Raw genomic sequence first — 288,358 nt, 5'->3', positions numbered from 1 at the left:
AATATCATTGAAGTTGGTTCTGGGCCAAAGTTAAATTACTATGAAATAGTTTGGCCTTCTTAAATCTGTCTGTTGAATTTGTTAGCTAAGCCCAGATCAGCATTTATTCTAGAGCTAATTATTCCCCACTTCTGGGGCATGGCTATACTGAGTACTCTACACAATTCCCCATGAATTATGGGGTTTTCTAATTTGGCTAGGGGAATGAGAGTGGTCAGTGGAGAGGCACATTTCTAGCCCTGTGCAAGCACCATTATTCCCTGTAATCCTCTTGGGTGCCCCAGCACTACTGAGGTTTAAAAAAGAAATTCTCTTGAGTGATTCTTTCAGAGCCTCAGGTAGTTTCCTCATGTGCATGCATTCTTCACTAATCTGCTAAATATTTGAGGGGAACCCTCTGCAGGTCTCTGGACTTCTCTGTGTAAGAATTTTAGCCACCCAGGTCTCCTCAAGGTTTCAGTCAACATCCTTAACTCAAGGAGTTTACCAGGCTCTGACTTGAGTGTCCCCTCCCTGTGCTATGGGAGGGGAAACTCAAGTTTATCCTTACAATCAGAGGGGGGATATGTGTTTGCTTCTCATATCTCAGGGAACACTACCCCTCATTGCTTATGTCTGATATCTTGAAAAGTGTTGTTCCACATGTTTTGTTCACTTTTTAAGTTGGCCCAAATAGGAGGGTACCACAAAATCCTGTTAATCCATCTTGGCTGGAAGCAGAAGCCTGACAAATTGCTTTTATTATAATGCCATAGAAATATCTACAAATAGAAAACACTTAAATTCCTGATAACTCATACAACAAAAAAGCATTTAAAATTTTTATAAATTAATTGTAATAAATCCATAAAATAAATAAAATTTAAATTAATTACTTTAACGTCACTGATCTGTGATTTGGTTTAAACTAAACAATACTGATTGGTCTGGTACATTCGTTTAGTTTGGCAAATTTTTACTGTTTGTGCTGTGTTGACTCACTTCCCCCATTAGTTCTCTATATTTGAATCACTGAAAAAATTCATCTGTACAATACACTATGATGTCATTCAGCCTCCACTTAGTTCAAATTCATCGGTTACATATCAAGTCTAGCCCCTGTTTTCGTTGATGTTTCTACAATTACATGTGCAACTTGGAATACTGAAATTTTGTGACAGTACTTGGCTATAAAATGGGCACTCAGATGGTCCTAAATATACTTATATTAATTTTATTAATTTTCTAAATAATCATTGAGTTAGAAAAAATGAAATTTTAAAAATTCTTTTACAGCCTGGGCAACACAGTGAGACTCCATCTCTACAAAAAAGAATTTTTTTTTAATTAACTGGCATGGTGGTTTTGATGGTTAGTATTGAGTGTCAATCTGACTGGATTGAAGGATGGAAAGTATTGTTCCTGGGTGTGTCTGTGAGGGTGTTGCCAAAGAGAGTAACATTTGAGTCAGTGGGCTGGGAGAGGCAGACCCACTTTCGATCTGAGCGGACAATCATCTAATCAGCTGCCAGTGCGTCTAGAATAAAGCAGGCAGAAGAAGGTGGAAGGAGCCAACTTGCTGAGTCTTCTGATCTTCATCTTTCTCCTGTGCTGGACACTTCCTGTCCTCAAACATCAGACTCCAAGTTCCTGGCTTTTATACTCTTGGCTTTACACTAATGATTTGCCAGGGGCTCCCAGGCCTTCAGCCACAGACTGAAGGCGGCACTGTCGGCTTCCCTACCCATGAGGTTTTGGAACTTGGTTTTGGGACTGATCCATTACTGGCTTCCTTGCTCTTCAACCTGCAGAAGGCCTATCGTGGGACTTTACCTTATGGCCGTGTGAGTCAATTCTCCTTAATAAACTCCCTTTCATATATACATATATCCTATTATCTCTGTCCCTCTAGAGAACCCTGACTAATACAGTGGTGTACTGTAGTACTAGCTACTCAGGAGGCTGAGGTGGAAGGACTGTTTGAGCCCAGGAGGTCAAGGCTGCAATGAGCCATGTTCATGTCACTGCACTCCAGCCTGGGTGGCAGCAAGACCCTATCGCAAAAAAAAAAAAAAATACTGTAGAGAACATGCAGTTTGAAATATACCGTTCCAATGCAAGACAATAAAATGTTTCTCAAATTGGATGGTCGTCATGTTGAAAAGACTATAGACGTATTTGAGCCAAGAGAATTGCTGAAGATCTCTACTTTGTCCAAAAGGACTGATAATGAGAGAGAAACAAGGAATGAAGTTGTGATGAGCTACAGAAAAATGCCTGCAAGAGAAAATAGGGGGAAACTTTAAGAGAATAACCAAAATAAGACTGGGCACGGTGGCTCATGCCTGTAATCCCAGCACTTTGGGAGCCTGAGGCAGGAGGATTGCTTGAGCCCAGCAGTTCAAGACCAGCCTGGGCAACATAGTGAGACCCTCTCTCTACAAAAAATATTTTGTCGGCCGGGCGCGGTGGCTCACGCCTGTAATCCCAGCACTTTGGGAGGCTGAGACGGGCGGATCACAAGGTCAGGAGATCGAGACCATGGTGAAACCCCGTCTCTACTAAAAATACAAAAAAAAATTAGCTGGGCGCAGTGGCGGGCGCCTGTAGTCCCAGCTACTCAGGAGGCTGAGGCAGGAGAATGGCGTGAACCCGGGAGGCGGAGCTTGCAGTGAGCCGAGATCGCACCACTGCACTCCAGCCTGGGCGACAGAGCGAGACTCCGTCTCAAAAAAAAAAAAAAAAATATATATATATATATATATATATATTTTGTCTCTGCAAAAGAGGCTGAAGTGGAAGAATTGCTTGAGCTTGAGAGGTGGAGCTACAGTGAACCATGGGTTCACCTCTGCACTCCGGCCTGGGTGATGCAGTGAGATCCTGTCTCAAGAAAAAAGAGAGAATAGCCAAAATAGCTGCACAGTGTAAAAATGTAAGCGTGACAAGAGCTCAGTTACAAAGGAGCTTAACTAGGAAGACATTGCCTGACAGAAAAAACAAAAATAAGGATACAGGGGAAAATAGACTATCCAGGATCTTTATGGGTAACGCAGGAATGAAAGAAAAGGCAGTATCTCTAGGAAAGGAAAAGAAGATACATCAGCCAAACTAAAGAGGAAATATCAGTGCAACTTTTGCCAATAGTCAGAGTATAGATCTGAATCATAACAGGATAGAATCATGTTCTCTCGTAGAAGGCGAGGTGAGTTTTTAGGCCTTGCATTGGACCAGCCTGTGTGGGTAAGTAAGTCATTGGGGTCCCTTACACAAGAAGAATTCAGCAAGACAGAGAAGAGAGAACACTACGCCTTTCTATGGGAGACCTGGGCTTGGTTTCAAGGTCTTCCTGTCTGTGGTGCTCTGTGTCTGCCCCTGGCTTCCTGGGTGCTCTCCTAGTTTAGAGCTGTAACTGCTCTATGAGCTCTGATCTTTGTGAACTTTTTCCTACCATGTGACTTGAGGGTAGATCTTCCATTTTCTTTTGGTCTTCATTCTCAGCCTTTTCATTGACTTTTTTTGGATCAGGTTTACTTACTCTGTTTCTTCTCTATTCAGTGATGTTGTCTGTCACTTATCAGGGTAAGGAAAACAGTCCTCCAAGGAACAGAAAGCTCCCCAGTATAGAAGCGAGGGAAGGGCCATTTGGAGTAACTATAACCCCAAGGGCAAGGTCCTTATTATAGGACTGCATTAGTCTGTTCTCACACTGCTATAAAGAAATGCCTGATACTGGGTAATTTACAAAGAGGTTTAAGTGGCTCACAGTTCCACAGGCTGTACAGTAAGCATGATGCTGGCATCTGCTAGGCTTCTGGGGAGGCCTCAGGAAAGTTAGAATCATAGCAGAAGACAAAGGGGTAGCGAGCACTTGACATGGCCAGAGCAGGAGGCATAGAGAGAGAGGAGGGAGGTGGTACACACTTTTCAACAACTAGATCTTGTGAGAACTCACTATCATGAGGACGGTGCCACGGTGAGGGTGCAAAACCAATCATGAAGGATCCACCCTCATGATCCAATCACCTCCCACCAGGCTCCACCTCCAACATTGGGGATTAAGATTCCACATGAGATTTGGGTGGGGACACAGATCCAAACCATGTCAGAGACCTAAGAGCTAAATGGAATGCCAAGAAGAGTCTATGTAGTAGTTTAAACCTACAAGTTCTTTCAGTGAGTGTGCATAACTTGGGGTTTAATAACTATGTGAAGCCAACGGAATAATCTGAAGTTCACCTGAGGAAAAAAAAAAAAAAATCTCAAATGTTTGTACTTCAGAATCCCCACTCTGCGATAAAGGTCAGTTTTCTACATAAACCTAAACAATGCGTTGGAGTGGACAAAGTGAGTGCCAGAAAGAGTGAGAGATGGTGGGAAAAGGCAGCAATCCAGGCTCCCGGTCTTTGATAGGAAAATCTTTCCCCTTTATATTCTCTCATGGTGATAGAGAAGAGGAAAATCTGAGACACATCAGATGTAAGATGAGATGTCATGCCCTATTTCGGCTCAAAGGCTCCTTAGGAATTTAGCATCATTCACACTCTTCATATGCCCCACTTGGGGGCCGTTAACTTCAGGGTCACAATGTGACAGAACTCCGGTTTCTCATCACTGGACATTATTTTTCCAAGACAGAAAGTCCACTGAGGACACTCGCTAATCTGCCTGATCAGGCAGCTCTTTAGGGGCAGGTCCAAAGATTGCCCTTAGTTTGGGAGACCCTACAGCTTCCTGTGTAGACTCATTTTGCCTGAAGTAATTACTGTCTTATCAGACATTATTTAATTTAGGAATATACTAAGTATTATATTTTTTTCCAATAAAGCAGTTATTTTAATGGCTTTTTTCTCAACATTGTGATTGTATCTTTTCTGAAAATATCTGAGTGTTTTTTCTTGAGAAATAGGATCCTCCTATCATATATGAAAAATTTTAGAGCTGGAAAGGACTGCAGTCCTCTTTAAGAAGGAATTGAAGTCTAAAATAGGTATACTGTAGGCTCAGATTATCTTAGTAAAACGAGATAAAATAAAATGATTAACTAATTCGACTCAGGTCATACTTCTGTAATAGCTAACTGTTATTCTCATGAAAAACCCACCTAAAGTCAAAACCTAAAAAGTGGTGAAGCTGGTATTCAAACTCAGATCTATTTGTCTCCGCTGGCTTTGGAGGCAGCTGTGATATGCTAGTGAAAGAGTAATCTGATACCAGCACCCATTATGTTGTGTGGCTTTTCTCATACAGACAGAGAGCTGCTCTGCATACCTAGATTGGTAATGTGAGTGCAGTGACGTGCTACAATTTGAATCAATGCTAATCAAAGGCAAAAAGGATTTGGGGTTGTCCTTCTACTTGTGTTTCTGGAATCTGATTCTATTGACAACAGAATAACTAGCACCTGTTTCTTTCCAAGCCTTACTTGAATTCTTCAATTTTTCCCAGCTGTGGAGCTGCCTGTAAATCTAGAGCAGTGTTCTTTAAAGGGTCTCTGTGGACCACCTAAACCAGAGGCACTCACTTGGACGTCTTTTTATAAATATACAGATTCCTACCCAGGTCCCACCCATAATCTCCCACTCAGAATTTCTGGGGGAGAGGAGTAAACAGAGATTTTTATATCTCCCTGAAGATGCTTATTACACTGAAGTTTGAGGATCACTAAGATTATAGAGCAATATCCCTATCCTTATGGGTGAGGCTGCAATAGCCTTTGCCTGAGTGGTTTGAAAATAATAGAATTGAAATCGTAATTAAAATCAGTTGGGTGTTGTGAGGCACGCCTGTAATCCCAGCCCTTTGGGAGGCCGAGGCAGCAGGATAGTTTGAGGCCTGGAGTTCAAGACTAACCTGGGCAACATAGCAAGATTCCATCCCTACAAAAAAAAAATTTTTTAAATTAGTGCGGTGGTGGCATGCACCTGTAATACCAGCTACTTGGGAGGCTGAGATGCAAGGTTCACTTGAGCCTAGGAGTTTGAAGCTGCAGTGAGCTATGATTATGCAATTGTACTCCAGCCTGAGCAACACAGCAAGACTCCATCTCTGAAATAAATAAGTAAATATCAGAGTAGCCTCAAGCAATCTTTTCTTTTTATTGATATGGAGTCTTGCTCCTTCACCCAGGTTGGGGTGCAACAGCGTAATCTCAGCTCACTGCAACCTCCGCCTCCTGGGTTCAAGCAATCCTCTCACCTCAGCCTCCCAAATAGTTGGGATTACAAGTGTGCGCCACCATGCCCAACTAATCTTTGTATTTTTAGTAGAGACAGGGTATCACTCTGTTGGCCAGGCTAGTCTTGAACTCCTGACCTCAAATGATCTGCCCGCCCCAGCCTCCCAAAGTGTTGGAATGACAGGCATGGGCCTCTACACCCAGCCCAAGCAATCTTTTCTTAGGGAAACTGAACTAAGTTTCCCAGGGCTGCAGTTTTAAAACTATCTTGAATTGCCTTTGTATTTTATTTTTCCAGGCACACGATAATTTGAAAAATAAAAAAGTAAAATACTTATATTACTCTGATGCCCATTTGACAACTACTTTTAACATGTTGATATATTATCTTCCTTTTTTTTTTTTTTAGAGATCTGCTTTGTCCTTACATAAGGACGACTTAAAAATGAGCTCCTTGGTCAGAAGCAATATTGCATAAAAACACCCATTAGTACCCAGATAGTCACATTGGCAGAAGCATTGTGGTCAGGGAAGACAAATCTATATCCTGATTAAAGCTATTAAAGCTATTACGAGAGGACAAATGGCTACCTCCTCCATTGTGGTCAACCTGCCAAGAGGTAGTCATCTCCTCTTTCCGAGGGAAAAATCCTGTGTAGAGGGCTCCATCTCAGTCTCTGCTGTTGACAAGGTAGACACTTAGCAATGGGCATAGCCACACCAAGCTTGGTGAGGGAAGTACATGTTGAGCCCATGCATAATCTTGATCCCTTCCGCTGGGCCACTGAGCAAGCATTAAGGTAACTGCAGAAAGAGGCTGACACATCCACAGAGCAGGTCATTCTATCCACCTGATTACTGACATTCTCTTCTATAGTGGATCCCCTTTGCTGAGTATTCATGTGGGACATTTTTTTTTTTCACTCTATACTCTATCCTGAAAGTGTCGTCCACCTATCTCTTCCTCTAACCTTTGGTGACCTTTGTCACCAATCTACCAAAACCTTTTTTCTGAGTTCCCAACATTTCAACCAAACTCTCAGTCACTGTCCATGAATCAGAATATTGTACTTCTGACTATCTCTTAATCTACACAGAGTGGACAACTAAATGTATTGCTCAGAGTTCTGCCCACTGGGAGAATTTTCCATCACCACTCTTTTACTAGGCCATCCCTGAATGGGGTTATAATGCTGCAGCCATCTGCATCCAGTTGATGCCAGATATATTGGACAAAACCATCTGTAAACCAGGCCTTAGCTTTTTCTTCCTCAGTCAGCTGGTGACTGGGAACTCCCCACAATGAGTTAGTAGAGAGATGGCACTGTAGCAGGAATAGGTGCCGTAGGAAACCAAGCCATCTCTCATGCAACACACTTACCTCTTCAGGACTTCAGGATCTGTTTGCACTGAATCTCCTTCATACCATTTTCACTTGATGTTGAATTGCTGATGTCTTCAACCAATGTTCTATCTTGGTGGTTCAGAAAATGTCCATTTCGTCATGGGTAGTCCAGGATGTGGTCCCCAGATGTCCCATGACCAGAAGTTTAGTCTCTACCAGGGCCCAGTGGAAAACCAAGATCTGTTTCTGAAAAGAATTATCTTCCTTTTTTTTTTTAGAGTAAAAAAAAAAGAGTAAGACTCCATCTCAAAAAAAAAAAAAAAAAAAAAAAAGAAAAGAAAAAGGAGAGTAGGTAAGTAGAGATGCTAAGGGGAGATGTGTGAAGAGATCAGAGGTCAAGGTCAGTTCCAAAACCCCAGTGGTCTGTGCTTCTTCCAGTATAACTGTTGTAGGCAGGCTCTAAAATGGCCCCCAGTGATCTCCACCTCCTGCTATTCATGCCTTTAAGTAATCCCATCCCCTTAGGTATGAGTTGGACTAGTGGCTTGCTTCTAATTATTAGAATATGGTGGATGTGATGGAATATCACTTTTGAGATTAGGTTTAAAAAGACTTTGGGGCCGGTCATAGTGGCTAACACCTGTAATCCCAGCATTTTGGGAGGTCAAGGCAGGCGGATCACAAGGTCAGGAGACTGAGACCATCCTGCCAACATGGTGAAACACCATCTCTACTAAAAATACAAAAATTAGCTGGGCGTGGTGGTGCGCCTGTAATCCCAGCTACTCGGGAGGCTGAGGCAGCAGAATTGCTTGAACCTGGGAGGTGGAGGCTGCAGTGAGCCAAGATCACGCCACTACACTCCAGCCTGGCAACAGAGCAAGACTCCATCTCAAAAAAAAAAAAAAGAAAAAAAAAGACTTTGGTTTCCATTTTGGTCTCTCTTTCTCTCTCATCACTTATACTAGAGGAAGCAAGCTGCCTTGTTGTGAGAAGGCCTTTTTGGTCTCTCTCTCTCTCTCTATCCCTTATACTAGAGGAAGCAAGCTGCCATGTTGTGAGAAGGCCTATGGAAAGACCCATGTGGCATTCAAGAAACTGAAACTCTCAATTCATTAACCTTCGAGGAACTGAAGCCTGCCAATGACCATGTGAGTGAGGTTAGAAGCGGATCCTTCAATGCCATTCAAGTAATTGAGATGACTGCAGCTCTGCCCAGTGGCTTAGTTGCAACTTCATGAGATACCATGAGCTAAAACCACCTAGCTATGTTGCTCCTGGATTGATCAACAGAAATTGTGAAATAATAATTTTATTTTATTTTTGAGACAAAGTTCTTGCTGCCCAGGCTGGAGTGCACTGGTGCGGTCTTATCTCACTGCAACCTCTGCCTCCCAGGTTCAAGCAATTCTCCTGCCTCAGCCTTCCAAGCAGCTGGGATTACAGGGGTCTGCCACCACGACCAGCTAATTTTTTTTGTATTTTTAGTAGAGACGGGTTTTCACTATGTTGGCCAGGTTAGTTTCAAACTCCTGACCTCAGGTGATCCACTGCCTCGGCCTCCTGAAGTGCTGGGATTACAGGTGTGAGCCACCGCGCCCAGCCTAATTATTGTTTTACGCTACTAAATTTGGTGGTAATTTGTTATGTATCAACAGTTGAATATAATGATGACCTATGGGCTTATGGGTGTTCTACACAATACTGTTTGTGATTAAGGAACTCATTTCTCAGCTAAAGAAATTTACCAATGAGCTCGTGCCCACAGTTTATTGGTCTTGCCATGCGTGACATCTCTCAGAAGCAGCAGGGCTGATGAAAGCAGCTTACTGAAGTTTCTGTTACAGTGCCAGTTGAGAGAGAACACTCTGAAAGGTTAGAGCTTTATCTTATAGGATGTAGGGAATTCTTGGAAACAGAGATTAAATAATATAGGGTACTCTTTCTTCCACAGCCAGAATACAGGGATCAAGGAGTGGAAGTGGGAGTGGCTCCTCCACGATTACCATTAACTACCAACCAGCAAAATTTTCTTTTCCTTTCCGCAACTTTGATTGCTGCTGGTTTAGAAGTTTTAGCTCTCAAAGGAGGAATGCTTTCATCAGAGGTCACAACAATGGCTCCACTGAATTGGAAGATGAGACTTCCATGCTATTGAAATAACGAACAAAAGAGGGATCATTGTTTTTGCCAGGGCAATTGCTCCCAATTACTAAGGATAAATTGAGTGGCTGCTACAGTAATGGAGATACGGCAGACTATGTTTAGAGCCCAAGACATTCTCTAAGGTGTTTCTGGGTACTATCAAATTCAGTAACAAAAGTTAAGGCAAAACCATAGCAACACATAAACAGACGCTAAGATTTAGACCCTTTGGAAGTGAAGTTCTGGATCAGCTCCATCAGAAAAGAATTCTGACTGGCTGCAGGGCCACCTGATGGCAAAGGAAACAGACTATACGCAGATATGACTACACAGGACTGTAATAATTATGTAATTTTCTTCCTTGCTTACTATGCATATATTGACATGTATTTACTTTCCCCCTCCTCTTCATTGTCCCCCTTTATTTTACACCAGGACTGTTATCTACAATTTAGTCTGTTAGAATATTTAGGTGAGATTACATAAAACAGACATCATCCAGGTATGGATATAGTGACTCCTGGAACTTTGGGCCCTCTTTTTTAGGAAGAGGATGGAAATGTCTGTAAAAAAGACAGTTGTATCTTGCTAAGCAAAAGCAGTAAGATACTATCGTTATCATAAGATAGAAACACAAATTGATGCTCAGTGACCAAAAGGATAGATTCTGTTGGCTATTTACTGTCTCTCAGCTTCAAGTGCACCTTTCAAAACTGGTTCATGTTTGAGTGGGCAAAGTATAATTTCCAGACTCCCTTGCCACTTGGTTTCTGGTTAGGTTCTGCAAAAAGAAAACCCTGAGTGGAGCTTTGAAAGAGAGAGGAAGAAAGGGAGAAAGGACTTTCCCTGCTTCCAGTTCTTGTCAGGATTGCTTCCATAGCAGCAGCAGCAGCAGCAGCAGCAAATTGTAGCACTGAGCTTCTTTTAGCACCATTTCGGCCCTGGCAACACCCTTGCTGTGCTCCCTTGACAGCAGAAATACTAGCCCCACTGTGCTCCCTCACCAACTGGGTCATGCCACCTAAACCACATGGGCACCTGCCAGGTTGCACTCTGATAACACTACTCTTACCTTTTATTTCCCCAGCCCTGAGGGCGTTAACTGCTTGCACTTACTAATCTTTGGTTATCTCAATGTCTTCTCATTCCTCTTTCAGCCTTCCAACAACTACATAACAGTTTCCCACGTAGGATCCCACCTTTGTTTGCAATAACAGATGTGGTTTCTGTTTCCTTCCTTCCTTCCTTCCTTCCTTCCTTCCTTCCTTCCTTCCTTCCTTCCTTCCTTCCTCCCTTCCTCCTCCTCCTTTTCTTTTCTTCCTTCCTTCCTTCCTTCCTTCCTTCCTTCCTTCCTTCCTTCCTTCTTTCCTTCCTCCCTTCCTCCCTTCCTCCTCCTCCTCCTCCTTTTTTCTTTCCTTCCTTCCTTCCTTCCTTCCTTCCTTCCTTCCTTCCTTCCTTCCTTCCTTCCTTCCTTCCTTCCTTCCTTCCTTCCTTCCTTCCTTCCTTCCCTTCCTTCCTTCCTTCTTTCTTTCCTTTGAGACGGAGTCTCGCTCTGTCGCCCAGGCTGGAGTGCAGTGGCCGGATCTCAGCTCACTGCAAGCTCCGCCTCCCGGGGTTCCCACCATTCTCCTGCCTCAGCCTCCGGAGTAGCTGGGACTATAGGCGCCCGCCACCGGGCCCGGCTAGTTTTTTGTATTTTTTTAGTAGAGACGGGGTTTCACTGTATTAGCCAGGATGGTCTCGATCTCCTGACCTCGTGATCCGCCCGTCTCGGCCTCCCAAAGTGCTGGGATTACAGGCTTGAGCCACCGCGCCTGGCCGGTTTCTGTTTTCTTAACTGAACCATGACTGATTCATGGGCATACAACCAGTGAAATATCAAAATCAGGATTTTGGTCATGACTGACTTTGGGGACCAATGAAACACAGCAGAAAACTCAAAATAAGCCCCATGAATGATTTGGTAGGGCAGATCTACCTATGCCTCAGAAATTGTTGCCCCAGTGGTTCCACTTCCTGAACTCCAATTTCTCTAAACGCTTACAGGCCAGTGTGTGTGCTTTGCATGTATTTGGCCACCAATGGCTTTAAGTCACTGAGCTTTACAAGGTGGTCCAGAAGTTTCTGTCCTCTTAGGGATATCCTGCACAGCTGTTGTATAGTGCGTGACCTTTGGATATACACGCAGTCCCTAACTTACAATGGTCTAACTTACAATTTTTCACTTTACAGTGGTGCAAAAGCAATATGTATTCAATGGAAAGCACACTTCAGATTTTGAATTTTTACCTTTTCCTCCAGCTAGTGATATATGGTCCAATATCTCTCATGATGCTGGGCAGCAGCAACAAGCCACAGCTCTGTCAGTTACACAATCACAAGGGCAAACAACCAACATACCATTCTGTTTTTCACTTTTTGTACGGTATTCAATAAATTATATGAGGCTATTCAACGCTATTGTAAAGTAGCTGATTTTGCCAAACTGTAAGCTGATGTAAGTGTTCTGAGTATGTTTAAGGTAGGCTAGGCCAAGCTATGATGTTCAGTAGGTTAGGTATATTAAATGCATTTTTGACTTATTTTCAACTTACGATGCGTTTATTGGGATGTAACCCCATCTAAGTTGAGGAGTAGCTGTATTAAATGGAAGGTAGCACATTGCTGCCAAGAGAAGACATTGGCTAGGGTCAGGATAGGAAAGAAAAAGGTAGAACTCCTGGTAAAAGAGAAAACAGTCATTTGAAATCTCCACCAGGTGATGGGATATCTACCCGGCCCTACCCAATTAACATCTACAAAGAACAAGTCTTTCCCTTTCACTACTGCTTTTAATGTTCATTTTAATCTGACTTTACTTGGAGTTTTTATTAACTTTGTAGTAAGGAGCCCGTGAGTGTTTTTCCCCCTCCCCTTCTCTCCTTTAGGAAATGCCTGTGAGCCCAGAGGAATCACTGAAAAAACACATCATGCACACCTACCGATCAGCTCCATCTCAGAGCTGCGGAAGCAGCACACATTAAAACCCAGACAAAAACCAAATGTCACACTAATTTTCTACTGTGAAGGAAAGACCAACCAAAAGAAACCACCAACCATCACCACCTCCATCAACACCACCACTACAAGAGTCTGATTATTTTAATGATCACCCAAACAATGTTTTCACAATTATTCTTCCTAAAAATACACTTTATGTTTTATACTAGCAGTAAAATTGCCTCCTTTCTTCTAGGTTCTAATCAATAAAGAACAGATACAAGGAGGGCCGGGCATGGTGGCTTCATGCCTGTAATCCCAGCACTTTGGGAGGCCGAGGCAGGTGGATCACTGAAGTAAGGAGTTCGAGACCGGCCTGGCCAACATTGTGAAAACCCGTCTCTACCAAAAATACAAAAATTAGCCGGGCATGGTAGTGCATGCCTGTAATCCCAGTTAGGAGGCTGAGGTAGGGGAATTGCTTGAACCCAGGAGGCAGAGGTTGCAGTGAGCCGAGATCATGCCACTGCACTCCAGCCTGGGTGATAGAGCGAGACTCCATTATGAAAAAAAAAAAGAAGAAGAACAGATACAAGGAACTAATAACTTCAAAAATAGAGGCTCTCTGGTAAAGCTAGATTGGGAAACAAGAGAGCTAGGACCTGAAGTCAAAGTAGAGCCACCTACTGCCTCCCCTTAAATTCAGGCTTAGCCCCAGTCAGTGGAGAAGAGTTTCAAGGCAGATCCTGAGTAAACTTGCCCTGCCACCGCCTAAAGGATCACAGGTCTCTCTAAAAAATTCCATGTACAAGTGTCTTTTCATGAAGGAGCATGGGGGAAAGGTGGGCGGGAGACCCAGCCTTCTTACTGTCCTTGCTGCAGGAAGTGCAGCAGTTGCAGGGGAGTGAAGGGGGCTGTCTCCTGATGGAAGTCAGGCTTTCACCAACCAGATTATGGACTCCTCTCCCTCCTTTGAAGAACAAGTAGCCCAAAAGCGATACTGGAAAAGTTCACTACAATTCTGCTTTCTCCTGTGGAGTGGGGCATAGGTCTCATCAATGTGGAAATGACTAAATGCCAAACATCTACTCCAAATGATTTTCTTGAAAGATTCCTTCTCAGTACCTATTACAGAGAGATGATGGTATAGAAGAAGATATAAAATTCAAAAATAGTTCATTGCAGCACTATTCACAATAGCAAAGACACGGAATCAACCTAAATGCCCATCAATGGCAGACTGGATAAAGAAAATGTGGTACATATATACCATGGAATACTATGCAGCCATAAAAAAGAACAAATCATGTTCTTTGCAGACCTGGAGGCCATTATTCTTAGCAAACTAATACAGGAAGAGAAAACCAAATACTGCATGTTCTCACTTATAAGTGAGAGCTAAATGATGAGAACACTGGGACACAAAGAGGGGAACAACACACACTGGGGCCTACTTGAAGGTGGAGGTTGGGAGGAGGGAGAGGATCAGAAAAAAAAACTATTGAGTAATACTAGGCTTAGTACCTGGGCAATGAAATAACCTGTGCAACAAATCCCTATGACCCGAGTTTACCTATAACAAACCTGCACATGTACCCTTGAACCTAAAAGTTTAAAAAATACAAGTAAAAAATAATAAAGACAAAGATCTATAATAATGTCTAGATCTGCACTGTTGAGTACAATAGCCACTAGATACATGTGGCTATTTAAATTACAATTAAATAAAATTAGAATTCATTCTCTCAGTTACATTAGCCACTTTTTTTTTTTTTTTTTTTTGAGACGGAGTCTCACTCTGTTGCCCAGGCTGGAGTGCAATGGTGTGATCTCAGCTCACTGCAACCTCCGCCTCCCGGGTTCAAGCCATTCTCCTGTCTCAGCCTCCCGAGTAACTGGGATTACAGGTGCCGCCACCATACCCAGCTAATTTTTTGTATTTTTAGTAGAGATGGGGTTTCACTATGTTGGCCAGGCTGGTCTCGAACCCCTGACCTCGTGATCCACCCGACTTGGCCTCCCAAATTGCTGGGATTATAGGCGTGAGCCACCGCGCCCGGCCTACACTAGCCACTTTTCAAGGCTCAAGAGCCACATATGGCCAGTGGGTTCCTTATTGGACAGTGAAGATACAGCACATTTCCATCACTGTAGAGATTCTACTGAACAGCATTGTATTTGTAGAAAAACAGGATATTGAATTAACAACTCCACTTTTCTCATCATAATTGAATGCAGTTCTCATCAAATATTATGGTCATAAACCTTCTAAAAAGAATTTTAACTGTAATCCCAGCACTTTGGGAGGCCGAGGCAGGCGGATCACGAGGTCAGGAGATCGAGACCATCCTGGCTAACACGGTGAAACCCCGTCTCTACTAAAAAATACAAAAAACTAGCTGGGCGAGGTGGCGGGCGCCTGTAGTCCCAGCTACTTGGGAGGCTGAGGCAGGAGAATGGCGTAAACCCAGGAGGCGGAGCTTGCAGTGAGCTGAGATCCGGCCACTGCACTCCAGCCTGGGCGACAGAGCGAGACTCCGTCTCAAAAAAAAGAATTTTAAAACACTATTATCCTTATACATTTTTAAGTTGACATAAATTTTTCATCATAAGTTTCAACAGCTATAGCAAATGATCTAATTTCCATGTTATAGTTCCATTTTTAAATAAAATCAGGCAGGGCACAGTGGCTCACGCCTGTAATCCTAGCATTCTGAGAGGCCAACGTGGGTGGCTTGAACACGGGAGTTGGAAACCAGCTTGGCGAACATTGTGAAACCCCGTCTCTACAAAAAAATACAAAAAGTTAGCTGGGCATGGTGGCATGTGCCTGCAGTCCCAGCTACTCAGGAGGCTGAGGTGGGAGAATCACCTGAGCCCCAGAAGTCAAGGCTACAGTGAGCCTTGAACTCATGCCATGCACTCACTCTGGGCAACAAAGCAAAATACTGTCTCAAAAAATTTGAAAAAATAAATAATGACACCACTCTCAAATGTATTTACTGGAGTGGCTGTTTGATGTCTATTATCTCAAATTAAAAAAAAAAAAAATTCCACTTCTCCCACAAAGGTATCGTTTTGTAAAATTTTAGTCACCTAGCTAATTTTTTACCCCACAGTTATATTAGTATATCTTTATGTATTAATCTGCATTATTTAAAATTTTTCAGTGAAGATTTTTTTTTTTTGAGATGGGAGTCTTGCTCTGTTGCCCAGGATGGAGTGGTGTGATCTCAGCTCACTGCAACCTCTGCCTCCTGGGTTCAAGCAATTCTCCTGCCTCAGCCTCCTGAGTAGCTGGGATTACAGGCACCAGCCACCATGCCCAGCTATTTTTTGCTTTTTTAGTAGAAACAGTAGAGACGGGGTTTTACCATGTTAGCCAGGCTGGTCTCAAACTCCTGACTTCAGGTGATCCACCCGCCTCAGCCTTCCAAAGTGCTGGGATTACAGGCATAAACCATCCTGCTTGGACTTGTTTTTTTTTTTTTTTTTTTCTTTTTTATTCCAAATCTTGCTGTGTCACCCAGGCTGGAGTGCAGTGGCATGATCTCGGCTCACTGCAATCTCTGCATCCCTGATTAAAGCAAATCTCCCTGCTTCAGTCTCCCGAGTAGCTGGGATTACAGGCACGTGTCACCATGCCTGGCTAATTTTTGTATTTTTAGTAGAGATGGGGTTTCACCATGTTGGCCAGGCTGGTCTCGAACTCCTGCCCTCAGGTGATCTCCCTGACTTGGCCTCCCAAAGTGCTGGGATTACAGGCTTGAGCCACCATGCCCAGTTGAAGATTCTTAAAAATTAAAGAATTTCTTCTGACAGTTACAATATTATACAATTAAGTATAACAAATATACATTTTGAAATATTAAACACTAAAAATAAAAATGTATTGAAAATATTTTGAGATTAATGCTTTTAAAAATTAGATTATATACCACGTATAAATATTGTTAATTGCTGGCATGACACAGAGTTCAATGGAAACATACAGCAAAAAGTTTATCAAGCCAAGTGTAGGACTTAAAAAGTATGTATTAAGGCCAGGCACGGTGGCTCACACCTGTAATCCCAACACTTTGGGAGGCAGAGGCAGGCAGATCACTAAGTCAAGAGATAGAGACTATCCTGGCCAACAAGGTGAAACCCTGTCTCTACTAAAAATACAAAAAAATTAGCTGGGCGTGGTTGTGTTCACCTGTAATCCCAGCTACTCGAGAGGCTGAGGCAGGAGAATCGCTTGAACCTGGGAGGCGGAGGTTGCAGTGAGCTGAGATCGCACCACTGCACTCCAGCCTGGCAACAGAGCAAGACTCCGTCTCAAAAAACAAAACAAAACAAAACAAAAAAACACCATCTATATATGTATTAATAATTGTGTAAACTATACAACAATATAAGATAGATCATAGAAGCTAGAGCACATTGCACATGGTAGGGATGAATAGAGAGCAATGAAGTAACAACTTTTACTAAGCAGTAAACTCCCAAAGTTTAGAAGAAAAAGATTTAAACATTCTAATAGCCTTTTGGTAATTAAAAAAAAATGGTTCGCCTAGTAATCAGAAAAAATTTTATTTAGAGATGTAATGTTTATCTATTGAAACACTGAATAAATATTCATATCAATGACACTTTCTCCTCCTTATTTAAAATCATACAAAATACACAAATAAGATGCAGGTTCATATCTTAGTTTGAGTGGGCTTTTCAGAGACTAATATTTCAAAATGCCCCTTTATGTGGTACCCTGGAGATTTTCTTATAACTCTGGGAAAATGCACTAAGACTGGTAAAAAAATTAACTTCTTATGTAAAAAGGAAGAATGGCAATTGTGAAAAAGATGCTAAAAAGAAACTTCAAAGACCTACCTTGACTTTAAGCAACTCAATTTTAGGAGAAAGTACATATTTAAGTAGCAAAATTTGGAAACCAATTCTCTAAAAACTACTGACATCTGCAAAACCTGAATCTCATGGAAAAGCTTTGTAAAACTCAAGTGGTAGGAATACCCCTGTTTGAAGGCCACTGGTTTAAAGAACATTCTTAAAAGACTGTTCTACACAGTGTCAAATCAACAGAACTACTTGCATTTGGTAGTTTAAAACAAACAAACATACTGAAATGGAATTTTAGATAAAGAACAGATGTAAGAATAGAAGTTTTTGGGAAAATAGAAATTCAAGTCACTTGTAGGACTTATCGCTGAGATTCAATAAGGACACATCCAAGCCAAGATTAATCATAAACTCACCATGTACACGGTTGAACTTAAATCTCTCACTCCCAGAGGCAAAATCTCTGCACTCCAGCCTACCTCCTTAACACTGCTGGCACACCTCATCAGGAGCACAGAAATCATTTCAGTCTGAAGACCCCCAAATTTATCACAATCCCTCGAACAAGTGTAGTATTACTGTAAAAAAGCTTTACTCTAAAATAGAAATATATCTCATAGCTCAACTATTACAGAAATGAATAACTTAGAAAACTTACCCACTGTGTGAAAACATAAACAGCAAGTAACACTATCATCATCATTAGAGCAAATTGAACCCAACTGTCCAAGGTCAGAGATATTACAGACAACGGTAAGAATAATGACTATGTACATGGAGCAACTTGTTTCATTTTACTGTTCTGTACAGACTAATTCAGGACTTTCTGAATGTAGTATAGAGCATCCTCTGGATCTACATCTTGGACTGTGTTTTAATCACCCTGAGAAAAGGTCCAAGATAGACCCAAGTTTTAATGAATTACACACTATATTGTAGTACAACACATTGAGCTGACATACCAAACTGGTTTCCTTTGAGTCACAACCTCAACTGCTACCAGGAACAGGAAAACATCTAAATGTGGAAGCATGTTGGGTGTAAGGTAACAGAGAATGATGAAAGCACATTCCATTCGAAAGACACTCAGTTATTTGTTAATACCACAAGCCAAACAAAAACATATCTGGGAATGAATCTGTGAAACCTACTAAAGTTAAAATTTTACTTGTTTGGCTTCCAAAACATATTCAACAGATTCAAATTCAATAAATATTTACGGCCGGGCTCGGTGGCTCACGCCTGTAATCCCAGCACTTTGGGAGGCCGAGGTGGGTGGATCACGAGGTCAAGAGATCGAGACCATCCTGAACAACATGGTGAAACTGTCTCTACTAAAAATACAAAAATTATCTGGGCATGGTGGTGCGTGCCTGTAGTCCCAGCTACTCAGGAGGCTGGGGCAGGAGAATCGTTTGAACCCAGAAGGCAGAGGTTGCAGTGAGCCGAGATCGCGCCACTGCATTCCAGCCTGGCGACAGAGTGAGACTCTGTCTCAAAATAAATAAAAAAATAAAATAAAAGATAAGTATGTACAAAGTGCCTGCTAGGTAGAAGGTATATATCATTAGAATGAGACAATGCCTATTAAATGCTATTGTTGCTGGGTGCGCCGGCTCACACCTATAATCCCACCACTTTGGGAGGCCAAGGCAGGCAGATCACGAGGTCAGGAGTTCAAAACCAGCCTGACCAACATGGTGAAACCCTGTCGCTACTAAAAATACAAAAATTAGCCGGGCATGGTGGTGTGCGCCTGTAGTCCTAGCTACTTAGGAGGCTGAGGCAGTAGAATCGCTTGAACCTGGGAGGCAGAGGTTGCAGTGAGCGGAGATCGCGCCACAGCACCCCAGCCTGGGCGACAGAGTGAGACTCTGTCTCAAAAAAAAAAAGGAAAAAATGTTATTGTTGTCACAGCAAGTACATTTGCATAAAGTTACCTCATTATACTTTAGATGTGATTTCAGCAAAGAGAGTAGAATTATACCCAAATTACAGATCAAATATATATCCCTGATTTAATTTATTACATAAAAAAGAAAAACGTATTTACTTCAGGTGTAATATTTTATTTCAATACTTCAATATTGGAATCAGCTATCACATATATCCACCAACTGATACTTCATTGTCCATCTCTCAGGAGATATTCAAAGTGAGATTAGTTTGATGAAGCATTCTCAGCAAACCAGAACACTGTACTTCATCTTCAAATTTAAGTCAGATCCTTTAATAAGTTACTTCCTAGTCATTATTTTATAGTATTTATGAAATAGTGCAATATATCAGTGAGGTATCATTTAAGAGGCAAATACTCTATAGATTTGGATTTGTCATCCCAATTCCTTGGCATTCAATAATGTAAGTATCTTTAGAGGCATCTTCTTCATCTTCTGATTTCCTCACAATAAATTTAGCCTGAAATCAAAAGAGGAGTATATAAGTAATACAAAGAGAGATGGAGGAAAGAGCCCACAACTCCAACTTACGTAGGCAAAGAGTTAATGTCAAGCCCATTTTATTGAAAAAACCTATAGAGATACAAAGATCAAATGATTCATGAGAAATTCAGTAGCCTAAAGATAACACATTTCATTGTACAACCAGGGTTCTTGTTCAGAGGTATGCATACCTGTGAGTTTTGTCCAAATAGGTATGCCTGGGCCCCTTCCGTACACTCTGCGTCAGAAAGCTCAGATGTGCAGCCTAGGTAAATATCAACTTTGAAACCTCAACTGGTAATTACAATGCATCTGTATTCCCTACACCCTAAAATTTTTCTAAAACATTTCTACTTTTATCTTCTCAAGTAACAAATTACCCTTTAATTTCTTTACATTTTTTCTTGCTAATTTACTTCCCTAATATATCATTCAAAAGATCCAGTTCAGAGAAGGTATGTGGGGAGGAGGGGCGGTGGTGGTGATTAACATCTTCCTTCATCTTTAATGTAAGGGGCTTAACATCACATTTTTCACTTGGTAACTAAAGTTGGCTTTGAAATATTTTATCTGTATCATTGTATTTTTTGTATGTTTGTTTTTTGCTTATGAGACAGAGTCTTGCTCTGTCACCTAGGCTGCAGCGCAGTGGCATGAACACGGCTCACTGCAGCCTCAACTTCCTGGGTTCAAAGGATCCTCCCGCCTCAGCCTCCAGTGTAGCTGGGACTACAGGCACACACCACCATGCCTGGCTAATTTTTAATTTTGTTGTAGAGACAGGGTCTCACTTTGTTGCCAGGCTGGTCTCAAATACCTAGGCTGAAGTAATCCACCTGCGTCAGCTTCCTAAAGTGCTGGGATTACAGGCATGAGCCATTGTGCCTGGCCTATATCACTGTATTTTGAAAACATCATTATTTTTAAAGCAAATATGATTCATTTTAACAAAACTAAATTCAGAATCAAAATAACTAGCCAGGTGCAGTGGTGCACACCTATAATCCCAGCTATTCTGAGGTGGAAGGATCACTTGAGCTCAGTTCAGGAGGCCAGCCTGGGCAACACAGGAAGATTCCCCACAACTCCCATCAACGTCTTAAAAAAAAAAAATCAAAACAATTAAATAGGTTAAGTTTGTGGCAAAAGGATTTCAAATATGCCTAAAATCTTAGGATTCTTGTAAGTACAATTTGGAAACCATCACTCTAGGGCCTTACTGAATGAACAGTAATGTTCAAAAATTCTTTAACTTTCGGCATTTTGTGGTAATGTACTGACACAGAGTGGACATTTGAAATTACTGTTGAATGAATAAGCGCTGAATTCTGAGCTAGATAACCAAATTATTTAATTAGTAATATACATGTATGCATTTATATATTTTTCTAATTACAAACATTATGTAAATATGAAATACAAGTAGCAGCTATGAAAATCATTTCTAGCCTATACATAAACCTACTTAAAACTACAAATATGTAGACCTGAAAGGAGCATAGCGGGCCTATCTAGCTTAAGTCTGATTTTACAGATAACTATTTGCTTGGAGACAAAGAAAGATAAGAAACTTGCCCCAAGTCACCCAGTTATACACAAAAAAGCTGAGCAAGATACGAGCTATACACAGGTTCATAGCACTTTCCGTTATGTATACATTTCAAATAACAACTAAGTGTCTACTACATGTAAAGTATTGTAAAAAGTAAAGAATATCATGAATAAAACTTGATCTCTGCTATTAAGGAGATCAATCTATAAGGAGAGACAGACAAGTAACAGTTATAAATACAGCATAAGTAGAATAAAAATAGAGTTCACACTCTTGACATCAAATACAATTTGCCTTTAATTCCCATTAGTCTTTCCTACAATTTAGCAAACACTTACCTGTGTTTCTTAATAACAATTAAAAGTATACATAATTAAGAATCAAACTGGGTGTAGCAGCTCGCAGCTGTAATCACAGCACTTTGGGAAGCTGAGGTGGAAGGATCACTTGAGCCCAGGAGTTCAGGACCAGCCTGGGCAACACAGGGAGATCCATCTCCAAAAAAAAAAAAAAGAAAAAAAAAAAAAAGTCAGGGTGTGGTGGTGCACACCTGCAGTCCTAGCTACTTGATAGGCTGAGATGAAAGGATCACTTGAGCCCAGGAGTTCAGGGCTGCAGTGACCTATGATACTGCCACTGCAATCCAGCCTGGGCAACGGAGCAAGACCCTGTCTCTCAAAAGAGAAAAAAGAGTCCGGGCGCAGTGGCTCACGCCTGTAATCCCTGCACTTAGGGAGGCTGAGGCAGGCAGATCGCTTGAGGCCAGGAGTTGGAGACCAGCCTAGCCAACATAGTGAAACCCTGTCTCTGCTAAAAAGTACAAAAATTAGCTGGACGTGGTGGCACATGCCTGTAATCCCAGTTACTCTGGAGGCTGAGGCATGAGAACCACTTGAACCTGGGAGGCAGAGGTTGCCGTGAGCCAAGATCGTGCCACTGCACTCCAACCTGGGCTAACAGAGCAAGACTCTATCTTAAGAAAAAAAAAAAAAAGAGAAAAGAAAAAGGATCATCATACAAATAGGAGCAGGGCAGCAACAGTGGTTTTGTGTTTGGGACACTTCTGTAATGACTAATTTTTAAAATTAGTATGTTACTTTTGTCATTTTAAAAAATGCTTAAGGCTAGGGCTGGGCATGCTGGCTCACACCTGTAATCCTAGTACTTTGGGAGATCAAGGTTGAACGATTGCTTGAGCCCAGGAGTTCAAGACCAGCCTGGGCAATGTGGCAAGACCCCATCTCTACAAGACATCGAAAAATTAGCCAGGTATGGTGGCATGCTCCTGTAGCACCAGCTACATGGGAGGCGGAGGTGGGAGGATCATTTGAGATCCCAGGAGATTTGTGCCACTGCAATCCAGTCTGGGGAACAGTGTGAGACTCTGTCTCAAAAATAATAATAAAAATGCTTAAGATTAGCACCCTCCCTCATAAAATTGTTATAAATTTTGTATTTCGTTATAAAATTATATTATGAAGAATAAGCAAAATGGGAAATATGCTACATGTTACTGAAAGAAGCAAGAAATGAAGCTGTATGCATTAACTGCAAAAAATACAAAGAGAAACAATTTCAGAGAAGAGGAAAACACCCAAATGTCAACAGTGGTTTTACCGGCAAGAGGAAATTATGAGAAGGCTTTTCCCCTCTGCTCTGTTTTCTATAAAGAAATTACATTAGTTTCATGATGAAATATACCTATTGTTTCTTTCAATTAACAATCCAGGCCAAAAAAAAAACAATCCAGGCCAAAAAAAAGCAATCCAGGCCAAGCATGGTGGCTCACACCTGTAATCCCAGCACTTTGGGAGGCCAAGGCAGGCAGATCGCCTGGAGCTATGAAGTTTGAGACCAGCCTGAGCAACATGGCGAAACCTTGGCTCTACAAAAAATACAAAAATTAGCTGGGTGTGGTGGCATGTGCCTGTAATCCCAGCTACTTGGAAGGCTGAGGCAGGAGAATCACTTGAGCCTGGGAAGCAGAGGTTGCAGTGAGCCGAGATCATGCCATTGCACTCCAGCCCGGGCAACAGAGTGAGACCCTATCTCAAAAAACAAAAAAAGAAAAAAGAAAAAGAAAAAAAAAAAGAATCCTCTAAGAAAGGTATGAATATGAGCTCATACAATGATAAATCCTTCTTCATTAAAAACTGTATGTCAACTCCACTAAATTTCAGAGGACGGTGAATATAAGAGTTTCCACAAATATTCTAGTCTACCAATAGAATCAAGAAAATAAAATGTCTAAAATTTTATAGAAATTTTTTATAGCCAACTATGAATCCCTTGTGATATGATATCATAGTTCACAACAAAACATCTTTACTTACTCTGTAAGGCAGTACCACAGTGATTATAACATGGGCTTTGAAGTACGCTTTCCCAGGTTTGCTCAAAGCTCAGCTCTGCCATTAAAAATCCATGTGGCCTTGAACAGTGTAATGAATCTCTCTGCCTCACTTTACTCATATTTATAATGGGAATAATAATAAATAGCCACCTAAAATAAATAGTTATGCTGAGGAAGACAGGTGAGATAAATTGCTAAATTAGCTCAGTGCCTGTCAAACAGGAAACAGGGATAGCAATTATGATTACTACTAAGTTTCCTATTTATTAAAATTTAACCCAAAATTGGCTACAATAAAAATCAAAATATCAATTTCCCTTTGTAATAGAATACTCACCTTTGCTATTTGTTCAGCAAAATGTATAGCGGTTTGTGTATGGAGTGTAACTGGTCCTGTTTTTATCCTGGAAACTCCATTGGCTAATGCCATGAAAACAATCAGCTATTTAAAAAAGAACAAAAATCTCACATATTTATTAATATTTAGAGTTATAATTCCACTGCTGCCCATAATAAAAATACTACTAGAAATAAAAATTGCTAAAAAATAATTTATATTTCTTTAGGTTTCCAGAAGTACTCAGAAGATGACAGAAAACCTATGTTACCCTAAGTCTGTGAGTGGTACAAAAAGGCTTGGTAGCAGCTCTCAACATAGAATTTTTAAAATTAATATTTACAAGTAAAATATAGAACATTAATATATATACTTAGACAAACTATCTCTGCAAGTTGGTACATATGATACTATGTTTATTCTATTCTCTAAAATTACATTTTAACAGCTGAATAGACAGACTAATACTGGGAGTTTATTGGGAGTTTAAAGTAGACCTGAGCAAGAAGCAAGAGATGAGAAATAACAGAAACTGTCTTAAGAAACAGGTCAAGAAATCTCGAGGAATATCTTTCTAAATGTGGACACTACTGATTTGGGATTAAGGGGACAACAGTATGGTAGAAAGGAAAATCTATAAAGATAAAAGACCATAAAAAAGATATTTGGAAATATTCAATATAACTTCTCACTGTGAGTGAACGTGCTGAGTTTGAGAGGTCTGCAACATGTCCTAGTGGAGGTGTTGGCAGGCATAAGGGATATTATGAGTAAGGAGTTAAGGAGAAAGGCCTGGGCTTCGGATATTAAATTGAAAGGTGTCAGCATAAAGACGGTACTTAAGTCATGAGACCGGACAAACTAAGAGAGGGAGCAACTACAGAAAAAGAAAACAAGCATAAGCCGAAGTCCAGGAGCTCATCAAAATTTAGAAGTTGGCCGGGCACAGTGACTCATGGCCCTTAATCTCAAAACTCTGGGAGGCTAAAGTGGGAGGATCACTTGGGTGCCAGAGTTTAAGATTAGCCTGGTCAACATACTGAGACCTCGTTTCTATAAAAATTAAAACAAAAAAAAGTTTTAAATTAGCTAGGCATGACAGCATGTGCCTATAGACCTAGCTACTTAGGAGGCTGAGGACAGGAAGATCACTTGAGACCAGGAATTTGAGAACAGTCTGGGCAACATAACAAGGCTCTGTCTTCACCAAAAACAAACAAACAAACAAACAAAAAAAAGGTGTTGAGAAGATGAAAACAACAATAAACTAGCAAAGGAAACTAGAATGTATGGCCAGTGAGGTAGGAAGATAACAACATTTCAGAAACCAAGGGAAGAAAATATTTTAAGAAGGAAGGAGGGATCAATTGTGCAAAACACTATAGATAGGCAAAGGTAAAGTAAAATGAGGGCTGAAATTTGAGGACTACAAATCCCAGAATATTTTTTTAAATTACTGAAGTAGGACTTGCTAATTAGTGTCTGAAAGTCAATTATTTAAATTGATATTCAATCTAATTACCACATATTCAAATCTAGCAGGTTAGAGGGTTTTTAACCTAAATGTGTCATTACCTGGTCTTGCAGATACTCGTCCACAGTACCACCATGTCTAAGATTTGCTAATAACATTTCAGCAGCTTCAATTCCAACTTTGTCTGCATTTACACCTAAAGGTAAGCACAACATTAAAAAAAAAAAAAAAAACTAAATTAATTACTAAGAGACAAAAATTTTGACATATCCCAGTTAGCACTGGTATACAATATTTAGGCCTCAAAAACCCACTCAGTGCACCTTTTAGAATAAGATCTTTAGTTATTTAATATTCTCAGTGTTTGGGATATGCAAACACTGAAAATATTTATACTTTTAAATGTACTAGTGGAGGAAAATATAGGCTGCGTTGGTCCTATTTAAAATGTAGTACTTTATAAAGCCAGTTTACAAATAAGTTATGACCCTATAAAGCTATGCCTCAATTTCAAAGTTTAAAACTTGCAGCCAGGCATGGTGGCTCATGCCTGTAATCCCAGGACTTTAGAAGCTAAGGTGGGAGGATCGCTTGAGGCCAGGAGTTCAAGGCTGGCCTGGGCAACGTAGCGAGATGCCATCTACCAAACAAACAAACAGACAAACTCCCCTCCCAAATCCCAGAAAAGCGTGCATGTTACAATTAGTCTACAGGTTAATTCCATCAGAATTAAGTAATTTGGCCCAGTGCAGTGGCTCATGCCTGTAATCCCAGTGCTTTGGGAAGCCGAGGTGGGTGGATCACTTTGAGGTCAGGAGTTTGAGACCAGCCTAGCCAAAATGGCAAAATCCCATCTCTACTAAAAATGCAAAATTTAGCCAGGTGTGGTGGTGCATGCCTGTAATCCCACTGCTTGGGAGGCTAAGGCAAGGGAATCACTTGAACTTGGGAGGTGGAGGTTGCAGTAAGCCGAGATTACGCCACTGCACTTCAGACTGGGTGACACAGCAAGACTCCATCTCAAACAAAAAAAGAATTAAAGAATTTTTTAAAAGTCAGGAAATTATACTTTATGTAAAAAAGAGCATATAACATTATCAGATCAAATATTTTAGAGTTTTATTTCCTCTAAGATTTGAATAGCTATTAGCTTATTTTAAATATAAGTCAGAATATTTACCCTCTTGCCCCACTTCCTATCTCTCCATACATATCCCAAATCTTTGGTACAACACTGAATACAAAATAAGTCTGTCAGAAGTAGTAGAATTCCACATTATTATTTTAAGGTATTTACTCTAAATGAAAAAATTCTTGGCTGCAAATGAAAACGTCTTATAAAAAATGAAAATGTGGTTAGTTTTGTTTCTATTTTATATTTGCAAATTTAGTGGATTATATACAACATTTTCCCCAAAGTGGAAATTGTAGAATTTTAACTCTATTTTTGTTTTTCTTGTTTTCTTTATCTTTTTTATTGTTTAGAGACTAGGTCTCACTACGTTGCCCAGACTGGTCTTGAACTCCTGAACTCAAGTGATCCTCCCGCTTCAGCCTCCCAAAGTGTTAGAATTCCAGGAATGCGCTGCCATGCCCAGCAACTCTATTTTTCTTTATGGTAGTCATATTAATAAATTACCTTCTTTATATTATCAATTGGTCAAGTATTTATGTGACTGAATGCAATAGTTTGAAACATGTGCTATAAATCTTGACTTAATAGCCACTGTCATTTCCTCTTCTAGAAGATGGAGATGATAATACCTATGTTGCAAAGTTGTTATAGAAATTAGAGATAGGGTGCAGCACACCAACATGGCACAAGTATACATATGTAACAAACCTGCACGTTATGCACATGTACCCTAGAACTTAAAGTATAATTAAAAAAAAAAAAAGAAATTAGAGATAATATTTATAAAGCATCTTTTACCCAGATTAGTACATAAAAAGCTATTAATAATAACACAGGTTGAGTAACCCTTTTCCAAAATGCTTGGGACTAGGTTTCAGATTTTGGATTTTTTTCTTTTTTTTTTTTTTTTGAGAGGGAGTCTCGCTCTGTCGCCCAGGCTGGAGTGCAATGGCGCAATCTCAGCTCACTGCAAGCTCCGCCTCCCGGGTTCACGTCATTCTCCTGCCTCAGCCTCCCGAGTAGCTGGGACTACAGGTGCCCGCCACCTCGCCTGGCTAGTTTTTTTTTTTTTTGTATTTTTAGTAGAGACGGGGTTTCACCGTGTTAGCCAGGATGGTCTCGATCTCCTGACCTCGTGATCCGCCCGTCTCAGCCTCCCAAAGTGCTGGGATTACAGGCTTGAGCCACCGTGCCGGGCCGCAAGATTTTGGATTTTTTAAAAATTTTAGAATATTTGGGCCAGGCGCGGTGGCTTATGCCTATAATCCCAACACTTTGGGAGGTAGAGGCGGGCAGATCACTTGAGACCAGGAATTCGAGACCAGCCTGGACAACATGCTGAAACCCCATCTCTAGTAAAAATACAAAAATTAGCCAGGCATGGTTGCATACGATTATAGTTTTAGCTACTTGGGAGTCTGAGGGATGAGAATCACTTGAACCTGGGAGGCGGAGGTTGTGGTGAGCCAAGATCATGCCACTGCACTCCAGCCTGGGTGACAAAGCAAGATTCCATCTCAAAAAAAACAAAAAACAAAAAAAAAAAATGGAGAGATGCCCTGAATTACCACATACACTGAGGGAAGGAAGGAAGGTGCTTGCTATAAGTGAGGCAATTTCTATACAAAGGAAATAGAGATTGATTAATCAGAGGCACAATTCATTTTAGCAGATTCTTTTACTCCCATAGTAAAGAATATAACTGTGAGACAAGAGTAATGAAAGATCACACAGATACTCAACAATGGAAAGACAAAACACATTCTGTCTATAATGCAATCACTTAAAGTTGGAAGGGATCCTTAAACATAGATCATGATCATAGTCCAGTATCATTTTTCAGATAAGGAAAGCCCAGAGTCACTATGCATGATAATGACAGGACACGGGACTAAAATTTAGGTCTTCTCACTCTCAGTTTAGTGCTCTCTATCATAACACACTGCCTCAGTCTAAAACAGTGAGATTTTCTCAAAGCAAAACCTCACCTTTTTAAAATAAAATTGAAGAATGTTATCATTAGAAGGATTTTGGAGATTCTCCAGGTTAATCTTCTTGCTCAACAAATAAGGAAACTAAGATCAAAATGGTTTTAGTAACTGAGACAATGATAAAGGCATCACTAGTTACAACTTCCTACCTCTAACACCTATGGTGGTATTGACAAGCAGCCAATGTTCCTTCTGGTAATAACCCTAAGAAATTAGGATTCAAGGTCTGGTAGTTGTGTTTTGTTTTTTGAGACAGGATCTTGCTCTGTCACCCAGGCTGGAGTGCCGTGGCGTGATCACGGCTTACTGCAACCTACACCTCCTGGGCTCAAGTGATCCTCCCGCCTCCTGCCTCAGCCTTTGGAGTAGCTGGGACTGCAAGCACATGCCACCATGCTCAGGTAATTTTTGTATTTTTTGTAGAGATAGGGTTTTGCCATGTTGCCCAGATTGGTCTTGAGTGCTCAGGCTCAAGTGATCTGCTCACCTTGGCCTCCCAAAGTGCTGGGATTATAGGCATGAGCTACCACACCCAGCTCCTAAATCCAGCAGTTTTCTAGTTAATTTAAATCAGAAACGAAATGGGATCTGGATAAAGGAGGTCATGATATTCTCTCTGAGATCCTTAATATACAGACAAGCTAGATTGAGAAGACCACCAGTTACTTTTGCATTTGCTAACAACATCTCATTTGACTGATGTCCATGACAGGAAACAAGGAAGGATACCAGGAGGAGTCAGTCAGTCTCAGCAGGCATGTTGCTCTCTCCTTTATTCTCTCCTAACACCCTAGGTCTAAAAATAAGTACTGTGAACTCTACAAGTGTTTTATCCAAAGACAACTTCAAAGTACAAGTTGTTTCATGTGACAAAGTGAGAAAAAAATGCTGACAGAATATTAGAAAATTCTTTTCAGGCCTGGTAAAAAAATTCCATGTATTACTGATAAAGTAATGATCCCTTCATGATCAGTCTCAATGCAGCACATCTAAAATTATCATCTACCCTGGCAAACTAACTCTACCCCCTATATTCCTATATTCACAAGAGGTAAATATATCCAGTTACCTAAGCCAGACATCTGGAAGATCAGTTTACACTGCCTTCCTCACTTCCCATATCCAACTGGCCACCAAATACTGTCCATTCATCTTTGCAAATACTCACCTCCCTAGCCCAGCATTCCTTGGCGCAGGTCCTTACCATTCTGACCTGAATTGTAATAAACTCTTATCTTCCCACCTCCAGTATGACTTTCTTCTACTTCTCTGAATTATCTTTCAAAAACTCTCATATCACATCCCTCCTTAAACGCTTTATATTTCAGGATTAAATGTAAACTCCTAGATATAACGTATAGCCTTTCAGAATCTGGCCTGTCGACCTTTCTGTTGTCATCTCTCTCCGTTCCCCTACCCAGGCCTAGTATCCACTTGCAGTTGCTCACTCAAACACAGAACACTTATTTTTTTGGTGACAGGGTCTCACTCTGTTACCCAGGCTGGAATGCAGTGGTGCAATCATAGCTCACTGCAGCCTTGAACTTCTTAGGATCAAGCAATCCTCCCGCTTCAGCCTCCTGAGCAGCTGGGACTATAGGTGTGAGCCACCATGTGGGGCTAATTAAAAAAAAAAAAAAAAAGTTTTTAAGAGATGGGATCTTGCCATGTTGGCCAGGCTGTTGTCAAACTCCTGGCTCAAGCAATCATCCTGCTTCAGCCTCCCGAGCAGCCTGGACTACAGCTGCATGCCACCTCACCAAGAATACTTTTGTGTGTCAAATTTCTTTGTCCTTCCTCCTTAGCTCTCACTTTTCTATCCAGCCAACTTCTATTTACCCACAGAACCCACTGGAGGACCATTAAATGCCAGAAGCCAGATTTGGGGTCAAACAGTCCCCAGAAGGATTCACTTTTCTTATCCTGTGTTCCTAGGGTACCCTGGGGATACCACTATCACAGAACTGGTCTGTTTCCTCTGCCAGAATAAGCCGGGAGGCAGGAATCATAGCTATCACTTCTGAATCCCTAGTACACAGTACCTGGTACATTTGGTAACCAGTGATACAAACAAACTCACACTTCTCCCAATGCCTGCTAAGTACTTATTGCTTGTAATATGTCTGCTCCTAGTCTCCGTTTTATATTTGTATTCTCTTTGCTTCTAAAGACTGTTGTAGATAGTGCATGGAGTGGCTCAATATCCACACTGATTCCTCACTGCACCTAATACGTAATTAGTATATGCCAAATACATATTTTAGATCACTGTTTCTCAAACTTCAGTATACATTAAAAGTACCTGGAAAGTTTGTTAAAATGGATTCCTTGGCCCCACTCCCACAGATTCTAATTCAATACGTCAGGTAGGCCCCAAAATCTGTATTTCTAACAAGCTCCCAGTTGATGCTGACAAGTTTGCCTGTCTGCCAACCACAATTTGAATAGCACAGTTTTAGACAGAATTCATTTATGTATGAGTTCAACTGGAAATGGTGATTTTGTTTATTCTCTTTATCAGATTTGATGTCCAACTAATTCTAGATTTACTAACTGAGCAAACTGAGGAATTCCTAATTTTTTTTTGCATATAGTACTAATAATGTGGCTAAACAGCATAGCTAGGGTAAACATTTTTATTTGTTTATTTATTTTGCAAAGACAAGGTCTCACTATATTGCCCAGGATAGTCTTGAACTTCTGGTCTCAGTGATCCTCCCACCTCAGTCTCCCAAGGTGCTAAGATTACAAGTGTGTACCACTGTGCCCAGCTTGGTAAGCATTTTTAAAGATGCTACAAAGTAGGAATAAAGCAATCAATGACAACACAAACAACTAGAAGTTCACCTAAAAGTTGCCTGGTTGGTAAAAGTTTAAATATTAACAAACACATGCATGTATGTATCTTCTCTCTCTAATATGCCAAACCTTAAACAAATTTCCCTTTCACAAAAACATTCAAAATTTTGAAATCATCAATGTAATAACTGACGCAGAGAAGAATCATCAATAGATGTTAAAACCACTGGATGAAAGCTGTTATGGGAGCAAGATAATCAGATGGCCTCAAAGTATTGTCTTGGATCACTAGTTAATTATAAAGGTAAAAGGAACATTCATAGCAGACAGATCTGTAGGACACACCTCCTTAACCAAGTGATCACACTCAACCTCACCAATAAAGGAGAAACTAACATCATGTGCCCCCTGCCATGATACAGTGGAATGTACACAAAATCACCTATGTAGTATTCTTAATAAAAATGTTTAATCTGAATATATCATGAGACAATCAGACAAATTTAAATTGTGAGAAACTGTGAGAAAGTGGCCTGGACTCTTAAAAATGTCAGCATCATGAAATGAGCAAAAAAAAAAAGGTAATGGGAGGATTCTATATTAAAAGAGGGACTAAAGAGACTTGAGAAACAAATGCTATGTGTTCAAAAAAAAAAAAAAAAAAAAAAAATCCCACATCGCTCTAAATAATATTTTGGAAACAATTCATTATGTATGAAGCTATCTGGTGTGTCAGAATAAAACAGACAAATTCTTCAGGTGTAAAAATGGTATTATAATTATGTACTTATTGTTCTTTGAATATATATGCTGCAGTATTCAGGGGTGAGACATGGCACCTGCAACTTACATTGAAATGGCTCAGAAATATACACAACAAACTAAATGTTCGTAACTAGTGAATCTAAGAGAAGGCGGTATGGATGACTAGTTGAACTAGTCATTCAATTTTTCCATAAGTTTGAAATTTTTCAAAGTATAAAGGTGGGAGAAAGACTGAAAGTCTGAAAGTGTAATTGACTCTAAAAGAGAATCAATTAACTACATCCTTTTAAACTTGTCATTCATCATTCTATAACATACCAATCCTGACAGATTAAAGAATTTTCCAGTAGCATTGGGAACTATGGACCCCCTTCATTTATCTTACCTCGTTTACCAAGCGATGATCCAGCAAACAAACAGCCAGTGGAGGTCTCAGCAATAATTCTATGCAAGAAAAAAAGTTATTACTACCTTTACTGTAAATATTCTAAATTTATGCAAATACAACACAGGAGAACAATAGCTATTAAATAGGCAGAACAAAATCTGGGCAGTAAATTGCAAAAGTAAAAATTCTTCATATAGGGTGGCATGATTAACATTGTCTATCTTAATCAGACCACTAGTATCCTTTACCACTTGACCAGAAGTCACACCAGATTCTAATTCACAGGTTAAGAAATGTCTACCATGCCCCCCAACAAGTTACCATGTCACTAGCACTAAGCAGTACCATTTCACAGGCACACAGTATTATAAAGTGTTTCAGAATTATCTTAAATAAAAAGGTCATTATGCAGAGACTTTGGTATTGTTCTATGGTTTTTAGATAGTATTATCATAAGTAGAGCAAGCATTTACTTTAAACCTTTTAATGGAAATTCTGAATGAGAGGATTTGAAACTTAATATTCAAAAATGGTACTTTTATACTTCAAAAACATCAGTTAAAGAATTTGTACCAATACTTAAATCTACAACTCCTAACTGAATTAATGTAATAGTTCTAGTCTGTTTTTGTTTTTTCTGAGATGGAGTCTCGCTTTGTCGCCAGGCTGGAGTGCAGGGGCGTGATCTCAGCTCACTGCAACCTCCGCCTCCCAGGTCTAAGGGATTCTCCTGCCTCAGCCTCCCAAGTAGCTGGGACTACAAGTGTGCACCACCACGCCCAGCTAATTTTTGTATTTTTAGTAGAGATGGGGTTTCACCATGTTGGCCAGGATGGTCTTGATATCTTGACCTTGTGATCTGCCCGCCTCAGCCTCCCAAAGTGCTGGGACTACAGGCGTAAGCCACGGTACCTGGCCTCTAGTCTGTTTTTAAAAAGCTCTTTGCTATATTTATTTGTGAATTGATTTCACATTTAAAGTATTTCATGCAACTGGAAATATTCTCATAGGACTAGCTTTAAAGTCTAACTTCTGATTAAACATTTAAGTTTAATGTAACAACGTAACAAAAGGCAAGTCATCCTCAGAAAAAATTCAGAATAATTGTCTTAATTTATCATACTGGTGTTTTAGGTAGGAATGTCCTTAAAAATACAAATTGAGGCCGGGCGCAGTGGCTCATGCCTGTAATCCCAGCACTTTGGGAGGCGGAGGCAGGCGGATCACGAGGTTAGGAGATCAAGACCATCCTGACTAACACGGTGAAACCCCATCTCTACCAAAAATACAAAAAATTAGCCAGGCGTGTTGGTGGGCGCCTGTAGTCCCAGCTACTTGGGAGGTTGAAGCAGAAGAATGGTGTGAACCCGGAGGGCAGAGCTAGAAGTGAGCCGAGATCGTGCCACTGCACTCCAGCCTGGGCGACAGAGCGAGACTCTGCCTCGAAAATAAATAAATACATACATACATACATACATACACACATACATACATACATAAATTGAAACTTCTTAAAACTATAAACTTAAGCAAGAAACCCTACAAATCTTTAATTTAATGAGAATTATTTTAGGGCTCTCAACTAATGTGTAGGAAAAAGTATTGTCTCACATTATTCCATTTCCATTGCCAAATGCTTGGTCTTTAGGTTCTTGAACAGGCTGGATGTTAACATACAAATCCCGGATCTCCTTTCTGATGCATCTAACTGCTGCCGCCGCCATATCTTTTGCTACCTATTTTAGCAAGACAGAAAAATACAATAAAACAATTACTGATTATTCGGAAAATTGTTTTCAAGACTTCAAAGACATATAAAATAATTGGTTGCCTTTACATGCATTATTTAATAACTTGATTTTCAAGAGAGCACTGAATTTTTAAAAACGCTTAAGCAAATTAACTTTATTTTTGTTAATTAATGTATCCATTAATATATATGTTTCATCTTTTGTTTTAGGTTCAGGAGGTACATGTGCAGGTTTGTTACATGGGTAAATTACATGTCACTGAGATCTGGTATGTTAATGATCCCATCACCTAGGTAGTGAACACAGTACCTGAAAGTGTTTCAACCCTCATTCCTCTTCCACCCTCCTCCCATTAGCAGTCCCCAGTGTTCCCATCTTTATGTCCATGTGTATTCAATGCGTAGCTTCCACTTATGAGAACATGTGGTATTTGGTTTTCTGTTCCTACATTAATTTGCTTAGGATAATGGCCTCCAGCTGCAGTCATATTGCCACAAAGGACATGATTTCTTTCTTTAAAAAAAGTTATCTCAATAATTTCAAAATTTAATTGACATAATACTTATCAAGACACACATACATTTTATTTCTGAGAACATCTAGACAACTTACTTTAAATGGCAAAACACCAGCAACGAAAGCTCTTCCATATATCTTAGTCACACAGCCACGGTCAATTAAATTTATAGGGTTCAACTGTTTAACTGGTGACATTCGAACAATCACTTCACCACCCCCTTTTGGGTAATATCCCCTATGAAAAGTATAACAAATGCCCACATAAACTGATTGCATGACAAAAACAAAGCTCAATATTACAATACAGTGACATGTCAATGATATCCAAACATGTAATCCATGGAGAGGTCTAAATATTTTAGGTTTGTATTTTGTAAAATTTTACACATTAAAAAACAAAATTTTGTCTGTACAATATGGTAGCCTTGAGATATGTGAAACTATTAAAATTAAATAAAATTTAAAAATCAACTCCCCAGCTGCATTAGCCACATTTTAAGTGCTCAATAGTCACATTTGGCTAGTGACTACCATATTGGACAGCACAGATATGGGACATTTCCCTAAATGCAGAAAGTTCTATTTGGCAGTGCTGTTGTAGAATATAAGCTCCTTGAGGGCTAGACTTACCTATATTGTTCCCGCTATTTTCCTGTGCCTAAAACAATGTCTGGCACATGGTAGGTACTCAAATAAATATATGATGAATATTTAAGTAGCAAAATACTTAAAAAGTTTTAATTCAGTTAATTGGTGTCATCTGTTCTACAGCAGATGGTGAGAAGACAGTACTCCTCCCCTCAAAGAGCTCAATATCTGGTAGGGAGATTGCTCCATACACTATCTACTAGAATACAAGTCAGGCTATAAGAAAGGTTACAACATAGGTACAAATATGAATTCTGATTGAGGCACAATCAGAGTTCATAAAGAATTATAAGTTTCACGTTGAAAAAAACATAGGATTTCTAACTTTTGGGAGAGCAGGGGAAGAATAACATGAACAAAGATACAAAAGTCCAAAGGCACAAAGCATATTTAAGGAACAACAAGCAAACATATTGTTAGAATATATAACATGTTAAAAGGAGGAGAGGGATGAAGAAGTTAGAAAAGTTAGGGCAAGACTTCAAAGCACTTAAATGTCATACCAAGAAATATGGCCTAGTGATTACGTGGCAGAAGGGAAGCCTTCAAGAGAAATAACCTGAATGCCTAATGTGTTTCTTAGGAAAACAATTCGGATCACATTGTGGAAGAGAATTCCTTTTATGACCCCTTAGTGTTTAGTCCAGTTGTCTACACACAGTGAACACTTCAGCTGTGCTGGGGCATGAAATAACACTAGATATGAGAGTACCTCAGTGTGAAAATTCCCTTGAAAATATTTTCCCTAGAAATAAATAACCATCATGTGTACCTGCTCTCAAGTCCCCATGCCCCTGCTGTTCATTATTTTTAAGCCACAAAGTACAATTACTTCTTACAAGAGATGCAATGTATTAAGTGGGTACCAGAAAGACAGTTCTCTAAGGGTCTAACTTTTCCACTATTTTTAGCATAAGTAATAGATCCTAACATTTAAGAAATAAGCAGCTTACCTTGTTTTAATGTCACAATTAAATCTGAAACCAAATTTTTCAACAATTGGCTTAAAGACCTGAAAAAAATCAGTTTTTATCATTAGATTAATCAGCAATACTCACTAATTTAACAAGCGTATTTATTAAACAAAAGTGCTTTGTTGGCTAGTAATTGGGTGCTATAGGTAAATGGTGTTATAAGAATATGTAGGCTGGTTCCATTTTTTCAAATGAGAAAAACTGATACGTAGCTAAATTTAAAAGTTTGACATTTATTTAATCAGAGCTGCGTAAGTCTATCTAATGAAAAAAAATGGAACTTAGGATACTTGATATCAGTGGTTATTCCACTCCAAAGGCCAATACTTCCTAACGCATCTCAATATAGTACATTTAAGAAATGAGGGGGTATTGGTGAAGAGCATTACATTCTGCCATCTCAATTTTTTATACAGTTGAAATCTCATTCCACAGACAATGCTTTATAAACATATGCATTTTCCTGACATCATGAAATTATTCCTAAACAAAATCTGAATGACTCCATGGCATCCTGGCCTAATTTACTTAACGGTTCTCCAATTTTTCATTATTAGGTAATGATCTATCTTATATAACGATAATTACAGTGTATAATGCTCTGTTCAAATACCTTTAACATTTATCTTTAGCTGCATTTTGCAATATTGAATTAGAGCAGTTTCCTTGAAGTCAAATTACTAGGTTATACATCCCATCGAACTGACTTTAAAAAGATTATACCATCTATTAGAATGGCAATATTTCACAGAAAGATGGTGTTTAAGCCTGATGTCTAAGGCAACTCTTTGAGATCTACTCTAGAAATTTACTTATTTCTCTGGGTTGTCTCTTATGTATCCAAGAGGTATGCACGTTTTAACCTTGTTTTGTGTTTTTTTTTTAAAGGCAGAAAAAGCTTAACAAATAAAAACCTAAGAATATCAAGTGCTAGGATGGATACAGAACAGCTGGAACCCTCTATTTGATATTTATTTTTATTTTAGAGATGGGGTCTCGCTATGTTACCCAGGCTAGACTCCAGCTTAAGCTCAAGAGATCCTCCCACCTCAGCCTATGAAGTATTAAATAGCTGGGACCATAGGCACACACCATTGTGCCCACTTCAGCTGGAACTCTTGTATAGTACTGGTAATAATGCAAAAAGTGGCCACTTTGGAAGCTAAAATAACCTGGCTATGTATTATAAAGTTAGACACTTGCTTATTGTAACAACCTTACCCAAGAGAAATGAAAATGTACAATCACACAAAAACTTACATATGAATGTTAACAGTAACTTAATTTATAATTGCCAAAATCTGGAAACACCCAAATGCCTTTCAACAGATGAATGGATACACAAACTGGTACATCCATATACGGAACACAAATCAAGTTTTCATTGCAGATATAAGCAACATGGATGAATCTCAAATGTATTATGGAGAGCAAAAAACCCAGACTCAAAGCCTACATACAGTGTTATTCCTTATATGACATTCTGAACAAAAGGCAAAACGATGACACAAAACAGATCAGCAGTTGCCAGGGGCTGAGACTCAGGACTGATTACAAAAACGTATAAGGGAATTTTTTAGAGTAATGGAACTATTCTACATTTTGATTGTGGTAGATGGTTCATAACTCTGAATCACGTCACTGTCAAAAATCACAGAACTGCATGTTAAAAAGGGTGGATTCAATTGAAAATTACACTTTAAAAAATCTGGAAGAAAAAAAAAGATTATACCACTTTTCTCTCCCACAGTTATATGAGCACGCCAGTATTTTTTAAATCATTTTTTAAATGTTTGATCCTAGAATGGAAGGGGCTTAATGGAAAAAAAAGTTTGAGTTTTCCTCCAAATCCTAATTCTTGTATTTATAAAATAACACATCACAATTGATAGAATTTATATCACACTCGAGGTGTTTTTTGTTGTTGTTGTTTTTGTTTTTGTTTTTGTTTTTTTTGAGACGGAGTCTCGCTCTGTCGCCCTGTCGCCCGGGCTGGAGTACAGTGGCCGGATCTCAGCTCACTGCAAGCTCCGCCTCCCGGGTTCACGCCATTCTCCCGCCTCAGCCTCCGGAGTAGCTGGGACTACAGGCGCCCGCCACCTCGCTCGGCTAGTTTTTTTGTATTTTTTAGTAGAGACGGGGTTTCACCGTGTTAGCCAGGATGGTCTTGATCTCCGGACCTCGTGATCCGCCCGTCTCGGCCTCCCAAAGTGCTGGGATTACAGGCTTGAGCCACCGCGCCCGGCCTGTTTTGTTTTTTTAAAGACAGCATCTTGCTTTATCACCCAGGATGAAGTGCCAACATAGCTCACTGCAAACTCGACCTCCCAGCCTCAAGTGATCCTCCCACCTCAGCCTCCTGAGTAGCTTGGACAGGTGTGCACCACCATGCCTGGCTAATTTTTCTGTGTGTGGTGTTTTTTGTTTTTTATTTATATATTTTTTTTGTAGAGCTGGGATTTCACCATGTTGCCCAGGCTGGTCTTGAACTCCTGAGCTCAAGGGATCTGCCTACCTCAGCTTCCCAGAGTGCTAGGATAACAGGTATGAGCCACCACACCGGGCCCTACACCTGAGTTTTTTAAAAACAATTCACTAAAATCACTATTCTAAGATATAACAACAAACTTAAAGTAAACATAATTCCCCACCCCCTACTGCAATAGAACTAGACATATTTGGGAGGCTGAGGTGGGAAGATCCTTTGAGCTCAGGAGTTTAAGACCAGCCTGGGCAACACAGTGAGACATCGACTTTACAAAAAATTTTTTAAAAATTGGCTGGGTGTATGCCTATAGTCCCAGCTACTTAGGAGGTCACAATAGGAGGACTGTTTGAGCTCAGGAGGTTGAGTCTGCAGTGAGCTGTGATCACGCAACCGTACTCCAGCCTTGGCGACAGCACTGTCTCAAAAACAAAAAGAAAGAAAGAAAAGACGCCATGAAGAGATAAACAAGAAAAAAGACACCATGAAGAGATAAACAAGAAACTCACACACACAAAAATACTCAAGATATATTTAAATAGAGAATGGAGACTCAGAAGCATGTATGAGATCTTAGTTTGTCAACAACAAAAGCCCTTACCATCACTGTATAATCAATCTGTGGTGCCATTTCAGCATTAGTTCCACCTCTCAAATGAAGTTCTGATGGAGAAGCAGCAAAGAGAACACACGGCATTGAGACCTGCATCAAGAGGCACACACTCCTAAGAAGAAGGCAGAAGGGGCTTATTTTCATTTTCTTTTCTGCATTTTCTTTTCAAACTCTTAAATAAGCTATATTATTGTTCATCACTACTAACTGAAGCACAGACAACTGTGAAGGCAGGTATATGCCACTGAGTTTCTAGTTAAAAAACATTTTAGTGTCTGAATAGTAAAATCCTGAATTTTAAAGAAAGACTGTATTTCACCATAGAAAAAATAGTGTGAAATGATAACCAAACTTGGGTCTGAATCTTCAACTAAACACATTAGCTGTGTGACCTTGGGTAAGTTCTGATACTTTTCTTTATATTACAAAAAAGTAAAAAAGAAAAAAAATTAAAAATAAAACCTTCTTCAAAAGTTTTACAAAAGAATTCTTGAAACTAGCAGTTTATGAAAATGCTTTCAAAATAGTCAAGGTCTGAATTGATTATATATGAGTTGTTACTATATAACAAGGTACTGTTCCAGGTATAAAGTTAAGATATAGTTCCTATCATTGTGGAGTTCATGATATGAAAGAATAGTATTTTACGCAGCCATAAAAGAGAATGAGTTCATGTCCTATGCAGGGACATGGATGAAGCTGGAAACCATCATTCTCAGTAAACTAACACAGGAACAGAAAGCCAAACGCTGCATGTTTTCACTCATAAGTGGGAGCTGAACAATGAGAACACATGGACGCAGGGAAGGGAAAATCACACACCAGGACTTGTTGCGGGGTGGGGGGCAAGGAGAGGGAGAGCACTAGGACAAATACCTAATGCATGCAGGGCTTAACACCTAGATGACTGGTTGATGGTACATGTGTACATATGTGATAAACCTGCACATTCAGGACATGTATCCAGAACTTAAAGCATAATAAATAAGATAAAAATAAAAGAATAATACTTTATAAAGAGTGACAGCTTGGCTGGGTGTGGTGGCTCATGCCTGTATCCCAGCACTTCGGGAGATGCAGGTGGGATGATCACTTGAGCCCAGGAGTTCAAAACCAGTCTGGGCAACATAGTGAGAATCTGTCTCTACAGAAAATTAAAAAATTAACCAGGCATTGTGGTGCACACCTGTAGTCTCAGCACTTTGGGAGGATCGCCTGAGCCCAAGAGGTCAAGGCTACAGTGAGCCATGATCATGCCATTGCACTCCAGCCTGGGAGACAAAATAAAAAGACTGACAGCTAAATATTTCACATGGAAAAGTTTTAGTGAAGTAATCCTTGCTTTACTTGCCTGTTTGGTCCTTATAGTCAAATAATGTGAGAAATCACAAGAAATAGTTATGCAACATGATGAGTTTTATAAAGTGAAACATTTGGTCATTAGCTTTTCTTTGAGACAGGGTTTCCTTCCATTACCCAGGCTGGAGTGCAGTGGCACAATTTTGGCTCACTGCACCTTCCACCTCCGAGGCTCAAGCCTCAGCTTCCCGAGTAGATGGGACTACTGGCATGTACCACCATGCCCAGCTAATTTATATATATATATTTATATATATATATGTGTGTGTGTGTATATATATGTGTGTATATATGTGTATATATATGTGTATATACGTGTGTTTGTGTGTGTGTGTGTGTATATATATATATATATATATATTTTTTTTTTTTTTTTTTTTTTTTGTAGAGACGGGGTTTTGCCATGTTGCCCACGCTGGTCTCAAATTCATGAGCTCAAGTGATCCACCCACCTTGGCCTCCCAAAGTGCTGGGACTATAGGCATGAGCCACCCCACCTGGCCTGGTTGTTTCTAAATGAGCCATTATCTCCCTTATCCAAAGTTAAGTGAAAGCAATCATATTCATAAGTAGTTTGAAAGGGAATTCAACATAGGCTCCTACCTACTAAAAGACAGATCTTTATTAAACTTACTTACACAATGATGCTTAAGTATTCAACTGGGACGTCGCTATCAGTAATAATGAATTTCATTAATTCAATAAATATTTATTGGACAGGTGTGGTGGCTCACATCTGTAATCCCCAAACTTTGGGAAGCCAATGTGTGTGGATTGCTTGAGCCCAGGAATTCAAGACCAGCTGAAAAACATGGTGAAACCTTGTCTCTTCAAACAATACAAAAATTAGCTGGGCGTGGTGGTGTGTGCCTATGGTCCCAGCTACTCAGGAGGCTGAGGTGGGAGGACCTGTTGGGCCCAGGAGTTACAGCTTACAGTGAGCAGTGACTGCACCACTGCACCCCAGCCTGGGCAAGAGGGATACCTTGTCTCAAAAAAATAAAACATAAAAGTAGGGAAACAAGCTCATAGACGTTAAGCAACTTGCCCAGAAAGTGGCAAAACCTGGACTTAAATCCAGGTTACTTAAATGGAATGTTAAGTGATACATACCCTGCTGTCTTGGTATCTGCTGTGTGGATTCCACCTTTGATCTTCTCTGGTGTAAAGGTTATTTCTGTTGAGCCAATTTCTGCCCCCTCCAGTCGCCCATCACACAAATCTCGAATCATCTCCAGTCCAGATAAATGTTGAGGCCTTCAGGTCATAATACTGCATCAAAACGTGTGCATTCAGACTGCCTATATCCCCACATTTTATGACAAATTTATAAAACTGAAATGGCAAGAAAACAGCAAGGTCTAACCACAGTAAGTGCCACATCTTCAGTGTCAGCTTCCTTTTGGGTTTTTACGCACCTAGACTACCTGCTAGTAGGTATCATTTTAACACTTCCTTAAAAACCAGTTATTTCTAACGATAAATACATACCCTGATATATTGTTGCAAATTAAAAGTGTGCAAAAGAAGAAAACTAATAGTTATTTCAGCGCCACCAGTCTCGCTTGCACTTGACTGAATAATCTATGGTGCCTGTATGGGCTGAACTATGTCCCCCCTAAATTCATATGCTGAGACTCTAACCCTCCACATGTCAGAATATGACTATATTTGGAGATAGAGCCTTTAAAGAGATAATTAAGTTAAAATAAGGCCATCATACAATCTTACTGGTGACCTTATTTAAAAAAAAAAGAAAAGAAAAACTAGGACATACAGAGACGCTAGGGGTAAGGTGCACAGAGGAACCACCATGTGAAGAGGCAAAAACACAGGCCTGGAGCAGATCCTTTTCTCATGGCTCTCAGAGGAAACCAACCTTGTCAGGACCTTGATCTTGGATTTCCAGCCTCCAGAACTGTGTGGAAATAAATTTCTGTTGTTTAGGCCCCACTCCGTGTGTGGCATTTTGTTATGGCAGCCCTAGCAAACTAATGCAACACCTACAGCCTAATGAATTGGATTCCCCTGTTGGTGAACTGGAGGGCTGCAAACAACTATGACAAAGGCAATTAACATTAACATATATCAGTAATTGCCTTTCGGTAATTTCAAAACTGTAGACAAAAGACTGAGCTCGCCGATTTATTAAAATGTAATAAATACAGAATACATACAAAGCAATCAGTGCGGCTTCAAACCTGGGTCCTCTTCTAACAGGTGCGTGTACCTGAAACTCAACTAGTGGCATGCCCAGCTACCCGGACAGAAGAAATAAGGTCAAGTGTCAAGGTGTTTCCCTCTCCACAACAGATAATTCTGGTCGTAACAGCTCTCTGGAGGTATGAACGAAAGCTGGAATAACACATCTCAGGATCCTTTACTGTTTTATGATTCCAAAACTGGCAGCAGCACAGAATGCACTGGTTAAAAAAACAGGGTTTCCTCTGGCCTCACAAGTATTTCTGCCCTATCTATCTTGCCCGCTCATATGTGCTATTCGGATCATTGGAATGCCTGGTGAGGTGGGAAAACATTTTAAAAGCTAGCTCTTTAGCGAATGAGACTATTTTAGCCAAACAGAGAAAACTCGAAACGATTTATAAACTCACCCCTCGAGGCTTTCAAGATTTTACAACCCAGGCCACCGCCCAGGCAGAGCGTCCCCGCCCTGGATCCCCCATACCTGCGTCCGGGACCTTCTGGGTTCCACCACTCGGACTCCCGATGCCCCAGCCCATCAGCCCGACCCCCCCAATCCCCCAACTTCACAGCCCAACTCCCCCTCCAGCCAGATTTACCTTAGGCCTGGCGTGCTCCGGCCGGCTCGGATCTTCTGCACCCGCAAGGGGAGGCCCAGGAGACAGCTCAAGGCCGTAGAGACTCTCAGGATCTGGCCGCCCTACAAAGGGTGGGGTACAGGGAGAAGAGACATAAGCACACCGGTGGAGAGAGCTGCCCTCCTTAGTCTGGCTGCAGCCCCGGCCGCTTCGCTCTGCACTTACCCCTTCCATGATGCTGCCATCGACCTCTACCCGCGGCCCCGCCATGGGGGGCACCCTGGGGCCCAGCCCGCAGCGACAAAGCCTCCGCCGGAGCGGGAGAAAGAGACGTTGGCTCCCGCCCAGTAGTTCAGAAACCTCGGTTCACGCCTGGTGCTGCAGGATCCTGGCGAAAAAGCGGAAGAAGCGGCGCCTCTCGGTACACCGGAGTCAGCAGAAACGAACCCCCGGCTTCGCCCAGGTCCGCAGTCGGTGCGCATGCGCAAAGCTCGGCTTAAAGGCGCCGCGCTGGGAACACCGCGGTCAGGGCGAGGAAGCTGCCGGAGAGGTGAGGTGACTGTCGCGGAGGTGGCCAGGAGCCCTGAAAGACTTGTGCCTTGGACACAGCAAAATCTGCAGGTTGCAGAAAGTCTCAACTGTAAGATAATTCCGCCAGTTATCCAGCAGGCTTGTGCTTTATCTCTGTTTTGTGGGTAAATATGTGTTTATATCTATTTTCTCGAGGATCCTGGCATACCCCGAGATGCCGACTTTTAGAGCTGAAGATGCAAGAAAGATCGGGACCCTGCGATGCACCGACCACCTTCTCTCTGGTTGGCTTTGCCTTCACTGTACCTGCCTCTCGAAGTGTGTGCGCCCTGTTCCACTGATAGTCTTAACCTTTCGTTCCTCGCTGAGTGCGTGTTTGTGTATGCGGAGTGTGTTATCTTTGTTTCTAGGGTGACACACCATTTATTTGAGGGGCAGGCAAGGCAGAATCACTAGTTTAATACTCTGAAAAGCCAAAGTTATGCCATTTTGCTTGAGAGTGAGTGTGAGCTCTTGACTCCGAGGAACAGTGCAGCTGACAATTCACCTCAGGCGAGGGCAGAAGCAACAGCCAGCTTCTTGGTTCTGCCTGTGGCTCAGTTCCTACATAATTGAGTACCAAATAACATGTAAACTTCTAGGGAAGCAAAAAAGAGTAAGTCAGCGTCTACCCCCGAAGTTATTGGAGGTATAATGGAGAGACTGAGACGTAATCAATTACAATGTCTTCCTCAATAATAATAATTAACATGTACTGTATCTATTTACAGTTTATTATGGGGACAATTACAATATATTAATAATATTCTCTAACAATAACACGCAACATTTATTGAGCACTTAGGTGTTGTGCACTGCATGCATTCACAACATGATAAAGTACTTACTGTTTTTACTGTTTTACAGCTTCGTATGTTAAACCATTTGCTAAAAGGTCACACAATTTTAACTAGAAGACTAAGATGTGAACCTGGGTGGTCTGATGTGAACACCAACGCTCTGCTGCTTTGCGACAGAGAATGTTTTAGGGAACACACAGACTATGTACTTAACCAAATCTGGAATTTGCCATAAGGTTTTAATCAGAGAAGTAATAATATTTGCATTTTAGAATGAAGGCTTTGGCAGTATGAGGAGGGTAAATAAGAGGCTTAAGAGCCTGAAGGGAGAAATGCCAATGATGCAATTATCCAGCAAGAGATAATGAGAAGTTGAAGTAAGGCAATGATGGTAGGGATGGAATATAAAAAAGCTGTACCCCATCTGACATCTTTATTGGGGAAACCCACCCCCAATATTTCACCGTAGGTTCTTTCTATTTTCCATAAGTGTCGGCCAACTGAGAAATAAAGAGAGACAGTATAAAGAGATGAATTTTATAGCTGGGCCGCTGAGGGTGACATCACATATTGGTAGGACCGTGATGCCCGCCTGATTCTCAGACCAGAAAGTTTTTATTAAGGGTTTCAAAAGGGGAGAGAGTGTAGGAACAGGGAGTAGGCACAAAGATCACATGCTTCAAAAGGCAAAAAGCAGAACTACTAGTAAGGGCCTAACAAAGATCACATACTTCTGAGGGAACAGGACAAAGGGCAAAAGCCCAGAACTACTGATAAGGGTCCAACAAAGATCACAAGGCAAAGGGCAAAAGCAGAACTGCTGATAAGGGTCTATGTTCAGTGGTGCATGTATTGTCTTGATAAACATCTTAAATAACAGAAAACAGGGTTCAAGAGCAGAGAACTGGTCTGACCACAAATTTACCAGGGCAGAGTTTTTCCCCAACCTAGTAAGCCTGAAGGTACTGCAGGAGACCAGGACATATCACAGTCCTTATCTCAACTGCATGGGACAGACATTCCCAGAGCGGCCATTTATAGACCTCCCCCCAGGAATGCATTCCTTTCCCAGGGTACTGATATTAATATTCCTTGCTAGGAAAAGAATTTAGCAATATCTCTCCTACTTGCATATCCATTTATGGCTCTCTGCAAGAAGAAAAATATGGTTCTTTTTGCCTGACCCCGCAGGCAGGCAGACCTTACGGTTGTCTTCCCTTGTTCCCTAAAAATTGCTGTTATTCTGTTCTTTTTCAAGGTGCACTGATTTCATATTGTTCAAACACACACGTTTTCCAATCAATTTTTACAGTTAACACAATTATCACAGTGGTCCTGAGGTGATGTACATCCTTAGCTTATGAAGATAACAGGATTAAGAGATTAAAGTAAAGACAGGCATAAGAAATTATAAAAGTACTATTTGGGAACTTATAAAGGTCCATGAAATCTTCACAATTTTTGTTCCTCTGCCATGGCTTCAGCCGGTCCCTCTTTTCAGGGTCCCTGACTTCCCACAACACATCTTTGATTCCTATTACAGAAACTTAAACTTCCCAGAAGAAGCCTTGCCTTTTTATTTCTAATTTTGGCTATGAATTCCTTGCTATGACCCATTTGCCCCATTCTAACTACTTCCAGTGGTAGGGGGAAAAGAACAAGACAGTAATATAATGTAGAGATGAGCTCACTGTGGTAATAATAAGCACTTGTGTAGTGCCTTCATATACATGATCTGTCTTAATGTTCATAACAAAACTGTGAGGTTGGTGTTCTTATGTCTCTTTGGTTAACGAAGAACTGAGGCCTAGGGAATTGGAAGTGACATGCCAAGATGACAGAACAATAAAGTGGCAGAGTTGGGTTAAATCTGGGTTATTTTAATGACAAATGACAGACCAATAACTGATTCCTCAATAAAACAATGGAAGTCAGAAAGAGTAGAATTGTATATTCAGAATGCTGACAGAAAATAACCATCAACCTAGAATTGGGTACTCAGCAAAATCATCTTTCAAGAATTAAAGTATAGAAATAAAATAATTTCCAGATACATGGAAAATGTATTTAACATCTATCTACACTTTCTAAAGGAAGTTCTAAAGGATGTACTTCAGAAAGAAAAATTACTTCAGAAGGAGAGTCTAAGAAGAAGTGATGGGCAAAGAAAATGTAAACACATAGTTGAATCTAAGCAAACATCACATGAAATAACACCAGACAACATGTATGTAAGATGAGAGGTGGATGACAAAGTTAAAGAATTCTAAGATCTCTCTTTGCAGTTAGGATATCAATTAATAGAGTTGACATAATTCAAGACTTTAATATAAGTACTCAAGGTAAAGTTTCAAGGATAACCGTGTAAGTGTATAACTTCTAATCCAGCCAAAGGAAAAAATGGACTAACAGGAAAATACAGATTAAATGAACAAAAACCTAATACCATAATGAGCATTAAAAAAAAAAAAATTAAAAGAAAGCACTAAAGTAACAAAATATAAATAAATTCATATATATCAATAGTAGCAATGAAAGTAAATACACTTTCTGATGAAAAGCCAGAGATTGTTGGATCACACATACCCACAAATTTAAAAAATGAAAAAGCCAGAGATTGGTTGAAAAAAAGTGCCATTTACAAGAGATGCACCAAAAATATTAAGAATGGTGAGGGGTTGCAAATAAAAAGATGGAAAAGATACGCCATATAAATGCCAACAAAAAGAAAGGTGGTATACCTATATTAGTGGTATACCTATATTTTGTATTAAATTAGACTTTAATACAAAAAGCATTATCATTGACCAAAAACAGTCACTACAAAATAATAAAAATTGTGTTCCCCAGGAAAATAGTTATTCAAACATTTGTGTGTAATAAATAGCTTCAAAGTATGTAAATCAGAAATTGAAGAAACTGGTAAATCCACTACCATATTGTGAAATTTTAGCGCAATTATTTATAGATCAAGCAAATGAAAATTTAGGAAAGACAAGACAACTAATAAACAAAACAACTAATAAACTTGATCTAAGGGCAATTATATACATACAAAATTGGTCATTTACATATATACATATATAATTATATATAAAACCTTCAATTATTATGTATTACATGTTTTCCTCCAGAACTCATGAAATTTTTATAAAGAATGACAAGGTTAAGTGGGCCTGTAATCCTAGCACTTTGGGAGGCCAAGACAGGAGAATCACTTGAGCCCAGGAGTTCAAGACCAGCCTGAGCAACATAGTGAGACCCTGTCTCTACAAAAATCACAAAAAACTTAGCCAGGTGTGATGGCATGCACCTGTGGTTGCAGCTGCTTGGGAGGCTGAGGTGGGAGGATCACAAGCCCAGGAGGTTGAGGTTGAGGCTGCAGTGAACCATGACCATGACACTGCAGTACAGCCTGGGTGACAGAGTGACACCCTGTCTCAAAAAAAAAAAAAAAAAAAAAAAAAAAGGTATAAAGCAAGTTTAAAAAAAAAAAATCCAAAGATTTTGTATCATACAGTTTATTCCCTGACCAAAATGGCAATTATGTTAGAAATTAATTCTAAAAAAGACAACTAAAACAACAACTAAAAAAAGTATAACACTTCTATATAATATGCAGATAAAAGAATAAATAATAGAAAATTATAAAAATACTTGAGTGAAAGTTCTATGAATCAAAATCTATGAATGTAATGAAACTAGTATGTAATTAACAGAAGTTTATGTCACTAAATATTACTATTAGAAAAAGAGAAAGGGCCAAGTACAGTGGCTCATGCCCGTAATCCTAGCACTTTGGGAGGCTGAGGTGGGCAGATCACTTGAGGTCAGGAGTTTGAGACCAGCCTGGCCAATGTGGGAAAACCCCGTGTCTACTAAAAATACAAAAATTAGCTGGGTGTGGTGGTGCACACCTGTAGTCCCAGCTACTCGGGAGGCTGAGGTGGGAGGATTGCTTGAATCTGGGCGGTGGAGGTTGCAGTGAGCCAAGGTTGTACCAGTGCACTCCAGCCTGGGCAAAAAAGCAAGGCTCCATCGCAAAAAAAAAAAAAAAAAAAAAAAAAAAAAAAAAAAAAACCAGAAACAAAAACAAAAAAAAAGGAAAAGAGAAAGGCTGAAAATTAATGAGTAAAATGACTTTTAAGAAGTTAAAAGAATTGGAGCCGGGTGCAGTGGCTCATGCCTGTAATCCCAGCACTTTGGGAGGCCAAGGCAGGCAGATCACGAGGTCATGAGTTTAAGACCAGCCTGGCCAATATGGTGAAACCCCATCTCTACTAAAAATAAAAAAATTAGCCAGGTGTGGTGGCAGGTGCCTGTAATCCCAGCTACTCAGGAGGCTGAGGCAGGAGAATCGCTTGAACCCGGGAGGCAGAGGTTGTGATGAGTCGAGACCACACCACTGTACTCCAGCCTGGGCAACAGAGTGAGATTCCGTCTCAAAAAAAAAAAAAAAAAAAAAGTAAAAAAAATTGGAAAATAAATCCAAAGAAAGATGAGATATTAAATATTAAAGCAGAAATTTAAAAATTACAAAACAAAGTTGACTATTTTAAAAACTGATAAAATGACAAGACTGATCAAGAAAAAAAGGTGCAAATAAACAATATTAGAAAACAGAGCACGTAAGTATAGACGCAACAGAGATTTGTTTTAAAGCAGGGGAATACTCTGTACAACCTTCTGCCAATGAACTTGAAAATTTAGATGACATATACAAATTTATTGAAAAATACCACTTAGCAAAACTGACTCTAGAAGAAATAAACCCATTTTCTTCAACAAATAGATTGCATGGAAAAAAAAAAAAAAGATGGTAGTAATCTGGATCTTGGTTGAAACAAACTGTAAAAACTTAAAGACTTTATGACATAAATGAGACAATTAAAAACGTGATTAAAAGAACTGGGGCCCGGCGCGGTGGCTCAAGCCTGTAATCCCAGCACTTTGGGAGGCCGAGACGGGCGGATCACGAGGTCAGGAGATCGAGACCATCCTGGCTAACACGGTGAAACCCCGTCTCTACTAAAAAATACAAAAAACTAGCCGGGCGAGGTGGCGGGCACCTGTGGTCCCAGCTGCTCGGGAGGCTGAGGCAGGAGAATGGCGTAAACCCGGGAGGCGGAGCTTGCAGTGAGCTGAGATCTGGCCACTGCACTCCAGCCCGGGCGACAGAGCGAAACTCCTTTTCAAAAAAAAAAAAAAAGAACTAGAAGGAGAAGTATAATAATATTAATAGAAAGCCCTATTTGTACTATCACCATTAAATGTAACTGAACTAATAGTTAAGAGGAGAGTGAGGCAGGAAGGTGGTCCAGAGGGTGTTACTGGCCGAATGTACCAAATTTTCTAGGAGCAGATCATTCTGAATTCATATAAACTCTCCCAGGTAAAAAGAAAAAGACATAGACCTCCCCAGTTCATTTTATAAGGCTAGTATGATCTTGATGCTAAAACCAAAGACAACTTGGGGAAGAAAAATTATAGGTCAACTTTATTTATAATTTAGATGCACCAGTCTCAGTCAAAATATTTACAACCAAATTCAACAATGTTTGTAAAATACAACACATTATAACTAAGTTGGGATTGAAGATCAATTTAAAATTGGAAAAATATGGTAATGTATCAAAAACCTAAGATCACACCAATAGATGCAGAAAAATCCATTTATGATGAAACAAAATCAAGCAAACCTAGGGATAAAACTACCTTAGTGTTACTAATGGTATATTAGTCCATTTTCACACTGCTATAAAGAACTACCTGAAACTGGGTAATTTATAAAGAAAAGAGATTTAATTGACTTACAGTTCTGCATGACTGGGGAGGCCTCAGAAAACTTATAATCATAGCACAAGGCAAAGGAGAAGCAAGGCATGTACTTACATGGTGGCAGGAGAGAGAGAGAGGAGGTGGGGGCAAGGTAGGTGGATTGCCACACACTTTTAAACAACCAGATCTCGTGAGAACACACTATCACAAGAACAGCAAGGGATTTCCCGATGATCCAATCACCTCCTACCTGGTCCCTCCCCTGACACTTGGGGATTACAACTTGACATGAGATTTGGGTGGGGACATAGAGCCAAACCATAACAAATGCCACCTAAAAAATTCAACAGCAAACTTCATTTCTTTTTTCAGCCCTACTGGGAGTCAAGCAAACATCATGTTTAGTAGTAAAATATTAGGCTCCTTCCTTTTAAGATTATTAACAAGATAAGAATGCCCACTATTATGGCTTTTTTTTTTTTTTTTTTTTTTTTTTGAGACGGAGTCTCGCTCTGTCGCCCGGGCTGGAGTGCAGTGGCCAGATCTCAGCTCACTGCAAGCTCCGCCTCCCGGGTTTATGCCATTCTCCTGCCTCAGCCTCCCGAGTAACTAGGACTACAGGCGCCCGCCACCTCGCCCGGCTAGTTTTTTTGTTTTTTTTTTTTTTTTTTTTTTTTAGTAGAGACGGGGTTTCACCGTGTTAGCCAGGATGGTCTCGATCTCCTGACCTCGTGATCCGCCCGTCTCGGCCTCCCAAAGTGCTGGGATTACAGGCTTGAGCCACCGCGCCCGGCCTATTATGGTTTTTTTTAAAAGAGATGGTAGAAGTCCTACCAGAGTCTACAAGAAAGAAAAAAGACATAAGATAGGTCGGGCAAAAACAACACCTTAGTTATGATGTCACCTTAATGATGTGACTGCCTACATAGAAAACCCAAAAGGAACCTTTAGACATATTATTGAAAATACCGTTTCAATGAAATTCCAATCAAATGCATACCATGACTTTTTAAAGGATCCTGACATACTGATTCTCAAATTTATATGAAAGACCAAAAGGGCAAGAATAACTTACAAATGAAGGAGGTGGAGCCTACTTGTCCTATATAAATCCGGAATTTCTATAAAGCTCAAGTAAGATAATGTGAAACTGAGATGGTGACAGACAAATAGACTACTCAGAATCCAGAAACAGATTTTCTATGGCAGATTTGTGGGAAAAGAGGAACTCCCATTTATGTCGCTGGAATGATGGGTTAACTATGAGGAAAAAATGAAATTGAATTTCTATCTTACACCATACACACAAAAAAATTTCAAGATGATTTAAAGACTTAAGTGTTTCACACCGTATACAAAAATTAACTCAAAATGGATCAAAGACCTAAATGTAAGACCTGAAAGTGTGTATAAAACTCTTAGAATAAAACTTAGATGTATTTTGTCATGACTTTGGATTAGCCCATTTTTTTCCTGTGTTATGATACCAAAAGCCCAAGCAGCTAAAGAAAAAATTAGATAAATTGAACTTCAATTTAATTAAAATTTAAAACTTTTGTGCTTCAGAGACTATTTTATTTTATTTTTGTTTATACTAAATTTATTAGCAAGAGGATACTATGAAGAAAGTGGGAGGACAAACCACAGAATGGGAGAAAATATTTTAAAATCATATATGTGGGCCAGGTGTGGTAGCTCATCCCTGTATTCCTGGCATTTTGGGAGGCCAGGGCAGGAGAATCCCTTTGGGCCAGGAGTTTGAGATTAACCTGAGCACCATAGAGAAACCCCTGTTTCTACAAAAGATTTTAAACAATAAAAAAAAAGATAGATAGATAGATAGATAGATAAATCTTTTATTTGGTAAGAGTCTAGGATCCAGAATATACAAAGAACTCTTAAAAGTTAACCAAAAGCCTGGGTACACGGGTCATTTGGGCCCAGAAGTTCAAGACTAGCCTGGGCAACATAGTAAGACCCTGCCTCTACAAAAAATAATAAATTAGCCAGGCATGTTAGCATGTGCCTATCGTCCCAGCTACTTGGGAGGCTGAGGCAGGAGGACTGCTTGAGCATGAGCCCACAAGCTGGAAGCTGCAGTGAGCTATGATTGCAACATTGAACTCCAGCCTGGACGATAGAGCAAGACCACCCTGTCTCAAAAAAAAAAAAAAAAAAAAAAGTTATAAACAAAAAGACACAAGCAAAGGATTTAAATAGACATTTCTGCAAAGAAGATAAACAAATGGCCAATAAGCACATGAAAAGTTGCTCAGTGTCATTAATTATTAAGGGAATGCAAATCAAAATCACCATGAAATACTACTTCTCATCCACTAGGATGGCTGTAATAAAAAAGACAGGCAATAACCACTGTTGGTAAGGATGTGAAGAAACCAGAACCTTCATACACCGTGCTAGTACAAATGTAATGTTGTTGCAGCCCCTTTTGAAAATATTCTGGCAGTTCCTCAAAAAGTTAAGCATAGTATTACCATGTAACCTAAATAGCAGTTCTACTCCTAGATATTCACCGAAGAGAAATGAAAACATGTCCCCACACAAGCTTGTACATGAATGTTCACAGCAGCATTATTTATGATCCAAAAAGCGGAAACAACACAAATGTCAAAATTAGATCAAGTTATAACTTTAAGAGTTCATTGTGCATACAAAACAGTTTGAAAAGACTCAAACTCAAACTGGAAAATGGCATGAAGTCTCAATTTAAAAAAAAATTTTTAATTTATATAAATAGAAACAGGGTCTTGCTATGTTAACAGCCCAGGCTGGTCTTGAACTCAAGCAATATTCTTGTTTTGGCCTCCAAAATTGCTAAGATTACAGGCATGAGCCCCCTAGCCCGGCCAGGTCTCATTTTATAGCAATTACAGCACAGTTTATAGAGCATACAGGAAGCAACATTGTAACTTTTTTCATGACTGGCTGTCATTTTTTTAAAGACGTTGAGCTGTTTAAGCTGATTTATCATAGCTGATTAGTTTAATTTCATGAAATTATACTGATACAGACAAAAAGCTTACCTTTATGTTTTGTTTATCTTTAGGGTTAGGGGAAATCAGGATGCATTAAGTTTTAGTTACATTGCTATGGGCGGTTTGGCCTTGAGAGATCTAAACTGTGGCTCTATTTTTATTTGTTTATTGAGACAGGAGACAGGGTCTCACTCTGTTACCCAGGCTGGAGTGCAGTGATGTGATCACGCCTCACGGCAACCTTGACATCCTGGGGCTCACACAATCCTCCCACCTCTGCCTCCCGAGTAGCTGAGACTATAGGCACATGCCACCATGCCTTGCTGATTTTCATATTTTTGGTAGAGACAGGGTTTCGCCACGTTGCTCAGGCTGGTCTCCAACTCCTGGGCTCAAGTGATTCTCCCGCCTCAGCCTCCCAAACTGCTGAGATTACAGGTGTGAGCCACCATGCCTGGCCTACTTTTATTTTTATTTTTAACAATGTTTATCAACTGATATGTATATAAACAAAAAATGAAGTATATCCATACAATGAAGTATTGTTCAGCCATGAAAAAGAATGAAGTACTGATATAATACATGCTATAATATAGATGAACCTTGAGAACATAAGTGAAAGAAGCTAACTGAAGAAGCTAGTCACAAGAGACCACATATTGTATTATTCCAGGTATATGAAATGTCTAGAATAGGCAGATTTATGGAGACAGTGTAGATTAGTGGTTGTCAAGGGCTGTGGGGGTACATTCAGAATGGGAAGTGATTGCTAATGGGTGTGAGGTTTATTTTGGCGAGGGGTGATGTAAATGTTCTGGAATTAGATAGTGGTAATAGTTGCAGAACTTTGAATATACCAAAAATCACTAAATTTTACACTTTTAAAGGGTGAATTTAAGGTATGTGATTGCTATCTTAATTTTTAAAATTGCAAAAGAAAAGACATGTGAAGGAAATATAACAGACTACCTTTAGGCCCTTTGGATTGTAAAGTATTTCTTTTTCCTTTTTTTTATTTTTGGAGACAGGGTCTTGCTCTGTCACATAGGCTGGCGTGCAGTGGCACAATTATGGCTCGCTGTAGCTTCAACCAGCCAAGCTCAAGCAATCCTCCCACCTCAGCCTCCAGAGTAGCTGAGACTACAGGCATGTGCCGCCACGCCTAGCTAATTTTTGTACTTTTTGTAGAGATGGGGTCTTGCCATGCTGCCCAGGCTGGTCTTGAACTCCTGAACTCAAGCAATCCACTTGCTTCGGCCTCCCAGAGTGTTGGGATTACAGGCATCAGCTACTGCACCAGGTGGGATGTATTTCTCAAGACATAAAAAGCACTAATTATAAATAAAAGATAAATACTTCTGGCCTGTGAATGGTGGCTCAAGCCTGAAATTCCAGCATTTTGGGAGGCCAAGGTGGGAGGATCGCTTGATCCCACAAGTTTGAGACCAGCCTGGGCAGCATGGTGAGACCCCTGTCTCTACAAAACAATTTTTAAAAAAACTTAGTTGCATGTGGTGGTGTGCACCTGTAGTCTCAGCTACTAGGAAGGCAGAGGCGAGAGGACTGCTGGAGCCCACGAGTTGAAGGCTGCAGTGAGCTGTAATTATGACTCTGCATTCCAGTCTGGGTGACAAAGTGAAGCCTTGCCTCAAAAAAAGACAAGATTAATATATTTTAACTACGTTAAAATTAAGAACTCTGTGCATCAAAGGACGCTTTCAAAAAAGCAGGCAAAGACATGTCACAAACTGGAAGAAAGTATTAGCAACACCTGTAAATTAAAAGGATTAGAAGAATCCAGAATATATAAGGAACTCCTAAACTAATCAACAAGAAAAAGATACATTATAGAGGGAAAATGGGCAAAAAGCATGGACAAGCATTTTATTTTATTTTAAATTTTGTTCTTTTTTCCATAAACCACACTTCCTTTGTTGACGCATTCATCAGCAGACACTTAGGTTGTTTGCATATCTTAGCTATTGTGAATAATGCTACAGATACCTTTACAAGGTATTGATTTCATTTCTCTTGGGTTTATGCTTGCAGAGGAATTGCTGAATCATATGGTAGTTCTACTTTTAATTTCTTGAGGAACTTCTATTTTCACAAACAAAAATAAAGAATACATACAGTGAAGTATTGTTCAGCCATGAAACTGTACCAGTTTACAAGTATTGCCACCAACAGTGTACATACAAGGGTTTCATTTTCCCTATACCCTTGCCAACATTTGTTATTTGTCTTCTTGATCAGTCATCCAATATATTAATACTATATTTATATAGACTCTTTCATCGTGCAAAGTAGTATCAAGATACTTGAATTCCTTTGATCCTCAAAATATCCCTGAAGGTATATTGAAGATGGTAGGGAAGGTATTATCAATGTCAGTCTTGTCTTGTACATAAGAAAACTAAAACTTGTCCATGATAGGCAAAAAAGAGGCAGACCTATATATAATTCAAGCTCTTAATGAATCACTACAAACTATCCATATTAAACAAAATATATATCTATATTATATACAATACATACAAGTCTATATTAACATAGTTGATTAAGCATATATTGAAACAGTTTCTAAATAAGTAATGACATTTAAATACTTAAGCTATTAAAAGTCCTCAAAATTCATAAATAGTTAAACTACAGTAGCTCAGGCAAGCACATGTTGGTACATTTTGGGGTAATGGTCGATGCAGGGGCTGACTCTAGGCTACATTTATCTCCTGACCACTTAGAATTCAGAAGGTCATCCTCAGATTTTTCTACACCAGTCAAGTCACACCCAGGAGCCAAACAAGTAATTTAAAACCTTCATTAATTAGCATGTTGCATTTTGGTAAACTTCACTCTTTCTGGAGAATTCCATTGAATAGAGCAGGGTGTCAATTTAATGAAGCCACAGTCATGTTCTTTTTTTTTTTTTTTGAGACAGGATCTTGCCCTGTTGTCTAGGCTGGAGTGCAGTGATGCAATCATAACTCACTGCAGCCTCGAGCTCCAGAGCTCAAGTGATCCTCTCGCCTCAGTCTCTTGGGACTACAGGCACGCGCCACCACCCCATTTTTTTGTAGAGATGGGGTTTTGTCATGTTGCCCAAACTGGTCACAAACTCCTGAGCTCACGCGATCCTCCCACCTTGGCCTTCCAAAGTGCTGGGATTACAGAGCCACTGTACCAGTCCCACAGTCATTTTCTTAAGGATAAATTGTTTCATCTTATCATTTTCTTAAGGATAAATTGTTTCATCTTATTCCGTCCCACATTTATAGAAAGTAACATAGACAACCCATCTTCGAAATATCAACAATTGAGCAAGCACTCTAAGAATGGCTAATAAACATGTAGAAACATGCTCAACTTCATTAATAATCAGGGAAATTCAAATTAAGATTACAACGCCATTTTATAATTACTAAATTGGAGGAAGACTTTAAATCTGACAATATCAAATGAGGAACAATAAACATACAGCAGCTAGGCATGTAGTTTGTACAATCACACTGGAAAACAATCTCATATTATCTAGAGTAAACTTGAAGATAAACATAATCCCCCTTTCAACAATTCAATTTTTAGGTGTTTATCCTGAGCTTACTAATCAAAGTGTAGTTGGCTAACCAATAGCATTTGTATCACCTGGAGCTTGTTAGAAATGCAGAATGTCAGGTCTACCCACATTTACTGAATTAGAATCCGCATGTTAACAAGATACCCAGTTGCTATGAGTGCTCATTTATGTCTGAGAAGCACTGTGCTAAAGAAACTCTAGAACATGCACCAGGAGAAGTGATCAAGAATGTTCATAGCAGCACTGATGGTAATAGCAAAGAACTAGAAACAGCACAAATATCCACTTAGTAGAGAATGGATAAACAAATCATGTCGGAAACATTAGTTACAGAAAGATATATACAGTTCGATACCATTTTTATGAGACTCAAAAACAAGCAAAAGTAAATAATATGTTGCTAGGCATCCATCCATATATGTATATATGATCAATTCTAAAAGAAACGAGGGAATGATAAACACAATTCAAGGTAACGCTTATGGTGGGGAGAGGTAAAGGAAGGAGCAGACAGTGATCTTCACTAACAGGAAAGATTCTATTTCTTTTTTTTTTTTAGTTTAGAATGTATTTTATTTTTAAACAACCTACATGATGTGTTTTTCCGCAGGTTCTATTTCTTAAAGTTGAGTGGTAGGTTCCAGACTTTTTGTTATATTATTAGGGGATGTATGTATTTGTTTTGTTTTGTTTTGAGATGGAGTCTTGCTCTGTTGCCCAGGCTGGAGTGCAGTGGCACAATCTCAGCTCACCGCAACCTCCTCTGCCTCCCACATTCAAGCAATTCTCCTGTGTCAGCCTCCCAATTAGCTAGGACGACAGGCTCATGCCACCATTCCTGGCTAATTTTTGTATTTTTAGTAGAGACGGGGTTTCATTATGTTGGCCAGGCTGGCCTCGAACTCCTGACCTCGTCACCCACCTCCACCTCCCAACGTGCTGGGATTACAGGCATGAGCCACCGCGCCCAGCCTTAAGTATTTGTTTTTATTCATATGTTCATTATTCTTCCATGTAACACAGTTTTAACAGCTTTATTATGGTATACTTTACATACCATAAAATTCACTTGTCTTAAGTATATACTTCAAAGATTTTTGAATTATGCAATCATTGCCACAAACTGGCAAGAGGAAACTTTCATCACCACACACACAAAAAATCTCTCTTGCCTCTGCGATCACTACCCCTTCCACCTCTAGCCCCAGGCTAATTTGTTTTCTAATTCTAACCTTATTAATTAATAATACTAATATAATCTTTTTATGTAATTAATATAAACTAAAACTATCTGTTTTTCATCTCTATAAATCAACATTTTCTGGACATTTAATTGAAATGGAATCATGTAATATGTGGACTTTCTGTGCTTGCATTCTTTTACTTAGCATAATATTTTTTTCACGTCATAGCAATTATCGCTAATTCAGTCATTTTTAAGGATGAATAATATTTCAGTATATGGATGTACCACATTTTGTTTATTCACCTGTTACTGGACATCTGGGCTGTTTCTAGATTTTGGCTATTATGCTGTTATGATTATTCCTATACAAGTCTTTGTGTGAACACTGTTGTCATTTCTCTTACATAGCTATCCAGGAGTGGAATTGGTGGGTCATAACTGGTTATTTTTAAATTTAAAAAAAGAGGAGAAATGGGGTCTTTGTTGCTTTCAAACTCGAATAAAAGAATTAACTAGGGAATAGATGGTGTATTTCTTTCCAGATGCTGGAATGAAAGATAAGGACACATACTGAATACAGAGGCAAGAATCCATTGAGATAAAAAGACGGTAAAGGAAAATTAACTAGTTATCTTCTGAGGAGCAGGTATAGTTAAAAAGGAAATCAGGAGGAAGAAAGTTGTATAGCAGCACCTTGGAAGGAAGATGATTCACTTCAAAGGTACAACTGCCACTGCTTTTTATACAAACACATGCTTGTGGGATTATCAAATAAATACATTGATAATGTCTATAAACATTTTTAAGGAAATGTAAAAACTTGAAATTCTTTTGACTAGTCTAGATTTTCTGATAAAGATAACTATTTAGGCCGGGCCCAGTGACTCATGCCTGTAATCCTAGGACTTTGGGAGGCTGAGATGGGAAGATCGCCGCTTGAGACCAGGACTTTGAGACCAGCCTGGCAACATCTTGAAATTCTGAGATCCCATCTTGAACTTCTGAGCTGAATGAGATCCCATCTTGAACTTCTGAGCTGAAGCCATTGCCTGCCTCAGCCTCCCAAAGTGCTGGAATTATGGGCATGAGCCACCACGCCTGGCCCAAGAGACCCTATCTCTGCCAAACAAACAGAAAAGATAAGATTTATTGTTTGCAGTGATTTTGTGTGTGTATGTGTGTAGGTGTGTAATACATAAAATGGCAAATGAGAAGAAAAAGTGTTTGGGTCATATTAAACAATGAAGTTGTGAAATACCTGAGATTTTGTTTCATAACCACTAATCTTCAATGTTGAGGATTTAAAATGTATTTGTTCCAGAGTTTTTCTCTGTAATTCCTTAGACATCTGTGCTGATTTTCATTCCCACGTAAGAAGCAATAACAGACTAATGTCATCCTGGACATTTCCAGAAATTGGTTTCCTAGTTGCTCTGAGGAAGATTGCCTTTTAAAAGAAAGTTTTGATCTTTTCTTTACCAGTTCTACTTGACCCGAGTTTGACATTTCTTCAAGAGACAAGTAAATCAAGATCATATGTCTGTGACATGTATTGCGTATGTTAGTTAGCTGCACCTGACAGCAGTCTGTGAAAAGAAAGATGGTAACATGTTTATTTTAGACTTTAGGTAATGTTCATCTTTCATGAAAAAATTTGATTAGCCAATTTTGGTAATCAAAAACACTAAATGGGAGTAAAAAAAAGGCAGTCATTGGAAAGTACTGCTGTATGGACTTGTGAAACAACTAGTTGTCCAGAGCCTTGCTACAACGTATAGAAATATTCTATTTTCTGTACTTCAGGCGGTTACACTACAAGATGAAGAAGGGGAAACGTTTTCCACCTCATCCCTCAGGTCGTACTGCAACATAACTTTCTTGAGGTAAGTACCTTTCCTTTGTGTTTCCTTAATACTCTCTATTTCCCCCATCACATACACTAAAAAGATTATCTTTGGTGCATCTGTATTTACACAGCAGTGTTAAATTTGGGCTGCCCTCTACCCCGCCTCCATGCCCTAGGCCCTTTTTCCTCCCCGCGGAGTCCCCAACCTTAGGCTTTAGCTCATGCGCCGCCCTACTCCCTGGTTGGCTGTTGGGTGGGAGGCTCGTTTCTTCCCTCCCTATTGGTCGTCCAGGAGGCGCGTCTCCCATCTTCTGATAGGTCGCGCCGCGGAGAGTCTCTCGGGTTTGCGGCGCAGCTGTCATTTCCGGGGTAAGATGGCTGCAGTCCGTATGCTGAGAACCTGGAGCAGGAATGCGGGGAAGCTGGTAAGCGGGTTTGGGCAGATCTGAGTCTGGGAAGGAGTGATTTGTCCGGAGTCATCCAGGAGTGGTGTGTTTCTTTCTCCTCCGGTGCCAGGCGTCCAGGGCACGCGTGATGGAGAGGTGAAGGGATGCATGCAAAATAAAGGGCAGAGAACGGAGCGAGTCGACTAGTCTGGAGTGGAGACCCTCTCCCTCCCCTTACCTGGAAGCGCTTCTGCAGCGACTCAGCCGTCCTCCTGCTCCATCTGTACCCCGAGGCCCAGCTGGCGTTTCATTGAGCCCCTTCCAGATGCCAGGCATTGGTGATAGGCGCTGTGGATCCAGAGATATATTCGTTTAGCATTTATTGCATACCCACAGTAGGCCAAACACTGGTAACACGACCCCTGCCCTCAAGGAATTTACAGTGTGTAGAGGAAGAGGCCGTTCAAGTTATAGAATATCACCAGGGGGCCCTGCTTCCGAATAACTGAACGGCTTGTGCTTCACTCTTTTGGCCTGTACTTATATGTCCGCACCACATACCATTCCTACCCTTTTGTCACCAAGGCTATGACCCACCACCGTCTCCCCTGCACTTCCCTCTCTTTCTCCCAGTCTTAGCACCAAGCACTGACACATCCCGGTAATGATATTATTTCACCCTATTTGCTTAGCGTTTCTTCTTCCTGCCCCCTCTCCCTTTCCCTAGATGTTCCTGCCTTGGTGACCCCGATCTTACAAAAACTTTCAAGAGCCTGCTATGTACCAGGTACTGTGTTAGGCACTGGAGATACAAATATGAAATAGACATCATATCTTCCTTCTCAAGAGATTACAACCTTGTGGTGGAGGACAAAGGAGAGGGAGACAGATATTAAGAAATTACAACCCAGCATGAGAAGTACTGTGATGGAACAAGTGCCTAGAACTACAGGAACACACAGGAGTAGACACCTATGGCGGACTTGGGGGTCAGAGGAGTTCCCAGAGGATACTGTATGACTTAAGATTTAAGAAGGATAAGTAAGAGATAACTAGGAGAAGAGAGCTCTTCTCAGCAACACTTACATATATTGGTCTCTCTTCTTTCTAGAGCTTTCCATTCTTGTTTTCTGTGACACCAGTCTCCCAATATTATTCTTTCTTCATATTTGGCCACTTCATCCCAATATCTTCTTTCCCTACCCACCTTTTAAATGTTGCTCTTTCTAAAGGGCTCTGACTTTGGCCCTCTGCACTTTTCCCACTTTCTGGGTTATCCCATCCACTCTTTGGATATAGTTACCATCTATGCTGATGAGTTCTACAGTTCCCCAGTCTTCCAACCAGGTCTACTCCAAACGCATATATCCTACTGTCCTGGAAATCTCTAGTTTCATATGTATGTGATGTTTTCCAGCTGCAATTAAAAACCCAACCAATAAATAGGAAATTATCCGTGCACACAGAGCATCCCCAATTAGATGTCAGCTCGCGTTAAGTGGCTTACGATTATCAGTGTTGTCATTTCCCTAGTAGTTAATTTGTCCTTTTCCTACTGTTTACAAGAGGGCTGCTACAACTTCTTATTTTATGTTCAAGGCAGGAAGGAGGAAGAGGATGAGGTTCCAGTCTCATTGACCAGAACAGTGTTACATGGCCACTGCTAGCACAAGGGAGCTTAGAAACACTTGTGTGTTTTTTTGTTTGTTTGTTTTGTTCTTTTTTTTTTTTTTTTTTGAGATGGAGTCTCTCTCTGTCACCCAGGCTAGAGTGTAGTGGTGCGATCTTGGCTCACTGCAACCTCCGCCTCCCAGGTTCAAGTGATTTTTCTGCCTCAGCCTCCCAAATAGCTGGGACTACAGGCACATGCCATCATGCCCAGCTAATTTTTGTATTTTTGGTAGAGACGGGGTTTCACCATGTTGGCCAGGCTGGTCTCGAACTCCTGACCTCAAGTGATCTGCCTGCCTTGGCCTCCCAAAGTGCTGGGATTACAGCATAAGCCATCATGCCCAGCAGAAAAGCTTGTCTTTAGTCTTCTCACAGTGTCTGCCATAAAGCTTCAAAGCAGGTCAGACTCTCCAGGCTCTAGAACTGAACCGTCAAACCAGTGTCTCTTAATTTTTGTTTTTGTTTTTTTGGGAGGAGTCTTGATCTCTTGCCCAGGCTGGAGTGCAGTGGTGCAATCTCGGCTTAATGCAACCTCCACCTCCTGGGTTCAAGCGATTCTCCTGCCTCAGCCTCCCAAGTAGCTGGGACTACAGGCGCGCACCACCATGCCTGGTTAATTTTTGTAATTTTAGTAGAGGCAGGGTTTTGCCATGTTGGCCAGGCTGGTCTTGAATTCCTGACCTCAGGTCATCCTCCCACCTTGGCCTCCCAAAGTGCTGGGATTACAGGCATGAGCCACTGCCCTGGCCCAGTTTCTCTTGATTTGAGCCTGTAATTCTCTCTGAAGAAATCTAGTCATGATTTTTCACCCTGCCCTCAACTGGTGATGTCTTGGCCCTTCTTAACTGGATTATATGCCTCCAGTGATCTTGTCATTTTTCTAACCCATTCTCCATAGTGTAGCCAGAGTGATCTTATAAAGTAAGAGATATTTGATAATGTCATTTTCTTGCTTAAAACTGCCTTCAGCAAAATGTCCAAAATTCAAATGACTGTGAGGCAATTTATGATCTGGACCTTTCTAGTCTCTTAGACCTCATTCCTTATCAAAACCTACCCATCCCACCCCCAACTCTGACACTTCTCCACCCTTATTCCACACTAAACTACACTAGAACTCTGTTGAACAACTTGAGTTAATTGCACACACACTGTGCTTTCTCTCTCAACTCCAGACCTTTACTTCAGACCTTTGCACTTGTATTTCCTCTGCTTTAAAGACTCTTGCCTTACTCCCCTATGGCCTTATCGCAACATACCTCATCCCCTGGGTTACTCCTACTCATCCCTCGGGTCTTACTTCAACATAACTTGCTCTAGCTAGGTTCCCTTAACACACTCTATTTCCTTCATTATAGCACTTATTATAATCACCTGTTTACCTTTACCTTTCACTGGACTGTCCATTCTATAAGGGAATAAATTGCATCTGTTTTGTTGTCTATATAATCCCAAGTGCCTGGCACATTGTAAGTGCTCATAAATATTTTTTAAACGACTCAGTAGAAAAAAGTCAGGCTTTTAAACTTTTGTAAAAAGTTGTAAGCAAAAACAGCTCTTACCCCTGTAGTAAATTATTAAAATAGCTTTATAATGTTGTGTTTTACATTTCCCTAGGACATCATGCATTTGACTCTTGATTAATCATACCATTTGGAATTTTTCTGTTGTGTCTGTCTTCCTGTAGTAAAGTGTAAGCAATTTGAATTCAGGAACTATATATTGCATCTTATTTAGCTTTGCATTTCCAAGTCCAGTACAATGTCTGACTTTAGGAGTACTCAACAGCTGCCTATTGAATTATTATTAAATATTTCCTTAATATGCTACTTTGGTGAATGGTTTTATTTCCCTTTATGTTTTTCTGTCCTGGTTGTGATATTGAATTATTGATTTTTTATTTTTATGTTTTTTGAGACGGAGTCTCACTCTGTTGCCAGTCTGGAATGCAGTGTCGCAGTATCAGCTCAGTGCAACCTCCGCCTCCCGGGTTCAAGCGATTCTCCTGCCTCAGCCTCCCGAGTAGCTGGGACTACAGGCACGTGCCACCACGCCCAGCTAATTTTTGTATTTTTAATAGAGATAGGGTTTCACCATGTTGGCCAGGATGGTCTTGATCTCTTGACCTCGTGATCTGCCTGCCTCAGTCTCCCAAAGTGTTGGGATTATGGGTGTGAGACACTGTGCCTGGCCTAATTTTTTATTTTATTCATTATTATTTTTGAGACAGGTTCTTGCTCTGTTGCCCAGGCTGGAGTGTGGTGGCATGATCTTGGCTCACTGTAGCCTTGACCTCCTAGGCTCAAGTGGTCCTCCTTCCTCAGCCTCCCAAGTAGCTGGGACTACAGGCATTCACCACCACACCCGGCTAATTATTTTGATTTTTAGTAAACAAAGTCTCACTACATTGCCCAGAATGGTCTTGAACTCCTGGGCTCAAGTGATCCTTCCACTTTGACCTCCCAAAATGTTGGGATTACGGGCATGAGCCACTACACCTGGCTGAATTATTTTTTAAAATCAAGGAAAGACCTATTTTAGTCAAACAATTGCATTAAGAGTTAGACTACATGTGTAGTTGTTCAACCAGGATGTATTTGAGAATGAAAATGGTGTTATTAATAATTGCCTTGAATTACTAGGGGTGAATTGGGTGTCACCTCAGGCACATTGATACAGATGGTCCCCATAGAATTAGGTGTCTTTAGTATTGTTCGTACATGAATTTAGAATTGCTTCAAATATAAAATATATAAAACTGGTAATTTTATAAGCATGCTTTTTTAACATTGGAGGTTTAAATCCTTATGCTTAATTTACTAGTTTAGCTGGGTGTGGTGGCTCACACCTGTAATCCCAGCATTCTGGGAGACTGAGACAGGAGGATCACTTGAGCCTGGGAGTTTAAGACCATCCTGGGCAAAAAAGTGAGACCCTGTCTTTATTTTATTATTATTTTTTGAGATGGTATTACAGGCATGAGCCACTGCGCCCAGTCAACCCTGTTTTTGAAGAAAATTAAAAAATATAATTTACTAGTCTAATAGTCTGTTTCTAGAAAAAAAATTTAGAATTCTAGCTTGAAAAATTATTTTTTCTCCTCTTTCCTGTTGCCTGTTAATCCATCTATTCAGCAACTTCACAGTGCTTTTAGCCTTCTCATAGCCATTCAATTACTATTACATTAATCATATACTGCCTATGGTACTTTTGTTGCTTTTTTTCTTTTTCTACTGTTAATTACCTCAGTCAGGAGCCTGTTGCTTTGCGTCTCAGATACTACACAGTACTCTCCCCTTCTTACCTGCGGTCTCAATTACCCACGGTCGACTGCAGTCTGAAAATAGGTGAGCACAGTACAGTAAGATATTTTGAGAGAGAGACCACATTCATAAAACCTTTATTAAAGTATATTATCATACTTTTTCTATTTTATTATGTTACTGTTATTACTCTCGTACTGTGTCTGATTTATAAATTAAACTTTATCATAGGTATGTATGTATAGGAAAAACATGGTATATGTAGAATATGTAGGATTCACTATTCAGGGGGCCTTGAACGTGTCCACTGCCCATAAGGAGATAAGAGAGGAATACGGTAATAGTTTCTTTTTTTAAAAAAGATCCTTTTCTGGTAATTTTGGTATGTAATAGTTTCTTGACTTCTCCCTTTCTCTCCAGATTTTATCTGTTGTAATCTATTTGGTAAACCACTACTAATATCCTAATCCTTTTTCTTCAATAACCCATAGTGTATGAGTTAAGACCCCTTATACTGACGTTATAGTCATCAACCATTTCCTCCCTGAGCTGTTTCCACTGCTCTCTTTTATACCTTTGGTCAAACCAAATCAAGCTGCTCAATGTCCCAGCAGATATGCTAAGTAAATTTCTGCTGTAGTTTATTTATGCTGTTTCCTCTGCCTTAAAAGTGCCCTTCTGCTCTTTTATTATGGAGGCTTATTATGCACAGTGCAGCTTAAATCTTCCCCCAAGAAGCCTTCCCAGGTTACACTAATGTGAAAAAAAACCCACCAGACCCCTTTACTTAAACTCCATTTTTTTTTTATTTTTATTTTTTTTGAGACAGAGTTTTGCTCTTGTTGCCTAGGCTGGAGTGCAATGAGATTACAGGCATGAGCCACCATGCCTGGCCTACTTAAACTCCTTTATCACTTACTGCCTGTGCCTCTTTTTTTTTTGTGAACCTATGGATTATATTGAAGAAGGCTATGTCTCTTATTACAAAAAGTTAGAGCATGCATGTCCATGCTTGAGTATGTTTGTGTGTGTGTGTGTGTGTGTATTTTCTCACATAGGTTGTAAACTCTTTGAAATTAGGGATTATTTCTCCTACTTCTAGGGTCTTTGACATCAAATTTACTTAGCTTCAGAGCTTGATTGTCTCACTTATTTGCTGTGTGACCTTGGACAAATTACTTCACCTTTCCCGTCAGTTTCCTGTGTGTTGAAGAGGGCTAACGTGTATGTTCCACAGGGAAATTGTAAGATATAAAAATGGTGTCTGGGTCGGGCATCATGACTCATGCCTGTAATCCTAGTACTTTGAGAGGTCAAGGTGGGCGGATTGCCTGAGCTGAGGAGTTCGAGACCACCCTGGGCAACATAATGAAACCCCGTCTCTATTAAAATACAAAAAAAAGGTTTAGCTGGACATGGTGGCACATGCCTGTAGTCCCAGCTACTTGGGAGGCTGAGGCACAAGAATCGCTTGAACCTGGGAGGCAAAGGTTGCAGTAAGCTGAGATCGTGCCACTGCACTCCAGCCTGGGTGACAGAGCAAAACTCCATCTCAAAATAAAAAACAACAACAAAAAAGATGATGTCTGAAAAGACTATTTTTCTTTTTTTTTTTTTTTTGGAGACAAGGTCTCTCTCTGTCACCTAGGCTGAAGTGCAGTGGCGTGATCTTGGCTCATTGCAACCTCCACCTCCCAGGTTCAAGCGATTCTTGTGCTTCAGCCTCCCGAGTAGCTGGGACTACAGGTGTGTGCCACCATGTCCAGCTAATTTTTGTATTTTTAGTAAAGAGGGGGTCTCGTCACATTGGCTAGGCTGGTCTTGAACTCTTGACCTCAAGCGATCCACTCACCTCAGCCTCCTAAAGTGCTGGGATTATAGGCAAGAGCCACCGTGCCTGGTCTGTCTGAAAAGGCCTTGAAAGTACTCAGCACTTGGGAGGCACTCGATAAATGTTAGCTTGGTGGTTTGTGCTGCCCCTGACCCATGAATAGCTCAACAGGAGTTGTGTTGTTGTTGAAGGTAAGACCTTCTAATAGTTTAATTTTCTTTCAAACGTTTTAAAAATATCAACAATTTTATTTAAATTAAGGTGGATCTATATACTTCAAAACTTTCCTTTATTGTCCCTAAGTTTTATGTCTGATGAAACAGGTTGATTCACTCCTTTGATTTGATTGTTGACCAAGAGTCAGAGTTATGGGAGCTGAAGGAGAAAGCAAGGACAAACAAAATGGAAATGTTTGGGAAAGAGAATTCTTTCACTGTCTTCTAGTTTTAAGCTATCAATTTTAATTATTTTAGTTAGGCTTTGTATTTCCTGAATATTAATGTTAATAAGAATAAAATGTAGATATTATAAAGATTAGTTGATTTAGAGTGATCTCTAAAGTTAAGATGAATGATTTAAGATTATTTATGTTTTAGGAAAGGGATCTTCAGTTTTTCTTTGCCTTCAGAAATCAGTAATAGCTTGAAATTTAAAGTAAAAAATAAGAATTTAAATGTATTGTTCTTGTCAGTAAACCAAACTTTTAATTATATGTTATTTGCTATCAGAATAAAACAAAAATTCTAGTTTATAAATATGTATTAAAATATAACTGTACTATATAATGTTTATTATAACATAGCCTTTAAGAGCTAATCACCACTAATGTACATGATTTTTTTTAAAAGTAAAAGTGACCCTGTTACATACATGAATATGTTTCACTTATCAGTATTCTTATACTAAGAAGGTTAGAAATTTCTGCAGAGAAGTAAGCTCAGGGTTTTAAAATTAAATAAGTAAATACATTTCTGTAGTTTATGTTTACAGTGTGATATAGTTAGGTATTAATAGCATTAAAATATTAACTTTCAAAATAAGATATTATGGCCTGGCATGGTGGCTCGCACCTGTAATTCTAGCACTTTGGGGGGCTGAGACGGGAGGATTGCTTGAGCTGAGGACTTCAAGTCCAGCCTGGGCAACATAGTGAGACCTTATCTCTACAAATAATAAAATTAATTGGATGGGGTGGCATGCACCTGTGGTCCCAGATACTTGGAAGGCTGAGGCAGGGAGGAGCCCTTGAGCCTAGAAGGTCAAGGCTTCAGTGAGCTGTGATTGCACCACTGCACTCCAGCCTGGGCAACAGAGTGAGACCCTGTCGCAAATACACACACACACACACACACACACACACACACATAATACCTTTCGGACACTTAGGTTTTAATATATAGAGTTGAATACTTTTGGGCCTACTGATTTCTATAAGAGGTTTTTAAATAATATTATACTAAGGTACTATGTAAAATAGTGAATGCTAAAGAGTCATTTATAAGTTACTATAAGTAAACTTGAGGGTGTCATACTATACAAGTGTTTCATTGTTTTTAGATGCTAACTATTACTTTAGAATTCTTTAGTAGTTTTAGTTCAGGAAGTCCAATGATTGAAGCATAACTATAAGCTGATGTATTTATACAGAATACACCATTAAAATGTCTTTACTTTCAGAAGGAATTTTGAGCAAGGATCATAAATGTAACAAATCTAAATCTAAGGATATCATATTTCTATTGTGATAATGGTTCTACTTTTAGAATAGAATTGAAATTCAGTTTATACTTAGAGATAAGCCAGTGTGATCGTTTATAAATGGTTTTACTTTTTGTTTTCTCATCTGTAGATTTGTGTTCGCTATTTTCAAACATGTAATGTTCATGTTTTGAAGCCAAATTATGTGTGTTTCTTTGGTTATCCTTCATTCAAGTATAGTCATCCACATCACTTCCTGCAAACAACTGCTGGTAAGTATGATTTCAGAATAACATGTATAAAATAATGTTTTGTACCTCATTCAGTAATATTTTTTAGTAGTTGACTGAGACTTTTTAAACTAAAAAAAAGTTGACTCTGTATTTCTAGCCGGGCCCTTCCCATCTCCCCACATTTTCCCAATTCTCACTTTCTTTTTTCTCATCCCTCTTTTTTACATACTTTCCTTAACACCGGTACCCCTTTTCAAAAGAAAAATTTTTTTAGAGACAGGATCTCACTCTGTTGCCCAGGTTGGAATGCAGTGGTGCAATCACAGCTCACTATAACCTGAACTCCTGGGCTCAAGTGATCCTTCTGCATCAGCTTCTCAAAGAGCTGGGATTGCAGGCATTAACTTATCTCACCCAGCACTTGTGTCTTTATAATGTTGGGAATGGGTTGTGTTGGGCCATCTATTTATCATCTGGCTCATCTAAGTGCAATAGTCAGCATTGATATGACTTTCTCAGTCAAGGTAAATTGTTGACAATAGAAGTATCTTTGTGTTGTTGTACATATTGTGGTATTGTTTGTTGAAAGAAGCACTTAATCGATCATGTGAACATGGTGTGATGAAACCAGCCTGATTTAGTCCTAAATAGAAAGTTCCCTGACTTTTACCATTTACTTACTTTTTCCCCAGCTTTTTCTACCCTCTGTAAAGAACTTGAAGGATTAAGTATTAGATTTGGCAAGGGCATAAGAACTGTTTTTTCCCTGATGTTCTATTTAGAACCTTGATAAAGAACCCTAGACTTTTGTTATACCATTAAGTTTTTGACAGATACATGGGAGCTTAGTTCATGCTGGCAATGAAAAATGGGGGTATTCCAGGCAGACCCCAAGTCAGCCTTTCCATGCTCTTTTTTTTTTTTTTTTTTTTTTTTTGAGACAGAGTCTCACTCTGTTGCCCAGGCTGGAGTGCAGTGGCACAATCATAGCTCACTGTAACCTCAAACTCATGGGCTCAAATGATCCTCCTGCCTCAACCTCCTGAGTAGATGGGACTACAGGAGTGCATCACTACACCTGGCTAATTTATTTATTTATCAGGGTGTTGTCACAGTGTCCAGGCTGGGCTAAAACTCCTGGATTCGAGATCCTCCCGCCTCTACCTCTCGAAGTGCCGGGATTACAGGCATGAGCCCTGTACCCGGCCTTCCATGCCTTTTCTTTCTTTTCTTTTCATTTTTTTTTTTTTTTTTTTGAGACAGGGTCTCACCTCTCAAAGTGATGAGATTACAGGTGTGAGCCACTGTTCCCAGCCATCTTCCATGCTTTTTCTGTGTCATCCACTATAGCCTAAGATATGTAAACTTTACCTTCACTACTTTTACAAACATTTCCATTTTTTAAAGTTGATATTTTTTTGTTACTTCCCAGAGAAAATAGAGGTCGTTCAAGTAAATACTTCAACTTCCTGGTCCAGTCTGTAAACACTTAGCCACTTTGGGTTCCTGGATACACTAGTTCCAGGCTACTTGGATTCTGGGTCTACAAATTACTAGCCGTGTAACTTTGAGCAAGTTTCACCATCTGGGAAATGGGAGTAATCATAGTATTTAGCTAATTGTATTCTTGTGAGAATTCATTCGTTCAACAATTAATATTTATTGATCACCTGTGTTCCAAGGCACTGCTCTAGGTGCTTGGTATATATCAGTACACAAAACAAAGATCCTTATACTTGGGTGGATTAAATAAATTAGAATATGTAAAATATTTACATATTCGAATACAGCTTAGGTATGCTAATACTGCTTACATATACTAATACTGCTTTCTCTGGACACTTATTAAGGTTTCTCTTCTTCTGCTTCTGTTTTAAACTTCAGTTTCTCATAGGATCCCATCTTTTGCCCTCTCTTCTTGTACTACATCTACACACATGCCTTCAACTCTCACCTCATTGAACACTTCTGAATCTGTAGCTGTAGCTCAGATTTCTCACCAACTGCTAACAAAACATCTCCATTCCAATGTCCCCAAAACTCAGTCTTCTACAAATCTCTTTTCCTTCTGATATTTCCTAACTCAGTAAATCATTAAGCTAGACTAGCCTAGCTTAACCATTGATGTGAGACCCTGTCTATACAAAAAAATTTAGAAAGTCAGCTGAGCATGTTGGTCCACACCTGTAGTCCCAGCTACTCAGGAGTCTGAAGTAGGAGGATCACCTGAGCCCCAGAGGTTAAGGCTGCAGTGAGCTGTGATCATGCCACTGCCATCCAGCCTGGGCAACAGAGTTAGACCATGTCAAAGAGAAGAGAAGGGAAGGGAAGAGAAGAGAAGAGGAGGGGAGAGGAGGGGAGGGGAGGGGAAGGGAGGGGAGAGGTAGGGAGGGAGGGAGGGAGGGAGGAGGAAGGAAGGAAGGAAGGAAGGAAGGAAGGAAGGAAGGAAGGAGAGGGCAGGGGAGGGGAAACAAAAGAAAAAAGAAGAGAAGGAGGAGGAGGAAGGGAAGGGAAGGGATGGGAAGAGAAGGGACAGGACCGGGAGGGAAGGGGAGGGGAGGGAAGCTAGAAACCTAGAGTCATCGGGAGGGAGGGACAAAGGTAGGAAAGGAAGGAAGGAAGGAAAAGGGAGGGATGGAGGGAATGAAGGAAGGAAGGAAGGAAGGAAGGAAGGAAGGGAGGAAGGAAGGAAGGAAAGAAGGAAACCTAGAGTCATCCTGACAGAGGGAGGGAGGGAGGGAGGGAGGGAAGGAGGGAGGAAGGAAGGAAAGCTAGAAACCTAGAGTCATCCTGACTCTAATCTCACATCAGATTATCAAAACCTATTAATTTTACATCTTACATATTTCTTAAATCTGCCTTCTTTTCAAACAGCTTTGAACAGTATATAAATATATAAATCACATACTTCTGTGCTGGGCAGAGTGGCTCACACCTGTAATCCCAGCACTTTGGGAAGCTGAGGCAGGAGGCTTGCTTGAGGCCAGGAGTTCGAGACCAGCCTGGGCCACAAAAAAGTGAGATCTCATCTCTACAAAAAATTTTTAAAAATTACTGGGGTGTGGTGGTATGCACTTGTAGTCAGCTGCTAGTCCTTGCTGAGGTGGAAGGATCACTTGAGCCCAGGAACTTGAAGTTATCATGGGCTGATTGTGCCACTGCACTCTAATCTGGGCAACAGAGTGAGACCCTGTCTCTAAAAAAATAATAAATTAATAAATTCTATACTTCTGCTTATTACCTGAAGTAGCCTTCTGCTTCCCCTGCCTTGTTTTGCCTCTGCCACCCACTCCCTGACCCCTTCTACCATACTCCTGCCAGAGATTTTTTTTTTCTAAAATTATAGACCTAAAATTGCAGATCTGATATTATAAATAGGATTCCATATCAGTTAATTATTGCTGAATAACAAACAATCCCACAACTTAGTGGCTTAAAGCAACATGGACTGATCATTTCTCAGGATTCCGTGGGTTGGCTGGGTGATTTCCTTGCTGGTTGTGCCCGGGCTCCCTAATATGGCTGTATTTGACTAGAAGATCATCTGGGCTGGAAGATCCATGATGGACAATTCATGCTGGGTTTCAGAAGGGGCACCTCATTTCTCCTTTTCCTGATGTCTCATCCTCCAGTAGACTAGATCAACTTCCTTCCATGAGGATTTTAGGGCAGTATTCCAAAAGGGAGAAGGGAGAAGCTGTGTGGACTTTTGAGGCCTAGCCTCATGAACCTGCACACTTCACTTCTGTTATATTTTATTTGTCAAAGCAAGTCACAGCCCAGCACAGATTTAAGAACTGGTAAAATAGACTCTGCCTCCTGATGGGAACAGCTGTAAAGAATTTATGACCATGTTAACTTATCACTGGGTCCTGATCACCTTTAGGATGAAGTTCAAATATTTTAGCATGGTGCACAAAGTCTTTTAAATCTGGGCTGATTTCTTCCCACATACTGTATCTTTGGCTATAGAGAACTATTTGTTCTTTAACCTTGCCATAAACCATCACATTTTCATGCTCTTGCTGTTCCTTGCATATTGCTTTGTATAGAGGTGCCATAGTGTATTTTCTTGTTTTTGTGTTACTTAGATTGATTTCCAGTTCTTCATTATGACCCTATAGTAACCATTTTTTAGCAAGTGGAATTACTTATGGAATCAAGAATGTTGATTAAAAAAAAATTTTTTTTAATGCTTTCGATTCTTAATGCTAAATCATTCAGAAAGTTGCCAGGTTATACTTCAATTAGCAAGCTGTGAGAGGACCCAACTTGCTAGAGAGGAAGTAAGAGGTACCTAATACCTCAATAACCAAAATGTATTTTTTAGTTTTTATTACTAATTTAACTCCTCATGTTTCAGAAAATTTTACAACCCTAATTAATTTGTTATATGTTTTATAAGCAAATATGGTTAACTGCAGTCTAAAGATACAGGAGTATTCCTGAATAGGTTCAGAGCCATTTGTTAACCTGGAAAAGTGGGAGGGTCCATACATGCTTTCAAATGACCAGAAATACTTTTCTCTTTTGAGAATAATTACTATACAGTATCATTGGCATCTAAGTATTACAAAGAGGGTATAGAAGCTGGGTGTGATGGGTGGTCCCAGCTTCCTCAGGAGATGGAGGGAGGAGGATTGCTTGAGCCCAGGAGTTTGAAGCTGTAGTATGCATTTATGCACCTGTGAATGTCTACTGTACCCCAGCCTGGGGAACATAGTGAGACTCTGTCTCTAAAAAAGGAGGGATGGGTAGAAATTTGAAAAGGGGTAAAAAATGGAAAGAGGAAAGAGACGACTTAGGGATAAGTTGGCAGAACATAAGTTTGGACAAACAAGTTTCCATCAGGTTTGCTAGATATAGAACTGCCTGATTTTTAGCCATTAAGAATGAGAAAGAATAGTTATATAAATTCAAAAGAAATCTGTTCATGTTACTATAGTTTCATAACTTAAAACAAGGATATCTAGCTGGGTCTCTCTTTGTATATCTTTGTTCTATTTTCTATTCATTACATTGTTTCAAAATTTAATTAATTTGTTAGTGGGGCCTTTTATAGCCCTATAACAGACCATTTTGGAAGTTGGAAAATGTAAGTTCTGTGGCAGTGCCAGGAGGTCTGTGTTGTAAAATAATTTATTTAAATCTCTGATGGTTATGAATAATGGTTATGCTCTTAAAAATTATAAAATGCTGTTTTTTCTGTCTGTAAGATGGAAGAATTTCTGCCTCTGCCTGAGAACATTCTCTGATTTTAGATGTGAAAGTATATATTAGTAATATGTTACATACTTAATGAGATCGTTTCTCATTTGTCTTTGAAGCTGTCCGTGGACAGGTTGTTCAGTTCAAGCTCTCAGACATTGGAGAAGGGATTAGAGAAGTAACTGTTAAAGAATGGTAAGTGAATCTGAAAAAATCTCTTAAGTAAATTTAAAAATAATTTGAGTAAAAATAACTATTTTTATTTTTATTTATTTAATGGATAGTTGGAATCTATTTAAATTGAGAAACGTCTTTATAAACACATAATGCATTTTTAAAAGCAATAAGGTAGAATTACCTTGTGTTGATGATACAGTGGTGAAGGAGTTTGTCACACATCAAGGTACTTTATTCAATGTGATTTAAAACTGTCAGGTAGTCTGAGCTCTCTTCACTGTACTGAAAATGACTTTAGTAAGAATGTAAGTATGTTTGACTTACCATTGCCTGATACAGTTTACTTGCATGTTTAGAAGAGATGAAAATATTTTACCAAAAATCACGAATCGAAAAATAAATTTTGAAACATTAAAAAATTATCCAAAAAAGGGCCTGAAAGAAACAAAACCCTTTCATCCTCTACCCCATTTCTTTATTTCACCTTCTGGAAAAATAGAAACACCTCTGGGTACCGAACTCAGTTTTAGAGGTTTTTAGAAGTGGCAGTTAAGATGAGAAATAGATTACTTCCCACCTTAGATTTATACCATTAAAGATCCTTTTAAGAATCTGGTTCAACCACCTGAACATTCTTTTCTTGTTATTTACTTATTTTTTACTTCTTTACTTTAAACATTATTTACTTATTATTATTGCTTTGTAAGTTAGAAGAGAACGTAATAACATAAACATACCTACAGTTACGTGTCTGGTGGCATTGTGGGATTATGGAAATAGCAATGGACTTCAAATCCTAAGAGTCTGATCTTGAAACTTATTCGCTGTCCTACCTGTGACTCACTTGGTCTCTTAATGTGTCATATGAGGATAACAGTACTTGCTCTGCCAACCTCGAGCGTTGAAAGGATCAAAATAATGTAATGTATAAGAAATGCATTTGATAATACCTTCTTTTCAAGACCAAGACAGTAGTAAAAAATCTTTATAGTTTTTTTTTTTTTTTTTTTTTTTTGGTAGAGATGGGGTCTTACTATGTTGACCATGCTGGTCTTGAACTCTTGGCCTCAAGTGATCTTCCCACCTGGGCCTTCCAAAGTGTTGGGATTACAGGCATGAGCCACTGCACCCAGCTTTTTTTGATTGTTTTAAAAAACCATTTCTTAATTTCTACCTCTTGTTCTGTACACCCATATGCTTAGTATAGGGCTTACGGCTCTTAGAAGGGGAAATCATTTTATTCCTAATAAAATTCTTAAAACTCTTTTAATGAGAAACTAATCATTTGATTAGTTTTTCAGAAGTTCTTTAAGAAATATTAAGAGCTTTCTTGAATTCTGTTTTTTTTTTTCCTAACTTAATATTGTAAAAAGTAAAGTAGAGGTTCCTCTTCAAAGACATTCTTCCTCATTTAATTAGGAATAAATAGTAACTTCTCTAAGAAGCAAAATTTATTCAAAGACCTGTGCTAACATTCTTAAATATCTGCTAGCCATGATAAAGAAATCGACGTACTTTATGTTCTTAGCTCCTACAATTTAGCCTAAATATTTGCCCTGGCATGCTTATACTGGCCCAAGCAAGCATTAGGTCATAGCCTGTTCCTCTTCCTTATTTGAAGGTGTTTTTACCTTTCTCAGCATTCCACAAGTTACTTCCTCCTTCCTTTGTTCTCCTCTACCTTTGCCTCTTTTAAAAAGTTTTAAGTTGCTAGCCAATCAGGACAAATACAGAACGTGAGGTCCGGTTCCAGCCAGTGGAAACCGGACACAGCAGTAGGTTGGATGCGTCAGGTTATAAATGACCCTGTCTTCTTTGTTCGGTGTACTCTTGTAGCAAAACTGCTGTGGAATGTACTCTTTCTGCAGGAAGTAAAAATGGCCTTGCTGAGTAAATTAAATTTATGTTCAAGTGCTATTTCTTTACAGCACTGAGGAACAAGCATTTCAAACAATATCCATAAATAATTTAAGGAAAAAATACGTATTGTGTTGCACTTGAAATGCTAAAGGGCAGAATTCTAGTCTATAAAATGGAACCTGAGAATAGAAATTTGAATATGTAAGGAAGCATAATTTAACAGAAAGTAGTGTGGTTTTGGGTAAGGTTAAATAAAACCTCATTTATTCTTAGAATTTGTGAGAGCAAATGTATGGAAAAAGAAAAAAATACTTAAATTTCACAAATCCTTTGATAAATTTCTAAAACAAGTTTAGATGTTATATGTTCTTTTGTCTTAAAGTCTATTTTGTCTGATAGTATAGCCACTGTAGCTTGCTTGCTTTCTCTTTTTTTTTTTTTTTTGAGAGACAGAGTCTTGCTTTGTAGCCCAGGCTGGTCTCAAACTCCTGAGATTACAGGCTAGCCATCACACCTGGCCTTGTGTGACATACCTTTTTCGATCCTTTTACTTTTTACCATTTGTGTTCTTGAATTTAAATTATATTTCTTAGCATATAGTTGGAGCATTTTTTTAGAATCTGTTCTGCCAATCTTTGCCTTTTTATTGGAGTATGTAAACTTTTTACTGTATATTTTAAAGTTATTTTCTTTGCGGTTGCCTTGAGGATTACAATTAACATGTTAATTTAAAACACTATAATTTGGATTAGTAGAAACTTAATGGAATACAGACTTTGCTCCAATATAGCTCTATCACCTCTTCCTTCCTTTTGCTATTTGTCATATGTATTCCTGTTTTCCTTTTTTAGAATTATTATTCCATTAGCCCAGCATGGTGGCACAGGCCTGTAGTGCCAGCTACTTGGGAGGCTGAGGTGAGAGGATGGCTTGAGCCCAGGATGCAGAGGTTGCAGTGAGCTGAGATCGCATCACTGCACTCCAGTCTGGGCAACAGAGCAAGATCCTGTCTCAAAAAACAAAACAAAACAAATAATTATCACTCCATATTGAAAGTATTCCATTTTAAAACATCATAAAGCACATCAACACAGTTTTATAAGTATTGCTTTAATGTGGTTGTCTTGTAAATCAGATAGGATTTTTTTTAAAGTTACAAACAAAAAGTTGCAAATAAAACAAGATACAGATGTGGCCAGGTGTGGTGGCTCATGCCTGTTATCCCAACACTTTGGGAGGCCCAGATGGGAGTACTGCTTGAGGCCAGGAGTTCCAGACTAGCCAGGGCAACATAGCAAGACCCTGTCTCTACCAACAACAACCACCCAGATGCTCCTTGACTTATGATGGGGATAAGTCATAAACCCATCAAAACTAAAATGTCTTAAGTTGAAAATGTTTAGCCTAGCCTACCTTAAACATGCTTGGAACACGTACCTTAGCCCACATTTGGGCAAAGTCATCTAATACAAAGTCTATTTTATAAAGAACCGTTGAATATCTTATGCAGTTTATTGAATACTGAAAGTGAAAAACAGAAGGGTTGTATGGGTGCTCAAATTACTGTTTCTACTGAAGACATATTGTTTTTATACCATCATAAAGTTGAAAAATTATGAAAGTCAGAGACCATCTGTAGTGCCAGTTTTCCAGGGATTTTGCTTTTTGTGGTGATCCAAACCTAGTATTCCCCTTACAGTGGCTGCGAGGCTGCTGATTTGGCTCCTGCTGTGCTAGGGAAAGGAGGATGGAAATTGGGCAAGTTAAAATGCTACAAAACTCAGCCATTTTTCCTGAATACATCCTTCTTAGTTGTTGCAAGCTTTTTTTTCTAATTTCCAAAATTCTGAAAAAATAGATTTTTAACAACTTTTGTCACTCTACTTGTTCATATGGAAGAGCAGATTTTCAGAGGTCTTTAATCCATCATTCTGGAAGTGGAAGTATGTGCTTTTAAACCTGGTTTCTATGTCATGGGTGCTGTTTTATCATAGGCTGAGGACTGGTTAGGATAGGAAGACAAGAAGCAAGAATGACAATTATCTGTTGCTGGCAATAAGTCAGAAATACGTACTAGAGACATTAAGAATGCCATTAGAATCAAAATTAGGTGTATTATTTCAGGTTTGGTCCCATTCCTCCTGTTTTGTTGCTAAGACTATCTAGAAAAGCCTGTAAAGTATACCTAAAATGATTATGGGGTTAGAAGGACTTTATATAAGAACAGGCTAAAATAATTTTAGAAAGAAAGACTGGGAGAACTCCCATCTAAAATTCACAAAATTACAAAGGATATGTATTGAGGACATCAATTTTTAAACTTGCTTCTGGAAGTATTGGTCATCCCTTAAAGTTTGGAAAAGAATAATATAAGACAATAGAAGGAAATAGCACTTTAAAAATGTATTTTTAGAACTTATTTTTCTAATAAATGGGTCAGACAGAAAACCTGAGAGTTTAATTAAATTTTTGGATTATAGACTATGGATTGCTTGAAATTCTTTTGAGTATTTCTTGCAGATACATTGAAGAGACTCTGGAAGTCATTATAGTCTTCTCTGAAACATTTCTTAGTACACCATCTGAAAGTAAATGCTGGGCTAGATGAATACCGATCTAACTCAGCATGGCATTTACATCCTTAATATGATCTGTAGTTATGATTGTTTACGTAAAAGTGTCTCCTTTCTTTCTCTTTTAGGTATGTAAAAGAAGGAGATACAGTGTCTCAGTTTGATAGCATCTGTGAAGTTCAAAGTGATAAAGCTTCTGTTACCATCACTAGTCGTTATGATGGAGTCATTAAAAAACTCTATTATAATCTAGACGATATTGCCTATGTGGGGAAGCCATTAGTAGACATAGAAACGGAAGCTTTAAAAGGTATTGTAAGTCTGTTAATCTATTTTACCAAATTGATTATTGGTCTCTTTTTGTCATTGGGTCCCAATTAAAAGTGATCTTTTTTTTTTTTTTCTATTCCTATTAATTTTTGGCTCTTGGGGAAATGTAATCTTTTCAGTGTGAAAAAAGGCAAGTTCAACACAAAATAGAAATCTGAATTGAAGGATAAGACAAAACCAAAGGTGGGAGGAAAAAGACAATAGCAAAAGGAAGAGATGAGATGTTGCAAAAAAGGTGGAGGATGTCCCATCCTTTCTCCTCTGGGGAATGACTCAAACATTCAGGTGGCGTTATGCACTGTTTCACATAAGTCAGTGATGTTACTACTTTTGGAGGGGTAAGAAGGTTGGGGATGGACTTTTAATAACTTACAGGATTTGAGTTGGAGTTTTAGAAGCCCAAATCAGGAAAATTGAAAAGGTTCTCTGTGAGTCATGATTATCTTTTGACCAGTTGCCATGTTAAAAATGTGTACAGTAACACTTCATTTACCTGAAGTCCTGCCTTCTGGAGACCTTAGTGTTCAAAGAGGCAACAAGCTCTCTCAGTAATTAAAGATTCAGGCTATAAATACTAGTCACTAAGAACAAAAATTGGAGTATCTAAAGATGAAATCTAATATAATGGATTGCTGTGTTTACCACTGATACAAAAAAAAAAAAAAAAGAAAAGCACTTTTGCTGGGGATGGTTATAAACTTTTTCAAGAGAAGTTGAAAAAATAAAGCACTCTTGTTGGGGATGGTTATAAACTTTTTCAAGAGAGGTTGAAGAGAAAAGAAGGAAAATTAAAATGAAAGCAAAGATACCAGCATTTAGAAGAAGCAGCAACCATGGGACTTAACAAGTGGTAGATGTCCTGTCAGAAGGTAATTCATCATGAGAATGTTACAGAGGAAAGCCAAAACAGTTGGCAGTCCCAGTGGTAGTAGGCAGCTGACTGGCTAACTCAGAAGTTCCTTACAGCACTGTTGTGGTATACCAAAGTGTTATCATCTAGAAATCAGTTTTGATACTAGGGGCTGCAAGAACAATAGGTTTTGTGACAGAACTCCTAGGCCAGCATTCCCACCTTGGAAGTGCTGAGATAAGATACCTCAGTGTAATTCAGAAGTCTAGAAGGAGTAATTGAATTACAGTGACTGGCTGACACTTAGTTCTGCAGTCTGTAGAACAATAACTAATATTACAATCTTTTTTTTTCCAGAATCACATCGTATAATTTATAAAATTTTTTACATTTATTATTCTGTGAAGTATTCCAGTTTAGCAGATGAAGAAACTAAACCCAACTGGAAAGGTTGGACAGGCTGGGCTCGGTGGCTCACACCTATAATCCCAGCACTTTGGGAGGCCAAGGCGGGTGGATCACAAGGTCAAGAGATCAAGATCATCCTGGCCAACGTGGTGAAACTCTGTCTCTACTAAAAATACAAAAATTAGCCTGGTGTGCCTGTAGTCCCAGCTACTCGGGAGGCTGAGGCAGGAGAATCGCTTGAACTGGGAGGCCCAGGTTGCAGTGAGCCGAGATCGTGCCACTGCACTCCAGCCTGGCGACAGAGCAAGACTCCATCTCTTAAAAAAAAGAAAAAAGAAAGGTTGGACGATTTGCAAAATAGTTGGTGACAGGACCAAAGTTAGAACTTAGATGTCCTGAGTCCTTGTCCAGAATATTTTCTACTATGACATGTTGCCTCTAAAAGCTAGAATATGATTTATTGAAGGCTTCCTACTACTTTTTATTATTATAAAAGCTGGAGGGGTGCATTGCAGAAAGTTCTAAAATACAGAAAACCAAAACAACAACAAAAATCGTAATGTTCACAAATCACACTCAATACATTCGTGTATATCATTCCAGACATTTTTCTAGGTCATATGTGTACATGTAGCTATTTTTTTAACCAAAATAATATATTGTATATGCTGTAGTCCAATCTGTTTGCTTTGTTCATCTATGTTTTCATGACAGTACATTTCAATTTTATTTTTTTGTTTGTTTGAGATGGAGTCTTGCTCTGTCGCCCAGGCTGGAGTACAGTGGTGTGATCTCGGCTCACTGCAACCTCCACCTCCCGGATTCAAGAGACTCTCCCATCTCAGCCTCCTGAGTAACTGGGACTACAGGTGTGCGCCACTGTGCCTGGCTAATATTTGTATTTTTTTTATAGAGATGGGGTTTCACCATATTGGCCAGGCTGGTCTTGAACTCCTGACCGCAAGTGATCTGCTGGCCGCAGCCTCCTAAAGTGCTGGAATTACAGGCATGAGCCACCACAATTGGCCTATTTCCATTTTATATGATCGACAGACCATATGTAGATTTCCTGAATTATCCCCAAAATGTCCTTGATATTTCAATTGATTTTTTTTTAACTAGGATCCAATATAGGACCATACATTGTACCTAGTTGTTATATCTCTTAAGTCTCTTTTAGTCTAGTTTATCCTCTTCTACTTTTGTTTCATGACACTGATTTGAAGAGATTGCCTTTGTTTTGCAGAATGTCAGACTTTTTGGATTTGTCTTGTTGCATTGTGGTATTATTTAACTTGTTCCTCTAGTTCATATATTTCCTATAAGCTGGAAGTAAGTTTTAAAGGCTGAATTCAGGCTGGGCTCAGTGACTCACACCTGTAATTCCAGCACTTTGGGAGACCAGGGTGGGTGAATCACTTGAGGTCAGGAGTTTGAGACCAGCCTGGCTGGCCAACATGGTGAAACCCCATGTCTACTAAAAATACAAAAATTAGCCAGGTGTGATGGCACATGCCTGTAATCTCACTTACTCAGAAGGCTGAGACAGGAGAATTGCTTGAACCCTGGAGGCAGAGGTTGTGGTGAGCCAAGATTGCGCCACTGCACTGCAGCCTGGGCAACAGAGCCAGACTCTATCTCAAAAATAAGCAAACAAACAAAAGAAAAAAACAAAACAAAACAAAACAAAAAATAAATAAAATTTAAAAATAAAGGCTGAATTCAAGTTAAATATTTTGGGTGGAACACATCATAGATCATGTTGTGTACTTCATGTTGCTTCACATCAGGATACACTTAACATCTCATGACTGCCATAGTGATGCTAAGTTTAAACACTGAACTAGGATAATGATACCCTTACCCCTCTATTGTAGAATTGTGTTTTCCCCTTTTGTAACCAGAAAATTATGTATGTAGTGTTAGCTTTGACACTAAATAAGTAGGTTCTAATATCATTTGAGATCCTTCCTAAGTCAATAATTGCTTTAGTGGTTGTAGAATGATGATTTTGGGATTCTGTCATTCCTTTAACATTAGTAGCTGGCATTCTTCTGTCAAGTGGACCTTTCTCCTCTATCAGTGGGGGCTATCTGTGTTGGGGCTATCTGTATGCTAACTGTATGAAATACAGTTTCTATGAAATACAGTTCTTACTGGAAAGAAAATAAATGCTTAATTCTTTCCCTTTACTGGTTCTCGAAGTAAAGAGATCCTTTAGTAGTCACTTCAAAGGGTGATACTAATTTTCCAGCATTCTCAGTGTGTTTGAATGTATTGTCACATGTAGCATAACGATGTTATGGTCAACAACAGACTGCATATACAACAGTGGTCCCATAAGATGATAACACATCTTTACTGTACTTCTTTTATGTTTACATATGTTTAAATACACAAATATTTACCATTGTGTTACAGTCACCTACAATATCCAGGACAATAACATGCTCCACAGGTTTGTGACCTGGGAGCAATGGGCTATTTCATATAGCCTAGGTGTGTAGGAGGCTACACCATCTAGATTTGTGTAAGTGCACACTCAAGTTTGGATAATTGTGAAATCACCTAGCAATGCATTTCTCAGAACATACTCCCATCATTAAGCAATGCATGACTGTATTTCATCTGATTTCATGTGTTTAATCGATTACAGTCATTATTCTTCTGGATGCTGAAACCCATTATAGTGGCGACCCCTTCAAGCTGGCTCCTATGTGTTCTATTAACACGGTCCTGTTAACTTTTAAAAGCTTCCTTGCTTTTGGCACAAAAGATGTTCTGGGATTCACCTCATACTTTTCCCACCCACACCTGGAATCATTCATTTCTTCAGGGGCTCTTGTTCCTTTAAGTATTAGTATAGAATGAGTAAGAGGCTATAATGTGGGCATTAGGGGTGCTTCGTATTACTTTGATTCTAAATTTCTTTTGAAAGACATTATTGGCTAGGCACAGTGGCTCATGCCAGTAATCCTAACATTTCGGGAGGCTAAGGTGGGAGGATCACTTGAGCCCAGGAATTTGAGACCAGCCTGGGTAACATAACAAGACCTCATCTCTACAAAAAATAAAAAAAATTAGCCAGGTGTGGTGGCATGCACCTGTGGTCCCAGCTACTTGGGAGGCTGAGGTGAGAGGATCACTTTAGCCCGGGAGGTAGAGGCTGCAGTGAGCTAGTGAGCTCTGTTAATGCCACTGCACTCTAGCCTGGGTGACAGCAGGACCCTGTCGCAAAAAGAAAAAAAGGCATGCTTTTGTGATTTAGAGAAGTTTAAAGAAAAACAAAACAAAACAAAAAAATTCACCTTTAGAATTACCTGAAATAAACACAGATTTTTTTTTTTTTTTTTTTTTGGATTCAGATTTAGAAAGGAAAGAGTGTTTCATTCTTGGCATAAACTGAGACAAGTAACGATGCTGAACAGTACTATGGATGTCATGAAATTAGAATGCCCAAGCTGGAAACCAGATTAGATAACAATTTAAGCCATCTAAAAAAGCAAGTTATTTATATGAACAAGTAAACAGTCGGAGTGTGTTATTTATTTTGTTTTGTTTTCTGACACGGGGTCTTGCTCTGTTGTACAAGCTAGAGTGCAGTAGCATGATCATAGCTCATTACAGCCTTGAATTCCTGGGCACAAGCAGTCCTTGCACCTTAGCTTCCTGAGTAGTTAGGACTCCATCATGCCCAGCTAATTGGCCTTTTGATTTTTTTTTCTTTTTTTTTTGAGATGAAGTCTCACTCTGTCTCCCAGGCTGGAGTGCAGTGGCACGATCTCAGCTCACTGCAACCTCTGCCTCCTGGGTTCAAGCGATTTGCTTGCCTCAGCTACCCTAGAAGCTGAGATTACAGGCATGTGCCACTACACCTGGCTAATTTTTGTATTTTTAGTAGAGATGAGGTTTCACCATGTTGGCCAGGCTGGTCGTGAACTGGGCTCAAGTGATCTGCCTGCCTCCGCCTCCCAAATTGCTGGGATTATAGGCATGAGCCACCACACCTGGTACTGGTTTTGTTTTTAGTTTGTTTTGACATCTCAAGTAAGATCCAACTTAATAAGTCTGGGTATAGCAAATTATAAAATCACAGAACATTTTGTGGGGGGCCTGTTTTTTATCTGGATAATTTTTTTCACAAAAATTAATATTCTCTATAACATGATAAATCTTAAAGAAATTATGCTGAGTGAAAGAAGCCAGACCCCACCCCTCAAAAGAAAACATGCTATATGATTCCATGTACATAAAATTTTAGAAAATCCTAACTAATCTGTAATGACAGAAAACCATTGAGTGGTTGCCTGGTGATAGAGTATGGAGGGTAGGAAGGGTTGGGAAGGAGGGATTACCAAGGAGTACAAGGAAACTTATGGAAGTGATAGACATGTTCATTATCTTGATTATGGTGATGTTTTATGAGTATATACATATTTCAAAGCTTATCAGATTTTTTTTTTGTTTGTTTTTGTTTGTTTTTTTTTTTTTTTGAGACAGAGTCTTACTCTGTTGCCAGGCTGGAGTGCAGTGGCATGATATCGGCTCACTGCAACCTCCGACTCCCTGGTTTAAGTGAATCTCCTGCCTCAGCCTGCCGAGTAGCTAGGATTACAGGCAGGTGCACACCACCACACCCAACTAATTTTTGTATTTTTGGTAGAGACAGGGTTTCACCATGTTGGCCAGGATGGTCTCGATCTCCTGACCTTGTGATCCGCCTGCCTTGACCTCCCAAAGTGCTGGGATTACAGGCGTGAGCTACCGCGCCCGGCCTCAGACTTTATATTTTTGTATGTGCAGTTTATTGTGTGTCAGCTGTATCTCAGTAAAGCTTAGAACAAAATTAATGGCATTGGATAGGTTATGTTTACAGTACAAATTGTCTGACAGTATTCTACATAAACAACTGATAATTTGCTAACCATTCTATTTTATTTGCCATTCATAATATGTTCTAAACAATTATCTTGCATGCTAGTTTTATTTCACATCTGTACCTTTTTGCTTTTACATTTGGACTTGCTTTTTATATTTTTATTGTAAGACTAAACTATGAAGCATAAGCCCATGTATCAAATAAGCAGGCCTATAGAACATACATTCAGTTTAATGAGAGAAATTTATATATGCTTCATTTTAATTGTGGAAATGAGAAAGATTTCTAAATATTTTATGTATATTTTCTTAAGCAAGAATTTGTAGTAATATTGAATTTATGTTTTTCCTGTCTTAATGCTAGTAAAACCAATTATATAAAAAACTAACAAAAGTCTTCTAGAAGTATAAATTATATTATTAACATTTTACAGGTAGAAAATTATTGTAGCATAGAGCCATGAAGGGTAGAAGAGATCAGGACTAGACATCTTAATAGTAGTACTGGAAATTAAGTCCTATCTTGTAATGCTAATTATATTCTATAGTACTGTCTAGTAACATAGTCATAGTCTAGTTATAGACTAGTCATAGACTAGTAACATAGTCGTAGTCTGCTTCTCAAAGCTGGAGGGTCATGATAATTTTCGTGAGGGAAACTGTATTTGTGACCTCCAAGTCCTATCTATGAGTGCTTTGACTATAGACAGACCTCTACTTAAAAACAGTTTATTGGACTCACTTATGCCAACTTGTATCTGTGACATATAAGAAGGTATATATTATTTAAAAAATTACAAGTTGAAATCCAGTTACTTAATTTTTTTTTTTAGTTACTTATCATTATCACCATTATATCAAAGCTATTCCATGTTTCAGTGCCTTGTCGACTGTAAACTTGGTTTAGACCATGTGTAGTCACTCATGCCTGTAGTTCCAGCACTAGGAGGATCATTTGAAGCCAGGAGTTTGAGACTAGCCTGGGCAACACAGCGAAACCTCATCTCTACAAAAATTAGCCAAGTGTGGTGGAGCACACCTGTAGTCCCAGCTATGCAGGAGGCTGAGGTGAGAGGATCACTTGAGCCCAGGAGTTTGAGGCTGCATTGAGCTATGATTGTGCCACTGCATTCCAGCCAAGGGACAGAGCAAGACCCAGTTTCTTAAAAAAACACACACACAAAACAAGCAAAAAAATTAGATGGGCAGTGGTAGTACACCCCTGTAGTACTGGCTACTCAGAGGAAACCCAGTCTCAAAACCAAAACAAAACTAAAACCAACTCAGTTTAAATTGTGTTACCTCGAGTTGTCTTTACAGCTGATGTGGTGACAGATGCTTTCTCTACCCTCTATTTATTTAATACAGTAACATGATTCCTCACTTTTCTTTTTTGTTGAGACGGAGTCTCGCTCTGTCACCCAGGCTGGAGTGCAGTGGCCGGATCTCAGCTCACTGCAAGCTCCGCCTCCCGGGTTTACGTCATTCTCCTGCCTCAGCCTCCCAAGTAGCTGGGACTACAGGCACCCGCCACCTCGCCTGGCTAGTTTTTTGTATTTTTTTTAGTAGAGATGGGGTTTCACTGTGTTAGCCGGGATGGTCTCGATCTCCTGACCTTGTGATCCGCCCGTCTCGGCCTCCCAGAGTGCTGGGATTACAGGCTTGAGCCACCGCGCCCGGCCAATTCCTCACTTTTCTAAACAACTAAAACAGTTTGTACCAAAACTTTTCAAAAACATTTTTTTTTCAGAGAAATCATTAATTTTTTTTAAAACTTCATATATGTTACTTCTTAAAGTGAGGATATTGAGTAAGCTTTTTTGATTATGCAAAGACATGTTATGAACATTCACCGTTGTACTATAAACAATACAAATCTGCATTTGATTTTTAGTTTTTCAGCCTGTTTAGATTGTCCTTGTGCCAGGTCATCACCCACTTTCCTAACTTTCTGAGAAGACATATAACCAAGTTTGTTAAGAAGTATTTGCTAACAAAGGCAAATAGGAGCTGATTAAGAGTCTAAATACCTTTCCTGTGGGTCAAGTGCACAGTTTTAATGCTGAGGCTGTGTGGCACCTATTTTAGGTACTCTGGGCCATGAAGCCGTGTTAAGATGAAGTTGCCAGGATGCTCCACCACCAGATAAGTGGAGAGTTACTATACCTAATTGAGAGGTACCATGGGGCAGTGAAAGGAGGAGAAAGAGGGATGTGAGCTTTAGGGGAATACTTTATAAAACTGATATTATTCTGCCATTATATTGCATTTACCCCTTAACATCAACATCTATTGTTGATTGGTTTCTCTATGCTAATACTATTTATACATCTCATTTAACAAGTGTAATATCTGCTTTTGACACATGGACCATTGAGACTTAGAGGTTAAATAACCTGCTTGTGATTACATAGCTACTAAGTGGTGGAGCTGGGATTTGACCTCAGCTCTGTTTAATGTGAAAGCCCATGCTCCTAACCACTTTGTTACACTGATAATTTAGTTCAGAGAGGATGGATATCTGCTTCATTTTGCATCTAGAGCAATGGGACTTTCTAACACTGTACATACGCATATTTACAAAATTCTGCTGCAGCAACACAGTTTAGTTTATAAATACATAGATTTTATAATATTGAAATGTTTACCAGGATTAATATAAAATGTTTTAAAGAAAAGCTCTTTGACATAAAACCATTCCAAGAATGTAGTATATCATCTAACTAAATTACATTCAGTAACATAAATTGCATGGTTCAATGCTAGGCATAGTAGGTGCTCTTGGTAGCTGTAACTCTTCATTTTGTACAGCCTATTGTAGATTAAATTGATTGAATTCACTGTTTTAATAATTTGAAGTGAAAAAGAAGATGCAATGAAATCTCTTCAGTTTGGTCGTCCTTAATTTTCAATTTATAAACATTTGGAAGAAAGGTGAAGAAAGGTCTTCCAAACACACTTGAATACTTGAGTATTTCAAAGCATTTTCCTTAAAAGAATTTCTCCTAGCTGAGTGAATTAATTGGATCACTTAATGTTGTTCTTAGAAATACCTAAGAATATTGCAGTTTTACAGTTTTACTTTCATCAATTCATATTATTCTTTTATTTAGTTAACCTGAAATAATGTGGTTTTTTTATAAATTTGCTTTCTATGAGGAATTACCTTAACACTAAATTGACAGGCTTCATAAGAAAAAGTGCTTACTTACCAGAGTTCGTCTGCTTTTTCTTAAAAATTAGTTAAAGCTTTAACTGTACTCTAATTCCCTAACTGAAGATCAATCATCAAAGGCTACACTCTCACATATTAGACTGTAATGCTAGAAACACGAAAGTCATGTCAATTGGGGAGACTTGTGAAATTCAAGTTTGGTCAACTTCATCCCCCTTAGAGTCCGTTTCTACATTGGTAATGAGAAATCTATCCTGCATACTCATAACATTTTTGTAATCAGAGGAGAAAATATGTGTAAAAACACTGAAGGAGGACAAGGCAGAGGGATCGCTTGAAGCCAGGAGTTCAAGACCAGCCTGGGCAATGTAGTGAGACACTGTCTGTATTTTTTTTTTTTTTAAAAAGCAAAAAATAAAACACTTTGAAGATTATTAAAGTGCTGTGTAGTAAGGTGGTATTTTATTACTTGGTTAAGAGACAGCATTCTTCCAACAACTATATGACTATTAGAAGTAATATATGAGTGACTTCTCACAAGTAAATTCGTCACTCATATTTACACCCAACTTACTCTAAAAGGGTAGTACTTTGTAGTTAATAATCACAAAACGTTTTCCAGAAAGGTGAGTAGCAATAAATTACTTGGTCTTTTGGAAATAATGTAATAATTTTTGTATATGATATATTTGGATATTTATACCTTGTCTTCAGCAAATATGCATTATCCAAGTTAGCATTGGAGTTCCTACCATATTGGGGTTCCTATCGTTGAATCCCCTGATTTTCCTTTGGATCTTGGTTCCTCATGCTAATCTTTCTTACTTATTTCTCCAATGACTTTAACAGATGTAGAGAATATACAGGGATTCTGAAAATTCAACAAAATTATACCTTGAACTATAGGAGTTGTATTCTAGCTACTTTGACCAGAAAGAAAATTTACTAGGTCCGTGAACTAATGGAAACAGCACAGACTGAGTCAGCCCCAGGACTGAATTCAGCAGTTAGATTTATTAGGTGTCTGACCTTGAGCCAATCCGTTCAGTCAAACCTCACTTTTTAAAATGTCTGTAAAATGGGGTTAATAACACTTATCTTAAACAGTTGGAATGAAAAGTAAATTAAGATACTGCATATGCAGCACAGTATTTGACACATAATAGGTGCTCAATACAAGTTTTGGGGTTTTTTCTCTTCCCTTCCTCACCTTTAAGAGAATTTCTTTGTAGCTCCACTGGGCCAATTCATAGACTAGTAAAGAGGAATAATAGACTGTCTTATTACAGTTGTAGTAGTAGAAGATTTTTATTTACCTAGAAATGAATGTCAAAACTGTCAAAGCAAATTCAGTTGTCTGTTCATTTTCAGAAGTTCTGTCAGTCTTTAATCTACCAATTCAGATTCTGCTATACATATACATCACTGATTTCCTAACAGCAGAATTTGACAATTAAATGCTCTCAAAAACATTTTTCTTTTGCTTGCAGAAATATATGCTAGTAGCCTGAGATGCTTTTTCTAATTATAAGAATCCAGAACTAGAGAATAAAACAACCAAATTAGCATTAGCCATAGCAGTTCTTTTTTCTTTTCCTTTTTTTTCTTCTTTTTGAGGCAGCCTTGCTTTGTCACCCAGGCTGGAGTGCAGTTGTGCGATCATGACTCATTGCAGCCTTGACTTCTTGGGCCCAAGTGATCCTCCCACTTCAGCCTCCTGAGTAGCTGGGAATACAGGCACACCCCACCACACCTGGCTAATTTTTAAATATTTTATAGAGAGAGGGTCTCCCTATGTTGCCCTGGCTGATCTCGAACTCCTGACCTCAAGCAATTCTCCCGCCTTTACCTCCCAAAGTGTTGGGATTACATGTGTGAGCAACCATGCCCAGCCACCATGCATTTCTTAAACTATTCAAAGTAGAGCAAGCTTTTAAATACTATGTCATCTCAGGAAAGTGTTTAAGATTGTCAAATATTTTATGATTCTTGTCTGGTGCGGATTTTTTTGAGACTGGGTCTCACTTTTTCACCCAACCTAGAGTGCAGAGGTGCCAACATGGCTCACTGCAGGCTTGACTTCCTGGGCTTAAGTGATTCTCCCTCCTCAGCTTCCTGTGTAGCTGGGACCACAGATGTGTGCTATCGTACCCAGCTAATTTTTAACATTCACTTGTAGAGACAGGGAGTCTCACTTTATTGCCCAGACTGGTCTTAAACTCCTAGGCTCAAGTAAGTGATCCACCCACCTTGGCCTGCTAGAGTATTGGGATTACAGGCGTGAGCCATTGTGCCCAGCCCATTCTTTCATGTAATTTATCTTACATTTGATCCTTATTCCATGCTGTTTATAAATATAAATTAGAATTTTATTAGAAAAATGTTTAAAATACAATTTTTTTTTTTTTTTTTTTGAGACAGAGTCTCACTGTCATCCAGGCTGGAGTGCAGTGATGCAAGCTCACTGCAGCCTTGACCCCTGGGCTCAAGCATTCCTCCCACCTTGGTCTCTCAAGTAGCTGGGACCACAGGCGTGTGCCACCAAGCTCAGCTAATTTTTAAATTTTTTGTACAGATGGGGTCTCCTTATGTTGCCACAGCTAGTCTTGAATGCCTGGGCTCAGGTGATCCGCCTGCCTTGACCTCCCAAATTGCTGGGATTGCAGGCATGAGCCACTGCACCTAGCCACAACACATTTTAAAATTTCTTGAGGAAAACTCTCTTTTTTTAACTTGTAGCTGCTATATTATTTCAACAGGAGTGACATATCCACCAGATACTAATAATTAAAAAGTACCAGGTACCAGCACACATACCCCCCTACTCAACCCATATCATTAGGATAGTTGTGTTTTCCTGTTCTGAAGTAGTTCAACTTTTATACATTTAGATGATAACTTTAATTTATTTAGATATTATAGGCCACTAAGATTTAAAAAAAAAAAATTCAACTGAAGTTAAGTTTTACCTTGTTACCAGATTCAGAAGAAGATGTTGTTGAAACTCCTGCAGTGTCCCATGATGAACATACACACCAAGAGATAAAGGGCCGGAAAACACTGGCAACTCCTGCAGTTCGCCGTCTGGCAATGGAAAACAATGTAAGTTCTCTTAATATTTAAGTCTGAGATTGTATAGAAAGTGTACATTTGTACCTCTGAAAAATTAGCCAACTATCCCATGATGAAATGGCTCAGTGAAATTAAGGAAACATGAAAATATTTGCTACTGAAAAATCATAGTTGCATAAAAATACATGGGAGAAAAGAGAAGTTGTAAACTTATTACTTACTGTCAATTGAGCAGTGTGATTTTATTATTCTTTCTTGGATCCTAATAACAGTAAGAGCTACCATTTATTGAGCACTTGTAAATACCAGGTCTTAGGTCAGGTATTCTAGAGGTACAGCACCAGATAGGAATTTGAAGGAGGGAAAACCTGTAAAGGGAATGAAGGAGGCAGGATAAGAAAGGGAAGAGAAGGGAAATTGGCCAGACATGGTTATGATATCAAACACCTGGCCTGTCCCAAAGCTTGCCATGGTCCTAAGGAAAAAAAGAAAGACTCCGGCCTGATCTGAGGGTGAAGGGGAGAACCCCAGAATTACTGCTTTGAGGCAAGGAGGCCCGCCGTTTGTATTTCCTCTGCCAATCATTGACTGAATGGAAGGTGGAATGCCAGGCAGGGTGGCTCCCTGGCACTGGGATAGGTATTTACATATTCTCATTTAACCCTGTAAGATAAGGAGCTGTTTTAAGACTTGGAGGGTTTAAGTAACTAGTCTAAGGTCACACAGCTAACACAACAACAGAGCCAGGATTTGAAAGTGAGTCTATATCACTCCAGAACCTGTGCTCTTAGACGTTACATACAGCCTCAACAATCATTGCCTCCATTATTTGAGCACATATGTGCCAGACACTATAGACACATTATCTGTAATCCTCACAAGGACCCTGCAGGAAGGTTGATTAACTTATCTGAAACCAAGTAGACTGAACTAGGGATTTGAACACAAGTCTTTCTGGTTCTGAAGCCTGAATACTTTCCACTGTGCCCCACAATGAGACTTTTTATTTGTCTCTTTTTGAGAAAAGTAAGGTTGCTGTGGGAAAAAAAAAAGTTTGTATTTTGTGAAATATGTAATAGAGTCATTAAAATGTTCATATTCTTTCAGCCAGTTATCCTGCCACAGGGGAACAATCCCCAGAAAATCATCTAGGATACATTCTTCCTTGTATTTTATATAGCCAAAAATTAGAAGATGCATACATGTTCAAAGTCAAATTATGTTATGTATCCTTGATGAAATTTTATGTAACCCTTAAATGTGTTTAAGTATGAAGACCATTTGGCATAGCAGAAAATAGATATAGTAACATGGAACACTAGGTTATTAAGGGCATCCAATGAAATAATGATTTAACATATTGCTTTGAAATCTATAAAGCATTTTAATAATTTTTTTCTTAATAATATAGAAAGGAATATATAGAAGAAATGTATGATTTCGCTTTCCTAAAACACTCCCTAAAGATGTGGATAGGATACTTGGGTAGAATGCTTGTGTGATTACTAAAAATTAAATACTGGATTTAGTTATCAGAAATCATCTTTTTTCTTTCAGTGTACATATTTATGAATTGAGTTTGTTTAAAATTAAGAACCAATGGCATTTACAGTTGTTTGTAACTGCCTAAAAATTATTTGTTTAAATTTTCATAGTCCATTTGTTACACACTTAGTGTTTGTCTGAGTAAAGTCCTTTATTATTTTAGTCATCCTTAGAGATGCACTAATACAAATGAAATGGGGTCTATTCCTAAGAAATTAATACATACTATATGTGAGGAGATCATTCCAAGCTCTTATGTTTGTTTGTATTTAAATAGAATTAAATGTTTTGTACTGATATTTCCAAAGCAACTACTAGAAAAATAACATTTGAGAGAGCTTTTGTATTATGATCATCTAAGCTGTTACGTTTTTAACTGATAGTCAACGTCAGAAACATTGGTCTAAATTTGGTAGAGCATTTAGTTTCTCTTAAATTCTCAGCTCTCCCTCTTCTTATGTAGTCCCCAAGAATAGAAAAGGTCGAGTAAGAATTATGCAAGAGATTTTAAAATACTTGAGTATAAAAATGTAAGTTTTCAGCCGAGCAAAGTGGCTCACGCCTGTAATTCCAGCACATTTGGGAGGCTGAGTTGAGAAGATGGCTTGAGGCTAGGAGTTCAAGACCAGCCAAGGCAACAGAGTGAGACCCTGTCTCTACAAAATTTTTTTTAAAAAGTAAGTTTTCATAAATAGCTCTAGATTATATATAATATAGATACCTGTTGGTTACCACATGCACATGTGAACAGTGTATACAAAGTAATAAATGATTACTTAAGTAGAAAATGAAAAGGTTATTTCTTTTTACTAATTTATTGGACAGATATATTTTACCGTCAACTGATCAAATTCCATTTTGAAAGTTTAATGATATTTTTAAGTAGTTGTATTTTTGGCATTAAAATATATCATTTTTTAGATTAAGCTGAGTGAAGTTGTTGGCTCAGGAAAAGATGGGAGAATACTTAAAGAAGACATCCTCAACTATTTGGAAAAGCAGACAGGAGCTATATTACCTCCTTCACCAAAAGCTGAAATTATGCCACCTCCACCAAAGCCAAAAGACATGACTATCCCTATACCAGTATCAAAACCTCCAGTATTCACAGGCAAAGACAAAACAGAACCCATAAAAGGTAATGATAATAATAACAATAATATAAGGCAATAGTTCATTTATTTTGGGGGAAGCTACCTCAGTAAACGTATATAATATGGTATTTTCAAGTCTTACTGAAGGAGAGAAGTTCAACTTCAGTCAACATATAATTTATTTTTTTATTTTGTTTTTGAGATGGATTTTTGCTCTTGTTTCCCAGACTAGAGTGCAGTAGCATGATCTCGGCTCACTGCAGCCTCCACCTCTCAGGTTCAAGCAATTCTCCTGCCTCAGCCTCCTGAGTATCTGGGATTACAGGTGCATGCCACCATGCTCAGCTAAGTTTTTGTATTTTTAGTAGAAACAGGGTTTCATCATGTTGGCCGGGCTGGTCTCAAACTCCTGACCTCAGGTGATCCACCCTCCTCGGACTCCCAAAGTGCAGGGATTACAGGCATGAGCCACTCACCATGCCTGGCCATAATTTTTAAATGATGAAATAACAGCTTTTCCGGGAAACACTTCCAATTTATGTGTACCATTAACTTCTGAAGAGGAATACATTAGCAGGTTTCTTGAAGTATAAACTTGTATACTGATAATTGCTCTGTTTGAAGACACACAGGATGTTTTAAACATTCACTGTTTGTAGTTAGCTTTCAAAATAACTAGTTCTGATTTGTTATTTATAAACTCTTGGAATGATTAACTTCCAGAAGAGTGGCTTTGCAGGAAAGCTGTTAGGGAAATACATGGCTTGCATTCTTTTGAATGTTTTATATAACACAGCGTTTAAAGCAGTTACCTGCTGCTATGTTATTGCATTTGCCACTGAGTGTCATGATGCAGTCAATGTTCCAGCTTTGAAATTAGTGACTTTCAATGTAAGGTAACGTAATGAAGAGAGTAGTAAGAGGAAGGGTTTAACTGAGAGAGTAAAGGACATTAGAGAACCTTCCATTTTAGTTTCTTTTTTTTTTTTTTTTTTTTTTTTTTGAGACGGAGTCTCGCTCTGTCGCCCAGGCTGGAGTGCAGTGGCCGGATCTCAGCTCACGGCAAGCTCCGCCTCCCGGGTTTACGCCATTCTCCTGCCTCAGCCTCCCGAGTAGCTGGGACTACAGGCGCCAGCCACCTCGCCCGGCTAGCTTTTTTTGTATTTTTTAGTAGAGACAGGGTTTCACCGTGTTAGCCAGGATGGTCTCGAACTCCTGACCTCGTGATCCGCCCGTCTCGGCCTCCCAAAGTGCTGGGATTACAGGCTTGAGCCACCGCGCCCGGCCCATTTTAGTTTCTTTAAAAAAAAAAAAAGGATGAAGAAATTTAAGAATTTAAATAAATGAATAACAATTGAATGCTTTTCAGGCTTTCAAAAAGCAATGGTCAAGACTATGTCTGCAGCCCTGAAGATACCTCATTTTGGTTATTGTGATGAGGTTGACCTTACTGAACTGGTTAAGCTCCGAGAAGAATTAAAACCCATTGCTTTTGCTCGTGGAATTAAACTCTCCTTTATGCCTTTCTTCTTAAAGGTGAGATTTCATTCATTTCAAACAAAGCTTGAGTAGGACATTTATTTGTTTGTTTGTTTTTTTGAGACAGAGTTTTGCTCTTGTCAACCAGGCTGGAGTGCAATGGTGCGAACTCGGCTTACTGCAACCTCCGCCTCCCGGGTTCAAATAATTCTCTTGCCTCAGCCTCCCGAGTAGCTGGGAATACAGGCACCTGCCACCATGCCTGGCTAATTTTGTATTTTTAGTAGAGACTTGGTTTCACCATGTAGGTCAGGCTGGTCTCAAACTCCTGACCTCAGGTGATCCACACCCACCTCGGACTCCCAAAGTGCTGGAATTCCAGGCATGAGCCACCGCATCTGGCCCCCCAAGTAGGACATTTAAATTTTGTTTTGCCAACATGCAATGTGTTGACTGTGGCCTTGAATAAAAATATTACTTTTCACATCAAATAGTTAGAAAATGTGCCATTTCTTTGTTTAATAGGAAATTATAAAATTGAAATGTCTATATCATATTTTTAGCCACTTATCTTTGAGCTAGGTAGAGACAATTCTGCCAGTTAAGTAAAGCCTTTAATCCTAAAAGGATCACTCCAGCCAAGTCCTGGTTTGAACTAAAATGAGACTTGATATTAATTTTGCAATATCACTGACATATATTTAATATTTATTTAACAAATTTATATTGAGGCTCCTGGGAATCATTTCTAGTGCTAAGCCTTGGGACCAGTATAAAATGGAGTAAGATCATCAGCTGACCTTGAGCAGCTTACAGTCTAGCTCACATTAGTGACTGTGCAGCAGCTACCATGTGCCAGGCTCCATACTAAGCATGCTGTATACATTATCTCTTAATTCTCAAGTAACCCTGACATGTAAATATTACTGTCCCCACTTTCCATTTAAGGAAATTGGGGCTCAGAGAGGTTGAGAAACTTGTTAAGGACTTATAGCTAACAGGTGGAGAAGCTCTTTCAGATTCTGGTCTGTTCTACTCTGAAGGACATACTGATGTCTCTAATGCGAGCATGTTCAGTCCTTTCTCTACACTACACCAAGACTGGTCTTCTGTAAATCAAATTATTGTAATATTCTCTGATTCTCTTCAGTGGTTCCCTTTCATTGCCTTTAGGATAATTTCCATACTCCTTAGTGTGGCATACAAATGTGTTGTAAGTCTCTGCTGCCTGCCTCTCCGTTCTTATCTCACTCCCTAATATGAAGCTACCCATAATTGCTAGAATACACAATTCCACTCGAAGTGCCCCTTCTTCTCCATCAAACACCTGCAAATAAATCCCAAATTGTGGTCAGGTACAGACTCCTTCTGTGGCTGTCACTATTTGAATTAAATACTCTTGTTTCCCACTGTGACTTATCTCAGTGCATTGTGAGTGCTTACTCAGTTTTCTCTTCACTTACTTACTGGGCTTTGAGCCTTGTGAGGCAGAAACTGTTCTCCTTTATTTCCCCCCTTTTTTTTTTCTAAGAAAGGGTTCTCTCAAGGCAGGCAGATTGCTTGAGCTCAGGAGTTCAAGAACAGCTTGGGCAGAATGGTGAAACCCCATCTCTACAAAAAATAGAAAAGTTACCTGGGCATGGTGGCACACACCTGTAGTCCCAGCTACTCGGGAGGCTAAGATAGGAGGATCACTCAAACCAAAGAGGTTGAGGCTACAGTGAGCTGAGATCATGCCACTGCACTCCAGCCTGGGTGACAAAGCAAGACCCTGTCTCAAAAACAAACAAGAAAAAAACTTCCAAGTCATAAAAATTAAGGAACTCATAGCAGTTCTTTTCGTTGTATTTTTCTTCAGTTGATCTACTCTCTTAACCTGTCCTAACTAAACTAATGACTATGAAATGTCTCTATATATTTAAACTTTTTTCTTAACTCTCTAGTTCAAGAATTTGATTTTTTTCCATCAAGACCCCTGATGCACTGAGAAAAATAACACAATACATGTAAAGAACTTTAACAGGGACCAGAAAAGGGCAGTGGGGAAGGGAATTCTTTTTAAGAATGATCTTAAGCATTTTTATTTCGCTATCTTTTAAATTTAATACAATGCATGACCACCACATGTAAGGTATGAAACTTGATTATTAGATCCCGAATGGGCAGGGGAGCAGATATCAAGAACATTTGGATACAGTTAGGGAAATCTGAATATGGACAGGAGAGAAATGGTAGTAAGTGACAAAAGGAAAAAAGAAAGGGAGAAGGCGGCAGAGAGGGAAAATGTAAATGCTATTCAGTGAGACTTGAGCTGTAAAGTAAATGTTCAGGCCATCTCTGCCCTTCAGCTGGCCAAGGACACCAAGTAGCAAATTGGCATCTAATGGTCAGTGCGCTTTGAAATCCTCATTACGTGTTCTTTCCACACAGGGAAATAGCTTACCTGCTTTTTTGTGTTTTGATTCCTAGTTTTGAACCACAGGTTTACTTCTCATGGAAATCTTGAGATTCAACATGTCAGTGAGGAAATCACCTAGAATTTAGACATTTTCTTTGGAACTTTGGCTGGTCTGCATCATTATTTTGAAAATCTCCTTGATGTTTACAAGCTACCTGACTATCTTTTATTCTTTAATGATTAGGGTGACCTAGTTCTACATTGCTTGAAGGTAACATTGGCAGTAATGTGACTAGGTACATGTAGACTTGAAATTAAACTCAGCATAAATAAGAGTTCTCTCTCTCCCTCCTTTTATACCTCTTATTTCAAATTCCCTATCCCTTCTGAGTTAAAAGTGCTAAAATTGCATTCTTTTTCTGTTAAACAGGCTGTTTCCTTGGGATTACTACAGTTTCCTATCCTTAATGCTTCTGTGGATGAAAACTGCCAGAATATAACATATAAGGTTGGCTACGCAGAGTGAAAATGTTCTTATTATTAATAGAAGATAGGGCAAATGTGCTTGTAGGTTAGAGAGACTTCTATTGTACTTTAAATAGTGATTTTTTTTAGACTAGAATTAAAGGTATGGGGTGAAACATTAAACTTAAGTCTAATTCTTTGTTGTTTTTGTGTTTAATAATACTGTTTAGATATGGAGATTCTTAAAACCATTTTTAAGCTTTTTTTTTTTTGTTTTCTGCTTAAAATAATGGAAATATAGCTGTATGGCAGATTATGTTACCCGCTCTACTTACCCTCTCAAAAAGAAGCAGCTCTTTCACAATTGAATTCCTGGAATTTTAATTTTATTATTATTATTATTATTATTATTATTATTATTATTGGCAGAGTCTCACTCTGCACCAGTTTGGAGTGCAGTGTTATGATCGTGGCTCACTGCAACCTCGACCTCTCAGGCCCAAGCAATCCTTCTGCCCCAGCCTCCTGTGTAGCTGGGACTATAGGCATGCGCCACTATGCCCAACTAATTTTTAAATTTTTTGTGGAGACGTGGTCTCATTATGTTGCCCGGGCTGGTGTTGAACTTCTGGTCTCAAGCAATCCTCCTGCCTCAGCCTCCCAAAGTGCTGGGATTACAGCCATGAACCACTACACCTGGCAAATTCCTTGAATTTTAAGATTAAGAATAATTTAAGTGAGAAAAGTAATAAAAGTTTGAATTCAATTTGAGTAAACTCTTCTGTGAGGAGTGAACGTTTCTTAAGACCGAGAACTCTTTTGGAGATGCTTTTCCTTAAGTTTACTTATCATTAGACGTGTACAGCCAGAGGCTGGGCACAGTGGCTCACACCTATAATCCCAGTACTTTGGGAGGCCAAGGTGGGTGGATTACGTGAGGTCAGGAGTTTGAGACCAGCCTGGCCAACATGGTGAAACCCTGTCTCTACTAAAAGTACAAAAATTAGCCAGGTGTGGTGGCCAGCGCCTATAGTCCCAACTACTCAGGAGGCTGAGATGGGAGAATTGCTTGAATCCAGGAGGCAGGGGTTGCAGTGAGCCAAGATTATACCACTGCACTCCAGCGTGGGCGACAAGAGCAAAACTCTATTTCAAAAAGAGAATTAAAAAAAAAAAAGAAAAGAAAAGAAATGTACAACCAGAAAGTGAGCTTAGATATTCTGGGAGGTCAGCTCCCATATGGTTAATACAGCCAGCTGTATTAATTTTAATTTTAATTTTAATATCTCCTGATTAAGTATATACTTATCACAAAAATTTCGGGCAAGAAAATAATGATGTTGGCTGGGTGTAGTGGCTCCTGCCTATAATCCCAGCACTTTGGGGGACAGAGGTAGGAGGATGGCTTGAGCCCAGGAATTCGAGACCAACATGGGCAACAAAGTGAGGAGGCCCCCATCTCTACAGAAAAAAAAATTAGCCAGGCATGGTAGTGCATACTTATAGTTTTAGCTACTTGGGAGACTGAGGCAGGAGAATCATATGATACCTGGGAGATGGAGGTTGCAGTGAGTTGTGATCATGCCACTACACTCCAGCCTAGGTGACAAAGTGAAACCCTGCCTTTGTCAAAAAAACAAAAGAAAGAAAAGAAAAAAGAAAACAAAGATGTTTACCCTCAATTCCATGACCCTAAGATAACTCACTGTTTATGTTGAGATACACATCTTTCTAGGATTTCATTTTCACATACTTTTTACAAGATATAGAATTGTTAATATTTTCTTTAACTTGCTTTTTTTCTGTTTCTTTTTCTTTTTTTGTTTTTGAGACAGGGTCTCACTCTGTTGCCTGTCTGAAGTATTCCCATAGAGAATATCTATGCTGTGGTGCAATCATCGCCTCACTGCAGCCTCCACCTCCCACCTCAGCCTTCCGAGTAGCTGGGACTACAGACACCTGCCACCATGCCCAGCTAATTTTTTTTTTTTTTTTTTTTTTTTGTAGAAATGGGGTCTTGCCATGTTGCCCAGCTGGTCTCTGACTCCTGGGCTCAAGTGATTCACCCACCTCAGCCTCCCAAAATGCTGGGTTACAGGCATGAGCCACTGTGCCCAGCCCCTTCTTTTTTGTTTACTGTATTGTAAACATCATTATGTGTCAGCAAATATAGCTTTGTTATTTATGTAGCCAGTGACCTGTTTATAAACATTATGATTATTCGCAGTTTCTCAAACTTATAAACAGTGTGTACTCAACATCCCTGTGTATCCCTACATACTTCTGCATTTAGTTCCTTAACACAAATTTTTATAAGTGTTGGTACATATTGTCATGTGTTCTCCAAAAAGTCTATACAGGTTAAGTATCCGTTACCTGAAATGCTTAGGACCAGAAGTGTTTTGGATTTAAGATTTTTTTGGATTATGGGATATTTGCATATACAAAGGAGATATCTTGAGGATAGGACCCAAGTCCAAACATGAAATTCACTTATGTTTCATTTACCCCTCATACACATAGCCTAAGGGTAATTTTATACAATGTTTTGAACACTTTTGTACATGAAACAATTTTTTTTTCTTTTTTTGAGACAGAGTCTTGCTCTGTAGCCCAGGCTGGAGTGCAGTGGCGAGATCTCGGCTCACTGCAAGCTCCACCTCCCGGCTTCACACCATTCTCCTGCCTCAGCCTCTCGGGTAGCTGGGACTACAGGTGCCCGCCACCACACCTGCTAATTTCTTTTTGTATTTTTAGTAGAGACGGGGTTTCACTGTGTTAGCCAGGCTGGTCTTGATCTCCTGACCTCATGATCCACCCGCCTCGGCCTCCCAAAGTGCTGGGATTACAGGCATTGGCCACTGTGCCTGGCCACACAGTTTTCTTTTTTTCTTTTTTTGACACAGGGTTTTGCTCTGTCACCCATGCATAATCATAGCGTATTGTAACCTAAAACTCCTGGGGTCAAATGATCCTCCCGCCTCAGCCTCCCAAGTAGCTGAGACTACAGGCATGTGCCATAATACTCAGCTAATTAAAAAAAATTTTTTTGTAGAAATGGAGTCTTACTACGTTGCCCAGGCTGGTCTTGAACTCCTGGCCTCAAGCAATCCTTCTGCATCAGTCTCTCAAAGTGTTGGGATTATAGGCACGAGCCACTGTGCCCTGCCAGAACAATGGCTGCGTTTTTCTTTTTTTTTTTTTTAATTGATGGGCTCTGATATGGTTAAATATTACAAAATGAGAACTGTTTCAACAACTATGCAGCATAATGTTTAAGGACAAAATATTGAATATACTTTTTATTATATATGTATTTTATCACATAGTAAGGAATGCTGAGATGCTTAATCCATCCAATAAATCGAAAATAAAAACTTTACATTTCTGTATTTGTCAGTATACAGAATTCTGAAGATGGATCTTGACTCAGGGTGATAAATCAGTTTTCAAGGAAATTGGCTACATGACATGACATTTCAGCCCTCAAAAGTTTCAGATGTTGGAGCATTTCAGATTTCAGATATTTGAACTAGGGATGCTCAACCTGTACCAGTTACATTTGCACTGACAGTGTTGGGAAATAGCTTATTGCCTACATTCTTATCAACAAAAAATTTATCTTTGTTTAGACAGAGTCTCACTCTGTCTCCCAGGCTAGAGTACAGTGGTACAATCTCGGCCCACCGCAACCTCCACCTCCTGGGTTTGAGCGATTCTCATGCCTCAGCCTCCTGAGTAGCTGGGATCACAGGCCTGTGCCACCTTGCTAATTTTTGTATTTTTAGTAGAGATGGGGTTTCACCATGTTGGCCAGGCTGGTCTTGAACTCATTACCTCAGGTAATTCAGCCACCTTGGCCTCCCAGAGTGCTGGGATAACAGGCGTGAGCCACTGCATCTGGCCCCAAAAATCTTTTAAAAATTATTTTTAAATTATTTCTTTTTTTATTTTTTTGAGACGGAGTCTCACTCTGTCGCCCAGGCTGGAGTGCAGTGGCCGGATCTCAGCTCACTGCAAGCTCCGCCTCCCGGGTTTACGCCATTCTCCTGCCTCAGCCTCCCGAGTAGCTGGGACTACAGGCGCCCGCCACTTCGCCCGGCTAGTTTTTTGTATTTTTTTAGTAGAGACGGGGTTTCACCGTGTTAGCCAGGATGGTCTCGATCTCCTGACCTCGTGATCCGCCCGTATCGGCCTCCCAAAGTGCTGGGATTACAGGCTTGAGCCACCATGTCCGGCCTAAATTATTTCTTTTAAATCACTACCAATTGGGTAAAAATAAGTTTTGGAAGTGGTTTCTAGATGACAGTGAAGGTTGATCCTTTCTTTGCTGTTAGCTTATTCATTAAAAGCCCTACTGTATAATTTTTTATTTTTTAGGCTTCTCATAACATTGGGATAGCAATGGATACTGAGCAGGGTTTGATTGTCCCTAATGTGAAAAATGTTCAGATCTGCTCTATATTTGACATCGCCACTGAACTGAACCGCCTCCAGAAATTGGGCTCTGCGGGTCAGCTCAGCACCACTGATCTTACAGGAGGAACATTTACTCTTTCCAACATTGGATCAGTGAGTAATAATGTTGAAATACATAAACCATTGCTTAAGGTTTCTGATCATATGCTTAATTAAAAATAGAAAATGTCACTTGGCATTTGTTCCCTGAAAAATCCTAACTTTTAATACTCTCCTTTTTTTTTTTTTAAATAGATTGGTGGTACCTATGCCAAACCAGTGATATTGCCACCTGAAGTAGCCATTGGGGCCCTTGGATCAATTAAGGTACATGTATTAGATAACTGAAAAATGGAGTTTAAGCAAATTCAGGGACTCAACACAATGAAGAGTAACCATTTCTAAGGTTTCCCCCTCATTTTGTAGGTTTAAGTTTCTGAGTTTGCCTTAGAAAGTCCATTATTTCTTTTTTCTTTTTTTTTTTACTTTAAGTTCTGGGATACATGTGCAGAACATGCAGGTTTGTTACATGGTATACACGTGCCAAGGTGGTTTGCTGCACCTGTCAACCCGTCATCTACATTAAGTATTTCTCCTAATGCTATCCCTTCCCTAGCCCCCCACCATGTGACAAGTTCCCAGTGTGTGATGTTCCCCACCCTCTGTCCATGTGTTCTCATTGTTCAACTCCCACTTATGAGTGAGAACATGAAGTGTTTGGTGTTCTGTTCCTGTGTTAGTTTGCTGAGAATGGTTTCCAGCTTCATCCATGTCCCTGCGAAGGACATGAGCTCACTCTTTTTTGTGGCTGCATAGTATTCCATGGTGTATATGTGCCACATTTTCTTTATCCAGTCTAACATTGATGGGCATTTGGGTTGGTTCCAAGTCTTTGCTATTGTGAATAGTGCTGCGGTAAACATACGTGTGCATGTGTCTTTATAGTAGCATGATTTATAATCTTTTGGGTATATACTCAGTAATGGGATTGCTGGGTCAAATGGTGTTTCTGGGTCAAATGGTATTTCTGGTTCTAGATCCTTGAGGAATCGCCACACTGTCTTCCACAATGGTTGAACTTATTTACACTCCCACCAACAATGTAAAAGCATTTCTGTTTCTCCACATTCTCTCCAGCATCTGTTATTTCCTGCCTTTTTCATGATCACCATTGTAACTGGTGTGGTATTTCATTGTAGTTTTGATTTGCATTTCTCTAACGGCCAGTGATGATGAGCTTTTTTTCATGTTTGTTGGCTACATAAATGTCTTCTTTTGAAAAGTGCCTGTTCATATCCTTCGCCCACTTTAAGATGGGTTGTTTGTCTTTTTTCTTGTAAATTTGTTTAAGTTGCTTGTAGATTCTGGATATTAGCCCTTTGTCAGATGGATAGATTACAAAATTGTTCTCCCATTCTATAGGTTGCCTGTTCTCTCTGATGATAGTTTCTTTTGCTGTGCAGAAGCTCTTTAGTTTAATTAGATCTGATTTAATTAGATCTGATTTAATTTTGACTTTTGTTGCAATTGCTTTTGGTGTTTTAGTCATGAAGTCTTTGCCCATGCCTATGTCCTGAATAGGTTTTCTTCTAGGGTTTTTATAGTTTTAGGTCTTACATTTCAGTCTTTAATCCATCTTGAGTTAATTTTTGTATAAGGGGTAAGGAAGGGGTCCAGTTTCAGTTTTCTGCATATGGCTAGCCAGTTGTCCCAACACCATTTATTAAATAGGGAATCCTTTCCCCGTTTCTTGTTTTCATCAGGTTTGTCAAAGATCAGACAGGTTGTAGATGTGTGGTGTTATTTCTGAGGCCTCTGTTTGGTTCCATTGGTTTATCTCTCTGTTTTGGTACCAGTACCATGCTGTTTTGGTTACTGTAGCCTTGTAGTATAGTTTGAGGTCAGGTAGCATGATGCCTCCAGCTTCGTTCTTTCTGTTTAGGATTATCTTGGCTATGTGGACTCTTTTTTGGTTCCATGTGAAATTTAAATAGTTTTTTCTAATTCTGTGAAGAAAGTTAGTGGTCAGTTGATGGAATAGCATTGAATCTATAAATGACTTTGGGCAGTTTGGCCATTTTTACAATATTGATTCTTCCTATCCATGAGCATGGAATGTTTTTCCATTTGTTTGTGTCCCCTTGTATTTCTTTGAGCAGTGGTTTGTAGTTCTCCTTGAAGAGGTTCCTCACATCCCTTGTAAGTTGTATTCCTAGGTATTTTATTCTCTTTGTAGTAATTGTAAATGGGAGTTTCCTCATGATTTGGCTCACTGTTTGTCTGTTATTGGTGTATAGGAATGCTGTGATTTTTGCACATTGATTTTGTATCCTGAGACTTTGCTGAAGTTGCTTATCAGGTTAAGGCGATTTTGGACTGAACTGATGGGGTTTTCTAAATATACAATCATGCCATCTGCAGAGAGAGTTAATTTGACTTCCTCTCTTCCTATAGAATACGCTTTATTTCTTTCTCTTGCCTGATTGCCCTGGCCAGAACTTCCAATACTATGTTGAATAGGAGTGATAAGAGAGAGGGGATCCTTGTCTTGTGCCGGTTTTCAAAGGGAGTGCTTCCAGCTTTTGCCCATTCAGTATGATATTGGCTGTGGGTTTATCATAAATAGCTCTTATTATTTTGAGATATGTTCCATCAATACCTAGTTTATTGAGTGTTTTTAGCATGAAGCGGTGTTGAATTTTATCAAAGGCCTTTTCTGCATCAATTGAGATAATCATGTGGTTTTTGTCATTGGTTCTGTTTATGTGATGGATTACATTTATTGATTTGCATATGTTGCACCAGCCTTGCATCCCATGGATGAAGCTTACTTGATTGTGATGGATAAGCTTTGTAATGTGCTGCTGGATTTGGTTTGCCAGTATTTTGTTGAGGCTTTTTGCATCAGTGTTCATCAGGGATATTGGCCTGAAATTTTCTTTGTGTGTGTGTGTCTCTGCCAGGTTTTGGTATCAGGATGATGCTGGCCTCATAAAATGAGTTAGGGAGGATTCCCTCTTTTTCTATTGTTTGTAATAGTTTCAGAAGGAATGGTACCAGCTCCTCTTTGTACCTCTGGTAGAATTTGGCTGTTTATCTGTCTGATCCTGGGCTTTTTTTGGTTGGTAGGCTGTTAATTACTACTTCAATTTCAGAACTTGTTATTGGTCTATTCAGGGAGTCAACTTTTTCCTGATTTAGTCTTGGGAGAGTGTATGCATCCAGCAATGTATCCATTTCTTCTAGATTTTCTAGTTTATGTGTGAAGAGATGTTTATAGTATTCTCTGATGGTAGTTTGTATTTCTGTGGGATCACTGGTGATATCCCCTTTATCATTTTTTATTGTGTCTATTTGATTCTTCTCTGTTTTCTTCTTTATATCACTGGTGATATCCCCTTTATCATTTTTTATTGTGTCTATTTGATTCTTCTCTGTTTTCTTCTTTATTAGCCCAGCTTGTGGTCTATCTATTTTGTTAATCTTTTCAAAAAAAAAAAAAAAAACAGCTCCTGGATTCATTGATTTTTTTTGAAGGGTTTTTTGTGTCTCTATCTCCTTCAGTTCTTCTCTGATCTTGGTTATTTCTTGTCTTCTGCTAGCTTTTGAATGTGTTTGCTCTTGCTTCTCTAATTCTTTTAAATGTGATTTTAGGGTGTTGATTTTAGATTTTTCCCACTTTCTTCTGTGGACATTTAGTGCTATAAATTTCCCTTGACACATGCTTTAGCTGTGTCTCAGAGATTCTGGTACGTTGTGTCTTTGTTCTCATTGGTTTCAAAGAACATCTTTCTTTTGCATTTGCTGAGGAGAGTTTTACTTCCAATTGTGTGTTCGATTTTAGAATAAGTGCGATGTGGTGCTGAGAAGAATATATATTTCTGCCTTCATTTCGTTATTTACCCAGCAGCCATATATATTCTGTTGATTTGGGGTGGAGAGTTCTGTAGATGTCTATTAGGTCCACTTGATTTATAAATATCTGTTCAATAGATATATTTTTACAAAATCATTTTATCCTGGTTTTTTCAAGCCATGAAGCATAGTTCTTAGAGTAGAAATCTTATTCATCACTTAAAATAATATTTGTTGGGTAGGGACAAATAGTATTTAATTCCTTTCTCCCTTTGTATCATCTTTCCTTTGCTATTTTGTTTTCATTATAGAATTTAATTCCTTCTTGCTCAGTTATTTAAGTCATTAAGCCTTCCATGTTACTCAATTCTCAGTATTTGTTTTCCTTGACCTACTAGTTGACCTTGAGATGATTGATCAATCCAACCTCTTTGGAAAACATTCTTAATGTTGACTTGCAGCATACCTGGCCATTTTGGTTTCCCTCCTATGTCACTGCCTATTCCCCCTAAGTCTCCTTTACCCATACCTCCTAATGTTCCCAATCTCTACACATTGAAGCATCCCAGGATTCAGTTCTCACCCCTTTTCTTTATCTGATCTTTCAATACCATTTATACACTGATGACTCCCAGGTTTATATCTCTAGACTGGACTTCACTTTTGAGCTTTAAACTCTTATGTCTCGCTTGGATGTGTAAAGGCATCTTGAATTTTAGCATGTCTAAAACTGAGCTCCTGCTCCTTTCCCCACTGCCCCCCACCATCAGACCTGCTCCTCCTAAAGTCGTCCTCTTTCAGTGAATGGCCAGTCTGCTCAGACACTTCCAAGGGCTTCTCATCTCATTCAGAATCAAAGACAAGTAGTTGCAGTGGCCTACATGGCTTTACACAGATGCTACTCAGTGTCATCAGGGATCCACATCTGGCTGTGACTGTTGTATCCCAGCCATGAAGAGATCAGTATAGAAAAACAGAATAGGGCTTAGAAACTTTTATAGCAGTTTGACAGCATGATTTTATGTCTATTGAATCTAATAATAAGTTGGGGCTTATATTTTGTCTATCCTTTTTTTTTTTTAACAGTGAAAAGATATATATTTAGAACTAGCCAGCTGGACTCATTTTAGATGATCCCAATTTTGTTGGCAACATCCAAAGCATTGTAATCAGGAGCCAACGGAATATATGCCTTCCTGTCTCCATCAGGCCTGACCACGATGTTGACCTTGGCCCCATCAGTGTCATAGAGCTTCTTCACAGCCTGTTTGATCTGGTGCTTACTGGCTGTAACATCCACGAAGAACACAAGCATGTTGTTGTCCTCTGTCTTCTTCCTGGCCACCTTAGTGGTCAGGGGAACTTGAGAATGGCTTGTTTCCTCACTGCCTTCAGTGAGGAAGCCTTATTTAATTGTGTGTCTCTCCCCAGAGCCCAGAAGAGTACTTGGCACATAGTGGGTATACAGTAAAAAATTATTAAATATTTGAAATCTGAGATGAAAGTTAATGAATGTAGGTACGGGAATTGTACAAGGGATAGGAAGTACCTTGGAGAACTTCTGAAAGCTCCAGGCACATACTCGAAGATGGAAAGAGTAGGAGTTAGCATTTCCAAAAGTCATTGGGGATGCCCATTTTTTTCCCTACTGTAGGAAGAAGGGTTTGCTTGATCTTACACCATTGTTAGAGTTTGAGCTTTGAGCAAGTGAGGGTTTACTCTTTATTCTTTTTTTTTTTTTTTTTTTTTTTTTTTTTCATTTCTAGGCCATTCCCCGATTTAACCAGAAAGGAGAAGTATATAAGGCACAGATAATGAATGTGAGCTGGTCAGCTGATCACAGAGTTATTGATGGTGCTACAATGTCACGCTTCTCTAATTTGTGGAAATCCTACTTAGAAAACCCAGCTTTTATGCTACTAGATCTGAAATGAAGACCGATAAGACATTCTTGAACTTTCTGAGCTTCCAAAGAGTATGTAAACCCTAGCTGTGCCAGCACATGTTCATCTTTACAATTTGTATTGTAAATGATTTGTATCATATGATTAAGGATCTAAGGTACAATATTTGTCACTGTTCTATTAGACTTTTTACTGAAAATGAATAATGGGGTAATGGTTCTCCTGGGGCTGTCACATTTTATAGGTCAGAGTGTGACTTCTTAATACGGTGCTGACATTTTTGTGTCAATGACTTGAAACTGGCAAGATTAACAAAATCAGGCAGGGCACGGTGGCTCACGCCTATAATCCTGGCACTTTGGGAGGCTGAGGCGGGCAGATCACCTGAGGTTAGGAGTTCAAGACCAGCCTGGCCAACATGGTGAAACCCCGCCTCTACTAAAAATGCAAAAATTAGCCAGGTGTGGTGGTGGGTGCCCATAATCCCAGCTACTTGGGAGGCTGAGGCAGGAGAATCGCTTGAACCTGGGAGGTGGAGGTTGCAGTGAGCTGAGGTCGTGCCATTACACTTCAGCCTGGGCAACAAAGCAAGACTCTGTCTCAAAAACAAAAAAACAAAATTAATGTTACTAAAAGACAGGTAGCCATATACAGACAGTATATGCCCTATTTTTTTTTAACCAACTCTTAATGAAACTTTTTAATTATACTTAAGAAACGGAATTTATATGCAAAAATATTTTCCATTTCCCTGTTATGCTAATTGTTGTATAAAATAAGTGCAATTATACTTCTCTTTGGAGATATCCAAGAGTATGTGCTTGCTCTGTATAGAGAACATCATCTGTAAATGTCTTATTTATATTAATTAATGTATTTGAAAAGGGAAAAGTATAAACTGGCCTTAAAAATGTCCAATTATAGTTTTATAACCAGTCTATTAAAGGTGTTTGTTTAAAATGGATATACTTTTAGATTTTTGGTAATGGTTTGGTATTTTCTTGGGAAAGACCTTCACCTTTGCAAACTTCCCTCATGTAAGGAAGGTACTTTAAAGGTAGCAGCCATTGACATTTCTTTTTTTTTTTTTAAATTTCAGAAGTCTACTTCCTTTTAACTTTTTTGATCTTCAGCTAAAAAATAGGATAAGAAATTAAGGTCTATTCCATTCTTCATATCCTGGGTAAGAATGTAAATAAGAGGAGAAGGAAGAGTCTAATCATAATTATGGATATAAAAAATAAGAAATTTTATATAGAAATGAAGGTTTGATAATGGTCATTTTGCTAACGGTCTACTTTAATCAGAAATAGCATCAAGATGAATGTATCCAACATTTCAATTTGCATTCGGAAATCCATGTTGTTTCTAATATTGTCCAGTGGAAAACTGTATGCCAAAATTAGTTGTTTAAGTGAAGTTTTGTGACAGAAAAAAGGTTGTTTTAGTATCTACTTGGTTTTTCTCAAAATGGAAATAATTTTAAAATCAGGAAAGAATAAATCAGCCAGGTGTGATGACTCGTAATTGTAATCCCGGTTATAGGAGAGGCCAAAGCAGGAGGATCACTTGAGGCCAGGAATTTGAGACCAGCCTGGGCAACATAGTGAGATCCCATCTCCAAAATTAAAAAAAAAAAAAATTAGCCTGGTGGCTCACGCCTGTAATCCCAGCACTTTGGGAGGTCAAGGCAGGCAGATCACCTGAGGTCAGGAGTTCAAGACCACCCTGGCCAACATGGTGAAACCCTGTCTCTACAGTTTTGTAAAAATACAAAAAATTACCTGGGCCTTGCAGTGCACGCCTGTAGTCCCAGCTACTTGAGAGGCTGAGGCAGGAGAATTGCTTGAGCCCGAGAGGTGGAGGTTACAGTGAACAGAGATCATACCACTGCACTCCAGCCTGGGCGACAGAGCAACACTTTTGTCTCAAAAAAAAAAAAAAAAACTTAGCCAAGTGTGGTGGTGTGCATCTGTAGTCCCGGCTACGCAGGAAGCTGAGACAGGAGGATCAATTGAGCCCAGGAGTTCAAAGCTGTAGTGAGCTGTCATTGTGCCACTATCCTCCGGTGTGGGTGACAGAGTGAGACCTGATCTCTAAAAAAAAAAAAAAATAGGTCAAATAAATGCTGTTATTGTAAAATTTCAGATAATACAAATAGTTAACCAATAAAATAAAAAATCATTCATAATTTTACCACTATTAACATTTTGATGTATGTATCTGTATATATGGCTATTCTTCTTTATTAAAACAGGATCATAGTGTATCTACTATTTTATTATTTGATTTTTAAAATTTAACGTTATATTATGGGTAACCTTACATGTCAATAAACAATTCCACATTATCATGCTTTAAATGGCTGCATAGGCTGGGTGTGGTGGCTCATGCCTGTAATCCTACCACTTTGGGAGGCCAAGGCAGGTGGATCACAAGGTCAGGAGTTCGAGACCAGCCTGGCCAATATGGTGAAACCTCATCTCTATTGAAAATACAAAAATCAGCCAGTCATGGTGGCAGACACCTGTAGTCCCAGCTACTCGGGAGGCTGAGGCAGGAGAATTGCTTGAACCAGAGGCGGAGGTTGCAGTGAGCCGAGATCGCGCCACTGCACTCCAGCCTGGTGATAGAGCGAGACTCTGTCTCAAAATAAATAAATAAATAAATGCCTGCATAGTATTCCATTGTATGCATTTATTATATATTCAAACATTAAACATCTACCATACCAATCATGGTTCCAAGTATACAATAGCCACCTTCATGCTCCCTTGATTGGGTTTACAGTCTAGTGAGGAGACAGATATTAAATAACTGCAAAAAACACTATTCTTGGTAGTTAATAACCCAGATGCTATGAGCCATCCAGTAAAGGTTACTGATCTTATCTGGAAGGATCAGAAGATGGTGTCCCATAATTTAACCAATTCTCTATTGATAGGCATTTATTGAGTTTTAAATGAATAATGATATGATCAGTAAAAATGTCCTCCTCACTTAAAGAATAGAAAAACCAGGAGACAGGAGTTCTGAAATAAATAAGTATGTAGGTCCAGCATCAGTGGCTTAAGATACTCTTTTCCTGAAATAACCCTTAAGTTATCTGGTTCTATTCCAACCCTTGGGCATTACCATCTTCTCTTTGGTCTCATCCATTGAGAATTCAGCAAAGGATTTGTTCCCCACTGTGTGCACGGCCCTTAGGATAGCAGGATTCCCTGAAGGGGGCCAGAGGGGCAGGAGCACAGCCTTAGTGGCAGTGCTGGTCCATGAGGCTCTACAAAGCAAGGGATGGGTGTTTGGGAGGGGGAAAAGGCTCTTGCTGTACTCCTAGAGGTTGGAATTAAAGTAGAAAAGCCAGAAAATTCAAGTCCTTTACTAACATGTCTGGAGATTAGAAGGTATATGTACATGGAGGAGAAGCCAAAATTATTGCTGCGAGTGGTCAACAAGAAAATCAAGGCTCTGTTCATTATGTAGAGCATTCCTCTGATATTTGAAAAAGAAGTGCAACAGGAAAGGAAGTCTGAGGATGGAAGCCAAAATTGGTATGAATTTATAATTTAGAGATCAAAATGTACCTTATGTTGAAACCTATGTGAGAAGTGATTATGTAGAAAGAGTGAAAGTGATAGCTGTTAGTCTGGAAAGCCCACTGACTTGTTTGGGCATTTCTCATGGCTTCCCACTCCAAGTGGATCCCCAAAATCACTTGATGGATTTCCTTGCTGATTTCTAAGTAAACTATGGTTTAAGAAAGAAATGATGGGACTCAGCACTACCCTACAGTACCAAGAATACAAATGTTTCCGTGAAATCTTCAAAGACATTTGTAAAATTCAAGCTGTAATTGGTTAGTTAGTTCATTCTGCACATATTTATTAATTGTATATTCAGTTTCAGGCTCCAGGGTAGAGATTATGGATAAAGGTAAACTAGATAGATGAAGATTTTGCCCTCACAGCAAAAGCTTTAGCCAGTGATTAAAGCTATCACTGGAAGTCAGTCTGTGCAAATAACCTAGAGAAGAGCAGTGCTTTTAGAGTTGAACTATATTCCCAGTCAGTTCTTAATGGTGGTTTTGCTCCTTCCCTCTACACTGTCTTTTCCTGAGATTGGATCATATGTGTGAACCCACATTGTTTCCAGTCAAAATCACCAGAAGAGGCAGGACAGAGTGGCTTGTGCCTATAATCCCAGCACTTTGGGAGGCCTAAATCGGGGGACCTCTTGAGTCCAGAGTTTGAGACCAGCCTGGGCAACCCCATCTCTACCAAAAAAAAAAAAAAAAAAAAAAAAACCCACCAAAAAACAAAAACCAAAACAAAAACCACCAAAAAAACAAAAACAAAAACAAAAAATTAGGCTGACATAGTGACATGCACCTGTGGAGGCTGAGGTGGCAGGATCACTTGCACCTGGGGGGGCAAAGGCTGCCATGAGTTGAGATTGTGCCATTGCACTCCAGCCTGGGCAACAGAGCAAGACTCTCTCTCTCTCTCTCTCTCTCACACACACTTTCTCTCTCTCTCTATATATATATACACACACGCACACACACATCCAGGACAGCTTTTGATTTGTCTTTCTTGGTTCATGTGCCTGTCATTGTGGGCAGGAGAATAGAATACTCTGTCCACACTTGAGTCTTATGGTCACCTTTGGAGCCTAGGAGTCAGCCATCCTCATTCAACTACATATATCGAGAATGGGAATCTGGGAGAATTTTTTTCTGGGCAGATTAAAAAGGAAATCAACTATGTAAAGTAAGGCATTGCCTTCCCACCCCATCCCACCTCAGTTCATGTTAAATTATGAATTTTTCTAAGAGAGTTCTTTAATGACATGGATAGAGAAGAAGCTGAGGTAGCAGTAGAGTAGGGAGTGGAAGGCAAATACACAAGATACTGTTAAACTGTGAGGCTGTTTGTTGCAATTGCAAGATTTTATAATTTCTCCAACAAAGAACATTTGTATTTTCTTCCCAGTTTAAGTTCAATGTTAATTTGAGAAATAATTCTACTCTCAAACTTCATGCTGTGCTGACAGTTCAACTGATGCTGTCAAAATACGAATTACTAGTTTCAGTATTCTCTATTCATCTGATTTTTCTTAAAATGGTTGCATGTTAATATACTTACTAGCTTTAATGCTCTACTCTTATACTGGCACCTTAATTGTGGTACAAGGAAAAAGGTTAAGTTAAAATTTCCAAGCCTAGGCCGGGTGCGGTGGCTCAAGCCTGTAATCCCAGCACTTTGGGAGGCCAAGACGGGCAGATCACAAGGTCAGGAGATCGAGACCATCCTGGCTAACACGGTGAAACCCCGTCTCTACTAAAAAATACAAAAAACTAGCCGGGCGAGGTGGCGGGCACCTGTAGTCCCAGCTACTCGGGAGGCTGAGGCAGGAGAATGGCGTGAACCCGAAAGGCGGAGCTTGCAGTGAGCTGAGATCTGGCCACTGCACTCCAGTTTGGGTGACAGAGCGAGACTCCGTCTCAAAAAAAAAAAAAAAAAATCCAAGCCTAGTTATTTGGTCAAACAGAAGATTAACAGAACTCCATGGCTTACCATAGGGATATTTATCAAGAGAAAAAGAAGATACATATTTGAATTTACATGACACTTTCTGTGAAATATCTGGATTACCAGATTAGTCTGAAACAAATACCTTCCAAATTCTACAATGCATGCCCAGGGCACTCTTTACAGTACCTGTTTGGGTCTTTTCTTCTAATTTTAAGCACCTGTCCCAACATCTTCCAAAGGCTTGTCATAATAAGCAAATAACCTCAGAGCAGACAAAATGATTTAACCTAAGAACCTTGAATTTCTCTCCTTTTCACCTCAAAATTTCTATTCTCACACTTTCTGTTTCTTTTTGTTTCTCTTTCCGAGAAGTGGTTCTCCATCAGTAAATACCAATTTTTTTCTGCCCTCTATTATTTATTCCATCTCTTCCTCCTGGTCCCTGCCCCATGTTGAACCCCCATTGCCCCACTTTGATCCTTCAGTCTCTTCCTCACATCCAGAACTGAACCAGATTTACTCCCTTAGCACACTGATTAAAATTTATTTCCATTTCCTTATGGAGGAGGTATTAGAGACTGATCCCAGAACTCTGCAGATTTCAGTGTGGCAGGGTAATGTTATGTGTCCGTAAACCTGGTTCCTTTTCTTTCAGCCTGCAGTTAGGTAGGGCCATGTCATTTATTTGTAACTATTAGAATATGGGTATATGGGTTGAATTAATGTAGGCCATTTCCAGACATGGCCCATAACACTTCTCAAGAGATTCTTCACATTCTGTCTCTTCCCCTCCAATATGCACCCTTCAAGGTTGAAGATGGCACCACACAAGATAGAAGGAGCCAGTGTTCCAAATGACTAGACAGAGCAGAATGCTCTCCTTCCTACACCCTAGCAGTGATTGGTTTGGATGTGATACAGTTGAATAATGCACTTTTATTGTTTTAAGACATTAATATTTTGACATCAATCTGCTAGTCTCGTTAGTAAAACGAACTCTGAGCTGTCTAATGCGGTAGCCTTCAGCCACATGTAGCTATTTAAATTTAAATTTTAATTAATCAAAATTCAACTCAGATATACTAGCCATATTTCAATTGCTCAGTAGTCACACTAATTAATTTAAATTTAAATTTAAATAGCTACATGTGGCTTATAGCTCCATACTTGGATAGCAGAGATGTAGACTATTTCCATCAACACAGAAAATTATATTGGATAGTGCTGCCTTAACTAATAAGACAGAAATGTTCTTATTTTGTAAATAGTCCCTAAAACAAACAAAAAATGAAGAACTCCCTTCTTCTCTAATGGCAAATTTCAGTTTGCCTAAAAGGAGACTCAAAATGCTTTTCTTACATTGTTACCTCTGACTGCCACTAAATGAATAAATTTCCTGTCTTGCTCCTTCTGCCAGACTTCTTGAATGGGTGGTGATCTTTAACTCCTTGCAATGCTGGCTTTTTTTCCCCACTGCTCACCTGTCATCATTGTTGGCCACAACTCCCACCAAGATGTCTCCTAAATAGTTCTCTGAACCCACCTCTGTCCGACATTCATTCCAATGCTTTAGCATGTCAAGGTCATCAGATGACTCAGTGACATCTCAGACAGTCAGACAGACCAGGTCAACTATGAACTATTTATGTCAAACCTAACACGATTCATGGTATCCTTGCTATCCCATCAAAATAACCACAGGCTTTTTAAAATTTTTTTGAGACGGAGTCTCACTCTGTCACCCCGACTAGAGTGCAGTGGCGTGATCTCGGCTCCGCTCTCTGCTCCGTCTCCTGGGTTCAAACAATGCTCATTCCTCAGACTCCCGAGTAGCTGGGATTACAGGCATGCACCATCATGCCTGGCTAATTTTTCTATTTTTAGTAGAGACGGGGTTTCGCCATGTTGGCCAGGCTGGTCTTGAACTCCTGGCCTCAAGTGATCTGCTTGCCTCCGCCTCATAAAGTGCTGGGATTACAGGCATGCGCCACCATGCCTGGCCTGCAGCGTCCTTTATTTTACAAAAGGCATTACCATTTAAACACTGAAGATAGCATGAATCACTATTTTTGTTTTGTGCCAGTTGTCATTTTTCACACACACACATGCACACACCCCACCATCACCACCACCACCACCACCATCATTTCTGTAAACCAATCAACAGTGGAGACACTAGAGACTATTATATGAAAACCATTTATTCTATAGTTTACTAGGAATTGGATAGAAGTTAGCAACTAAGTTTGCAAGTTCAGAATAAAATGGAAATGAAAATTCATTATGTGACAGTCTCAGTACTGAGCACAAAGGCTTTTAACCACAAGCAAATTAATGTGCTAGCCAGACCCTGTGAGAGAACTCCAGGCCAGCTTGCTAAAATTGAGCAGGAGAATTTGGAGACACTCCAGAGGAGAGCCACAGAAACAACTGAAGCATGACAAGAATAATTGCAGTTCTGTTATAGAGAGGTCATCTATATCAGGCTTTTATGGAGTACCATGTGGAATGTTACAACGCAAAGCATGGGGAACAGCTGTTGTGAGTCTTAACAAGAGATAGGACAGAAGAAATGAGAACAGGTGGAAGATCAAGAATTTAGGTTTGATATGGAGAAAGATGGAACAGTCAAAGAAAGGGATTCACACTGATTTTTGGCTAAGCAGAAGGCAGAGTCCTCCAACGGGCAATGCAAGTGCCCCCACCCATCTACACCCCAACAAGAGCCATCAAACTGTATTAAACTTGGAAAAAGCTATTTAACTTCAAGTGTGCTGCAAGAAAACTTGCTAACAGTTCCCAAAATGTGCTAAAAAGCAAAGTCCAAAAAGACCATAAAGTCTGTAGAGAAGTTGTAAGAGTGCAGTCAGCTATAAAAACCTAGCAATTTAATTTCTTAGAAAAATGTAGCTGGAGTTCAAACTGTAGTAACAAAGGCAAGTACATTAAGTTGTGGGCAGGTGTAATTAAGTTAATAGGAATGGCAGGGATGAATATAAATCAGAACAGGACTAACAGTTTGAAACATTAGATATTCAAATGCTCAGAACTGATGAGCCAAGCCACTACGCTAACAACTCTGCAAACCAAAGGTTTCACAAATTGCACAAGAACCTGGCCTCGATCCCATTGTGTTGCTGGCATAAGATTAGAAGGGCCTGTTGGTTCAAATGTTGCTTTGGATAGAGCAGGACAAACTTGCCACAGCAAAGACATCATTTTTAAAAACCACTACTGTCCTTTAGTGCACTAATTTCTCTAATAATTAGGTGTATATTAGAAATAATGATATGTAAGTGCAGTATACTCCAATTTCAACAGAATGGTGTCATTTCTGTAAAATGTTGATTTTCAGATTGTCATACTTTCTAAATAGAAAAATTTGTCACAGCTTCCATATTTACAAGATATTAAACATTCTGTACAATATTTGTAGAAATATGAAAAACCAATTTTTGTAGTTGCCTTTTGAAATGTATACAAAATATCCAATGTGGGCAACATGGTAAAACGTCATCTCTACCAAAAAAAAAAAAAATATATATATATATATATATATATACACACACAAAAAGTTAGCCGGGCATTGTGGTGCACGCCTGTGGTCCCAGCTACCTGGGAAGCTGAGGTGAGATCACCTGTGCCCAGGAGGTGGAAGCTGCAGTGAACTGTGATTGCACCACTGCACTCCAGCCTGAGTGACAGAGTGAGACTTTGTCTCAAACAAACAAAAAGAAACATATACAAAATATATTAGAAAGTTGGGTTACTATCCTTCAAACAAAGGATTACATAATTTGCACAGGATTATGTGTGTAAAAAGTTTTAAATTCAGTATAGCTTTTATTTCCACAGAACTAAAAGTAGTGCATAAAAATAAAAGTGGGGTGAGCATATCTTTTTAATTTGCTTTGCAGTAAAAAGTATCTCAGTCATAGGAAGCCAATGCCATTTCTGTATCATTTGACACAGAAGGGGTCTTGTTTTTTGTTTTGTTTTTCTTTTGAAGAAAGATGTTTATGTCTTCTATTCTTCTGATTTGGAGTTTAAATTACCCCCAATAAGTTTGCATAATATTCTGATCACTACTGCTTAGGTGGTATATTTCTTATGAGAATTATCTTTACATATTGGGAAAAACTATGGCAGCCACTTCATTCATCAGAGAAATTGTGTTTTGTTCACTTGTATTTTGTTTGCTAAATGACATTGGTTATTTAGACTCATGGCATGCTTTTTCTCAAATGAAGATTTAAAAGTCATTTCCAATGTCCATCTAACTTCTATCCAATTCCTAGTAAACTATAGAATAAATGGTTTTCATATAATAGTCTCTAGTGTCTCCACTGTTGATTGGTTTACAGAAATGATGGTGGTGGTGGTGGTGGTGATGGTGGGGTGTGTGCATGTGTGTGTGTGAAAAATGACAACTGGCACAAAACAAGCCTAAAAATCAGAAGTACATTTTAATTCCTAGTTAAAAACATTAACTTTTTATTCATAAAATACATATTTAATAATAGAAAAAAGAAAAGGTAATAATTTGCACTTAAAATGAACAATTTTTCTTAGCAATTTTACTAACTTAAATATTTAAGGTATTAAAAGATTGAAACTGGGCCGGGCTTATGCCTGTAATCCCAGCACTTTGGGAGGCTGAGGTGGGCAGATCACTTGAGGTCAGGAGTTTGAGACCAGCCTGGCCAACATGGTGAAACCCTATCTCTGCTAAAAAATACAAAAATTACCTGGGTGTGATGGTGGGTGCCTGTAATTGAGGCAGGAGAACCGCTTGAACCCGGGAGTTGAAGGTTGCAGTGAGCCCAGATGGCACCACTGCACTCCAGCCTGGGCAACAGAGCCAGACGCTGTCTCACACACACACACACACACACACACACACACACACACACACACACACACAAAAAAAAAAAAACAAAAAGATTGAAACTGTGGGGAGATGCAGCAGAAGTCGTATGTGACTGACTGGAATCAGAGTTTAAGGTCCAGGGGAAAGACATTGGGTGTCCACCAGCATTTCCCACCTCTCCTCAGAAATAGTCTCTTTGTGAGACCACTTTGTGAGACCAAGTGGTACAAGTCAGGATGTAGCCATAACTTTCTAATATAAATCTCAAAATATGGAGAAGAATGACCCATTAACATTCAGCAAGTGTACAGTCTGTTATTTAAGAGTTTTCCTTGCATAGACACACAGACACACACACATCCGTCCACCCAACCTCACCTGGAAGATTTCCACATAAAAGAATATCGGTGTTCACAATAGTGTAGTACTGGCATAAAGACAGATATAAAGAATGGAATAGAATAGAGGCCCAGAAATAAACCCTCACATATATGGTCAAATGTTTTTCTGACAAGGGTGCCGAGACAATTCATACTCTTGTGAAAGGGGAAAGGACAGTCTTTTCAGCAAGTGGTGCTGGGAACACTAGAATGAAGAATACAAAAGAATGAAGTAGGATCCTGCTATGGTCTGAATATTGTGTCCCCCTGATTAATTCATATGTTGAAACCTAATCCCCAAGGTGATGTATTAAGAAGTGGGGCTTTGGGGAGATAATTAGATCATAAGGACATTGCCTTCATAAATGGGATTAGTGCCCTTATAAAAGAGGCCCTGAAGGAGCTTGTTTCACCTATGAGGATACAGGGAGAAAGTACTACCTATGAGAAATACACCCTCACCAAACACCAAATCTGCTGGTGCCTTGATCTGGGACTTCCCAGCCTCCAGAACTATGAGCAATAAATTCTATCATTTAGAAATTGTCCAGTCTTGGCTGGGTGCAGTGGCTTATGCCTGTAATCCCAGCATTCTGGAGGCTGAGGCTGGTGGATTGCTTAAGCTCAGGAGTTTGAGACCAGCCTGGGCAACATAGTGAAACCCCAACTCTATCAAAAATACAAAAAAAGAAATTAGTTGGGCATGGTGGTGCATGCCTGTAGTCCCAGCTACTCAGGAGGCTGAGGTCAGAGGACCACTTGGACCCAGGAGGTGGAGGTTGCGGTGTGCGTGATCACACCACTGCACTCCAGCCTGGGTGAGACTCTGTCTCAAAAACAAAAGGAAAAGCAAAAGAAATCACCCATTGTATCTCAGATGTAAGGATGGATCAATGTACACGAATCTATAAATGTTAACACACGTTAACACACTAAAAGAACTATTTGATCATTTCAATAGATGTAAAAAAATATTTGACACAATTCAACATCCTTTCATTTTAAAAACTCAGCAAATTAGGTATAGAAGGAATGTACCTCAACACAAGGAAGACCAGATGTGACAAACCCACAGCCAACATTATACTCAATGGTGAAAAGTGGAAAGTTTTTTCTATAAGATCAGGAACAAGACAAGTATGCTGTATTAATATGTTCTCTCACTGATACAAAGATACTACCAAAAGAGGTTTAACTGACTCACAGTTCTTCATGGCTGGAGAGGCCTCAGGAAACTTACAATCATAGCAGAAGACAAAGGGGAAGCAAAGCTTGTCTTACATGGCAGCAGGCAAGAGAGACAGCAAGAAGGGGGAAGCACCAGACACTTATCAAACAACTAGATCTTGTGAGAACTCACTCATTATCACAAGAACAGCATGGGGGAAACCGCCCCCATGACCCAATCACCTCCCACCAAGTCCCTCCCTTGACATGTGGGGATTACAATTCTAATTACAATTTGATATGAGATTTGGGTGGGGACACAGCCAAACCATATCAGATGCCCACACCTGTCACTTCTACTCAATATACTGTAAGTTTTAGCCAAAGCAATTAGGCCAGATAAAGAAATAAAAGGCATACAAATTGGAAAGGAAAATGTTAAATTGTCCCCGTTTACAGATGACATGATCTTATATATTAAAAAACTCTAAAGACTCCACCAAAAAAAAAACAAAACAAAACTGTTAGGACTAATAAGCAAAGTCAGTAAAGTTGCAGGATATAAAATTAACATACAAAAATCAGTTGTGTTTCTATACACTAACAACAAACTATTGAGAGACAGGACTAGCTGGATTTCCTAGGCCAACTAAAAATCCCTAAGCCTAGCTGGGAAAGTGACCACATCCACCTTTAAACACAGGGCTTGCAACTTAGCCCACACCTGACCAATCAGAGAGCTCACTAAAATGCTAATTAGGCAAAAACAGGAGGTAAAGAAATAGCCAATCATCTATTGCCTGAGAGCACAGCGGGAGGGTCAAGGATCAGGATATAAACCCAGGCATTTGAACTGGCAAAGGCAACCCCCTTTGTGTCCCCTCCCCTCATATGGGAGCTCTGTTTTCACTCTATTAAATCTTGCAACTGCGCTCTTCTGGTATGTGTTTGTTATGGCTCGAGCTGAGCTTTCGCTTGCTGTCCACCACTGCTGTTTGCCGCCTTCCCAGACCGGCCACTGACTTCCATCCCTTGGGTTCCAGCAGGGTGTCCGTTGTGCTCCTCATCCAGGGAGGTGCCCATTGCCGCTCCCCGATCAGGCTAAAGGCTTGCCATTGTTCCTGCAGGGCTAAGTGCCTGGGTTCATCCTAATTGAGCTGAACACTAGTCACTGGGTTCCACGGTTCTCATTTGTGACCCATGGCTTATAACACTCAACATGGCCCAAGATTCCATTCCTTGGAATCCGTGAGGCCAAGAACCCAAGGTCAGAGAATACGAGGCTTGCCACCATCTTGGAAGTGGCCCGCCACCATCTTGGGAGCTCTGGGAGCAAGGACCCCCAGTAACACTATCCAAAAAGGAAATAAAAAAAAAATTTTACAATAGCTAGAAAGAAAAAAAAAAACTTAGAAATAAATTCAACTACAGAGGTGAAAGATCTGTCCACTGCAAACTATAAAACATTGATGAAAAAAGCTGAAGACATAAACAAAAAGATATCCCATGTTCATACATTGGAAGAATTAATATTAGTCAAGTGTCCATACTACCCAAAGTGATCTACAGATTCAATGCAATCTCTATCAAAATCCTAATGACAGTTTTCACAGAAATAGAATAAACAATCCTAAAGTTTGTGTGGAACCACAAAAGACTTCAAATAGCCAAAGCAAACTTGAACAAAAAGAACAAAGCTGGGGTGTTGACACTACCTGACTTCAAAATATACCACACTGCTACAGTAATCAAAACAGCATGATAAGACTGGACACAGTGACCCATGCCTATAATCACAACACTTTGGGAGGCTGAGGCAGGAGGATTGCTTGAGCCCAGGAGTTTAAGACTAGCCTGGGTAACACAGGCAGAACCTGTCTCTGCAAAAAAATTTTAAAATGCTGGGTATGGTGGCGTGTGCCTGTGGCCCCAGCTACTCAGGAGACTGAGGTGGGAGGATTGCTTGGGCCTGGGAGGTCTAGACTGCAAAGAGTTCTGATTGTACCACTGCACTCTATCCTGGGCAACACAGTGAGATCCTGCCTCAAAAAAGGCTACAAGAAAATAGCACGATAGCCAGGTGCAGAGGCACATGCCTGTAGTCCCAGCTACTAGGGAGGCTAAGACAGGAGGATTGCTGGAGCCCAGGAGTTCAACACCAGCCTGGGCATCACAGTGAGACCCTGTCTCTCAAAATACAAATAGGCAAAGCAGTATGGTACTGGCATAAAAACAGACACAGACCAATAGAACAGAGTAGAGAGCCCAGAAATAAATTCATACATTTATGGTCAATTGATTTTTTGTTTATTTGTTTTGAGACAGGGTCTCCCTTTGTCACCCAGGCTGAAATGAAGTGATGCTATCATAGCCTACTGCAGCCTTGAGCTCTTGGGCTCAATGGATCCTCCTGCCTCACCCTCCTGAATAGCTAAGATTACAGGTGTGCCCCATCATGTCCAGCTAATTAAAACTTTTTAAATTTTTTTGTAGAGGCAGGGGCTTGCTATGTTGCCCAGGTTAGTTTCAAACTCCTGACCTCAAGCAGTCCACACATCTCAGTCTCGCAATGTGCTTGGATTACAGGAATGAGCCAATATGCCCAGCCAATATTCAACTGATTTTTGACAAAGGTGCCAAGAACACACAATTTAGCAAAGAACACTGTCTTCACTCAATGGTGTTGGGACAACTGGATATCCATATGCAGGGGAATAAAACTAATATTTCATGCTACATTAAAAAATAAACTATAAATGAATTAAAGACTTAAATATAAGACCTAAAACTGTAAAACCACTAGAAGAAACCATAGAAGAAAAGCTCCATGACATCCATCTGAGCAATGATTTTTTTTTTTTTTTTTGACACAAATCCAGAAGCACAGGCAACAAAAACAAACATTGACAAATGGGATTACATCAAACTAAAAATCTCTTGCGTGGTTGAGGACACAATCAACAGAGTGAAGAGACAACCTATCTGCAAATCATACATCCGATAAGGGGTTAATATAATAATAATAAGAAGAAGAAACCCAAACAACTCAGCAATGAGAAAACAAAGAACCCAATTTAAAAATTGGCCAAGGATCTGAGTAGACATTTCTCCAAAGAAGACATAAAAATATCCAACAGGTACATGAAAAAGTACCCTAAATCAACAATCCTCAGAGAAATGCTAATTAAAATCACAGTGAGCTATCACCTCACACCTGTTAGAATGACTGTTATCAAAAAGACAAAAGATAACACGTGTTGGAGAGGATGTGGAGAAAAGGAGATCCTTGCACATTGTTGGTGGGAATGTAAATTAGTACAGCCCTTGTGAAAAACAGTATGGAGGTTACTAAAAAAATTAAAAATTAAAAAACTACTATAGGATTCATTAATCCCAGTACTAAGTACATATCCAAAGTAAAGGAAATCAGTATGTCAAACAGATACCTGCACCCTGATGCTTATTGCAGCATTATTCACACTAGCCAAGATGAAATGAACCCAAGTGTTCATCAATAGATGAATGGGTAAAGAAAATGCATATATACACAATAGAGTGTTATTCGGCCTTGAAAAAGGAAGAAATCCTGTCACTAGCAACAACATGAATAAATGAGGAAGACATTATATTAAGTGAAATAAGCCAGGGACAGAAACACAAATATACCACTTAATTTCACTTATATGTGGGATCTAAAAAAATTGAACTCATAGAAGTAGAGAATATGATGGTTACCAGGGACTTGGGGGAGGCGTTGGGGAAACAGACAAACAAACTACCTATTTCTTTTTTTCTTTTTTTTTTTTTTTTTGAGACGAGTCTCGCCCTGTCACCCAGGCTGGAGTGCAGTGGTGCCATCTCGGCTCACTGCAAGCTCCGCCTCCCAGGTTCACATCATTCTCCTGCCTCAGCCTCCTGAGTAGCTGGGACTACAGGCACCCGCCGCCACACCTGGCTAATTTTTTTGTATTTGTAGTACAGATGGGGTTTCACTGTGTTAGCAAAGATGGTCTCGATCTCCTGACTTCGTGATCCACCCGCCTCAGCCTCCCAAAGTGCTGGAATTACAGGCGTGAGCCACCACGCCCAGTCCAAACTACCTATTTCAAAAATTTTTTTAATAGCAGCCTGAGCAGACTAAGACAGACCCTTACCCAATATCATGTATAAAAATTAACTCAAAACAGATCAAAGACCTAAATGTAAGATCCAAAACTATAAAACTCTAAGAAATAAACATAGGTGAAAAGCTGCACAACATTGGATTTAGCAATGATTTATTGGATAAGACACCAAAAGCATAGGACACAACAGAAAAAAAAAATAGACTGGGTGAAGTGGATCAGGCCTGTAATCCCAGTACTTTGGGAGGCAGAAGTGGGAGGATTGCTTGAGGCCGGGGTTGGAGGTTACAGTGAGCTACGATTGCACCACTGCATTTCAGCCTGGGAAACAGAGTGAGACCCTATCTCTTAAAAAAAGATAGACTGGATATCATAAAATTTTTTAAATTTGTGCATCAAAAGACACTATTAAGAGAGTAAAAAGGCAGCCAACAGAATGGGATAAAACATTTGCAAGTACTATATCTAATAAGAGATTAATATCCAGAATATTGTCATTCACCACTTAATGATGGGGATACCTTCTGAGAAAAGCCTCATTTGGTGATTTTGCCATTGTGAGAACAACATAGAGTGTATTCTATGTGGTAAAATACACATAACATTAAATTTACCATCTTGACCATTTTTAAGTGTACAGTTCAGTGGTATTAATAAACACATTCATAATATTGTGCAACCATCACCACCATCTATCTCCATAATTTTTAAATTTGTCCTTTTGTAACTGGCTTACTTAGCATAATGTCCTCAAGAATCATCCATGTCGTAGCCTTTGTCAGAATTCCAGAACTACATTAGAGTACTTGCCTAGTAGGGAGTTGCTGCTGCTGACCCCAGAACCAGCTACATCTGCTGAGGTTAGACAACTCTTGCTGCCAAAACAAACCCCAGAATATACTGTCTTTGCTGCTACCCATGCCAGCAAAAATGGACACTAGTGACACAAATCACCCAACAGAGCCCTTTGTTGGTGTATATAATTAGTGGAAACTTAGTAGTGTGTAAAATTAGTCACATACCCCATTCTAGTAGCAAGGGAGGCTGGGATTTTTTTCCCCCCCTTCAAATTCTACCTTGGAAAGGTAGGATTCATGATGTGGGGGATTATAAAAGCGTGGAGGGTGTTCAAAAGATTGTGGACAGTTATAAATGACAGATAGATATTCATTATGTAGTGCCTGTCTCTTCCTTCACATTCACTTTCTACATCCCTCTAAAGTTACCAAAATTCTCGCTAATTTGCCTCATAAATAGCTCAGGCATCTATTCACTTTCTCTATCCTCCCTGACATTTCTTTAGTGTAAGTCACTCCATGGGGATGGGAAATAAGAGGTAGATAAGGGAAGGAGAAGAGAGATGCCTTGAAATTTGAGAGTTCTCTATAAATACTGTCAAGTTAAAATTTAATTGGAGGTAGTGCCAAGGCAGAAAGAAATCTAAATTTTCTCTAAGGTAACAATATGTTGTTCTTTTTAACTGAATTAAAACTCCCTGGATATCTCTCTCTCTCTCTCTCTCTCTCTCTCTCTCTCTCTCTCTCTCTCTCTCTCTCTCTCTCTTTTCAGACAAGGAAGGCTCTGTTGCCCAGGCTGGAGTGCAGTGGCACCATCACAGCTTGACCTCCCTGGCTCAAAATAGCCTCCCACCTCAGTCTCCCAAGTAGCTGAGCCTACAGGAACACACCACTACACCTGGCTAGTTTTCTTTTTCTTTCTTTTTTTTTTTTTTTCTTTTTATGGAGACAGGACCACCATGCCTGGCTACTTTAACTTCTTTTTTTCTTTTTTTTGGTAGAGACAGCATCTCGCTCTGTTGCTCAGGCTGGTCTCCAGCTCCTGGGCTCAAGTGATCCTACCATCTTGGCCTCTCAAAGTGCTGGGACTACAGGTGTGAGATCTTGATTTTTACTTATGAACATATCCAGGCACTCCGTATGTGTTGGGTGGTGTACACTCTTGGGACACGGAAGTTAGAGTTTCAATTGTGGCCATGGCTTCTTTACTCTTTCTGTGATCTTGAGCAGTCCCACAACTCTTAGAACTTAATTCATTACAGAAGTGTTAGAGAATTTCTGTGAGATAATCAGGCATAAATTTTTAAAGCACTAATATTGCTGAGATGTCCAAATGACTACATAAATTATGATCCACCTACATGCTAAACTGCTATGTAGCCATTAAAAAGAATGACGCTGCTCTAAATATACTAATATGAAACAGTTTCCAAGATATCCTAAGTGAAGAAAAGACAGTATAGAACAATGTATATAGTATGCTACCATTTTTGTAGGTGTTCATGCCTTCACATCTGTGTACTTTTAAGGGATATAGGCATATTTAAGCTTGTAAATTCACAGACCACCTTTGTAAGGGTACACAAGGAACTGGCAATAGTGGTTGCCTTCAGAGAAGAGAGCTTGAAGAGAACCTCCCTACTGGAGGCAGGGATGGTGGAAGGGGTAGGGGATGGAGACGGTGGAGACTGAGCTTTTGAGTTTTGTTCCATGTGTATATACAATAAATTCAAAATAAAGATATAGTTTATTTTTTAAGAACCTGGAATTAAGTCCTATCTATGAAAACTGAAGAGATCGAAGTGAGAGGTAATTTAATTTGAAGCCCAGGTACAGCAGAAGGTTGGGGCTCCTCTGTTACTCATGCTTATCCACACCTTTATTTTTTCTTTTTCTAAAGCATCCGTGTCTTTAGCTCAAACTTATGCAGATCTGTGGTTTACTGGGTATAATTTTTGTTATGGCATACATCAACATATTCCAAATTTCTCTGCTTGGATGGAATAGATGCATTAAATTCTGTGAAATGATTAAGTTGTGAAAAGTAGAAGGAGTTTGAATAGGCATTATTTTTCAGGATCTCAGAAATAGTTATGCCCGATAGTTTTATAATGTCTGTAGTATAGTTTTGCAGTCCATAGAATGCACTCACATACATTATCAGCTTATCCTTTGCAAAGAAGCCTCATGTGATTCTTTCTATTCTCAGCTTTGTCCATGAACTAAAATTAGAACTAGGCTGACATTACATTTCACTTGGTTACAGCTGACTGGGGATTTTAATCATTTGGAGCCACACTGAAAATAATTTCCCCCTGCAATCTACTCTTAACTGATAGTCACTAACTTTGGTTATGTGAGCTTCAGCATCCACGATATTGGTAAGTATTTGACAGTGGTGAGTATTTTTCAAAAATATTTTTCCTTTATTCTTCACATATAAATAGATTGCTGTGTCTGTATTGGTCGGAATGTCCAAACGAACTGGAATAGAATTTAAAAGTTTTCTGCGGGGTGTTCATGGTCACTCATATAACTGTGCTCCTCTGGAAGATAGATTTCCACAGAAGTAAGGAACAATTCTTCTGCGATTCTTTTGCTATGCTTACCTCACTTGCCACACTATGTGCTTTTTTCTGTTATGGTAATAATCAAAGTAGAGAGCACAATCCTGTGCTGGAGGAAGAAATACATCATTATTGACTTGTGTTTCCCTAGGGGAAATTGATCGTTATAGGAAAACTGACGGATTAGCAACATTTAATGGCAAATGAGGAATTGAATTAGCAAATGGATGAATCGTTTTGCATGTCTAGTAAAATACATGTATAAGTGTAGATACTTGGGATTTAAAAAATATTTTTATTATTTGAGTATTTAGCAAAAACTTCAAACTTTCTTAAATCAGAGACAATAAATTGTAAATTGATTGCGATATGCTCAGGAAGTTGGATTACCAGCGCACGTATCCCAAGGTTTCTTCACAGCAAAGAGATCTTGCATTCTGTTCCTGAGTAAATTCAGCATGCCTTGCTTAGAGATTTTCTCAACAATTTCCTGCATATGCCAATTATTTTTTAATCTTGAAATTTTAAACTTTTTTCTGTAATATAGTTCTTTCTTTGTCTGTCTCACACACATATATACTGCATAATATTAGTTTAAAAAATCAATAATTTAGAAGAGGTTAATAATGAAAAGCAATAGTATCTATCCAATTCCTCTCTATCACCAGCCCTCTCTAGAAGTAATCATTTTAACCATTTTGGAATTCAGTTTTCAGTGCTTATCTCCATATTTTCTTTTTCAAAGACAATTGCATGCTATTTTTAATCAACTTTAAACATTGTCTGTGGAGCTTCATTATAAGAGGTGGGGATTGGCCGGGCGCGGTGGCTCAAGCCTGTAATCCCAGCACTTTGGGAGGCCGAGACGGGCGGATCACGAGGTCAGGAGATCGAGACCATCCTGGCTAACACGGTGAAACCCCGTCTCTACTAAAACATACAAAAAACTAGCCGGGCGACAGTGGCGGCGCCTGTAGTCCCAGCTACCCGGGAGGCTGAGACAGGAGAATGGCGTGAACCCGGGAGGCGGAGCTTGCAGTGAGCTGAGATCCGGCCATAGCACTCCAGCCTGGGTGACAGAGCGAGACTCCATCTCAAAAAAAAAAAAAAAAAAAAAAAAAAAAAAAAAAAAAGAGGTGGGGATTAAGTTCCCTTACACTGCCATAGGGTTATATCCCTATTTTTAGCTTCTCTCTTGATTACCTTAATAGCTTTAAGCAAATACTTTAATCTTCATTTCTTGTTCCATAAGGTACGGACAGTATCTGTTGATTCTCCACTTTGAAGATGGGGATATCGGTGTTCCTGTCATTTACTTCTTTTCCTCATTTCCTTCTTCCACATTCTGTTAAAAGTACTGTCACTTTTATATTTTCAAGATATAAGGCATTAATATTCTGTTCTGTAACCCTCAATAAGTCTTCCTTACTTTTTTATAGATTGATTTATTTCAAAAGTTTAAGACCAATACATAGGCTTTACTATGTAATTTCTGTTTTCTGTAAAGCCAGCATTTCCTTCTCAGTATCAATGTCATATTCATTGTACCAAAGAAGAATGTTAAAATAGATTCTCCTTTCCTGCACTTCAATAGTTGCTAAAAAATCATGCCACATTTTGTTGGCTTTATATATAGATTGTGGTTTTCTTGTACAGTGTCTTCCTCAACACAATTTCTGACTGCCTTTCTTTTTGCTTATTGGGAGAAGAAATTTCATCTTTTCACCATATCTCCAATGTCACACAGTTTTTCCCCCTTAATTCTAGCTATTTTTATAATTCAATGGATGACTACTGCCATTGCTTTTTTTTTTTTTTTTTTTTTTTTTTCAGACAATTTCATTCTTGTTGCCCGGTCTGGAGTGCAATGGTGTGATCTCGGCTCACTACAACCTCTGCCTCCCGGGTTCAAGTGATTCTCCTGCCTCAAGTCTCCCAAGTAGCTGGGATTACAGGCATGTGCCACCACACCCAGCTAATTTTATATTTTTTTAGTAGAGATGGGGTTTCACCATGTTGGTCAGGCTGATCTCAAACTCCTGACCTCAAGCAGTCCATCCACCTCAGCCTCCCAAACTGCTGGGATTACAGGCACGAGCCACCATGCCCAGCTACTGCTTTTAAAACATTGTTTTACCTTATTTTTAATTTTTTTAACTATCTTGAAAAACATTGCTGGGAACAGCCTTGTTCATGTTTCCTGGTGGAGACAAACCCTTCCTCTAGGTATATACCTTTGAATGGAATTGCTGGATCATAAGCTGTGCTTATCTTCAATATTAGTACATAAGTATTTCAAAATAGTTAATACTAATTTACAATTTTACCAATATACTAGGAATGCGTGAGAAGTTCTGTAAGTCAAATTCTTGTCAACATTTGGTATAGTCAGCCTTTTGAATTTTAGCCACTCTGACAGATGTTCATTGGTATCTCATTATGTTTTTATTAAGGTGGAGCACAACTTCATATGTTTTTGGTCATCTGGATTTTTTTTTTCTCCACAGGGCAAGTTCTACCATTTGGATTTTATTTTTTGAAAATTTCCTGTTCAATTGTAATTTTTGTTGCCTTTTTCAATTGATTTTTAGGGGTTTGTTATATAATCTAGATGTAGTCCATTGGTGGTTACAAATATTGCCAATATCTTCCCCCACTAATGTACATGGTATTCTTTTTATTTTCTAAGTAATGTCTTTCAATAAGTTCTTAATTGTAATGTAGCCCACTTTATCAATCTGTGTTAGGCTGTTCTTGCATTGCTATAAAGAAATACCCAGCCAGGGCCAGGCACGGTGGCTCTCACCCGTAATCCCAGCACTTTGGAAGGCCGAGGCAGGTGGATCACGAGGTCAGGAGATCGGGACCATGGTGAAACCCTGTCTCTACTAAAAATACAAAAAATTAGCCAGGTGCAGTGGCAGGTGCCTATAGTCCCAGCTACTCAGGAGGCTGAGGCAGGAGAATGGTGTGAACCCGGAAGGCGGAGCTTGCAGTGAGCCGAGATCGCACCACTGCACTCCAGCCCAGGTGACAGAGTGAGACTTCGTCTCAAAAAAAAAAAAAAAGAAAAAAGAAATACCTGGCCAGGCATAGCAGCTGATGTCTGTGATCCTAGCACTAGCACTTCTGGAGGCCAATGCAGGTAGATCACTTGAGCCCAGGAGTTCAAGACCAGCCCGGAGAATGTGGAGAGATCCTGTCACTACAAAAAAAAAAAAAAAAAAAAAAAAAAAAAAAAAGAAAAGCTGGCACATTGTTTGTCTCCTGTAGTCCCAACTATTCTGAAGGCTGAGGCAGAGGGGCCCCAGGAGATCAAGGCTACCATAAGCCATGATTGTGCCACAACACTCCAGCCTTGTTAGCAGAGTAAGGCCCTGTCTCAAGAAAAAAAAAAAAAAAAAAACCCACAAAACAAACAAAGATATACCTGAACTTGGGTAAATTATAAAGAAAAGAGGTTTAATTGGCTCATGGTTCTGCAGGCTTTACAGGAAGCATGGTGCTGGCATCTGGTTGGCTTCTAGTGAAGTCTCAGGGAGCTTTCAATCCTGGTGGAAGGCAAAGGAGGAAGCCTGCATCCCACAAGACCAGAGCAGGAGCAAAAGAGGGAGACGGTGGAGGTTGCCACACACTTAAAGAACCAAATCTTGCAAGAACTCACTGTTTCAAGGACAGCACCATGCCATGAGGGATCCTCCTCCATGATCCAATCACCTCCTACCTAGCCCGACCTCCAATGCTGGGGATTACAGTTCAACATAAGATTTGGTGGGAACATATATTCAAACTATATAACAATCTTTTCCTTTATGGATATGCTTTGTATTCTTTTTTAAAAAGTGTTCTCTACTTTAAGGACATCAAGATAAGTCCTATATTATCACCTAAATGCTTTATTTTTCTACTTTCACTTTTAGATCTACAATTCACGTGGAATTAATTTTGATAATATATAGATATTCAACTGTCCCAATATAATTTATCTTAAAAAATTGTTTCCATGGCCAGGTGTGGTGGCTCACACCTGTAATCCCAGCACTTTGGGAGGCCAAGGAAGGCAGATTACTGGAGCCCAGGAGTTCAAGACCAGCCTGGGCAACATGGTAATACCTCATCTCTACAAAAAATACATAAATTAGCTAGGTGTCATGGTGTGCGCCTGTAGTCCCAGCTACTTGGGAGGCTGAGGTGGGAGAATGGCTTGATCCCAGGAGGTGGAGGTTGCAGTGAGCCAAGATCATGCCACTGCTCTCCAGCTTGGGCAACAGAACCAGACCCTGTCTGAAAAAAAAAATATTTCCACAATTGTTGCAGGAAGTCAGGGACCCCAAATGGAGGGACCAGCTGGAACCATGGCAGAGGAACATAAATTGTGGAGATTTCATGGACATTTATCACTTCCCTAATAATACTCTTATAATTTCTTATGCCTGTCTTTACTTCAATCTCTGAACATAAATTGTGAAGCTTTCCTGGACATTTATCAGTTCCCAAATAATACTCTTATAATTTCTTACGCCTGTCTTACTTTAATCTCTTAACCCTGCTACCTTCATAAGCTGAGAATGTATGTCACCTCAGGACCACGGTTGTACAACTTGATTGTAAAACGTGTGTTTGAACAATATGAAATCAGTGCACCTTGAAAAGGGACAGAATAACAGCGATTTTTCGGGGAACGAGGGAAGACAACCATATGGTCTGACTGCCTGCGGGACGGGAAGAATAGAGCCATATTTTTCTTCTTGCAGAGAGCCTGTAAATGGACGTGCAAGTAGTAGAGATATCACTAAATTCTGTTCCTAGTAAGGAATATAATATTAAGACCCTAAAAAAGAATGCATTCCCGTGGGGAGATCTATAAACGGCCACTCTGGGAATGTCTGTCTTATGCGGTTGAGATAAGGACTGAAATACGCCCTCAGTCTCCTGCAGTACCCTCAGGCTCATTAGGGTGGGGAAAAACCCCACCCTGGTGAATTTGAGGTCAGACCAGTTATCTGCTCTTGAACCCTGTTTTCTGTTGTTTAAGATGTTTATCAAGACAATACATGCACAGCTGAACATAGACCCTTATCAGGAGTTTTTGATTTCACCCTTTGCCTTGTGATCTTTGCTTTGCCCTTTGCCTTGTGATCTTTATTGGCCTCAGAAGCATGTGATCTTTGTGACCTACTCCCTGTTCGTACATCCCCTCCCCTTTTGAAGTCCTTAATAAAAACCTGCTGGTTTTGCAGCTCAGGTGGGTATCACGGACCTACCGATATGTGATGTCACCCCGGCGGCCCAGCTGTAAAATTCCTCTCTTTGTACTCTTTCTCTTTATTTCTCAGACCAGCCAACACTTAGGGAAAATAGAAAGAACCGACATTGAAATATTGGGGGCAGGTTCTCCCGATACACAATGTTCTGCAGTGCCTATGTGTATATGAGTCTGTTTCTGGGGTTCCTTATTCAGGTACACTGATATGTTTGTCTATTGCACCAATAACATTATCTAGTACTACAGCTTTAAAAGAGATCTTGATGAATGTAGAATAAATCCTCCCACTCCAGTTTTCTTTGGCAAGCCTGTCTGGGCTATTTTGTATCTTAAGAACTGTCATTAAAAATTAGAAACTGATTGTCAAGTTGCTCCTCTCCTTCTCCAAATGAAATTTGTGTATTGAGACTGATTATAGTTCAATGTGGGGATAACTGACATTTTTACAGATTGAGTCTTTCAATCAATGAATATGATGTATATCTCTTCATTTATTTAGGTCTTCTTTAATTTCACTCTGATTTTTAGTTTTCTGTATAGAGGTTTTACACATCCTGTTTTTTGTTAAGAATTTGATTTTTATGCTATTGAAAATAGTATATTTTTGGCCAGGTGCAGTGGCTCATGCCTGTAATCTCAGCACTTTGGGAGCCTGAAGAGGGTGGATCATGAGGTCAGGAGATTGAGACCAGCCTGGCTAACATGGTGAAACCCCGTCTCTACTAAAAAAATACAAAAAAATTAGCCAGGCATGGTGGCGGGCGCCTGTAGTCCCAGCTACTCAGGAGGCTGAGGCAGGAGAATGGCGTGAAACCAGGAGGCAGAGCTTGCAGTAAGCTGAGATTGTGCCACTGCACTCCAACCTGGGCAATAGAGCGAGACTCCATCTCAAAAAAAAAAAAAAAAAAAAAAGAAAAGAAAAGTATATTTTAAGAATTTAATATCAATTTTCTGCTGGAATATGGGACACATACTTGGTTTTTCAAAATATTGAATTGCCAGAAATCTTGCTAAATTCTATATATTTAGTTGTAGATTCTCTTGGATTTTCTAGTTCATAATTGTACTCATGAAAAATGTCCTTTTGTTTTTTATTCCTTTTCAAACTTTAAGCCTTTTATTTCTTTTTCTTGCTTTTATGCAAAGGGTAGAGCCATCATACAGTATTGAATGGAAGTAGTGACAGCAGACATCTTTTTCTAATTTTAAATGAAAGGCTTTCAATGTTACACTATCAAGTATGATTGCTGCAGATTTTTGTTAGATATACTTGGTTAGGTTAAAGAAATTATCTTCTACTTATAGTATGTTAAGACTTGTTTTCAATCACATGATATTAAATTTTAATAATTTTGTACATCTATTGGAATGATCATATTTTTTTCTCTTCTAGTCTATTACTTCAGAATATTACATTAATTGATATCTCAAACAAAGGTAAGCAAACAAACCTTAATCTCTGGAATAAATCCAACATGGCTATAATGTATCTTCTTTTTTTGTTTGTTTGTTTTCAGACAGAGTCTGGCTCTGTTGCCCAGGTGGGAGTGCAGTGCTGCCATCTCAGCTCACTGCAACCTCTGACTCTTGGGTTCAAGCAATTCTCCCGCTTTAGCCTCCCAAGTAGCTGGGATTACAGGTGCATGCCACCACACCTGGCTAATTTTTGTATTTTTTCTTTTCTTTTCTTTTCTTTTTTTTGGAGACAGATTCTCGCTGCATCACCCAGGCTGGAGTGCAGTGGCATGATCTTGGCTGGCTGCAACCTCCTAATTTTTTTGTATTTTAGTAGAGATGGGGTTTCACTGTGTTGCCTATGCTGGTCTCAAACTCCTAAGTTCATGCAATCTGCCTGCCTTGGCCTCTCAAAGTGCTAGGATTACAGGCATGAGCCACCACGCCTGGCCTTTGTTGTATTTTTTTTAGTAGAGACAGGGTTTCACCATGTTGTCCAGGCTGATCTTGAATGCCTGAGCTCAAGTGATCTGCCCGCCTTGGCCTCCCAAAGTGCTGGAATTACATGCGTGAGCCACTGCTCCTGGCCAGTATTTTCTTTTTCCTACATTGCCAGATATGGTTTGCCAGTATATGGTTTAGGACTTTTCTCCATAATATATTTGCTAGTGAGATTAGCCTGTATTTTTCTTTCTAGAATTACCATTCTTAGGGTTTGGTATCAAGGGTATGCTAATCTCATAATCTGAATTGGGGCGTATTTCTTTTCTATTCTCAGGAAGAGTTCATGCTATGATTAGTGTTATTTTTACCCGTCAAATGCTTGGTAGAATTTGCCATTGAAGGCATCTCTAGGACCAGCATTTTGTTTGTGGAGAGATTTTAGATTATTATTATTATATTCCATTGTGTCATTTTAAAATTTTATACGTATATGTGCTTATCTATAATATTCCCTTTCTTCTGTTTTCTTTGTGTTTGTTTTGCTTTATCTAGCTTCTTGAGATGGATGTAAATTTTTTAGCCTCATTTCTCCTAAAATGTATACTTAAGGCTAGAAATTTCCCTCTACTACATTACCTGTATTGCATACATTTTGATTTGTGGTATTTTTGTTAATTCAGTTCAAAATGCCTTCTAATTTCATGATGATAGCTTCTTTGACTATAGGTTATTTAGAAGTGTGTTTCGTGTATGGGTGCAGTAGCTCACGCCTATAATCCCAGCACTTTGGGAGGCTGAGGTGGGAGGATCATTTGAGCCCAGGAGTTTGAGACCAGCCCGGGCAACATAGCAAGACCCCTGTCTTTACAAAAAATAAAATTAAAAAAACAAAAAACAAAAAACAGCCGGGCGTGGTTGCACACATCTGTAGTCCCAGCTACTTGGAAGGCTGACGCAGGAGGATTACTTAAGTCCTGGAGTTTGAGGCTGCCACTGAGCTGAGATTGCACCTCTGCACTCCAGCCTATGCAACAGAACAAGACCATGTCTCAAAAAAAAAAAAAGGAAAGAAATTTAAAAAAAGCATGTTTCTTGAGCTGAAATAATATAGGCTTTTTTTCCCCAGGTATCTTTTCATTATTGATTTCTAGCAAGTTTATATTTTGATTAGAAAAAAAACTTTATGCTACTTTAATCCCTTGAAATTGACTGAGACTTGCTGTATGACTCCAATATGAGATTTTTTTTTCTGTGACTCTTCCATGTGTTTTTTAAAGCATAATGTATTCTGTCATTGTAGGATATAGTTCTTTATTTATCATTTAAGTAAGTTTATTCATTGTGTGGTTCAAATCTTCAGTATTCTTCCTAAGTTTTAAACTGCTTGTGCAATCAATTGCTGAAAGAATGGTTAAAATCTCCCACTTCAATTCTGGATTCCTTGATTTTTCCCTTTAGTTCTGTCAATTTTCCTTTGTATTTGGAAGCCATGTTATTAGAGGCATATAATTTAAAGTTGTTTTGTATTTCTTGTGGATTGAATCTTTTATTATGATATGATTGATCTTTTATATCTATAAAGTATTTGTGCCTAAAGTCCATTTTGTCTGCTATTAATATATTGATATAGCCTTCTTCTGCTTAGTGTTTGCATAGTATATCTGAAAAAATGTAATTGATTAGCCAGACGTGGTGGCACATGCCTATACTTCCAGCTACCTGAGAGTCTGAGGCAGGAGGATCACTTAAGCCCAGAGGTCAAGGCTGCAGTGAGTCATATCCCGCCAATGTATTCAAGCCTGGGAGATAGAATGAGACCCTGTTTCAAAAGAGCAAAGAAGGAAAGAAGAAAAGGACAGAGGGAGGGAAGGAGGAAGGAAGAAAGGAAAGAAATGAAGATATAAAAAAAGAAAAAATTAATTGAAATATAATTCATATACAAATTCTCTTTCAGTGTACAGCTCAGTAGTTTTATCGAAGAGTTGTACAATCATCACCACTAATTCTAGAATATTTTCATCACCCAAAAAACTGTACAGTTAGCAGTCACTCCCTATTTCCCCCTCTACAAATCCCCTGGGTACCATAAAGCTACTTTTTGAATCTATAGATTTGCCTATTTTGGACATTTCATATAAATGAGATCATATATGTGGTCTTTTGTGTCTCACTTCTTTCACTTAGCATAATTTTATTCAAAGTTTATTTATGCTGTGGCATGTATCTATACTTCACTCGTTTTTATGGCTAAATAACATTCCATTGTATGAATATACCACATCTTGTTTATCCATTCATCAGTAGATGGCCATTTGTGTTGTTACCACTTTTTAGCTATTATGAATACTGTTTCTATCAACATTCATATAAAGGATTTTGTGAGAATGTATGTTTTCATTTCTGTTGGGTATATACCTAGGAGTGGATCTTTTCCTCTTCTTGTACTGTCCACTTTTCTCTATCTCTATATTTTAGGTGTGCCTCTCATAAACAATACTCAGGATTTTGTCTTTTCTTTAACTGGACAACCTTTGTATATTAACTTGGAAGACTTAATCATTAGGGAAGTACAGATTATGACCACCCTGGGATATTGCTTTATGCAGCAGTGGATGTATATCAACGGGGACCCTTATACAGTGGTAGTAAGAGTATAAATGGGCACAATCAACTTGGAAAACAATTTGGCTCTGTCTTATAAATTGGAACATTTACATACACTATGATCCTGATCCAGCAATTCTAATTCTAGATATGTACCCAACAGAAATAATTCCACTTGAACACCAAGAAGATAAAAACAATAATTTTAGAAAAAGTATTGCTTATAATAGCAAAGCTCTGGGACCCAAATATTCACATTCATTAGAATGGATAAACTGTGAGATAGCTATATATTTTGGAGATCATGGCATAAGAATATATAAGATACTTTTCCTTTTTTTTTTGAGCTATATAATTTCCCATGATACGGGTAGACTATAGTTTACTGATGAAATGTTAGATTGTTTCCAATATTTTGCTGTTATGAAAAACACTGTGAATAACTTCAGATAAACTGCTAGAAGTGTGGATGAGCATTTGTGAGTTTGATAAATATTGCCAAGTTTCTCTCCATGCAGAATATAATAATATCACCACTGATGCAGATAAGTGTCTGTTTCCCTGTGTTGTTGCAAATTTTATTGCTTTCTTTTCCAACTACATTACTTTCTATTTACTTTACTTCCATTATGGTTTTCCTATAACATTGAATAGAAGTGATTGTGGATGTCTTTGTATTCCTGAATTTGAAAGGAAATAATTCAAATAATTGTGAATCAAATTCTTTGATTATTGCTAATTTGGTAAAAAATCAATATGATTATTTTAAGGCCATAGGATATTCCATAAAAATGTACCTACCATAATTTACATAACCATTCTCCTATTATTGAGTATTTTCCTCTCATTTCTGAGATTCAGGTCAAAATCCTTAATACTGCATCTGTCTATTTGGAATTTATTTTACACAAAAGGAAACAATCCCAATATGTTATCATTTAACTAAATTTCCACTTGTGTACATGGTGTCCTGATTAGATTGATGTCTCAAGATTCCAGTCTTTTTAAAAATCTCCATTATTTAAACATTTTCCCTATAATTGGACATGAAGACTAGTCGCAGTTTTTCATTATTGTGAACTACATAGTAACAAAGGAATCATATATTAGATATGAGACCCCAAGAAAATTGTTCATCTTCTTTAAAGCTTAATTTTCTCATCTATATATTAGTCAATAAAAGTACCCCATATTACAGTATTTTATGAGAATTTTTAAGTATGATATGGCATGTAAAGTATATAAAATAGTTTTTGGAGCATGGAATGTGCTCTATAAATATTAGTTATTATGATCATTATGGTACTCAATGAACGGTCTGAAACATTGCTTTTTTCTCTGATACAATTAGGTCCTTTCTGAAATGGTACCTATGATTCAGCTATTCAAAACCTAATGAAGTTGGTGACTATATGACAATGTGGAGAAATCATGACAGAAAATGTGGTTTGTACTGGGGCTGTCAATGCTGTAAAGGAAGTTTGGGAAAAAAGAATAAAGAAACACAATGAAGACCTGAAGCGAGAGAAGGAATTTCAACACAAGTATGCTAAAACATATTTATTCTTTTGAATTAGTGAAAATTAATATTATCATCACCATAAAAAAAGAGCATTCTAAATGCCTTATTATTGAATTTGATATAGAATTTCATTTACTGAAAACTCAAAATATACTTAAAGAAAACAGCTGACTCAATTAAATTTGTCTATGTGATAGGAGTCACAAAAAATACAAATGTGAAAATAGTAGCTATCTTATACCCTCATAGTACTCTGTTTAACATTCATCAAAGTTTGACTAGTATCATATAGTGTAATTTTCAGGATTGTATGTTCAGCATTAACGTCCCCTAGGATCTAAAACATTTGGCAGTAGAAGGTAGAGTAGATTCTCATTTATTTGAATAGTCGTGTGTTCTAGCCAGAGCTGCTGGATCACTTGATTCCTTGATCTGGGCTATATTTATTTGACTCTCATTTCCTCTGCCTTCATTTTATCTTACCTACTTTCCTGATTGGATGTCTCCCAAAAGTATTATACTAATCCTGCAAAAATAGTCCCTTTCCTTATAGATTCATATAGCTCCGTACAATTCTCATTCATTGTCTCTTTCTATTATTATCATTATTATTTTTGAAATGGAGTCTCACTTTGTTGCCCAGGCTGGAGTGCAATGGCATGATCTCAGCTCACTGCAACCTCCAGGTCCCAGATTCAAGTGATTCTCTCTGCCTCAGCCTCCCAAGTAGCTGGGATTACAGGCACATGCCACCACACCACAACTAAGAATTTTTGTATTCTTAGTTGAGACGGGGTTTCGCCATGTTGGCCAGGCTGGTCTTGAACTCCTGACCTCAGGTGATCCACCCACCTCGGCCTCCCAAAGTACTGGGATTACAGGCATTGGGCCACCATGCCCAGCCATTGTCTCTTTCTAAATGTTAAATTAGCAAATGTTATTTGCCAATGTCAGTTAGCAAATAACAGAAAATTCAACTAAAGATGTCTTAAGTGATAGGGAAGTGAGGCTGTCCTGAAGATAGTCAATGCAAAGCCTCAACATCTTTTAAAAGTCAGCTTTTTTTTTTCACCTTCCACTGTTAATCCCTGTGTCAGTTTGATCCTCAGATTAGCTTCCTTCAATGTTACTAGATGACTGATGCACTTCCAGGCATCACAGCCAATCATCATTATGTTTTCAGAAAAGTGGAAACTATTTTTTTCTATTTCTTCTTTAAGAATAAGGAAATCTTTCACAGAGGTTTCCCAACAAACCTCTCCTTCCCAACAAACCTCTCCTTCACCTCTCATTCGCCAAAATTGGATCAGTTGTACACATCTAACCCAATTACCTTCTAGGGGAATGAGACTGATTGATTTAGACAAATTAAGATTCATCCCTAGTGTATTAGTCCGTTTTCATGCTGCTGATAAAGACATACCTGAGACTGGGTAATTTATAAAGGAAAGAGGCTTAACTGACTCACAGTTCCACAAGGCTGGGGAGGCCTCACAATCATGGTGGAAGATGAAGGAAGAGCAAAGGGACATCTTACATGGCAGCTGGCAAAGCGAGAATGAGAACCAAGTGAAAGGGTAAACCTCTTATAAGACCATTGTCTTGGCGATTAACATTAGGTTCCTCATTACTTAGGCAAATTTCTGCAGCCAGCTTGAATTTCTCCTCAGAAAATGGGTTTTTCTTTTTTTATCACATCCTCAGGCTGCAAATTTTCTGAACTTTTATGCTCTGTTTCCCTTTTAAAACGGAATGCTTTTAACAGCACCCAAGTCACCTCTTGAATGCTTTGCTGTTTAGAAATGTCTTCCACCAGATAGTGGAACTTCTTTAAGTTCAAAGTTCCACAGATCTCTAGGGCAGGGGCAAAATGCTGCCATTCTCTTTGCTAAAACATAGCAAGAGTCACCTTTATTCCAGTTCCCAACAAGTTCCTCATCTCCATCTGCGATCACCTCAGCCTGGATTTCATTGTCCAAATCATTATCAGCATTTTGGTCAAAGCCATTGAACAAGTCTCTAGGAAGTTTCCAAACTTTCCCACATTTTCCTTTCTTCTTCTGAGCCATCCAGCTGTTCCAACCTCTGCCTGTTACCCAGTTCCAAAGTCACTTCCACATTTTTGGGTATCTTTACAGCAGTGCCCCACTCTACCGGTACCAATTTACTATTTTAGTCTGTTTTCACACTGCTGATAAAGACATACCTGAGACTGGGTAATTTATAAAGTAAAGAGGTTTAATTGACTCATAGTTCCACATGGCTGGGGAGGCCTCACAATCGTGGAAGACATAGGAAGAGCAAAGGGACATCTTACATGGCAGTCGGCAAAGAGAGAATGAGAACCAAATGAAAGGGGAATCCTCAGCCAGGCATGGTGGCTCATACCTGTAATCCCAGCCAGCACTTTGTGGGGCTGACATGGGTGGATCACCTGAGGTCAGGAGTTTTAGACCAGTCTGACCAACATGGTGAAACTCCGTCTCTACTAAATAGAAAAAAATTAGCTTTGAGTGGTGGTGTGTACCTGTAATTCCAGCTACTTGGGAGCCTGAGGCAGGAGAATTGATTGAACCCAGGGAGGCAGAGATTGCAGTGAGCCAAGATTGCACCATTGCACTCCAGCCTGGGCAACAAGAGTGAAAGTCCATCAAAAAAAAGAAAGAAAAAGAAAGAAAGAAAGAAAGTAGCGGGGGGAGAGAGAGAGAGAGAGAGAGGGAGGGAGGGGGCGGCCAGGGGAGAGAGAGAGAAAGAGAGAGAGAGAGAGAAAGAAAGAAAAAAAGAAAGAAAGAAAGAAAGAAAGAAAGAAAGAAAGAAAGAAAGAAAGAAAGAAAGAAAGAAAGAAAGAAAGAAAGAAAGAAAGAAAGAAAGAAAGAAAGAAAGAAAGAAAGAAAGAAAGAAAGAAAGAAAGAAACCTCTTATAAAACCATCAGATCTTGGGAGACTTACTACCATGAGAACAGTATAAGGGAAACTGCCCCCATGATTCAATTATCTCCTACTAGGACCCTCCCACAACACGTGGGAATTATGGAAGCCACAATTCAAGATGAGATTTGGGTGGGGACACAGCCAAACCATATCACCTGGATTACTTGGTAGACACCTGGACTTGGAATCAATTGGTAGTCTTCCAGTAAACAAGAAGACAAGAAGCTACTGATAAGCAATGATTTGTGTTGCTAAATATCTGTAAAAACAAAAGATCTGGACAGGGAGGAATAATTTTTCCCACTTAGTTTTTAGTAAGTGTGCAGACATAGCAAGATTCATGTTCAAAGTGGATTCTACAAGGATAGAGAGGGAAGCCCAAGGTCAAGCCTGGTCAAGAAGAGGATGAGGAGCCTGACTAAAGTTTTGATAAAAGGGATCTTTGTCATTAATTAAGAATCACTTAATTTCAGAAATTTCGGAAGTTCTCTATATAAGAATAATGAGTGTGCAGTCTTGCCCACACTTACTGCCTTACTGCTTGTTCTTTTTTTGGCATCATCTATTTTATGATTAGGGAGGAGGATTCTCTCTTAGCAAAATGTAATCTCCGAAAGTTAAGTTAGACCAAAATCAGCTTCTACTTTTAGAAACATTGCATGGAATTTGTGTAATGTAGTTTTTCAAAGCACCTTTCCCTTAATCTTAAAACAATTTCATTGTAAAATCATTGTACAGTATTATAAAGCTTGGATTATGGTTAAAATTAAGTATAAACTACTTTAAAAGTAAATTATATAGAGATCAAAGGTTAGTGTAATATTTAGTCATACTGTAATATGACTAAATAAATAATTTGCCAGGTATGGTGGTTTGTGCCTGTAATCTGAGCACTTTGGCAGGCTGAGGTAGGAGGATCTCTTGAGTCCAAGGAGTTTGAGACCAGACTGGGCAACATAGCAAGACCCCATCTCTAAAACAAAAAGTTAGCTGGGCATGGTGGCATGCACCTGTAGTCCCCGTTACTTGGGAGGCAGAGGGGTGAGGCAGGAGGATCGACTGAGCCCTGGAGATCAAGGCTGCAGTAAGTCACAATCACACCCACTGCACTCCAGCCTGGGCGTGAGACACTGTCTCATAAAAAAAAAAGAAAAGAAAAAAAGTTAATAAATAAACAACCATAACTGATGCAAAATGGTAAGAATCTGAGAGACCTTTTAAAGTGAGACAGAGAAGCTGATTGCCAGAGAAAAGGCTAATTGGAAAATTCATAGAAAATTTAAACTGACCAAAGGTAACCCAAAGAAATGTCCCTTCTTTTTTGCTCTGCTCTGAAATAGAGCAGTGTTTCTCAAACTTGTCTATGTAGGGATCTTATTAAAATAGCTTCTGGGTTAGTAAGTCTGGAGCAGGACCAAGAGTCTGGATTTCTAACAAGCTCCCAGGAGACAATAATGCTGCTGTTCTGCAAATCACACTGAGTAGCAAGGAAGTAGACAAAAGAAGAAGAATATTTGAAAGTGGTCAGTACACAGGCAAGGGGTTAGAAGGGTAAGAATGTAATCTAGTGCTTCTTTCAGCTAAAAGTGGCCAAAGCTTTAGCTAAAAAATGAAAGAAAAAAAAAGCCTACAGTTTAAACAGAAATTGTCCTTTCTGCCTTTTGATGCCAAACTCCTTGAAAAAATCAAGTACTTAGGTAACAGTTGGTGTGACAATATTGGAAAAAGGTCTTATTCTACAATAATAGGGTTTTATTTTATTTTATTTTAGAGACAGAGACTCACTCTGTCACCTAGGCTGGCGTGTAGTGGCACAATCTTGGCTTACTGCAACCTCTGCCTCCTGGGTTCAAGTGACTCTCCTGCCTCAGCCTCCCGAGTAGCTGGGATTACAGGCGCGCACCAACACGCCCATCTAATTTGTGTATTTTTAGTGGAGATGCAATTTTACCATGTTGGCTAGGCTGGTCTCGAACTCCTAACCTCAAGTGATCCACCTGCTTTGGCCTCACAAAGTGTTGGGATTACAAGTGTGAGCCACCACGCCCGGCCTCAAAAGGGTTTTAGAAGACTTATAAAATTTCGATTAGAGACGTGAAAGAATATCAAGATTAAAATAAGCAGTTTCACACCTGTAATCCCAGTGCTTTGGGAGGCTGAGGCGGGAGGATTGCTTGAGCAGGAGGATTGTTCAAGACCAGACTGGGCAACATATTGATGGCCTGTCTCATTTTTTTTTTTTTTTTTTTTTTTAGAAAAACTGTATAGGAATTATAGAATATTTGAGCTAGAAAATACACAGATATCATTTAATTATAACCTCACATTTTATAGGTAAGGCCTACAGATGGGGGATGTCTTGCCCAAGGTAACCAAATTAATAAATGGTACATTCTGGACTTAGATCATAAAAATACAGAACCAGGAAGAATTTAGGGATCATTACAGAGATGGAAATAGATTTTTCTAATAATAGCCTGACTTTCAGCTCAGTAAGGACAGAGCTTTTTGTATCTCCAATATCTAGTACTTGGCTATGATGATTACTTGATTAATTCCTTAAGTTAAAGGTCAAGGAATCAGATTTCTAATTTACTTGTTACTAAATCTTGCTCTGAATTTCACTTCTTTCTTAGTAATAACTAATTAATAACCATTAAGCCCATTGTTTGAATAGTTCTATTTTTATATAAGTGATATAATTGAATAGCTGACATTATACATTTTTTTTAAGTTATCCACATCTATGGGAAGCTTAGTTGTTTAGATCAGAAGTCCACACATATCCCACTGCCACAGGGCACCTGTTAGCGGATTAAATTTTAGGCAACTGATAGATTAAAATACACAGATACTAAGAGAAGTATTTTAAAAACCCAAATACGTAAAGACAGCAAATTCAACACTTTGTTTACTTTTGGCTTTCTGTTCATCAAAATAAAATCCTTACTGAAGATCAGTTAATATGCAAAACTGCTAAAAATATGTATTAACTCTCAGATGTCAAGAGATTTCTGGCAAACAAATATTCAAATTAGTTAAACTTCATGTTTTGAGGACTGCTTATATTTATTATGTATCCTTTTAACAGGCTAAAATTTCAAAATTTTCAATTCTAAACTTACTCTCTTTTACATGCGTGAATAATTTTCTGGGATAGAAATAGCTTTTTGCAAAAGGTTTTCATTTCTTTTCTTTTCTTTTCTTTCTTTTTTTTTTTTTTTTTGAGACAGAGTCTCACTCTGTCCCCCAGGCTGGAGTGCAGTGGTGCAATCTTGGCTCACTGCAACCTTCACATCCCAGGTTCAAGCAATTCTCCTGCCTCATCCTCCCTAGTAGCTGGGACTCCAGGCATGCATCACCACACCCGGCTAATTTTTGTATTTTTAGTAGAGATGGGGTTTCACCATGTTGGCCAGACTGGTTTCGAACTCCTGACCTCAGGTCATCCACCTGCCTTAGCATCCCAAAGTGCTGGGATTACAGGCATGAGCCACCGTGCCTGGCTGGTTTTCTAGTTTCTAGTTTGCATTTTTCTAGTTTGAGATCATTCTTATGTTTGCAGTAGATCAAAAATCAGTAGGAATGTGCTTCAGAATGACAAAGATTTTATACATTTTTATATGTAAAAAATAAAGACTAGATAAAATTAACATGTAGTAAGATGAAATTGAATTCTGAAGTTGAACTGTATTCTTTGTAAGCCATTACAAAATCTATTAAATATCTATTGATTACTCACCAGGAAAATGCAAATCAAACCCACAATCAGATACCATTCACACCCACTAGATGACTATAATAAAAAAGAGGGACAATAGCAAATATTGGTGAGGATGTGAAGAAATCAGAACCTTAATATGCCACTGGTGGGAATGTAAAATGGTGCAGCCATTTTGGAAACAGCTTGGCAGTTTCTGAAAATGTTAAACATAGCCAGGTGCTGTTGTTCATGCCTGTAATCCCAGTACTTTGGGAAGCCAAGGCAGGCGGATTGCTTGAGTTTAGGAGTTTGAGACCAGGCTGGGCAACATGGCAAAACCCTGCCTCTACAAATAATACAAAAATTAGCTGGGCATGGTGGAGCATGCCTGTAGTCCCAGCTTCTCAGGAGGCTGAAGTGGGAGGATCACTTGTGCCTGGGAGGTTGATGCTACAGTGGGCCGTGATGGTGTCACTGCACTCCTGCCTGGATGACAGAGTGAGATTTTGTCTCAAAAAAAGAAAAATGTTAAACATAAAGTTACCATATGACTCAGCAATTCTACTCCTAGGAATGTACCCAAGAAAACTGAAAACATGGTCACACAAAAATTTGCACATCAATATTCATAGCAGCATTATTCCAAATAGCCAATAGTGGAATTAACTCAATGTCCATCAGTTGATGAATTGGTAAACAAAATGTGTTAGATCCATACAGTGGAATCATTCTGCCATAAAAAAGAATGAAGCACTAATACATGCTACAGCATGAATGAACTTTGAAAAAAACGATGCTAAGTGAAAGAAGCAGACCCAAAAGATACATATTGTATGGTCCCATTTAAATTAAGTGTCCAGGATAGGAAAATCCATATACAAAAAGTAGACTAGTGATCACCAAGAGGTATGAGAGGGAAGAATGGAGAGTGACTGCTAATGGGTATGGAGTTTCCTTTTTGAGTGATAAAATGCTTTGGTATGAGATAGTGATGATAGTTGCACAAACTGTGAATATACCAAAATTTACTGAATTGTGTACTGAAAAAAGTAATTTTTATGGTATGTGTATCAGATCTCAAAAAAGTTATTGTTAATAAAATTTATAGTTATGATACTTAAAAAAATTAAAAATAGGGCATTTGTGGTACTAATCATATTTATAATTCTTGCAAAATAAGATCTTGTCTGATTTCCAGGTACCAATAGTCAAATGGTTGTTTTTGATTGGTCATTTAAAAATATATATATAAAAGTGGCTGGGTGCAGTGGTCCATGCCTGGAATCCCAACACTTTGGGAGGCCGAAGCTGGCGGATCACGAGGTCAGGAGTTTGAGATCAGCCTGGCCAACATGGTGAAAACCCATCTCTACTAAAAATAAAAAAAAATTAGCCAGGTGTGGTGGCGGGTGCCTGTAATCCTGGGGAGGCTGAGGCAGGAGAATCACTTGAAAGTGGAAAGTGGAGGTTGCAGTGAGCCGAGATCAGGCCACTGTACTCCAGCCTGGGCAAAAGAGCCAAACTCCATCTCAAAAAAAAAAAAAAAAAAAAAAAAAATATATATATATATATATATATATATATATATAAAGTGAATGTCACCTATGTAATTGTCTACGAACTAAAATGATTTCCTGGTCCCCCAGGCTAGTGCGGATCTGGGAAGAACGAGTAAGCTTAACCAAGCTAAGAGAAAAGGTCACCAGGGAAGATGGAAGAGTCATTTTGAAAATAGAAAAAGAGGAATGGAAGGTAAACTTTTATAGAATATTTGATTTTCCACATTTTGCATTTTTTTTTTTTTTTTTTTTTTTTTTTGAGACGGAGTCTCGCTCTATCGCCCAGGCTGGAGTGCAGTGGCCGGATCTCAGCTCACTGCAAGCTCCGCCTCCCGGGTTTAGGCCATTCTCCTGCCTCAGCCTCCGAGTAGCTGGGACTACAGGCGCCCGCCACCTCGCCTGGCTAGTTTTTTGTATTTTTTAGTAGAGACGGGGTTTCACGGTGTTAGCCAGGATGGTCTCGATCTCCTGACCTCATGATCCACCCGTCTCGGCCTCCCAAAGTGCTGGGATTACAGGCTTGAGCCACCGCACCCGGCCCACATTTTGCATTTTGTGAGTCACTTGTGAGAATGATTCTGAGACTGTGTAATTGAGACTAGAATAGTTAGAAATTTTAATAATACACCAAATGCATTTGAGCAACATGAGCAACTGAAAAGAAACACTACTTCACAATTATTTTGCAAAAGTTCATTTGCTTCAACTCTGCCTAAACTTAAATCATTTGTAATATTTCTCTTATTAATCCATTTTATAGCAACTTCTTATTTCCCATAAAAAAGATAACCATCTGCCTAATAAAAATAATATTGCTTTTCCAAAGAAATGCTCAGTTAAAACTTTATGGAATGGAAATATTAGTATTTTCATTGGGTCTAGCACCTAACTCATATTCTTTCTCCCCCTTACACACAAACTCACAGTTTAATTATACTAGGCATACTCTAATTTTTACAAGAGCTTCTAACCCTTGGGTCAGTGTTTATTTTTATGTTTTATGTCACTGTTTGTCAGAGTTAGCTCCTTTATATTCTCTACTGGCTATTTTAGGCTGAAAGGGAAAAGGTACAGGGTTCAGAATAGTTGAAACTCTTAAAATTCTCAAATTAAAAAATAAATCTTTTAAAATATTCCTATATTTCAAAACAGAACTGGGAAAGCAGTTTGAATTATTGATTGAAATGATTTTTTTGGATACTATCATTTTCAATAACATATATGTGCTTAAGGAAAGCCTAATACTGTATAACAGAATCATCAGGACATACTTCTATGTGTCTACATTATTGATCAAAATATTTCTGTTTATTCTATCATGATTGGGGTTTAAAGGTTTAGCCAAAAAAAAAAAAAAAAGGTAAAGATCTTAAAACTTGGAAGTCACATAAAGCACTTGGAAAAGTAACCCATTAAGGAAAACAAATTCCAAATATTCCAAAGTGCTTATTTAAGTCAAATATCACATTTCAAGGTGGTGTGACCCTAAAACAATTTAAATAATATACAACAACTATCATTTCTTTTACTGTAGACCCTCCCTTCTTCTCTGCTGAAACTGAATCAACTACAGGAATGGCAACTTCATAGAACTGGTTTGCTGAAAATACCTGAATTCATTGGAAGATTTCAGAACCTCATTGTGTTAGATTTATCTCGAAACACAATTTCAGAGATACCTCCAGGGATTGGTAAGAAAGATTATTTTCATTCCTGTGCTATTTTATCTACCTGCAGATGTACTTTTTATTAAGATTTTTTTGGATACATGGAATAAAGACCTCTTTATACAGCCCTCAACCTTGAGAAATTTTAAACATTTAATCTAAATTGAAGCTTCTAGAGGATTCAAGTTTTGGATTTACTGAGGTGATTCAAGATGAGAGTTCAATGAGAGAAAAGCCTCTTTGGAAATATCCTGTAGATTCTCAATACAATATTGTCAGCTCAGCTATTTCTCTTAGGAATAGCTTCAATAGCCTTCCACAGGTTGAAGGCAATAAAGAAAACAAGAAGATTCCTCAGATGGGAAAAAAAAATCTGAATAGAAAATTTCTCAGGATTTTGTGTAGATGAAACAAAATGAAAATAGTTTTGGATTTTTTTTTTTTTTTTCCTATTGCATGGATAAATTTGTCCTTTGTTTGAAGAAGGGACAGGACACAGACTGGGAAAAGGGAAAAACTAAGAACTCCAAATTTGCCAATACAAAACTGGCAAGTAAGTTATGCTGTAACACTTTAATAACTATAAACATTATTTTATATCCAACTCCTCCCTACTGTATATTATTTTTTATAGGACTGCTTACTAGACTTCAGGAACTGATTCTTAGCTACAACAAAATCAAGATTGTCCCCAAGGAACTAAGTAATTGTGCCAGCTTGGAGAAACTAGAACTGGCTGTTAACAGAGATATATGTGATCTTCCACAAGAGGTTAGAAAGATATAAATGCCTATGACTGTATTTTCCATCTGCAGTAGTTGACCTCTCAATGTGTGGTTGTTAACAATAATAAATCTAATGAGAAAATTCTATGTATTTCAGAAAAAATATTTTGGGAAAACCATTTCCATAAGTATAATGCAGGTTTTTAATTGGAGAAAGATTTAGTGTAAAAGATACTTCTATTATTATCACAGTACTGACATCATTTGTTAAACTGTGATCTCCTTGAAGACCAGGGTGAGAGTTGTATTATAGTCTCAGAATTGAGGGCAGAGCCTAGGTTGTAGTGATTACTTAGATGTTTTTTTAATTAATAAATGGTTATCATAAAGCACAGACAATGTGGTGATAACAATAGGACTGGAATGCCTTCAAACTTTGATTTGGTATGATGTCTTGTTATTGGTTAAACCAAATTGATCATATAAAAATAAAGACATTTGTATTACTTTTTGAAAATATTTAATGCTCTTAGAATCAGTGAAGAAGTTTCCATGGGGCTTTGGTTTTGAAAACAATGACTCTACAAGATAAAAGTTAAGAAAAATAATAAAATAAAATAGACTATTCCCTTCTCCCACTTTATCTTAATTAGTATATCAGACTTATCTTCCAAAACAGCAAACTTGTCACCAACAATTGTTGCTCTTGCAAATAAAACATAGTATATACATATACATTATATCTTCTAATAGTTCAATTTCATGAAATGTATACCCTTGTGTATTAATCTCTTCTCACACTGCTGATAAAGACATACTCAAGACTGGGTAATTAATAAAGAAAAAGAGGTTTAATGGACTCAGTTTCACGTGGCTGGGGAGACCTCACAATCACGGCAGAAGGCGAAAGGCATGTCTTACATGGTGGCAAGAGAGAATGAGAACCAAGTGCAAAGGGAAACCCCTTATAAAACTATCAGATCTCATGAGGCTTATTCACTCCTATGAGAACAGTATGGGGGAAACCACCCCCATGATTCAATTGTCTCCAACCAGGTCCCTCCCACAACACATGGGAATTATGGGAGCTACAATTCAAGATGAGATTTGGGTGGGGACACAGCCAAACTATACCACTTTGCATACAATAAAAATGATAATATAGATAATTTCTTACACATACAAGAGGGTCAATAAATATTTTATTTCTAACTCATATGTTTTTGTTTCTGTGCTGGCTCCATTATTATAAAAGCTATGTGATTTTGTACAGTATAACCAGTCTTTTTTTTGGGACAGGGTCTCACTCTTTCACCCAGGTTGGAGTACCGTGGTGTTGATTCTGGCTCACTGCAGCCTCAACATCCGGGGCCCAAGCAATTCTCCCACTTCAGCCTCCTAAGTAGCTGGGACCAAATGCTTGTGCCACCATGCCCGGCTAATTTTTAAATTATTTTGTAGAGACAGGGTCTCACTATGTTGCCCAGGTTGGTCTCAAACTCCTGGACTGAAGTGATCCTCCTAACTATTTGCCTACCAAAATGCTAGGATTATAGGCATGAGCTACCCCTTTCCTCCACCACTATTATTTGGAAGTTAAATTTTGAGTTTTCCCATACAATTCTCAACTACTGGATCAAAGGAAACATGATAATGGGTGCTTACTCTCAGCAAAAAAAGGGTTTTGCCAGGCACATTCTATAAACCTTGGAACCTGGTGATTATGAAAGATAAATTTTCTTCAAATAGATGAACTTTTATGAGAATTTTATCCTTCCCTGGAGGTTATTTAGCTTTATATTTACTTTTAATTTGTTGTGGACTACTATGACTAAATAAAGCCCAAGTAAAATGTGAACATTCCTGGATGTGAAATATCGCCTTTACCAACATGAGTCTTTTAGTAGTTTACATTGTGGACATTTATTTTGAAAAACTTTGCTTTTTTCTTCAGCTTAGCAATCTGCTAAAACTTACTCACCTTGATCTGAGTATGAACCATTTTACTACAATCCCTCTTGCTGTGGTGAATATGCCTGCCCTTGAGTGGCTGGACATGGGAAGCAACAAACTTGAACAACTTCCTGATACTATAGAAAGGTAAAAGAAATAACTCTTTATGCTAATGATAAATGTCTTGAAATGTCTTATAAAAAAAACTAAGCAAGACAAATGGGATCTCAAGCATAATCAATCATGATAGGTCCAACTAGTTTGAAATACACTGTTTTAACAGAATATTTTCATTTGTTCCAAGTAAGTAAAAGTGTTTGGGAAGAAGAAAAAACTGGCTTTTTTCAAGTGATCCACCTGCCTCTGCCTTCCAAAGTTCTGGGATTACATGCATGAGCCACCACGCCTGGCCAAAACTGGCTGACTTTGAGAAATTAACAAGAATATGCCACAATAACCACCTTACTTAGTATATGCCAAGCACTTCTATGCACTTTACAAGCGGATGAAGAAACTAATGACAGAGATGTTAGCTAACTTGCTCAAGTTAGTAAGTGGGCAAGCTAGGATTTGAACCTAAACAGCCTGGTCCCAGAGTCCATGATGTTAAGCATTATCCATACTGCTTTGCTATAAATGGGCATATTAATCATTTGATTGTTCTCTTAAGACTCTAACTCAGATTAGGTAACATTAACAGCAGTTCTTCTTCAAGAAATCCTATGAGAATAGTGAAAGAATTCTAGAATATGTTGATTTGATTTCATTTCTATTGCCATACGATATAAGAGTTGTACTGTAGAGATGAATTTCCTGATGTGGTTTCTCTAATAACCAGGTAATGTGATGTCAGTTAACTCAGTAAGTATACTGGTTAAATATGTTGTAAAAGATAGTTGATTTTTACATAAGAACCAAAGGCTGGGTGCAGTGGCTCACACCTGTAATCCCAGCACTTTAGGAGGCTGAGGTGGGAGGGTAGCCTGAGCTCAGGAGTTCGAGGCCATCCTGCGCAATATGATGAGACCCCTGCCTCTTAAAATTATTTTTTAAAACTCCAAAACCAATGTTTTCATATTATACGTAATTAATTGCAGAAACCTTAATTTTTCAGAATGCAAAACCTACATACATTATGGCTGCAACGAAATGAAATAACATGCTTGCCTGAAACAATCCGCAATATGAAAAATCTGGGTACTCTTGTTCTCAGCAACAATAAACTGCAAGATATTCCAGTATGCATGGAAGAAATGGCAAATCTGAGGTAAAAAGTTGTAGGCACAAAAGTGAAAAACCTTGCTTTCTGGCTGCAGAAAAAAGTAATGTAGAGAGATTGTTATTAATAAATTTCAGTTGTTATTTACATGAATGGATATTTAAAAAATCTTTTCCAATGTTGAAATTCTACAATTTGATGAATAGGATTCATATAACACTGGTCTATTCAAGAAAGAATCCTTAAAACTAAAGCAGTTTGGGATTTATCAGCTTTAAGAAGTGTCCTCCATTTTAGATGTTTATCAAAGGTCTTTTATGGGAAAGAAAGTAAATGTATGAAATAATAAATGCGTGACATGGTAATGTTGGCTCTGAACAAACTTTCAAAAACTTGGTTGACAAAATTTTGAATCAACTGAAAAAAGCATGACTTGAAATCTCTGAATGCTTTAGTTCTCAGTATTATCATTCTTTATTGAATTTCTTATTAAAATATGTAGTTTTTAAGACTTTTTTTGACAGTATTATGTAATTTTTTAGCGTGGGTAGATGGGAGTGTCACTTGTATGTTATCATACAGCTGACATGTATTTTTGTCATCTTAGTTTCATGCTATGTATGTACCATAACCAACCTATTGCCTATGAGAAACATGTAAGATAAAATATTTACAGCCATTGTTACAAGTTTATAGTGTATTTTTCTATCTTGTTTTACAAGTATGTTATATAACATTCAAAAAGAATTTTTTTCTTGATTGAGAAAAGGATACAAAATGCAAAATCCACAATTTTGATAACTGAAAATTGCCAATTGTTTTGCAGTACTTTATTATATTGGGTGTCTTATCTTTTTTGGGCTTTTAGCTAGCTAACGAATGAATACATTAGACAGTTTTGGGTTTTAGTTGGGATTTTACATAGCTTGCCTTTTAATTCTTTGGTTCTTTGCTGTTTCTATTAACCCACAGCATTATTTTAATAAATGTTATAATACCAACCAAAAAAAAAATAAATGTCCTCTGTTGGTGACAAATTCATGAAAATTATACAGCTAAAATAACTTCATTCACAACATAAAAATCAAAAGCGTAAAAGTGTTTATTTCCTAAATAAGTACAAATGGACACAATTATGTTACTGATAGAAAGCAGATATATTAGTCAGGAGTGGTGGTGCATGCCTATAACAGCTACTCGGAAGGCTGAGGCTGGAGGATCGCTTGACCCCAGGAGTTTGAGGTTGCAGTGAGCCAAGATTGTGACACTGCACTCCAGCTTGGGAAACAGAGACTATTTCTTAAAAAAACAAACAAACAAACAAACAAAAAACCACTAGATATAACTTTTTATTAAGTACTATCAAAACTGTCAAGTATTTTTTCTCTTTAAAAATTATTTTAGAGTATTTTATGTTGCTTGTACGTCTTCTTTTGAGAAATATCTTTTCATGTCCTTTGCCCGCTTGTGGGGTTATTTTTTTTCTTGTTGAGTTGTTTGAGTTCTCTGTAGATTCTGAATATTAGTTCTTTGTCAGATGTATAATTTACATATATTTTTTCCCATTCTGTAGGTTCTCTATTAACTCTGTTGATTATTTCTTTTGCTGTGCAGAAGTTTTTCTAATTAAATCTCATTTGTCTATTTTTGGGTTTGTTGTGTTTGCTTTTGAGGTCTTCATCATAAATTCTTTGCCTAGGCCAATGTCCAGAAGAGTTTTTCCTAGGATTTCTTCTAGGATTTTTTACTGTTTCAGATGTGACATTTAAGTTTTAACCCATCTTGAAAGCTCCCTCAAGCATTTTTCTTCCAAAGCTTAATCTTCTGACAATTGAGAATAAGAGAATACCCACTAAAACCCAAAACTTCCATAACCAAATAATTCATTTATTCACTTGTTCAGCAACTACCTGCCTTGTACTGGGTGGTGAAGACACAATGATAAGTAAGATGAAGGTATATAAAATATGCAGAAACTAGGTTCATAGCACCAATTTTATATTTAAGATATGTTAACATTGCTCTTAGAAGTTAAGCTGTATTGCATGAAATATATGCTGTAGGCCGGGTGCGGTGGCTCACGCCTGTAATCCCAGTACTTTAGGAGGCTGAGACAGGCAGATCACTTGAGGCCAGGAGTTCAAGACCAGCCTGCCCAATATGGTGAAACCCTCTCTCTACTAAAAATACAAAAATTGTCTGGGTGTCATGGGTGTGAGCCTCTAGTACCAGCTACTTGGGAGGCTGAGACATTAGAATCACTTGAACCCAGGAGGTGGAGGGTGCCATGAGTCCAGATCATGCCACTACGCTCCAGCCTGTGCAACTAGACTAACCAGTTGCTTTTATAAGCCTTGAAAGTAAGTTGTCTAAAGTTAGTGTTTTTTTTCTCTTAAGAAAAAGAAAAAACATAGATTCTTGAGATATATCACATCTCACCAAGGTGTTCAGTTATTGAAACCAGCTAAAAAAGTAATTTAGTATAATATCATTTGACCTTTCTCCAGGGAAATAAATGTACACTTCCATGACACCTATAAAAATACTGTTTTTTGATGAACTGCTAGGTTTGTCAACTTCAGAGACAACCCACTGAAATTGGAAGTATCACTTCCTCCCAGTGAAGGCACAGATGAAGAAGAAGAACGGGAATTATTTGGCCTTCAGTTTATGCACACATACATACAAGAGTCACAGAGAAGAGCAGGTATAAGATTTGTATATAACACAGATTAAATGTTCTTTTTTGGTAATGTGTATATCACTAACTGCTGCCTTTTGATTAATTCCTTTATATATTTCTCATTCCATCTTAAGTTTTCTGTCAAATTCTGTTCTCTTAGTCAATATTGTGGGAAGAAAAAAAGTGAAATGGAGAGAGGGGTTGTAAAGATATTCAAAGTCTTTCAAGTGGGGGAAGGAAATAAATCCTTTGGCTAAGCATATTAAGTAAAACCAAGTGAGTGAAGATGTGATTCTTAAAGCTTTGCTACCTCATTCTACCAGCTTGCCACACATAGCAGTTTGACCATGAACTGACCTTCCCTGTCATTCCACAAATAGAAAAAAAAAAAAAAAAATTACCTAGGAATGAAAAATATTAAGAGAACAGTGTTTTTTTTTTTTTGTTTTTGTTTTTTTAAAGAGATGAGGTCTTACTATTTTGCCCAGGCTGGAGTGCAGTGGCTATTCAAAGGCACAATCATAGCTCACTGTTGGCCTTGAACTCCTGGGCTGAAGAGATCATCCCACCTCAGCCTCTGGAGTAACTGGGGCTATCAGTGCATGCCACCATGTCTGGCTGAGAATACAGATTTCAATCAACGAAGTGTGAGGTTTTGATATAGAGATTTCAATCACTTAGTCTCTGATAATTTTGATTTACACCACTTTTTTTTAATCAAGGAGGGGCTTTAAGCTAAACCAAGATCAGGGGAAGAGGACAAAGTGCACAATTATTTGTTAATAAAAACAATGAAACAATAGTAATAGAAATCATGGTCTTCTAATTGTAAAATGTTAAGTTTTTAACTTAAAAGGCAGATTTTAGTTCAACCTAATGCAACAACTAGTTAGTTTGAAAAATGAGTATAACTGAGAAGACAATGACAGAGTTTTTCAGCTAGAGGAAATAATTTTTACTAACATTCAGCGGAGGATGTTTAGAAAATGGTGATTAGATTTATTGTAGCAAGGTCACAGATGCAATAACATGGAGACAGATTGGGGAAAGACAGGCAAAAAAGTCCTAATTGTAACCTAGTTTTGGAAAGCAGAGAGAGAATACATAAAAGATGATTAGGAGACAGAATTGGTAACTGAATGAAGATGAGAAAAGGGAGTTTATAATGAATGTTTTTGGTTTAGAGTGACTGGATAGATGGTGATGCTAAGATGGTGAATGAAGTACAGAAGTTGGGTTGGCGAGTAGAATCAGGTGGTAGAGGCAGAAGATGATTTCTAATTTTGGCAGTCATTTTTCTTTTGAGGAGTTTCTCTCTGGTTGCCCAGGCCGGAGTGCAATGGTGCAATCTCGGCTCACTTGGCAACCTCCGCCTCCCAGGTTCAAGCAATTCTCCTGCCTCAGCCTCCTGAGTAGCTGAGATTACAGGCATGCGCCACCATGCCCAGCTAATTTTGTAATTTTAGTAGAGACAGGGTTTCACCATATTGGTCAGGCTGGTCTCGAACTCCTGACCTCAGGTGATTCACCTGCCTTGGCCTCCCAAAGTGCTGGGATTACAGGCGTAACCCACCGCACCTGGCCCTTAGCAGTAAATTTGATGCACTTGTGGAACATGCAAGTTGTGGTAATTGTGTAGGTGAATCTAAAGTTCAAGAAGAGGTTTGTTGAATCTGAAAATTGTGCAGGACAAGAAATAGCTGTATGCATATCCCACATAGTCACTTTCTCATGATATGTGAAGACAAATTAACAGTTAGGAAAACAATAATCCTGACCTAAGGCTGGCATGTTGAAGGACAAACTTATCTTCCGTTAAGGTACTTGATACCATTGTCAGAAACATACCATTAAGCTAAATGGGCCACAGAACTGTTTCCGTATGATAATTCTTGGGTGTGTATGAATACTTTATGAAACATAAATGAGATTATGCCTGTTGTAGAATATTGTTTATTTCTGGGCATAAATTGTTGAATGATGCAAAACAAATTTTATGACACAAATTAGTATTGCTTGACACAATAAAAAAAGGTTAATTATATAATGGTATAATATCTTCATTTAGGTTCCCTTGATTGGGGACATGGGTAACTTAACTTAAAAAACAAACTACCTTACTTTAATAGCATTTGACATAAAACTTATAACAAGGAAAAAAAAGTTAACACTTAAAGAGATAATACAATCAAAGCCTATTACGTTATTAAAAATAGATTCACGAGTTACTACCACTACTATTTCCAGTTATTTATTGAATCTGTGCTTGGAACTGTTCTATGCATTTTACTTATGTTATCTCATTTGATACTCACAACAACCTTGTGAGGTAGGTATTATTGTTATCATCATCATCCCCATTTTAAGAGGAGGAAATTGAGGCACAAAAAGATTAAGTGGCATGCCCAAGGTCACACAACTCAAAGAGGGTAGGGTTGGAATTTGAACCGAGGCAGTCTGACAAGACATATGAGACTAAAGTCAGGAATTTTAAATTGGCTAGGCTTCTTATTTACAAATCATGTAATCACAGAACTACAGGATAAAAATAGTTACCTCAGAATATCATAATATCTAAAATTAGTAATTCTGAACCTTTGTCTTGGCAAATGTACCATAAATTAGGCACAATTTTTACAAATAAAGGCAGAAACAAAATGGGGATAAGATGCAGAAGAGAGTAACAGTCCTACCATGTTTGGTTTAATATTTGTTTGTGCATAGAAACCAGTCATGAGTTAAATAAGGCCTAAATTTGAGGTTTTTCATTTCATTATTTAATTTCTACTCTATTCCAAATTATTTTCCCAAACAGAAGAGAACATACTTATTGTTTGTGCCTCTATATGTAAAAAATGACCTGATAAAAGATATGAGATAGCTAATCAACTCCAGAAGTTTTGTGAATTATGTTTGTAAGTATCTTTTCGGAAGTTCTAACTAGATAATTATCCAGCAAAATAATTAAGTGAAATAATCTTCTTTCTTTGAAAATAGCTCTTCAGTTTTGTGTTTGTCATGGACAGATTCTGACAATATATACATGTATGGCTCTGGAAATTTGAAGGTGACTTCATTAATTGTGTTTATTAATTGTGAACATCTCTGAATTGTTTGCATTTGAGAAAATCATAACTGTGCTTTTCAGGTCTCCTACAGAAAAATGTCCACATACAAGTCAAATTCTCAGATTGGCCCTTGTTACAATCAATCACTACCTCTTGAACTTGAGAAATAAAAAATATTAAATAAAATCAAAGGAAGATAAATTTCCAAAATTAATACAAACAGAAATATGCTAATTATGTGTTGATATGTATGTTTCAGATCACCAAGTCAACGGTTCAACTATCTTACCAATCTCCATAAATATGGATGGATAATATAATTCAAGATGCCCTTCTAAAGAGGATTACTTTGGTGAATTCTCTAATGTTTGGATTTCTGAAGTAAAAAGAAAAGCTATTACCAAAGTTTAATGAGGCCACAGCATTTTTTAAAGTTCATATTATTTGCTATTTAAAGTATATATTTTTTAATATAAAAATATAATTAAAAATTTTTTTTGGTGGAAGACAGATGATGCTCAAATTTCTTTTCCATTAAGCAGTTGTTTCTGGTGATGAAGAATGATTTGGTAAAGCAGTTAACAAAACATTTTCCAAAGACACCAGAGGGTCTGTATAGTACTGCAAAGCAGGACTGAATCCCTTCTGCTGCAAATACTGGATTCGACCTTGGTCAATCAGCAATTTACAAAGATGCCCTATTTTCTTCTTTTCTTCAACACTAAGAAGCCTAAATTGAATAAACACATACAAAACATTGTTAAAATTTTGCCAAAGTTTATAAAAAATTATTTTTGTCACTTCTATTTATTGAGAGAATGTTAACTAACCCATAATGTACTAAGTACTTTATCCCATGCTTCCAAGACACATTATATTTATGACCACAATAAAAGATGTGTATATTTTAGCTTATTCTAAAATTAGATTATAAAATACATTTTCATGAATTGTTGATAATAGTCATCTAAAGTACAGTATAATACAATATTCCTCCTTTAGTGTCATACATTACAAAAGTAGTCTCTTACCCAGGCAAACTATCAGCGCCATCATCTGTGATTCTGTATCCTCCATCATCATGCTCTTCACTATCATCATTCTGATTATCTTGTCTCTTTGTGGTACTATTTGAGGTTTCCAAAGATGTTTTCCGCATCCCACAAGTTGCCCAACTACTCATTCGCTGGAAATAGTGGAATTCCACTGCTCCAAGGCCTAGAGCCCTGAAATATTCTTTGCCCACATAATGTCTCCAATCACACCTGTGGTGACAACAGAGTGCAATAACAATGCCAGCCACAGGGTTCCACTTCTCTGGGACATTTTTTTCATTTCCTTCCTTGGCCAAAGTGTAAATTTCTTTTTCTGTTTTATCATTCTTTATGCGTTTGGCTAAAGGTTCTTCATTCCTTTCCTCAAAACTGGCAGCATAGGTTTCAATCAAACATCGTAATGCAAGATCTGCAAACACAATTATGTGGCCCCCCGAAACCACATCATCTTTAAAAATAAGTATTTTTTACATTTATTAAGCAGTACTGTTTTTAAAAACCCAACAATAAAAACAGCAAAAACCTACTCAGCTTTATATTTGTAATAATTCTATGGTGAATTATCAACGTCGTTCAAATTTGCTCTTCTTACTATCTTCTCAATTTCTTTAATGATTTATTTTGCATAAAGCCTACTTTCCAATAAAGCTATCTGAAGCTTAAGATCTACAATTTGAAGAACTTTTACCCAGCTACCTGAACTGTCTCTCATTTTTCCTACCTTAGCTGAGGAAATGACTTGTACAGGAAAACTTTATTCATCTACACTTACATTCTAGTTTAAGAAAGGAAAAAAAGAAGGAAGGAAAGAAGGAAGGAAGGAAGGAAGGGAGGGAGGGAGGGAGGGAGGGAGGGAGGGAGGGAGCCAGGGAGGGAAGAAAGGAAGAGGGAGGAGGAAGGAAGGGCACACAAATCTGTTTAGGTTGATGCTAAGTCAAGATGCTTGTCTTGAAGAGGCTCATAGCAAATAGTGATGAACTGAAGAGTTGAAAAGAGGAGTAAGAACAGAATCTGGAAAGTAGGCCTTACTAAGTAGCCTAACTGTATTTATTCATTTATTTAACAAACATTTACTGAATGCCTTTCATGAGCAAAGCATTGAGGATGCAATGATTAATATACACAAACTTAAGAGGGAGATGTACTCCACATTACAATGAAAACATTTTAGTATATTTTAAAACTAAATAAATGGATTTTTGATGACTATGGGCTATTTCCTATCAAAAACTCCTACATTATTGACAATATTGGAAAGACCCCAAATGTAGGACCCACATCTTCTGTCTTAGTCATTAGATTGTCATGTTATGTCTGTTCAATCAAAAACATATACATATTTTAAAATTGTATTACCCTAAGATAAAACAAGTGACTATTTTTTTTTTTTTTTTGAGACGGAGTCTCGCTCTGTCACCCAGGCTGGAGTGCAGTGGCCGGATCTCAGCTCACTGCAAGCTCCGCCTCCTGGGTTTACGTCATTCTCCTGCCTCGGCCTCCAGAGTAGCTGGGACTACAGGCGCCCGCCACCTCGCCCGGCTAGTTTTTTGTATTTTTTTTAGTAGAGATGGGGTTTCACCGTGTTAGCCAGGATGGTCTCGATCTCCTGACCTCGTGATCCGCCCGTCTCGGCCTCCCAAAGTGCTGGGATTACAGGCTTGAGCCACCGCGCCCGGCCAACAAGTGACTATTAAATGATCTGATATTTCACTAGTAAATTGAATTCAATATATAAATTTAAGTCAACAAACATTAGAAACCCATTCTTTGGAGAAAGTGATAGCTAATCTATTATTTCATAAACTATTATTTTCTGACAAAATACATTCAGTCATTGTTTTATTCATATTTGACTTAAGTAAGTGATTTTCAGAAATGTGAATAACCAGATAAATTATTAAAAGAATTAAGTTATTTCAGGCCAGCTGCAGTGACTCACGCCTATAATTCCAGCACTTTGGAAGGCCAAGGCGGGCAGATCACAAGGTCAGGAGATGGAGACCTTCCTGGCTAACATGGTGAAATTCCGTCTCTACTAAAAATACAAAAATTAGCCAGCCGTGATGGCATGAGCCTGCAGTCCCAGCAATTCGGGAGGTTGAGGCAGGAGAATCGCTTGAACGGCAGGAGGCGGAGGTTGCAGTGAGGCGAGATTGCGCTACTGCACTCCAGCCTGGGTGACAGAGCGAGACTCCATCTCAAAGAAAACAAAACAAAACAAAAAAAAGAATTAAGTTATTTCAGAATTGGAAGGAGCTTTAGCAATTTATCTCAATTCATCTGTTATACAGAACTTAAACGACAAAGCCACATACACAGAAAGGGACAAGGAAACACAGCAAATTGGTAGCCAAGATTATTCATACATTCCAATATTCACTGTGTTCCTGTTATATAGCAAGCACTGTGCTAGTATATGCCATACACTCAAAAAATTCAGAGCATGCTGGAAGAATTAGATATATAAACAGATAATTAAAGTACAACAAGGTAAAAATATGCAGAGGGTATTATGATAACACCAAGGAGGCATATCTTATTTAAGGGAGCTCCCTGAAAGTGGTGACAACTGAGGTGAAGGATGAGTAAAAACTGATCAGTTGTTTTGTTTGGGTGAATGGGGGTGAAATTCCAGATATAGTAGAAATAGTACAGTATATGGAAGAGCACCCAGGGTTTGATGTTGCTGAACAGCAAAGTAGGAGACAGGGAATGCAAAGAGAGGAAGGCTGAAGCCAGATTGAGATGAAAACGTTATGTCAAAGAGTTCAGACTATATCAGTAAGTACTGAAGAGTTTAAAGAGAAAGACACATTAGTTGTGTAGCAGATGGGTCTGAGATTGATTGACCGATTGAGATAGGGTCTTGCTCTGTCACCCAGGCTGCAGTGCAGTGGCACTATCCCAGTTCACTGCAGACTCAGACTCCTAGGCTCAAGTGATTCTCCCACCTCAGCCTCCTGAATAGCTGGGACTACATGCACAAGCTATCACGCCCAGCAAATTTCTAAATTTTCTGTAGAGATGGGGTCTTGCTATGTTGCCCAAGCTAATCTTGAACTCCTAGACTCAAGCAATCATCTCACTTCAGACTCCAGTGTTGGGTTTCCAGGCATAAACCACTGTGCCTAGCCTGAATATTAAATATTTAAAGGACAGAAGTGGATGGAGACTGTGAAATAAACAGAATGGCATAGATGTAGGGCAAGAACCAGGAAATAAGAGTATCACAAAAAAGAAGAAAACAGAATTTCAAGAAGGGCAAGCAACTGCAGCAGAGATGAAAGGAGGATTCAGATACAGTGAATCAAGGGGAAAAAAATTATGTGGAACATGAGAAATGGCCACTGTAGGTTAAAAGAGTGTACTCCCTCCTACCCCCAGGATGGAACTGGTTTACTTTAGAAGACTTTTATAAGGCTTAAATGAGATAAAGTATGTGAAAGTACAGTCATGCATTGCTTAACCATTGGTATATGTTTTGAGAAATGCGTTAGGCGATTTCATCATTGCGGGAACATCAGAGTGTACTACACAGACCTAGATGGTGTAGTGTAGCCTACTACACACCTAGGGTGTATGGCACAGCCTATTGCTCCTAGGCTACAAACCTGTACAGCATGTTACTGAATACTGTAGGTGACTGTAACACAATGGTAAGTATTTGTGTATCTAAATACAGAAAGGGTACAGTAAAAATATGGTATAATTTTATAGGACCACTGTCATATATGAGTCCACTGCTGACCAAATCATCGTTATGTTGTACATTACTGTAGTCTTAAAAACTATGAAGGCCAAAACAAATATATAGTACTCAATGCCATTTCCAGCCAATATAAATATTATCTATGGACGCTCCAAGTTACCCATATGGGTAGATGATGAAACTAGCAAAAGTTAGTAAGATGATGTAACAATAATTAACATTTATTGAGCACTATTATGTGCCAGACACTTCACACGCAACCCAGTAAATTAACATATTAGTATCTCTGTTTTATAGATGAGGTAACCAAAGTTCAGAAAGGTTAAGTAATTTGACAAGGTTACACAACAGAGCTGAAAGCTAGACTATCTGATTCTAAAGCACATGCTGTTTCCACTTTACCATGCTAGATCTGATGGATCAAAGTGCTAAGACAAGACATCTTAGATTTTTTTTTTTTTTTTGTCTAACATTTATTTTTTTCTTTTTCCCCATAATCCTGAAACACAATAGTCTTTTAATGGGAGAGGTTTCTGAGTTCTTCCTAAGGAACTACTCTAAAAAAATCAGTAGCTTCTGGGTGGAATCATACAGTTTCCATAAATGTCTTATTTTCCTTTTCTGGTTGAAATTTAACCCAAAGAACTTTAAAGTCTAATGTGACGCAGTATTTACATACAAAACTCTTAATTTATCCTGCAAAATGGCCAAAATGAGCAGATAAATAGGAAGGCTATGCATCTAATAAAGCACAGATCCAGTGCTCCATAAAGATTAATGAGTTGTAAACATAAGATATCTATTCAAAAGAGGCCACTGAAATGGTTGGGGCCAGGTTAGGCCAAAACTTAATGCATTAATGTAAACATTATTAGTATGTTTACATACCTGTTGCCATACCACACAGATGCTTTCCAATTCCTACCACAGGTAATTTTCCTTCTCTTAGCACAGGAATCTTGTCTAAAATGGAAATGAGAATTAAGTTAACTGTCTAGTGAAATAAAGTACATATTAATGTGGCCTTCCAAAAGAAATAACTAATTAGAGTCTCTGAATTTTAGCCTGAAAGAGACTCAAAGAAAAAATTCTCACTTTATGGAACCCAACATATAACATAAGAATTTGTTTAGGGTTCATAACATCAAAAAGTTAACATATTCAGTTAAATAATTTTAAATACAGTGATTTCTATACAAATGCTGGGTTGCATTTCATGACTGGATTAAAATTAGTGAATGGAAGAGGTTGTGAATATATGTTTGCATTGTTTTCTTTGGATAATCTGAAAATAGAAAAGGTATAAAAAGGGCACTACAGAGGTTGATTGAGGAGTGTTTTTGTGTGTATGTGACTGTGTGTGTTTTGTGTACGGAATGTGAATTCCACAGTGATGACTTCTTTTCTCTTGTACAATTTAAAATTCTAGGAAGTATCTTTAACACATTAGCTAGGCAGAGAAATACCTCATTTTCTTTAATGGTTTAGGTAAAGTCATGTTAACTGCAGGCAGAAGGCTAGTTTATATTTGAAAGGACTCAAAAAAATTTAAACAGGACAAAGAAACAACATAAGTACTATTATAAAAACTTTTAAACTCTTCCCTAACACTTCATTTCCATTTGATACTGAAAATTTAAAAAATGCTCAACCTTAATTCAATTTACATCTATTTAAACATTATATAAAACATTCTATATTAACAATGGATTGATTTGACTGTTTTCTCTGAAGCACCGTTCTGCATGATTGGATTTCTAAGCAACCTCAGAGTTTGAAACAGTTATGATTTATTTGTAGAGCAATGGAAAGTTACACAACTTACTCAAACACAAGTGTTGAATATCAATTTGAAGTCTTTCAAACACTGAATTTTTCTTTCTGTGTTTTCCATCCACCTGCACAAACAGAACATTATTGTAATAATGACTTCTTACGTTTAAAAAGGATTTATGAAAATAAAAAGATTTTTGTTTTCAAAATTCAGAGCAACAGAATATATTTAAAAATTAAGACTGTATATTCTTTGATGAGAACTTCAAAATATCACACTTCTAAAGAAAGATTTGAAAATGTTTATCAATTATGTAAACATAGACATTATTTCCTTTAACCCTAAAAATTCCCAATTCACTGACAAAGGAACTGAAGTTCACAGATCTTAAGTCATTTATTTAAGATTGTGTCTACTAGCTCCTTTATCTTTGTCACTCTTCGTATACTATTTTTGGTTCACTCCTCTTCTTGCTCTCCTGAAAGATCACAACCATTCTAACCTATACCTATGTGCCCATGACCTATTGATCTACATTTGTGTGGCTCAGGCCTCTCCAAAGAGCATCAGACACATACTCAATTGTGAACTAGAAAGCTCTACTTCACTAGCAAACTAGGCATATCCAGAACTGAACTCATTATTTCTGTCTCCAAAACCCTCCTTCCTCTTGCTCCCCCTTTATTCCTTATCTCAGGGAAGAACACCATTTAGTCACCCAAGTCATAAAAATTCTACCCAAAATTACTCCTTATCTCTCATATTCAATTACTAATAAATCACCAACTCTTGTGGCTTCCAACATCTTCACATTTCTCATTCTGTTGCTCTCCTCTCCATCCCAGTGCAATAGCTTTAGCTCTGGCCTCTCTCTTACTTGGATTGTTGGCCAAAAATTATCTTTATTATTAATCTCTCTACTTCAAGTGTCAGACTCTTCTAATATAGTTTTAATGGTGCTGCTAGGATAAACTTTGAAAAATTCCCTTCTACTTTACCAAATCTTACATACTATTTCAATCTCATCTCAACTGTCACTTCTACGAAAACTTCTATGACCCACACTAGACTGAGGTTGCTGCTCTATCTTCATGCTCCCATAGGATTGGGTACTTACCACTATCAAAACACACTTAGCATACTGAACACAAATATTTGTATGTCTATTCCACTAGACATAAGCTTCTTCAAAGCCAAGAACTAAATCTTTTTTCTATTGTACCCCCACCAGACGGCAGCATAGTCAAACTCCTTCCTTAGCATAAAATATGAGATCTTCTATAGGCTACCATCCTCTCCAGTCTCATCATTGCTCAACTCTACTTTGCAACATGTACTCCCATTAAACAGGAATGTTTCCATGTTTTCCTGTTATTTCATGTATTTGGTTACATTATTCTTGTTTCCTAGAATGCTTCTAAAACTCTCTAACAAACACCAATTCACCTTTCAAGATTTAGTTCAAGCATCACCTTCTCTGTGTAGTCATTCTCCATCTCTTCCCTGCAATAAAACTTGTCACTCCCGTCTTTGAAACCACGCTGTACTCTGTGCAGACCTTTCTCGTATTTTAACACTTTACTATAGTCATTTATGTATTTGCCTGGGTCTCTTTTCTAAATATAAGTAATAGAGTGGCTGGGCACAGTGGCTCACACTTGTAATCCCAGCACTTCGGGAAGCTAAGGTGGGAGGAGGGCTTGAGCCCAGGAGTTTGAGACCAGCCTGGGCAACAAAGTGAGACCCTGTCTCCACAAAAAATTTTTAAAAATTACCTGGGCATGGTGGTTCGTGACTGTAGTCCCAGCTACTCATGAGGCTGAAATGGGAGGATTACATGAGCTGAGGAGGTCAAGGCTGCAGTGAGCCAAGGTCCTGCCACTGTACTTCAGCCTGGGTGGGGCCTGGCAGTATGCTCAAAAATTGTTTAATGAATGAATGGCAAGTGGCAAAGATAGGAGTAGAACCCAAGACTTTTAACTCCTAGCTTGAGCTTGGCTCTTTCTATATATTTTCTTGTCTCTGCAAATAATTTTAAGAATTCAGATCAACGGACTATCAAAACTTAGACTAAAAAAATTCACCTTCAGTTTATCAATACAATTGGAACTAATAAAAAGCTACAATAAACAGATTTAAAAAATTCCTCTCCTTTCTTTTAAGAAATGTTTCTATCACTTTTTTCCTGAATACAAAAAATGAAAACAAAGTTTGGTTACTAACATAGAGCAATGGTTACACTTACCTTGAATCTTGTGGTCACCTTTTCTACTAGGATGAAGTGAACTTTTTCAGCATCTTTTAAGGCAATATCAACCCAATGAGATAATTTTCCCTTTCCCGCTCCAAACTCAACAAAGCATCTTCTCGGACCAAGTAACTTTAATTTTTCAATGTTACCTAAAATAGAAGCCTGCAAACTTCACAAGATTATTTTATAAACTAGAGCAAACACATTTTGTTCAAATGGGAAAAGAGCAAGGTAATTTCTATGTAAGGCAGATGTTTTACATGATAATTTCTACTTGACTTAAAATTTTTCTCTCTTGCTCTTAAATATTTAATATATGGTACTCAGAATCATATCCATGCCCTCATTTTTTTATATATGTTTCTATATATTTTTTGAAATGGAAATATTTGGCACCCTGAAAGGTAAACAAAATAAAATCTTATTAATAATTACATTTAAAACACTTTCAACAAATGAACAAAGGCCATGTTTAGTAGTTACTATAGCCTAAACATACCTGCTGTTTCAGGTGCTTGGTTGCAGAATCACCATTTTTAGGGTCATTAAGTGCATCATGTAATGCTGGATGGGACATAATATGATCTTTAAGTGTAGAATTCAAACCTGTGCCAAATATAAGCACAACAGCTTAAGCAGCCAAACACGTAATTATAGGATTCTGAACAACAGTAGTAACATATTTTAAACTAGAATGGTATCAACTCATATACCACCTAATTACTCTAAAATAATTGAACTTGCAACTTTAGGCAGTCTTACCTTCACTTGCTTTTCTCAATTTCTTAATTAACTTTTCCAACTGCTCTTCAGATAGAGAAGAAATTGGAACCTATATACAAAAATAAAACTAAATAACGTAGCCAAAAATTGCTTTAAAGTAGCATTACAGAGACTGAGTAGAGGTTTACCAATTGGGCAATTTCCATGACAGCTTAGGCTCTTCTCTCTATCAAGCCTTTTCCCTAAGCTGCCATCAGAATTGTCCAATTGCTAAATTTCTACTCCGTCTTTGTTGTGCTACTTTAATTCTCCTAACTTCCTCAAGGTCAAGAACAAGTCTAGGCTCAAAGGGGTTCAAGAATCAAAGGGGATTCCCGGCCATATTGTAGCTTGTTTTGTTATGGGGCATGAGCTAGTCTGGGAACTAACCATCTCTAACAATATTGAGTCTATGGGAAAATGCACTGTAAATGAAAAACAGATTTGCTTGAAACAAAAATTAGAACACGGCTTATTCACATCATGAAAAGAGCTTATAAATACCTTTTAAAATTAAATATTAAGTCAATGTACTTACTAATTGTTCAGGTATTTCTGTTTCATCTTTTAAGCCTGCATTAATATCTTGAATATAGAAATCCTTAACGAAAGCAAAGCCATAAAAGAACTGTTAATAATGCGAAGCTCACAAACATTAAACTAAAATACTGATTCTTCCCTTTATCCCCTGCTCTGTACCTGCCATCCTCCCTTCCTCCCTTCATTTCTTCATTAAATCATTATTGAGTACTTACTCTAGTCCCTAGTTTGCTTTAGGTATTGGGCACTCCACCACAGTAGACAACAAAAGAGACAAAAGGGTGTTCATGGATCTTATATTCGAGTGAGGTGGTTATCTGAATATGCACTTACAGTTTAAAGAAATTCATTTGTAACATTTATTAAAAGTTTTACAGCCTAGACTGTATACACTAGAACTGTAACAATTTGTCTTATAGTGCTAAAGCAAAAACAGCAAAGTACTAACTACATAATGCTGCTTATCAGACATGCAGCGTGACCAAAAACAGAAAGACATACATATTGTAACAATAAGTCTTGATTTCTTCTATTTTAAAATATTAATTAAAACTTGAAAATATAAATGTCCCATCACACTAGTTATTTAAATTAACATAATGAGGCCAGGCATAGTAGCTCAGGCCTGTAATCCTAGCACTTTGGGAAGCCAAGGCAGAAGGATCTCTTGAACCCAGGCATTTGAGACCAGCCTGGGCAATATAGGACGACCCTGTCTCTAAAATAAACAAACAAACAAACAAACAAACACAGATAATGAAATCTTTCTAGTCTGGCTTCAGAAATACAGATTCTAGGTAAGGATCTGTATTATCACTTTCCAACAGAACTTTCTGCAATGATGGAAATGTTCTACATCTGCTCTGGCCAATATGGTAGCCACTGAAATATGGCTAGTGTGACTGAGACATTAGATTTTTAATTTTCTTTAGTTTTAATTCAAATTTAAATAGTCATATGTGGCTAGTGGCTAGCATACTGAACGGTGTAGATCTAGATGAATGAAACAGTACTGTTTCTACAAATCCCGTTTCAAAAGTGAAAATAATTCTTGGGGACATTATGTTATGTGTAGTAAATGGACTTTTGTTACATGGAGGCAGAAAGGTAACATCCTGCTTGTGTGTTGCTAGCTTTACCTATATGCACAGAATGTGTGTTGCTAGCAATGGAAACTGGTGATTGAGTGGAATGAGTGAAGCTTGCAGGAATTACAATGTTTTACTGGATAACTGAAATAAAACTATAATAGAAAACTAGCTGTTAAGTATTAGAATTTGATGTACTCTTAGTTCAAAACGGTTGCCAAGAGTGTTCTAGGTAACTTATGTTGTAGAGTAGATTTTTAAATGTGAAAACTATTTATATTGAAGAAATTTATAACCAACTAACTTTTAATTAGTATACAAAATTTTTAAACATTGCTCACCAGTTTTCCAAAGTAAAGCAGAATAGTGATATGCCTTTACCTGGGTTCCAAGTGTCCTACTCTACATAGTGAACCAGATAAATACTGCTTTGCGTTTCTTTCTCTGTCTCATCATTCCACTGCTTTTCTCCATTTCCTTGTGTGCTGGTATGCAGTGAAACTCACCCAAGGGTTTCCATTTTTAATAGATTTATCTATTCTCTCCAACTTTTCTCAGAACACATATTAAACTTGCTTGCTTTAACTGAAACCTGGAACTTAGGTAAGGAAGATATTTGCAAACAAAGCCAATGTTCTCTCTTTCTATTAGAGGGGCTATGTCCTAAGTAGGTGGTGGTGGTGAGGGTCATTTTTCTTCTACACCATCTTAATGTAAAAATACTTTCTAAACTTATGCCATCCGGCCCAGTGGTTCTCAATTGGCAGGCATTTGGAAATGTATGGGAGTATATTGTCAAAGTAACTGAGAGGTGCTATTGCAAGATATCCTCCCATAAGTCTCTCAATTTTCTACGAGTCTTAGAAGCAGAGGCACTGATTACCTTTTTTCCCAGACTACCTTTTCAAGGGAGGTTGTATACCAAGCACCCTTGGAAGACAGAAATGGTGTCTCTTCCTGGATCACATGGCAGCCCTCATTGTACAGTGTAATAAATAAATATCTACTTATGCAACAAGTCAGGCAGATTTGCCTACTATCCAATTTAAAAATATTTGTATTTCTTGGCTGGATTTGGTGGCTCATGCCTATAATCCTAGCACTTTGGGAGGCTGAGGCAGGAGTATTTCTTGACATAAGCAGTTCGAGACCAGCCCGGGCAACATAGCGAGAACCCTGTCTCTATAAAAAAAATTTAAAAAATAAGCCAGGTGTGGTGTCATTTGCCTATAGTCCCAGCTACCCATGAGGCTGAGGTGGGAGGATTGCTTGAGTCCAGGAGTTCAAGGCTGCAGTGAGCTATGATCATGCCACTGCACTCCAGCCTTGGTGAAAGAGTGAGACCCTATCTCTTTAAATAAAAAATTGTATTTCCTGAGCTTGGGTTCCTCAGCTATGAAACAAGCCCATTCCATGTGTAGCATCTACCAAGGCATTACATACCACATTTCACCATTCAATTTTACTGATCAAACACTTACAGGTTTTGGTTTCTCTCTTGAGTTACATTTTTTCAAATGCTTTGCTAGTTGATCTTCATACACTGTGCTAAATTTAAAAAGAAAATTATTTCAAGTGAGATTTACGCCAATTACTGTTTCCAGCACAAAAAAAACCCCGTATCTGATCCATACTTACTGTTTTGGATCTAAAGGACACAGGATTCTTTTCCGAGCATCTTCTTCCTAATAAATTAAGAGATACATTTATTTAAATAAAATATCAAGTTGATTGCTTACAGATACCAGATATAACTTCAGTGTCTCTGCAATCTCAAAACAAGGTAAGGAAACCTTAAAAGGACATAATGAAAAGTTGGCAAAATCAGGTCCCAAGGGTTTAACAAAAACTCTCCAGTGTAGCTGGCTTAAATATATATGAACAAATACTGCTTTGGACAAACAAGGGTCTATAGCTTCAAACAGGTTATAGAGAAGGCCTACATATGGTGTCTGAAATCTAGGATAGCAACAACTATTATATGCATGACTATTTTATGCACAACCAAGAAAGAAAAAAATGCTACCTATTTCATTTTATTTTAATTGACAGAATAGTTGTATATATTTATCACATATTAGGTTGGTGCAAAAGTAATTGTGACTTTTTTGGCAATAAAATAATATACACTATATGTATGGTTTTAATACAACATGATGTTTTGAAATATGTATACATTGTGGAATGGCTAAATCAAGCTTAATTAACATGCATTGCCTCACATACTTATCATTTTTTGGAAAATGCTGCCCATTGACATATAGATTTTAAGATGTATCCTGGTTTTAGAATGTTAAAATGAAAGTTTCTTAGAAACAATGAAACATGGCATTTTAACCATTTGATATGCGCCATGTTTTACTGGCTTTGCAACTTTTTAGTATCAGTTACATCCTACTCATTTCTAAGTTACATCACTTAATGACAGGGAATACATTCTGAGAAATGTATCTTTAGGTGATTTTGTCATTGTGAAAACATCATACAGTATAGTAACACAAACCTGGATAGTATAGCCTACTGTACACCTAGCCCATATAGTATAGCCTATTGCTATTAGGCTGCAAACCTGTACAGCATGTTACCATACTAAATACTGTAGGCAACTGTAACACAATATAAGTATTTGTGTATCTAAACATAGAAAAGGTACAGTAAAAATACAGTATTATAACCTTATGGGACCACTATCATATATGTGGTCTGTTGTTGAGTGAAATGTCATTATGTGCCACATGACTATATGAACTGGGAAAAAAGAAAGCAAAATTGGTAATGTTGGCAATTCTACCCAATATTCCACATGAATCTGTATAAATAGGGATCGTATAACAGTTAAGAACACAGGCCAGCCAGACTGCCTAGGTATGATACCCAGCTCTATCTACCGGCTACGATCCCTATGACCTTAGTTAGGTAGGCTTACTGCCTCATCTGAAAGGTGAGAACAAAAATATGTCTTACCTCCTAAGGTTTGAACAAATTAAGTGAGCTAATAGTTAAAAAAACGAAACAAAACTGCCTAGCACAGTGCTGGCCATAGAGTAAGTAGCCACTAAGTGTCTGTTATTATTATTCTTTTAAAAATTTATTTCTGTTTGAACATGCCTCTCAGCATGTCCATGAAGCTATTCACACTGAATTTCATGGGAAAACTAAGAAATTTTCATTTTTTTGGAAAAGACTGTATATTCAATAAACTGTGTATTATTTCTTCCTTATTGCTGGCTTTAAATCCTAACCTCCATGTAAAAGACTCTTCTAAACCCCAAAGCCTAACCATAGCATAGGGAAAAAAAGCACATTTAAAATTTATTAGTTGAATTTAGAAACAGGAATTCTGAATCTTGGCACTACTGATGTTTTGGGCTGGTGATTCTTTTGAGGGGGTGAGTGCAGGGGGTGTCCCATGATTTGTAGGAGGTTTAGCAGCATTTCTGGTCTCTATCCTTTAGATGTCAATGATACCCCTCAGTTTGACAACCAATTTTGACAAGTGTCCACTGGGGACAAAATCAGTCCCTGTCGAGAACCACTGCGTAAAAATGAGTTAAAGTGGTGTCATCACAGCTACCTATGACACTTAGAAAAAAAGATGGAAACACAACATCCAGTTATATCATAAATTACAGATTCAGGAGGATAGCCACAATTTAAAACCAGATAGTAGTCACGAAAAATGTTTCCACTTGATGTTTTGCACTCTCTCTTCAAGGGACTAATGACGATATGTCCTTCCTCTCTAGGAATACTGATCAGCTTGTAAGGATTTATTCATATTCCACTATCATCACCATTTGTATTCATCTTCCATATATCTGGATAAGGTGGAGTCTAAATCATTCTCCTATCGTAACTCTCATTCTTCAACAAGGGATGTTTGCCAGTCCCCTCAAGACCAGTCAATACGACTATGGGCATAATTCAGAGTTCCCACAGTAAGTCACGTCTCCCATATTCCATAACAAGAATGTCCTTTTTTCACTATGCTTCACTTTTGGTAAATGCCAGTCAAAACAAAATAGGAAGTAGGCTGTAACTACGATGGGGAGTGGCAGATGAAGGGGGTCAGGGGACTGATCTGCACTGGATATTGTATAGAAGAATAAACTCCTTAAGAAATAAAATAATGCAAATAATACTGGACATTCAGAAGCATGAAATCAGATGCTGATCGCTTTGGTTTATTCTTTATAGTTCTATTAGACATGCTCTCTTCCTATCAGCATTTTGCTCCTCTGGTTTTTATTTTCCCATCTCATATACATCCTAAAGTAATATACATACATACAAAAATATACAGTGTTTGATAGTACATTTATATGCATAACTATTATCAAACAAAATTGTATGCTTTGTTCTCAGTTGTAAAAGGTCAATTCGTATATATTTAAAAATCTTTCCTTCCTATTTCAGCAAAGTTGCATTCTTAAAAACTGTAAGTCGAAAAAACATTTTATTTTTTTCTTTTTTGAGATTCAGTCTGGCTGTCACCCAGGCTGGAATGCAGTGGCGTGATCTTGGCTTATTGCTACCTCCACCTCCTGGGTTCAAGCGATTCTCCTGCCTCGGCCTCCCGAGTAGCTGGGGTTACAGGCGCGCGCCACCACGCCCAGCTGATTTTCTTATTTTTAGTAGAGAGATAAATTTCACTGTGTTGGCCAGGCTGGTCTCGAGCTCCTGACCTCAAGTGATCCGCCCGCCTCGGCCTTCCAAAGTGCTGAGATTACAGACGTGAGCCTCCGCGCCGGGCCTCAAGTCTAAATTTTTAAAACAAAGTTTTTTCCAACCGCATTCACGAGAAGTGCTTCTCTTTCACGAAATAACAATTAGAACACAACTAGTGAAACCTTCGGGACTTCAATCACTGCTTTTTCTAAACTATCACTTTCCAGCAGGAAGACGGAGCAGCTTGGGGTAAAATTAAAACCTAGCATTACTATGAGTTAAGATCAACATAAATGGGTCACTGCTGGCGCTTTATTTGGTAAACTCAAACATTTCTCATCACTAGAACTCATAATCGGTCGGCAAGGAGGGCAAAACTGTGTTTACTAAAGTGAAAGCTGGAGGATCCAGAGCACACAAGCAGAAACCTGTCAAAGAGGGGAGGGGCCGGGTTCCAGCACCGACAGGACCACGATACTTATTTCCGACTCTGGAGAGAGTAGGGCGATACCACACCTCCGCGGCTCCAGCGTGTTCACCACAAAATCTTTTCCCTGCGGCCACCACCATCCTGCAGAACCGTTTCTTCTTTTCCACATAGTAACCGCATCTACCCTCAGCTGGAAAACCAGTCGCGTGCGGCGACGACGCAGAGGTCGCCATAATTCAGGGCTCGCTTCGGTTGTCCAGCACCCGGCAACCAGAAGAAAACTTGTCAGCTTCCTTAGGGTCCCCTTCCCTTAACAAACATGGCTGCCTCAGCCCCCGCCACACAAGGTAATGCCCGGAACTACCACAACCGTCTTCCCCTTATCGTCCGCAGAACCGGAAGAATCCGATGGTGGCTGGCGAGGGCCAAGTCTCTTACGTCTTTCCCTCGTTTCTCTTTCCCCGCCTCCTCCGCAGAAGCCGAGCGCCAAACTCAAACTCTATCAGGGCCGGGACGCCTCTCGGGCCAGTTCCGAGGGCCGGGCCTGTTGGGGTTTTCCACACACCAGCCGGGGCAGCGAGCCAACATGAGCCAAGTTCTGTTCCACCAACTAGTCCCGTTGCAGGTGAAATGCAAAGACTGCGAGGAGAGGTAAGGAGCGCGTCATCCAGTGCCCGCGGGTGGCGGTTGGGGTCAGGCCAATGGGGAAAGATGGCGGTTCCGGCCAGTGGGCTCCGCCTTGCACTTAGGTGTCAAGTCGGCCCCCCCAGGAAGCGGATAGGGAACCCAGAGGGCCCGGTGGTTACCTCTGTCGCAAAGTCGGCCGTTGCAGAGGGGACTGGAGGAGGGGTGTGAGGAAATAGGAAGCCGGCTCACATCAAGTTAATGTCAAAAACCCTAGCTGTGAACGCAATCGTGAAGTTTATAGCCCTACTCTTCCCTTTTGACAGATAAGAACTCTGGCCCAGAGAAGTTAAAAAAATTTACGTGAGGGCTCACAGCCAGTTCATGGCAGGGTCAGCGCTAGAACTCAGGCCTTGGCTCGGAGCCTTTTACCCCCGTTCTCTTTTGAGAGTATGTTGGCAGTAAGGTTCAACTTTTAAAAACCTACGAATTTGGTGGCGTACTTTGGCTCTTCACATCAGTTGCTTTAAAAAAAAGTAAATTACATTTAACTGACTAACAATGAGAAAATCAGAAACGTCATTAATCAATTCATTCAGTAAATATTGGCTCCTTGTAAAACACCTTGCTGGGCACTGGGAATACAGTGATCAGGAAAAACAGTCCTTTTCTTCATGGAGTTTACGATCACTGGAGGAAATAAAGACCAGTCGCACAGAGAAGTTCAACTTTGATTAAGGAGGTGGTTTTATTGGGGCGTAAATAGAGAGATTTGACCAGAGGTCGGGAGACTTAGTTTTTTTTCTTAGTTCCAACACTCAAGAGTTGTCTCTTTTTTCTTTGAACGTTCTTTCCTCATTTGTAAAACTGATATAACGTGCGTATTCACGTGTTTGTAATGAGGATCAGGTGTGAAATCGTATGTGAAAGCTAAGTGGTGTATAAATGTAATATAAAAAATGAAGACATTGCCTTATTGAGTTGCCGGTAATGTCAAACTGTAGTACATATAGTTCAGAATTCGGTCAAAAATCAATGGCAAGCCGGTCGAGGAGATGGTACCAAAACCAGCAGCTGCATATGGAGATCTGTAGGTTTAGTTGATCATTCTTTTAATGCTGTCCAGTATGGTAACCACTAGCCACGTGTGGTTATTAGACATTTGAAATGGGGCTTATCTGAATTGTTGTGCTTTATGTATGAAAATGCACTTTGGATTTTTAAGACTTACTATGGAAAAAGAATGTAAAATATCTCAGTTTTTATATTATGTGTTAAATGGCAATATTTTGGGGTATATTGGGTTAAATACAATAAATTATTAACAGTAATTTCATCTGCTTTTAAAAGTTTTTTTTAAATGTGAAAATTTAAAAGTAGGCTAGGTATGGTAGCTCACACCTGTGGTCGCAGCACTTTAGGAGGCCAAGGCGGGAGGATTGCTTGAGCCTAAGCTTGAGGTTACAGTGAGCTGTGATTGCGCCACTGTACTGCATCCTGGGTGACAGAGTGAGACCCTGTCTCTGAAAAAAAAAAAAAAAAAGAAAATGAAAAAAATTAAAATTACGTATCTGGCTCACATTTGTGGCTTGCATTGTATCTCCATTGGACAACACTGTTCTAGAATGATTATAGAAAGATAAAGGGGGCCATGACTTTGGTTTCAATATGGCAGCTCCTAGATGGTCTCTTTCTGGTTACATTGCCATCACAGTTAATCTTAAAACTCAATTTCTCTGCTTAGAAACCTTTAATATATTCCTATTATCTGTGTAATAGGGGTCAGCAAACTGGAGCACATGGGCCAGATGAATCCCTGTTTTCGTAAATAAACTTTTCTTGGAACACAACCATGCTTATTTGCTTACAAATTGTAGCTGCTTTTGCACAGGAAGGGCAGAGATGAGTAATTGTGACAGAGACCTTATGGCCTGCAAAGCCTAACGTATTTGCTATCTGGCCCTTTACAGAATAATTTGGTGATCCTTGACCTATAGGAAGAACAACCCAGACTCTCTCTCTCTTTTTTTTTTTCCCAGACAGAGTCTCGCTGTTGCCCATACTGGAGTATAGTAGCACAATTACAGCTCACTGCAGCCTTGACCTCCCGGACCCAAGGGTTCCCCCAACCTTAGCCTCCTGAGTAGCTGCAATTACGGGCACATACCACCACACCTGACTGTTTTGTTTTTTTTTTTTTAAATTTGATAGAGACGGGGTCTCCCTGTGTTGCCCAGGCTGGTCTTGAACGCCTGGGCTCAAGTGATCCTGTCACCCCAACCTCCCAAAAAGCAGGGATTATAGGCGTGAGCCACCACACCCAGCCCAGACACCTTGGTTGAGTATTTGAGGCCAGTTCAGCTCAACAAATATTGGCAAATGTCTACTGTGTCTCAGGAACTGTCCTAGGCGTGGAGGATGTAAATATGCACCCCCCCTCCCCATCCGCAACAACAACAAAAGCCAGCAAAAACCTGTTTTCATTCTGTCCCTCAAGGAACTCACATTTTAATAGAGGAAATAAAAAGATTTTCCTTGGACAGGCACCATAGCACAGATTAGGAGTTCAGGCTCTGGAACCAGATTGCCTGGGTTTGAGTCCCAGTTCTACCACTTATTGACTGATCTTGTACAATTTCCTTCTCTGTGTCTCATCTTTAAGTTGATGGTAATAACAGTACCTACTTCATGGTATTATGAGAATGGAATGAATTATTACATGTAAAGTGCTTACAGCAGTGACTAGAGCATAACAAATGTTCACTAAATTTTAGGTGTTAATGTGTGACAAATGTATAAAGTAATATAAGTACACTAAAGTCAGAGAAGAAGGAAATTCAGTTGAGGACAGTGGTAATGATCAGGGAACTTCATCTGGCGGAAAATTATGCAAAATTTTGAAGCCCATGATTTAACACTAATCTACCTTTTCAGTTTTGTGTCCTAAGCTTATCTCCCCAATATAAAAGTCTTATAAGCATTCTTGTTACCTTCTGAATGTACCTGATACTCACTCTATGCTATTACCCCTGCTGTTCCTTGTGCCTCAAATGCTTTTATCTTTCATAACTTTCAGGTGTGTCTTAAATCCTTCCACTATAAGGACCCTTCAAAGTTGCCTAAGTTGAAATGAATTGCCATTGTTCATGTATTAGTGTGGTGTAGGTGAAAGATCTGAGTTTTCATTTGGGCTCTGTAATGTGACCTTAAACCATTATTTGGGAGTTAAGTTCTTCTTTTGTAAAACAGATAATATTTACTTATCAAGATTATTGTTAAATAAGATATATACCTGACAGGTACTCAGTAAGTATTGGTAACCCTTCCCTCCCTAAAATGCAATCAGAAGCAAATCTAGGGAAAAGTCATTAATCTCATCTCAATTTGAGGACAGAAACCATGTTTTGTTTTGTTTCTGTCATCCTATGCCCAAAAATTATTTTTCTTTTTTTTTTTTTCTAGAGCGAGGCTGTCACTCTGTTGCCCAGGCTAGAGTGTTGTGGCATAATCGTGGCTAACTGTAATCTCACACTCTTGGACTTAAGCTCTCCTCCTGCTTCAGTCTTCAGAGTAGCTGAAACTACAGGCATGTACCACCATGCCTGTCTCATTTTAGAAATTTTTTGTAGAGATAGGATTTTGCTATGTTGCCCATGCCGGTCTCGAACTCTTGGCCTCAAGTGATCCTCCCACCTCAGCCTCCTAAAGTGCTGGGATTACGGATGTGAGCCTCTGCGCCAGGCCCCTGGACCATGTTTATTTCTGTTTGTATCCCTAGCACCTGGCACAATACCTGGCTTAAAGTAGCTTTTATTTGTTTGATTGATAGTTTAACGTCACAGTTACTGGGTGGGTGGCAGAGATGGCCTAGAATCCAGTTCTGCTAAAGCATGCCTGATGTTTAGCATACTTTTTATTTAAAAGAACTCATAGCTAAATCTGATGTCAGGGAGGGAGGATGTTTTGTAGATTTATGCTTTGTTCAGAGTATGACATCTATTGAGATGAGAAATAACATTTTATTGAGTTTTTATTGTTTTATATTGCTCTTATGACATTTCCATTATAAGGGAAAAAATAAGATTTGTGATTTTAGTTAGCATATCCTCTGAAAGCTTGTATTTTTCTATAACATATTTCTAGGGATGTTTTTTAACTAAGCATGGGGAATACATTTAACTTATAGGCCTTCCCTTTTTTCTTTCAACATCTAATGTATATAGGCATTTGGAATGTATGCAACAATATCATTAGTATGATTGGTAAATTATCATAGTAGTATAACTCTTCCAGGGTTATGTAAAGAACACTTTAATAAATGGACTCTTCTTGTACTTTTTGCAGATGTATGAAGTATGACAGGACTTTTAAAACCATAAAGCACCTGCTGGGTGTGGCTCATGCCTGTAATACCATCACTTTGGGAGGCTGAGGTGGGCAGATCACTTGAGGTCAGGAGTTTGAGACCAGCCTGGCCAACACGGTGAAACCCCATCTCTACTAAAAATACAAAAATTAGCCAGATGCAGTGGTGTGCCCCTGTAATCCAAGCTACTCAGGAGGCTGAGGCAGGAGAATCATTTGAACCTGGGAGACGGAGGTTGCACTGAGCCAAGATCACACCGTTGCACTCCAGCCTGGGCAACAGAGCGCGACTCTGTCTCAAAAAACAAATAAATAAGTAAAATAAAACTAAATAAATAAAACTGTAAAGCACCATAAAAAGTTAAATACCAACTGCAGTATCATACCACTATGGCATTTATACTAGAGAAAACTTCAGAAGATGAAAACCAAACATAATGATGTAGAGCTAAAAAGGTTCTCACAAACCTTCTAGTTGAATCCTCTTATCTTACAAGTTAGGAAACTGAGTTTTTCTTCCCCCCCTCAAGAAAGCTTAATCTTGCTGTGTTGTCCAGACTGGACTTGAACCCCTGGGCTTAAGCTATCCTCCTGCCTCAGCCTCTGAAGTAGCCAGTACTACAGGTGGGAGGCACTGTGCCCAGCTCAGGAAAGCTTAAATGGAATTGGAATAACACTCTGATCTGTTTCACATACGTTGCTTTAGATACTAGAAAAATAGGAACAGTGTATTCTCTTGTTTTGAAAATAATTCTTCCTCTCTGTGGTGTAAACTAGTGCTTCGTGTTCCTTTTCAGAAAACAGATACAAGTTATGAGATAGCATTTAACCTTATTGTACAAATGGAGATTTAGCATCCAATCATATGTTCAACAAGAAACTTAACTAAAATGACACATTTTAAACCCATATAAAATTACAAGTCAGCATTAAAAAATGTGAACAGTTGAAGCTAGCCTTGATCAACTGTTTCCAAATTTTTCTGTCAATACTCAATTGCTGTTTATACTTTTTACTTGTGTAGTAGATAAGCAATAGTGTGGAAAGGTTTAAAAGAAGTCCTTAGGAGAAAAACTTAAAATTGAACAAATTCTATTTGTTAGTTTACTTTTTTTCTACCTGTACATCAAAGAAAAGACATTGTTATTTAATTCTGGTAAAATAGTTTGAGAAGTACTTGTGCATAGATATTTTTTACTAATTTCTTCCTTTATTTTCTGAATGATATAAACATTTGTGCTCTATTTGATTAATGTTTATGAGCAGTTTCACTTATATACCTGTGTCCAATTCTGGATTCTCTTAAGATACAGCATAGGATGTGGAACACTGTGGTCTCTCCCTCTCAGGGCTTAGAGTTACTTTACTCAAGGATAGGTGTAATAAACTTGTTGATAGTACTTCTATGGTTATATTACATAAAGAATATATTAAGCAGATTTAATTCGTGGATGTGAAAATACGTTTTTGTATGCATAAGTGTAGGGAATAGGTTATTTTCTTGATTTTAAACATTCAAAGCATTCTAATATTACTTCACATATTAAGTTTTAATTTTAATTTTTTTTTTTTTGAGACAGGGTCTCACTCTGTTGCCCAGACCTGGTGTGCGGTGGTGCAGTCTTGGCTCACTGCAGCCTCTGCCTACCAGGTTCCAGCATTTCTCCCACCTCAGCTTCCCAAATAGCTGGGACTACAGGTGGGTGCCACCACTCCTGGCTAGTTTTTGTATTTTTTGTAGAGATGAGGTTTTGCCATGTTGAACAGGCTGGTCTCCAACTCTTGACCTCAAGTGATCCGCCTGCTTCAGCCTCCCAGAGTGCCAGGATTACAGATGTGAGCCACCCCGACGGGCCACATACTAAGTTTTTAAAATGGAATCAGTCTCTCATAAATCAGTTTGATCACTTGACATGGTAATTTTTTAATGTGAAAAGTTGTTACTAAATTGGTGGTTTGTCTTTCTAGATGTTATTTTAGGATCAGGGCTTTAAGGATATACGAGGTTGTTACCTCATTTAGTCCTCAAAACATCCGCATTTTACAGTTGAAAAGTTACTAAATTGATGATTTGTCTTTCAATAGATGTTATTTTACAATCAGGGCAGCAAAGTCATATATCAGGCTAGAGCTAGGCACTCCACAGTGTCTATTTATTCCTCACAATATCCCGATATTACAGGTGAGAAAAATTTAGTTTTAGGTTGAACACTGCTAGATTACTCACTAGTGGAACAACAAGACATTAAACTTCAAATCCAGCATGCTTTTCAAACTTCTGTTTGTAAGTTAGAGAACACATGTGGAAAGTCTTGTCTCTTAAGACTGAAAACTTTAGTTAATACAAATGATAGTGATAACTCATTTCATGTGAATGTTTCTGATAGTTGGGTATGTCTTTTCATACAGGAGAGTAAGTATAAGAATGAGCATTGAACTACAATCAGTTTCTAATCCAGTTCACAGAAAGGTTGGTATTTAGTTCTTTTTTGAAATATCATTTAGGTACATTGTAGATAATTAGTTTTGTTCTTTAATAATGTGGCATCTTTTATTGCATTTATTTTGCTTTTAAATTTTGGGCTATTTTGTAACTGTTGCAAATCAAGGGTGGTGGAATCTACTGAGAAAACAACTTCAGTTGTTTTCATATAATTATGAAGAAGAACATAATTATACTATGTATTTCTTTTTTTGTTTGTTTTTTTTTTTTGAGATGTAGTCTTGCTCTGTTGCCATGCTGGAGTACCATGGCATGATCTCGGCTCACTCGCCTCCCGGGTTCAAACAATTCTCCTGCCTCAGCCTCCTGAGTAGCTGGGACTACAGGCATGCACCACCACGCCCAGCTCATTTTTGTATTTTTAGTAGAGACAGGGTTTCACCGTGTTGGCCAGGATGGTCTTGATCTCTTGACCTCGTGATCCACCCACCTTGGCCTCCCAAAGTGCTGGGATTACAGGCTTGAGCTGCTGTGTCCGGCCTATACCATATATTTCTAAAACATACATGAAGAATTGGGGGTTGGGGTGACAGTCTCCTTAGATTTGCCTAGTGCACTTAAAAGTTGCACATATATATATATATACACATATATACACACACACACGCACATATATATATATAAAATATCTTTTATTGCTGTTGGTCATATGTGCGTGCGCGCACACACACACACTGCTGCCTTATAGAATTGGCATTTCACGGTGTAAATGTAAAAACAATAAACCAAAATACTACAGGGAGACATTTGTGACTCCTTTACTTTACGTTTTGAAGAGAGGCATTTAGAGCATCAGTCTCATATAACCTTCAAAAGTGTGAGTCATTAACAGAACTAAGGATATAGAGTAGAGCAGGGGTCCCCAACCCCCTGGCCACTTACTGGTACGGTCTGTGGCTTGTTAGGAGCTGGGCTGCACAGCAGGAGGTGAGTGGCAGGTGGGCAGGAGATCGTTACCTCCTACTATCCGCCTCTTGTCGAATCAGCGGTGGCATTAGAGTCTCATAGGAGTGTAAACCCTATTGCGAACTGTACATGCAAGGGATCTCAGCTGTATGCTCCTTATGAGAATCTAATGCCTGATTTGAGGTGGAAGTTTCATCCGGAAACCATCCTTCACCCCCCAGTTCTTGGAAAAAATTGTCTTCTACAAAACTGGTTTCTAGTGCCAAAAAGGCTGGGGACCAATGGAACAGAGGACTAAGAAATACAGCATCTGTGCCAAGGGCAGTGCCTCACACCTGTAATCCTAGCACTTTGGAAGGCTGAAGCCAGATTGCTTGAGCTAGGAGTTTGAGACCAATGTAGGCACCATGGTGAAATCCCATCTCTACAAAAAAATACACAAATTACCTGAAGGTGGTGGCATACTCCTGTATTTCCAGCTACTTGAGAGGCTGAGGTGGAAGGATCACTTGAGCCTGGGAGGTTGAGGCTGCAGTGAGCTGTGATAGTGCCACTGCAACCCAGACTGGGCAACAGAGCGAGACCCTATGTCAAAAAAAAACACACTGAACTATAGCATCTGTTTTCTGTGTGCCATAGCTTTCCCTGAACACGTTTAGGGACCTAGTAGTATTAGTATTACGTTTGGTTTTTTAAGTAGCCTCCTGGGTGAATTTCAAGAAGTATTTAAATAGAAGCTGCTTGAGAACAAGGCATTCTGAGGCAGAGCAGGTGCCTAAATTACTAATTTTCCAGGGTGGAGATTATATATTATACTTCTTACACGTTATTCCTTATGCCTGCTATACCTCTTCAATTTCTAGCTTTGTGCATAAGTGGTTTAGATTTTTCTGGGATCTTAGCATTTCCTTAGTAGCCATGAGTAGAGATTTTATTTCAAATGTATTATTAACCTTAATGCCCAGTTCTGTATTAGTTTTACCTCATCTTGTAACTAATGCTGTTTTTCTTTCACCAGTGTTCTCTGGTACATAATTTTGGTGTACTTTTTGTGAGCTCTAGCTGTTACGATGATCTCCCACACTATGTACACTTAGCTACCTGGAAAGTGGTCTTTATGAAAGGTACCTACTTCATTTGAGACTGAAAACAGATGGGATTCCATGTCAGTGGCCACCTGGTTTAGGAGAGAATAGGCCCTTTGGAAGAAGCCTGGCAACGTATTACCTGATACCCCTGTCTTCTGAGAGACAGAAGCTTTCTTTTTTCTAGTGTGGATTATTGTCAGTTCTACTGATATATTTGCCACTTTTGAAATGCTATACCAGTTAATTTTAAGGGAAACTAAAAATAAAATTGAATGTGGTATGTTCAGTGGTAAAGAAAATTTTTGTCATCATGTTATGGTGTAGCAAGGACTGGGTCTAAATTTCCCCAAGCCTCTGATAGGAAGATATTCCTAAACTTTCAACTCTTAGCACTTACTTAACTTTTACACACCTCCATGTGGCTCTCAAAGAGCAGAATGTCTACCCCTATTTAAGATTCTGACTCTGTAAAGACTAATAAAAACCAGCAGCACTAAAAAACAAAACTGTCTGCAATATAACTATGATACACTGATGTTGTTGGATTTTTTTACTTCTGAGAAGGAAGAAATTACTCAAAAAGCCAGATCTAGTAAAAACATTTAAAAACAACAAACTTTCTTTCAGGACTTAGTTATTCGTCTGACTGATGACATGGATCCATTTTTTTTATATAACCTTGTTATATCTGAGGAAGATTTTCAAAGGTAACTGAATTTTTTTCTGATCTTATATTTAATGAAAGAATAAGTTTCTACATTTTATTGGTACTGTTCTCTTTAAATACATACCTACATATTAGATGTAGTTACTTTGGGAATATTGGGCTATTTGTACTATATTTACTTAGGGTGTTTTGGAAAATAAATGTTTTGTGGGTTATTAGAATTCTGCTTAAAACACTTGTGAAGTTTGAAGCTTTTGCTGAATTTATTGATTTTTTCCCCATTGAATACGTTCTATGAAAATCAGAGCTCCTTAGCTTAGTTCTTGATTATAACAAAGGTTAGTAAATAAAAAAAAGAATCCTTCAGGATGCTAATTATAATGAAAGATAGTAATTGGATGGGCGCGGTGCCTCATGCCTGTAATCCCGGCACTTTAGGCGGCCGAAGAGGTCAGGAGTTCGAGACTAGTCTGACCAACATAGTGAAACCCTGCCTTAACTAAAAATACAAAAATTAGCTGGGTGTGGTGGCACATGCCTGTAATCCCAGCTGCTCGGGAGGCTAAGGCAGGAGAATCTTTTGAATCTGGGAGGCAGAGGTTGCAGTGAGCCAAGATTGCACCACTGCACTCCAGCCTGGGTGACAGAGCGAGACTCTGTCTCAAAAACCAAAATAAGCTAATTAAATTTTTTAAAAATTTCTTTTCCTTTCTTCTGTATAGTTTAAAATTCCAGCAAGGTCTTCTGGTAGACTTCTTAGCTTTCCCACAAAAATTTATAGATCTCCTTCAGCAGTGTACTCAAGAACATGCCAAAGAAATTCCAAGGTAAGTTGCGTGAGAACACTACATTATTAAATTTAATTCAAGACAGATTCTTCTTTGAAACACAAGTTGATGGCAAAATCTTTTCCATTTATTATGAATATCCTTGTTTATTTTTAGAACTGGGGTTAGGCCTCCATTAAATCTCAGATTTTAAGGCATCTTGATTAAAATCAGAAATAGTTCTTAATTCTCATGTCTTGACAGAGGCACTAAAGTTATCCGAAATATTTGGCAACATCAAATATTTGGTTTTTATATAATGAACTTGGAAAAAGGGAAGACTAAGATTGTATGTGTGTATGGTGCTAATGCCTGATTCTTTTATTGTAAAGTTCACCATCAACCTTTTACTTATTGGCTTTATCAGTTGATGATTGTTGTTGAATCTGTTATTTCATTAGGAAGAACAAAATGATGCTTTTCTATCATTTTTTCTATATGAAGTATAATTATTCTATAAAGAAGAACTTTTCCTCAGCAATTAGGGCTATTTGATTACTCAGAAAATTCATAAAGGATAAATGCTTAATTCTTGCATTTAAATTGTCAGTTTTTTAGAGTGAAGAGCTGGTAGTCTACTTTTCTGGCACTCAGTGAATTTTTGTTTTTAGTTTGTGCTTTCTCTCTCATATGTTTCTCATGAACTCATGGACTTTTATATAGTCACTATGTTTCAGTCAATCTTTTTTTTGCCCAATTTATCTTATCGTTTACCATTGGGAGTCCTTTCATATTGGCCCCTGTTATTTCAATGTGCTCCCTTTCCTGAGCTTTCTAAGTAGAGAAGCTTCTGATTCAGTGAGAGATTTTCACTATCTCCTAAGTGTGTTATAATGTAACATTTTCTTTTCATAGGTTTTTACTACAGTTAGTTTCTCCAGCAGCTATGTTGGATAACTCACCTGCATTTTTAAATGTGGTAGAGACAAATCCTTTTAAGCATCTTACCCACCTCTCACTAAAACTTTTACCTGGAAATGATGTGGAGATAAAGAAATTTCTAGCAGGCTGTCTGAAATGTAGCAAGGTAAGATTTAAATTTAAGTTATTCTTTTAACAAAATAAGTATCAATGGTCTTTGATAAATTATTGAAGAGATACGGTGCCATACATTTTTGCTTTCTGAATAAAGTTTTATGATATATAATGAATTTATTTTACTGTTTTTTATTTAGTCAGGGTATAGTGGGGATGGATCTGGACCAGGAATTGAGAAGCTTAGGTCCCAGGGTTTTTATCAATCATGTGTGATTTTTGGACAGGTCACCTAAACTCTTCTGTCATGGTTTCATCAGCTGCTAGACATGTATGGAAATAGCTACCCTATGTAGCCAATCTTAGATAAGATATATGGAAATGTCTTGACAATTACAAAGTGCTATATGGCACAAGGAAACAACATAGGGATGCTGCTTGAGTTTTTAGAATCTTTCTTTTTTTTTTTTTATTTTTGAGACGGAGTCTCGCTCTGTCACCCTGGCTGGAGCGCAGTGGCCGGATCTCAGCTCATTGCAAGCTCTGCCTCCCGGGTTTACGCCATTCTCCTGCCTCAGCCTCCCGAGTAGCTGGGACTACAGGCGCCCACCACCTCGCCCGGCTAGTTTTTTTGTATTTTTTTTAGTAGAGATGGGGTTTCACTGTGTTAGCCGGGATGGTCTCAATCTCCTGACCTCGTGATCCGCCTGTCTCGGCCTCCCAAAGTGCTGGGATTACAGGCTTGAGCCACCGCGCCTGGCCAAGTTTTTAGAATCTTTCTAGTCAAATGCTATATAGATCAGTGCATCTCAAAGTTTAAATTATCTGGGGATCTTGTTAAAATGATTTAGGTCTGAGATGGAGCCTAAGAATCTGCATTTGTAACAGGCTTCCAGGATGATGCTGATGCTATACTTTAAGTAGCATGGCTATAGATGATTACATTGTAAATTGTATAATTTTATTATTTTTATGAATAGGAAGAAAAATTATCATTGATGCAATCACTAGATGATGTTACTAGGCAACTGGACTTTACACAAAAGGTAATTCGAATTTCACTTTTTCTTTGTAAGTCATCCAGATACTGGCGCTGAATTGCTTCCTTGACTCAGTGCCAAGCTTTTATGTATTTTCTTCCAAATCATGCTTCCATTGAATTTCCTCTCCTCTTTGCCACCCTTCAGCTACCACTTAATTATCTTAATCTGATACTTTCTCTTGTACATACTTGACTTTACACCAACATTTCTGTATCCCCAATATGTTCCCTCGAGTCTGCATTAAATAAGATGTGTATATTTCTGTAACATATTGGTTCTCTGCTCCCCACTTATTGCCTCATTCCTCTGGCCTAAATGACTTTTCAGTTCCTATGCTCTAAACCTTTCCCTTCCTTTGCTATGTATAGAATTAATTCCTCTGATAGGGTTAGCATCATTTTAGTCATAGCTACAACATTTCTCCCCTAGTCCATGAAATTGAAGGCCAGAGTATCTGTTTTAGCTTGTTCTTGTTTTGCTTTAAAGAACTATCTGAAGCTGGGTAATTTATGAAGAAAATAAATGTAATTGGCTCGTAGTTCTGTAGGCTGTACAAGCATGGTGCCAACATCTGCTTGGCTTCTGATGGGGGCCTGAGGAAGTTTACAATCATGGCTGAAGGCAAAGAGGAGCAGGTGTGTCACATGGTGAGAGTGGGAGGAAGGAGGTACCACATGCTTTTGAACAACCAGATCTCGTATGAACTAACTGAGTAAGAACTCACTTACCACCAAGGAAATGGTACTGAACCATTCATGAGGGACTGTTCCTGTGATCCAATCACCTTCCACAGGCCCTGCCTCCACTGTTGGGGATTACGTTTGAACATGAGACTTGGAGGGGACAGACATCCTAACCATATCGGTATCTGATAATCTGCATGGCCTCATGCAGAAAATACCCCTTCACAATGTGGCCCACAGGGCCATGTTACTGGGTTTTATATGTAAGTGAACTATTCCTTGTAATCGACTTGCTTCCCCCTACCCCTCTTTATTGGGTGATAAAGAGCCAGATTTAATTAAAAGCTTTAATTAAAAGATAGTTTATCTTGACCTGTGGGCCTTTTTGGGTCTAAGATTGTTTTTATTCTGATATTGATTTCCTAAAATTAAAAAATTTTGTGTAGGAAAAGGCTTTGAACATGTCCTGAAAAGCTATAATTTTGTTTTCTTTAATATCCTTGTAAATATTGGTATATTCTAATCAGAAGTATTATTTTAAGGAGACTATCTTAATATTTTGTGTTAAACTCTAATGTAGACATTAGCAGAAAAAAACCAAGAATTAGATAAGTTACGGAATGAATGGGCGTCACACACAGCAGCCTTGACAAACAAGCATTCTCAGGAACTGACAAATGAAAAGGAAAAAGCCTTGCAGGTAAGAACATTAAAGGAAACTGAAAAAATATCTTTTATGGCTGTTGGTCATTTTGTTAATTTTGAAAGTAATAAATGCTTGCTTTAAATTTTCCAAACATTACAGAAGTATATAAAATGAAAATTAAAATTCTATCTTTCAAAGTCTTACTACCCAGAGATAATCTATAAACATTTTGATATATTTTTTCAGACTTTTCTCTATGTATATGTAAATAATATGCAATTTATAAATATTCGCTTATAAACTTATAACTGTAAATAATGTTGTTTATGTATGTGCCCATTTATGGGTTTTTGGTTTTGTTCTAGACTAATGGAGTCTTGTTGGATATATTGATTGTAACTTTTTTTCACTTAATATGATACCATTCTATATCAGTTAAGATATTCCTTTTTAGTGACTGCAGAGTATTCATTTTGGGTTAACTTAAATTATTTAACTACTTACCGAAATGGTGGTCATTTAAATGCTTCAAAATTTTGGTTATTTTAAGCAATACTGCAACAAGCACTCTTAGTTTCTAGAAGTGAAACTGCAGCATACCTATATAAAATATTGATGGACACTGCAAATTTGCCACCCAAAAAGGTTAAACCAAATGAAATCCCAGAGATAAGGTAGTGTATAAGGATACTTATTTCCCCACATTCTCGACATTGTTTTTAACCTTCTTAATTCTTTATTTATTATTATTATTTTTTGAGACGGAGTTTTGCTTTTGTTGCCGAGGCTGGAGTGCAATGGCACAATCTCGGCTCATCGCAACCTCCGCCTCCCAGGTTCAAGCGATTCTCCTGCCTCAGCCTCCCGAGTAGCTGGGATTACAGGCATGTGCCACCACGCCCAGCTAATTTTGTATTTTTAGTAGAGATGGGATTTCTCCATGTTTGTCAGGCTGGTCTTGAACTCCCAATCTTAGGTGATCTGCCCACCTCAGCCTTCCAAAGTGCTGGGATTATAGGCATGAGCCACTGTGCCCTGCTACCTTCTTAATTCTTAATATTTGCCACCTGATCTTAAGGTAATACTAGTTTTAGTTTACATTTCTTATGTTTTTTTGTGAAGATACGCATTTTTATTTTTTATTTTTTATTATTTATTTGTATTTACTTACTTTTTTTGAGACGGAGTCCCACGCTCTCTCCCAGGCTGGAGTGCAGTGGCGCGATCTCGGCTCACTGCAAGCTCCGCCTCCTGGGTTCACACCATTCTTTTGCCTCAGCCTCCCGAGTAGCTGGGACTACAGGCATGTATCACCACACTGGCTGATTTAAAAAATTTTTTTGTAGAGATGGGGTTTCGCTGTGTTGCCCAGGCTGGTCTTGAACTCCTGGCCTCAAGTGATCCTCCTTCCTTGGCTTCCCAAAGTGCTGAGATTACTGGCATGAGCCACTGTGCCTGGTACTACCTTTATCACATACTAAATTTCTTTATGTACTTGGGCTTGTCTTTGGACTGTTGTTAAGAACTAATCTCATTTTCTCGTTCAGTGGAGAGATATAGCTCTTCATTTATTAAGGTCTTATTTGTTGAAAACAGACTTTTTATCTCTCTCCCTTTTTCTCTTTTCTCTTTTTCTTTTGCAGCCTTGTTAAACGATGTTTTTGTCTAGGGACTTTACAGATTTTTACTGCGTAAATGAGACCATCCACTCCCTACCAGTACTACTGTGGTTAAATTTATAATTGTTTATCAGTAGTGTAGATTAATGTCATATCCAGCCACCTTACTGAATTTACATACTGTTTCTAAGAGTTTTGAAATTGATTATCTTATGTTTTCCAGGTAGATATATAAACTATAAAAAATAGTAATTTTTTCTCTTCCTATGATGAGTGTCCTTTTTTTTTCTTGTACAGAAAAATACTGAATAATAGTGAAATTTTCATCTTGTTCCAGTCTTTTTTGGTAAATAACTAAAATATCTCACCGTTAAATATGATGTTTGCTTTGCATTTGAGAGAGAGGGTTTTCTTTTCTTACTTGCTACCTAAGAATTTTAATTCAGAGTGCTAAGTCAGATAAAATGAGTTTTGGGATCTAACCAGATAATTGTGTCATTTTTCCCCTTTAGTAGTGTAATAAATTATAACAATAGGTTTCCAAAGGTGGAATCATCTTCGCTTTCATAGAATAATACTTACATAGTCATAGCGATTTTTAATAAACTATTGTATCAACTTGTTATTATTTAACTTGGGATTTTTGTATTTTTGTTTATTTGTTTTTAGAGACAGAGTCTTGCTCTTGTTGCCCAGGCTGGAGTGCAGTGAGGTGCGGTCACAGCTCACTGCATCCTCAACCTTTGGGGCTCAAGCGATCCTCCCACCTCAGTCTTTGGAGTAGCTGGGACCACAGGTACAGGCCACTAGGCCTAGCTAATTTTTTTTTTTTTTTTTTTTTTTTAAGAGATGGAGTCTCACTATGTTGGTCAGGCTGGTCTCAATCTCCTGGCCTCAAATGATCCATCTGTCTTGGCCTCCTGAAGTGCTGGGATTACCGGCGTGAACCACCATGCCTGGCCCAGGATGTTTGTATTTGTATTCATAAGTGACCTTGGTCTGAGATTATCTTTTTCCTGCACATCATAGTTTGCTTATTGCAATTGTGGGTTATAGACTATGGTATTAGAATTATGCTAGCCTCATGAGATGAATAAGAACATTTTTCAATTTTCTTTATTCTTTGAAACAGTGAAATAACAGGGAATTAATCTGTACCTTGAGGGCCTGATACAATTAGCCTTTTAACACCATTTGGATCACATACCTAGTTGAAACATTTATCTTTTTCTTTTCCAGTTTTCTCCATCATTATTGGTCTGTTTAAATTTTCTCTTTTTTCTTGAGTTTTGCTAATTTATATTTTCTTAAAAAGCCATGTGTTTCATCTATGTGTTTTTATTGTTAAAATTTATTATTATTATTTTTTTGACGATGAGGTATTGCTACGTTGCCCAGGCTGGACTCAGACTCCTAAGTTAGGCAATCCTCCTGCCTCAGCTCCTCTAGAGTAGCAAGGACTACTGGTGTATGCCATTGTACGTGGCTACTGTCTGTGTGTTTAAATATATTAGTACAATATTGTGCATATTGTCTTGTGATTTTTAAAATCTCCATATTATTTCTCTTATGTTCTTAATTTGTTTTGTTTAATGCGACTACATGGTTTTTCTATTGTTTAGTGTTTCCAAAGAACCAGTTTTTCATTTCATTAATTAATTCTGCACTGTTCCCCACCTCCCCCATTTCATTAATTTCTGTTTACTACCTTTTTTTTTTTTTTTTTTTGGCTTGATTTTCAAGCAAGTTGTGTTCTTCTCGATGTAGTTGTTAGATTGAGGGGTACGTGTGCAAGTTTGTTTCTGGGTATATTGCATAATACTGGAGTTTGGGCTTCTATTGAACTCATCACCCAAATAGTGTACATAGTGCCCAATAAGTAGTTTTTCAACCTCTACTCCACTCTATCCCTCCCTCATTTTGGAGTACTCCTTGTCTATTGTCCATGGAAATAAGTTAGATCTAAAAGTTTCTTCATAAGGGCATTTGTTTAAAACTCCAGAGTGACTGAAGGAATTGTTTGTATTTCTATATTGCACTTTCTAATAGGATTGTCAAACAGTCCTTTGGGACCTTAAAACCAGGTCAACACTTGTCTTCCTGCTAATAGATAATGTAAAACTTTAGTGTGCATGAGAATCATTTGAAGGGTGCATTAGAATGCAGATTGCTGGGCTTCATCCCCAGAGTCTTTGATATGGTTAGTCAGTGGTGGAGTCCAAGAACTCGATTTCCTGATAGGTTCTTAGCTGATACGGATTATTCTGTTCAGAGGACCATACTTTGATAACCACTGCCATAGGGTGCTGTTACTCAAATTAGGCCAATTTTGTGACTATACAGAAATCTGTTGAGGCAGGTAAACTGCCTTCTGTTATTACTGATGGTTTCTACAAATGTTATAGGGAATAATGGCTGTATTATCTATATTTGTCACTTACCCATTCAAGTGGACATTAAACCTGTGTTATCTTTATGGCATTTTAAAAAGGCAAATTTGATTCCTGCATTTTTAATTTTTCTTTATGTTTACACTTATTTCTCATGGTTTCTTTATACCTCCATTTAAAAAAATATACCGAGTAATCTTGTTTCTACACTAATTTCTTTGTAGAAGCTTTTTTCCTGTGAGGAAAGTTCTAGCAACATATAGAATCACCCATCTTCCTTCTATTTCTTATATTATTTTCTTAATTCTGACTTCTATATTTCTTCACTTCATAGAATTTTTTTATTAATTTTTGTTTTCCCATTCATATCATTATAATTCCATTCCCAAAACATTTTTCTCATGTAATATTCTTCCAAAACTACTGTGTGCTTTTCTGATTTAAGCCTCTATAGAATATTCATTTGAAAAAATATTGCTTTCACCTCTACAAATGCTCCCTTTTCTGTTGGACTCTATTCTGAAACTGTTCCTCCAATGATTATTTTTTTTCCTCCAGAATGGAAATTTTTTAATGTATTTTTTTCTAAAAATATTGAAATGATTCAGAAGTGAACAAAGTAGAAAATGTAAACTTTATAATCCTAGTTTTCACACTTTTTTTTTTAAACAAAAATCTCCAACGTTCTGATGTTCACTGGAGTAAAAACCCGTTCTTTATTTTCATTGCTTTTGGCCTCTATTGTCTTTAGTGTCTTTGATTACCTTCTTAAATAGCTACAGTTAGCATCTTTACCAGTTTGCTCTGATTTTTCTTCCTGATTGCTTCTTCAGTGTTTTCTTCCAAGGTTGCATTTTCAATTTTATATGGACTTCTTCCTGTTTTATCTCTTTTTGCTCCTTCTCCTCTCCTTTTCAGCTTTCCAAAAATGAGGAAATTCCTGAAGTAGTAATGTAAAAATTCCTAAGGTATTTTATGAGAGAGACACTCCCCTGTACTAGTGCTAAGAATTTTGAATGGGTATAACTTCTCTGGGATACAGTTTTGGAACTTGTATCAAGCTTTATATTTGTTTATGTTCTTTATTCTATAATTGATCATAAAGAAATAATCTGAATTTTAGATGTATGTACAAAAAAAAAATCATCATTTTATTTATAATTGTGAAAAATTGGAAACTAAATGTCCATAATAGGGCAGAAGTTAAATGAATTATGGAGTAGCCATGGATGGAATGTTGTGTATCTGTTAAAGACTTTACAAAGAATTTTTTAATGATGTGAGAAGGTGCAAATGCTAAGGGAATAAAATGTGATTAAATTGTATGAATAGCTTGATATTCATTAAATTTATTATGTGTATTGTGTGTTTATGTGGATGTCAATGTAAGTATATAAATGATTGGAAGAGAGTACTCCTAAATATTAGGAGTGATTTCTGGATGTGATTATGCATTGTGTTTCCTTTTTGCCCTTAAGAGCATGTATAACTTTGATAACCACAAAAATATGCTTTATTTTCCAAAGATATTTAGGATTTGATAGTGTTCGTTAACAAAAATGGTACTAAGATAGGCTTGTGATAGGATTCAGACAGGCAGTAGATATTGCACTGTTATAACCATGTTCAAATTTTGTTGTTGGTAAAGATGACTTGGACTAATGAACCAACCTTGCTCATTTTACAAAAATAAAAAATAAATTACAATGTTTTTGTTCAAATCTTTCTGTATTTGTATTTCTGATTTTTTTCTTTGAATTTTGGTACTGTATTTTTATTATATAATAGGTACAAGTTCAATATCAACGGCAGCATGAACAACAGAAAAAAGATTTAGAAATCCTCCATCAACAAAATATCCACCAGCTACAAAACAGACTGTCTGAGTTAGAAGCAGCTAATAAAGACTTAACTGAAAGAAAATATAAAGGAGACTCCACTATTAGAGAACTTAAAGCAAAACTTTCTAGTGTTGAAGAGGTATTGAATGTTGATTTTTTTCTCCCCCAGTTTAAAATAACATTTTGATTTGGTTATTTTAATGTGGTTACTTGTGTGGGTGGTGTTCCTCTGGATGCTCTGTAGAGTTCTCTTGTGGTATTAGGGTAATCCATTCAGACAATGCGAAGAAAATTGAGAATTTGAAATTTGATAAAAAGCCTAATTCATAACAGAACTGAGGTAAACTTGAATATTTTTAGTTAGGGTCTTGAGAGCAGATTACTGGCACAGCTGTCAGATTTATTAATTTTTTTTTTTTTTTTTTTGAGACGGAGTCTCGCTCTGTCGCCCAGGCTGGAGTGCAGTGGCCGGATCTCAGCTCACTGCAAGCTCCACCTCCGGGGTTTACGCCATTCTCCTGCCTCAGCCTCCTGAGTAGCTGGGACTACAGGCGCCCGCCACCTCGCCCGGCTAGTTTTTTTGTATTTTTTTTAGTAGAGACGGGGTTTCACCGTGTTAGCCAGGATGGTCTTGATCTCCTGACCTCGTGATCCGCCCGTCTCGGCCTCCCAAAGTGCTGGGATTACAGGCTTGAGCCACCGCGCCCGGCCAATATGTTTTTAATAGTAACACAGCACCTATATTTCATAGGGTACTGTGATGACAGGGCTGGTTTTTTTTTTTTTTCCTCAGCCTACCTAACATAAACAATTACATGAAATTTAGTGTCTAGTAATAATGGTAATGGTAAAGATAATAGTTAATCCTTACTGAGCATTCTCTGTGTTAGGTACTGTTTGAAGTTCTTTACATATATTAACTCATTTTGTTGTTATAACAATTCTTTAAGGTAGGAATTATTATTAGCCCCATTTTACAGATGATGAAACTAAGGCAAAGAAAGCTTAAAGTTGCCTAAGATCACATAGCTGATGAGTGGTAGAACGAGGATTAGAACTCATCTATTATTTGCCTGTCTTTAGTACTACCTTGTTCTTTCAGGCAACAGAGAAATTTTCATTTTTTATTTTATTATATTTAAGGTCCGGGATACATGTACAGAATGTGCAGGTTAGTTGCATAGGTAAACATGTGCCATGGTGGTTTGCTGCACCTATCAACTCATCACCTAGGTATTAAGCCCCACAGAAATTTTTAAAATCTTGCTATAGTGCCACATTTGTTGTTGCTTTGGCATTGATTACAGGCTTCTTTGTAGCATTATACATTATTGTCATATGAATTATTAGAAAATATATGTAGTTTTTTTTGTCTATATTGTAAATACCAAAGTTACCAGTGTTATTCTAGCTCACAAGACTTCAAACTCCATTTTGCCAGTCTCATGCTTAGAAGCTCTAAAGCCTGACCAATTTTGTGTTCAGATCCTCATATTGTTTTGCCCTAACAATAGATGTCTTCAGTTTTTCCTGCATACACTCTTCACACTGGTTGTAAAGCATTGGAAACTTCATGGTACGTTGGTAGTCTAAATACTTCAGTATAATGCTCTGATTTAATCATTCTCAGCCCTGGAACTGGTCATTATATAAACAGAAACTCATTATGTTGATTTTTATATGATCTAATAAAAATATTTCCTCCAGGATTTTAATAAGACTTTCAAATTGTTAGTTCTTGGATATTTTTTAACCGGTGAGTATTCAGTTACCTGTTTTAAGTTAGAATTTTTAGGCAGTAGTGCCCTAAAAATAACAATTGCTACGATTTATTGAGTTTTACTGTGTGCCAACCAAAATGCTAGGTAATTTACATAATAATTTTTATGAAGGTTAAATGAAATAATTTATTAAGTATTTGTTATTTCCGTTTTACAAATGAGGGAACTGAGATTTAATTTAGGGAATTTCAGTAATTACCAAGATCACACAGTAGAAGAGCCAGGATTTGAATTTTGTTTGAAACTAAAGTTTGTGCTCCTAAAACTACTATAGTCACAATACCATATAATTATTTTTGGAAACTTTTGTTGAGAACTAAAACTATCTAGGAATACTATATCCTGGACTTTCATATACCAGCAGTCTTTGGGTTAATATTAGCTGATTGGGAAGAGATCTGTTGTAGATTTTTTTGAAATCTATTTTTAATGAACAATTGTAGTTTATTTTGCTTGAAAGAGTGAACAGAGAGATCTGGAAATGTTAACATTTATTGACATGGAAAGATATTTGTAATACGTGAAGAAGGTAGATTATAAACTGGAGAGTATCAGCCTTTAAAAAATAATCTGTACGTGTAAGCAACAAAGCAAAATGTTAATTCTAGATTGTGGCTGTCACCCTTGGTTACCCTTGGAATCAGTTGTGGAGACATCAGAAAATTATTGTTAAAAGTTTTAAAGTTACTGTAATTTATTCATAAATTAGAATTATTTTATTTTCCTTTGATATGATTGAATCAGATAGTAGAATATTTTACAATTACATTCCAGATATGTGCTACTATACCATTAGAAAGACATTCATGTTTTTAAAAAAAGTCTGTACTAAAACTTTAAAATTATTAAAGACTTTTTTTTATACATTAGACATCTTAATTATAAATAACCACATAAGGCAACTTCCCCTTTTCATAATGCATAATTTCTTTCTTTTTCCATTCTAGGAGCTGCAGCGGACTAAGCAAGAAGTCCTCTCTTTGCGAAGAGAGAATTCTACACTAGATGCTGAATGCCACGAGAAAGAAAAGCATATTAATCAGCTACAAACAAAAGTGGCAGTTTTAGAACAGGAAATCAAGGATAAGGACCAGCTTGTTTTAAGAACAAAAGAAGCATTTGATACAATCCAGGAACAAAAGGTCTACTTTTAAATTTTTCTCAGAAATTTATGATGACATTTATAAGTAAACACAAATACCCTAATTATTCATGTTTTTAAAAAATATATCAGGTGGTTTTAGAAGAAAATGGTGAGAAAAATCAAGTACAACTAGGAAAGCTTGAAGCTACAATAAAATCATTATCTGCAGAACTTCTAAAGGTTTGTTTTAAAGATTTTATAGAATAATATTTCATTAGATTACATAGAAATATACATATGAAGCTCTTTTATAGGCAAATGAAATTATCAAGAAGTTACAGGGGGATCTGAAAACCTTAATGGGTAAGTTGAAATTGAAGAATACAGTTACTATTCAGCAAGAAAAACTCCTGGCTGAGAAGGAGGAAAAATTACAAAAGGAACAAAAGGAATTACAAGATGTTGAACAGTCTCTTCGAATTAAAGAGCAAGAGGTAGTTAATATTTTAAATTTTTGTGTTGTAACTATATTTTTTCATTTATTTTTAAAATTTATGCTTTGTTACATTAACAAATGGCTTTGGCCTTTTTTTTCAACAAAAGAACATGATTCAGTAGATGTTAATAACCTGTTTCAGTTTGGAAAGTTAGTTATCATGATTCAGATACCTTGATTGCTCATAAATGTCTGTGTTTGTATACACACGTAAATATTTTATTACATAATTGAGCTAATTCCTTTATTCTCATTTAATAATATTAGTGGTAACCATTTATTTAGTTAATAATAGATTCTTCAGTGTTTATTTAACCTTTGTTTTGCTTGACTTGTGATGATTGATATATTTCAGGTATGCAAATTACAAGAACAATTAGAAGCTACAGTTAAAAAACTTGAAGAAAGCAAACAACTTCTAAAAAATAATGAAAAATGTAAGTATGTTACATGTTATAATGTAAATGAGGTTTGTAGTTTTATTCTTTTATTTTTTTGAGACACAGTCTCACTCTGTCACCCAGGCTGGAGTGCAGTGGCATGATCTCAGCTCACTGCAGCCTCCACCACTTTGGTTCAAGTTATCCTCTCGCCTCAGCCCCCCAAGTAGCTGGGACTAAGGTGTGCAGCACCACACTCAGCTAATTTTGTGGGGTTTTTTTGCAGAGACAAGGTTTTGTCATGTTGCCCAGGCTAGTCTCAAACTCCTGAGCTCAAGTGATCCACCCGCCTCAGCCTCCCAGATTGCTATGTTTAGGTTTACAGGTGTTAGCCATCGTGCTCAGCTATCGTTTTATTCTTAACGTGAAAATTTTATTTGAATTCATAAAAGTGTAGGTATTATAAATCTAGACATTGTCCAATATATAAGTAATTTCTGCTTTAAATATATGTGTTAATGCCTTTTCTATAAATTTATATCATCTGCCCAGTAAAAGAGTTATCATCTTTATAAAGAAAACCATATCCCATATGTCAGTAACCCACAATTAAAACTGTTGAAAATGTTGACTGTAATTTATTGTTTAAATTCTTCATTACTCCTTTTTTAAATTGCTATGTTTACTTAATAATAACAATATGAATTATTTGAAACCAAAACATAAAATTCTGATTTTAACTAACATTTTCTCAGTTTATACTACAGGGTATCATACATAAGATTGTGAATTTTAAGTAAACTGTAAGATATTCTAGAAGTGAAATCTTTCAAAGAGTTCCTTGACTAGCAGAAATATGTGCTTTGGAGAGTAATAAATAAGGAGTCCTATGTGGCAGCTTCTAAAATAAGAAACTTTAATGACAAAAATGTAGGTGAACCTATATTGCTCTCCTGTGATGTCAGATAGTTATAAAAACTTAAAAAATCTTAATATAATTTTTAAATGTTTAAGATGATTAGAAAAATAAAAACAGTGAAAATTCTTTACCTTGCTTCTTGTTCTTTTATTTAAGTAATCACATGGTTAAATAAAGAACTAAATGAAAATCAGCTAGTGAGAAAGCAAGATGTATTGGGACCTTCTACTACTCCGCCTGCACATTCTAGCAGCAACACAATCAGAAGTGGAATTTCTCCTAACCTGAATGTGGTAAGATTTAAAATAAGATGTGAATGATCTTAGTGAATTTCCTGAAACAAAAATATTTCCAGATTGTTAGAAAGTTTCCATGATTTAAGGTGCTGGTACCAATACACAGTGAAGTCCTACAATTACTAGCACTGAAATTAAGTTGCCCCTGGAGGTGGAACAAAGGCACACTTGCTCTGAACAAAAAGGCCGAGTTTGAAGAGGACACTTCTTTATAAGTCTTGACTGGATATTGAAATCTTTCAGTGCTAACTAAAGCAATACCAAATATACTGGAAAACTTGAGAACACACAATGTAAAACGTTTAGGAGACTTCGAGAAGAGAGAATTCAGGGTTTAGGCTTAAGCATAAACTGAATTCTATCAGAAAAAGAAAAGAAAGTAAAAAAGAAAAAAGTCCTGTTAGCAGGCTTGTCACCTTTAGATTCTACAAGAAACTGGTTATGAGATATAAGCTTTCTAGTTCCCATTACCAGATTTTTTTCTTTTTTGAGACAAGGCCTCGCTCTGTTGCCTAGGCTGGAGTGCACTGGTGAGATCATGGCTCATGGCAGCCTTGACCTCCTGGGCTCAGGCAGTCCTCCCATTTCGGATTCTCAAAGTGCTGGGATTACAGGTGTGAGCCACTGTGCCCAGCCCTGCTTTTTTTTTTCCCCCCCTGAGAAAAAAGACTGGGCACGATGGCTCATGCCTGAAATCCCAGCACTTTGAGTGGGAGGCTGAGGTGGGTGGATCACCTGAGGTCAGGAGTTCAAGACCAGCCTGGGCAACATGATGAAACCCTCTCTCTACTAAAAATACAAAATTCAGCTGGGTGCAGCAGTGCATGCCTATAATCCCAGCTACTCGGGAGACTGAGGCAGGAGAACCACTTGAACCCAGGAGGTAGAGGTTGCCGCGAGCCAAGATCGCACCACTGTACACCAGCCTTGGGCGACAGAGTGAGACTCTGTCTCAAAAAGAAAAAAGAAAAAAAAAAGGGAGAATAAGAAAAGCAGCTTCTTACATTCAGAGGTGGTTTGGTACTGTCTGATAGTTAGGCCTAGGTGCTTCTAGGAGCTTGCCTAGCATCCACACATAGGCTTTGGAGCTCCCCTGTTGAACACAACAATTTCATGGAATATTAACATCAGGCAAGGTTACTCTGTGACTCTGTCAATACAAAAACAAGACTGTTTCATAATCATGCCTGAACACAGACAAAAATATGAACATTGCTAAATCACAAATGTGGTCCATAAGCATCCTCATATCCTGGCTAACGTGAATGGCTGCTGTTGCTTTAATTACAGCTTTGACCTTAATACATTCCTCTTGCCTTATTAGATAGGATTTATTCAGATACCCAGTCATACATTTACCCCCTTTTCCCAGTAGCTTCCAATCCACAGTAATGCTCCACTTAAACTTTTTCTTAAATCACCTGACATGTGCCTAATCCAATAAATAAGTCCCTTTTAAGGGAACTTTAAAAGAAGATACCCATGGTATCACTTTTGGAGATACCCATGTTTCTTCATGGTGTGCAGTTTCCCTTGTTGCAAGGAGCAATAAATCTAGCTTGTATATCTACCCATCGATTCCTGGTGGTCTTTGGCTGCAGGACACTAGCAGAAGGTTTAAACTTCAGATTCCTAATTGAATTTTTAACCTAATCTACTCTGGTAAGTCAGAGTACTGGATATCTAAAGAAAGGGAAAGATTGCTGTTAAATTGGAAAAAGGTGCAGAAAGAAGTGCCTCGGGCTGAATTACAAACTTAAAAAAAAAAATTTTTTTTGACCGGCTTAAAATTTGAATGACTGATGATAGCTGTGTAGAAGGTGTTTTTTTGTGTGCATCCGTTAGTGTGCACAAATGTGTCTCAAGATTTGTGTTACCACTGGCCTCAGTATAAAAATAAACTTTGTTTTCATAACATTGGTTAATGTGTGGTAGCAGTATATTGAAAATTAGTGGCAAAACCAGTTATTGTCTAAGTCCATTTAAGAACACTAATCTTGTTTTTGTGCTGTCTGTCAGAAAATTATTTTTATTTTATCTCTGATTGGCCTATTGATCTCCAGACTCCCCCATTCCCCGCTTTTTTAGGAGACTTAGAGTGAAACAAGTTGGTTCAGAAGCTTGGCTTTAACTTAGTACAAAGGTAGGCCCAGTAGTTTGTTTTATCCAAGCTTGCACAGCTGCTTTGAAAAGCCCTCTAGTTCAAAGTTATCGTAGCCCCATGGTAGGTAATAAAGCAGAGTTTTGTGGTGTGATAAACAAGACTGGCCTCTGAGATAGTGCTTTTAATTATTAATTATTATAATAGATGCTAATGCCACCTGATGAACAAATACTATTTAGAATTAATTTCTCATCTTTAATCGTCTTTATGTTTTTATTTTTAGGTTGATGGTAGACTGACTTACCCAACCTGTGGGATTGGTTATCCTGTCTCCTCTGCATTTGCATTCCAGAATACCTTCCCTCATTCGCTATCTGCCAAAAATACCAGCCACCCTGGTTCAGGAACAAAGGTAGCTAAATTAACTAATACTCGTTCTGGGAAAAAATATAGCAACCTATTAGCATACAAACATTTCACATCTTTTAAAAGTTCATTTATTCTTTGGTCAGTTGTTAAGTAGTAGGTAGTGTATTAGATAAATATATTACTGAATATCTAGTATCTATGTCTATAGGAAATATATGCACTATGTATTTCTTGAGTCACTGTAATGTATAAAATCTTGACATCAATCTGTTTAAACCTCACTTATTTCTACTCAACCTCTCCTTTTTGTTTGTTTTGTGTTGTCCAGGCTGGAGTGCAGTAGTATAATCTCAGCTCACTGCAACCTCTGCCTCCTGGGTTCAATGATTCTTGTGCCTCAGCCTGCTGAGTAGCTGGGATTACAGGCATGCACCACTACACCTGGCTAATTTTTTTGCAATTTTAGTAGAGGTGAGGTTTCACCACGTTCGCCAGGCTGGTCTCGAACTCCTGGCCTCAAGTGATCCACCTGCCTTTGCCTCCCAAAGTGCTGGGATTGCAGGCCTGAGCCACCATGCCTGGCCAGCCTTTCCATTTTTACTGATTCTTCTACTTGTATCTCCTACAGCTCTCAAGCCTGACCAGGATTTCTGACTTCATACTGTTGGAGTCTTAGCTGTGATTTGGAGTCCATTGCTAGAATGTAAAGGTCTGGTAGGGCAGGCTTAAATCAAATTCTAAAATTTAGTTCTGACAACATTATCTCAGATAAGATATGACTAGCAGTCACCCCAACCCTTGATTTATTTGTTAAGGCTTTCTTCTACCTACTTGAGTTCTTTTTCCTAATTGTTGTTGTTATCTTAGATTTATATATTGTTTTTATATGTATTATAATTTTGTTTTCACAATAGTTTAATCCATCCAGATCAGTCACTGCTTTTATTTTCATTGCTAACTTCAGGTCCAGGTTTATTTTTTCTTAAATAATGAGGCAAATAAACATTTATGAAAAAATGTTTTATAAAAGATAAAATTGAGGACTTTGAAACTAGTATTATAAGCTCTATCAAATTAGGTCTGGGCTACTCTAAAAATAAGTTGGCTGTGTTGCTCAGGCATGTGCTCTTTTTAGCCAAAGCCTTATTATCACCAGGAGCTATGGAGAATTCTCAGTGAAATGAGAATTAAGCCTGAGTTTTTATGCCTGAAATACTGTTATGTAAAGGGTACTTAGATGCATATCATTGGCTCTTCTTGCATTGCTTATTAAGGAGAATTAGATGTGTATTCAAAGGAATGCTATTGTTTTACTATCAGTATCAGTATACTCAAGTGTGGTTGCATCTTGGGATCATTTTTTTTTCTTTAGAATTATAAGTGAATTCACAGTTGTTTTTTATTTTAAGAAACTTTCCAGGAATATATATATAATGTCCAAAATGAGGACAAGTGCTACTAGAGACAGTTGCCTACTTGATAGGACTAAGGATGACTTATAAAATAATACTACCATTCTTACAGGTCTTGGGGAATCAGAGGAATCATTATAATAAATATGTTCTTAAATACAGGAGCAAGACTTGCAGTGTTTCCTGTATCAGTGATCTCCATATTCTTTTAATTATGTATTCCTAACAGGGGGAAAAAACCCTAAAATAAACAGAACAATTTGCGCTCTCATCTCGAGTACATTAATGTGTATTTATTTGTGAATTTATGCATATGCTACTGAAATACTATATTGTATGCCGTGTAATTATTGGTTAAGAAAGCGAAATCTGATGTTAGGATTTAAAACCTGCCTCTGTCGATGTGAAGTTGATCAAGCCACTGAAAAACAAACAGCATTCAACTCCTACACTTCAGTTTTCCCACTTATAAAATGGAGTGATAATTTTCTCTACCTTACTGGATTATTAAGTGAATTAATGCATTTGCTTAGAATAGTACCTGATTCATGATAAGTACTCCATAAATGTTATATTATTAATAATAAAATTATTCAAAAATAGAAATTAAAGAATGAGACTAAAAATAGATGTAAATGAAAGTTGTAAGATTTTCTTCTCAGACCTCAATGAATGGTCCTAATTACTGCCTACTTTGTCTTCCCCTACTCAGAGACCCACTAAAGCACCAAACACCACTACTTTGGTGATCATTGATCTAGGTAGTTTTGTGCTAGCAGCTATGTTGATTAAAACATGTACTTTTGAATTGCAGTTTTTAAAAATCACCCTTTTATTTTCGACATTGAACCTGTGATCTTCCTGATGCCTTAAAATGTTACTGTCAAGACGGAATACATTCAAGGAGATGTTTAACTGTGGGAATGTAAAATAACATGAGAAATTTGGCAAGAAACAAAATAATGCTGAAAGAATATGTGAGAATATTTAACAAGATTGTGCTGTTCTGACAAATAGAACGAATACTTGACAATTTTAAAGCAAGATACACAAAACTACTTGTTTTTTCTCTTTCATTTTTGAATACAATGATAGCCAAAGATTCATTCATTGAACAAGTATTTAATGAATGTCTACTATCTGCTGTGGCCAGGCATAGTTTTAGTTGCAGGAGATGACAGCAGTGAACAAGACAAATCCCCTGACCCTATGGTGCTTACATTTTGTGGTGAAACCCCAGTAGATAGTAAATTGTAATGTCTTTCAGACTAAACTGTTTATTCATTCATTCATTTATTTATTTATTTTTGTGACAGAGTCTCACTCTGTCACCAAGGCTGGAGTGCAGTGGCATGATCTTAGCTTACTGCAACCTTCACCTCCCAGGTTCAAGCGATTCTCATGCCTCAGCCTCCTGAGTAGCTGAGATTACAGGTGTGCGCCACCACACCTGGCTAATTTTTGTATTTTTAGTAGAGACAGGGTTTCACCATATTGGTCAGGCTGATCTCTAACTCCTGACCTCAAGTGATCCACCGCCTTGGCCTCCTAAGTGGTGGCATTACAGGCATGAGCCTCTGTGCCCAGCTTGGGTTAAATTCTTGATCTTCAAGGTCAAACTTTCAACAAGGAGATTATGAAGTATGTGAGGGATTTTCCACAATGAGAAAGGGGCCAGATGATTGATTTATCTTTGTTCTTTTAATCTGGTTGAAAGGCTTAGGGAGACAATTCTGTTTACTGTTAAGGACTAAGAAACAAAGTCTGGAAATGCCATACACAATAGTCATGTACTACAAAGTAGTACTGGAGTGGAGAGGAGACACAGTAATACACAGCATTATTTTGAGTGAGCTCCAGTTTTTCATTCTAACCCTTGACCCGAGGAGAAACAGCCGTCCTTTTTCACTGAGTCTTCTACAGAATGGAAATGTGGCTCAGTTTATCAGCTCCCACAGGGCAGGCAGAGCTAGAGACTGTTTTAAGCTGGTTTGGGGAACCCCCATCCCAAGCACAGAGTGGATGCTGAAGGTTGTTCCCGGCATCCACTGGTGGTGACTGATGACTGGTCCTGGGCTCCCTGGGTCCTAGGCATCTCTTGATTCTCAGTGATGAGCTCAGTTGGCCAGTGTGGATCTGTTGACAAATTACTCTGAATTACTCTAAGGTCTCTTTTGGCTTTATTCGCTAGTGTTTGAGTTTCTACAGGAACCTTTACATTTTTATTTTCTCTGAAGGAATCTCTTATCCTCCTGACATTCTATAATGCTTGTTTAGGTGCTAAAATGCTTGTTTTCTCTCAGTGTCATCCAGTACAGATCTCTAACATTTGTGACTGGAGGCTGCCCAAGGCCCTGTTGCCTCCCTTTCTTTGTCTTGATAGTGTTTGGCCCACAGTGGGTATTCAGAGACAGATTTTGTCTACAGATAGCATTATTCAGTTTGATTAACCATCTAATTCACCTAGAGGTTTAAATTAATTTTTCATGTATTTGGTATTAACTGTTTTTAAAAGTAATGTGTAAGTATGGGAAGCTTCCAAAGGTACAAGAGGATATACTATCTAAAAGTGCCTACTGTGATCCCCAGTCCTCTTCTCAGAGAAAAATACTGTTAGGAATTTCTTGTGATATATTCCAGAAATATTCAAAGCATATATAAGACCATATGTATGTGCATGTATAAGTATATATCTTCAGATGTATGAGTGTTTTTATATATAAACATAAATAGTACTTGCCAATTGTTTTGTGCCTTGCTTTTTTCATTTATGGCATTATGGAATAGGTAGCTGCAGTATATCAGAATGTAAGTTTTTATTTCTTTTTAATGACTTCATAGTATTCCAGTATATGGATGTACTATAATTAACTAATACTCTGTTTATGGATGATTAGGTTTTTTTCAATCCAGATGCTCATGCAGTGCTCCAGAAAATATATTTGTACATACATCTTGGTGGCCTGGTACGAATAGATTTATAGGATACATTGTTAGAAGTAACTGTGTCAAAGGCATTTTTGCATATCTGGTGACTAAAATAGTATCTTATTGTGATGTTAATTAACATTTTCTTGGTTAAAGTGAGAAACATCTTTTTATATATTTATAGGTTATGTTTCCTATTCTGTAAAACTCCTGTTTATTCATTTTTTGTTTTTCATTTGTTTGTTTTAGTCATGGAAGTCTCCCTGTGTTGCCCAGGCTGGCTTCGAACTCCTGGGCTCACCTGATCCTCCTGGCTCAGCCTCCTGAGTAGCTGGGACTACAGGCATGCATCCTTGTGCCTGGCTCTTTCTTTTATCCGTTGTTTTGTTTGGGAGGTTTAACATTTATAAAATGGTTTTATAAGTGTTCTTTACATATTCTGGACACAGTTTGCCGTTGTTTTTAATGTGCTGTTTTGTTATTTTTGGTTTGTTTTTATTCTTCATTATACTTCCTTTTTAAAAATTTAAAGGTTATTAAGGTAGAATTTACATACCATGAAATCCTTCCACTTGAAGATTAGTTCAGTAATTTTAGTCAGCTTATAGAGTTGTGAAACTATACCACAGTTCAATAGTAGAACATTTATATTATCCTAAAAGTACCCTACTGCCTGTTTGCATTTTATCCCTACTCCTCCTCCTAGCCCTAGGCAACTACTGATCAGCTGTCACTATAAAATTAGATTTTCTGTATTTCATATGAGTAGAATCATACAACATGTAGTTTTTTTTTTTTTTTTTTTTTTTTTTCTTTTCTTTTTTTTTTTTTCTGAGATAAGATCTCATTCTGTCATCCAGGATGGAGTGCAGTGGCACAGTCATGGTTCATTGCAGCCTCGACCTCCCTGGGCTCAGGTGATCCTCCTATCTTAGCCTCCTGAGTAGCTGGGACTACAGGTGTGTGCTACCATGCCCAAGTACCTTTTTTTGCATTTTTTGTAGAGATGGAGTTTCGCCATGTTGCTCGGGCTGGTTTCGAATTCCTGGGCTCAAGTTATCTGCCTACCTCAGCCTCCCAAAGTGCTGGAATTGTAGGCGTGAGCCACTGTGCCTGGCCATGTCTTTCCTTTTCACTCAGTATACCGTGTTTGATGTTCATCCAGGCTGTAATGTGTATCAGTAGTTCTTTTCTTTTAATTGCTCAGTAGTACTTCATTGCATTGATAGGCCACAATTTGTTCATTCATCAGTTGATGGACATTTGAGTTGTTTTAAGTTTTTGGATATTACAGATTAAGCTGCTGTAAACATATGTGTGCAAGTCTTTGTATTTATTGTGTTTGAGTACCTAGGAATGGAATGACTGGTGGCATATGTTTGATTTTTAAGAAACTACCAAATGTTTCCAAAGTGGTTTTACCATTTACCACCAGCAGTCTGAGAGTTCAGGTTGTTCTACATCCTTCCAACAGTTGGTATAGTCAGTTGTTTAATTTTAGCCATTCTAATACATGCATAGAAGTACCTCATTGTGATTTTATTTATTTATTTTATTTTTTTATTGAGACAGAGTCTTGCACTGTTGCCCAGGCTGGAGTGCAGTGGTGCAATCTCAGCTCACTGTAAACTCCACTTTCAGGGTTCAAGTGATTCTTGTGCCTCAGCCTCCCTAGTAGCTGGGGTTACAGGTGCACAACACCGCGTCCAGCTAATTTTTGTATTTTTTAGTAGAGATAGGGTTTCACCATGTTGACCAGGCTGGTTTTGAACTCCTGACCTCAAGTGATCCCCCACCTCGGCCTCCCAAAGTGCTAGGATTACAGGCATCAGCCACCGCACCTGGCCCCTCATTGTGATTTTAGTTTGCATTTTCCTAAAACCTAATGAAGTTGAGTATCTCTATTCATGTGCTTACTTAACATCAATATATTTACTTTGGTGATATTTCTATTTGAATCTTTTGACCATTGCTAAACAAGTTTGTCTTTTTATTGAATTGTAAGAGTTCTTTGTATATTCTGAATACAAGTCCTTTATCAAGTATATATATGATTAGCAAATATTTTTTCCCAGTGGTTTCCCTTTTCATTTTCTTAATGTGTCTTTTGAAACACAAAAGTTTTTAATATTTGATGGAGTGCAATTTATCAAACTTTTTTCTTTTGTGGATCTTGCTTTTGGAGTTGTATATAAGAACTCTGTCCAACCACAGGTTGAAAACATTATCTCCTTTGTTTTTTTCTACAAGTTTTATAGTTTTAGCTGTTACATTTAGATCTGTGATCCATTTTGAAATAATTTGTGTGCATGGCTTGAAGTAAGGGTCTAAGTTCATTTTTCCTCCCCGCTGTGGATATACAGTTCTTAGTACCATTTATGAAAAGTCTTTTTCTCTGTTGAATTGTCTAAGCACCTTTGTTAAAAATCAATTGACCGGCCGGGCGCGGTGGCTCAAGCCTGTAATCCCAGCACTTTGGGAGGCCGAGATGGGCGGATCACGAGGTCAGGAGATCGAGACCATCCTGGCTAACACGGTGAAACCCCGTCTCTACTAAAAAAAATACAAAAACTAGCCGAGCGAGGTGGCGGGCGCCTGTAGTCCCAGCTACTCGGGAGGCTGAGGCAGGAGAATGGCGTAAACCTGGGGCTGAGATCCAGCCACTGCACTCCAGTCCGGGCGACAGAGCGAGACTCCGCCTCAAAAAAAAAAAAAAAAAAAAAATCAATTGACCGTGTAAGGATTTATTTCAGGATTCTCAATTCTGTTTTGTTGATCTTTATACCTATCCTGTGCCAATATCACAGCATCTTAATTACTATGACTTTATATTAAAAGTGTTGAAAATCTACAGACTCTATTCTTCCTTTTCAAAATTGTTTTAGATCTTTTTCATTTTCACAAAAATGTTTGGTCACCTTGTCAATTTCTGCAAAATGGTTTGTTTGGATTTTGATAGGTGTACAAGGAATTTATAGGTCAGTTTTCAAAGAAATGCTGTTTTGACAGTATTTTATCTTCCAATCCCTGAATATTAAGAGTCTTTCCATTTATTTAGATCTTTACTTTCTCTCAGTAATGTTTTGCAGTTTTCAGTGTATAAGTCTTGAATTTCTTCTGTTGAATTTATTCTTATGTGTTTTATTCTTCTAGATGCTATTATGGGTATAATTATTATTTTTCAGAATATTGATGTGTATAAATGTATGTCATTTTCGTATGTTGATCTTGTATCTTGAAACCTTGCTAAACTCATTTATTACATTCATTAGTGGTTTTTGGTAAATTCTGTTGGATTTTCCACGTAGACAGTTATGTTATCTGAAAATAATGACAGTTTTACTTCTTCCTTTCCAATGTGGTTGCTTTTTATTTATTTTTCTTGCCTTATTGTAATGGTTGGAACTGATAGTACAATTTATTTTTACTTATTTTTTTTTGCGACAGAGTCTTAGTGTCACTTAGCCTGGAGTGCAGTGTCGCACTCTTGGCTCACTTCAACTTCTGCCTCCCAGGCTGAGGTGATCATCCTACCTCAGCCTCCTTAGTGGCTGGGACCACAGGCGCATGCCACCATGCCCAGCTAATTTTTTGTAATTTTGTTAGAGACAGGGTTTTGCCATGTTGCCCAGGCTGGTCTTGAGCTCCTGAACTCAAGTGATCTACCTGCCACGGCCTCCAAAAAAGTGCTGGGATTACAGGTGTAGGCCACTGCGCCCAGCCTATAGTGCAGTTTAAATAAATGTAAGAGCAGACATTCTGGCCTTGTTCCTGAGCTTCAGGGCAGAGCATTCAGTCTTTCATCATAAGCATATTAGCTGTAGGTTTTTGCTAGATGGCCATTTTTCAGAATAAGGGAGTTTTATTCTATTCCTAATTTGCTAAGAGCTTTTATCAGGAATGGGTGTTAAATTTTGTCAAATGCTTTTTCAATTGATATGGTTATGTGGCTTATCTTTTATCAGTTAACAGATTGTATTGATTGTTTAAGATTATATTAGCCTTTCATTCTTGGGATAAACTTCACCTGGTCATGGTGTATTCTTTTTATATATTGCTGGAGGTAATATTCTTTTTCTTTTTCTTTTTCTGTTTTTTTTTTTTCTTTTTTTTTTTTTTGGAGATAGAGTCAGTCTCTGTTGCCCTGGCTGTAGGGCAGTGGCATGATCTCGGCTCCCTGCAACCTCTGCCTCCTGGGTTCCAGCAGTTCTCTTGCCTCAGCCTCCCGAGTAGCTGTGACTACAGGCGGCTGGCACTGCACCAGCTAATTTTTGTATTTTTAATAGAGACAGGGTTTCGCCATGTTGGCCAGGCTGATCTTGAACTTCTGATCTCAAGGTCAGAGGTGAGTGATCTGCCCACCTTGGCCTCCCAAAGTGCTGGGATTACAGGCATGAGCCCCCACACCCAGCTTGGAGTTAATTTTCTGATAGTTTGATTTTGTGTCCATGTTCATAAAGGATATTGGCCTGTAGTTTACTCTTGGCCTGTAGTTTACTTTTCATGTACTGTCTTTAAAAAATTTAAATCAGGACAATACTGGCCTCAAAATGAGCAGGAAAACATCTTTTCTTTTTTATTTTCTGGTATATATTGTATAGAGTTGCTTTATATTTTCTTTAAATGTTTGGTAGAATTTTCCAGTGAAATCATCTGGGTCTGGAAATTTTTTTGCCGGAGGTTTTTTTCAGCTGTGAATTAATTTTTTTCAATAGCTATAGAATATTTGGGTTATTTATTTCTTCTTGGGCCAATTTCGATAGTTTGTGACTTTCACAGGATTAAATCATTTAATCTAAATTTTAAGCTATGTGTGAAGAGTTGTTTGTAGTATTCCATTATTATCTTTTTAATGTCTATAGACTGTTGTAACATCCTCTCTTTCATTACTTATAATGGTGATTTTTGCCTTGTCTCTTTGAAAAATCAGTTTGGTAAGAGGTTACCAGTTTCATGTATCTTTTCAGGGAACTGACTTATGGTTTCATTGGTTTTTCAATTTACTGATTTCTCCACTTTAGTATTTTTTTCCTTCTAACTGCCTTGAGTTTGTTTGGCTCCTTTTCTCACTTTCTTAAGGTAGAAGATTATATTCTAAGAGTTTTATGTTAATCTAAACATTTAATGCTATACATGTTGTTCAGTCTTGTTTTAACTGCATTTCACAAATTTTGGTATGTGTATTTTCATTTTCATTAAGTTCAAAATATTTTTTTTCTTTTTCTTTTCTTTTTTTTTTTTTGAGACAGGGTCTCACTGTGTCCCCCAGACTGGGATGCGATAGCATGATCGCAGCTCCCTACAGCCTCAACCTCCTGGGCTTGTGTGATTCTCCCACCTCAGCCTCCTGAGTAGTTGGGACTACAGGTGCACACCGCCACACCTGGCTAATTTTTGTATTTTTTTGGAGAGACAGGGTTTTGCCATGTTTCCCATGCTGATCTCAAACTCCTGGGCTCAAGAGATCTGCCTCCCTTGGCCTCCCAGAGTGTGGGGATTACAGGCATGAGCCACCACACCCAGCCCTATTCTTTTCAAGTACACATGGAACACAAACCAAGATAGACTATGTCCTTAGTTCTAAACCAGTCTGGAATTAAACTAGAAATCTATAACAGAAAGATATATGGAAGATTTGAGGGAAATTAGAAAATAATATTTTGGCCAGATGTGGTCACATACACCTGTGGTCCCAGCTATTGGGGAGGCGGAGGTGGGAGGATCACCTGAGCCCAGGAGGTGAAGGTGTCACTGAGCTGTGTTTGCACCACTCTGCTCTGTCCTGGGCAACAGAGTGAGAGGTCTCACCAAAAAATAAAAATAAAAAATAAAAAAGAGTAGTATTCTGTTTTTGTTGGGATAGTGTTCTTTAAATATATCTCTTTGTATGATTTTTATTTTAGTGGTTGCTCCAGGCATTTATAATATACATACTTTTCATAGTGTGTAGAATTAATATCTTACCACTTGAAGTAGAATATACATACCTTGCCACCATATAGTCCCTTTGCCTTTTCTCCCCTTATGTTTTCATATTTCATATGTATTGTATCTGCATACATTGGAAATATTATCAGACAATCTAAAATTTTTGCTATCATCCATTATACATATTTAAAACTCTGGAGTGGGCTGGGTGTGGTCCCTTACGCCTATAATCCCAGCACTTTGGGAGGCTGAGGCAGGCGGATCACGAGATCAGGAGATTGAGACCACCTTGGTTAACACAGTGAAACTCCGTCTCTACACAAAAAATTTGCTGGGCGTGGTGGTGGGCGCCTGTAGTAAGGCAGGCGAATCACTTGAACCCGGGAGGCGGAGGTTGCAGTGAGACGAGATTGTGACTCTGCACTGTAGTCTGGGTGACAGAGCGAGACTCCGTCTCAACCATTGTGGAAAACAGTGTGGTGATTCCTCAAGGATCTAGAACTAGAAATACCATTTGACCCAGCCTCCCCATTACTGGGTATATACCCAAAGGATTATAAATCACGCTGCTATAAAGACACATGCACACGTATGTTTATTGCAGCACTATACACAATAGCAAAGACTTGGAATCAACCCAAATGTCCATCAGTGACAGACTGGATTAAGAAAATGTGGCACATATACACCATGGAATACTATGCAACCATAAAAAAGGATGAGTTCATCTCCTTTGTAGGGACATGGATGCCGCTGGAAACCATCATTCTCAGCAAACTATCTCCAAGAACAGAAAACCAAACACCGCATGTTCTCACTCATAGGTGGGAATTGAACAATGAGATCACTTGGACACAGGAAGGGGAACATCACACACCAGGGCCTATTGTGGGGAGGGGGGAGGGGGAGGGATAGCATTAGGAGATATACCTAATGTAAATGATGAGTTAATGGGTGCAGCTCACCAACGTGGCACATGTATACATATGTAACAAACCTGCACGTTGTGCACATGTACCCTAGAACTTAAGTATAATAATAATAATAAAAAAAAAAGCAAACAAACTCTGGAGTAGAGAAGACTAGTTCATTATATTACCCAGTGTTTACCATTTCTGTTGTTCTTGTTATTCTTTTCCTTCATTCCTGGTATTCTGAGTTCTTCTACAGTATAATTTCCCTGAATGATAGAACATTCATTAGCATTTCTTTTAGAGGAAGTCTTCTGTCAATTCTTTTTCTTCCCCTGGGAATGCCTTTCTTTTACCTTCTTTCCTGAATGATATTTTCTCTGGATATAACATTCTGTATTCATAATCCTTTTCCTTAAGCACTTTAAAACTGTTGTTCTGCTTCTTTTAGGATTCCATGATTTCCAATGAGAAATTAGCAGTAAATTTGAATCGTTCTCCTGTAACTAGTGCATCATTTTCTCTGCCTGCTTTTAAGATTTATTTATTTTTTTAGTTTTTCACAGTTTAACAATGATGTGTCTGGGCATGGATTTCGAACTCATTTGACTTTATCCTTTTGGGGGTTTACTAAGCTTGGTAAATCTTTTCCCAAATTTTTGACGTATTCAGCCATTATTTCTTCAATTTTTTTTTTTTTTTTTTTTTTTTTTTTTTTTTTTTTTGAGACAGGGTCTTGCTTTGTAGCTCAGACTGGAGTGCAGTGGCATGAACAGAACTCATGGCAGCCTTGACCTCCCAGGATCAAGCAGTCCTCCCACCTCAGCCTCCCATGTAGTCAAATATTTTTTTCTGCAGAACACTCTTTCTTTTAGGACTCAAAAGACATGAATGTAAATCTTTATTTTCCTAAAGGTCCACAACTTTCTGTTCTTCCATTCTTATTTTTTCTGTTTTTCAGATTTGATTATTTCTGTTGATCCGCCTTCAAGTTTACTCTTTTCTCTGTCCGTTCTACTATCAAGCCCACTCAGCGATTATTTCTGTTCTAAGATTTCCATTTCATTTTCTTTTCTTTTCTCTTTTTTTCTTGCTGAGACTTTTTTACATTCATTTGAACATTTGAGCAGTGTTATTAGAGCACGGTTATAATGGGTGATTTGAAGTGGTTTCCTGATAATTCCAGTAATTGTGTCATCTTGGGGTTCACTTCATGGTTTATCTTTTCCCTTATGAGTTGCTTACATTTCCCTAGTTGAGTGATTTTGGATTGTATCCTGGACATTAAAATATTATGAGATCCTAGATCTTATTTAAATCCTAAGAAGAATGTGATTTTTTAATTTTTTTTTAATTTTTTTTAAGCAAACAGTCTTGTTAGGTTCAAGTTCTGATTAGCCTTCTTTAGGTTGTGATTCTTCAGTTCAATTTTTTTTTAAAGACAGAGTTTCACTCTGTCGCCCAGGCTGGAGGATAGTGGCGCAATCTCGGCTCACTGCAATTCTGGGTTCAAGCAATTCTTGTGCCTCAGCCTTCCGAGTAGCTGGGATTACAGATGTGCACCAGCAGGCCCAGCTAATTTTTGTATTTTTAGTAGAGATGGGGTTTCACCATGTTGGTCAGGCTGGTCTCAAACTCCTGGCCTCATGTGATCCGCCCACCTCAGCCTCCCAAAATGCTAGGATTACATGTGTGAGCCACCATGCCTGGCTGTCAGTTCAAGTTTTAAAGACTTTGTCGTGTCATGCTGTTTGGATCTGTCTCAAATGTGCTATTCTGTGACCTTGGCAGTAGTTTACCCCATAGTCAGTTCCCAAAGCCTTTGGTATGCTGATTAGGGTCAGATTTGTACAGCTCATAAGTGAGCCTAAGAGTTTATATACCACCTTATAGGATTTCTCCCTTGAGTTTTCTCTCTATGATTTCCTCAGAATTTTCCGTGTCCTTAGGGTCCCCCTTCCTGGTTTTCTGGCTAGAAAATACAGACCTTGGTTCCCCTTCCGTGCTATGCAATTACAGTTCCTGTAATTGTATCTGCATCTGTTATCAAGCAGCAAGAGGACAAAGAGAGGAGAAAAGTAGTGAGGATATTTCCCCTGTTAATGAGACCACAGTGCCTTTGGTAGGAAAATAATGATTCCCCTCCTTCAAAGTTTTAGTTACCACCTTGCCACTGTTTTCACTCTGGCACTTCTGCTTCCGTATAGTAGACTGGGGATTGGAGCAGGAAAGAACATAGGGAAAAATGAAAAGAAAGGGATTTTCCTTGCTCTTTGATCCTTGGGAGTTTCTTTTTTCATATCTCAGCAGAAAATGAATCTACCTTGATATTAATATTGTATTCTGGCTCTCTTATGCCTAGTATTTACATGAAGTATCATTTTCTATTTTTTTTTGTTTTCCAGTCTGTGTCTTTAAATGTGATTTCTTTTAGATATTTGTAATTGACTCATTTTTATCCATTCTGACATTCTTAAACAATTTAAAATATAATGCATATTATAAGTTTTTCCATATTATGATTTGTTTTCTATATGTCCTGTTTCTTGTCTCCCTTTTCTGCTTTTTTCCTGCCTTCTTTCCAGTTAGTTTTGTGCATTTTATTTCATTTTTCATTTTATATTTACTCTTGGCTTTCTTTTATTTTCTTTGTGTTTACTCTGGTTTACAATATACAATTTCATCATCTACCTTCAAATATTTTACTACTTCCCATGTAAAATAAGACCGTTACAATAATATACTCCCATTTCTTCCTATCTTTTTGCAACTGTTGTTAAAATTTTACTTCTATCTTTGTTATAAGCTCTACTTTTTTTTTCTTTAAACCATCAAGTATATTTAAAAGACATTAAACAATGAGGAAAAGTCTCCTTGGTTAACCCATACATTACTATTTACACTCTTTTTTCCTTTATGTAGATCTAAATTTTCATCTGGCATTTTCCTTTCTCCTCAATAACTAAGATCTCTTATAGTACAGGTTTTTAAGGCTTCTTACAATGCAGGTCTGTGGGGAATTAATTCTTCTTTTGTCTCATAATGTTGTTATTTTGACTTCATTTTCTCTGAATATAGAACTTTAGATTGACAAGTTTTTTTCCTGTCTGTATTTTGAAGATGTTATTCCATTGTTGCCTGGATTGAATACTTTCTGACAAGATGTCAGTAGTCTTGTTTATAATGTTTCCTTTATATGAAGTGACCTTTTTCTCTGGGTGCTTTTAAATATTCTCTTTATCTTTAATTTTCAACAAGTTAATTATGCTTTGGTGTGGAGTTTGTATGTCATGTCTGACGGGTTTTTGTGAAGTTCTTAAATTGGTGGGTTTGTAGTTTTTAATCAGTTTAGGAAATTCTAGTCATTATTCACATTTCTTTTTCTGTTTTGTTCTCTTTTTTGGTGTTCCTCCTTGGTACTCCAGTTATACATGGTTGATTACATGATATTGTCCCAGGGAGACTTAGTTTATTTCATTATATGTTTCATTTTATGTAGATTCTGATGCTGTGTCTTAAAGTTTATTAGTCTTTTCTTCTGCAGTGTATAATTTGCTGTTAATCTATCCAGTGAGAAATTTTCATTTTATATATTGACTATTTTGTGTCTAGAATTTTCATTGCACTCTTTTTTATATCTTCAATTTTCTCATACTTTTTATTTCCATTAAGTTCTTATACAATTACATTTGTGTCCCTGGTCTATAATTTCTGCCATTTCTGAATCTGTTTCTGTTGGCTAATTTTTCTTCTGAGTATGACATCTTATTGTGATCTTTGTACTTTTTGATAAGTGGAACATTGTGAGTGTTACATTGTTGATTGTCTGGATTTTACATTTCTTTAAAGCATGGCAGGCTTTTTTTTTTTTTTTTTTTTTTTTTTTTTTTTTTTTTTTTTTTTTTTTTTTGAGACAGGGTTGCCCAGTATGGAGTGCAGTGATGTGATCATAACTCACTGTAAAACCAAACTCCAGGGCTTAAGTGATCCTCCTAACTCAGCCTCCCATATATCTGGGACTACAGGTGTGCACTCCCATACCTACTTAATTTTTAAAAATTTTTGTAGTGGTGGAGTCTCATTATGTTGCTGAGGCTGGTCTTGAACTCCCGGCCTAAAGTGATCCTCCCACTTTGGCCTCCCAAAGCACTACAATTTCAGGTATGAGCCACTGTGCCTGCTCAAGAGTGGCAGGCATTTAAGTTACTTGTGGCTCACTTTGATTCCTTTGAGCATTTTTGTTTTTATTCTTTAGCATTAATAGCGTGCATCTAAAGTAACTTCTACTTGAGGGTTAGTTCAGCCATATTTCAAAGCTTAAAATGCTCCTTTAGTGATGGATGCAGTGGCTGAAGCCTGTAATCCCAGCACTTTGGGAGACTGAGGCGAGCAGATCACAAGGTCAAGAGATCGAGACCATACTGACAACATGGCGAAACCCCATCTCTACTAAAAATACAAAAATTAGCTGGGCATGGTGGTGCACGCCTGTAGTCCCACCAGCTACTCAGGAGGCTGAGGCAGGAGAATCTCTTGAACCTGGGAGGCCGAGGTTGCAGTGAGCCGAGATTGCACCACTGTACTCCACCCTGGCTACAGAGCGAGACTCCATCTCACACACACAAAAAAATGCTCCTTTATTTATCCAGCCTTGATGAGTTTTACCCTATGCATACGCCTAGAACAGTAAAGACTCAAGGACATTGACAGGCAGGTAGCTGGAGATTGTTCTTTGTATAGCTCCCTTATCATCAGAATTCAGCCCTACAGCCTCCAGCGGTCCAATCTCCCTAAACTCTAACTTAATCTCCTCAATTTAGCAATTATGTTCTCCCTCTGCATCTGCTGTCAAGAAGGGGTTGCCAGTTAGAAAGTTTGAATCAGTTGTAGGGATCACATCTTGGAGATCACAGGCCTGCATTGTCTGTGGTCTTGTGTCTGAGAACATTCTCTTCATTTATTTTGCTCAGTTTCCTAATTGTTTATGATTGGTGGCTAGAAGTTATATTAGTATTAGTACTGGTATCTTCTTAATTTGCCTCCTTCTTATTACATGTTTTTTAAAAATAAAGAATATTAGAATCAACTTTCTTGATTAAAAATATCCTATTTGTATGTAATGCTGTTAAGGGTAGATTTATGTAGGGAGAACTGGTATCTTGTTGGTATTCAACCTTAATAGCCAAGTAAAGTAGCATATATCTTTATAATTTTATCATATTAAGTTAGTATCCATCTATTCCTATTTTGAGTTTTACCAAAAACTGATGTGTACTTTCTTATGTCTTTTCTTTTTGTATGAGAGTAGTCATGAATTTTTTCTTTGATCTATTAATTTATATTTATAGATTTCCTATAGATTTATACCTTTCTGATATAACAGGAATTCCATAGTACATTATTACTTTAAATAAACTACATCTTATATGCTGTTACTTTATTTTGGATTTTTGCATAGATACTTGATTACTTTTGACGACTTTAAAATTCAGATTCCAAGCCCTCATTTAGAATCTTTAAATAAATAGGCTTTGAAAGTCTTGAAAGGGGAAGAATTTTCAGAATGTGTGAGGTAAATGCGTTATTGTGATCCTTGGTTACTTTTAATACTAACATTTATTTTAATATATCAATGTTCATATTCTTGTTTGAAAAGAATTGGTAAAAGAATCATTTTGTTATTCATTTTGCTTGTATGACAGGTATTTACTTTTTTACATAAAGAGAAGTAGGCTTCTCGGCTGGGTGGGTGGCTTATGTGAGCCTGTAATCACAGCATTTTGGGAGGCCGAGCTGGGAGGATCCCTTGAGCCCAGGAGTTCAAGACCAGCCTGGGCAACATGGTGAAATCCCATCTCTACAGAAAAATACAAAAATTAGCCTGGGCAAGAGAATGAAACCCTGTCTCAAAAAAAGAAAAGAAAAAAGAGAATTAGTCTTCCTTTTATTAACTCTTTTCAATAGCATGTGCTTGTGTTATAAAATATAGGTGAAAACTGTTTGTTTTGGTTTTTTTGTTTGTTTTGGGGTTTTTTTTTTTTTTTTTTATGAGACAAGGTCTCATTCTGTCACCAGGCTGGAGTGCAGTGACATGTTCTTGGCTCACTGCACCCTCAACCTCCTGGGCTCAAGCAGTCCTCTCATTTCAGCTTCCAGAGTAGCTGGGACCACAGATGCGTGCCATCACCCCTGGCTTATTTATTTAGTAGAGATGGAGTCTATGTTGCCCAGGCTAGTCTCGAACTCCTGAACTCAAGTGACCCACCCAAAGTGCTGGAATTACAGGCATGAGCCACCACACTTAGCCAAAGCCTGCATTTTTATGTATAGATTTATCAGAAAACAAATTTAACCACCCATCTCAATATAGAACTGTCTCATTCACCCCGGGAATGGTGGCTCATCCCTGTAATCCCATGATTTGGGGAGGCTGAGACAAGGAGTTTGAGACCCGCCTGTGCAACATAGTGAAACCCCGTCTCTACAAGAAATAAAAAATTAGCCAGACTTCGTGGCATGTACCTGTAGTCTCAGCTACTTGGAAGGCTGAGGTGGGAGGATCGCTTGAGCCCAGGAGATTGGGACTGCAGTGAGCCATGATTGTGCCACTCTACTCCTGCCTAAGCAACAGAGCCAGGCTCTGTTTCAAACCCCTCCTCTGCCCAAAACTGTCTAATTCTATATAACTCAGTTACATGAGATGTTTTTCCTTCTCACAGGTTCAGTTTAATTTGCAGTTTACAAAACCAAATGCATCACTAGGAGACGTTCAGTCAGGAGCAACTATTAGTATGCCTTGCTCAACTGATAAGGAAAAGTAAGTACTTAATGACATAAAATTTAATGTTTGCAATTTTGAAGGCCATCTTAAAGAATTTTTCTCAGTGCTTGAGAGCTGTGATACCCACCTGTCTACCTGAGACATTGCAAGTTACTGATCAGTGGAATTTAAGTTGAATCACTCTTAGCTATAAAAAAGAGATTTCTCCTATTTTTCCTGTTTCCTCCAACAATCTACTCATTTTTTTTTAATGTGGGATATGCTTAGATAGTAAAATTTTATTTGTTGAAAGAGATTTTCCTACGTAACTGAAGACTGGTCTTTCAGATATTCTCAGATATATTCACAGAAATTTTTAAACATTCTTCATGGTCAGCTGTTTTTGTTTTCTTATATGGCTACGTCTGCCCCTGGAAGCTCTCCATTTTTCTGACTTATTGCTTTCAGTATAATCTAATCTAAAATACCAGCTAGTTAATATGCTAGAAATATGCAGAGAATGAGTAAAAAAGTTTGTGAGATTTTCCTATAGATAACATAAATAAGCTTTAATGCCTTTTTGCAACCCTGGTTTTTAAACAGGGTTTACATAGTGAAGTCTGTTGATTCAATGACTTGTGGGTAAATCAAACCACTCATACAGACAAACTTTTCTCTCTGGGTAGGCTTCATGTTTGTAATTTATTATTACTAATATACTTATTTATTAAATTTAATGACTTTAAGGCCTGTCTGCCGATACTCATTATCATGAGCTATCACCATCCCAGTTCTACATTACAAACCAAATTACTAACATAGCTCAAAGAGGGTTCCATCCCCAGCTCTCAGCTTTTATTCATTGGATCATGATGTGTTAAAATAGTTAACGTTTGTGGCTGGTCACAGTGGCTCACGCCTGTAATCTCAACACTTTGCGAGGCCAAGGTGGGTGGATCACTTGAGGCCAGGAGTTCGAGACCAGCCTGGCCAACATGGTGAAATCCCATCTCTACTAAAAATACAAAAATTAGCCGGGTGTGGTGGGCATCTGTAATCTCAGTTACTCAGGAGGCTGAGGCATGAGAATCGCTTCAACCCAGGAGGCAAGAAGTTGCAGTGAGCCGATTGCGCCACTGCATTCCATCCTGGGCAATAGAGCAAGAATCTGTCTCAAAAAAATAAATAGAAAAAATAATTTTAAAAAGTTAGTATTTGTGAGCCTCCGTTTTTTAAAAAGATCAAAATTCACTTATTCACAGGAGAGTACCTTGAATTCCTGTTAATGGTAGCATATCATAATGTTTAGTATATTTAATTCATCATAGGCCAGGCATGATGGTGTACGTACACCCTCCCAGCTACTCAGGAGGCTGAGGCAGGAGGATCACTTGAGTCTTGGAGGTCGAGACTGCAGTGAGCCATGATCCTGCCACTGCACTCCAGCCTGGGGGCCCTGCCTCAAAAGAAAAAAGGAAAAAAAAAAAAAAAGCCAGACAATGTGTTACATGCTTGTAGTCCCAGCTGCTTGAGAGGCTGAGGGATCACTTGAGCCTAGGAGTTGGAGTCTGTAGTAAGCTATGATCAGTCATATCACGGCACTCCAAACTGCGTCACAAAGCAAGAACCTGTCTCAAAAAGAAAAAAAAAAAAAAAAAAAATTATAGAGCAGTTTTACTAGCAGAGAATATGACAATCATATTTGTAATATGAAGTCAAACATAACCATCTCTCCATAAAATTAGGACTGTTCAGTGATTTTGACTTTTTTCTGGTTATTTTGTCAGCTAGCAAAAAGTGGCACTGGGTATCAAACATTAAAGAAAAAAATAGAGAAAGAGTCTATTCACCCACTTATTTTCTGATAATTGGGTCAAGAGCAACCATCATTTAATTTTAAGGATTGATTTATTCTCATTGTTTTGCAAGAGCCTTTAACTTATTACAAGTAATACTAGGGAAACCATTAACACTGGACAGATTTAGAAAAGATGGCAGTGGTAGAAAGGGGAAACATACAGAAATGCCCTTCTTTCTCGCCCCGATTTTCTCATTTGTATTAATTTGACCAGAATTTATTATCGTGGAATGTGTATTAATATTTGGTCATGACTACTTTGAAGCACTGGAAAATTTTGAGCTTTTGGTCAAAGGAAAAAAATCTTATTTTAAATATGAGTTAGAAATTAATAGTGTTACTCTCAAGGCATGTTATTTTTCTGGCATGTATCACTTATATGCTAGTATTTTAAATTTTTATAGCACTTGTAGAATTTTCATTTTTCCCACCATCCTTATCCCAGCTCTTAAGATTTTATTATCATCTACTATTTACTGAGGATACTTTGGTTTATGTATAAAATTACCATTTGCTTAAGAAACCAGTGAAGAATGTGTTCTGAACAAAGCTAAGCTATAAATAAAACTTAGCTACATTATCTTGCATATGTATATATATGAGATAAACCTTCAAAACTAATACTTTGTTAAGTAATTACCATTTTCTTTTTAAGTGGTGAAAATTTAGGGTTGGAATCCAAATACCTGAAGAAAAGGGAAGATAGCATTCCTTTACGCGGACTGAGCCAGAACCTATTTAGTAATTCAGGTGAGCAGGGATTTCTGGATTTTGTACTCTCTAGTTTAATTAAATGTCATGTATGAAGACTTAATGAATACCAGTAACTTTTTTTTGTCCTCATTTGCAGACCATCAGAGAGATGGCACTTTAGGAGCATTACAGGCATCTTCCAAACCCACAGTGCTCCCCTCGGCATCTTCAGCATATTTCCCTGGGCAGCTACCAAACAGTTAATTCTAGTGTCATGTTTTACTTTTTACTGGTATTTCAGAAACTCAGGTGCTTAAAAAATATGTCAACACGAATCAAATCCTAAAATAGCAAGTTTCAAATTTTACTTGAGCTGTTGAACTGGATCCTTTAAGTACTGCTGTCTTTTATGGCAGTTTATAGGAACAGATTTGTACTTGGGGATTGGTAAAGATTGTGAGTAAATGACATTTTTTGGTTTGTGAACATGGTATTTTATAGAATAATAGTATGAATTTTATTAAGCTATTCTTTAGAAATTCAGTTCTAAGGAAAGAGTTGATCCTTATAAGGGAAATTCCAATCATATTGAAAATCTGGGTAAACTAAAACCTGCTCATAACCTCATAGTATGCAACCAAAGAATGCTAATTCATTTTATCACTTTCACTGGTAAAGCAAAACTTTTAAATTCGACACCTGAAAATTTTGAGGGAAAATGATTAGCTCCTGAGATATCTGTATTATTGATGACATTTAAAGGGAAAAGTTATAAATTTACCTTAAATAACTGAAATGAATTAAGCCTTCGTAGCCTATTTTCCTTGAAACATTTAAATTTGCTATTGATGAATCAAATAAACTTGATACACTTAAAAAAATAATTTGGACAGTGTATTTATGTGACCAGATTAAGTGCTTTAGTCATCTGAGCTGACAGGTTTTTTAAAATTTTAGTGCTTCCTAAATGTTTATACTCATCTAGTTTTTCTCAATTTGTAGTTTAATATGCAGTTAAATCTGTATCAGTGGAATCTTAAAACTTGGTACTACTACTAAATCTATATCATGAATGATTCATTTATTTTTATAGTATCAGAACTTCGGTTGATTTCAATGTTAATAAACTAGGCAAAACAAGTAACTGTTAGAAGGTACAATTTTCTTCTCTTCCCTGTAACTGAAAGTTTTAAGAATTGTTCCTTTGGAAAAATTGATTTTTTAAAAATTCACCCAGAATCATAGGGCCTCGTTTTGTTTTCTTATTGACAAACAATACCTGGTAGCATTCTCTAAAGAGTCTTCCAAATCAATTTTTGTGAAGTACTAATGCTCATGTGGTAATTTTAAAATTAGTTTCAAATACTTTATTACACAGATGAAGAAACATTTCAAGATATTAATGATATAATAATGTTACTGAGTTCCATGGTAAGAAAGAATCTTTGCTAATATTTTTTTATGAAGCCAGTATCTTGAAACTACTGGCAATTGAACGTGTCTTAAACTAGGGATCTAATCTGAAAATTCAGTAACTAATATTAGGCAATGATACTCCCCCTGCCCCCCCATTGAAATATACTACTGTATTAGTGAGAATACTTGGTAGTCACTTGAAAGCACTTGCTATTCTGGAAAGAAGCCTCTTGGTGATTTTGGAAGGGGCTTTGTTGTAAATACTATGTAATATATATAAAATATTGTGACAGGTTTTGGATGTGATGCATGACATACAGGTAGCTCTCTTTTTTTAAATATAGCTATCTCTTTGCATATATGTACACAAGGAAAGTTGAATTTTCAAAAAGATATCATGCTATCATCTTGCAAATTTTTTTGTATTAAATGTATATAGACTTCCAAGTGTGCTAATTCTTTTTTCTACCTCTTAAACTTTTAGTTGCAATTGTTCTGCAGTGTAAAATTGTACATGTGTTAATAAAGTGTTGCATTTAATATTATTTCTGTAAACTCTGAGCTTTGTTAATAAACTATTATACAGCATCTACACTTTGAAAGTCAAGTACTTCAAAGCTAATCTGCATACTGCATTTTTGTTTCTTTTCTCTTGTCTTCCTTGAAGAGTATTTTTTAGTGAGGGAAAAGAAATGGATGCAAAGAAGGAATAATTCTTTGATTTGTTACTGTAAAAATGAATATGGTAACAAAGCCAAAACAGGCCCTATAGGAACTCACAGATCAAGACTTTTTTTTTTAAAAAAAATCATTAAAATATTTAACTTTATTAACAGAATATTTACATTTCTTTTAAGACCTTATTTAACCATAGTGAGTGTTCCAAGTTTAAAAAGCATTAAGCAATAACCACACACAAGATGAAAACAGTGTAAACTATACAGTACTTTATATACAATTTTTACAAAGTAACACTTTTTTAAATAATATAACTGGACACAAAAATATACACTTTAGAGAAATTCACATCAGTAATTGTATAAAGCTCTCCTCTAGGGTCCTGAAAATTTAGGACAAACATTAGCTCTGTAAATAAAGTGTTACTGTGACAGTCCTGAAAGGCCACTATATATATTTATCTACATATAGATATCACATTGACATTTTCAAGGCTACCAGCTTTACTATATAATTTTTAGATTATGTATTCAAGTGTTGAGGTGCTTATGATTATGCAAACATTAAAAGAATAGTGGTATAAGAAGTAGCTGGGGAACAAATTTGAGCCAGCATTTAGATTTACAGGCTCTAAACACCCCAATTTAAATTCTAAATGGCTGATACTTTCTCACTTCAAAAACAGTAGTGAATAATGTTTAAAAGTACTGCAAACAAGCTTGAAACATGATTCAGATTTAGTACAGTTTTCTTAAAGAGTTTTTTTAAAATGCAAACAATTCATTTACCATTTCTTTGTTTTAGTGCATCTGCATTAAGGCTTTGAATTATTTGACCCAAGATTTTACAATATTAAAATCTGACTCAAAATTTTACAATGTTAAAACAAATAGGTCCACAACCATACTACCTACTCTGTCTCACTGAGTCAGCATAGAGTTAAAGCTCAACACCTTAAGGAAATGGTAGCAGAGACATTTGCTAATATCTAAGAAGTTACATATATAGTTTTTAATTAAAGGATGTATAATAAAACAAACAGCTTAGTGGCAAGAAATTGGTGCTAATAAACAAAAGGTTTTTCAAAAGAAATTGTAACATCTTTGGAAAACTGTCCGGTTCTTTGAGTTCCCACTTCCTTTAGTTCCCACGGAGTTCATGCAGATACAGTTCTTAAGACAATCTTAAAGTACACTGTGGATGGAAATGGAATGTATATCCAGAACTAGAGGTGAAAACTAAGACCTGGGTGCTGATAGAAAAATCTTCCTGATTTCAGTCGTCACACATTTGTGTCCTGGAGTAAAGGTTCTTTGGCCTCTCCTGGCGCTTGTGTACTATGAGGATGGCTGTGACTGCCACAGTGCTTTCTCCAACTGCTGGACCTTAAGCTTAAATTGGTATGTTCCGGAATAAACAAGGCAACAAGCAGAGCCAGCAGCACTGAACAGGCTCCAAATAGGAAGGGAGGGCCAGGGATGATGGAATTCTGAGGAAGAATAAAGTAATTAGGATTTTTACACAAGTACTTTTACTCATAAGGAGAAACTGCATACCTTTTAGTATTAATTTATGAATTACAAGCTAATTGCTCTTCTCTTTATTAAAGCCATAATTATAAAAGGCATCCCCTTTTTAGGAGAAAAGAGATACTATTACATTCTCTATAAAATTCTGGGAATAACAACTGGCAAAATAGACTGCAAAAATATTGTATCATTACTTTCAGCACAAAATGTGAACACAGACGTTCTATGATTAATTTGTTAGTCCAAGGGGAAAACATTTATAGAAAGATCTCAAAAATAAAATCAGGCTGTGCATGGTTGCTCAAGCCTGTAATCCCAGCACTTTGGGAGGCTGAGGCAGGCAGATCACTTGAGGTCAGGAGTTCGAGACCAGCCTGACCAACATGGTGAAACCTCGTCTCTACTAAAAATACAAAAAAAAAATTAGCCGGGCGTGGTGGCATATGCCTGTAATCCTTGCTACCCGGGAGGCTGATGTTACAAGAATCGCTTGAACTCGGGAGGTGGCAGTTGCAGGGAGCCAAGATTGTGCCACTGCATTCCAGCGTGTATGATAGAGTGAGACTCTCAAAAACAAAAAAAAAACTAAAAAATAAAATCAGGTGGCATACAGTATTTACTATGGTAGCAGAATAAATGACCATTTCTTTGTTTTAAGAAGGTAATTATAATTTCAAATGACTGAAAGTAAAAAAAACACAGGTTACTAAGAAAAACAGACCTTTGTTTTAGCCCAAAATTACATTCATTCCTAGCAGAAGCTTGCACTGCCAGTTTTAATTTGTGTATGGCCCACAAACATTCTTTTATTTAAAAGTAGTCTTAGTGGGTTGGACGATTAGTGCAGACTCTGCTAAATAAGCCAGGAAACTGATGAGCTGCTAATATTGGCCAAAATGATCAGCACTGGTAATTTTCAGTTGAAAGGAGGGAAATATAGCAAACAAGTGCACAAAGGTATTTACCAGCACATAAGCCTGCCTTTTGTATGAAAAGTCAGTTATATGGAACTGTGATATTAGAAAAGTTTCAAAAGAGAGACTAGTAGTATAGAGAAATGGTTTGTTACATATGCCATTGACAAATCAGGTTGTTTAAAATTTTTCATTCTCAAGCGGAAAAAAAAATACGCACAGCCAATTTTCAGAAGGCGGTATGTAGATGAACAGTCCCTTAAACTCTGGTTTTTAAGCATTTTATTCAGTCAAAAATAGAATCTCACATAAAAGTTTTTATGACCAAAAACTAGTATCTTTTAATCTAGCCAAATGAACTATACAATTTGATCATGTGAATGAGAATTACCTGTTCAAAGTGGTGCTGAGGGCTTGTGTTTGTTCCCAAGTCTGTCCCTGTTATTGGCAGTTCTTTAAGTTCCACATGGAATATGTAGAAAATGAATCCATAGAGGGCCGGTCCCAGACCATTGCATAATCCTCGAATTCCTGTTATCATTCCTTGAACGACACCTACATTGTTTAAACAAATTATCACTTAGTAAACTACATATTTTTTCCCTACCCTAGAACCAGTACAAATATGAAATCACTTAATCTAAAATCAAGGTTCTTATCAGACACTAGCAATTTACAGCAATATCATTGGAAACTATTAATATTTAGAAGCTATCAGCTCTACAAAGTGTAGTAAGCTGTCCTATGCAAACACGAGCTTGGATGTACCCATGTATAGGTCTAACATAGAAACAAGTGGGCAAAACCACTTTATGCCCTAGATTACAGCCTTCAACACATGGCTGGTTAAAAAGCAGTCACGATTTCACAACTACGAATGTTAAAATTTCTCTGTCCCCAAGCAACTACTTAAGACCCCTTTTAGTCAAAAATAAAGGGGGGGAGAGTTACCCTGGCTGGAGTGCAGTGGCGCAAACTTGGCTCACTGCAGCCTCAACTTCCTGGGCTCAAATGCCTGGCTAATTTTTGTACTTTTTGTAGAGATGAAGTCTCATTTTGTTGCCTAGGGTGGTGGTGAACTCCTGGACTCAAGTGATCCTCCTGCCTCAGCCTATCAAAGTGTTGGGATTACAGGCGTGAGCCACTGTGCCCAGCCAAAATCACACTTTGGTTTTTTGTTTTGTTTTTTTTGAGATGGAGTTAAACTCTTGTAGCCCAGGCTGGAGTGCAATGGGATCTTGGCTCACTGTAACCTCCGCCTCCAGGGTTCAAGTGATTCTCCTGCCTCAGCCTCCCGAGTAGCTGGGATTACAGGTGCACACCACCATGCCTGGCTAAACTTTTTTGTACTTTATTAGTAGAGATGAGGTTTCACCATGTTGGCCAGGCTGATCTCGAACTCCTGACCTTAGGTGATCCACCAGCCTTGGCCTCCCAAAGTGCTGGGATTATAAGCATGAGCCACTGCGCCTGGCAACACTGTTTTTATAGCATTTTTGTTTCTCTTTTGGATCTTTTCTCTAATTTAAAATGCAACTTGCTTTGGCCATAGGCCTTTTCTTCCTCATTTATCAACCAAGTGACAACTGCCACTGTTTTGCAGTTTTTATCCTTTTGCCCCTTTTATCCTTATGACTAGGAAAAAACATCCTTTTCAAAGAATTATTCCTCATCTGTTGGCATCCCAAGAATTAAATGTTCCCACCAAAAAAAAAGCATATTGACATTAAAAATGTTTGCTATGCGACATATCTTTAGATGACTGAAACTATAAGATTTTCTTTTTTTATTAGAGATGGGAGTCTTGCTGTGTTGCCTGGGCTAGCTTCAAACTCCTGAGCTCAAGTAATCCTCCTGCCTCAGCTTCCCAAGTAGCTGGGACAACATTCATAAAAGGTCTATAAATATATCCCACAAGGTGTCTAGCACAACACAGCAAAAACTTAATGTTTAGTTAATATTCTGTGGCCAACCTTCATCAGGAAATTTTTTTGAGACAGGTCTTTCAAGGTCTCTCACTCTGTCACTCAGGATGGAGTTCAGTGGCCTGATTTTGGCTCACTGCAACCTCCGCCTCTGAGGCTCAAGTGATCCTCCCACCTCAGCCTCCCAAGTAAGTGGGACTACAGGTGTGCGTCACCCTGCCCAGCTAATTTTTGCATTTTAGCGATGGGGCTTCCCTATGTTCTCCAGGCTGGTCTCCAACTCCTGAACTCAAATCTGCCCACCTCAGCCTCTTGAAGTGTTGGGATTACAGGTATGAGCCACCATGCCCAGTCTCATCAGTAAATTTTCTAAGAACAGAACAGATAAGCCACATATTCTAAGTGAGAGAAAAGGGAATATGTATCTACCTAAGGATAAATACCCTAGAATCTGCTTTTCCTGTTTATATCAAAAGCAATTTTAAAATTCTCTACCCTGAAGATATACTTATGTTCAGTACACAGGAGACAGAACACAGGATTAGAACATTCTGTACTTTTAAATAATTATCGCTGGTTCCCATCAACTCACCCTGTTGATCAGCATCAGCAGTTCGCGAAACAAGTGCACTGACGGCAGGAAAGGTGATGCTAGACATGGCTGCTACTGCCCCAGCAGCCCACATCATCCTGCAATGAAAGCAGCAAAACCAAAACAGTAACTTCTTCTCCACTGTACCTGAAAGTCAAACTACATACTTAACTAATTCTTACTGTGAAATGGCTGTAGAGAAAAGGAGAACTGAACTTGCTTACTAGGTGACTATGGGCAAGTAGCTTAACAGTCTAACCCTGTATACAAAGGCAGCAACTTAATTCACAAGAGTGCTGTGAGGGTGTCATATAAAATTGGGATATCATGTTCCAAACTGTAAAATGTGCTGGGTATTATTTCTACAGGCAGCTGAGAGGTTATATTGAGGATAATGTACGATACAGATGAAGAAACATCATCAAATATTTCCAAACACATGAAGCCAACAAGTCTTTAGCAAAGTTCTTATGGATTTGTGATTCAGTGTGAAGATATCGCTGATTTGATCTAATCCTTCAATTGTAAAGAACAAGTAACTTGGATGTTCCTGGCTTGATGTTTAAAAGAAATGTTTTAGGTAACCCCAATTGTGAGCACCTCTTTGCAAAGGCTAGTCTGGAAAACAAATCGTCACACTCTTGATGCTTACTCCTATCCAAGTCCAAACAGAGACGAGGCAGTGAGCTGTCTGAAATATTAGTGCAAACCATGGAGTCCAGTCCCGTAATGCCTGAGCACAATAACACTATCTACGTGGGCAGCCTGACAAGCACCACTACTCAACGCCCCTGCAGGAAATCCGACTGGGAGGAAAAGCTGAGACACAGCATGAAGCTGGCACCAAAACAACTGGATTGTTTTCACTTCTGGTTTGCTATCAGTAATGATCACTGGTTATACAACTTTTTTTTCCTGACCGGAAAAGCAAAAAATGTAAATAGCGTTCAGGGCCTTGTTGCTATGGGATTACATACTTTTTCCTACTAATTATACTGATTACATACTAAATCAGTAAAGGACTGATTTAGATTAAATGCTCCTTAAAGATTCAAAAGCTGTATAATCTCATTCAAAAATTCAGCCTGTCATTTTGCTACAAAAGGTCACCTTTTTAATCCTCAAGTCATTCTAGGAGAATATATAAATACACAAGTGGCAGACTCAGACACATTTTGAAAGATAAAGAGCATAGTATGAGACAGATTATAGTCCACCGCTCAGTTGAGAAGCAAATAAAAACAGAAGGACTAACACCAAAATTAAAACTATTAACATTAAAAGATTTATACTTACCAAGGCTCTGAACCAAAGCCATACCATGCCAGCTGTAATATTTGAAATCCTAGACCCAATAAAATGGTGTTCTTATTTCCAATTGACCTCATAAGTAAACTCAAGACTATGGTCTGAAAAAAAAAAAAAAAAGATTTATCGGAATAAAGGTTTTAAAAGTGACTTCTTTCAATCTATACTATAAAAGGACTATTGGTACTTTTCCACAATTTGGCTGATTTTCAGCAATAATTGCCCTGAATATGTCTGAGATCACTGGTCCAGGTCACATAAGGAGATGAAAAGTACCTCTGCTGACACAGATCCAGACTGAGAGAGAGTTAGAAAACGGAAAGATAAAACTTCCTATTCAGTACATTTCTACTGAGGACCACTTAAATTAGTAGTTGAAAATGGAAGGGTCAAAAGTTCTAATGATTTGGAGATCCCCGTTACGTAAGAACCTTAAAGCTTGTTTAGGTCCAAGTTAGTCTAAAATGCTTATTTCTACAACTAAAGAAAACCTAACATAGAACAATGATTACCCATATATTATTTACCTAAGTTAATCTATTGTTGAAACCATGATGTCTTTTATAAACAGTAAATAAGTTTGATTTGGGAGAAATACAGTATACTAATTAACAGCAGACTTTAGAAAAACAGCCTGGATCATAATCTTGGCTTTGTGTGGCTCTGAGCAAGGCACTTGACTTTGAGGCTCACTTTTGTCTCTTTCCAAATGGGGATAACAGCACCTATTTCAAAACCTTGTCATGTGAATTAAATGAGATATATTTACATTAAGTTCTTAGAAGTGTGCCTGGCAATAGTCAGAGTTAATGAACAATATTATCAGTGGGTGGGTTTTCTTGTGCCTCCTTTTTCTTTCAAAGTTAACAGAAATTCAGCAGTGATTTGGGAACATCAGAAAATTTTTTTTGCTATTCTAAAGTTTTTAATATATGACATAAGATAGCTAGTAAGTCCATAGACAAAGAAGTAAAAATAATTCAGGAAGTCACTATTTTATGATGGGCTGACACTTTAAAACCCATAAAATGTAATTTTTGAATTCTTTAAATTGAGATGGCCATTTAAGAATTTAATCACAAATATGCCAGTGAAAAGCAAATGATTCTTTCAAGGAATTTTGGGCAATTAGAACTCAAAGCTTTCTTCTGTAAGACTTTCACTAAATCATGTGAGTATAAGATTGAGTTCCACAAGGCATGGCTCCCTTGTAGAATTACATTCTTCAGCAACCAAACCAGAAAAGGAAACTCGCCCAGAGCCAGCAGTTAGCTGAGAAAAACTTCAACTGAAAGAAATATTTAGGCTGGGCACAGTGGCTCATGTCTGTAATCCCAGCACTTTGGGGGACTGAGGTGGGAGGACTGCTTGAACTCAGGAGTTTGAGACCAGCCTGGACAACATAGGGAGACCACATCTCTACAAAAAGTTGAAAAATTAGCCAGGCTGGTGGCACACCCCTGTGGTCCCAGCTACTTAGGAGGCTGAGTCCAGAGGATCACTCGAGCCCAGGAGGTCGAGGCTGCAGTGAGCCATGATCACACCACTGCACTCCAGCCTGGGTGACAGAGACAATCTCAAAAAAAAAAAAGAGAGAGAAAATTTGTTCACCCTTTCACTCTAAAGCCATTATTTTCCAGTCTGATAAGTATGCTAAATATTTTCCATTTTTATTGCCCCCAATCAAATGCAATCTGTGTGATCATGTTGCTTTCTTCTAAGGTAGTAAATCACATGCTTCCCATGGCTTGTGGGTGGGAACTGGCGGCCAATATTATAAAAAAGAATTAGAAAGATTAGAAATAATTAGGATTCAAATTAGGGTTAGAAATAATTAAAAATGATTTTATTTGTGGAATGTATCAGAGACTGGCTTTCAATTAATTATGAAAAAGGAAACTGTAAGTATACCCAAAGCTCTGTGGCCTCCAACTGTCTCAGAAGAACAGGGAACTATAATGCAAAGTTGAAGAACTTCTGGGAAACTACTTTCAAGAACATCCCTGAAGGTAACGCTTTCATCTAAAAAGCTGGGATTCTTTATATGGCTCTAGGAACTCACAGAGCAGAAAACATTTGTTCTCATTATTCACTGAGATGATGATGAGCACAAGGAAGAAACGCTGTTAAAAAATAGATTTCACTTATGATGAAATCCCTGGCACTTCAGCCAAGAGACAGGGCAGTGAAGAAGGCTGAGCATCAACTCCCAGCTCAGTGGGTACAGGATGGCATGGGCCAGCCGTGTACCCTGGAGCACGTGTTCTTTCAGGAATGCTGGCCTAAGAAAGCTGAGACTTCTCAAGCATAGATCATTCATATTACCAAAAAGAACTTATAAAACGCAGTCATTTCATAGCCCTTCAACCAACGCATCTAGCCAGCAAGTACTTATCTACAGAAATGAGTATCTTTCCCTTTGTGGAAAGCTGTTCTCAAAGAATAAATCCCAGTTCAATAAAAAAAGGCTCAGAATGCATTATTAGCCCCATTTCCATTTTATAGATTACATTAACTGGAGAATATATATATATATTTTTTTCTTCAGAGATGGAGTCTCGCTCTGTTGCCCAGGCTGGAGTGCAATGGCATGATCTCGGCTCACTGCAACCTCCGCCTCCAGGGTTCAAGCAATTTTCCTGCCTCAGCCTCCCAAGAAGCTGGGACTACAGGCGCCCGCCAGCGCACCCACTAATTTTTGTATTTTTAGTAAAGACGGGGTTTCACTATATTGGTCAGGCTGGTTTCGAACTCCTGACCTTGTGATTCACCTGCCTCGGCCTCCCAAAGTGCTGGGATCTCAGGCATGAGCCACCGCACCCAGTCTTTTTTTTCCCCCCCTTTTTTTCCCAAGATGGAGTTTCGCTCTTATTGCCCAGGCTGGAGTGCAGTGGCGCAATGTTGGCTCACTGCGACCTCCACCTCCTAGGTTCAAGTGATTCTCCTGCCTCAGCCTCCCAAGTAGCTGGGATTACAGGCACGTGCCACCATGCCCAGCTAAATTTTTTTTTTTTTGCATTTTTAGCAGAGATGAGGTTTCACCACGTTGGCCAGGCTGGTCTCAAACTCCTGACCTCAGGTGATTCACCCACCTTGGTCTCTCAAAGTGCTGAGAATACAGGCATGGGCCACGGCGCCTGGACAAGAATATATTTTCTTAAGGCCATGAGATGAGTCATTAAAATTGGAAACAATTCAGATACACCAATCCCCCTTGCCTGGGGTAACATCCTATGTGCAGAATTACTGCAGCAGGTCCACTGCTGTGAAAACCTCCTCTTGGACTCCTTCCCCTACAGCCCATCTTGTGACCCAAAGCCCTAAAAGACACTGATACTTGTAACACTCTAACTGGGAACACTGATTTTCTTCTTGAAGGCAGGAACTTTTCTCTTATTTACATTTATATCCCCAGCACCCAGTAAGTTCTTAGTAAGTGTTTATGGAAAACACGCATAATTCTAAATGTTATAATATTCTCAACTCAATAATTTAATAATGGAACAAAATACTTAACATATACAGTGTTCTTGAACAGAAAAAAATTTTGGTGTCCCTTAATTTAACTCTCATTTTGAAGACGACAGCACTGAGTCCCAAAGGTTAAATGACTTAAGCAAGATGGCACAGCTGATTAAACAGCTAACACTAACATCAACTTTGGTTAGTCTGTTAACAAATATTTGCCAAATTCCTAATAAGACCAACTCTTATTCTTGGCCTGAAGACACACAGGTGAGTCAAAGTATCCAAGGTATCCACACACGGACTACCTTCTCATGGAGGAAAGATGGACATGAGCCCGCTTATTTAACAAGATATTCCAGGTTGTAGCTGCTATGAACAAAATAAAATAGGGCAGCGTGATGGAGATGCTGCTTAAACCAGGATCCAGGGAAGGCCTTTCTGAAGTGCAAGTTGAATAAGGGGAGAGCGGTAGTTATGTGAAGATCTGGGGAAAGAGAACACCCCCAGCAAGGCTGACAGCAAGTGCAAAGGCCCTGGACTGAAACAGAACATACTCAACCATGTGGAGAGTGGAGGAAAATGACATAATGAGGGGTCTAGATTTTATTCTGGTTGCAAAGGAAAGTGAGTTTTAAATAGGCAAGATGCGATTAAATTTCCATTTTACAAAAATTACTCTGCCAAGTGCAGAATGAACTATAGTGAGGCAAGATGGAGGCAGAGAGACCAGATGGAGGATACGGCCACGGCTCAGATTGGGTTCCTACTAATGGAGAATATCAGAAACGCTCTGATTCGAGATGTATTTTGGAGACAGAGATGATAGGAAGTATCATTTGATGGGCTAGGGAGAAAGGATTCATGAATGTCACTAACGTCTCTGGCCCCCAAAACCAGGTGGTGGTAAAGCCAATGAATGAGATGAGGAGCATAGCGGTGGCAGGCAGAAGATGGAACCCAGATTTTAATTTTGGCCATGTTAAGACTGAGATACCCAGCCAATGTGTCATATAGGAGCTCAGGGACTGGACTGGAGGTGTAGTGTGGGAGTCACCCCCATAGAGAGGGCTGGATAGGAAAGCACAAGAGAAAAAAGAAATGTGTAGAACTAACTATATCAATGTTCTCATGTAAACACTTACTTAGTGCAAGTGTTAGGAACTCACTTGGTGCCCAGGAAGCAATGGGGCTGCCGGCAAACCAGAAAGAAAAGGTTCCAAAGGGGACAGCAACTACTTGGCTCTCGCTGGAAGGTTGGCCCACACCTAGTTACCAGATCTAATCATTTTAGGGGAGAAGCTACATAACCATAATGTCACATAACACTTCCCAACTTTAAAGTGCTTACTATTAATTTTTAAGTGTTTTTTTTTTTTTTAACATTATGAAAAAAAAACAATGACATTTAGTTTAGCACCTCCTGGCAGTTCAGGGTGCCAGGATGACAAAAATGAGTATGATACAATCCTGACCTCATGATCTACTCAGAGGTCCGCTAGAGCTGACAAACTAAGGCAATAAACAGAGATAAAATCTCTACTACAGTGTATTCTGTACAATGATAGAGATATGCCCACATTAGCATGGGAACCCAGAAAAAGGATACTTAGGGTGGAGGAAGGGGAGACAGAAAGAATAGCAGGAACAAAAGCACACGGGTAAGAATTACAGCAAACAGGCGTAAATGGAGAGCTATCAGCAGCTCCCTGCTGCTGGAGAGGAAGGAGAAATACATTGGTTTTTCAGTGGTTTGGGAGATCAACAGGGGACAAGTCATTCTCAAATGTATACTTCTGCATAAACGAGAATACAAGATCATTCTTCTACCTTTGAGGCTATACATGTAATAATGTAGTGGTTCATATATAATGATATAAAGTGTTAATTCTTACTTCTACATAAGCACCAATACCTAAATGGTCACTTAAGGACCTTGTGCCTCATGGACTGTGACTGTCATGCTGTATCAGCAATGGTGGTTGGACGGTTGCTTGTACCTTTGCGGTGTTACTGCCTTCAGGTCTCTGCTGCTGCACTGATCTTTCCAATACAAATCCAACTACATCCCTCTCCTTTCTTTACCTGTCTGCCCTGCCAGATTCTGCACTCTCAGAGACTGTTTTTCATCTTGTAACCTAGTGTCAGGTGCCATCTGCTGAACAGAGGAAAAATACTCTCAAAAGCACCTTGCACTCATCACTTGGTCTGCAGTGTCACTGACTAAATTTATTAGATGCATACAGCTCCCATGGTCATTTAAGTAAGAAACAGAACTAAGACCTTATAGCTATCAATCTCTTACGTGTCATTACAGTATTAGTCTGCTCTATTCATCTAAATCTTAAACAAAATGTTAGCAAATCTAATGTCGGCAATGTATGAAAAAGATACTCATGACCAGGCTGATCACATCCGTTGCAAGGCTGGGTTAATCTTTGATAATTCATCAAAGTTCTACACATACTGTGTATTTTCCTTACACTTTTTTTTTTTTTTGAGACACGGTCTCATTCTGTTGCCCATACTGGAGTACCATGGCACAACTGTGGCTCACTGCACCCTCAACCTCCCAGGATCAAGCAATCCTCCCATCTCAGCTTCCTGAGTAGCTGGGATCACAGGCACACACCACCACACTGGGCTTTTTTTTTTTTTTTTGGTAGAGATGGGGTTTTGCCAAGTTCCTTGAGCTGGTCTTGAACTCCTGGGCTCAAGTGGTCCCTCATCTTGGCCACCCAAAGTGCTGGGACTACAGACATGAACCACCACACCTGACCTCAAAAACTTTTTTTAAAGCCATTTTTATATAAAGGCTACAGTATATTTCCCCCCAAAGTTGAAAAGCACTTTTCTCATGGCTAGCTAGAATGAATACTTAAATGCACTGTTTTTCCAGACTGATGATTTTCAGGACAAACCTGAAGCCAGAAATAGTACTAATACTCAACACCAAGTATATGTATGTGCAGAGGCTTGGGGAGGCATATGGGATTTAAATTTGAAATTTGTTGCTAAACCCACCAAAACAGAATGAATCAGGAGATCTGCAGAAGGAATCCTACTCGAAAAATGGTGAACCATCCAATAATCAATTAAAAATACCCTAGAACAAAATTAAGTTGCAATCTAGTAGATTACATCAAAGGTGAGAAAAAGTATTAACTTAGACTAGATTATCTTCATAGAGTCTCGGAAACAGAAAGCCAAATAGCAAGAAAGGGGGCGGAGCTTTTTCACAGAAAGGAGGACGACGTTCTGTGATGTGGGGGAATTACGGAGGCCACTGGAGAAAACTGGTACTCTTACTGTTAAACAGAAATAGTTTGGAAGCCAGGATGAAGTATCTCCTCAGAAAATCCAAATTCCTGTGTTGATTAATATCTTATTCATCACACAACAACTGTTTCCCAACTGGGCTGCCAAGATATACACTTTCACGTCATTCTGCTGCTCAGACCCCACCAATGACTTCCTATCTTACTCAAGTCTTACGAGGACCTGCAAGTCCCATATAATCTGCTCCCTCACTACCTCTTGGACTTCAGTTTCTAAGATGCTCTCAACTGTTCACTCAACTGGAGCCGCACTGGCCCCCTGTTCTTACACAGGCCAGCTACAGTCTCTCCTGAGAATTTTGTGTGTACTGTTTAGAATTCTCTTCTTCCAGATAATCCTACAGCTTGTTCCTCATACCTTTGGGTCTCTGCTCAAATGTCACCTTGCATTAGCAAAGTCTTCTCAACCATGCCCCCTGTGCCTTAAGACCTTTCCCCCAAGTCACTCTCTATATGACCCTTAGCTTTTTTCTCTGTAGTTCTCAACACACCTGATATGTTTACATTGGTGTTTTTATTTTCTGTCTTATCCCACCAGAATGTAAACTCTACAAGAGCAAGAATTTAGTTAAGTTCACTGCAGTATCCCCAGTGCCTGACACACGGTAGGTATTCAATAAATATCTGTTGAATGAGTGAATAAATAGGACAAGGACTAACAGACATGAAACTTCTAACGTCATCCAGGCATCTATCCTAGTATACATCAATAAACTAGCTTTTACATTTATATATCCTATATTAATATATGTCAGTCCCAAAAATTTGATCAACCCTAGCTACACAAACAAACTGAATTTCTGAACCTATCAACCTCAGACTGCTGACTTTGTTGATTCCACCAAGATACCATCACTAGATGAGGCCCCAGTCTAGATGGCCAGCCAGGCTCACTCTACGACATCACTCTAACTAAAAAAAGAAACTCACCTGTGCAATAATGGAAAGAATGCCAAGGACTGCTATAAACGCTGCAACACTTTCTGGTGAAAATTTCATTATCTAGAAGAGTTTCCAGAAAAGGTAACATTAATGAATACAAATGTATACCAGATAGAAAACTAATGCAGCTACTTGTACATTAACATTAAATGGGCCAGAAAAAAATAAATGTAATTCATTTATAAACAAAGAATTCCTCAGAGGAAATGCAACAAATCTTAGCATACTAAAAATGCCTACTTATCCATGGTGGGTCCCTCAGTGTGGATATACTACATTGGAGATACTTATCAAGAACTCAGAATCATTTTACAAATAAATATTGCAGTATTTTGTGCATTTTACATGTATTGGTTAAAGGCTTGATTTCTGTCTAGTGAGACTAGTGTCAAGGAGAAAAAAACTCGTTTTTGCTCTCATTTTGGCTAGTTGCTCTACTTACATATGCTCCAAATCACAAAGAAGCTGGAGCAGGTGAAGGGGTTAAATCATCCCGTCACTTCTACAACCAACAAATAAACTCAAACCACCTATATGGACAGGGAAAACTAACTTTCTTAGACAGAAATAAGCCAAAATCTTAATATACCAAATACCCCCATAAGAAATGCACAAGGAATATCAGCCACATGGAACAGGAGGTTAAGTCTAGTGGACTAAATGGTATTCTTTTTTTTTTTTTTTTATTTTGAGACAGAGTTTTGCTCTTGTTGCCCAGGCTGGAGTGCAATGGCACAATCTCGGCTCACTGCAGCCTCCGCCTCCCAGGTTCAAGCGATTCTCCTGCCTCAGTCTCCCAAGTAGCTGGGATGACAGGTGCCCGCCACTATGCCTGGCTAGTTTTTGTATTTTTAGTAGACACAGGGTTTTGCCATGTTGGCCAGGCTGGTCTTGATCTCCGGACCTCAGGTGATCTGCCCACCTTGGCCTCCCAAAGTGCTGAGATTACAGGCGTGGGCCACTATGCCAAGCCCACTGATATTCATCTTTAAAGGCCACTACTATTATAGTTCTCTCAAGATTCAGTATTTTTATAAAGCACTGGACAATGAAGGAAAAGTCCACCTCCGTGGAAGAGGATTTTACCTGTCTGAGGTATAGAAAAAAGCTGGAATATTGGCCTGCCTCCGGTAGGTAGGAGAGAAACACCGTGATGCAGATAAGCAGCACTATGGAATCTTGGCCGACTTTTTTTAAGGACTAGAACAAGAAAAAGACTGATTGATATAAGGTTTTATGTCAAAACTACTGAACTGTTCTTAAGAATATGCAGAGATTCCTTTTGGCACTGTACGCATGGACAACTAGTTGTCCTTTATAGTTTATTTCATATTCCCCAAACTATTCTGAAAAACATTTCAAAATGTTAAAAGAAAAACCCAAGATGTTTTCCCAAAAGAAACATCCACAACAAAATATTAATGCTGCACTGAATCATGCACTTTTTTATCAAGGAGAAGGAAAAAGTATAAACTTACCGCAAAAGGGTCAGCTTGTTCCCAGGAAATGGGTGCTCCCCAGGATGCTGGCCGCATCTTCTCAGGCAACGACTCTGGCACAGCAACAAGGATAAAACAAATATCTAGCAAAGCGATTGCCGTAGCTAAGACCACCACCAAGCTGTCCCCATATACTCGTCCAAGATAAGCTCCAATTGCAGGACTGGTGACTAAACTTGCAGCAAATGTTGCTGAAACCTGCAATAAATTAAGGATAGATAGAGATTAGTCAGGATACCTTTTTTCTTCAACACCACGTAACTCCTTTCATAATCTTGATTTATGTCAGAACTTCTGTTGCACACCCTCCCTTTTCTCTTCCTGTGTCATTTATCTTTTTTTTTTGTGGGGGCAAGAGGGCGGAGCTGGGTCCCTCTGTCACCCAGGCTGCAGTGCAGTGGTGCCGTCGTGGCTCACGGTAGTCTTGATCTTTCAGGCTCAAGAGATCCTCCTGCCCAAAGATCTCCTGATGGGGCTACAGGCGCACACCACCATGCCCACCTAATTTTGTGTATTTTTTATAGAGATGGAAGTCTCACTATGTTGCCCAGGCTACTCTCGAACTCCTGAGCTCAAGCGATCCTCCCACCTCAGCCTCCAAAAGTGCTAGGAGTACAGGTATGAGACACCAAGCCTGGCCCCACTTTTCTTATACATCTCCTTTGACAGGAAAAGTAAAGAATTAGATTCTTGCCTAAAAAACAGCCTGGGCAACATGGAGAAATCCTGTCTGTACAAAAAAAAAAAAAAAAAGAAAAATTAGCTGGGCATGGTGGTGTGCACTTGTAGTCCCAGCTACTTCAGAGGTTGAGGTGGCAGAATTCCTTTGAGCCAGAAAGGCAGAGGTTGCAGTGAGCCATGACAGCACCACTGCACTCCAGCCATGGTGACAGAGTGAGACCCCATCTCAAAAATAAATGATAGCCTCTCAGGACACTGTCTTCAAACTTCTAAGCCCTTGAAGCCGCCCTCTGTTCCAATAAATCCTATTGGCAAATTCATAGGTAAAACAGATTGTTTAAGAAGACTGGGTGTGGTGGCTCATGCCTGTAATCTCAGCACTTGGGGAGGCCAAGGTGGGAGGACTACTTGAAGCCAGAAGTCTGTGACCAGCCTGGGCAACACAGCAAGACCCCACCTCTATTTAAATTGTTTAACTCTTTTAGTTGAGGAAGGGTTGAGGGCCTGGGCACTGTACAAACGCCCCTCCTTGACTGCCAGTCCTGCTAGTCCTTAGGGGAGGGGTGTCCAATCTTTTCGCTTCCCTGGGCCACACATAAAATACACTAACACTAACAATAGCTGATGAGCTTAAAGAAAAAAAAAACCGCATAATGTTTTAAGCAAGTTTATGAATTTCTGTTGGGCCATGTGTGCAGCCTGTGGGCCACGGGTTGGACAAGCTTGCTTTAGGGCATCTCCATAAACCCTAAAGGGCTCTCTGTGAAAGGAGTCTAAAACCCACTGCACTAAGGAAATCCAATTTCATTGTGACTTTTCCAATATTAAAATTAAATGAACTTTTATCTTGATACATACTGAAGGGCTAGCTGAAATAAAGCTTAAAGACTTTGAGGTTCCTCTTCTCATCAATAATACGTTAAGCCCTGGAACAAAACTGAACTTGGTAATCTTTTTAGTTGGTAGGGTTAGGAAGAATGAAATCATAGAAGGAACATCTCTAAAACTCTGAGGAAGTCTATTTTTTAAGCCTGGTGAAGATGAAGATTGAAGTTGAAAAGGACACAAGCAGAGCAAACCTGTTAACCTCAGACATTTCTAGCCTACTGGACAACAGCCTACCAATTAGCAGATGTGATAGCAGGTAACACTTCCTAAAAATAGCACTCTTAGGTGAGGTGGCACCTGCCTATATTCCCAGCTACTCAGGAGGCTGAGGTGGGAGATCACTTGATCCCAAGAGTGAGTCCAGTCTGGGCAACATAGTAACACCCTGTCTCGAAAGGAAAGAGGAAAGGAAAGCAAAGGGAAAAGGAAAAGAAAAAGGGGAAAGAAGAGGAGCAGAGAGAAAAGGAGAGGAGGAGAAAGGAAAAGGGGAAAGGGAAGAGAAAAGGGGAAGGAAAGGGTTAAAAAAAGGGAAAAGGTAAGGAAAAGGGGAAAGGGGAAGGGAAAAGAAAAGAAAAAGAAAAAAGAAGGGAAGGGGAAAGGAAAGGGAAAAGGGGAAGGGAAAGGAAAGGGAAAAGGGGGGGGGAAAGGAAAGGAAAGGGGGGGGAAAGAAAGGAAGGGAAGGGGAGGGGACGGAATGAAAGAGGGAAAGGGGGGGAAAGGAAAGGGAAAAGGGGAGGGGAAAGGAAAGGAAAAGGGGAGGAAAGGAAAGGGGGAGGGAAAGGAAAGGGAAAAGGGGAAGGGAAAGGAAAGGGAAAAGGGAGGGAAAAGGAAAGGAAAGGGAGGGGAAAGGGAGCAAAGAAAGGGAACGGGAATGTAAAGAGGGAATAAAGGAACAGAAAGGTGATTGAAAATTTATAAGTCCTCTTGAAGGGAGGGGAAGGGAAGGACAAAGGAAAGGGAAAGCGAAGAGAAGGAAAGGAAAAAGAATCATATTCTTTCAAAACATAATTGGAGATTAATGTTGGAATTTTATTCTGTTTCTATGCCATTTTTGACTTTTGAATGGAGAACTTAAACTTCACAAGAATGCTTACTTGCAACTCTATTGCTTAAGGCAAGCAATTCAATGTTCAAAGGTCAATTATTTGAACAAATACATAAAATTTCAAACATCTAGCTATCAATCAAATGTCCATCAACTTGTGAATGGATAAGAATATACTACATAGCAATCAAAAAAACTACTGGCCAGGTGCAGTGGCTCACGCCTGTAATTCCAGCACTTTGGGAGGCTGAGACGGGTGGATCATTTGAGTTTAGGAGTTTGAGACCATCCTGGGCAACATGGTGAAACTCCATCACTACAAAACATACAAAAATTAGTCGTCCCAGCTACTCGGGAGGCTGAGGTGGGAGGATCACTTGAGGCAGGGAGGCAGAGGGAGAGAGAGGCTGCAGTGAGCTGTAATGGCACCACTGCACTCCAGCCTGGGCAAGAGAGTGAGACCCTGTCTCAAGAAGAAAAAAATTAGCTGGGCATGGTGGATCACGCCTGAGGTCTCAGCTGCTTTGGAGGCTGAGGCAGGAGGACAGCTTGAGCCCAGGAAGCCAAGGCTTCCGTGAGCCGTGATCATGCCACTGCACTCCAGCCTGGGTGATAGAGCAGGACCCTGTCTCAAAAAAAAAAAAAAAAAAAGAGAAAAACAGAACCTATTGATCTACAGCATCAACATGGATAAATCTCAAAAGATTATGCTAAGTGAAAGAAGCTAGACACAAAAGATGTTTTGTATTATTTCATTTATATGAAGTTTCCAGAAAAGGCAAACCCATGGTGACAGAAACTAAACTGTTGGTTGCTTGGGGTCATAGGTGGAGCATGGGGATAGATAGCAAACAGGGCTTAGGGAACTGTTCTATAACTGGGTTGTGGTGGTTTTTTAAATGGCATTTAATATATTCACATGTGGGCCAGGCACCGTGGCTCACGTCTATAATCCCAACACTTCGGGAGGCTGAGGCAGGCGGATCACAAGGTCAGGAGTTCAAGACAAGCCTGGCCAATATGGCGAAACCCTGTCTCTAGTAATGGCATGGTGGTGGGCGCCTGTAGTCCCAGCTACTTGGGAGGCTGAGGCAGGAGAATCATTTGAACCCAGGAGGCGGAGGTTGCAGTGAGCTGTGATCGCACCACTGCACTCCAGCCTGGGTAACACAGTGAGGCTCCATCTCAACAAAAAAAACAACAAAAAAAATACACACACACACACACACACACACACATATAGATATATATATATTCACATGTGGTAGTCATTTTGTTATTGCAGCCCTGGTGTGGTTTCAGAGGGACCCAGATCTCAGCAGGGCTCTGGCACAAGTGTGGGGAAAGGGATAATAGTTCTCACTATGAGGGTCACTGAAAACATTTGAGGGCACTTACAGAGATCACATTTGCGATACAGTGAGCAAAAGTCAGAGTACAGTTGTTTCATGTCATTTCCCTTCTCAATTCTCCCCACTTGGTAGCTATTTCTTTCTGCTCAGAAAAAAGATCACAAGGGTCACCCCGCACGCCCCAACCCCCTTTTTTTCAGACAGGTCTCACTCTGTGGCTCATGCTGGAGTGCAGTGGTGCGATCACAGTTCACTGCAGCCTCAACCTCTCAGGCTCAAGTGATCCTCTCACCTAAGCCTCCCAAGTAGCTGGAACTACAGGCACACACCACCACACCCGGCTAATTTTCAATGTTTCTGTATAGATGGGGTCTTACTCTGTTGCCCAGGCTAGTCTCAAACTCCTGGGCTCAAACAATCCTCCTGCCTCAGCCTCCCAAAGTGCTGGGATTACAAGCCACTGCACCTGGCCCTCCAACTTTTTTTTTTAAGAGACAAGGTCTCGCTCTGTACCCCAGACTGGAGTGTAGTGGCATGACCTTACTGCAGCCTCAAAATCCTGGCCTCAAGCAATCCTCCTGCCTTGGCCTCCCAAACCGGTGGTGTTACAGGCACATGCCACTGTGCTCAGCCACTTCCCCATGTTTTTTCTGCATCCATATTATTTCTAGAAGATTTAAGTTTCCTTTTTTTTCTTCCCCCCCAGAACATGTCTTAATACACAGAACCTTCAGATTGAAAATTGTTAATTTCAAAACTTTGGCTATGGGAAAATAAATTACTTCAGTCAAAAAACAAACCCCAAATTGGGTTATGGTGTTGTTTGCACAACTGTATAAATTTACTAACATTCACTGAACTATACTCACAAAAAGGATAAATTTTATGGTATGTAAACCATAGCTTAATCAGACGATTTTTAAAAAATCCTGGCTATCCAGTCTCATATCATTTAATGTTCCAAATTTACAACTGAAATTATTAGTTCTTTTTCTTTTTACTTTTTTTTTTTTTTAAATAGAGACAAGGTTTCACCATGTTGGCCAGGCTGGTCTCGAACTCCTGATCTCAAGTCATCTGCCTGCCTCGGCCTCCCAAAGTGCTGAGATTACAGGTGTGAGTCACCAAACAAGCCAGAAATCATTAGTTCTTTTTCTAAGTTTCTCTCTATAGGTGTTTTCTTCCCATAAATCTTATGATTCTTCATTATAATGTCCTTTGAATCAGAAATCAGTCCCTTTTAAAACTAATTCAGCCCAACACAATATTCGGTCCTTATTTATCAAAAAGTGTTTGTCTCACATTTATTGAAATGCATCACTGTCCTATTTCAGGCTATTCAGTAGTGATCTATTATTGTGCCTATAGTGGTCATTCTATTAGTAGGCTTTTTTCCTTTAATTCCTAGATTTGATAGATGACAGATTATACTGCCATAATTTAGTTTGCCAAAAGAGTGTTCAGGAGTTGGCAAACTACCACTATGGCAAAATCTGGCTAAGTGGTTCTTACGTTCTTAAAGAGTTTATAAACATAAATACACATGCAAAAACAAAAGAATGAGACAGAGACTATACGTGGCCCACGAAGCCACAAAAAAAGGTTTGCGGAACCCTGAGCTAGATGTTAGCCTGCTGTATTCTAGATTAGACATTAAGTGAGTAGTGACTTTTTTAAACTCTTGACATACTAAATAATTCTTATTTTTAGGATGCTGTCAAAAAGAACTCTACAAGGTAAAATATACTATAATTTCAATTCTGATATGTGACTTATAAACATCTCCTGAATGAAAAGTATCAAAACTTACATAGCCTCACAGTACAAAAAAATTTTAAATGTAGTCTAATGAACGATTTTATTACAAAACATATTTTACGTAAAAATCTTGTAATGCAAAGGTTTGCACTCCTTTTATCTACCTTAAAAACAAGGCATTTCTCAGCAGGTACAAAAGGTATAGAATAAACATACATACCAGTCCATAAGCCATACTTCTTTCATGCTCTTGAGTTATATCTGCTACGTATGCAAATACCACAGAAAAAGTCACTGCAAAAACCCCAGAAACAGAGATAACAGCGAAGTACCACCTAGGAATGAAAGATAACAAGAAATGGTTAGAGCAATTACCATTATTTTAATCTTTCATTTTTATAAGTTAATTAGGAGTAAGAGCAGCTCATGTCAGTCAACAGTTTACTAGGATAGTTCATGGATTAATTCTTCCATAAATATAAGCCACAGATATGAAAACATAGGGCTACAAGGAGCTCTTCAACAGCAGCTCAGCTACTCTACAGGAATACTTAAAATTAGATCATGTATTCAGGCAAATCTTTTGACCAACTGTTGAACTGTTAAGTGGTTTTGTTTTTTCTGCCAAAAACAGCAACAAACTAAAGTCTATTATAATCCATCCATTACTGTTTTTCATCACTAGATAAAAAACAAAATGCAGTAAACAAGACTGAGGAACAAGTTTCTTCGTATTTATCTTGAGCCTCTATATAGTAACTAATTGTTTTCCATAAGTTATCTTTAGCTTTTCAAATGCTGGCAAAACAAATAACTCAAGTTTCACACAGAAAAAACCTATATGGCAGTGTCCAGTGTTAATAAAACTGAGAATAGACAGTTACTATAAAGAGTGAACAAAATACTTAAAAAGCAAATTATATTTTGCTATAAATAATTCCAAAATATCCAGCTGGGAATAAGAAGTTTCTATTGTAATACTGACGTTTACTTTCTGAAAATCATACATGATCATAATGAACTTTCAAAATATCATTTCACCAAGACTACGACTACTAAAATTTTTCTAACACACCGCTTAACACAGCAAATTCTTTGTTCATTCTATGTTCAATCTTTGGTAAGATTTCATGTGCATGAGTGGCCTTCATCAAAGGCTTGGTCTATTAGAGTTGTATCTCATCTATGAGAAGAAAATCCTACCCCACATAAACCTGTGGGCCATTGTAGATAACACCATGGAAACAAAGCCTATCCATGATGTAGAACTAACTAACATTAATACTCAGTGGAGTAAAAAGCACATTAGTCAGAATAAATCTACAACCAAATTGGGCTCCGACTTTAGGACAATTATTTCCTTTTTGTTAGCTTTCCTTCCCTTGCCTCCTGAATGAAAAAACAAAAAAAACTGGTTTTAATCAAGGTGACCTTGAGTCCAGCCTCTTGTAACTAGGAGCAGCATATCCCTGAAATCTGACCAAAGAAATGCAAGCAGAGGTGGGATGGGAATTCTGTAAAGTTTCCTTAAAAGAAGGTGATGTGCTCTTCTTAGCAACTCCTTCCACCTTGCTATCAGTAGTATGACTTGATGGCCAGAGCTCAAGAAGCCACTTTGTTCAATGAGGTGAGAGATAAGGATGGAAGAACAGCAAGACAGAAAAAGTCTGCTCCACTGGAACTGCCACACCAGCTCCAGACTGCTCAACTGCAGGTCTTTTTTCACATGAAAAGAGAAATAAACTTGATTTTTAAGCAACTATTATTCTGGGTTTTGATATGTAGCAAAATCTATTCCTAACTAATATAGACAATGACAAACTTTGCATCTGTTTTTAACATTCTATATAAGAAAAAAAGTTAGCAATCCTATCCAGCCCCTAAAATATTGTTTTGAAATTTGGGTTCTGGAATCCAAAATTAAGTTAGCCAGAAGTCTAGATGCCTCCAACAGTGCCATCTATTTCTAAAATCTTTATGAACTATTACCTACTATATTTTTAGAAGCCTTCTTATCTGTGTGAAAGAATAAATGTATTAGAAAAATAAAATGAAAACCTCATAACCAAGATCGCCCAAGTGAAAGAAATAAAGGAACATTAAGAAAACAATAACTGAAAGTGGTATTTAGTTGCTATAATCTAAATGTGCACGTACCATGGGCTGATCTTCATTAATGGAATTGGGGCACATGTGAAAAATACTGTTAGCAGCAAGAAGGATTTTCGGCCCCAAACATCAGAAAGAGCACCAATAAGCGGGGCACTAAGGAATGACAACAAACCCTAAAAGAATTAAATGAAAAAAATGAAAACCACACATCTACAAACATGAACCAAAAATAAATAATTTTACTCCTATAGAAAAATTTCCAACAACTTTGCTTCTAAAGTAAATATATCACAAACTTTTAAATAAATAATGAATTGCTTATCTAGACATAATTTTTAAATTTCCCAAGATAGTTTAAAATCATCAGGTGGGTATTAAATACGAACTGCTCTAATAAATTCTCAATCACAATAAATCCACAATAGCAATTCCATATGCTAATTTCCTGTGTGTGTGTATGTATATATACATATGTATGTATGTACGCGTGTGTGTGTGTGTGTGTGTGTGTATCAACAGACTAATTATCTGTTTAGAAAACTTGTTTGTCAAACTGAATCAAGAGTAAAGAATCTGAGCGGGGCATGGTGGCTTGCACTAATAATCTCAACACTTTGGGAGGTCAAGGGCACATCACTTAGGTCAGGAGTTCGAGACCAGCCTGGCCAACATGGCAAAACCCTGTCTCTACTGAAAATACAAAAAATTAGCCGGGTGTGGTGGCACACGCCTGTGGTCCCAGCTACTTAGAAGGCTGAGGCAGAAGAATCGCTTGAACCTGGGAGGTAGAGAGGTTGCAGTGAGCTGAGATCATGCCACTTGCACTCCAGCCTGGGTGACAGTGTGAGACTCTGCCTCCAAAAAAAAAAAAAAGAAAGAAAAAGAAAAGAGCAAAGAATTCATAAAATAACTAACTCTTTACCCTACTAATACAGTTTTGTATTGATGGGGGATTTTGAGTATAGCTTTTTTCCTCTTCAATCTGTAATCTTACAAAATCATTGAGATCTCTGGAATTAAAATGCCAACATAAAAACAGGGAATCTGTTATGATGTGGTTTATTATTTTACATAGTTGGTTATACTATAGTTAGATCATATTTAAAACTCAAGTCTAGAAAGTATTAAGACATCTCTCATAATATACTTCATCTAATTATAAAAATTAAGTTATTAATCAATAAACAAATATATATTGGCACAGTTATAGATACATAAGTATTTATGTATGTTCATCTGTGTGCGTGTGTATATATGTATGACTGATCCTACCTTTACTCCTTGAATTAAGCCGTTCATCAGAAATGTATGTTTAGGGAAGGTTTCATGTAATACCTAAAGAATAAAAACCAAAATAAAAATCACATGCTATATTTCAGTCTTAATAAAATTTCTATATTTACCTTTTTGAACATCCTTTCATACTACAATCTATTTTACATATTCAGATTTGTATGACATGTATATAACCATTAATAATCATATATTTATATGGTACTTACTATGTCACAGGGCACTAAATTGGGCACTTTACATATATAATATCATTTAATCCCTCATAACAACCCTATCAGAAAACTGATATGCAGAAGTTAAACATCTTGTCTAAGACTACATTCAGTAAGTAAACGGCAAAGCTGAAACTGAACCTAGGAGATTAGACTTGAAAGCCTATGCTTTTACTCACTATGCTATGATGCTTCCCCAAAATAACTGACTTATAATTCTCTTTCAGATGGATATATTATCTAGGATAGGAGATTGGGAAAATTAATAAGGAATTTTTAATTGCCACAAAGTAGATGAAGAAAGATTCTACAAAGTAAGAAAAAAAAAATCCCAACCTGTGAAAATGTGTAACAAGTTACTCTATCCTTTCCAAGGCCTGTTCTCAAATCATGTGGTATCATTTTTTTTGCAGTGGGCAGCAAGAGAACCATTGGAATGCGTCGAATGAAAAGGCAATTCCAGGCAACTGGAAAAATAAACAGCAGCTACCATTTTTACAGCCTATATGTACTCTTATTTAATCCCAACATTGTGAATTAGATAATATTATCACTTTACAGATGAGGCAACTGAGTTCCTGTTTGACTTAGAAACTAGTGCTTCTATTATCCAATGCTATCTCTCAGTAAAAACAATAGAGAATGGGAATGTGAGTAACAAGAAAGGTAGGGAAGATCTTCCCTTTAAGAAGAAACATTAAGCTAAATATACTTTCTGACATGTTGCAAGAAGAACCTTTAGAGGGATCAAAATTGCTCCCCTTTCTTCAGTGATTCTTCTTCTGCCAATAGTGAGAAATTTAACAAAAATTTGCTCATTGTAAGTAAAAATAAAATTAGAGGCCAGGTGTGGTGGCTCACGCCTGTAATCCCAACCCTTTGGGAGGAAGAGGCGGATGGATCACCTGAGGTGGGAGTTCGAGACCAGCCTGGCCAACATGGTGAAACCTCATCTCTACTAAAAATACAAAAATTCGCCAGGCATGATGGCGGGTGCCTGCAATCCCAGCTACTTGGGAGGCTGAGGCAGGAGAATCACTTAAACCCGGAGGGCGAAGGTTGCAGTGAGCCAAGATCATGCCACTGCACTCCATCCCCAGCAACACAGTGATATCCTGTCTTAGGGGAAAAAAAAAAAAAAAAAAAGTCTTAGACTGTATGTAAATGAATGCGTTTGACTGTGTTCTAATAAAATTTTATTTATAAAGATAGTATGTGATCTCCAGGACCCTGGACTGGGCAAAGATTTCTTGATAATACTCCACAACCACAGGCAGCCAAAGTGAAAAATGGACAAATGGGATCACATCAAGTTTAAAGCTGCACAGCAAAGCAAACAAAAAAGTGAAGAGACAACCCACAGTATAGGAGAAAATACCTGCAAACTATCCATCTGATAAGGGATTAATAACGAAAATGTATAAGGGGCTCAAATAATTCTATAAGAAAAGAATCTAAGAATCTAATAATCTGATTTTTCAAAAATGGGTAAAAGATCTGAATAGACATTTCTTAAAAGAAGACATACAAGTGACCAATAGGTATACGAAAAAATGCTCAACCATCACTGTGATCATCAGAGAAATGAAAATGAAAACTACAGTGAAATATCATCTCACCCCAGTTAAAAATGCTTTTACCCAAAAGATAGGCAAGGATGTGGAGAAAAGGGAACACTCGTACACTGTTGGTGGGAATGTAAATTAGTACAATCACTATGGAAAACAGTTGGAAGGTTCCTCAAAAAACCTAAAAATAGAGCTACCATATGATCCAGCAATCTCACTGCTAGGTATATATCCCCCCGCCCGCCGCCAAAAAAAGGAAATCAGTGTATCAAAGAGATATCTGTACTCCTATGTTTACTGCAGCACTATTCCTTTGTTTGTTTGTTTGAGATGGAGTTACGCTCTTGTCGCCCAGGCTGGAGTGAGACGGCGTTATCTCGGCTCACTGCAACCTCCGCCTCCCGGGTCCAGGTGATTCTCCTGCCTCAGCCTCCTGAGTAGCTGGGATTACAGCGTGCACCACCACGCCTGGCTAATTTTTGTATGCAGCACTATTCTTAATAGCTAAGGTTTTGAAGCAATCTAAGTGTCCATCAACAGATGAATGAAAGGATAAAGAAAATGTGGTACTTATACACACAGAAAAAGAATGAGATCCTGTCATTTGCAACAACATGGATGGAACTGGAGGTCATTATGTTAAGAGAAATAAGCCAGGCACAAAAAGGGAAACTTCACATGGTCTCACTTATTTGTGACAGCTAAAAATTACAACAATTGAACTGATGGAGATAGAGCAGAATGATGGTTACCAGAGGCTGGGAAGGGTAATGGGGGAAGGAGGGGATGGGTAGTGGGCACAAAAAAATAGAATAAGATCTAGTACTTGATAGGCACAACAGGTTGACTATAGCCATCATTTATTCTACATTTTAAAATAACTAAAATTGGGCCAGGCGTGGTGGTTCACACTTGTAATCCCGGCACCTTGGGAGGCCGAGGTGGGCGGATCACAAGGTCAAGAGATTGAGACCATCCTGACCAATATGGTGAAACCCCATCTCTATTAAAAATACAAAAATTAGCTGGGTGTGGTGGCATGTGCCTGTAGTCCCAGCTACTTGGGAGGCTGAGGCAGGAGAATCGCTTGAACCCAGGAGGCGGAGGTTGCAGTGAGCCAAGATTGCACCACTGCACTCCAGCCTGGTGACAGAGCAAGACTCCGTCTCAGAAAAACAAACAACAAAACAAAACCAAACCTAAAATTGGATTGTTTACAACACAAAGAAAGGAGAAATGCTTGAAATGATGGATACCCCATTTACCCTGGTGTAATTATTACATACTGTATGCCTGTATCAAAATATCTCATGTACCCCATAAATATAATACCCTACTATGTACCCACAAAAATAAAAAGTAAAAAATGTTATTTAAAAATAAAAAAGGAAAAATGGCATGCCCTCTCTAATTGAAAAGAATTATTGGGAGGTCTTTGAGAAACTCCTAGTTCTTTTTAGAGTTCTACTGCATGCATTAACTAAGTAGCTAAGTGATAATTAGGAAAAAGTTCAATTCAACATACTTGTGAAAAGGAATATAAACACACACACACATACACACAAAGAGAAAGCTACCAGAAGCAACTACAAAAAAAAAAAGAGCGCAAAAAAGATTTAGTCCTCTAGCCATATTTTGCCAGTCCTTGTGCTAAAGGATAAGATTTAAACTCCTTAAACTAGTATCTTAAACTTCTTATGGGACTCAAATGTATTATGCTTTTCTTTCAATAATCACAAAGGGCCTACTGCAAGCCAAATCTTTCTAGGTATGAAGAACAGGTTTGGTGTTAGAAAGAATGAAGAACATTATGAACATCTATAAGAAGTTTTATACTATGCTAGATCTTATTGCTAATGATTCACTTTGCCAAGCTATATTCCATTCCAACCAGTCTGTTCTCCTCACTGTTTCTGAAATATTCTACACTTTCCAATATTCGTATTTTATATATGACATCCTTTCAATTTCGAATGTTTCTTCCCTTTCTTTATCTAGTCAACCCCCAACCCTTCCCAACTGTTCCTCTGCTACCTTTCTTCTCCAAAGCAATTTCTCCTTTGGGGCCACACAATTTCTAATAAAATTTTAACAGACAAATATAACAAGTAATTCAAATGTTGTAAAGATTTTTGATGTCAGGATTCTTTAGCACTGGTCTTTAGAGGTGAACAGAGAAAATGTAACATTTTTCCAATAAATTTTATGGATCTTAACTTCTTTTGACTTTAAAAATGTTGAAAGTAAATAATCCTTAAAATGTTAAACGCTTTGGGGCTGTTTCTGTAGCCAAGGACGCAAAACCATCTAGGTAGAAGAGATGCTAGTGGATTCTGAGTGTTCCGTAACATGGACTGTGCATCTAGCAGCTTGAACCATCAAACACACCGGCCTATTATGTCCAGAGCCATAGGTCTGTCAAAAGGGGGAAAGCCAGCTAGGCACAGTGGCTCATGCCTGTAATCCCAGCACTTTGGGAGGCCGAGGCGGGAGGGTCATTTGAGGTCAGGAGTTTGAGATCACCCTGGCCAACAAGGTGAAATCCCGTCTCTACTAAAAAACAAAAAATTGGCCGGGGCGGTGGCTCACGCCTGTAATCCCAGCACTTTGGGAGGCCGAGGCAGGTGGATCACAAGGTAAGGAGTTCAAGACCAGCCTGACCAAGATGGTGAAACCCCATCTCTACCAAAAATAAAAAAATTAGCTGGGCATAGTGGCAGGTGCCTGTAATCCCACCTACTTGGGAGGCTGAGCCAGAAAACTGCTTGAACCTGGGAGGCGAAGGTTGCAGTGAGCCGAGATAGTGACACTGCATTCCAGCCTAGGCGACAGAGTGAGACTCTGTCTCAAAAAAAATAATAAAAAATAATAATTAGCTGGGTGTGGTGACGTGCAACTGTAATTCCAGCTACTGGGGAGGCTGAGGCAGGAGAATCTCTTGAACCTTGGAGGCGGAGGTTGCAGCGAGCTGAGATCATGCCATTGCACTCCAACCTGGATGACAGATTAAGACTCCATCTCAATGAAAAAAAAAAAGAAACAAAAACGGTAAATCCGTTCCTTGGCATTACATATCCTTACACCTACTGTCATTCTCATTACTTAGCTAATATGTTACATAAGCAATGAACACTGATTCTGACAGAACATCTACTATGACGAACCATATATTCATATGATCTCAAAAGTGTTAGACTTCAATCTTTAAAAATACTTGTCAGTACAAAATCCTTTTTAGCTAAATCCCCTTGTTGGTAGAGGCTCACCATCTTCCCCTGGACAGGTCTTCCATAAAACACAGCTTTTGTTTTTTGACTGTTCTATAAGAGCTTAAAAGTGAAAGATAATTGCAACACACAGTTTTTTTTTTGTCTAAAAATGTCACATTAGTTTTAAAAATTAAGAAATGAAGGCTATCATAAATCCCAAGCCAGACATTCAAAATTAATATGTCTAAAACTGGTTATCGGATCTTAAAAATACTTTAAAGAATATCTTTGAAATCTGAAATGCTGAAACCAACTATAACTTTTGAGGGAGGGACGGGGAAATGAAAGATACTGACTTAAAATACAAATTAAATTATGTCTTCATCCTCATTTCCTTTTAAAATGAATGTTAAAAACTTTGACTCTTGTGGCATGCACCATTTACAATCAGTTTCAAAACACGTAAAACAGAAATGAAATGTTTAAAGATTATAGACTTCTAAGAGGAGAGCCTTCTTTGACCCTGAAACCCACCTCTTTACACACCTCTCATACACAATGCTGGGGAAGAGTGGGAGGAGTACTGGAGCCCAAAAGAAAGGCTGCCAACAAAGCCAACAACAACAAAACAAAATTTGTAAAGCAAAAAGCCTTGAAATGAGTAAAACCTTTTTAAAAAGCCCATACTCAATTAATACATTGTTCTTAATTAGTGACATATAAATATATCACAGGGTCACTTCTAAAAAAGTAGATATGCCAGGCTGGACACGGTGGCTCACGCCTGTAATCCCAGCACTTTGGAAGGCCGAGGCAGGGGGATCACCTGAGGTCAGGAGTTCAAGACGAGCCTGGCCAACGTGGTGAAACTCCGTCTCTACTAAAAATACAAAAATTAGCCTGGCATGGTGGCACGTGCCTATAGTCCCAGCTACTTAGGAGGCTAAGTCAGGAGAATTGCTTGAACCTGGGAGGCGGCGGTTGCAGTGAGCCAAAGTTGCACCACTGCACTCCAGCCTGGGCAACAGAGTGAGACTGTCTATAAAATAAAATAATAACATAACATAACATAACATAACATAAGAAAACACAGAAAAATTAAAGATAATAAGAAAATATTGGCCAGGCGCAGTGGCTCACACCTGTAATGCCAGCACTTTGGGAGGCCAAGGCAGGTGGATCACAAGGTTAAAAGATCGATACGATTCTGGTCAACATGGTGAAACCCCATCTCTACTAAAAGTACAAAAATTAGCTGGGCATGGTAGGGAGGCTGAGGCAGGAGAATCGCTTGAACCTGGGAGGCGGGGGTTGTAGTGAGCCAAGATTGTGCCTCTGCACTCCAGCCTGGTGACAAAGCGAGACTCCATCTCAAGAAAAAAAAAAGGAATATATTAAGCACAACATTAGTCTATGAAAAATGAATAAATGAGCCTTTCTAATTAAGGGGACTCCTTCCTTGTTCTTAAAAAAGACAGCCTCCCTTTGTCCAACTAAGAAAAAAATGTACCAAAATTACACAGAAGATGACATACCCAAAAAAATGTAAACAAGAAGCAAATTTTAAAAATAGCTATATACACTTGAAATACTGGTAACAAATTATGGAAACATCACAAAATGCTTTTTTTTCACAGCTTGCTAACAGCTGATCCACATTTTGATCACCCTACTTAGCTAATGGTTGGGCTGCCTCATAACCTCAACTATCTAAAACATGGGTACAAACCAGTTACTACCTGCATTCCCCAAAAGACTGAGCAATGGAGGAGTCAAGGAAGCCTAGGTGCAAATACTAACACTGCAGCTTACTGTCAGAGTAGCAATCAAATTGCTTAACTTTTCTAAGCCCTGGCTTCCTCATCTGTATTATGAGGCTAATATCTCACTGATAAGGTGGTTGTTGAGGGTTAAAAATGATAATGTATTCAAAGTGGAATACGTTAGGACTGTGCCTAACATAGTCCACTTTGAATACATTAAAGGACTGTGCCTGGATCCATCATAACATAAATACATGTGGACTGTTTACTATTACAAAGCTCAAGTACTTTAAATGGTAGGAGTGATGATCTACCAGACAGATTTATATGTTAAATTGACAGCTTATAAAAAGCATGCTGGCACACTAGGAAAGCTAATGTAAAGTCATGAGTCCATAAAGTTATTACAGCACTTCAGCAACCCTTGACAACAAACAGGTTATTACAATTCAATGAAGTTATGAATGTCATAACCAACTTGCATCATCTGAGGAAGTTCCAAATCACTGTACTTGGATTACGAAGCCAGGAAATGTGTACATTAATTTTTTAAAGATTTCTATCTGAAATTAGTAAACTAAAAAAAAAAAAAAAAAAACCAAAACATCCTCTGATTTTTTTATAGCAATACTCATAAATATGCTCTATATATTCAAAATGACTTTTTTTTTGAGACAGAGTCTCACTCTGTCTCCAGGCTGGAGGGCAATGGCGAGAGCTCCACTCACTGCAACCTGCGCTTCCCGGGTTCAAGAGATTCTCCTACCTCAGCCTCCCAAGTACCTGGGTTTACAACAGGCGTACACCACCATGCACAGCTAAATTGTGTATTTTTAGTAGAGACAGGGTTTCACCACGTTGGGGTTTCACCATGTTGGCCAGGATGGTCTTGACCTTTTGATCTTGTGATCCGCCCGCCTCGACCTCCCAAAGTACTGGGATTACAGGCTGAGCCACTGCGGCCGACTCTTTTTTGTTTTTTGTTTTTTTTTGAGACAAGGTTTCACTCCCGTCACCCAGGTTGGAGTGCAGTGGCGTGATATGGGGTCACTACAACCTCCGCCTCCTGGGCTCAAGTGATTCTCCCGCCTTAGCCTCCCGAGCAGCTGGAACTACAAACATATGCCGCCACACACAACTAATTTTTGCATTTTTTGTAGAGACAGGGTTTCACCATGTTACCCAGGCTGGTCTCAACTGCTGAGCTCAAGTGATCTGCCTGCCCAGCCTCCCAAAATGCTGGGACTACAGGCATGAGCAACTGTTAAACATCAATACTTTACGTGTAGATAGTAACGATTATGCAGCTGTCAATAAATATATCAAGAAATATGCATTGTAAATATTCTTAGACTAGGCCAATCTACTTACATAATTTTTCTATTAAATAACTTCTTTTATAAAAATGGTTTTTGTGGCCAGGCGCGGTGGCTCAAGCCTGTAATCCCAGCACTTTGGGAGGCCGAGACGGGCGGATCACGAGGTCAGGAGATCGAGACCATCCTGGCTAACATGGTGAAACCCCGTCTCCACTAAAAATACAAAAAACTAGCCGGGCGAGGTGGCGGGCGCCTGTAGTCCCAGCTACTCCGGAGGCTGAGGCAGGAGAATGGCGTAAACCCGGGAGGCGGAGCTTGCAGTGAGCTGAGATCCAGCCACTGCACTCCAGCCTGGGCGACAGAGCAAGACTCTGTCTCAAAAAAAAAAAAAAAAAAGGTTTTTGTATAATATGAACAATCTCATGAAAACATAGTATATTACTTTAAAACTCTATTCCTCTAAGATTTGGTAAACTATATATAGAGCATATCCTAATTACTCCTTTCAGGATGGTCTAGATATTTACCATAGATAGTCCTTCCCTCATTCCATTCCCCTTATCTACATCAATATAAGAAAACTGGCTATCTTCTGAGTTGTTTGGTCTGGCAGGGAGGTCTTTTCTAAGGTTTCAAACCTGGGAGAATTTGGGTAAAATCAGCTTAGATCTATTAAAGAATAGCCCTTCTAGGTACTTAGCCCGAAAGAACAGAAACTTGTTTTTGGAAAATACAGCTGCATAAATGAACCTCAAAGTAATTATGCTGAGTCATGCAGGTCACAGACATCATCTTTTCTAAACCTGTCAGTTTAAGAATCTCTTCCATTTTACTCAGAGTAATGACAGGGCCTCTGCTTGAACATGCCCAGTGACAAGTCCAAATTCACACACCTCCACGCCACTGCCCCCCTCCCCCACCAAAAAAAAAAAAGGTAAGGGAGAGTTAACGGTTGGAAAAGACAACCAGTAAAATACTGGTGAATACTGAAAAATACCAGTGGGAGAATTAACCATGCAGAGGAAAAAGGGCCACATTTTCCTCCAAAACTGAAACAAAAGAGATTTTGGAGTCAGTGTTAAATAATTTAAAAGATTACTTACCACCAAGGTGGGTGCTGTCAATAGTCCCCAAGCAAAAAACTCCAAAAAGATGACGATAACCGCATGATAAACACTAGGAGAACCAATTCCTTGAGGCTATAAAAAACAAGATTTTTTAAAAAGTTCACAGTACATTCTATAATTATTAACAATAACAACGATGCAATAGTCAATAAATATTAAGAACATATATGTACTGGGCACTGTGTCAAACATCTGTACTCACTGCCTCTGGCTTCAAAGTCAGAGGGACAAGGCAACAATGAAATTCATTAGCATAGCACAGTATTCAGTTGGAACATATAGAGTCCAAGGGAGCTTGGGAGATGGGAATATCAGACTTCCAGGAGGAAGTCTGAAAGGACACAACAGAGTTAGACAGGCGGAAGTATAGGGTGGGAAAGATGGCTCAGCCTGTACAAAGGTTCCAAGGCTTGAGGCATTATGGGTCTCATGTACCGAGTTCAGTACAACCAGTGCATGGGCTGCACGTTGGGTGTACTGAAAGATGAGCTACAGGTACTTAAAGACCAGCTTCCATGCTAAGGAATCTATATTTAATTCTGAAGGCTATGGGGGATCACTAAAAGGTATTAAGACTGACACAATCAGATGTAAGTTTTAAGATTATTCTGGCAAAGATGTAACCGAAAAAAAAAAACCATAAATGAAGCAAGTGGCAAAAATATAAACACGTTATCAACATGGCTCAAAAGCAGAACAATCCCCAGGGAAAGTATGTAAGAGATTTGGGATTTGATATACATGAGAAAGAAAACACAAAATTAAGTTTATACTGCTGCCAGAGATGTCTTAAGAATCACTTCGGTATTAATGACTCTGGTGATTTCCTAAAGGATAAAATGGAGGAGCAAAGTGCATCTAAAAGGAAGCTATTTGAATCAGCTCAAACAAGAGACGAGGGCGTAAAACAGTGGCACAGTACGAATGCTGGAGGGAAGGGAACGGATTAAGGATTCAGGATTTGAAATTAGGAGGAGCTTGATAAATAGCAGAAGAGAGAATCAAGAACAACTTCCAAGTGTTTAGCTTGCTTGTCTAGCAGTTAAAGCTGGTGGCTTCCCAGCACTTTCCCCCACGAGGCTCAGCTTTACTTCAGGTCCTATCTATAAAACTGCCCTCTTGACTTGAAACATTTGTATTGTCTCTGAGCACTGATTAAAACAATTAGCAGCAAATGTGGTATCTGAAACCACCAGAGTAGATGAGATTATGAGGAGTGTCAAATGTGAAAAGAGCAGTGAGCTGAGACAGAACCCCAAGAAGCACCAACATTTTAAGTAGCAGGCAGAGGAAAATAATGAACTTTTTTCTTCTTTGATAAAGAAAAGAGGAAGATAAAAGGAACAGTGAGAAAAACATCAGGAGAATGAAGAGAATATAGTGTCACAGATGACAATGGAGCAGTTTCAGGGAGGAGGAGGTATCAAATGGAACAAGCACAGTAATACAAGGTCAAAAAATGGCCACAGGAGGCCAGGCATGGTGGCTCACGCCTGTAATCCCAGCACTTTGGGAGGCCGAGGCGGGCAGATTACTTGAAGTCAAGAGTTCGAGACCAGCCTGGCTACAGTGGCAAAACCCCGTCTTTACTAAAAATACAAAAATTAGCTGGGCGTGGTGGCGTGTGCCTATAATCCCAGCTACTCAGAAAGGCTGACGCAGGAGAATTGGTTGAACTTGGGAAGCAGAGGTTGCAGTGAGTTGAGATTGCACCACCGCACCCCAGCCTGGGTGACACAGTGAGACTCTGGGGGAAAAAAAAAATTGGCCACAGATCTGATAAGCTTTAAACCTGTTTTGTTTGCCATGTTCATCACCACATATACCCAGACCTTATCAGAAAGCTTGGTACAACTTCTCAGGGCTTAAAGCATGCTAATTTTTTTAAAATCAAAGTAGGATATAAAATTGTATAGGTAGGATAATTTCAACTCTGAAAAACAATAAAAACTGACCTCAATGTAAATAAACTTTATACTGGGTAATGATTTTAAGTGATATGACATTGTTTATTATGCTATTCTGAATTTTCCATATCTTTTCTAATAAACATTCTTGCACTTTAGGAGGAAAATGCTTTGTTTATTTAAGAGAAAAATTACCTAAAACTAGCATGGAGAACAACAAAATAAACTATGGGACAATATCTCTGATGAACATTGAAGCAAAAATCCTCAACAAATACTAGCAAACCTCCTTCAGGAAGGAGATTTAAGAAAAGGTCATTCATCGGCCAGGCGCGGTGCCTCACGCCTGTAATCCCAGCACTTTGGGAGGCTGAGGCAGGCAGATCACCTGAGGTCAGGAGTTCGAGACCAGCCTGACCAACGTGGAGAAACCCCGTCTCCACTAAAAATACAAAATTAGCCAGGCATGGTGGCGCATGCCTGTAATCCCAGCTACTCGGGAGGCTGAGGTGGGAGAATCACTTAAACACAGGAGGCGGAAGTTGCAGTGAGCCAAGATTGTGCCATTGCACTCCAGCCTGGGCAACAAGAGCGAAACTCTGTCTCAGAAAAATTAAAAACAAAAAAAAAATTCATTATGTTCAAGTGGGTTATGCAAGGATAGTCCAACATACATAAATCTATCACGGTGATAACATCATTTCAAAAGAACGAAGCAAAAAAAAAAATGATCATTTCAATTGATGGTGAAAAAGCATTTACTAAAATTCAACACTGCTTCATGATAAAAACTCTCAAAAATGGTATAGAAGGAACATACGTCAATATGATAAAAGCCATATATGACAGACACAGAGCTATCATGCTGAACAAGGAAAACCTGAAAGCCTTTCCTCAAAGATCTGGAACAAGACAAAGATGCCCACTTTCGCCACTCTTGACTGGAAAGAACCAACTAGAGCAATTACGCAAGAGTAAGAAATAAAAGGCATCCAGATTAGAAAAGAGGAAATCAAACTTGTCCCTCTTTGCAGATGACATGACCTTATATAGAGAGAACCCTAAATATTCCACCAAAAACTATCAGAATGGAAGCAAATTCATTAAAGTTGTAGGATACAAAAATCAGTACCATCTCTATATGCCAACAGCAAATATCTGAAAAAGAAACCAAGAAAGTAATCCCACTTACAATAGCTACAAATGAAATACCTAAGAATAAACTTAAAGAAGTCAAAGATGTCTATAATGTAGACTACAGAACATTGATGACAGGAATTGAAGGGGACACACACACAAATGAGAAGATATTTCATATTCATAAATTGGAACAATCAATACTGTCAAAATTTTAATACTACCAAAAGCAATCTACAGATTCGATGCAGCTACTATCAAACTACAAATGACATTCCTCACAGAATTTTTTCTTTTAAATCCTAAAACTCATATGGAACCACAAGAGTCAGAACAGCCAAAGCAATCCTGAGCAAAAAGAACAAGGCTAGAAGCCGGGCACAGTGGCTCACGCTTGTAATCCCAGCACTTTGGGAGGCCAAGGCGGGCAGATCACCTGAGGTCATGAGTTCCAGACCAGCCTGATCATCAGAGTGAAACCCAGTCTCTACTAAAAATACAAAAATCAGCCAGGCATGGTGGTGGGTGCCTGTAATCCCAGTTACTCGGGAGACTGAGGCAGGAGAATCGCTTGAACTAGGAAGGTAGGGGTTGCAGTGAGCCAAGATTGCACCACTGCACTCCAGCTTAGGCAGCAGAGCTAGACTGTCTCAAAAAAAAAAAAAAAAAAAAAAAAAAAACAAGAAAACAAGGCTGGAGGCATCACATTACTTCACTTCAAATTATACTACAAAGTGATAGTAACCAAAACAGCATAGTACTGGTATAAAAACAGATATATAGACAATAGAACAAAACCGAGAACCCAGAGATAAATCCATGTATTTACAGTCAACTCATTTTTGACAACGGCACCAAAATATACATTGGGAAAAGGACAGTCTCTTAAATGGTGCTGGGAAAAGTGGATATCCATATACAGAAGAATAAAATTATACCCCTATCTCTTGTGATATGCAACAATCAAATCAAAATGGATTAAAGACTTAAATCTAAGAACTGAAACCACAAAATGACTAGAAGAAAACATTGGGAATACATTCTAGGACATCAATCTGAACAAATATATATACATATACATACATTTTTTTTCTTTTTTTTTTTTTTTTTAGAAGAACCCTAAATATTCCACCAGAGTCTCACTCTGTCACCCAGGCTGGAGTACAGTAGTGCAATCTCAGCTCACTGCAACCTCCACCTCGCGGGGTCAAGCAATTCTCCTGCCTCAGCCTCCCAAGTAACTGGAATTACAGGTGCCTGCCACCACGCTCAGCTAATTTTTGTATTTTTAGTAGAAACAGGGTTTCACCATGTTGGTCAGGCTGGTCTCAAACTCCTGACCTCAGGTGATCCGCCCTCCTCAGCCTCCCAAAGTGCTGGGATTACAGGCGTGAGTCACCACACCTGGCCTAGATTTCTTGGGTAATACCTGAAAAGCACAGGCCACCAAAGCAAAGAGGGACAAGGAGGAGTACACGAAGTTAAAAAGCTGCACAGCAAAGGAAATGATCAACAAAGCGAAGAGATAACCCACAGAATGGGAGAAAATATTTGCAAACCATCACTGTAACAAGGGATTAATAACCAGAATATATACGGAGCTCAAACAACTTCTATAAAAACAAAAATCTCTATATAGATTTTTAGAGGGGCATAAGACCTAAACTAGAGATTGACATACAAGTGACCAACAGGTATATGAAAAAATGCTCAACCATCATTGAGCATCAAACAAATGCAAATCAAAATTATAAGCTATCATCTCATCCCAGTCAAAATGGCTTATATCCAAAAGACAGGCAATAACAAATGCTGGTGAGAAAGGGGACCTCTCATGCACTGTTGGTGAGCATGTAAATCCCCAGCCACTATGGAGAACAGTATGGAGGTTCCTTTAAAAACCTAAAAATAGAACTATCATATGATCCAGCAATCGCACTCCTGGTTATGTATCCAAAAGAAAGGAAATCGATATAAACAAGAGATATCTGTACTCCCATGTCTACTGTAGCACTATTCAAAACAGCCAAGATCTGGAATCAACCTAAGTGTCCATAAATGGATGAATGGACAAAGAAAGTGTGGTACACATTTTTAAAAAGTCTGTGTGTTGAAAAGAAAAAGGAGGTTTAAAAAAAAGAAGAAACAGGACAGGCATAGTGGCTCACACCTGTAATCCCAGCACTTTGGAAGGCTGAGGCAGGAGGAATACTTGAGGCCAGGAGTTTGAGACCAGCCTGGGCAACATAGCAAGATTCATCTCTAATTTAAAAAAAAAGAGAGAAAACGAGGTACATATATACAATGGAATATTATTTAGCCATAAAAAGAATGAAATTCTGTCATTTGCAACAACATGGATGGAAATGGAAGACATTATGTTCAGTGAAATAAGTCAGGCACATAAAGACAAATTTTGCATATTCTCACTTCACATGCAGGAACTAAAAACTTAAAAAGCTGATCTCATGGAGATATGGAGTTAGAACGGTTACCAGAGGCTGGGAAAATAGCAGGGAGGCAGGGATAAAGTGGGTGCAAAAATATAGTTGGATAGAAGGAATAGGTGTAGTGTGAGAAAAAGAAAAAAAAAGAGTAAGATCTGGTATTTAAGAATACAGCAGTGTGACTATAGTCAAAAATTATTTATTGTATATTTTAAAATAACTAGGCCAGGCATGGTGGCTCACGCCTGTAATCCCAGCACTTTGAGAGGCCGAGGCAGGTGGGTCATGAGGTCAGGAGTTCGAGACCATCCTGCCCAACATGGTGAAACCCCATCTCTACTAAAAATATAAAAATTAGCTAGGCGTGGTGGCGGCATACCTGTAATCCCAAGAAAAAATAGGCATGAAGACCAATGGGACACAACAGATAACCCAGAAATAAAGCAAAATACTTATAGCTGGCCAGGCATGCCTGTAATCCCAGCACCTTGGGAGGCCAAGGTGGGTGGATCACCTGAGGTCAGTAGTTTGAGTCCAGCTACTCAGGAGACTGAGGCAGGAGAATTGCTTGAACCCAGGAGGCAGAGGTTGCAGTGAGTCGAGATTGCGCCACTGCACTCCAGCCTGGGTGACAGAGTTAGACTCCGTCTCAAAAAATAAAAAATAAAATAAAATAACTAAAAGTGGAACTGGCATGTTCCTAACACAAAGAAATGATATATGTTTGAGGTAATGGATATCCCAGTATCCCTGATTTATTATACACTGTATACCTGTATCGACATATGCTTGTATCAAAATATCAGATGTACCCCAGAAATATCTATATCTACTTTGTACCCATAGTAATTTTTTTATACATTTTTTTTTTTTTGAGACGGAGTCTCGCTCTGTCGCCCAGACTGGAGTGTAGTGGCTGGATCTCAGCTCACTGCAAGCTCCGCCTCCCGGGTTTACGCCATTCTCCTGCCTCAGCCTCCCGAGCAGCTGGAACTATAGGCGCCCGCCACCTCGCCCGGCTAGTTTTTTGTATTTTTTAGTAGAGACGGAGTTTCACCGTGTTAGCCAGGATGGTCTCGATCTCCTGACCTCGTGATCCGCCTGTCTCGGCCTCCCAAAGTGCTGGGATTACAGGCTTGAGCCACCGCGCCCCGGCCCATGTACCCATAGTAATTAAAAAATTTATAAGTCCTAGCCAGAGTAATCAGACAAGAGAAAGGAATAACGAGCATGCAAATTGGAAAAGAGGAAATCAAACTGTCACTGTTTGCCAATGATATGATCGTATACCTAGAAAACCCTAATGACTCATCCAAAAAGCTCCTGGATCTGATAAACGAATTCAGTAAAGTCTCAGGATACAAAATCAATGACATAAATCAGTAGCACTGCTATATTCCAACAACAACCAAGCTGAGAATCAAATCAAGAACTCAATTTCTTTTACAATAGCTGCAAAAAAAAGAAAAAAACAAAAACAAAAAAAAACCACCTAGGAATATACTTAACCAAGGAAGTGAAAGATCTTTACAAGGAAAACTACAAAACACTGTTAAAAGAAATCATAGATGACACAAAGGGAAACACATCTCATGCTCATGGATGGGAAGAATCAACATTGTGAAAATGACCATACTGACCAAAACAATCTATAGATCCAATGCAATTCCCATCAAAATACCAGCATCATACTTCACAGAACAAGAAAAAAGAATCCTAAAATTCATATGGAACCAAAAAAGAGCCCACATAGCCAAAGCAAGACTAAGCAAAAAACAAATCTGGAGGTATCACATTACCCAACTTTAAATTATACAAAAGGCTATAGTTAACAAAACAGCACGGTACTGGTATAAAAATAGGCATGAAGACCAATGGAACACAACAGATAACCCAGAAATAAAGCAAAATACTTATAGCCGGCCAGGCATGCCTGTAATCCCAGCACCTTGGGAGGCCAAGGTGGGTGGATCACCTGAGGTCAGTAGTTTGAGTCCAGCCTGGCCAACATAGTGAAAACTCATCCCTACTAAAAATACAAAAATGTTAGCCAGGCCTGGTGGTGTGTGCCTGTAATTCCAGCTACTTGGGAGGCTGAGGCAGGAGAATGGCTTGAACCTGGGAGGCAGACGTTGCAGGGAGCCAAGATCGTGCCATTGCACTCCAGCCTGGCGAACAAGAGCAAAATTCCATCTCAAAAAAAAAAAAAAAAAAATCAGCAGAGTAAACAGACAACCCCTAGAGTGGGAGAAAATATTTATGAGCTATGCATCTGACAAAGGACTCGTATCCAGAATCTACAAGGAACTCAAATCAGCAAGAAAAAACAATCCCATCAAAAGTAGGCAAAAGACACGAATAGACATTTTTCAAAAGACATAAAATCAGCCAACAAACATATGAAAAGATGCTCAGTATCACCAATTATCAGGGAAATGCAAATTAAAACCACAATGAGATACCATTTACTCCTGCAAGAATGGCCAGAATTTAAAAATCAAAAAATAATAGATGGTGTGGATGTGGTGACAAGTGAATACTTTCACACTGCTGTTGGGAATGTGAACTACTACAACCACTCTGGAAAACAGTATGGAGATTCCTTAAAGAACTAAAAGTAGAACTACTGTTTGATCCAGCAATCCCACTACTGCAATTCCCACCCAAAGTAAAAGAAGTCATTATACGAAAAAGACACATGTACATGCATGTTTACAGCAGCACAATTCACAACTGCAAAGATATGGAACCAACCCAAGTGCCCAATGACCAACAAGCGGATAAAGAAAATGTGGTACATGAACACCATTGAATACTTGGCCATAAAAAGGAATGAAATAGTGTCTTTTGCAGAAACTTGGATGGAACTGGAGGCCATTATTCTAAGTGAGTAATTCAGGAATGGAAAACCAAATGTCACATGTTCTCACAAGTGAGAGTTCAGCTATGAGGACGCAAAGGCATAAGAGTGATAGAATGGACTTTGAGGATGGGGGGAAGCTTGAGAGGGATAAAAGACTATACACTGGGGCAGTATACATTGGTCAGGTGACAGGTACACTAAAATCTCAGAAATCACCACTAAAAAACTTATCCATGTAACCAAAACCCACCTGTACCCCGTAACTATTGAAATATTTTGAAAAATAATAAATTTTAAAAATAAAGTAAAACTTGAATGGAAAAAGACAGGTATGCTGCATATGCTTGTCCCTCCTGAACCATTCCATTGAGTTTCCCATGACTGGTAGGAAAAAAATGTATTATTTTTTTAAAAAGCAGGGCAATGGGAGGGATATTTCTTCGTTACAAAGTACTGGAAATTTTGAGAGCTATATTATATCCATATTCATCTCTTCTTGATGTACCCTGGCTGAAACTGTCAACTGTTACTTTCACACTTCCAATTTAAAATAATGCTAAAAGACAACCAGAGTTCTTTATAATTTAAACTTTTAAATCATACAGACTTGTCAGAATGTTACCTGAAGAAAGCTATTCATTTTTTTACTTAAACTTTAAACTTTCAGTAGCTGCAAAGGAGTTACATTTCAACTGTAGGAGAATTTCTGCAGATGGTCTGATTATGTTGGTATGCAAGTCTTCTAACTTCAAGTTAAGTAATTCATGATGCTGCCTGCCACACACCTGCCAAAGACAATATAAACACCCTGATGTTTCCAGGCTTTTTGAAAAGCACCACAGGGCTGGGTGCAGTGGCTCACACCTGTAATCCCACTTTGGAAGACTGAGGCAGGTGGATCACCCGAAGTCAAGAGTTTGAGACCAGCCTGGCCAACATGGTAAAACCCTGTTTCTATTTAAAAAATACAAAAATTAGCCAAGCATAATGGCACATGCCTGTAATCCCAGCTATTCAGGAGGCTGAGGTAGAAGAATTGTTTGAACCAGGGAGGCGGAGGTTGCAGTGAGCCAAGATCGCGCCATTGCACTCCAGCCTGGGCAATAAGAGCAAAACCCTGTCTCAAAAAAAAAAATAGAAAGAAAGAAAGAAAAAGAAAAGCACCACAGGCCCTTCTTATTGCTTGCACGCTAGCAACCAAAGGCTGTTTAACAACTCTCTGGGTCTACAAAGGTCCTACATCCCGGAGAGCTTTCCTGCCACTACTTCAGCCATCCTTGCAGATGAAGAGTGCAAAGGGTTAGAGCTTGGGTCCCGCTTTTGAAATGGTTGCTGATTCCTATTTAATGAAAATCAGGGATGCCAAGAAAAAAAAAAAACCTGGTGCTCTGCTTATCCAGGGATATGCATTTCATTTTCAAATTATATATCAATTTTACTTTTTTCAGGTACTTCCAACCACGCAATTCACACATGCCTTACTTTCTATCAAATCTTTAAAGTCATTTTACCAATTAACTTCTGAAAGAACTATACATTTTCCACTTTGTCAAAGATGCAGTCTCACAATTGTATTGACAAAACAATGAAGATCATATTTTAAAATGAGCATTTTAAAAGATAAGGAAAATTCAATTTGAATAATGTAAATAACTCTTTAGCTCTTAGCCTCTAACAGCTATGCTTAAAAACAAGTGGTAATGCTTTAATAAAACAGAATTCTAGTATTTGAAAATGTCAGACGGTATTTTTATTTCAGCTGTCTTAAATACCTACACTGAATGTTACATACGTTAAAACTTGTAACTAAAAACTTTTTTTTTTTAAGACAGTTTCACTCCATCACCCAGGCTGGAATGCAGTGGCATGATCTCAGCTCGCTGCAATTTCAGCCTCCCAGGTTCAAGTCATTCTCTATGCCTTGGCCTCCCAGGTAGCTGGGATTACAGGCGCATACCACCACACCTGGCTCATTTTTGTAATTTCAGTAAAGACGGGGTTTCACCATGTTGGCCAGGTGAGTCTCAGACTCCTGCCCTCAAGTGATCTGCCCACGCTGGCCTCCCAAAGTGCTGGGATTACAGGCGTAAGCTACTGCCCCTGGCCTAAAAACTATTTCTATATATGGATGCTTTAAAAGCAAATTCACTAATATGGTTACTATCATCAGTGAAGTAGTATACAGTATATGATTAAATATTTACTGAATATAATCTGTGGAACTTATTCTTCAGTCACGCTGTTTTCAAACAGAACAACTGCTCTTAAACTTTTGGGAAGTATGGACTTTTTGGGACTCTTCCAAAAAATACGTATAGCCAAAAGAAAATTTTGAAAACTTCAGGGTGAAGAGACCCAGGTTAAAAACGCCTAATATAGAATCACACACCTTAATGTAATTTATCTTAATTTTGTCTGCTCACATAGGTAGCCTACTTGTTAGCTTTATCCTGGCCTGACTTTTCATTCAGCTGAATGAAATACAATTTCAATTAAAAAAATCAGTAACTTGGCCGGGCGCGGTGGCTCAAGCCTGTAATCCCAGCACTTTGGGAGGCTGAGACAGGCGGATCACGAGGTCAGGAGATCGAGACCATCCTGGCTAACATGGTGAAACCCCGTCTCTACTAAAAACTACAAAAAACTAGCCGGGCGACGTGGCGGCACCTGTAGTCCCAGCTACCCGGGAGGCTGAGACAGGAGAATGGCGTGAAACCGGGAGGCGGAGCTTGCAGTGAGCTGAGATCTGGCCACAGCACTCCAGCCTGGGTGACAGAGCAAGACTCCGTCTCAAAAAAAAAAAAAAAAAAAAAAAAAAGAAATCAGTAACTTACGATTAATCTGGCTCATTTAGAAGAATTTATTTCTTCAACCATTAAAAACTACAAATTTGCTCTAATTTTCAGACAAATCATTAACAACTCTTACTAGTTTTGTTTATAAATGTTTAAACTAGCCAAATAGGCTTACATATATGTCATTAGCAGGACAACGGGAAAGAATTTTATTAACATTGTTGACAAGATATTAGAAGGGGATCAAATCAGTACCATTGACCAGGTATGTGAAATACTGTTCACAACCTGTCACATATACCGACCATACAGCCTCAGACATCTGACTGAATGAATCTACCTATTGGTGGAACTTTCTAAAAACTCTGAAACTCTGAGGTAAATAGCAATAGCACTAAAATATTCTATGATACGATGAATTAAAAAACACACAAGAACAAAATATCAAATGACAATTTCTTTCCCTTTCTTAAAAAATGTTCAGTCTGGGCACGGTGGCTCACACCTCTAATCCTTGCACTTTGGGAGGCCAAGGTGGGTAAATTATGAGATCAGGAGTTCAAGACCAGCCTGGCCAATATGGTGAAACCCCATCTCTACTGAAAAATGTAAAAAATTAGCCAGGTGTGGTGGCGCGTGCCTGTAGTCCCAGCTACTCCCGAGGCTGAGGCAGGAGAATCACTTGAACCCAAGAGGCGGAGGTTACAGTAAGACGAGATCATGCCACTGCACTCCTCCAGCCTGGGCAACAGAGTGAGACTCCGTCTCAGAAAAAAAAAAAAAAAAGTTCATATAATAGCAGTCTGACCTGTTTTAAGTAGGGAGGTAGACAAGCAACTACCATTTTACAATAATTTCTATGATTGCAATAGTTATACTTTTTAAATTTAAAGCTGGGATGGATTAAAATACAAATAATGCAAAATATTCCTCTGACATTTATTGAAATATATCCTCTGATTATGTATAAGAATAAACAAAATTACAATAAAAATTCATCTATGAATGTGCTAGTACAAAACGTAAGTGTTTTTATCACTTTAAAATTCACATACTAGGCCCTGTGGGATTCAAACATACAAAACAAAGCCCCTATTCTAAAGGAGTGCCCAGTGCTCTTAGAATAATGAAATATTAAGTGTATAAAGATGAGAAATGATAACAGCCCCCATGTTCACAGCCCTCAAGGAAAGTCTTCCTTTGTTCTATGTGAACCTATTGCTGGTGCAAACATTTTATTTTGTGTCCCAAAGCAGGCTAAGAATTAGTTACAACCTTAATAACAGGACAAGAAAGTTCAAAAACAATCCTTTCCAAAACTCACAGGATTTGGAAAGAAAGCATCTGCTGTAAAGTAAATCAAACAAAACCCAAAAGAAAGGTAGTAAAACTGAACTTTTCAAGGAAAAGGAAGCTGTTTCTTAATCACAGTTTCATTCTTACATTTTGCAAAAAATACTGATCTTAAACATCACTTGGTCTTACAAAATACAATCCTTCATTTCCACTATTTTGTAGATTTTATGAAGAATGTAAAATACTGTGTCTTTCTAAAGGTTGACAAAGGCAACAGTATTTTTCTCCCCATATAGTTCTTAACTACTTGGTCAAAAGAACTATGACTCTTCATAACAGATCTAATTAAAGTAATGTTTTAATTAATGAAGTTCAATAAAAAGAACCTGAGGAATTTCCAAGTTTGTTTTTTCAATAAATGTCAAAGCTATAACATGTAATAAATGTTACAGTTAAACTAAAAATATATTCTGAAGTCATTACATATGTCCCAAGTTTTCTAAACTTTCGCATATTGACTGTGCCGTGTTCTGAAATATCATACAATTTTGTTACGTTTTTCAACTGAATTCAGCAAATCCTCAATGGTGGCCTACTTACATACATATTTAGTACTGTGCTAGCAGTTGATCAGGGCTCCAATAAGATATAAACAGAAATGGAATTAATGGAACCACTTCTGCACACTTCAGGTAAGTGAAACATATATATCACCTTTCCATTCTATTTCAGAACGCGGTATCAGCAGATGCAACAAAGAAGAGAGAGTGTAGCAACGGAGAAATGTTAGCATAAAAAGCACAGTTTTGTTTTTTGTGTGTGTTTTTTTTTTTCAATTAAAAATCCTACGTCCCCTGCTGGTTAACTACAGCACACTGCACAAAGTTTACTGTGATGACAACAGTTTCTAAAAAGCAAACCTTTCTTCTTTTCAAAGTGTCTTCCTCTGATCCTTAGGCCATGATTGATTCTAGTACTTTTGATCATAGGGCACAGAGTGATGACTTTTCTTTGAAAACTAGCGGGTTCGAATGTAGGCCCCAGGTGTCTGCCGTCATGCTTCCGACTCCGGGAAGAGAGGGAAGCCCACCTCCGGAGAGGGTTTACTGTAAGCAGCCCAGAGCCGGAGCACCGACGCACAGACGTGGAAACAGAAAGCGAACGCACTACGGGGCCGCAGCGGGATCCCAGTGCCAGACGCCACCCGGTTAGCAACATATGGGAGAGCAGGGATGGTTCCCAGCCCCTTGACAGGCGCGGCGACGGTTCCGCGGGGCCTGGCGGCGGATGCGAGGCGACGCTGCGGCGACAAGGGGCGCGGCGGGCGGGCGGGCCGCCGGGGGAGCCCGGCACATTTCTCTCCGCGGTGGAGGCGCACGTGAGGTTCGAGGCCGCAGGGCCTGCAGAGGCGGCCGGAGCAGAGGGCGGCAGGTGCGGGAGAGAAAGAGGACGGGCCCCGGACGCCGCAGGCCGGAGCAGGGGAGGACGATTCCCGGAGTGGCGGCATGCGGGTCCGCGAGCCCGTGGCACCGGCACCGGGGACAAGGTAGGGGAAGGCAGCGGGGGACTGGGGCGCCTAGAGACGGCAGTGTTGGGGTCTGAAGGAGAGACCGGATGGGGGCCCCGAGGGACGCTTGCCGGCGCGGAACTCAGCTCACCGTGCCTCCGTCCTTAATGATGATCTTCTTGGCCAGCATGATACTGCGGTTCGCGGCCCGTTTCTTCTTCTTCCCCTGGGTCATTTTACCATCCTCGATTCCTGGCGCTGCTGCAGCCACTCCCGGGGCGGCCGGCCCCAGCGGCTAGTGCCGTCGCACTACTACTGCCGGGCCGAGCCGCTCTGGGCGCCCGCCGCCATCTTGAGGGCCCGGCCTGCCTCCGGCGGCGCGTCACAATCGTGCGATCAGCCGACTAGCGCGCCCCGCCCCGTCCACGTGATGCCGCCCCGCCCGCTGGCCTGCGGGCCAGCTGTACAGTTGCAGAGCCGGTAGAGTAGCCGCGGATGTGGGTGCTGCTGGCTACCTGTACAACTCCGTGCTTCGGTATCACCAGCTAGCTAAATCCTCACAACGGTTCTGGGTGATAGGGGCCATTACTGTCCCCCTTCTTCAGAAGATGAGGGAATTTGTTTCAAAAAGTTGTTACCTACTCACGGAAACACGTCCTAAGCTATTAGCACAATCTCCAGCTGTGTTCTAATCTAGACAGGAACCGAAGGGAACAGTATAAAAGAAATCATTTTCCATAAGTAATAGGTAACTTAAGAGATAAAGATAAGGTAGTGTTTCAGAAACTGTCTTGTCCTTTTGGTGCTCAGGGACCCCCGCTAGAACTCAGCTAGCTCACGTTTGTTTACCGCCCTAGACCCGGGACCTTTTTTTATTTCCTGCCAAAAAAAAAAAAAATATATATATATATATATATATATACCGATGTCACACTTTGTGACCCTCTACGTTTTTACTGTATTGTTTAAAAATAAATTTGATGGGAACATTGTTAGGGCAATTTACACAAGTGGAAGTGGACTTTAAAGTATCACAATGTTAAAATTAGATATTGATAACTACCGTGTTGTATAAGAGAATATCCTTTAAGAGCGAAACACAAGGGATAGGGATACAACGCATGCTCCCTACTCTCAAATGGTTAGGGAGTAACATGTATGGGTATGTATATATAGGTGGGGAAAAGAGAGGGACCAAGCAAAATGGCAAATGTTTAAAAGTACTGAAGCTAGGTATGGTAGTTCTAAGATATGTTCACAGATTCAATGATATTCCTCCCTGGAAGAGATGGACTCTTAATTCCCCTCCCCTTGAGTGTCGACTAGGCTTAGTGGTTCTTGATAGATCAAAACAGAAGTGACAGTATTGATTTCAGAGTCTAGGTCATAAAAGGCACTGCCTCTTCTTTGCAGGTCTCTTTTTCATTCATTTTGGGGCTTGGCGCCTGGGGAAGCCTGCTTCCATGTTTTCGGGACACTCAAGCAGCCTATGGAGAGATCCAGTTGTCCAGGAACTGTATGTAGCCTCCTACCAAATGCCACGGAGTGAGTCACTTTGTAAGTAGATCCTCCAACCTTGGTCAAGCCTTTAGCTGACTACAGCTTCATGAGAGGCTCGGAGCTAGGACCACCCAGCTTAGCCACTCCTGGAATCCTGACTCAGAAACAGTGTAAGATGAAAGTACTTGGTGTAAGCCACTAAGCTTTGGGGTTGTTACACAGCTATAAATTACCAACATATAGTGTAAAAGGAAAAACAGAGTAAACGAATGTATGAGTTCTTTGTACTCTTTTTGCAACTTTTCTGTAAGTTTGAAATTATTTCCAAATAAAATGTTAAAAAGTAAATTTGATTGAATTTCCTGTTCCTTGTATTTTCATACTGACTGAAAATGGAAAAAAACTAATTCCATGGAATCTCAATGGAGAAGAAAGGCAATTTATAGCCTGATAGATACCTCTAGTTATATTTTCCAGTCAATAAGTATATTCAGCATACTTGTTTTAAAACATATATTCTCATATTGAAACTTTTTTTAATTATTTATTTATTTTTTGAGACAGAGTTTTGCTCTTGTCACCCAGGCTGCAGTGCAATAGTGCCATCTTGGCTCACTGCAACCTCCAGCTCCCAGGTTCAAGTGATTCTCCTGCCTTAGCCTCCCGAGTAGCTGGGATTACAGGTCCCCATTACCACACCTGGCTAATTTTTTTTTTCTATTTTTAGTAGAGATGGAATTTCACCATGTTGGCCAGGCTTGAACTCCTGACCTCAGGTGATCTGCCCGCCTCAGCCTCCCAAAGTGCTGGGATTACAGGTGTGAGCCACCACGTGTGGCCTATTATTACTATTTTTTGAGACAGGGTCTTACTCTGTCACCCAGGCTGGAGTGCAGTGGTGCCATCATGGCCCCCTGCAGCCTCGAATGCCTGGGCTCAAACGATCCTTCTGCCTTAGCCTCTCAAATAACTGGGACTACAAATGCATACCACTATGCCTGGCTAATTTTCATTTTTCTTTTGTAAAGACAGAGTCTGGCTATGTTGACCAGGCTGGTTTCAAACCTGGCCTCAAGAGATACTCGCTTCTCCCAAAGTGCTGGGATTATACGTTTGAGCCACCGCACCTCGCCTGCAACTTTTTAGTTGACATCCAATTTGAAGTTCTTCAGAGAAAGTAATATGATAGATTTCATAATTCAATTTCCAGGAGCTTGTTTTGAATGGAAGTAGAGGGCCGATAATTTATTGTGTGGTTACTTTGATTTTCATAGCCCCTCAAAATCATACTTCATCTAGCTATACCAATTTTACCAGCCTTATGAACTGGTTATTGTTCAGTCATTGAAAAGAAATTTACTGGGTGCCTGTGTTTGTCAGTGTTTTGTTAGATGCCAGGGATACATCAATAAATGAGACAGTATTTATCTGCATAGAGCTTACATTCTAGTGGGGGACACAGTTACAAAACAAAAAGAAGGTAATTGCAGATTGCAGTAAATACTGTTGGAAATAATGTAGTAAAAGAAATTTAACACATACTAAATGTCCAGAATGTCCCAGGCTTTGTGCTAGAAAGGCTGCAATGATAAACAAGGGAGATCAGTCCTGTTCTAACAGGCCTATTGTGTATGAACTTGTGGCTTTGTATGTGATTTGGGTTGTGAATACAGCTGGCCCTCAGTATCATTCTGTGGATTCAACTATCCTCGGAATAAAAATATCTTTTTAAAATCCCACAAAACAACAACAACAGAAATACAAGTGAAAAATACAGTATGACTACACAGCATTACACGGTATTAAGTACTATAAATAATCTAGAGATGATGTATGTGGAGGATGATAACCAAATACTATGCCATTTTATGTAAGGGACTTGAGCATCCACTGATTTTGATATCCATGGAAGTCCCACAACCAGTTCCCACTTGTCATATGGAGGGATGACCGTATTCACAAACTTTGCGCTCAGAGACTGATATGTCAGTTAGGGTTCTTTGGTTAGGATCAACAGAAACTAACACTGGCTAACAAACTAGTACTCGCAACGTAAGCAAAAGGGAATTATTTGGAAGGATACTGGAAGTTTTGAAAATTAATGAGAAGGCCAAGAATCAGGCTTAGAAACAAGCAGAAACTAATGTTTGGAAAGTTCATGAAAACAGTTCATGTGGCACCTTGAAAAGGGAGTGGGATTCCTTGGAAAGAAGGGCAAGTGGCCAAAAGTAAGATTCCTAAAGAAACAAGATTGCATCACAGAATCCAAATCCCACCCCCACCATGCACAATTTATTAAAGAAACTGCACTTCACCATGCTAACAGAAGAGGGTCCTCTTTAACTGAAGAACTGAGTAAGTCACCCACATCCCTTCTACCCTCCATTCTACAGAACCACCTGTTATTGCTTATTCAAGAAAATCCTACACATTTAATCATGAATAGAAAAGCCACCAAAAATCCATACAAGGCTATTATAAAAAACAGAAAATGAAAACTTTTCAATCAATAGAAAATACTACCCTCTAGAAAATATGAAGCAGAGGCAAATAATATACAACACTCCAACATGAATATAATTAAATAAGTAATTGCACATATAAAAGAACACAGCAAATAAAAAAATTTTAAAACTCAATAGTAAGAATGTAAAATGAGAGTTGAACAAACACAGGCAATATACTGAAAAGATAAAATCATCTAAAAGTGAAAACTAAATCACAGGGTACCTGAGAGATACAAATAAAAGTAAGAAACACAGAGAAGAGGAATAAAACAGCTATGAAAACAAAAATGGGATAGAAAGGATCGAGATAAAATAATATAGAAAAAATTATCTGGGCCTCTAGATAAAAATCAACAACAAACAAAATGTCATTTCCAAAAAGGAAAAAAGTCAAGTGGTGCCACACTTCTTGTTAGTGACATCAAGCAACCCAACAGTGAAGCACAAATTCAGACAAACTCAAGAAAAGGAAATGTTTGTCAAGGATTTTCTATGTGGCCAAGCTATACTTTAAGTATCTAGGCTCCAGAAGAAATTGTAAACATGTCACAACTCAGAGAATATTGTGCAGTACTTACAAGCCCTCCTTGAATACTCTACAGAAGAGCTTCATCCAGCCAAGAGTTGACTGGAGAGACTTCAGGTAAGTATCAGTAGGGTATTAAACATATTTTTTTAAAATTTTAATGGTGTATAAATATTCTATGTTCTAATCAAATAGAAATAAGATAATTACAAAAAATATGAAGAGATAATATATTCACTGACTGTCACATAGATAATTAGGTAAGAGTCAAAGAACATCATTTAAAGGTGTCAAATTAAATAGTAGAGGCCCAAAGCAAATTGGGGACTCTAAATGCATTATATAAAATGTTATCAGTATAAATTAGAACATACAAACCTTTCTAAACATCCAAAGAAATTTTATAAAGACCCCATGTTGTGAAAGAGGCACAGTAAGTATAGCAATATACATATCTGTTTGCTTTTTAAAAAGAAACACATGAAAGATAAATTGGAAAACTAAGAAAATAATTACTTATAATAATTATTTATAAGAGATGGTTAGGAATGGAGGGATAGGTATGACAGCTAGACTTTTTCGGAATATGCTTTTCATATATAACTTTTTGAAAAAAATTTATCTTTTTTTTTTTGTAGACAGGATCTCACTCTGTTGCCCAGGCTCGTCTTGAACCCCTGGCCTTAAGTGATCCTCCCACCTCAGACTCCCAAAGTGCTGGAATTACAGGCATGAGCCACTGCACCTGGCCATGTTGCTAAATATTAACTGTAAATATTCATTTGAATTCATGATTTTTTAAAATTGTATTATTTCCTAGCTATGTCCACTAAAATAGCCTAGAAAAATGACAGCTCAGAAACATTGGATTCTATAATAAATTCCATTCACTGGCTAGAAAGATTCCAAAGAACAAATAAAATAAATCCCACTCCTCTTAAAAGGTATAGGGCTCCTTGGAAAATTAGCTGATAATCCAGATTCGGAACAAGACAAATACAACGTAAGCCTCAGATTTATTGTGCCTGAAGCAAATGAGGACTAAAAGACCAATGTGGTCATGTTTAGAAAACACAAGAGCTAGCTTGCTGTGACTTCCGTGGGCTAGAGGCTCACAATATATATGAGCATCAAAAAGAACTGTGACCAACTGGCTATAATATATTGAGTAATTTTTTTTTAATTCATGAAGACATAGTCTTTTTTTGTAAAGAGGGGTATTGGAGAAACAGGAGGGAAATAAACTTTTTTTATTTTAAAAAAAGAATATAAACTAATAAATGTAGAAGAAATTCAGAGCACTAAAAAAAATTAATCACCATTTTGCACCCCAGTGTAATAAATTATTCAGTCAAGAATCATCAACTGATGCTAAAGCCATTTGGGAAACAGAATATTCCCCTGGTGCTAAAATGTTACTCCATAGATTACTAAGGGTGAAAAAATGACCTTTACAACAGGGAGAACTTTACAATAACCTTTACAATGGGGTAGTCATCATCTTAACCAAATAATTACCAACATTAATAATGAGATTATCTGTGTCTTTTAATATGATACAATATAAAATCTATGAAATATTTTTACCCAATACATTTAGCTTGAAGGTAATCAAACCTATAGACTTGACTTCCAGTTCAAAGGACATGAAAGAAATAAACGGAACAAATCAAACCACATAATAGGAGCAAAGTAACTTTGGTCCTTCAAAGAGTACTATCATGGGGAGAAAAGTCATTAGAGGTAGCATTTTCAGTCTCTTGGTATAAAAAAGCCATTGAGGGGTGGGTGGTGGTGCAGGAAGGGAACTTCTAGACCAAAAGAGACAGTCAAATACAAAGCATTAACCTTGATTTTACCCTGGTTCCAAAACAAAAAAGCTATAAAAAATCATTTTTTGAGACAATTGGGGAATATAGTTGACTCCTGAACAACAGATTTGAACTGCGTGGGTCCACTTATATGCAGATTTTTTTCAGCCAAATGCAGATGGAAAACACAGTATTTGCAGGGTGTGAAACCCACCCATAGGGAGGGCTGACTTTCTTATACGCAGTTTCCCCCTAAGGGCTTGAGTGTACCCAGATTTTGGTATACACGAGGTGGGGGTTCCGGAACCAATCCCCCACATTTACAGAGGGGCAACTGTATTTTAATTTGAACTTAGATGAAGCGACCTGTATTAATTTTTCTTAGGTGTCATAATGGCACTGAGGTTAATTAAGAAGATGTCCATATCTTTAGGTCACGCCTGCTGGAGTATGTAGGGGTAAAGTGTCCCCACAGAGATAAAGCTAGTGTGGCAAAATGTTAATAATGGTTGGATTTAGGTGGTATACCAGCCTTTTAACTTTTTTGTATGCTGCAAAATGAAAAGCTGGAGAAAATTTAATTTTAAAAAAAGTTCTTTAACAGTGCCGTATGTGTGAGTTCATGGAGGTAGCCCATTAGTTTTTTAAAGCTAAATTGGCACAATTTGTCATAGCATGATTGAAGCCATTAAAATGGCAATATTATAAAAACAAAATACTGAAAAAATGAAACTTGACACGAGGGAAATGGAGAAAAATAATATGAAATAATGGAAATTTGATGTATTATGTATATATAACATCCAAAGTAAGTGGCAGGTTTTAAAGTTATAAAATGAAACATGGGCACACATCTTTCATGATTTTCTATAATTCTATCATCACTCAGGAAATATTACCCTGCCTTGGCTATATTTAAAAGACCTATTGAAGCAGCATGCATATATTAAAAAAGCACTTAGCATCATCATTTTAAAATGCTATATTTGCATCCAAGCAGAATAAAATAAAATAAAACTTTAGCCTAAAGGTAAAAACCCTCAATTATTAGAAATCATGTTTGTACATGTGTTATCTTTTAAAAGAGCAAACACACACACACACAGATTTTGTGTGTAAATCACACAAGTCTGATTTAGTACGTTTAACTGAACCTCTTAAATACTCTACATTTAAAGCTGGGGTGTCCAATCTTTCGGCTTCTCTGGGTCACCCTGGAAGAAGAAGAAGTGTCTTGGGCCACATATAAAATACAGTAACACTAATGATAGCTGATGAGCTTAAAAAAAATTGCAAAAAAATCTCATACTGTTTTAAGAAAGCTTACAAATTTGTGTTGGGCCACATTCAAAGTCATCCTGGGCTGCATGCAGCCTATGGGCCATGCGTTGGACAAGCTTTAAGTATATTTTAACAAGTGAATTTTCAGTGATTATCACAAAACACTGTAAGAACATTCATTACTCTTTTAAACCTGCAGTGAATTCTACCTTTCAAAAGAGGAAAGTGTATATCTAAGATAAACTGTGTATTTCCAAAAGAACACCTTGTTATTTGTTTTAAACAAATTACCTCTAACATTTTAGAAATCCTAAATGAATGAATGAAAATAAATGCATAAACGAAAAACACCTGATTCTCAGGTCCAAGGGAGGAAAATGTGATCCTAACACTCGTGAAGTCCTAGTGTGAGCCAAAATAACAATTGGTATCAGGTTTTAGCTCTTCCTTATAATGGTGATAGGTAATGCCTAATTTAAAATTAGTTCAAAATTGTTTATTAATATACAGTACAGGTAAAACATTTATAAACCATGTTTTAAATTTGTCCTTTAAAATAGTCCAGCATTTATAAAGTTGTTATTATACATAAGAACTGAAAACTAAATGACAATACTGTGCTCTCTCTATGTATATATATGTTAACACAGTATCTAATTATAAACATTTTTCCACACTAGATTCATGTTATGTTCAGAATAATTTGACAGATATTCTAAAATTAAAAATGACAATATATAAATTAAAAGTCTCTGGGCTTGATGTGGTGGCTTATGCCTGTAATCCCAGCACTTTGGGAGGCCGAGGCAGGCAGATCACCTGAGGTCAGGAGTTCGAGACCAGCCTGGCCAACGTGGTGAAACCCCGTCTTTACTAAAAATACAAAAAAATTAGCTGGGCATGGTGGTAGGCGCCTGTAATCCCAGCTACTTGGGAGGCTGAGGTAGGAGAATTGCTCGAACCCAGGAGGCAGAGGTTGCAGTGAGCTGAGATTGCACCAGTGAACTCCAGCCTGGGTGACAGAGCGAGACTCCATCTCAAAAAAAAAAAAAAAAAAAAAAAGCTAAAGTCTTTGAAAAGAATTGTTGATTGTATCATCCTCATCAATTCAGAAGGATGTGTATAGAGATGAATGGTCTTTGTGTAGTAAGAAATTTGGCCCATCCAAAGAAAGTTCTGCTGTAAGTCTTTGGGAGTTCTCAATGATAGGAATGTCTTTATTCATTGTGGGTTCCTCAGGCAACACTTGACAGTTTATGCTAAGGAGATAACCTATGGTGAGGCCCTGAAGTCTTGATGTCAACCAGATCTCCAGGGAGGGGCAGACGTTGGAAAGAGGAAAACTACATGGGCAAAAAAAAAAAATCAACCATGCCAACTAATAGAGCCGCAATAAAAATCTGGACACCAAAGCTTAGGTGAACTTCCCTGAATGGCAATACTATGTGTGTACTGTCAAACATTGTGGTCAGGAGCAGATAACACCTTTCGTGACTCTACAAGAAAAGGACACCAACAGGCTCAAGTCTGGACCACTCCGAGACTCTATTTTATGTGTCACTTCCTTTGGCTGGTTTTAATTTGTATTTCCTTTCTCTGTAATAAATATGACTGTGAGTATAATAGCTTTCAGTAAGTTTTATCTTTCTAGCCAGAATTGAGGGTGAACTTGGGAAACCCCAGAATTTGCAATGACCAAAACACTCTCAGCCATAGTAGAAGCTCAAATCTTTGGTAATTGAGGGCAATTTATTTCTTCCTTGCTATTTTCTTTTCTAGAGTGTATATGTAATCTGTCCTGCCTTAAACGAATTCGCTTTTTAAAAACTGTAAGAAAGACCAGTATGGGCTGGGTGTGGTTGCTCACGCCTGTAATCCCAACACTTAGGAGGCCAAGGCAGGCAGATCACTGAAGCTCAAGAGTTTGAGACCAATCTGGGCAACATGGCGAAACCCCACCTCTACAAAACAATACAAAAATTAGCTGGGCATGGTGGCGCGCACCTGTATTCCCAGCTGCTTGGGGGACTGAGGCTCCTGGGAGCATCGCTTGAGCTCTGTCAAGGCTGCAGTGAGCCAAGATTGTGTCATCGCACACCAGCCTAGGCGATGGGAGGAAGACCTTGTCTCAAAAAAAAAAAAAAAAAAAAAAAAAACACACAAAAAACCCCCAAAAAACCCCACCCCCACCAGTATGATTACTAATGCTGGTCACTATCAGTCTCTTTTGAAAGGCAGTATTGGCTGGGTGCAGTGGCTCATGCCTGTAAACCCAGCACTTTGTGAGGCCGAGGCAGACAGATCACCTGAGGTCAGGAGTTTGAGACCAGCCTGGCCAACATGGTGAAACCCCATCTCTCCTAAAAACACAAAAATTAATTGGGCCTGGTGGCGTGGCCTATAATCCCAGTTACTATGGAGGGTGAGGCAGACTTGCTTGAACCCAGGAGGTGGAGGTTCCTACAGTGAGCCAAGATCACACCACTGCAGCGTAGGTGACAGAGCGAGATGCCATCTCAAAAAAAAAAAAAACAGGTAGTATTATCTATAAGATTCAGATTATATTTTTGTGTAGCACTGGAACTTGAGGATTGTGATATATTTCCAACAAAAGAAGTACTGTAATACATAAAAGATTATTAAACATTTTTAGTTAGTGCTTTTCATGAGAGGTTACCAAAGAAAAATATACATTTTTAAAATGCTGGCACTTTCGTGATTTTTCACAAAGTATTTTGTGTAAGGTTACTTCAGCAGTAGAGACAGGACTAAAATCCTGCTGTATATTATCGCAATTGATCTCCATGCATTCCACTGACGGTCACAATTGAAGCAATTATATCCAAATTATGAAGAAAATATATACCAAACTTCTATAATTACTTAACCTTGAGGCTAGCCTAGAGATATTTAAAACAAAAAATGTTAGGCTGTTATTAACATAAAGATAAATTCTAACTAGTTTAAATAAACCCAATATTTCTTTTTTTGTTGTTTCAGTTTTTGTTTTTTGAGACAGTCTCACTGTCACTCAGGCGAGAGTCCAGTAGTGTCATCATGATTTACTGCAGCATCAACTTGCTAGGCTCAAGCAATCCTTCTGCCTCAGCCTCCTGAGAAGCTGGCCCCACAGGTGCATGCCAACATACCTGGCTACTTTTATTTTTAAGATTTTTTGTAGAAACAAGGTCTCCCTATGTTGCCCAGGCTGGCCTCAAATTCATGGGCTCAAGCAATTCTTCTGCCTTGGCTTCCTAAAGTGTCAGGATTACAGGAATGAACCACTGCACCTGGCCAGCCCAGTCTTGCATGCTACAGTATGGGCTAGAGAAAAGGAAGAAAGATCACATGTGATAGTGATAGAGGTACTACAGAGCTAGAGAAAAAGTTCAGCAATTCATTTCTGATATATAAAGAGAGAAGACTAATTCATAGGTTAGGTCATAGACACAGGTAAATAGGAAAATAAGGAAATATAGAAAAAGATTTGTATAGAGTTCTTTATGAAAATAATCTATTTCAATAAATCTATTAAATAGGTAATAGCTGGATACCAAAAATGACAAGAGAAGTTTATCAATTAAAAAGCCATTTAACAAAAGACCAGTTTATACATTCCTTTCAATTATGTCCATAAAAAATTTAAATATACAAATTACATTCTCAAACCCAAAAGAATCTTTCTAAACAAATGAAATACAGATATAGACAAAGTCAGGATCCAAATTATTTTTAAAAGTTTTTAAATTACAGTAAATTATATTTTGTAATTACAAATGAAACAACAAACTGACAGTTTTATACAATTGTTAAAGTTTCAAAAAGTTCTGTGATGGAGCAATAGTATCACAATTTATTTAAGTAAGCACTGTTCACAAATGTTTATGCTTTTGTAATATACCTATTTTAATTTTGTTAATGAATTTAAAGAGCTAATGTTGAAACAACCAAAAAAATAGAAATGTATTTATTCTTAAAACATCCTAATTTTGCCCATGTGTCTAAAGTTGTGAATTACAGGAACATCCTCCAGAAAAATCAGGTATTTGGTAAAGCAAGGCACATAGGACCAGATTTTGATAAACGTGCTTGTTCTCTGCTCCTATAACTACTTTAAATAACCTGGAGATTCATAAGATGACTTTCAATATAGCATAAATAACTTTTATAAACCTTTTTTATGTAACGTATTCACCCATGATAATTAAATATTATAATGTGAATGTGTAAATCAAATGAGCGATGCTAAACCCTTTAAGAAAAAACCCAACTCAGTTTAATGACTGTACAATGAAATTTTAAAAGTTCAATAATTTGATATGTAAGAATAATCAGTATTACAGTAAGTGTAGAGAACATAACCAGTTTCCTTTCAGATTATATCTCCTTAGAATTTAAATATCAAGCTACCTTTCCTTCCATGAAATTATATGACATTCAACATAAATTGATGTAAACATTTAAGTTTTGCATCTCTAAACTATACATTCCACCATAAAAGTAGCCTATAACATCTCTAAAATCACTTATTAAAGAATTGCTAATATAATACTGCCGTGTTGAAACATCCATCTGTTGCATTTCAAACTTTTCTTCCCAAATACCATATTCTTAATTTTTAAAAGAACTATTGATTGGCACTCTTCTCCCATGAGTTAGCACATTTTCACATTGAACAAAGTAGTTGCGTGATAACAAATAAAAAGTATAGGAATTTAAATAATGACGGGAGTCATCATTATAAAAGCTTGATACAGTAAGGCCTGTGGAGGTCATCAAAATACACATCACACACATAAGGAAATGGCATTATCTGTGTATGTGACATGATCCTAGGGCATAGGTCTACCTTCTCATGTATGATTACTTTTTTATGAATTAAAAATTATAAACTACATAGCCCAATCTCTAATAAACATTTTCAAACCCACTAGAAAAGCAAAATATAAATTATGCCTGCCTAATAAAATCGTGCTTTGAAAATATACTTGACTACTTTGTCCATTTTTACAATTCTTGTTTACATTTTTATAACTTTCATTAGGAATTTTGAAAATTGTGTTTTGACACCTAAAAATGTGTTACCACTGTAACTAACATGTCTAATATCTAATTTACTAAGTTTTTTAAATTATTAAAATAGAAACAGAATAAACCTGATTAAATATGAATGCACACTGCATTAATACATTTAAGTACCCAACCAATACTTCAGTGTGCGCTAAACATAAATCATATTTCATCTTGAATTCTGTGCATTTGCAGGATTTAGATTTTACGTAGCAGTAATTAATAATGTAAGTCTGAATATTATTGCAATCTAAAACTACCATGTTCAAAATGTGGTGAACTTATTAAGCAAATTCTAAAGGGTGGTTACTGAAAATCATGTTGGGCATCCAGAAAGTTTGCTTGGTACCAATTTGGAATCACCACCAAAGTGATTTTAAGATTTGGTAATTTTAAATGCTTTTAAACTTTGGATGGAATTGATGAGCCCTGCAATCTGTAGATTACTACTGCAAAAGCAAGGTAACACTACCAGTTCACGTTAGGCAAGTGTACCTAACAGTTTGTAATATAGTATTTTTGAGTCAAATTTTAATAAAATCCATGAGAGCTATATAAAAATACTTATTTTTTTACAGTTTTTATATCTATTAGAACAGTCTTTAAAAATATATACAGTATAGGCCGGGCACAGTGGCTCACATCTGTAATTCCAGCTACTCAGGGGCTTAGGCAGGAGAATCCCTTGAACCAGGGAGTGGGAGGTTGCAGTGAGCCGAGATCGGGCCACAGCACTCCAGCCTGGCGACAAAGTGAGACTCTGTCTCAAAAAAAAAAAAAAAAAAAAAAAAGTCTTACTTTTTTCATTCATACTGCGGGTGTGTGTGTGTATGTATACACACACACACACACACACATATATATATATTTAATTTTGTGTGTGTGTGTGAGACAGTCTTGCTCTGTCATCCAGGCTGGAGTGCAGTGGAGCGATCTTGGCTCACTGCAACTTCCAACTGGCGTGTTCAAGAAATTCTCCTGCCTCAGCCTCCTGAGTAGCTAGGACTACAGGCGTGCACCACCATGCCCAGCTAATTTTTGTATTATTGGTAGAGATGGGGTTTCACCATGCTGGCCAGGCTGGTTTCGAATTCTTGACCTTGTGATCCACCCACCTCAGCCTCCCAAATTGCTGAGATTACAGGCGTGAGCCACAGCGCCCAACCAGTAAAATACTTCTTATACTCAGTAATTCTGTCTATAGTTAATAATTAAATTAAACCCATATTCAAATTATAGAAAGCATTTTTGCCCACCAAATCATCTTACCATTTATAATATATTCTCTCCTCTCCCTTTAACCAACTTATTAAATAACTCTTGTAATCTGCATCCTCAGCTCCAGTGTTCATTAAAAAGGAAAAAAAACCACTATTTTAAAGCAAAATGGTGGCTCCTTCTCAGTAGCTTTTTTTTTTTTTTTTTTTTTTTTTGAGACAGAGTCTCACTCTGTCGCCCAAGTTGGAGCACCAGTGGTGCAATCTCCGCTTACTGCAACCTCTGCTTCCCGGTTCAAGCGATTCTCCTGCCTCAGCCTCCCGAGTAGCTGGGACTACAGGCACGCACCACCATGCCCAGCAAATTTTTGTATTTTTGGTAGAGACGGGGTTTCACCATGTTGGTCAGGCTAGTCTCAATCTCTTGACCTTGTGATCCACCTGCCTCGGCCTCCCAAAGTGCTGGGATTACAGGCGTGAGCCACTGCACCCGGCCTTCTCAGCAGCTCTTGTGGGAACACAGAAAGGGAATTCAAAATTTGGTTACCTCTCCC

At 38.5% G+C, this 288,358-nt stretch overlaps 6 protein-coding genes across 16 annotated transcripts; 3 read left to right on the top strand and 3 right to left on the bottom strand.

Moving 5' to 3' along the window:
- Positions 1-19,513: 19,513 nt before the first annotated feature.
- Positions 19,514-44,315, bottom strand: RTCA (RNA 3'-terminal phosphate cyclase). 4 transcript variants are annotated; one of them, XM_010377236.2, is made up of 12 exons: positions 44,055-44,315; positions 43,851-43,951; positions 42,929-42,967; positions 42,163-42,306; positions 39,679-39,802; positions 36,572-36,630; positions 35,064-35,205; positions 34,312-34,436; positions 32,698-32,756; positions 25,724-25,818; positions 24,149-24,253; positions 19,514-19,883 (listed from the first exon to the last, which is right to left on the bottom strand). In XM_010377236.2, the coding sequence occupies exons 1-12, from the start codon at positions 44,097-44,099 to the stop codon at positions 19,782-19,784; spliced, it is 1,140 nt and encodes a 379-aa protein (XP_010375538.1). In that variant the 5' UTR covers positions 44,100-44,315; the 3' UTR covers positions 19,514-19,781. The 4 variants fall into 4 exon arrangements, with proteins under 4 accessions (XP_010375538.1, XP_010375539.1, XP_010375541.1 ...); XM_010377237.2 differs by lacking the exon at positions 42,929-42,967; XM_010377239.2 differs by lacking the exon at positions 42,929-42,967 and having other exon boundaries at positions 19,518-19,883; positions 42,163-42,384; positions 44,055-44,297.
- A 16,252-nt stretch (positions 44,316-60,567) lies between these two features.
- Positions 60,568-128,640, top strand: DBT (dihydrolipoamide branched chain transacylase E2). Of its 4 annotated transcripts, XM_030934991.1 has the most exons (13): positions 60,569-60,619; positions 60,901-61,007; positions 69,583-69,703; positions 74,992-75,067; positions 79,611-79,792; positions 92,104-92,225; positions 94,662-94,878; positions 96,204-96,370; positions 99,142-99,219; positions 103,557-103,748; positions 103,890-103,961; positions 109,256-109,464; positions 128,532-128,640. In XM_030934991.1, the coding sequence occupies exons 2-12, from the start codon at positions 60,957-60,959 to the stop codon at positions 109,421-109,423; spliced, it is 1,446 nt and encodes a 481-aa protein (XP_030790851.1). In that variant the 5' UTR covers positions 60,569-60,619; positions 60,901-60,956; the 3' UTR covers positions 109,424-109,464; positions 128,532-128,640. The 4 variants fall into 4 exon arrangements, with proteins under 4 accessions (XP_010375537.1, XP_030790851.1, XP_030790850.1 ...); XM_030934990.1 differs by lacking the exon at positions 128,532-128,640 and having other exon boundaries at positions 60,571-60,619; positions 109,256-113,693; XM_010377234.2 differs by lacking the exons at positions 60,569-60,619; positions 128,532-128,640 and adding an exon at positions 61,696-61,755 and having other exon boundaries at positions 60,912-61,007; positions 109,256-110,306.
- On the top strand, positions 128,543-160,141 carry LRRC39 (leucine rich repeat containing 39). 2 transcript variants are annotated; one of them, XM_010377229.2, is made up of 10 exons: positions 128,551-128,646; positions 135,492-135,535; positions 139,953-140,145; positions 148,404-148,509; positions 149,851-150,007; positions 150,618-150,754; positions 152,663-152,808; positions 153,776-153,928; positions 156,448-156,587; positions 159,891-160,141. In XM_010377229.2, exons 3-10 carry the CDS (start codon positions 140,033-140,035, stop codon positions 159,944-159,946), a joined length of 1,008 nt encoding a protein of 335 aa, XP_010375531.1. In that variant the 5' UTR covers positions 128,551-128,646; positions 135,492-135,535; positions 139,953-140,032; the 3' UTR covers positions 159,947-160,141. The 2 variants fall into 2 exon arrangements, with proteins under 2 accessions (XP_010375532.1, XP_010375531.1); XM_010377230.2 differs by lacking the exon at positions 135,492-135,535 and having other exon boundaries at positions 128,543-128,646.
- TRMT13 (tRNA methyltransferase 13 homolog) lies at positions 158,497-176,322 on the bottom strand. The gene is made up of 11 exons (XM_010377231.2): positions 175,995-176,322; positions 172,449-172,495; positions 172,292-172,358; positions 169,721-169,783; positions 169,183-169,252; positions 168,920-169,026; positions 168,415-168,582; positions 166,221-166,293; positions 165,284-165,358; positions 160,663-161,095; positions 158,497-160,361 (listed from the first exon to the last, which is right to left on the bottom strand). The coding sequence occupies exons 1-11, from the start codon at positions 176,139-176,141 to the stop codon at positions 160,166-160,168; spliced, it is 1,446 nt and encodes a 481-aa protein (XP_010375533.1). The 5' UTR covers positions 176,142-176,322; the 3' UTR covers positions 158,497-160,165.
- Positions 176,220-226,008, top strand: SASS6 (SAS-6 centriolar assembly protein). 4 transcript variants are annotated; one of them, XM_030934988.1, is made up of 18 exons: positions 176,448-176,559; positions 180,877-181,015; positions 183,307-183,367; positions 186,022-186,101; positions 186,784-186,888; positions 187,744-187,915; positions 188,844-188,909; positions 190,170-190,289; positions 196,033-196,224; positions 198,814-199,008; positions 199,101-199,190; positions 199,265-199,444; positions 199,802-199,883; positions 200,902-201,038; positions 203,429-203,557; positions 221,413-221,510; positions 223,967-224,061; positions 224,162-226,008. In XM_030934988.1, exons 2-18 carry the CDS (start codon positions 180,933-180,935, stop codon positions 224,266-224,268), a joined length of 1,992 nt encoding a protein of 663 aa, XP_030790848.1. In that variant the 5' UTR covers positions 176,448-176,559; positions 180,877-180,932; the 3' UTR covers positions 224,269-226,008. The 4 variants fall into 4 exon arrangements, with proteins under 4 accessions (XP_010375529.2, XP_010375530.1, XP_030790849.1 ...); XM_010377227.2 differs by lacking the exon at positions 180,877-181,015 and having other exon boundaries at positions 176,220-176,559; XM_010377228.2 differs by lacking the exons at positions 180,877-181,015; positions 186,022-186,101 and having other exon boundaries at positions 176,345-176,559.
- Positions 226,009-226,220: 212 nt separating this feature from the next.
- Positions 226,221-274,281, bottom strand: MFSD14A (major facilitator superfamily domain containing 14A). Its single transcript, XM_010377225.2, has 12 exons — positions 274,044-274,281; positions 259,917-260,012; positions 250,719-250,781; positions 249,492-249,619; positions 247,555-247,669; positions 241,590-241,808; positions 241,198-241,311; positions 240,100-240,171; positions 232,355-232,467; positions 231,059-231,156; positions 228,933-229,096; positions 226,221-227,587 (listed from the first exon to the last, which is right to left on the bottom strand). Exons 1-12 carry the CDS (start codon positions 274,125-274,127, stop codon positions 227,381-227,383), a joined length of 1,473 nt encoding a protein of 490 aa, XP_010375527.1. The 5' UTR covers positions 274,128-274,281; the 3' UTR covers positions 226,221-227,380.
- Between the last annotated feature and the right edge of the window lie 14,077 nt (positions 274,282-288,358).

This window comes from Rhinopithecus roxellana, chromosome 8, assembly GCF_007565055.1.
Source record: "Rhinopithecus roxellana isolate Shanxi Qingling chromosome 8, ASM756505v1, whole genome shotgun sequence".
In the NCBI taxonomy this organism is placed as follows: Eukaryota; Metazoa; Chordata; class Mammalia; order Primates; family Cercopithecidae; genus Rhinopithecus; species Rhinopithecus roxellana.
This window is presented reverse-complemented; position numbering and strand designations above follow the sequence as displayed.

What these genes read in the sequence shown, in the direction of transcription:
- RTCA (XM_010377236.2), bottom strand. Translation starts at nt 44,099, where the DNA reads ATGGCGGGGCCGCGGGTAGAGGTCGATGGCAGCATCATGGAAGGG. An exon ending in AGATTGATTATACAGTGATG is followed by an intron (nt 36,631 to 39,678) that starts GTAAGGGCTTTT and finishes GATTTTTTTCAG; the next exon opens with GTCTTTAAGCCAATTGTTGA. An exon ending in AATTGTGACATTAAAACAAG is followed by an intron (nt 35,206 to 36,571) that starts GTAAGCTGCTTA and finishes TACTTTTCATAG; the next exon opens with GGGATATTACCCAAAAGGGG.
- DBT (XM_030934991.1), top strand. Translation starts at nt 60,957, where the DNA reads ATGGCTGCAGTCCGTATGCTGAGAACCTGGAGCAGGAATGCGGGGAAG. An exon ending in CAAAACAGAACCCATAAAAG is followed by an intron (nt 94,879 to 96,203) that starts GTAATGATAATA and finishes AATGCTTTTCAG; the next exon opens with GCTTTCAAAAAGCAATGGTC. An exon ending in GCCAGAATATAACATATAAG is followed by an intron (nt 99,220 to 103,556) that starts GTTGGCTACGCA and finishes TTTATTTTTTAG; the next exon opens with GCTTCTCATAACATTGGGAT.
- LRRC39 (XM_010377230.2), top strand. Translation starts at nt 140,033, where the DNA reads ATGACAGAAAATGTGGTTTGTACTGGGGCTGTCAATGCTGTAAAGGAA. An exon ending in TAGAAAAAGAGGAATGGAAG is followed by an intron (nt 148,510 to 149,850) that starts GTAAACTTTTAT and finishes CTTTTACTGTAG; the next exon opens with ACCCTCCCTTCTTCTCTGCT. An exon ending in CTTCCTGATACTATAGAAAG is followed by an intron (nt 152,809 to 153,775) that starts GTAAAAGAAATA and finishes TTAATTTTTCAG; the next exon opens with AATGCAAAACCTACATACAT.
- TRMT13 (XM_010377231.2), bottom strand. Translation starts at nt 176,141, where the DNA reads ATGGCGACCTCTGCGTCGTCGCCGCACGCGACTGGTTTTCCAGCTGAG. An exon ending in AGGTGACCACAAGATTCAAG is followed by an intron (nt 166,294 to 168,414) that starts GTAAGTGTAACC and finishes CTGTTTGTGCAG; the next exon opens with GTGGATGGAAAACACAGAAA. An exon ending in GGCGCTGATAGTTTGCCTGG is followed by an intron (nt 160,362 to 160,662) that starts GTAAGAGACTAC and finishes TATTCAATTTAG; the next exon opens with GCTTCTTAGTGTTGAAGAAA.
- SASS6 (XM_010377227.2), top strand. Translation starts at nt 176,228, where the DNA reads ATGGCTGCCTCAGCCCCCGCCACACAAGGTAATGCCCGGAACTACCAC. An exon ending in TATCTGCAGAACTTCTAAAG is followed by an intron (nt 199,191 to 199,264) that starts GTTTGTTTTAAA and finishes GCTCTTTTATAG; the next exon opens with GCAAATGAAATTATCAAGAA. An exon ending in ACCCTGGTTCAGGAACAAAG is followed by an intron (nt 203,558 to 221,412) that starts GTAGCTAAATTA and finishes TCCTTCTCACAG; the next exon opens with GTTCAGTTTAATTTGCAGTT.
- MFSD14A (XM_010377225.2), bottom strand. Translation starts at nt 274,127, where the DNA reads ATGACCCAGGGGAAGAAGAAGAAACGGGCCGCGAACCGCAGTATCATG. An exon ending in TGCTGATGCTGATCAACAGG is followed by an intron (nt 229,097 to 231,058) that starts GTGAGTTGATGG and finishes TAAACAATGTAG; the next exon opens with GTGTCGTTCAAGGAATGATA. An exon ending in CTCAGCACCACTTTGAACAG is followed by an intron (nt 227,588 to 228,932) that starts GTAATTCTCATT and finishes ATTCTTCCTCAG; the next exon opens with AATTCCATCATCCCTGGCCC.